Source organism: Vipera berus (genome assembly GCF_964194415.1).
Source record: "Vipera berus genome assembly, chromosome: 1".
NCBI classification, from domain to species: Eukaryota; Metazoa; Chordata; class Lepidosauria; order Squamata; family Viperidae; genus Vipera; species Vipera berus.
This window is the reverse complement of record NC_138202.1, coordinates 267,531,391-267,775,183: the sequence shown is the minus strand read 5'-3', so window position 1 is coordinate 267,775,183 and position 243,793 is coordinate 267,531,391. Positions and strand designations below refer to the sequence as shown.

Below are 243,793 nucleotides of genomic sequence, written 5' to 3'. Positions count from 1 at the left end.
GGCAAGAGACTGCAAGAGGCATCGGCCAGATCACTGCAGAGTCCAAGATTGCCTATTCTGGCCTTAATGGATAGTTTCCCTCAGTTTATGACAAAAAGAACTGGACACCCTTTGGGGGCAAATATAATTCTAAGTAAAACTGTGTAGAGTTATGGCTCAGCCATTATTTTTACATTTCTAGTAGAAATTCCTGTGGATATCTTTCAACATATATAATAAACTTGGAGACGTTTAATAAAATTCCTTGGTATGATGCAATCCTTGGCTACTTCAAGGTCCAATTTCATTTGGTCAGTTTGGCATTAGCATTTTTACATCAAACAAATTTTGTAGATTTACCCATTGAAGTTTTTTTAAAAAAAGTGACAAAAATTGTGCTGAATTGCATTTTCATTAATTACTGGAACTCATGCCCACGAATGAATGCAAATCAAAACTGCAAACAAACAAAAATGAACGAACAAACAAAAACCTCCAGCAGATATTGACCATGTAATCCTTGGCTGGGCAAATGAAAACAGGCCACACTTAAATGATAAGACTTTCAGTAGCCATCAGAAAGTTAAGTACTGTATGCTGGAACTTAAGGCCTTTATCTGCAAACAAACGGAAGTATATTAATAGTATTTACATATACTAAAACTAACAGTATTTTGTTCACAGTGCCATTGCTTATACAGGTAGCTTTCCCATGATACTTGTATTTTGCGAATATAAACAGGCCACAGATACAGCCATCAAAAGAGACATCTGGGAACATTTAAACTGTACAACTCTTCCCTTTTGATTTGAGAGGAAATATTGTTCTTGCGGTGAGAATGTCAGTCTTTTATCTAAAGTGGCTTAAAATGATCAATGGGTACCACTATGAAAAAAATGTTGTGTACACAGAATAACCTTACTTCAAGGTTCTTTAAATGCCTTTTCCAGTGCATCGAATACAAAAAATTATAAAAGACATTAGTCAGTTAAAACTCCTCTCTGTGTGGCCAAAGGTCTTCTGAGTTCAGATGATGCTGGTGATGAGTTTTAATGTGCAGCCCAGCTGCCAAATGACTGTACATTATTCCAAGCCTTTGTTCAACACCTGTCTTAATATCACCCAAAGTTAATACAACTGATAACCCAAAATGCACTGGTCTTTCCTGTGTCCTCCATTACTCCCATTTGTTGGTTCCTGCTTATCAGTCCAGCTTCATTATCCTACTCAAGCTTGTGATCAGAGGTGACGAATGGCTTCGGATATTAAGATGAAGAAGGGAGATTTGGTAGCACTTCAGAATAGAAACTTACAAATAATGTAAGTTTTCCGTTAGGAGGTTCCTTCAGGTTCAGTTTTCCCCCTGATTAATTAATTTTCTGTCTTGTTAGTGACGGGCCAATAGACCTGTGGGATTTTGTTGCTGTGCCACCTCTATGGGGTTTCTCCTTCATTGAAAGTCTGCTCTTCATTTTCAGTCATTTGAAGTGAGTGGTCAATGGTGATGCCATGTTGCCTAGGAAGCAATCTCTTCCACTTGGTCTTGTTTCTTCTCAGATGGTTCAGCATGTTTTCAGATAAATGAGTGTTCCCAGTAAAGTTGGCCCATTCTTCAAAAAGTGGCTCCACAATATAGGTCATGAAGCCTGGAGAAAAACATAAGGGAAGTTACACCAGCAGTTTAGTTGATCACTAAATACCCTTTTTCTGCTAAGCCAACATTCTACTCTGAAAAAGGCATCTAGCACAGCTTCAGGATTGCATTATTTGGGCGTACTTAATTAGGTACTTTGGGCACCTAATGAGAAGGAAGGACTCGCTGGAGAAGAGCCTAACGCTGGGAAAGATTGAGGACAATAGAAGAATGGGACGACAGAGAATGAGGTGGCTGGATGGAGTCACTGAAGCAGTAGGTGTGAGCTTAAAGGGACTCCAGAAGATGGTAGAGGACAGGAAGGCCTGGAGGAACGTTGTCCATGGGTCGGACACGACTTCGCAACTAACAACAACAAATTTTATTTAAATTACTATAAAATTATTTTGCTTTTTTATGAATAACAAATTTTTGCCTTCGCATTGTTCTTGGCCTGCTGGAATATAATGCTATTTGATCTGATCTGGTGGGATAGCACCTGGTTATTTGAGGGACCGACTATCTCCCATAAGCAATGGAACATTAACCATCATCCAAGGGAACAGCTTGCCTTCAGAAGTTGTGGCTGCTTCATCACTGGAGGTTTTTAAGAAGAGACTGGACAACCTCTTGTCCAAAATGGTATACTGTAGGGTCTCCTGCTTGAGCAGGGGGCTGGACTAGAAGACCACCAAGGTCCCTTCCAGTTCTATTCTGGTTGAACATCTTCCTGGCCAATTTGATCCTGCAGAGTTGGGGCACTCTGAGTTCCTTCGTTTAAACAATGTCATCTTTCAGGAGCAAAAAAATGCTCCTTTTCAGATGTGTCTACCCTCTGAAATAAAGTTCCCACAAGATCTGGATGGCCCCCAGTCTGCTATTGTTTAGAAAACCCATAAAAGTCTGGCTCTTCACCTAGGCCAGGGGTAGGCAACCTGGGCTCTTTTATGACTCGTGGACTTCAACTCCCAGAATTCCTGAGCTGGCATGGCTCAGCTCGGAAACCTCTCTCTTTCCCTTCAGCATGGCTGGCTTAGGAATTCTGGGAGTTGAAGTCCACGAGTCATAAAAGAGCCAAGGTTGCCTACCCCTGACCTAGGCCTTCGATGAATGAGGGTGGGACTCTCTGGTTCCTTGTGCTGGCTATTCTTTATTCTTTATTTTTTGATTTCATTGTAATTTGTTTATTGTAAGCTGCCCGGAGCCATTGAGAGACATTATTATTATAGTTTGATGTACAGTCAGCCAGATGTTTAGGCTGGAAATGGCATGTTATTATTATTATTCACTATCACTCTTGTCAAAAGAGCTTATTTACTAATTCAGGAAGTCTTATGGCTACTTTACACCTAATTAAAATGATACCAAATGTAAAGATGGAAGACTACAGAAATACCCATAATGGAGAAATGATCGTGAAGATGGCATAGCTTGAAGAAATGGCTAAAATGACGTGTTTGATAAAGGAGGGAACAATAACTACTTTTCTAAAAGACTGGAAACTCTTCTAGGCTTTTTATGAAAATGGACGAAAATAAATTGGTAATTTGGTGATTTATTAAAAGGCTTGTTTATGGGAAGAAAAGAACCACAATGTGTAATTTGGGAGGACAGAGATGGTAATTACTGCATAACTGCTGCAGAGAAAATTGGAAGTCGTTTATTTCAGGGCTTTTCAACCTTTTCACCCATTGTACCACTTTTAGGATATGGCAACATCTGAGTACCACCAGTCGCCTAGCAAGGTGTCAAAAACTTGATGACCAAAAAAAAGGAAAAAAGTGATGAAGACAGGTAGTCCTCGACTTACAACAGTTCGCTTAGTGACTGTTTGAAGTTACAATGGCACTGAAAAAACCGCCCCCAAGCCACAGCCGAGCAAGACACCTGCCTGCCTGCCTGCCCGGTGGCACTCTTTGTCCTGTCCAAGGTTTTCATTGTTGTGAGCATTTCTGTTGAGGATTGGCAGTGGGGGTGGAGTGGGGGTGTTTTGTTTTTATTCCCCCCCCATCTGCTGGGTGGTTGCAGCGGGTTTTGGTCACTTCACATGACCCTGGGACACTGTGACTGTCATAAATATGAATCAGTTGCCAAGCATCTGAATGTAAATCACAAGACCCTGGAGATGCTGCAACATTCCAGCTGATCGGCGCTTCTTCTGGGCTCAGCAGAAGTGCCAGGATCAGCGCCGAGCTCCAGCTGGAGCCTGGAGCTGATCCTGGCGCTTCCGCTGAGCCCTGACAGCCCTGCAGCTCCAGCCGTCTCTCGCTCAGGCTTGTGCAGTGCTGCCACCGGTTCAGCTCATTCCCCTCCCCCACTACCACTTTCCTAGGATGGTCGCGTAGCACCTGCCAGGTGCCAATGTACCACAGGTGGTACCCGTACCACTAGTTGAAAAGTCCTGGTTTATTTTACGTATCTTTCTCTTTTGTTATTTTTTCCTTTTTTAAATATTTTCATAACGCCCTTTTCTCCTTTTCCTTTTATGTTTCCCAGTTTTTTAATCTTATGTAAAATCTTATTTTAATAAAAGCTACATTAAAAACCTCTAACTGCATTTTCGGGATGATTACTATTATGTGTAATGAGATGTATCTAAGTCCAGACCATGGCACACACTTTCATAACTAGCTGAGAAGGGTTCCACATAGATTTAAAAAAAAAAAGGTGAAAGAGAGTCGGTCCTTTGCCTGCAAAATCATTGCTGCTGTTTAAGTTGCCACTGGCCAAAATTCCTGTGGACATTTAGCTCCTTTTGTTAAACTTTTCTTTCCTATATATTACAGTGATTGTCAGAAATGACCTGGCACAGCAGTCAATTCGTCTTGGCATCTGAAGTCCCCATAATTGTTGGTGCATTAGTAGCTAAGATTTAATTTGATTCAGCATTGATAGATTAGAAAATGTTTGGTCTTTGATTTTGATCTTAAGTTTTCAACTTAAACACAAGTAGTCGTTGAATTACAACCATTCGTTTAGTGATTGTTCAAAGTTACAATGGCACTGAAATAAGTGACTTATGATCTTTCTTTTCACACTGATGACGGTCCATGGTCACATGATCAAAATTCAGCCGCTTGGCAATTGACTCATATTTATGACAATTGCAGTGTTCCGGAGTCACACTTTTTGTGACTTTCTGACAAAGTCAATGGGGAAGCCAGATTCACTTAACAACTATGTTACTAACTTAACAACTGCAGTGATTCACATAACAACTGTGGCCAGAAAGGTTGTAAAATGGAGCAAAACGCACAAGCAGTTTAGCTTTGTATCCCAAAGGATTATGAAAATTATTTTATTTGACTGCCAAGTAGTTTTTCCTGGAGTGGAAAAATTATGGTACCTACTAGAACAGGGGTGTCAAACTCAATTTCATTGAGGGCCGCATCAGCATTGCGGTTGCCCTCAGGGGGCCAGGTGGGTGTGGCCTACTGGGTGGGCGTGGCTAAAGTGCGTATGGCCTACTGGGTGGGCATGGCCAGCTCTACATCGTTCCTATCAAGGGTGCCTATGGGGGCCTGAGCAGGAATGGGACAGATCTGAGGGTCTCTGGCAGGAGGAGTCTCTGGGCCAGGGCCAAGGCAGTGGGGGCCGTTCCCTCACCGTTTCCAGGATGGCTTTGCGGGCCACATGAAACCACTTCGCGGGCCGGATCTGGCCCCCGGGCCTTGTGTTTGACATATCTGTACTAGAAGGTCAGGCTAATGATATATAGTATACTCACCAATTTGTATACTAGGTATTGTGTCTTTCTTCTGATTACAAAGAGGACTTATTTCCAAGTCAAATTTCTGCTCCAGATCACCTATTAGAAAGGATGATTAATTTCGGACACCATAAATGTTTTTGTGTGTAGAGCACATGTCTGTTACCAAATCATGCAAGGCTAAGAGAAGACTTAGCTAAGAGAAAACCTAGCTCCTGCTAGGTCTTTTTTGAGATTTGATGAAAGCCCACTTGGGATAGTCACATGTTCTGAGAGCTTCCTTGATGTGTTTCATTTCTTTTCCTTCTTTGCTGGTGGGCAGGCCCGTGGCTCTGTGGTGTAGGATTCTCCCATTTTGTGCTCCAGTGGGTGGTGTAAATCAAAACATTGATGTTTGTGTGTGGGTTTTCTGTAAATTTGGGGTGTAATGGTGAGGGGAAGGCAAAATGTTGAGAGTTCTACATGTAGGCCAAGTCAGACTCTTAACCCATTGTGGGCAATTCTGGTCGTTAAAGTCCACAGTCTTAAAGTTGCCAAGTTTGGAGAACCCTAGTCCTTATTCATCATCTTATGTTATTATTAAAAAGACTAGTGAACACTACTGTTCAAGGTTAATCAAGGCAATTAAATGGCTATGGTGGTATTAATCACTTTCTGTTTTTTTTAAAAAGGCATTTATTTAATGCCTTTAATTGCATTTTCCCTGGATTTTTTTTAGCAACTTCAAATAAGATGACTAGTCACTGCCACTTCATATTAAAATTATGATTCAGAAACACAGAGCCAAGGTTAAAATATATCAGATTGCTGACCTTGCCTGTAGAATTCCTCACAAACTCGCTCACTCCACTGTTTGCTCAGCTCCCAGAGCCGGCAAGGATTGCAAATATCTGCGCACTTAAGTGCAATCTGAAAATAAAAGACGTCCATGATGCAGTAAGACATATAATACTTGGAGGTCTTCAAAATTTATTGGGCGTTGCAAGGTTTATGTTGTACCACAAAAGACACTCAGAGGGGGAATTATTCCATAATATCAAACAATCAAAATGAAAAAGACTATTAAAAATTAAAGCATAAAATCAATAGATACTGAAGTATCATCCCTTTACAGTTATAACTATAACACTGTAAACCTGTACATTTGATAAATGCAAATATACCTTGATGTTGCACAACATTCTACATAAAAAGGTAAAGGTTCCCCCACACATGCGTGCTAGTCGTTTCTGACTCTAGGGGCCGGTGCTCATCTCCGTTTCAAAGCCAAAGAGCCAGCGCTTGTCCGAGGACGTCTCCGTGGTCATGTGGCCGGCATGACTAGATACCAAAGGCACATGGAACGCTGTTACCTTCCCACCATAGTGGTCCCTATTTTTCTACTTGTATTTTTACATGCTTTCGAACTGCTAGGTTGGCAGAAGCTGGGACGAGTAACAGGCGCTCACTCTGTTACACGGCACTTGGGATTCGACCCGCCAAACTGCCGACCTTCTGATCGACAAGCTCAGCGTCCTAACGCACCGAGCCACTGCGTCCATAACATTCTACATACTAATAGCAAATTAACCTTTTTAACGTAGTTTGAGAAAACTCCACGTTCTGTATATTATTAAGAAATAAGATCAGGTAGAAGAAGGGATCAAAAAAACCCCCCAGCACAATCAGATTTGAGTATTCTTTAGGGGCATAATTCCAATTACCAGTTGCAAGGGGAGGAAATGGAATGACACCCTGGAAAAACGTATAGTCTGGATGCTGGATTTTTGCTGCAGAGATATCTTAGCACTAATATAAATCATTTTAAAATATTTTACTTAGTTATATACAACTATTATCAAATCAATTTACATCAATTAACAATGGTTGAGGCCACCATAAGAATCAAAACTCTGTATTTTTCTCAACACCCAAAGCAGTAAAAGAGGAAGTAAAGAAGATCAGATCAGTTAATTTTGCTTATTCCACTGAATTTCATTTAATTTACTAGTAATTCTCTCAACAGCAAAGTTTGTGAAAGAGACTTGGTTAAGAGACAAGGGCTGACGTGAGCCAGTATGGCTGGCTCAGGAATTCTGGGAGTTGAAGTCCACAAGTCATAAAAGAGCCAAGGTTGCCTTCCCATGCTCTAAATGGTATACAAATGTCAGCATATTGCCCCGAACAATCTGGGTTCTCATTTTACCAACCTCAGAAGGAGGCTGTGTCAACCTGTCAGGGTTGAACTCCAGACTGTGGGCACAGTTAGCCTGCAATTCTGCACTCTAACCACTGCACACCAGGGTTCCTCAACAAATGGAAAACAAACAGTGATCTGTAACACCTACTTTCTCAGCATTTAGGAAACATGCAGTAAAGAAGCATCTCTATGCCAGAGTTGTAATAATTATTTATGTATTGATTAACATATTGATCTTAATTTATGTTTTTAGTTTTTAATATTGTGTTTGTGTGATTTTTTTTCTTTGTTAACTATTCTGGATACTCTCATGAAAATGTGATTACATTATAAATATATGAAATACTATCTTGACCAAAGGAAGGGCATAGGATGGAAAACCTCAATAGGAACTTGGTTAGATTGCTCAAAGGCTGCAGTAAAACCTTCACGGGCTCCAATAATGCCATACCGTTTTGCACAATGGTCTATTCCAGGGGTAGGCAACCTTGGCTCTTTTATGACTCATGGACTTCAACTCCCAGAATTCCTGAGCCAGCTGGCTCAGGAATTCTGGGAGTTGAAGTCCACGAGTCATAAAAGAGCTAAGGTTGCCTACGCCTGGTCTATTCTCTTGCCTCCCCTCCAAAACAAACTCCAAACCAAGATCATAGCCACATTATGGGTTTGTTTTTTTTAAAAAAACCTCATATGGATGTTTTATCAGTATTATATTTGATTTCAGGGAGTACTTTATGACTATTGTTCTCTCAACATTAGTAAATCTATTGAGAAGACTACAAATTAACTTTGTATTTGAAAGAATAATTAAATGAATATGTGTTTTTTAAGTTGACATCTATCTGGAAATAGAAGACATCTTCTAGTCATGCTTCTTTGGTTTAGCACACTATACAAACTAAATTTTGGAGATAATCCTAAGAATGGTTGATGGAATCTGATCCTGAAGACCTTTCAAGTCCAAACAGATTTGGCTGTATTACTGCCAACCAAGCCAGATGTAGCCGCTACCCTAATTGAATTAACATTTTCAAAATATTGGGAATGAGTTGGCATCTACTGCTACCAAAATGAGAGGAAATGGTTCCTGTTAAAGGAAAAAAAGATAGGATTGCCAACTTTTGTAAAATAGCCACATTGCTGGCCCAAAACATTTTACTTGAGGCAAAACATGAAATCCCTTGCCTACCGGTCTGGTTGCCTGGTGCTTAAGATCAACCAAGGTATGACTGAATGCAACGGAAAAAATACTGCATTTCTCTCCCTGAAATAAAGGCACCACAAAAATAAATTAAACTACTGGTGTCTGGTCTTTTCATAACATCCCCAAATAGCTATCTGAGAGGATTCTGCCTACTGTTAGAGATGCTGAGCAAACATTTCACAAACAAGATGCTTCCTTACTGGAAGTAACCAAGTTGCAAATTTTAACACAACAGATTTTTGAGAATTTACAGTCCCAAATCTCATAATTATACCAAAATTGAGATAGCCTAACTCAGGGCTTTTTTCCTCATAGAACGCTCAGAACGGAGTTCCGGCACCTTTTTTGGTTGGAACATTGTAGAGTAGGCAAGGCGGGTTGTATGACATGTGTGAGTTCCGGCACCTTTTTCTTTTACAAAAAAAGCACTAGCCTAACTTCAATGAGGCCTACTGTAGTAAGGGTATTATTGCAACGTGTTATATTTAGGGTGTTACTGAAAATTATTTTAAAAAGCTAAAAAATTATTTAAAAGCTACTTTTAGACAGCTCAGATGTTCAGAAGGGCAGGTAATCAAAACTACACAATGGTGGTCCTAAAAGAACTGCATACATAATTTTTACATGTTGACCTCAATCTATGCCACATGATCAGCTGGGGAAGGCTCTGCTCATGATCCCACAGGTTGCCTCAGGTCAGAATACAGTGGCCAGAGGTTGGCCTTCTCAGTGGTAGCAATCTAATAATACAATTGTCTAACTTGAAGTCAGAAAGGGATTCTTGAGGGGAAGGAACCCTTCTTGAAGGAGAGATGTTTGCCGGTCACCTTGTCTTCTTTTTAGCCAACTAAAGACACACCTGACACTTCCAGGATAATAGTGATTTCTGGACTAAAAGATTCAGAATAACTTTTAGATTGCCTGTCATGTTATTGTTCTGTTTTTCAAATGAACTAAGTTTTCATATGTTTTAATATATTTAATATATTATATTAAGGTCTGTTAATTTTTACTGTGATGGTTTTACCTCAGCACAGTTTTTATTAATCCCTTGTAAATTGCATTGGCCCCTCCAGAGGAACAGGGATATGCTGAAGAAATAATACGCTTGCAGCGATGCCATATTTCTCAGACGTTTTCTTCTGCTTTGTTTCATTTTGCCAGCTCAAATTGTGGGCTAAGTTCCTCCCCGTTCTCTAAAATATGCTTTCATGCAGAGGGAATTAGCTTAATTTTATTTATATACCGCCCTTCTCCCGAAGGACTCAGGGCGGTGAACAGGGCAGACATATAAAAAAATACAAAAATACAAAAGTTAAAAAGAATTAAACTTATTCCCAAGCTAAAAACAGTAAATACATATATTAAAAATGACAATAAAAACCCAACCCATCCCCCATCAGGCCAAGCCGGCTTGTTCAAATAAATGTGTTTTCAGATCGCGACGGAAGGAGCGGAGGTCCGGCGCCATCCAGAGCTCAACCGGCAACCGATTCCATAGCTCCATTATCAACACCAACGATAACTGATATACTGTTTTGCCCCTTAAGTAACAAGAATGTTAAGGATACAGTGAACAAGGCAATGCCAAAACAAAACTAGATAAATTTGTTGCATTAAAAACATCCATATAGCCAAGTAGGTTTTCTCCATACAGCTTCTAATAATTTATGGAAGGGCAGAGATAGTCAATAGAATACTTGGGTTTGCCAGCTCCTCCTAGTGTAAATTTGTTACTGGAAAATGTTACTGCACCAAGGAACTTTCATAGGTCATGTGTCAAATGAATAAGAAAGTATTTGGAATAAAATGACACCTAGTTTGAACATTTAATGTAATTTGTATACTAAGCAGCAATAGCACTTAGACTTATGTTTATGTTGTTTATGTTTATTGGACTTATATACCGCCCTTCTCCCGTAGGACTCAGGGCGGTTCACAAGGAATTTAAAATAACAATACAAATTACAAAAGTTAAGAACAATTAAAATAATTAAATTTAGTCCTTGAATAAAGTATAAAACCCCTGTTAAACTCCAATTAAAACCCAATTAAATTAAAATTAAAATTAAAATTAAAATTCTCAGTCCTGGCCGGAAAGCTCAAAGAGCCAGGTGTTCAGGTCCCGGCGGAATGAACCAAGGTCAGGGGCAGTCCTGAGCTCTATGGGCAGCTGGTTCCAAAGGGCAGGTGCACCCACAGAGAAGGCCCTCCCCCTGGGTGTTACCCGCTGGCAATCTTTTGCCGGCGGCATCCTGAGAAGGCCCTCCCTGTGGGAGCGCACAGGATGAAGGGAGCTTGATGCCGGCAGCAGTTGTTCTCTCAAATATCCCGGACCCAAGCCATTTAGGGCTTTATAGGTCATCACCAGCACCTTGAATCTCACCCAGAGGGCAACCAGAAGCCAATGCAGCTCGCGGAGCAGAGGTGTTACATGGGAGTATCGGGAAAACCCCATCACAACTCGCGCGGCTGCATTCTGCACCAGCTGAAGCCTCCAAGTGGTCCTCAAGGGCAGCCCCATGTAGAGAGCGTTGCAGTAGTCCAACCGGGAGGTCACGAGCGCATGAGTGACTGTGCGTAGGGCATCTCGGTCCAGATAGGGCCGCAACTGGCGCACCAGGTGAACCTGGGCAAAGGCCCCCCTGGTCACGGTTCCTATATGATCTTCAAAACTGAGCTGCGAATCCAGGAGGACACCAAAGTTGCGAGCCCTATCAACAGGGGGTAACACCTCACCCCCCATCATTAAAGGTGGAATGGACTGGTTAACCCGAGATGCCGGTACGCACAGCCACTCAGTCTTGGCAGGATTGAGACAAAGCCTGTTTCTCCCCATCCAGACCCGGACCGCCTCCAGGCAATGGGACATCACGGCGAGGGCATCGCTGGGTTGGTTCAGGGTAGAGAAAAAAAATTGGGTATCATCAGCGTACTGATGATACCCCACACCGAAACCACGAATGATCTCGCCCAGCGGCTTCATACAGATGTTGAACAGGAGGGGAGAGAGAACCGACCCCTGAGGAACTCCACAAACGAGAGGCCTCGGGGCGGATCTCTGCCCTCCCGTCAACACTGACTGCGAGCGACCCAGGAGATAGGAGGAGAACCACTGCAAAACAGTGCCTCCCACTCCCAGCCCCCTGAGATGCCGCAGTAGGATACTGCTTCATAGTGGGTCCCAACTTTTAGTACATCCTGTATACAAAATTCCTATCAATAAACAAACACTCCATTGGTTGCCATGAAAAGGAGTAACTCAGTCATTGTAAACTCATCACTGAGAGTACTTGGACTTTTGTTTACTGGATAGATTTTTCTGCCCATAAATGTGCAATGTGTGCTGAGCACATATCTTAACTTCTCCCAAGAGTGGACAAAGATGCACATGTAAACAAAATGCAAATCAGAACAACTTTTCATTCCTTTCTTTCCCACATTAGTCCTTATGTTTTAGAGATAGAGTGCTAAGAGTCTTTTAAGGGTGCTTTAATTTCATTTTCACATTACAAGAACTTCTTGCTTATCAACTGCCTCATTTAGCAACCCTTTGAAGTTACAACAGACCTGAAAAAGTAACCTCATTACTGGTCCTCACACTTAAGACCTTTGCAGCATCTTTGTAGCCCAGTGGTCCTCAACCCCCAATCCTTGGACCGATACCTGGGCCCATCCACGGGATGCAGGCAGCACACACAAAACCATGCACCTTCCAGTCTGCGGAAAAACCTCTCTCCACGGAACTGGTCCCTGGTGCCCAAAAGGTTGGGGATCTCTGCTGTAGTCAACATGATTGAGAATCAGCAGGTTGACATTTATGACTGTTGCAGTGTCCTGTAATCATGTGACAAAACTTTGAATGTTTCACAGCTAGTTTCTGATAAGCAGAGCCAATGGAAAAGTCAGTAGTAAAATTGCATATTGTGACCATGTTATGTCTCGCTTAATGACTGTGGATGATTTGCTTAATGATCTTAGTGGGATTGAGTTCATAAACTCATTGTGTTCCTGTGTTGTTTTGCTTAATGACCATGTCACTTAGCAATGGAATTGCTTGTCCCAATCATGGCCATTAAACAAGGACGACCTGTACTGTGAGAATAAAGTAATGGTTATCTGAAATATTCAAGTAGCTGGGGGAGGCCATGCCCTGTCTAATTCAGAGCCTCAGGGGTCTCTCCTATCCAGTTAACCATGATGGGCCGTATATATAGCACATGTTGACAAGCCTTCTTTATTCACTTTCCTTATTCAATCTGCTGCAATCGTATGATGTGAAAGGCAACTGAGATTAGATATATCAAGTATATCAAAACCATGAAGAAAGTAGGCAGGGAGAACTTTTTTCTCTCATCTTCAAAAAAGTAAGACCAGGGCCCAGTCAACAAAGCTGTCTGGGACAAGGCTTTAGAGCAGAGGCCCCCAACCTTTTGGGCACCAGGGAACAGCTATGTGGAGAGAAGTTTTTCCACGGACCGGAGGGAGCGTGGTTTTGTGTGCTGCCAGCATCCCGCAAATGGGGCTTTGCTTGTTTGTGCGGCCCGGTTGCTGGTATGCCGTGGCCCAGTACCGATCCAAGGACTGGGGGTTGGGGACCCCTGCTTTAGAGTATAAGAATGCATTTCCTTATACTTCATTAACCTGCAGAATTTATAACCACAACTTCAGTAAATTTGGATGGCAACTAGATACATAGGAAACATGAGATTTGGGTAACATTTAGATAAATTTATGGAGAATGGTTCTCTTAAGAGCTATAAATCTTAAAATGCTAATGTTGCTTGAGAACAGCTTGAACCCAATTACCAGTTGGAGGGGACCAATGTTGGAAGAAGGATTTATCTCCATTTTCTACATTTGAACACCCTAGGGTTATTTTTGTTCTATTTTCACCTATCATCATGTGTAAATTGGATGAAAATGGACAATTCAATGAATGTTACAAAATAATCCCAGCACAGAAACTTGGTGCCCTCTGCTTTGGGCCACCAGAGAAAATATCTACTTTTAAACAGAAAGATTAGAAAATGTTCAACATTCACCTGGAGCATAAAATGCCTGTCTGAAGCATCTTCTAATTTCAAGTCCTGGTGTTTTAAATGAGCTTTCAGCTGGGTCAAAAATTCATTCTGCCTGTTGATATCTGTTGCCAAGATCAGGGAACCGAGCTGTTGTTCAATGTCATGACTACAATACAATGCAAAATAAAAGAAGCTATTATTAACAGAGGTCATTTTCCCATCTTGTGTTGTTACTATAATACCTTCTCTTATTAAGTGGCCACCAGGGTGGCCAATGGAACAACACCATTAAAATGGCGGACATAATTGGAGTGATCAGAACCCTGCCTATTCTTGCATATGTGTGATGCATGAGACACATTTAAAAGAGGTGGGACTTGAACTGCTAACTGTGCCCACCATTTTGATGCCATTAATATTTCTTTTTTTAAAATCCCATTTATATCCCGCCCTTCTCCGAAGACTCAGGGCGGCTTACAATCTAAGCACAAATCAATGTGCTTAGCAATAGCCTTCATTCTATGTATATGCCTGCTTATTAGGGCTTTCGCCCCCCCCCCAGCGGCATTATTACAAAGTCAGCTTATTGCCTCCAACAATCTGGGTCCTCATTTTACCTACCTCGGAAGGATGGAAGGCTGAGTCAACCTTGAGCCTGGTGGGATGCGAACCTGCACTAATTGCAGGCAGCTGGTGTTACTTAAGGAGGCATTAGCCCACTGCTCCACCAAGGCTCTTGTGGACATCCCTAAGGAGCTTCATTTCATCTGGGGTTTACGACTAGGGCTGTGCAATGCTTTGGAATTGAAAAGGATGCTTCAGAAAGTGAATGTAGCACCTTCCCTGCAGCTCATTAAAACACCTACATCTTTTTTTTAACAATAACACACATTTCTCAAATTACTGGTGTAAATCTCACCAGAGTCCTTCTATAGTTTTTTCCAGTTTGAAGGAGGCAGCAAGCACACTGGAGTGATGCCAAACAGTATTCCATGCACGTGCCTTAACTATGTGTTGACAGTCCATGAGAATTCACAATTATTGCTGCACAGAGATTTTGAATGTGGAGAAAGAAAATGTTTAAGATTGGTACTATAGGGACTGCCTTAGAACAACGGAGTAATGCTAGTCAAATTGGGCAATTTCCAAGTTTTAATTTATTTGTTTTCCAGATAAATGTAATTGGGAAGCATTCATGTACACATACTGTACACAGATTTGCATGCATCAACATATCTACCACATTCACACAGATCACATAGGGATTACAAACTGTACTATATACACAAATGTGGATCTTTTGGAAAATTTTGAGTCTAGGATTTTTGAATCTAGGGCAAATGAATAGGTAGGTAGATAAACAGCACTTATATACTGCTTCATAGTACTTTACAGCCCTCTCTAAGCAGTTTACAAAGTCAGCATATTGCCCCAACAATTTAGGTCCTCATTTTACTGATTTTGGAAGGATGGAAGGCTGAGTCAACCTTGAGCCAGTAAGGATTGAACTCCTGGGAGTGAGCAGTGAGTCAGCCTGCAATACTGCATTCTAACCACTGAACCATCATGGCTCTAGATCTGGGGTAGGCAACCTCGGCTCTTTTATGACTCATGGACTTCAACTCCCAGAATTCCTGAGCCAGCCATGCTGGCTCAGGAATTCTGGCAGTTGAAGTCCATGAGTCATAAAAGAGCCGAGGTTGCCTACCCCTGCTCTAGATAGACTCCCAAATCAGGCCAGGCAAAATCAAAACTCACCACTCGTTTGCCCACCTGTTCATCCTATATAGCACATTGCAAAAACATTTGAGAATCCACATGAGATCAGCCCATTTCCCAGATTACAATGCTCACCTCTCTTCTTTCGGCAGATGTGCAAGGAGCCTTGATTCTCGAAGCATGCCTATTGTAGATCTCCAGTGATGGTTTTCTAATACAGAAACATTCTGGAAAAGGGAGAAATATTTTTTTGAAAAGGACACCACATTGAAATGGATGGGACTTTAATAAAAAGAACAGGTGTATTTCAAAAAGGACAAAGTATGAACTTCATTTGGTGTTGAGTAAGGCAGTGAGGTTGTCCGACAGTAGTCTTGCCTTTATTCACAGGGCAATAATGTTTCTCTGTCCTTTTTCTTCACTTCTTCCGATAAGCCCTGACATTTCAAAGACTTTGCAGCCAGGCCTTAGATCATCCCAACTGTATGCCTAGCATTTGGCTGTGCCTTGTTGAAACTGATAGAGAAAGATGAGCTTGTCACAAGATAATCTCAGCATCATTCTGTACTAGCCTTGGTACTTGTGGCCCTGTCTGTTTCTTTATCTCTGGGTACAAGGACAGTCTGAATTGTTGTATAGCTGACATCTCAGAGAAGGAAAGGAAAAACAAGGGGGACGGAGGGGCCTCAAGCTTTTAAAAAAGGGTATGCAGCTCTTGTTCTCCCATTTCTGTAATGAGCTAATTATAAAACTGGGATTCTGTTATTCACACCTATTGACTGAGTTTCTTGGGTGTATTTTACAACTGAAAGGCAAGTAAATTCTATCAGTGTCATATGCCGGGATAGCTGGAGGGCCTGGGGACATCCAAATTCCAACCCCAACTGTGGAGATCCCTCAGTAAGGTTACCAGACATTATCTCATAGTCCAAGCCTACTTCATGAATTGTTGTGAAGACAAACATGTATTTGTGGGGCAGGAAGGAGACTTGCTTGGAGAAAATATTGTCTAGAAATTCAATAAGTAAATGTATTACTAAATGATGGACAACAGAGATTTAGGTCTGGCCAGATAACACGTGTTGGATTACTTCCCTTATAATTTCTATTTAGAATCCAGAGGCCATTTGGGTGGAGAACTGTTAAAAAACTATTAAATTATACATAATGGCCTGTGCTAGTATAATTCTTTAGCCAAGAGAATTTATGTAATCTTTGGCATTATTTTTCTTCCCGATTTTAGGCTATTAAATGTATGTTTGTTCCAATATATACTTGAAATTGGTGTTCCGTGTCTGCCTCTAAATTTAATTTCTGAAAATTTTGAACGGGAAGTCTGAGCTTGAAACTCAAAATGAACTGTGACATTAAGCAGTTTTGTGCCATTTTTTCCCTTAGTTCACAGTACATAGCAAAGGGAGTACCTATGTATGGCGCTGGAATTCTTCAAGCCTCTCTTTACGGCTATTAACCTTTTTTTTAAGAGGCACAATCTTCCTCCTTGTCATATTCTGCACTTTTTTTCCACATCACTGTAGAATTATAAAGCTCCTGTTTCATCTCATAAGAATAGGAATAAAAGTAGAATTTTAGAATGTTCTGTTCGCCACAAATACCGTCCATATATATATATATATGGAGAGTAAATGAGTTATGTGGATGGTTTCTGCAGGCATGGATGACTGCTTCCCATGTTTCTTGGTTTATCTCTTGAAAATAGCTCTGGAATAATTGAAAGGTTGAGGTGGCCATGGTAAAAAGAAGTGACCGCAACCTTTAATATTGTACGGTCATAACAAAGGTGATTTTTTAAAAAACAACAACAAAAAAGCATTTACTACATGCCAAGAGTCATTCTCACCTGATATAAACTTGCAAGATGGTGTTTTGTTTTTATCAAAAATGGCTGGTTGACTCCTGGATGATCTACATCATGTGCTGCAGCAGCCAGTAATCCAAGCATAACATCCAGAGGGGTGAGAAAATTAGCAAGCTGGAGCACGTAAAAAGGGGTTCAGAGTTAAAGGTGACTGTATTTTTATAATATGTATTTTTACATATTACACTTGCAATACATCGTAATCTCATGCACTGAGTTAAACTTTATTCAAGTATTGTTGAATAACATATTGCACCTAGTTCACACACAATATTAACTCATTAATGTTGGTTCTTAAATTACAGGTTCCCTCATCACACTAAGCTATGGCTTGTTTCTATTCTAGTTGGCCATAATTTATAAAGCACAATAGCTGAATTAACATATCACGTTAATCCAAAACCAAGCAACCATCATGGCCCTTTGCAAACTCATTTTTCAGCAGACCCAGGAAACTATAATGTTTTCCACTTTATACCATCACGCCTTATTATTCAATTTTAGCAATATCAAATTATTTGAACAAAATAAGCGAGTTGCCATTTTTCAAAGCAACTATTAAATAGGGATATGAAAGTCAATATCTTTTTTTTTTTTGGAATGCCTGGTGGAGAGATGAATAATACCAGTATAATTTTAGCAGGAACTTTGATGCCGCAACTGATACAAACATAATGGTGCACAAAATGAGTGAATAATTAAAGAACCCTGCAGAGCCCATCAGAAAGATCTGGAGGCAGCCACAACTATACAATCAAAACCCCCTTTTTGGTGCATTATACATGATTCTTCAATCACATAGTCACATTTACCTTCCTGAGTTTTTTTTTCCTATCCACTCCTCCCCTCCCCCTTCTCTTCCTCCTGGGGACATCTCTAGGATACCGAGTTATAGCCAATCTAAGGGAAGAAAAAAACCACTTTTGGTTTCTAAAGAAGACCACCAAAAACAAAAAACCCCATTTTCCGGGGAAACGCTCTATCCTCTGGAACAGAGGCCTTCCATTCGGAGATAAAGTCAGCAAGGGTCATCTCTCCTGAGGTTGGTTTGTTTTTTAGTTAAATTGTTTGCCACCCATCTTGCCTTGGGTGGCTTACAAAAGTAAAATGGAAAAAAATGATTAAAATGTAATCATAGCAATAGTAAAGCAATGAAAATAAAAATAAAAAATAAGGTTAAGAATAAGGTTAAGATTAAAAATAAGGTTCCAGAAAGCTCTGAAAACCTGGCTTAGGGTTGAAGTTAATAATAATAATAATAATAATTTTATTTATATACCGCCCTTCTCCCGAAGGACTCAGGGTGGTGAACAGGGCAGATATATATAAAAAACAAAAATACAAAAGTTAAAAGAAAATTAAACATATGCCCAACTAAAAACAGTAAATACAGATATTCAAAATGACCATAAAAACCCAACCCATCCCCCATCAGGGATTGTTCAAATAAATGTGTCTTCAGATCGCGACGGAAGGAGCGAAGGTCGGGCGCCATCTGGAGCTCAACCGGCAACCGATTCCATAGCTCCGGGGGGCCCACAGAGAAGGACCTCCCCCTGGGGGCCACCAATCGACATTCTCTGATTGGTGGCACCCTGAGGAGGCCCTCTCTGTGGGAGCGCACAGGGTGGAGGGAAGTTGATACCGGCAGCAGGTGCTCCCTAAGGTACTCCGGACCCATGCCATGTAGGGCCTTAAACACCATTAAGTTCATTATTTGCCTAGGGTGGCCCTTGTTTTCTTTTGTTTGATTTCATTGCTCATAGGTTTATTTTAGTCTAGGGAAAGGGTAGGCAACCTTGGCTCTTTTATGACTCATGGACTTCAACTCCCAGAATTCCTGAGTCAGCTATGCTACTCAGAAATTCTGGGAGTTGAAGTCCATGAGTCATAAAAGAGCCGAGGTTGCCTACCCCTGGTCTAGGGTATCAGTCTGATTTGATGTTTTTTAATGTTTTTTTTCTAACTTTGTATGTCCCCCAATGTCTACTGGAGTTGGGAGAATAATAAATTCAAGTAAATAAATCAGAGTCTTAGACCAGATACGGTGTGTAACTTTCGGAAACAAGCAATGCTATTTTAACTCTGGCAAATATTCTATAAAGTTCAGTTTGGTTTTTTTGGAGCTAGAAAGTAGCATTTTGATTTATAATTTTCATTGAAAAAAGTGTTGAATTTGTACTATGTGCATAAAAAAGCAGCTATATACGCAGAACAGATAAGGGGGTCAAAGGGAATTGAATAATTTGTGAAAAAAATAACATTTTTCCAGAACCATTGCAGCTTTTTTCAGTTTTGTTGGGAATAAATACAAAAAAATATTTTCCGGGCCTTTTCATCTACATCTGACCTGTAGACTGTATTATCTTTCAGCTGTCAGTGAAAAGGACTAAAGATTGGGTCTAAGTTGCAAGCAGCTGTATAGTATAAAAATATCTGAATGTTTCAGATATTTTATGTAGCCACTGATATCTCAGGAGAAGAATATTAGTAATTTTAAAAAGTATACTTGATTAGGGTTAGGATATCTTGTCTTTGACAGAAGGATGGAAAAAACAATGTAATCTGCAACATCAACTGTAATGATTGCAACCAATTCCACGTGGGACAAACATCACATCAATTAAAAACCATGATCCACGAACACTGGCTGGCAGCCAAACACCATGATCCCAAATCCTTAATCTCTACCCAGACCGACACCAAACAACATCAGTTCAATTGGAGCAACACTAAAATCATCGTCCACACTATCACCCCCCCCCCTACGCTTGTGAGTACATCGAAGGCTGGCACTCCACAAGCAATTCCATCAACAGACACACTGACCTACAACCAGTTTATAAACCCCTCAGAGTACAAATCAAATGCACAGCCAACCACAGACAGCACCAACCCTCAACCAACCCATGCAAGCCTCCCCCTCCCACCAGCAGTTCAACTTCCAATGACTCTGATCTGATGTCACCTCTCAATCACAAGACCCATCACAAGCTTCCCAACCGCCAAGCTCAGAGAACGAACCTTCACCCTCATTCTATACCCGAGCTACAGATATTTGCCACTATTGTGTGTGTGTGTGTGTGTGTATGTATAAGTATAGGTATAGGTATAGGTATATACATATACATATACATACATACATACATACATATATACATACATTTTATATACTATATAATATATATATATACACACACACACACATACACACACACATACATACACACACACTATAGTGTGTGAGTCTGTGTGTTCGTGCGTGTGTGTATGTTTGTGTGTGTATTAAATAGTATATAGTAAAAAATGACAATAAAGGTTATCTTATCTATATTTAAAAATAAGAATCAATAGAGGCAAGGTTGACTTTTTCCCCCTTGCAGGTCGTCTCTGTTAATTGTTAATTGTTTTTTAAAGTTTCTGTCCCAGCATGTTGAACTTCAGGTTAAGTAGAAAAAAAATCTCAACACAAGTGGGCTTCCGGGAATTAATTGGGTACAAAGAAGTTGAACATGTCTCCTTTCTCTTCAGCCTGTTAATGCCTTTCTCCAACAATTTGCTTTTTCAGCAAATGCGAATTGGCATTATTCATCTACTTTAATGGCCCAGTTTGACTGTAATATTAAACTCTGTATTATGATCATGAACTGGCATGAATTTTAGGCTTGTACGCATTCCATTTCCCTTTTGTTTCTCTTGGCATTTCTGCGAAAAAGTATCTGGAAGCATCTACTTCCAACCGTAAACACATCAGACTTCATTTATCTGAAATCAGGAAATGCTGTTTAGTTTCAAGTTTTCAAAACACTGTCAAAAGAAGCCCAGACCAAGCACTGGCAAGTTTTTCTGGAGTGTAACACTCTTTCTCTCAATTTACTTAGAGCCAAAAAATGTTTAGAAATGCCTAAATCCCACACAGTCTGCACCAGACCATTAACATCTCTACAACTTGGGGGTGAGAACTTATCAGATTTTTCATGAGATCTCAAGATTTTGGGGCATTCTCACAAAAGCTCTAAGACTTTTTTTTTACCATCTCATAAGATGTTGGACAATTTTTCAAAACATTGATAGGCCAGGCTGTCTCTTGGATCCTGATCCTCCTGTAATGCCACCCTGCTGGATAAGTTCTATTTTTAAGATTGGTTGAATGACTGCATCCTTTTTGGTTCTTTATGTTCCATACCTCAGGTGGAATGAGCATTGGGGATTTCATTGGTGGTTTTTTACTGACATAAGTACAGTTGTGGTACACTTTTGTTTTCTCAGTAAAATGAGTTCATTGCCTTGTGGTCTATGGAAATTCTCAGCTAAAGTTCTGTGGTTACCTTGGGCTCTTTTAAGTAGCAGTGCATAGCTTGCGTGACATCAGCAGCATGGACAGCATTGTGATACGGGTTTTGGCTGTGATAATCTTCCTGCACCATACCTAGAAGTAACAGAAGAGAAGTGAACTTTTTCCTCAACTTTTGAGTATCTTTATGATTCAAATGCTTTTGACACTTTGGGCTGATAGCTAAAATTTAAACTGGAGCTCTTTCTAAAATTTCAATAGTTTGTCATTCCTTTGGTTAAACAGAAAATCTATACTGTGGAAAAGATTTTTCTCTAAGTCCATTTTTATTGCTTTTAATGAAAGCAATAAAAATCAGAAGAAAAATAAATAACTTGTGAGGAAAAAGAAAGGAGGAAAATCTACAATGGTATTATTATCCAAGGCTGATTTTCTCTATGGATCAAGGTGGTCCCTGATCTAAAGCTGAGCAGTACCTCTTATTCCCAAACCCAGATAGTAATCACATGATTTACTCTTCTGAAAAGGGAATACTGCCTATTTCATTTAGTTTTCAAGGGGGCAAACTAGATGACAACTGTGTGAATTTAATTAATATACCTATATTTTTATACTATCATTATTATAGTCATGGTTGTGGTCACAGTGTCATAAACAGAAACTGAGCATTGTCTGACCAATCTCTTTTCTAAATTGTTCTTTGCATATTAAGTAAAGCCTCCATTATTGTAAAAAGATATGTACCCTGAACTATAAAATCACACTTTTGGAAAAGCATAAACTTTCTTTCCTAAGGTCCTGATATTACTCAGACTTTTGCATAATATTCCCTTAATACCTGTATTCACATGAAAAACAGAATAACAAGTTTTGGAAGGGACCTTGGAGATCTTCTAGCCCAGCTCTCTGCTCAAGCAGAAGACATTATGCCATTTCAGATAAATGGTTGTAAAATCTCTTCTTAAAAGGCTCCAGCATTGAACCAAAGATGCTTTTTCATGAGGCAACTGCACTTTCTTGTTTTTCTTTGAAGATATTTCGCTTCTCATCCAAGAAGCTGAAGAGGCTTGAACCAAAGACCCTTTTTCACGAGGCAACTGGACTTTCTTGTCTTTCTTTGAAGACTTTTTGCTTCTCATCCAAGAAGCTGAAGAAGCTTCTTGGATGAGAAGTGAAACATCTTCAAAGAAAAACAAGAAAGTCCAGTTGCCTCGTGAAAAAGGATCTTTGGGACAACTATGACCTGGTTGACTTAGATTCTCCATTCACCTCCAGTATTGGAGCACCCACTACTTCTGGGAGCAAGTCGTTCTAGTGATATAATTGTTCTGTCTAATTTCGCCTAAGTTTTAGGTTGGTTCTGTCCTTGACTGGTTTCAGCATGATTCATGATTAATTTCAACAGGATTCATGTTGAATCTGAGTACGAGATGGTGTATTGTTTGTACAAAAAGCACGCCCTTATATGTTGAGCATATATTCACCTCCTACACAATTGTTCTGGGCTAACAGGAAATAGCAGTGTGCCCTGTGAGGTTTCCCCTACAACTCACTCTAATTCTATCTTCCAAGAGCTTCTTTCCATATTTAGGGTTCAGCTCTGAAATATACCACTATTGGTATATTATGAGAAGAAACCTGCATTGGTCAAACCTTCTGGGCACCAGACCTGAACAAGACTTCAGAAAAAATGTCACTAGGGGTGACATAATAGCAGTGCTCCAATATCTCAGGGGTTGGCACAAAGAAGAGGGAGTCAAGCTATTCTCCAAAGCACCTGAGGGCAGGACAAGAAGCAACAAATGGAAACTAATCAAGGAGAAAAGCAACCTAGAACTAAGGAGAAATTTCCTGACTGTTAGAATAATAAATCATTGGAATGACTTGCTTCCAGAAGCTGTGAATGCTCCAACACTGGAAGTTTTTAAGAAGAGACTGGACAGCCATTTGTCTGAAATGGTATAGGGTTTCCTGCCTGAGCAGGGGGTTAGACTAGATGACCTCCAAGGTCCCTTCCAACTTTATCATTATCATTATCAAAACGAATCAGAAATTGGAATGGGAGTCCTGAAAGAAGAGATTAAAAAAAGCAGTGTCACAAAGAAGATAGCTAAGACTTATTCTCAATCTTCGTGGACTGTAGGACAAGAATAATCATTCTCAATTATGGGAAGGCAGGTTATAGGTAAACATTAGGAAAAAGAGTAAAAGCAGTTTGACAGTGGTAGCAATAACTTAGGGAGGTAGTGGCTACCCTTAACAGAACATACATTATCCGGGATATCTGGGAATACCTTGATAATGAAATAATTAGTAGACAAACCTTGTTAACAAAGTAATCAATAGACAAACAAATGTTCATCCCTCATTCAATTGGATGTTGAAATGGTTCCTTTATAGGTTTATAAATTAATCTAAATGACTACAGGAAGATTGTTTTAAATGGATACATGGCAAAATCATTCCTGTAGTGAGGCAAAGAAAAGACCACACACTTGGTTTGGGTTTTTACTTTTTCAGTCTAGTACTTTTAGACTTCTTAAACTATTTGGGTTTCCTAGTCCTGTAATAGTCACATTTCAGCTGAAAGACTGGCACCAAGGTTCTTTTGCCCTTTTGACTCCTGTTAGCAACAGAAGTGAGAATTCTACCACCTTGCTACTAAGCTTTGATTGTGCCAAGTAGTTGTTCAATTTCACTTCGCAGGGAAGTGATAAATAAACTGTCACACTAACTTGGCATTTAAGAAGAATGTATTTTATAAACCTTTTCCCACATAAGAAAAATAAAATCTGTAATGTACCCAACAGAGATAGAACCAGATAAAAATCTGTAATGTACTCCACCAAGATAAAGCCTTGGTGGAGCAGTGGGCTAATGCCTCCTTAAGTAACACCAGCTGCCTGCAATTAGTGCAGGTTCGAGTCCCACCAGGCTCAAGGTTGACTCAGCCTTCCATCCTTCCGAGGTAGGTAAAATGAGGACCCAGATTGTTGGGGGCAATAAGCTGACTTTGTAATAATGCCGCTTTGGGGCCCCCAAAAAGCCCTAATAAGCAGGCTATTGCTAAGCACATTGATTTGTGCTTTAGATTGTAAGCCGCCCTGAGTCTTCGGAGAAGGGTGAGATATAAATGGGATTTTTAAAAAAATCAATTCTCTTTCCAGAGAACTTTCCCACTTTAAATCAGCTTGTGCCTGCAAGAGCCTATACAACATTTATTTTTATTATGCTTTTTATTGGATGGATTGATATTGTTCCATCCAATTATTGCAACTATGTCAAGATACCCTTATTTTAATTTTAGGTTTTTTACTAGAGATGTTTTAGTTGTCATTGTAGAATGAATGTTTTAATTATCAATCTAAACTGCCATGAATTGTTGGCAGATTCAGTGGTATATAAATATAATATAAAGGTCAAGTAGATAGTAGAAGCAGGGCAGCTCTTATTCTTGACCACATTATCAACCAACACTGAAATGTGCTAATTCATATCCATTTTAAAAAATATCGGGAAAAGAAGGAAATCACTTTGAAACCAAAGTAACTAAAGATAACTGTAGCTGTGGATTGGGGATGAGGAGAAATCAAAATTAATGACAGAATGACATAAAAAGAAAAGGTTACCTTGTAGCTTGGGAGATGGGAGATTGAGCCCTATGTTCAGTTTGGGTTGAGATAGTCTTGTTCAGTTTGAAATGGCTAATTTGACAAACCAGGTCAAGTGGAGAAAGTCAGATAGCAGGGTAAAAGGAGACAATGAAATATGTACGGTGGGATCATGATGCAAACCCCAAGCAAATATGAAAAGTTAAGGTCCACATTCTGGCATCATAATGTGTGTTTCATCCATTGACATCCCTACCATTTGTACCAAATAGCTCCAGGGTGTTCTGTACCAGCCTGCTACCAGCCCTGCAGAAAAGGCAGGGACAACCCCTTTACAAACGGCAAGAGGCTGGGATGACGCCTGCCAAATTTATAGCTACAAAAACAAACAAGACACGAACCAAGAAACAGGAGCTTTAAGAAACACGAACTATCCAAGCGGTTGCCTTCAGCAAACCAGCCCTCCCCACACATTCCCCTTATATAGAGTTCAGGGCGTGGCTTCTCTCTGCCTCCTTCCAAGAAGCCCCACTGCCTTCCTCTGTTTACTCCTAATTGACTGCCTCCTGCGACGGGCGTCCTAGAACAAGGCCAGCTGTGGGTCATCTTCATCCACGCTGTCAGGCTCACACAGCTGGGTCTCCGTGGTGACCAAGTGGGAGGGGCCTGGCTGAGGGCTCTCATCAGCAAGATCTTCAACCCCCTCAGCAAGCTCTTCAACACCCCCCTCCTCCTCCTCTGAGTCGTCCGACCCAACTGCCGAACCCACAGGCTGACCCTGAATCACAACACTATCCCGCACCGCAGGGCCCTTCCCCCGGGTCTGCCGATCTGGATGCGGTCGGGATGGAAATTGTTCATGAAAAGCGGTCACCAACGCAGGGGCATGAACGGCGGTCGCGTCTTCCCAGGTGAAGTCCTCTGGTCCGTAACCTTTCCATTCAATTAGGTACTGGAAACAACCTTTCAGCCAACGGGAATCCCTGATGCTGGCGACTTCGTACTCGGGGGTGCTGCCTCCATCACAAGGTCCTGATGGGGGAGGTTCCGCTCGTCGGAGTGGACAGGCCGGTTGCTCGGGGACCAACAGAGACCGATGAAAGACTGGGTGCACGCGCAGGGAACGTGGCAGAGTTAAGCGATAGGCGACCGGATTGATGACAGCCTCGACTGGGAACGGTCCTAAATATCGGTGATCTAACTTTTTCATCGGCCGTGTTGACCGTGTTCCTGGTGGACAACCAGACCTGATCTCCCACCGATAGTGGAGGCGTATCCCGTTTTGACCGATCAGCAAACCTTTTGTAATCGGCCTTGGCCTTCTCTAACTGATGTCGCACCAATCGATGGATCGCCTGTAACTCTGCCATGAAGTCGTTCGCTGCCGGCTCCGGTGAGTCCACGGGAGAAAGGGGGAAAAACCGGGGGTGATATCCCACATTGGCCAAGAACGGTGTCATCTGTGTGGAGGTGTGCTGCGAATTGTTAAATGCAAACTCAGCTATGGCCAGATAGTCCACCCAATTGTTTTGCTGCAGATTGACGTAGCAGCGCAGATATTGTTCCAGGATACCGATGACCTTCTCGGTTCCCCCATCAGTTTGAGGATGATGCGCGGACGAGAGGCAAATCTTGATATCCAACGCATGCATCAACTCCTGCCAGAAGCGGGCTGTAAACTGGGCCCCCCTATCAGAGATGACTCTATCAGGGAGGCCGTGCAGCCGAAACACCTGCTGAATGAACATACGACTAGTGGCGCGGGCTGACGGTAAGCCGCGACAGGGGATGAAGTGCGCCATCTTGGTCAGCATGTCCACCACCACATACACTGTTGTAAAACCAGAGGATGGGGGTAAATCCGTCAGAAAGTCCATGGACACAGCCCCCCAGGGTCTTTTGGGTGTCGGCAAAGGCTGCAATAATCCAGGCGGGGCCCCTGTCGCTGACTTGGCCTGCCTGCATGGGATGCAGGAGGTAACATAGGACTGGACGTCGTGTCGGACTCGGGGCCACCAGAAGGTATGGGAGACCAGGTTCAGGGTCTTGAACAGGCCAAAATGCCCCGCCGCCGGGTTATCGTGACACTGGCTGAGGATGAGTCCCCTGAGTGGCCCTCCCGGAACGTAGAACCGGTCACAATAATACAAGAGTCCATCCGTGACTGTCCAAGGAGAATCTGGCCCCAACTCCTCCTTCCACTGAGCCACCCACACCTCCTGCTGCTGTGCCTCCCGGATCCGAGCCCATATATCAACCGGCTCCCACACCGCAGCAAAAGACTCGACGGGGATAACTGTCCTGCGCAGAAGCTTGTCTTCCACTCGGGAATATTCGGGCTTCCTGGACAGAGCATCCACTCTTTGATTGTGCCCGCTAGGTATGTACCGAACCCGGAAGTCAAACCTCGCAAAGAAAAGAGACCACCGGATCTGGCGTTGGTTCAAATTCTGAGCGGTCTGCAGGCTTTCCAAATTCTTATGGTCCGTCCGGACCTCGATTTGATGCCGCGCTCCCTCCAGATGATGCCTCCAGGCCTCAAACGCCGCTTTGATGGCCAGCAGCTCCTTCTCCCAGATTGTATAATTGCGCTCCGAAGGGTTCAGCTTTCGTGAATGGTACGCGCAAGGGAAGAGGGTACCGCTGGGCGTCATTGCCTGGAGTAACACCGCCCCAATGGCAATGTCGGAGGCGTCCGCCTCCACAACAAACGGCCGTTGCGGGTCAGGATGCTTCAAGATGGGCTCCTTCATGAAGGCTTCCTTCAAAGTCTGGAAAGCCTGTTGTTCTGGAGCGTTCCACTGGAACCGAGTCTTCTTCTGCAGGAGCCGGGTGAGGGGGGCTGTCAAGGCAGCAAACCCAGGGATGAAAGTTCGGTAATAGTTGGCGAACCCAAGAAGTCGCTGAACATCCTTCACGCGATGCGGGGGTTGCCAACTCTGCAAAGACTCAACCTTACTCGGCTCCATGGTGATGCCCTCAGGAGAAATGCGGTGACCCAGGAAATCGATGGTCACCCGGTAGAACTGGCACTTCTCCAACTTGGCAAACAGCCGATGTTCTCGGAGGCGCTGCAGGACCTGATGGAGATGCTGATGGTGCACCTCACGCGACGGGGAGTAGATCAGGATGTCATCCAAGTAGATCACGACAAACTGATCCAACAAATCCTGGAAAATGTCATTCATGAAATGCTGAAACACAGCGGGGGCGTTGGTCAGGCCAAACGGCATCACCGTATACTCAAAATGTCCATAGCGAGTACCAAACGCCGTCTTCCACTCATCACCCGGCCGAACCCTGACGAGGTTGTAAGCTCCACGCAGGTCCAGTTTCGTGAAAATCCTAGCCTCCCGGAGTCGGTCCAAGAGTTCGGGGATGAGGGGCAGCGGGTAACGATTGTGCACCGTGATGGCGTTGAGTTTCCTATAATCGCAGCAAAGCCGCAATTCGCCCGACTTCTTTTTGATGAAGAGCACGGGTGCAGACACTGGCGAGGACGAGGGCCGGATGAAACCGCGAGCCAAATTCTTCTCCAGAAAGTCCCGCAATGCAGCCAACTCGGGGTCCGACATGGAATACAAACGCCCCACTGGGAGAGGCGCATCAGGGACTAAATCAATGGGGCAGTCATAGGGCCTGTGCGGGGGTAATTGATCCGCCTCTGTCTCGCTGAACACATCAGCAAAGTCGGACAGTTCGGGAGGCAAGGAAACCCATGGGGAACCCTCCACCTGGCCGGCACAGATATGGCGGGAGTGGTCCACGCACTGCAAGCTTGGGAAGGTGACCAAGTTCTGTGACCAATAGATCTGTGGGTCATGCGCCCGGAGCCACGCCAGTCCCAAGACCACGGGGAAGTGCAGATCTGAGGTGATATAGAACTGGATGGCCTCCACATGGGAACTGATGGCCATACATAATGGTTGCGTGGCGGCCATAATTGGCCCAGACAGGAGCACTCGACCATCGATAGTCTCCACTAACATGGGCGGATCCACCGGGCACTGGGGAACAGCCCATTTGGCCACAAATGCTGAGTCCATAAAATTTGTGGTGGTCCCAGAGTCAATTAAGGCATGGACTGGAATCCCCTCTGGCTTGCCAGGAAGGATCAGACGTGCCTCCAAAATCAGATGCCGTGGAGGTCCACAGGCAGCATCGGAAAGACGTCGCTCAGTGTTGTTGTGGGACGCCCAATCTATCACACCATCTAGATCGGGCTCGGGGCGTTTCCCGACAGAAAAGTAGGGGACTTTTTTGGGGCAGACTCGGTCACTGATGCCCGCTGTCGCTTCTTTGGGCAAAAAGCAGCCAAATGCCCAGGGTCCCCACAGTAAAAACACAACCGCCCCCAATCGTCGTCTGTTCATTTCAGTCACCGATAGACGAGACCTGGCGGCACCCAGCTCCATTGGCTCCTCCCTTTGAACTGGGGGCTCAAGCACAACAGGGGCTGCAGGGGTCTGTGGGGTGGCCTGGCGACTCCTTCGCTGCTGCAACCGAGCATCGATCCGCAGGCAGAGATGGATCAGCCCATTCAGGTCTGAGGGAATATCCACACGGGCCAGCTCATCCAACATCTCCTCCAACAATCCATCCTGGAAGGCATCCACAAGCGCAGCCTCATTCCAGGCGGAATCCTGGCTAAGCAGCCGAAAATCGCTGATATAGCCCTGTAGGGGGCGTTGACCCTGCCTCAGAGCTTTCAGGCGTTGAGTAGCAGTCTGCGTCTTAATAGGGTCCTCATACATCAGACGCATATGATCACAAAACCCCACAAAGTTGCCCAACAATGGGCTAGGTTGAGCCAGCAGAGGCGTGCCCCAACGAGCTGCATCACCCGAAAGAAGGCTTAACACAAACCCCACCTTATCCCGGTCAGTGGGGAAATCAGCTGCTCTCACGCTGATAAAGAGCTGGCATTGTCCCAGGAAAGCAGGAAACAGTTCTGGATTGCCAGTAAATTTATCCGGCATTGCAACTTGGCATTTTCTCCTGGGTGGGGGTGATGGTGGGGGTGCAGCATGAACCTGAGCTTGCAGTTGAGCCACCTGAGCTGCCAGCAAAGTGAGTTGCTGGGTGAGCTGGGCATTCTCAGCACGTAGCTGCTCCATAATATTAGTAAGGGGTGGGAGGCTGAAGGCAAACTGTTCTGTACCAGCCTGCTACCGGCCCTGCAGAAAAGGCAGGGACAACCCCTTTACAAACGGCAAGAGGCTGGGATGACGCCTGCCAAATTTATAGCTACAAAAACAAACGACACGAACCAAGAAACAGGAGCTTTAAGAAACACGAACTATCCAAGCGGTTGCCTTCAGCAAACCAGCCCTCCCCACACATTCCCCTTATATAGAGTTCAGGGCGTGGCTTCTCTCTGCCTCCTTCTGAGAAGCCCCATTGCCTTCCTCTGTTTACTCCTAATTGACTGCCTCCTGCGTCGGGCGTCCTTGAACAGGGCCAGCTGTGGGTCATCTTCATCCACGCTGTCAGGCTCACACAGCTGGGTCTCCGTGGTGACCAAGTGGGAGGGGCCTGGCTGAGGGCTCTCATCAGCAAGATCTTCAACCCCCTCAGCAAGGTCTTCAACACCCCCCCCTCCTCCTCTGAGTCGTCCGATCCAACTGCCGAACCCACAGGCTGACCCTGAATCACAACACAGGGGTCATCAAAAGAAATTGAGAAGATGGGATGCAGAAATCTCTGCCTTCCTAGGTTGTCCACACCTAACTTCAGAGATTCTGAGCCTAAGGTATTTAAAGAGATAGCATCAACATTCACAGGTAATGGAAGGATGTGCTTACCTAAAAATCTGTATAATGTAACCATATCTAACTGGAAATGATGAATAAGCCCATGTATATTAAAGAGGTGGCACAACAAGGTTACCAGGCTGTTTCCTGAAAGAACAACAAAAAAAAAAACACATATCAGTTACTTGCATTTGGTACTATACCATAAAGTAGATAGAATGCAGGTTCTGTAACTCTGGAAATCTTCCTGGTAGTTTTTGATTACCTAAACAAGTAGAGGCCTAAGTTGATTGGGACAAGACAAATTCCTAGCTAGCATGGCAGTTAAAGGCATTTCCAGAACATCTGGAGGGCTTGCAACTATGTCAAGATAGTATTATTTTAATTTTATTTTACTAGGGATGTTTTAATCCTTCTACCCACTTTCTAGTAGTACTAGGCCAAAAGGTCTGCAACCCGCGGCTCCGGAGCTCCCAGTCCTCTGCCGTGTGCAGTCCAAAAAAAAAAAGTGGGACTAAACAAGTTTAACCAATCAGTTCAAATATGCAGGGTAGGTGCATATCTCGCCTTGGCTCCACTCTTCAGTCAAACCCTGTTCTGCGCATGCGTGCATGTACGCGCATGCACACACATTTTTTGCGGCTCCCAGTTTTTCCTTTTCTGAGGGAACCGGTTCCGAGTGGCTCTTTCACTGTTTCAGGTTGCTGACCCCTGTACTAGGCCATCTTCAGATATGAAATAAGGGTATTTCTTATATTTGCCACGCAGACAGATGAATATAGGTAGTCCTCAATTTACAATCGCAATCAGGACCAAATTTCTGTGGTTAAACAAGGTGGGTATTAACTGAGTTGCTTCTGATGTTGCAACCTTTTTTGCTATGTTGTTAAGAGAATCACTGGAGTGAATCTGGGTCCCTGCCCCATTGACTTTGCTTGTTGGAAGCTGGCGGGGAAGGTCGTAAATGGTGATTACATGAAATCGGGACCCAGTGACTCTCATAAATACATGCTGGTTGCCAAGTGACCAAATTAAGATCACGTGACTGGGGATGCTGCGATGGTCATAAAGGTGAGGACTGGTCATAAGCCCAAATTTTGATCACTTGACTGTGGGGATGCTGTGGTGGTCCTAAGTGTGGGGACCAGTACTAAATCACTTTTTCAATGCCATTATAACATTAAACAGTTCACTAAAGGAATGGTTGTAAGTCAAGAATGACCTGTATATTGGAAGAACATGTCCAGGAGTTTTCAGTGATGTCCAAATATCCTATTCTTTTCACACTTACTCTTTGCTGAAGACTGCCTATACTTCATGGACTTTCCAAGTATTGGCAGAAGATTCTGGGTATGCATTAAGATTAATTTTTTGCTCTCAAGAAACAACAGACTGACTAAGCCCATGGTGCTATTCAGGCACTGTTCACTGTACCGGCTACAATCAGCAAGCTATCTTTTGTGCAATATATCTGTTATTATTGCATTTCTCCTTAAGAGGAAAAGACAGTAGGGTGCATTTTGAATGAAAGCCAGAATTCACACCAAAGGCTGAGCTGCAAAAAAGAATCTTGTACCATTATGGGCAGTGCAATGCATTTTGAAAGTTAAAAAACAACAACAACCTTCATCTAGGATACTTTGAGCAAAAGTAAGTCTTGCCGGCCACATGACCACGGAGACGTCCTCGGACAAGCGCTGGCTCTTCGGCTTTGAAACGGAGATGAGTACCGGCCCCTAGAGTTGGAAACGACTAGCACACATGTGCGGGGGAACCTTGACCTTGACCTTGAAGGGATAATTGTCACCCTGAATTTTACAGGACTTTTTTTTTTGGCAGGGCTGGGGACATGTACCACTGAAGAAGTCTGGGGGAAAAATTCTGGCCCCAGTCTTCCTCCTGACATCATAGTCTAAGGCTGACTCTAACCGGGTAATTTTAAAGTTATATCTACAGTTACACAAATTACTAAGAAAGCAGTTGTTGGATTTTGTTTGTTTTGCTTTAAAAATAACAAGGACTATCAGTAGCAGCAAGATAGGACAGTTGTTTTAGCAGCATCTGGGTGATAAAGGAGTGAGGTCTGGCATATACTGAACCAGGAAGGGAGAAGACTAAAAGTGTCAATGAGAACAAGAAGCAACATGCACGTGCTGTGAACTTGCACAAATCTCTACAGACTTTTGATATCTTGTGGACAATTTCTTTCCTTTCCTTTTCCTTTTATTTCTTTTTTGTCCACAGTTACAGAGTTGGTACCTTTGAACCAACAATAGCCAAGATGTTTCTCTAAAGGCACCATTCTTCATAAAGTAGATTCCAGCATAGGATATGACAATCGCAGCTGTAAAAAGGCATTTTTGTAACTTTCTATCCTGTTCATTTAAGCTTCAAGTTGTGTAAGAAGACAAGTTTCAACAAAACAAGCTTTAAGGTTGAAGGAACAACTTTTGAGTTCAATCAGTGAAAACATGAAACATCACTATTGGACATACATTTAATGAAATAGCATTTTGTGCTGTTTCTTTGTATCTTACCATTTGTCAAGCGGTCGAACAGGAAAATGTCAAAATCCCACATTCCCACCTTGGATAACATATGCTGGAAACAGAAAGATAAAATGCAGAATAATTGTATGTTCCAACTTAAATGTAAAGCGCTTTCTATTAAAATGAGCAGAATCCTTAAAATAGAATGCAACAATTGCACAAAGAAAGTCTCATCTAGAATTAGAGCTATCCTGGAAATCAAATCAAGTTTTATACTTGCAATAAAGGTGATTTATCCCAGTTTAAGTATTTAAATATGGCAGCTGCACAGCATGAAATTACATAGGAGTTTCATTCCCCTACCCGCCCCGAATCTGCATAGACAGAGGAATGTGATCATGTTATGACATCACGTAAGAACCGAAGCAATTTCCCCTTTTATGTCTTCATTTGGCAATGTCTTGCCATTAAAAGTCCCAACTTTTCTGAAAGCTTTACACATTTTATTTAGGGAGATTCTGGGGCATAAAACAGAGATCACATAGGACGATAACCATTGAGATGCCTAATCCCTTATTTAAGAATGAATAATGTAAATTTTAGTTAATGCCTGAGCTAACTTAAAATGCCTACATTTGTGTGATGGAGACAACAATCCACAAATGTTTGAAAAAGGGGGAACTGGGGAAGGAAATCTGGCATAAAAATAAAACAGGATTTTACACATTGAGCTGAGTTATAAAATGGGTTGCAGAAAGTCCTCAACTTATGACTACATTTGGGACCAGAATCTCCATGGCTAAGTAAGGTGGCTGTTAAATGAGTTGCACCCAATTTCACAAGTTTTTTTTGCCATAGTTGTTAAGCGAATCACTATAGTTGTTAAGTAAATCGTGGTCATTAAGCAAATCTGGCCTCTCCCATTGACCTTGCTTGTCAAAAGCTGGCCGGGAAGGTTGCAAATGGTGATCACGTGACCCCTGGACACTGCAAACATAGTAAATGCAGGTTGGTTGCTGAGTGCCTGAATTCTGATCATATGACTATGAGGATGCTGCAGTGCTTATAAGTGCAAGGACCGATTGCAATTCACTTTTTTCTAATGCCATTGTAAATGTCAAACGGTCGCTAACTATTGCTTGTAAGTTGAGGACTAGATTTATTTGGTTTGGTTTAGCATCAGCCATTCTGATTTGTAAATCATGGTTTATACTCAAGTTCTGTTACTTAATCAAAATATATGTAATTATCAGTATGCCATATCACTCGAACCTCTGGCTGGTTTATAATAGCTATTAAAGAGACAGTTCAAAAGCCTGATCCCAAGAAGACATACATCAGCAACAATACATTATTTTCATGTTGCATTGTTATGAACCCTGACACTGTGGTCTCATCAACTAATTCCTGAATCTATCCTGGATTTACAGATAAGGTCATCTAGTATTAATGTCAGCAAGGGACTTGTTGTTGTTGTTAGTTGTGAAGTCGTGTCCGATCCACCGCAATCCCACGGACTGGAGAAGGAAATGGCAACCCATCTTTGCCATGAAAACCCCATGGACAGTACCAAAAGCATGGGACTACTAGGCATCAATATTTAAGAAGAAGAATAGAAGAGAGCTGGAAGGGACCTCAGAGGTCTTCTAGTCCAGCCCCCTGTTTAAGCAGGAGAACGTATACCATCTCACACAAGTGACTGTCTAGTCTCTTCTTAAAAATCTCCAGTGATGGAGCGCCCATGATTTCTGGAAGCAAGCTGTTCCACTGGTTAATTGTCCTGTCAGGAAGTTTCTCCTTAATTCCAGGTTGCTTCTAATTTCCAACCATTGTTTCTCATCCTTCCCTCTGGTGCTTTGGTGAATAACATGACCCCCTCTTCTTTGTGGCAGCCCTTCAAATACTGGAATACTGCTATTATGTCTCCCCTATTTCTTCTTTTCTTTAGACTACCGAAACCCAAGTCCCTCAGCCGTTCTTCGTATGTTTAGTCTCCAGGCCTTTGATCATCTTAGTTGCTCCTCTCTGAATTTTTTCCAACCTCTCAACATCTTTTTTGTGATATGATGACCAAAATTGGGTGCAGTATTCCAGGTCTGGTCTTATTAGGGTTTTACAAAGCAGTACTAATACTTTGTGTGATCTTGATTCTATGCCTCTGTTTATACAACCCAGGACTGTATTAGCTTTTTTGGTTGCTGCTGCACACTGCTGGCTCATAGTCAAGTGATTGTCCATTAGACTCCAAGGCCACTCTCACAGTTATGTTTTTGAGCCAGGTCTCACCCAATCTGTACTTGAACCTTTGATTTTTCCTGCCTAAATATAAAACTTTACTTTTCTCCACATTGACACTCATTTTGTTGGATAGGGCCCATTGTTCAAGTCTGTCAAGATCTTTTTGGATCATGAGTTTGTCTTCTGGAGTCTTGGCTACTCCTGTCAATTTGGCGTCATCTGTAAATTTGATGAATTCCCCTTCAATTCCCTCATCTAAGTCATTTATGAAGATATTGAAGAGTACTGGGCATAAGACAGAACCTTGTGGTACCCCACTGCTTACTGCTCTCTATGTGGATGTAGTGCCATTGAGGACTACTCGTTGAGTACGGTTTGCCAGACAGCTACAGATCCATCTGGTGGTGATGTTGTCTATTTCACCTTTTTCTAGCTTACCAAGTCTACTACTAGTTATAACTTTGTTTGCTTCTAGTTGTTCACAGATCTGTTTTCGATTATCTAGGATCTTTCTAGGTATTGATGTAAACTGATTGGTCTGTGGTTTCCTGGGTCTGTTTTTTTCCCTTTTTTGAAGATGGGAAGTACATCAGCTCTTTTCCAATCCTCATGTACTTCCCCAGAGCTCCAGGATTTATGAAAGATGTGGTGTAATGGTTCTGAGATAACACCTGCCAGCTCCTTCAGAACTCTGCGATGTAATCTGTCGGGTCCCAGTGACTTATACTCATCAAGGTTGGATAGGTGTTCTCTTACCATTTTCTTGCTTATTTTAATTTTTGTTTCTAGTTTGTCTTTGGCAGTGTTTTTTTTGTGTATGTTGGGCTATAGTTTCTTTTTGTGTGAAGACTGATGCAAAGTATGAGTTAAGCAGCTCTGCTTTCTCCCTGTTGCCTGTTATTTTCTTGCCAGCTTCTCTTTTTAGTGGACCTACAGTTTCCTTGACTTTTTTCTTCTTGTTAATATGTTGGAAGAAACTTTTTTCATTATCCTTGATTTCTGTTGCAAGTCTTTGTTCGTTCTGAGCCTTTGCTTTCCTGACTTCCTCTTTTCATGTTCTGGCTGTCTGTTGATAATCGGCCTTACTTATGTGACCCTCTTTCCATTTTTTGTATTTCTCCTTTTTGTCTTTCAGTTTGTCAGAGAGATCTTTGTGCAGCCATGCTGGTTTCTTCTTGAATTTCTTGTTTTTCTTTTTCAGTGGTATTGTGCTGGTCTGGGCTTTTATGATCACATTTTTCAGAGTTTCCCACGCTTCTTGAGTTGTTTTCCCCTTTAGGATTTTCATCCATGGAATCTTTTTTAGGTTCTCTCTGAGTTTGTTAAAGTAAATGTTACTGAAATGTTAAGTTCCATGATACAGGTAGTCCTCGATTTTTGACCTTGTAAGGCAATTAAGTGAGTTTTGCCCCATATTGTAACCTTTTTTGCCACAACTGTTAAAGGAATCACTGCAGTTGCTAAGTGAATCATGCAGTCGTTAAGCGAAACTGGCTTCCCCCATTGACTTTGCTTGTCGGAAGCCAGCTGGGAAGCTTACAAATGGTGATCACATGACCCAGGGACAGTGCAACTGTCATGAATACATGCCAGTCACCAAGCACCTGAATTTTGATCACGTGACCATAGGGATGCTGCAGAGGCTGTAAGTGTGAAAACCACTTATAAATCACTTTTTTCCAGTGCTGTTGTAACTTTGAACGGGCACTAAATGAATGCCTGTAAGACAAGAATTACCTGCATCTAAACCAGTTAAAATAGATAAAGGGGATTGACTGAAAGGTTTGAATTCATCCTGCAATAGTTTTACTTGGATATGGTGCTGCTAAAGATGAAAGCTACAATTCCATACCTATATATTAAGAGTTCAACAAGACAGACTTCTGAGTTGACATGCACAAGATCATTCTCTACAGTATTATTTTTTTCCTGTCAACTTCTTTAAGCTAGCTTGCCTTAGAAACAAACTTGCCTACATGGCAAACGGATGAAATTAATACAGCTTTATTCATCACAGCGGCCCGATTCAGATAATCAAATCCTAACTGTGACTTCTTGGCACACGACTCAGTTTTTGTAAGCTTAGGTCATGATTCTCTGTTCCCATTTTCATTCAAACATACCAGGAAGCTTGTCATCATTCCCAATTTGGTCTAATGATTAAGGCACCAGGATAGAAACTGGGGGACCATGAGCTCTAGGCGTGAAAGCTGGGTGTGTGACTTTGTGCCATTTAGTTTCTCTCGGTCCAGCCCACCTCACAGGGTTGTTGTTGGGAAAATAGGAGGAAGGAGTATTAGGTATGTTTGCTGCCTTGAGTTATTCATAAAAATAATAAAGACAGGACATCAATCAATCAATCAATCAAATTATGGTTAAATTAGGAATGAGAATCCAAATGCAGCTTGATTATAAGGACCGAACTTGAAAGAATAGATTGCTTTTTACCCTTGCTTGACCAAGGTAGTCTTCATCCAGTAAGTACAGCGAAGCTTGTGGGATGATTCCACGGAATAGCCTGGATGCATGGAAGTATTTCTGAAAACTTAATAGTCTCTTAACCTTTTTCTTTGTTCCAATTTCTCCTGAGTAAATGGTATCTATGGGAAAAAATGGGGACAGAAGATCTTCACTAAAGTAATGAACAACAACCCCACAAAAGCCAAACATTGGTTAGCTATTTTTAAAATTCCTGAATAATCTAATTATGCTCTTTGTCTATGGAAAGTCTCAGTCATCCAGGTCATGGTTGTCCCAAAGGTGCTTTTTCACGAGGCAACTGGACTTTTTTTCCTCTTTGAAGATGTTTTGCTTCTCATCCAAGAAGCTTCTTCAGCTCTTCCCCACCATCCAGTCAGAGCTGAAGAAACTTTTTGCATGGTCTTCAAAGAGAAAAAAGAAAGTCCAGTTGCCTCATGAAAAAGCACCTTTGGGATAATTATGCTCTTCTTTTCCCTAATTACAAAAAGTAAGATACTACCATCACATTCTGCTTTCCCAAAGAGAAAAGTGTGATAAATTGTCAAAACTAGGAAGAATCAAAATATTACTGGTCTGTTGTTTTCTACATCCTAAACCAGGACTGCCTGTAGGCTAAGGCTCATTAGGCACTGAGATAGGGGCATCAAATATTAGGGAGCATCAAAATTGAAAAGATTTCTGAAACATACACAAAAAAGTGAAAAGCGTTAATGGTGCACCCTGTGAGTCAGTGTGCTTGGTCAAGGATTTAATATAATTTCACAGAGTTGCTGACATATAATAAGGGGCAATGATGTATTTAAAATTATTTAGAATGTATATGATCCGAGGTTGAAAATCACAACTATAAATCTCCAAATGTCAAAGGAACAAGAAACAAAAGGACATCATTTTGAAATTCTTAGCAAACTCAGACAATGAGTCAAATCATAAGAGACGCCAGGATATGACTTTGCCTAGAGTGCCAAAATGTCTATAGCCAGCTTTGGCCTAAACAGATATAGGAGTAAAGAGAATTATTTAAATGTGTTAGAGTTGTCTGATCTGGATTGCCTGCTGGATGGCACAAAAATTAGAATTTCCTACACACATCCCTTTGCTTTCATCTGGTGGTCATCTGGATTTTTGCACCTGGTAGCCGTTAGTGCGTCTTCATATTTCAGTTAAGAAACAAAACATGATTACAATCTACAATATTTTATCCCTGCATTTAATGTCAAGGAAATTTTAGATGAACCTCTGTTCTACTGTTTCTTTGCTCTTACTGGCAGATCTATAGTGTTTGCTTTCTACATTGTAAATCTAAAAGATAAAAATCAACTTTATTTATCTTGCTAACATATCTCTGCACAGCTTCCTTAAAATGACTGTTATATTCTAAGAGCAAAACTTGTTCATTTTTAAAAATTCATCTTTGGACAGTAACATAGAGTACCTAACACAGAGATTTCAAATTAAACCTTATTGTGTCCCTTTTTAATATTTTCCACACTCTTTAGTAATACTTATCTAAGGCGTACCGATATTGAAGTATAAGGTAAAGGTAAAGGTAAAGTTTCCCTCGCACATGTGTGCTAGTCATTTCCAACTCTAGGGGCCGGTGCTCATCTCTGTTTCAAAGCCAAAGAGCCAGCGCTTGTCCGAGGACATCTCCATGGTCATGTGGCCGGCATGACTAGATGCCAAAGGTGCACGGAACGCTGTTACCTTCCCACCGTAGTGGTCCCTATTTTTCTACTTGCATTTTTACGTGCTTTTGAACTGCTAGGTTGGTCGAAGCTGGGATGAGTAACAGGCACTCACTCTGTTACGCGGCACTCAGGATTCGACCCGCCAAACTGCCGACCTTCTGATCGACAAGCTCAGCGTCCTAACCCACTGAGCCACCGCGTCCCTACATTAAAGTATAGCATTTCCCAAATTGTTGTTTGGGAGCAAATAACAGAAAAGAATGTTTTATTTCATAGAGAACATTAAAGTGGATAATCAATCTGACTTGATTACTCAATATCCAGATCCAGAGCTACACGTACAAAATACTAATAATACTAATACTAATACTACTACTACTACTAATAATAATAATAATAAGTTGGAAGGGTCATCTAGTCCAACCCCCTGCTAAGGTACTGCTAAAAGTACTGCCTACTTTTATTTCAGAACTGAGGCTTTAAAATGTTTTACAAGGTTCCCTAGGATATATTTGTTTTGAAATGTGATTTAATAACATTCTTAAATTAAATAAAGAAAAAGAAAACACATCTTCCCTTCAGTATTAAAACTAAACATTTTAGTTTTTCAAAATAAAGTTTACCTGGTTAATGCAAATGGAATTTTAAGGCTAAAACTTTGGATTTCCCAAGGGCTCCACTGATCGAACTTAATTTTTGCCTATTTAAAGTAAATGTTCACTTATTTAAAAACGTTTTGGCCACACATTCAGCTGCTGCCAGAATACCTTATATGTAGTCAAAGGGAAACAACCACCTTGGCTTTCAGGCTTCCAATTTATAAAAGCAAGTTACATGCACATGTGTTCTTAAACACCTACAGTGACAGGGAAAGGGAGAAAAAAGAAGCACCAATTCCAAGTGTTTTCTATAGAGGAAAAATGTCTAAGTACCAAAAGAAATAGTTAAGTTTATTGTTCACCTATTTTAGCAAAAACAATTCTTTACTGTGTTTGCAAACTAACATTGGGACATTACTTTGATGAATAACAATCGTTCAAAAAAATTGATATAATTTTTCTAATACAAGTGTCACTGTCTTCTTTCATTATTTGATTTGATATCAAAATTACTAGAATCAAGTCAACTAACACTTTTCCTCCTACTCTTCTTCCTAGATGTCCTAAATGCAAGAAAGGTAATTTCAGAGTGAAACTGGTTATCCAAGGAATTACAACTTTGTTTTTGTCTCCAATGTTTAGTCCAGCTCTAAAATTCCGCTGAAAATGAGGCAAGTAATAAAATCATTGATAGTTTAAAAACTGCTATTGATTTATTTATGATCATTGACAACAGAGTGGTGTGGTGGCCTGGTGGTGAAGACGGTCACTGGGATGGTTCAGAGTTCAATCCTAGGTAGTGGCAGATGTTTCTCTCCTACAGCGTAAAGAAAAAATATCTGTTGTGAACTCTGCATGGCATCAGGAAGGGCATCCAGCCAGTAAATGCTCAGCTTCTTCCAGTTGCCCCGACTCTACCCTGAATTAATGGATTACAAGGTTGTAAAAAGGGGAAATTTTAATTGACTTATTTATAATGAGCCATGGTGGCACATACTTCGGCTGCCTGCCAGCTGCCTGCAGTTCAACAGTTTGATTCTCATTGGCTCAAGGTTGACTCAGCCTTCCATCCTTCCAAGGTCGGTAAAATGAGGACCCAGATTGTTAGGGGCAATACACTGACTCTGAAACCACGTAGAGAGGGCTGTAAAGCACCGTGAAGCGGTATATAAATCTAAATGCTGTTGCTATTGCTATAAAATCTCTGCCCTGATCCCATTGAAAAAGTCTAGGTGTCTATAATGCCAATGGACCCCTGAAGAGGAATTAATCGCACATTATACAATGAAGAATCAATAGAAAAAAAAAGACAAAAAGTAGCATGATTGTATTGAGTGGTCTGCTTGAAGGTGAGCCATTGACTGAGGGCAATCTTGTCAGTGTGCAGCAATGCCTTGAGATGCCTAAACTGCATGTTAACAACACTATATGCCATACAAAATGCTGCAAACTTAGGTTTAATTTCATTACTGCACTCCATAAATTGGTGAACTTAACTGCATTAAATCCTAGCCAGTCCAGTCAATGATAAGAGATATTGGGGGTTCTAAGGTGGCAAATATCTGGAGGCCTCCCCCCCCCACCCGTTTGAAGGCCAAGGAGATATCCTGTAAGTAAAACTATATTATATACATTGAATTATAAAGATAATATTTAAACACATAAGGAATTTTATAAGATAAGCTCCTTCACCTAGATACTTTTGAAGTCATTTTTAAAAGGGTTAATACTTTATTGCTGATTGAGAAGGAAATAACCTTCCTTCTCTGTTCCTATTCCTCCTTAAGGCAAATGAACCTGTAATAATAGAATATATCCAGCTTTTTCATTTATCATCTTAATGGCTCTTTAACTTTGTTTTCTTTCTTCCTTATGGCAGTTGGAAAATATCCTCAGTGTTATCATCACAACACCCTTTTCCTTGGAACAGAAGGTCAGGTAACAAATTAAATAACCAATCTCATGGTTTAAAGTATGTGTTTCAGTTTTAGAAATAGTGGAAAGTAATTAAATCCTTGTGGAGATAATATTAAATAATATAAAGAGTTCCTAGACAAGAAAAACTATACTCCTGATCCAAGAACATACCTTAAGTGAATAAAATAACTGCAACAGGTGGGTATAATTTGTTCAAAATGCGTCAACAGATTGGTATGGCTTAATGAAATAAAATGAACATTCAAATTGATATTTGGTGATGAATTTAACGGTTTAAAATGCCAGTGGGAATTTGGAAAATTAGGAGTGTTTCTTCAAGCAGAATTCTATAGCTATATATACAGTACATATTTCATGCTATTTCATCTTGTCAGTACATTGTTGAATCCAAAACACTAGCAAAACCTTCCTCCCTCTCTCCTAGCCTCTCCCTTTCCAATATTTGTAGCCAATGTAAATTTTATACCAAACTGTATATCAGCACTCTAAACTGGCCTGGAAACCTACAGCCAGGCATGTCGGTGGTGTTAAAATCAGTGTCCATTTCTCTGCTGTAGAGAGTTTGTGCCAGTGACAGTCTGGACACTACATTCTGTACCAGTTGTAGATTCCAGGTTATTTTTTAAAAGAAACCACATGTGGAATTACAGTTGTTTAGTCAATTGGTGATAAAGGCTAGTACTGTCACTAGGACACTGCAGCCAAAGCCCCTTCCCCCACCCCCCCACCCCCCACCATAGCTTCCATCTGCTGATGAAGTAGCCATGAGTCTCCCAAATCATGGACCACGTTTAGGGGGTGTACAACCCCGTCAAGAGTAACTCCTGGGATTAATATTACTGAATCTTTCAGATGTATACAGTCAAACAGAAATTCCATCTTCATAGGGATAATGTGAATCTATGTCTCCCATGACTATCCAGTCCTTAACAGCCACCAAAAACGAGTTCAGGACGTCAACAGTTTCTCCAGCTGAACCTGCAATGGGTCATCACTGTATTCATTAAACTTCACCCCAACTCGTTAGGGGACATCTCCCAGCAGTTTCATGAGGATACATTAACTTAGGCAAATTAGGATTCATAATATTGGGAAGCTGGAATATGGTACTCATTATGACTTGGATAATGAGATGTAAAGAATGTATATTAAATTCACTGGTGACACAAAATTTGTATCTAGTACACTAGAACAGAGAAATAAAAATATGCATTTTTTTGCATTTAGAAAACAGGGACCAATGGCCAAATTAGGATATGGGATACCTATCTTTATAATAATACTTGTAAAAATAATGGATTGCAAATTGAAAATGGGTCTGCAAAAACATAAATTCAGACTTAAATTGCATCAACAGAAACACTGCATTTAAATATGAAGCATTTGTTCATATTTCCATTGATCAGACTCCCTCACCTCCCACCTTCAAGTACTGTGCTCGGTTGTTGCTGTTATATTTAAAAAAGAGACTGAAATAATTCAGAAAAAGGCAACAAGGATGATCAAAGAACTAGAAACTAAATCCTGTGATAAGTGATTCTATGAAATTGGAAATTTTAGTTTTGTTATTACCTACCTAAAATAAAAGTAAAGGTCTTTTTAAAAAAGTTATATTGATGGTGGAATATATTAACTAATTATGAATCATCAAGAGTGTGTTGACCTTTACCAATCACACAAACAGACCTTCTCCATGATGATTTGTCCTTTAACTCCCCAGTAATGGACCCATTATTGTCATTGCTGTAGAACAGGGGTCCCCAACCCCCATCTGTGGACCGGTACCGGGCCATGGCATGCCAGCAACCAGTCCGCACAAACAAGGAAAGCCCCATCCGCAGGATGCAGGTATCACACAAAACCACGCCCCTCCAGTCCGTGGAAAAACCTCTCTCCACGTAACTGGTCCCTGGTATCTAAAAGGTTGGGGACCTCTGCTGTAGGACTGTCTTCTTCTCATGTTTCTTGACCCTTTCCCATCATTATGGACTTCTCAAAAAAGCTGGATCTTTGTGTTAACATCTCAAAGTATATAATAATTTGAACCTAATCATTAATGCCTTGAATGAGAATTCTTGATAAAATTCGTCATATAATCCACTGTTTTCTTGACAAGAGGTATATTGATATTGTTTCTAAATGTTTGCTTTTGGTTGGCTTTGGCTTTTGATCCTTAATAACCAGTTTTTCAGTTAGGAACAATACATGAAAAGCATAGTCTATTTTCTATAAACTATGGTGTGAATCACTGATCCCATTTCAGCAATGCAGCATGGAATTTCCTCTTGTTCTTAATTAAGGCAATCAAGAAGTGTGTTCTATCAGTGATTGACAGGCAGTATGACATGATAATGAAAGCTAATTTTAATTACCACATAGGAGTTACCGAAAGGATCTGCTTCAATGACTCAACAAGCAACTTAGCCAATCAGAGAATTAAATTATCACTGCCTTAGCAGGAAAACCCTTTTTGAACCAGACTAGCTCCCAATAAAAGAAAAGTGAATGAAGTAAATGTTTGATACAGAGATATTTGAAATCGGAAATGTGCATTTCATAGCAAACAGGTAATGCACTCATATCATACTCTGAGAGAGGGTAAAAAGTGGTAAAGCTTTTCACACACTGAGGGTTGTTTTGAGTGGTTTATTTACATAAAAGATTAAAATTAGATTGTTGATTTCAGTAAGATTTTTTACCCCTAGTGTCATCACAACACATTTAACAGGACTAAAGGTTACTGAACAATCCTAATAAAAATATTAAATATATAACACCGCCCAGTTAATTAATTTGCTTATAAGCACTGATCTGCCGCCATTGTTTCATTTTATATTGTTTTATGTATTATTTCATTTGTTCTTATGTATCATGCAAACATGCATTAAAAATAGAAATCAGAGCTAAAAGTAGAAGTGCAAAGAATTTCTTTCCATGATGTCTTTTGCCTTATGGATTGCCTTTCCGCTTGGTCCATAAAGTGCTTGGAAATGATCTAACATTTTCCAGGATTTTTCCTAAGATACAGTGATTAGAGGAATCGTGAACATATGACACTATTATACAACTGAATGCCTTGATCTTTTGAAACATTTATACAAAGTCACACCCATACTGCCTGAAAAGTAGCTACTCAGTTAATTAAAAGTGCAAATTAACAGAAAAACAGCACTTTGCCCTATTCTGATAGCATACTCCTGAATTTTTATTTAAAGATGCATTGCAGAAAGCAGATACGAGAAACTGGTGGGTAATAAACAATGCATTAGAAAACCTTTGAGAGCTATAGTTAAAAATGTATGTCCTATTTACATGGTGGGTTTTTTTTGGTGACCGTCAAATATTTTTTTCTTTTTAAACAATTGTTTTCTCTTTCTTTTAAATAGTGTTGTTATTAATAAGTCCCAGCAACTGTTCATGATAATTTTATATAATTTCACAGAAAACTCACATGCTTAAAATCCATTCTCGGGTCACGCTTCTTCCATTATTATTATTATTATTATTATTATTATTATTATTATTATTATTATTATTATTATTATTATTATTTATTATTTAATCCCATTTATATCCCGCCCTTCTCCGAAGACTTGGGGTGGCTTACAATTTAAAGCACAAATCAATGTGCTTAGCAATAGCCTTCATTCTATGTATATGCCTGCTTATTAGGGCTTTTGTCCCCCCCCCCGCAAGCGGCATTATTACAAAGTCAGCTTATTGCCCCCAACAATCTGGGTCCTCATTTTACCTACCTCGGAAGGATGGAAGGCTGAGTCAACCTTGAGCCTGGTGGGACTCGAACCTGTACTAATTGCAGGCAGCTGGTGTTACTTAAGGAGGCATTAGCCCACTGCTCCACCAAGGCTCTTTGTTTGCAGAGTTGCACATAACCACAATTTCATCAGTTTCCCCCTATTATTGATTCATTGACTATATTTTCACTCTGCCTTTTCTTGAGAAGCTGAAGGCAGCGTAGTTTGAGAGCAAGGGAAAGAACTAAAGTGCCCAGATTCACTTTGCTGAGGTGAGCAGTGTAGAAATACGGTAAATAAACTAGGAAGTCTTAAGTTGAATGGATTTGATGAGACCCTTAAATAGAGAGAGAGGCCCAAAGTTTAATGAACTAAAGGTAACATGCTCATACATAGGAAGCCAACAAGATTGGCCAGGATAGAAATATTTAGTGAATGGGATCGATGCAAATTAGTTGTAATTATATTTCCTTTTAAATATTTTTGCTATTCCTTAATTTCTGTTGGTATTTCTTGTTCCTTTTCTGTACTCTGTCTATCCTGAAAGAGAATAGCCTGATAACATTCATCCAAGCATTTTCCATTTAATAAATTCAGAGAGGGGGGGGGGGGAAGTTAAATATACTCTTTCTTTCCTGGAAGCACTTCAGCATGTGCTGTACTTACTGTTCAGAAGACGTAAGTCTATGAATGGATAGGAACCACGTCGCTCAGAAAGAACCCCTGTCTGACCTCTCAGGTGTGCATCTCCTGCAAAATACAGTTGGGCAAATATTAGAGATACTGTATTCCCCCTCCCCCCAGTAATTATTTAATCCCTGAACTATTATTTACGAGTGAGATCAGTTCAGAATGTTCTACATAGAAAATAAAATTTCTAAAAGAAAAAAACAACCATGTATGTATGTTTGTATGTACGTATTTAACATAGTCTTATAATGCTAAGGAGAACCTCCAATGCCTTCAGTAGTACTACATACATTACAACCAAACACAGAAAATAACATAAATTGGTTAAAAAAATGATAAGCCACTGGCCATGAATAATGGAAGAGTACAATACTGCATACAATAGAATAGAATGGAATGGAGTGGAACGGAACGGAATAATAACTTTATTGTCACTTTGAATGTACACTAATCGGCACACATTAAAATGAGATTTCATTGCATTCAGCTCTCAAAGGATCACCACCTCTGATATACACTACATAAATATAATATAAATAAATAAATACAGAATTATGCATGTACCCACATATATTATATGACACAGAAACAACAGTCTAGTTCTGGTTATGTATACATGTGAATGGTGAGAAAAACGAATCTTGCAAGTTTACCAGTCGGATGGCATAGGGAACAAAGCTATTCTAACAGGTTAGTCCTGTTAGAAATACTTCAAAACCTCCTCCCAGAGGGGAGCAACAGAAACATACCATGGAAGAAACATGAAACAGAAACAATACCAGGAAGCGGGCTTCCTATGATCTTCTCCACTATCCTTACCATTCTCTGTATGGATTTTCTATGCAAATAAAGGTATTTCAAAGTATGACAAAAATAATAAACAAACAAGGAATCCTTTTTCAACATCCAGGGGTTTTCCAGGGTAGACCGAATTGAGAATCTGGATTCTTTTTTTTTAACTTCTGGGATGGTTTCAAGAAATATGAGTCTTCCATTGATATCACGCCTTAACTTGCCAACTGCACAAAATCGGTTTGCTTTTTCCCATACTTGTTATACTTACTTAAGCCTCCCTCCCCTGGAAAAAAACAAAACAAAACCCAATGAACAGAGTTCTTGGTCTCTCCCACTTCAGTAATATTACCCCTTGGCCAGACTCTCTGTGGCTTCAAGGCAGGAAAGAAAGAAGAAGCGAAACCACCCCTAAAGTGTCTCAGTGATTTAAATCTGGATGATCCTTCTTATCTGGTGGAAAATACCATATACTGCACTATATACTAGGGCAGGGGTGTCAAACTCAATTTCATTGAGGGCCGCATCAGCATTGCGGTTGCCCTCAGAGGGCCGGGTGGGTATGGCCAGGGTGGGCATGGCCTACTGGGTGGGCATGGCCAGGTCTACATCGTTTGCATCAAGGGTGCCTATGGGGGCCTGGGCAGGAGTGGGACAGATCTGGCAGAAGGAGGGTCTCTGGGCTAGGGCCAAGGTAGTAGGGGCCATTCCCTCACTGTTTCCAGGATGGCTTCGCAGGCCACATGAAACCATTTCGCGGGCCAGATCTGGCCCCTGGGCCTTGTGTTTGACATGTCTGTACTAGGGATTATGGGAATTGAAACAAGACAGTTGTTATGAGCTAGGCAGCACTTTCTTTTTTGTCTTTAGTCTACTTTATTAGGTAGCTGTCAGGGAGGGTGAAGTGCATGGTTGACAGCTTCCCATGTCTGGAACATCAGCCTCAGACAAACTTAATATAAAATACAACATTAAAATTTCTGTGTTGCTTGGCTACCACTCAGCTGTCAGAGATGAAATGCTATTAGATCCAGAGCAGGAGAATGGGCTTGTAATATTATTTCTTTCCTTTCCCCATCTTTTCTCCCTTTCAAGACATTCTAATTGCCAGACCTCCAGTGTCCACCACCACACCATCACCTCCTCTCCTGTCTGCTCCAGAAAAGGCTGCTTCTAGAACACTGAAGGTTACTGAGCTGGAGCTGTATGCCGTCTACAGGACAAACTTGTTTTTGAGGGGTCCTAAGGGGTCACCTCTCTAAGCTTGTGGTGATGGTGATGATATAATAATAATAATAATAATAATAATAATAATAATAATAATAATAATAATAATAATAATAATAATAATGATGATGATGATGATGATGATGATGATGATGATGATGGAAGGGACCAAAGAGATCATCTAGTCCAACCTATATACCATTTCAGACAAATGGCTGTCCAGTCTGCCTAGTTTGGTCAATGAAATGTTTGCAAGAAAAAAACCAAACTAAGAGAGCACCAAGGACCCCTCATTTCAACCCTGAACTACAAATTTTCCCCATTATTGAGACTTGCTTTTGTTGAAAGAGGGTTGAGCTAGCTTATTCTGTTGGTGCCTTTGTGGCACAAGGGGGCAAAAGGTGTACCTGCTAGGAATTTGAACTCCCTGATATAGTTCAACCTTAGGAAACATTTTTAAGATTCCTTTTGAGGGAACCAGCTCAAATACATTTAAAGTGGAAATTAAATATGTTCTAATGGGCAGGATTGGAACCAATTTTTTTAGCCTTTATAGCTGTGAAAATGTGCTTAAGTATGCCAATTCTTTCTAAAACACTGAAAATGAGTGAATTTGAAGAAGCTTGGTAAAAATCCAGACAGTTGGATGTTAGTACTCACGTATATTATGTAACTTTTTGTCCCAAGGGTTGATTACCAGAAGAAAAATAAAGGATGCATATTAATGTATGGAATTTAAGCTTTTGTGGATTAGATACTTCGCATGGAGTGGGGTGGTTGTTTTGATTTAGTGCAGAGAACATGCAGATATAACTAAATTGCTCACTTAGCAGCAAATAATGCAATGGGGTTTCTATGGCAACTTTGTAGCCGGGGGGGGGGGCGGGCTTGGTTAAATGTTTCTAAAACATTACATTATTGTAATGCATTAATTATGTAATTAATACATAACTGCCAACTCTCCCTCCACCTTATAAAATGTTCATGTATCAATATGGAGACTGAAAGAAAAAAAAATGTGATTTATCACTGACATTTTGAGGAAAAGCTCCAGACCCAGTAGCAGTTCCCTGCCAAAAATCTTCTCTCAGCTGCCGTCTGCCCCCTTTCATTTTGGCAACTCTCTGGTGCCAGACTTCGATCTTCTCAGTTGCATCAAGGAACTTGTTCTTTTCCCCTTCTCAAGGCACTCCACATACATTTTAGCAGTTGAAATGTCACAGATAGTAATGAAAACAACTTATCAGCAGCATGCCATTTTGCCTGCTCAAGCTTTTGCTAGATTAAACCATTGGCCTCATAGCCATCTTTTTATTTTTTTGCTGTCAGCACAACTAACCCAGATGTCTGCTTCTATTTCTCAACAAGACATAAAAAGCTGGAGTTGATAAATATTGGGTTCAGTAAGGAATGTTATGCTATGAATGTAGAAGACATAACCTTGAAAGAAGTAGAGATAAAAGAGGTCAATTACAAATCTGAATTAAGAAAGTTAAAAAAAAGAAGAAGAAAACGTTACTTTAGGCCGTGATCTGTCAGAAAATAATTCAGGAAAATAAAATCTCTATCAGAAAGGGAACAGAACTTTGGCCCTTGAAGAGATTAAGCAAATGCTGAGTTCTAAGCAAATGGCTTTTCTTCCCAAACATATCTGTACAAAAGGATTTAAATTCAATGTCCCTCTGACTAAACTGCTCTATATACATAACACATACAATCCTATCGGGCTGAATGAAGTGGACTGCATCACTCTAGGATGTAAATTGAAGAATTTCCCTCTTTAGACAGTAAAGTCTTAACCATCAAAAAACATGGAAGGGCAACAGCTGATGTGTGAAGATATTTTTCTTCTACATAACGATCTTTACCTGTACCACAATACAAAGAAGCGATTATATTATCTGAAGCACAAATCTACCTATGCTGAATATAGTATTGTACTGTATGTGGTGCTATACTAGATTATGCTATTCCAAAACAAATAGAATATGAAAGTTTTGGATGCACTCCTGCATTTTAAAAAAGGCATTAGAGACTTGTACAGCACGAAGACAGCTGCTTTTCACTTTCACGTACCTGCCAGGTGTTACTGGTTTTCATTCATATAATGAAGCACGATATAAGAAGAGGAGGACAGCAGCTTCCAGAAACACTTACAAAGCATCTTAGCCCAAAGTTATGGTCTGAACATGGAGGTAGCTGATTAAGAAGTGAATCCTGTTCCAATAATGCATTATCATATTCAGCAAGATAGAATCAAACCATGTCACTCAGGCAACCATGTCCTCCTTAGGTCTCTAAAATTACTAAAAATTATTAAAAATACCTTTCAAAAATGTGGAAAAAAATTAAAAGCAATTCTACTTGTAAGAAATGTATGCCATTTTTACTGGGTGTGAGGATTTTCTGAGTCACATAATGTAGCATATATTATGCGCTGTGATTGTGTAGTTAAGGCAATCTGCATGACCTCTTATTAAAGATAAATTTGATGGTTTTCCTGGGGCGGGGTGGAAGCAATTTCATTTGTCCAAATACATCTCTTGCCAGAATTATGCCTGCACTTTAAAGGGCTTTTGTGATCATTGGTAATCTCTTCCCTTTGGGCTAATAGGATTTCCCCAGTTTAAATGTTAATTAGTGTGGGAGAAGAGAAATCAACTATGTCTATGAAAGATTATGGTCATATGCAATCTCGACAGAAGAGAATATTTGTAGGTCAGAGTTGAACTGAACTTTGTGCTCAGTGTGCTTGATAGTTTTCTTGCAAATGTTTCATTACCAAACTAGGTAACATCATGAGTGCACTGATATGTTATGATGTCATCAGTGTATATGACAATAATCTAGGTAAGGTAAAGGTAAAGGTTCCCCTGCACATGTGTGCTAGTTGTTTCCGACTCTAGGGGCCGGTGCTCATCTCCGTTTCAAAGCCGAAGAGCCAGCGCTTGTCCGAGGACGTCTCCGTGGTCATGTGGCCGGCATGACTAGACGCCAAAGGCTCACGGAACGCTGTTACCTTCCCACCGTAGTGGTCCCTATTTTTCTACTTGCATTTTTTACGTGCTTTCGAACTGCTAGGTTGGCAGAAGCTGGGACGAGTAACAGGTGCTCACTCTGCTACGCGGCACTCGGGATCCGACCCGCCAAACTGCCGACCTTCTGATCGACAAGCTCAGCGTCCTAACCCACTGAGCCACTGCGTCCCTTGACAATAATCTAAGAGCATGCTAACCTACATTTCTGAATTATGTGCTACTTTTCCTCGGTACAAAAGCCTTGCTTATTTCATTGATGTTCATGTGTGTGTAGGAAATACTCATGCTATACATGTTAACATAGACAGGAAGAGAAGAGGGAATAGTTAAAGATGAAACCTGATCAGGAAAGAAAAAATAAAATGGGAAAGAAATTCCAGCCATCCCAACTATAAAAAATGTTGACTGGAAGAGTGCATAGGAAAAAAGAAAAGCTGAAATTCAGTTATATAAGAATCTTCTAGAGGGGCAACAGCAGATAAAAAAAAGAATATGATACAAATACATTTAAAATTACATTCAGTTTTTCACACATACAAATCAACAGTAAGGAAGAGACTCAAAATAGCACTGAACAGCATGCAAGAAAATGCAAAAGTATTAAACAGATGAGGGATATTTGAATTCCACATGACTGGAAGGTATTTCAGTGGAAAGTTATTGATTTATTATTTCAATTTATATAGCTGCCATGTAAAATACATGAAACTGGGAAGCTAGTAACAATTAAAAGCTGTACAAAAATAACAAAAAACCACAAAAAATAACAAAAATAAAATCAACAAACCATATTTTTTAAAAAAACATCTGTATACAAATATATCAGCACCACCACACATGTGCTGTAGAGCATTCTGATTTGGTTTAAGAACATGTCTACATATGAAATGGCTGGGCTCTAAAAAAATCAATCAAAGTGAAACAACTGCCATCAGTTTCAAATATTTTACCTTCTAAAGAATTAATTAGTTAATCAACTTCAGCGTAAAGGAGAGATGCCTGTTTCAGTATTAAATATGGTATTAGATTAGAAACACAAGTTAAAATAGGCAAGAAAATGATAAGTGAGCACCTATCCACCCTAGATGAGTTCAAATCACCAGGACCAGATGGATTACACCCCAAGGTTCTGAAGGAACTGGCAGATTTTATCTCAGAAGCACTGAACTAAATCTTTCGAAGATCCCGGAGCACCGGGGAACCACCAGAGGACTGGAAAAGAGCTGATGTAGTTCCCATCTTTAAAAAAAGAGGGGGGGGGAAATGGATCCAGGAAACTACAGACCTATCAGCCTAACCTCAATACCTGGAAAGATTCTGGAAAAGATAATCAAGCAATGAATCAGTGAACACCTAGAGGCAAACAAAGTTATGACCAAAAGGCAACATGGATTTGTCAAAAACAGATCAGGCCAGACAAATCGTATTCTTTGACAAGGTGACGAAATTAGTGAACCAGAAGAATGCTATGGATTTCATTTACTTGGATTTCAGTAAGGCATTTGATAAAGTAGACCACAATCTACTACAAGATAAGATAGAAAAATGTGGGTTAGACAGAATCATCACACTTGGAATACTGCATCCAGTTTTGGTCACCACGATGTAAAAAATATGTTGAGACTCTAGAAAGAGTACAGAGAAGAGCAACAAAAATGATCAGGGGACTGGAGGCTAAAACATAAAGAACGGTTGCTGGAATTGGGTACGTCTAGTCCAGGGGTAGGCAACCTCGGCTCTTTTATGACTCATGGACTTCAACTCCCAGAATTCCTGAGTCAGCTATGCTACTCAGAAATTCTGGGAGTTGAAGTCCATGAGTCATAAAAGAGCCGAGGTTGTCTACCCCTGGACTAGTCTAATGAAGAGAAGGACGAGGGGTGACATGATAGCAGTGTTCCAATATCTCAGGGGCTGTGACATAAAGAGGGAGTCAAACTATTCTCCAAAGCACCTTAGGGCAGCACAAGAAGAAAGGAACAACCTGCCTCCAGAAGTGGTGAATGCTCCAACACTGGAAGTTTTTAAGAAGAGACTGGACAGCCATTTGTCTGAAACGGTATAGGGTTTCCTGCCTGAGCAGGGGGTTGGACTAGATGACCTCCAAGGTCCCTTCCAACTACTTTTTCTTCTTCTTCATCATCATCATCATTATGTTGCACAGTGAGTTTTGTTCCCTGCATTTTGGTTTTCCCCCCCCTTCTCTTTGCCAATTAATGTACAACATATCCCATGATCAAGAAGATGTTGTAACATCTGGATTTTTCACAGCGTCTGTATTACCATTGCTACCTATTGGGAAAGCAAATTAGGCCATCTTTAATTCTGTTTATTTCCCAAGTGCCTTCTGCTTTGGGAAATATGAAGGCAACAAGGTTCCTTATTTCCAAACACTAAAAAAAAAATCTTCTATTCTTTCCCCATTCATCAGGACTGGATCCTCTACTGTCCCCAATCATCAGGAATGGATCCTGTACTGAATCTAGGACAGCTGTGCTAATCTTAGTATTATTATTCTCGTACCAATGAACCATCAGGACCATTTTGTGTGATAGTGATTAAGGTGATGCAGGGGGGAAAAGAGCTTTTTCTCTACATGCCACTTGTTTAAATAGTTGCTACTTTTTCAAAGAGAACAGAATGTTTCACATGCCTCTCATTATTAAATGTTTCTTCTCATTATTAAACTGATGTACATTCAAAATGCTAATAACTCAGTTTCTGGCTTTTTAAACATTTTCTTTTGAACTTTTTAAATTTACCTGACATAATCATTTAGAATTATGTATTTGAAGGACTGTAGTGCCTATATACAAAGAGTGCCACATTCTGTCAGCAAGAAGGAACATGCAAGTTACAATGTCTGCTCACCCTACTCAAAATAAGCCATTGAGGCAGAGATTCTTGTGTTCAGACTCTTCACACAGTGAAGAGAAATCAGAAGTGCACTTATGTTTGGAACAGGTTGCTCAAAAATCGAAAAGATCAGAAGTTCCTAGTTACTACCATTATTCTTCAGCTTAAGAACCAGGGACATTCTGGCTTCCAGACAGTAAACTCTTCACATAATAGATTTTGTGTTTACTTGTATTCTAGATAGTATATGCACCAAGGGAAATTGCTAAACAACAGCTGGCATTTCAAGCTGTAATCAGACTCCTAAATTACTTGTTATACACCAACTTGTCCTCAAAGGCTGATGTGCTACACACTTTGCATTTAAATGACATCACAGCAAAATTTGATCCATAGCATTTCTTTCCTTAATGCTTACAATTACATGCATGCACTTAGGGCTCTGCCTGATTTGACCCTTGATGTGGCTGAATACAAGTTTTGCACACACAAAAAAGAAAAAAGAAAAAAGAAGAAAGAAAGAAAGAAAGAAAGAAAGAAAGAAAGAAAGAAAGAAAGAAAGAAAGAAAGAAAATAAAAGGAAATATTCAAACTTGGCTACTTATCTACTTAACACAAAGACACAGATTTAAACTAGAAGTATAAAACAGTTTTTTTTCCTTAATCAAACACAGCTCCACAAAAGAGAAATAACATGTATTTACAGTTTTAGACAAATCAATCACATTCTACTTAAAGACTGTGTTTATACTTATTTTCTTTGTACTAAAGCACACAAAAATTATTATATATAATATGGACATCAACTCTTTTATCATTATTTGTTGTGTTTCCTTTTTACATTAATTTAATAATTTTATGCATCAGGAATGTAGTAGAAGACACATTTACCTTTTTTGTAAATTGTCCGAAACTTCTGTATTAACCCAAGAATTGCTTTAAGCATTTATTCAACATGCACTTAGTTGCACTATAATATTCCCCAACACTCTTCACGTCTTATGTAAGCAAAAAAATAAAAAATAACCAGAGATTTTGTGCCTGAAGTTTTACTTTTTCATACACCACTTTGAATTCCAAAACAAAGTAGTTTCCAGTCAAGGTTTTTTTCTGGCAACTATGTGCAAAGAGAACATATCAATTGCAGCCCTTAACTCATCACATCCTCATGCTATTTGTACAATGCCAAATGTTTTCCCAATTTTGTTGCCTGATTGCCCGTACTTCATAAGTCACAGGTCAGAGTTGAAGAAAAAAAAAACATTCCAGTAAGGAAAATCCTGTAATCATATCTCTGCGTTTTATTCCATTCCAGATAATAGGTATTCTTGTGACTATGTTATTTTTTTTTCTTTTTTAAGACTGGATGCTTATGCAAAATGGATAGATAGTTTAAAATGTTGAGAGGGAATTGCTCTGCAGTTCTGGAAGCAATTTAACCAATAGATGCTTCTGTGCTGGATCTCTGAAACTGTGGTCCCACCTTACATAAGCCAACAGCTTGCCAATTAAAATGTGTCAAAGTACATACAATAACTGCACGACATTGAACAAAATTAGAGAATTATTTTAGAATCTGGAAAAATGTGAAATGTATGCATAATTTCGGTATACATCATTGCTTTTCTACAAGGTACGCATCATTGTCTTGCCTAATGGCATGAACCAAGGGTCGTGATTTAGGCTTTTCCCCCTGACCTCCATATGCCTGCGACAGTGCCCCATAAAAGCAAACAAAGTTTTCAAAATAGAAGCTCTCATTGGGCACTGCCAACATTTTGTTTAGTTTGGTCTTAGGTAAGACTCAATAGCAGTCAGGTATTTGTGATGCAGAAGAATAGTTTACAGTCAGTTTAGAAGAAATAACATAGGCCCACCTATTCAAAAACATTTCAGTTATCTGCTGCTATAGCTATAGCTAGGCAAAGGAATCAAAGCTCCACAATATTTTTTTTCTAATTCTGGTTCTTCTCTACCAAGTAAAGTAAAGGAAGAATTCCACTGTAATATAAACTAAGAATGTGACACTGGTGGGATGATGGTCCTGTCTTCAAAACAATTGCCTGCTTTCTGACATCCTTTGAAGGGATGCAGTGATCAGGAAAAAAAACCCTCCTCGCTGTTGCACCTACTTTCCTGATTCCCTTTTCTGTCCCCTGCTTCCCCTATCTAACTGAGAAAATCATACATCTAAAGGAAAAAAGTCAGTTACAATGACATCTACTTTAGGAAAGCTAATTTATGAAAAATATTTGAAGCCATAATGCTAGATCCAGAGATCCCTGTGTGCAGAAACCAATTCTTGGCAAGATTAGGACAATGGTATTCTCCCATTTGTCATAGATTGGACTCTTGTTGATTAGAGGGGTGGACAGAGACACGGATTGAAAGGAGAACAGGTAATTCTGAGTCCTTATGTAGCACCTGCTGTCTAAAGAAATTGCACTTTTTCTGGGTTTGTGCTGTTACTTCCACTTGCCATAAGAAAGACGTGTTTGGTTTAAAAGGTGTTATGTGCAATAATAAAATAATATCAAGGAATTTAATTTATGTTAGATCAGAAGACTGATAATTTCCTGCAGTATCTTTCTGAAATTCTATCAGACTATCTCAGTCCCCATTATTCTCTGGAATATAATCTTTGCAGTATCACACAATTCAGCCTTCAGATTGATTGGATTTCAATTTATATAATCTTCCAGTCAGTTTAATTAATTATCATGCCACTATAGAGAGTAAGGCATAGGGCCCTGATGGAAATATGCCCCAACCATTATTCAGATAAAAAGGGCGGAATTTTTTTTAAGTCCAAAGCAATGAGACCCCATCAGAAGTGCTAATTCACTGGAATATAAGAGGGAGGAGGGGGAGGAGAAGGTATACCATAATCAGAATTTCAAGGTTCTGATATTATAGCCAATCTTAATAAAAGCAGTTTTAGCCTTCCTGTGGAATTGATTTCTTGGTCTGTAGGGGTGACATGTTGGCTGACCTGTCATTTGACATGGTGGCTGGGAGACTGTGGGAGATAAAATCAAACATATTTAGAAGATACTACGTTAGGGAAAAGATAAATTTAAAGCTTTCTATGGAAGATGTTAAAAACCTTCTTCTCTAAGGCTCTCAACTGAATTTCATACAATCTACATCAGGGGTTCCCAATCAGGGGTGCCTGCACCCCCTGGCAGTGCGAGACAATATTCCAGGGGGTGAGAAACCTTGGGTTTTCAAAATTATTGTGCATATGCATAATTTGTTGCCGTTATTTTGAACTTTTGTAAGGGGTGCGAGAATATATCAGAAGCATTCAAGGGTGCGGGGTATAGAAAAGGTTGGGAACCTCTGACCTACATGAATGAGAGCAGGACACCCCTATTATATCTTGCAATGTTGCAAACTTCACCACCTGTCTACAATTGAACACCATTTTCCAGAGGGATCACCTAGTACTGGCTTTGACTCCACCAACCATACAGCCCCACGAAATCTTTGAGGACCGGACACTTGGTAGTACAAAAGATTTTGTAACTCCCATCATCTCTTACCATGAACCAGATTGCGTGGGATTGCTTGGACTTTCAGTTCAGCAACACTTAAGAGGATCATCTGATCTACAAAAGGAAAATTTTAGAGTTTGAAATGGCGAGGTAGAAAATAGTGTTTGCAGTGTAACTGCATTAGTAGAATCTTTTGGGAGCCATTGATTCAGATCTAAGTACTGTTAGTTCAGGAAAGTAATATAAAGTAGTACCATTAGTGTAGAAAGCCAACAAAATAAATATTTACATATAGTTTACTCTTATTGGAATGATTGTAACATTGTGCCTAGCACTGTTTTAAACAGCTGGAGAAAAGTCATATACCAACCAAGAATATTGCACTTATAAAAGTTACAGCATGACTGTTGTATAAGAGGGAGAGAGAAATTTAAATTGTGCTGCCTGGAACACGATGTTCTTTTGCATGTTGTGGTTATTGTACCCTCTTTAAAATGTCTTGTCAGGTGGAAAAGAAATAAGATATAATCGGATGCTCTGAAACTGTAGAGCAGATTTAACATCTCTTTATTGTGTGAAAATCTATGGGAGGTGGGTATCTTTATAATTATGTTCTTTTAATAATAATTTAAATTATATTACAACTGTCACAGATTACTAAGAAAATCCTGTTCTCTCCTGGACTCCAATTACATTGTCTCTTATTTCTTTGACAAAAAAATCATGCTTAAAAGGATCACATTCTATAAATTGTCTTTGTTGCCAAGGAAAGAATAACAGACAAAAGACAAGAAGTCAATAATGGAAGGATTACTTTGCTGCAAAAAGGATGGATGCTTATCTCCTGCTTATACAAAACCCCACTGTCTATGATATATCTTGTGCAATGAAAAAAAATTAGGAGTAAAAGTTTGTTGGTGTGGGAAGTCACAAAGAAGTCAGGGAAGCAACAATTTGTACAAATTCATTTTTAAGAAACTCTGTGTATTTTCTATCGTTGGATCTGAGCCGTTCCTCATGGAAGAAATATGAATATACTGTCCTTTTAGCAATGAAACACATACTACCCCTTCACTGAACATAAAATAGTGGTCATCTCTTTTTTAAAATTATAATGCCATATTTTTTCCACAATATCCTAAAGCAGGGATATGCAAACATTTAGTCCTTGGCCTAACTTCATACCTCCTTCAGACTAATTTTAAGGCATGTTGCAAATAAACAGTTAAGACTTCTGGCCATATCAGTCTTTTTCCCAGGCAGCCCATAGCTGAGAGGGAAACAAAAAATGGAACTATAATATAAAGAAGAGAAGCACACAGAGTAAGCAAAAGAATGGATCCTTCCAGCACTCATTCTCAACAACTTGCATTTCATCCACCATGGATAGAACCACGTGGGATAATACACAGGGAGCTGTTGTGGGAAGGGGGAAACTGCTAGATTTACATAAAGAACTACACAGAATGTCAAGATCAGTCATATGCCCTCTCCCATGTGTTTAGACAGATTTAGGAATTTGGGTGTAGAAAATTTCTTTGATCTTTTACAAGGAATCGCTCATGACCAGGCTTTACACAATCTTTCATCAAACACATGCACTATTATTTTCCATTAAATATATCCTTAGGGATACTGCTTCATCTACACCCAGCCCTCCAGAAAGAGAAAATAATATATCACAATGACACTTAAAACTTTGTATCTGAGACAATGACACAGAAAGAGGTCTCCTGAAATGGTATTATTCAAATTATATACAAGCCCCTTTTTCATAAAATGTAAGATTGGAAGGAAAGCCAGTTTGATGCAGTTTTTAAAGCATCAGGCTAGAAGTGGGAGGCCGATCAATTCTAGTCCCACCTTGGGTATGAAGCCAAATGGGTAACCATGGTGCAGCCAGAGTAGCACAGTGGTTAGAATGCACTATTGCAGGCTAACTCTGCCCACAATCTGGAGTTTGATCCTGACCGACTCAAGGTTGACTCAGGCTTCCATCCTTTCGAAGTGGGCAAAATGAAGACCCAGATTGTTGGGGACAATAAGCTGACTCTATAAACCGCTTAGAGAGGGTGGTTAAGCACTATGAAGCAGTATATAAGTCTAAGTGCTATTGCTAACCTTGGGCCATTCACTTTGTCTCATTCCTAGGAAGGAAACAATGGCAAACCACTTCTGAAATACTTTGCGGAAAACTGCAGGAACTTATCCAGGCAGTCTCTGAGAACTGGACATGATTCAATAGAAGAAGAAAAAAAGATTGGAAGGCAAATATTAACTTTCAAGAAATTTCTATAGTGTGTTTATGAATATATAGTGCATAGCAGACATGTACAATGCTTTGGCCTTTTTACTGACATGCTAGAAGCCACATATCAACTAGTGAATCGGCCAAAGTAATCCAAGTCAAGACTAGAATACATAGTCTCTAGCTCTCCACCTTTAACACAAATTGGCTCTGATGATGTATACTAGGCCAACTTAAAGGGAAGAAATAGTAAAACAAGAAGAGGGGAAGTAGGAAAACTGATTATATTTAAAAGATGAAGTCCTGATCAACTATATATTTTTATATTTATATTTTCAAAAATGCTGGTTGAGTCATTGTTTGTCCATTTTTCAGTTAAAAAGTTTTTGGAGCAATCTTGACCATCGCCCCAAACCACTGCTGAATGAACTGAAGTTAGCTCAATAACTGTTTTCTCCTTCCACGTTCCCTGATAAGACTCTGATGATGCAGGTATTCCTGACTTCAGGATCATGTCAGCTGATTTTGTTGTTGTTCTACGGTTTTTTATAAAGTCGTGCTTAAATAAAGAGACTGTTTGGGAACTTGAATAATTTTTGGCTTGTTCTAAGGAGAACGTTGTCTAACTCCGATCTTGAAAAATTCCTTGCAGCCAAACATCACTACTTATAACTTCTGATTTAACAGTGCCTTTAAGGTAACCCCCCCACCCCCTTTCATTTACTCCCACAGCTCTGTATGCATTCTTTCTTATTTCAAAGGAATGCTTGCAATTTTGTGGTATTTTGCAAACCTTAATTAATGATCTGCAAGATGTGTTGAAAACTAATGCCTAAGGTGTGACATAAATATTTGGTGGTAGTTTTCCAGAAGTCTGGAAAAATATCCTCTCAAAAGAAACACTTAAGAATTGAGTCACTGGAGTCTGACCGGGAATTGCTGTTAGAAATAATTCTTCTAACACTTAATGAATGTCTGTCTACTGGAGAAAGCCCAATGTCTTCTGTGTACAAAGCAGGATGTTGGAGCTTCCTTTCCTCTTGGAAAGATCTTCTGCTAAGTAGATGTTGTTTGCCATAATCAGCCTGGTTTGGTGACTAAGAAATCATTTCCACTTGTTGATTAACAGGCTCTTTTTTGCCATTGGACATCTCTAAGTTACTGTTTATAAGCAATGAGTTTTGTTCAGTAAAGAGAATGCTTGATGCTGCTCTTATAAATGCTCACAGATGCTGACGTAGTTTAAGTATAGCTTTAAGCTGAATTATTAAGGTTTGTACTATTTGCATTTCCTGATTTTATTATCCACTTTTCGGTTTGTTCTAAGCTTCTCTCTGTGTGTAAGCATATACTTGCTATCAGAAGATAACAACTGATGAACAAAATCTAGTCCCATATAGAAATCATGATATTATCAGTTTATAAAGCAATGCCACAATCCCATTAAAGCCTACCCTATTTAAAATCACTCGCTAGTAACATTAAATTGAGCCAAAAGCCTTGGTAAAAGAGATCATCCAGTCATGTCAAAGGGATAATCTACTACTACTAGTGTAATGTAGTGGGTCCGACGCAAGGAAGAGACGCCAGCCAGAGTACGTGTTCAGCTCTTTATTGTGGGGGGGGGGTTCGTACTGGAGAACAAGGGCTACCTGGCCTCCTTATATACCTGGACAGGTAGGCGGCTAGCCAATGGGGTTGGTGCTAGGTTTCCCGCTGAAACTAAGTTTCCCGCCAAAACCGTCCAGGCCAACGCCCCCTAGTGGCCGCTGCTATGCAGATGCCTGCACCTGGATACATAACACCCCTCCCCCCTTAGAGAAGAACCTCCCTTATAACTATAACACACATAACTATATACAATGCGTACATATTACGAAACAACGAGTTGAGATCAATTGCACACATAGTCTGCTAGGTATGCAGGTGTCCTGTGGGGTCTGGTGGACCGTCTGGGTGTGGCTTCTCCCTGGCCCGGCACATCTGGCTTGCGGTGCTCCTGCGCTTGGTTAGGTCTGGCTGCCGGGTTCTTGCCACCGATGATGCCCCGCTGCTGCTGCAGGGCTGGCTGCAGAAGGCCATCTTCCACTAGTTCAGTGTCTGTGTGGTTTCCGGTTGGTCTGGCCTCTTCTGGTGTGTGATAGTCGGGTTGGGTGTGTGTGGTGCACTCAGGGACCCTTCCTCTGAGCTGGTCAATATGTCGCCTGATGTGTTGATCCCCCTCCACCCCTACGATGTAGGATAGAGGCCCTGTTTTGTCAACCACTCTCCCCGGAATCCATGTGTGACCTGCCCTGTAGTTCCTTACCCAAACCGGGTCCCCCACGTTGAGCACCCTGTGTGTAGGTGGCTTTTCTGTATTTGCCGCCACCCGGTCAGGGTGCAGCCGGTCAAGCTTGGTGATAAGGCGCCGTCCTCATTGTAGTTCTGCTGGGCTCTTTCCGGTGGAAACGCATGGTGTGGTGTGTTGTGCGAGCCAAAATTTTGCCAACCTGTGATGCCAGTCCCCGCTGATTATGCGCCGGAGTGCGTCCTTGGTCGTCCTTACCATCCATTCAGCTTGCCCGTTAGTCGATGGGTGGAAGGGCGCGGAGGTGATGTGTCTAATCCAGTTCGCCTTCAAGAACGCCTGGAAATCATTAGCGGTAAACTGAGGCCCGTTATCAGACACAATTACATCGGGGAGGCCGTGTGTGGCAAAGAGGGCTCTGAGCACCTGCATTGTCCTTGCTGAGGTCATGTTGGGGACAGGAGCTACCTCCAACCACTTAGAGCGGCTATCCACTACCACTAGGAACAGTTGACCCTGGAAGGGCCCCGCATAGTCAATGTGAATGCGGGACCAGGGTGTGTGTGTGGCCTCCCACCTGTGCACGGGTGCGTGTGGCATCTCTGGCCTGGATCTCTGGCATGTGTAACAGCCCTTGACCTGTTCCTCAATGTCCTTGTCCAACCCTGGCCACCAGAGGTAACTCCTGGCCAGTGCCTTCATCCTGACCACCCCCGGATGCCCCTCGTGCAGGGATTCCAACACTCTGCCCCTGAATGCTGTGGGGATGATGACCCTGCTACCCCAAAGGAGGCAACCCCTGTGTGTGGATATCTCATGTCGCCTGGTGAAGAATGCCTGGAATTTGGGTCCCAGGGACTTGTCCTACCAGCCTGTGCAAACCCACAAGTGTACCCTGCTCATGATGTTGTCTGAGGCTGTCTTGGCTGCAATGTCCTTGGCATGTACTGGGCATTCTGGTAGTTCCTGCATGGCTAGGATCTGTGTTGCTTCGTCGCCACTGTAATGTAGTGGGTCCGACGCAAGGAAGAGACGCCAGCCAGAGTACGTGTTCAGCTCTTTATTGTGTGTGGGGGTTCGTACTGGAGAACAAGGGCTACCTGGCCTCCTTATATACCTGGCCAGGTAGGCGGCTAGCCAATGGGGTTGGCCCTAGGTTTCCTGCCGAAACTAGGTTTCCTGCCAAAACCGTCCAGGCCAACGCCCCCTAGTGGCCGCTGCTATGGAGATGCCTGCACCCGGATACATAACAACTAGCTCATTCTTAAGTTAAAATGAAGCAAAAAGCCTATCAAAAGTATACACTTCCATATGTATTGGGATTGCAACATATTATGTTGTCATGGCAGTTATTAAGTCCTTAGTTGGTCCTCTCTGTCCACTCCATTGCTATGTAAGAGCTACTATTTGTCTTCAAGAGCCATTATATCTAGATACACATAACAACAGAGACTAGGTTTAGTGTAGTGGTTAAAGCATCAAGTTAGAAACCAGCAGATTGTGAGTTCCAGTCTCACCTGGGTCAAGAGCTAGGTGACCTTGGGCCAGTGCCTCTATCTCAGCCTAGGAAGGAGGTAAGAGCAAACCACTTATCAAATCTCAAGAAAATTGCAGGGTTTTGTTCAGACAAGTTGCCAGGAGTCAAAACTGACTTGAAAGCACACACATGGAGAACAGAGACTACAGACTGAGTAACACAAGAACCCTGTTCTGTTTTTCTAGCCCAAAACAACAAATAATGCTTCAAAACTGCCTCGCAGACTGTTAGTCTAGCTGGAGGTAGAAAATTTGACAATTCAATTTATATACATTAAATATCACTCGATCCCCCTGCTGATGCTAATGTTGCTCTGAATTAGAGCAATTTGTCCCCGTCTGCCTAGTCAGGTCTGAGTAATATACACAGTATATAGAGTTCAACAATGGAAGGATGCTTTTTTTTATTACAAATTGACCTGGTAGTCAAAAACAAACCAATCAAAGAGAGCAACCTGACATAACTGCCTGGAATTGGAAAGAGAAATAGCTTTTAACTCTCTGAAGCTCTTTCTATCCTGGTTCATTTTTATGATACACAATGTGGTATACGGAATATATCGGAGACTGGAAATCTAGCAGACAAAGGAAACCTCAATTGTTCCTGAAAGCATGACACACAGATCAAACTAACAGATCTACAGAAGTCAAATGGAAAGTATAAAGCAAAAAAAAAAGTTAGGACTAAGAAAATAAAGAACATAAAACTGCTATCTAAATATAAGTCAGTTGATGAATTATTCTGTTCTAATAAAGTAGGAAAACAGAGAAAATATTACAAGATAAGCCAACGTTTAACCTGCCAAAATTATTTGTTAAGGATATGAGTTTTGCTTCAAACTGCATTCTGATGGGAAATATTTGAAACATTTGAAATGTTTGAGCCCTGAAAACAATGTGAAATTACAGCAAGCCCCTTGCTACTTTTTTTGGAACTCGGGGTGCCAAGAATAGTCAGGGGGTGACAGATTTTGTTTAATGAAATCAGCTACCCAACTTACAGGGGGGAAAAAAAGATCCAAGGGATGATTTTAAAACATGCTCAAAATATTAAATCCTTGTAGGAAATAGTTGAAATAGAAGCAGAAAATCAGAATGCCTCTGCTCTTCTCAATAAAAGGTTTTTTTCTTTCATTTCTTTAAGTAAATACTTAGATGTTCAGCTAATCAACTGGACAAAATAATTTCAACTGTATCCTTTTCAATTAACCTTTTTTAAACTTGAACAGAAGTGAATCAGGTGGAAAGTGTATTTGCTGTGCAATTTATTTCCTTTCCTATGTGGTCATTCATCATCATCAACATCATGGAAGTTTTTAAGAAGAGACTGGCCAGCCATTTGTCTGAAATGGTATAGGGTTTCCTGCCTGAGCAGGGGGTTGGACTAGATGACCTCCAAGGTCCCTTCCAACTACTACTACTACTTCTTCATTATTATTATTATTATTATTATTATTATTATTATTATTATTATTATTATTATTATTATTATTTCATCATCATCATCATCATGGCCAATTTTTCAGTAGTTGGGCAGTTGATGCTCAGAATAAGCAACCATCTCAGTACTTAGCAAGTTCAGGCCTTGTATTTGGTATGCTTTTTAATTGCATCAAAAACACTGCTGTCTTCTATTCTTGCATAAAGAAGTAAAATATCCTAACAAAACAGCAAAAGAACCACTAAAAGCAGGGCTTTTTTTTGTCATAGAACGCTCAGAACGGAGTTCCGGCACCTTTTTTGGATGGAACCTTGTAGTGTAGGCAAGATGGGTTGTATGACATGTGTGAGTTCAGGCACCTTTTTCTTTTACAAAAAAAGCACTGACTAAAAGTAAAGGAAAATATAGTATTTACCCTCAGCTTCACAACTAGCAAACAAAACCCTTCTGAAACCTCATCAACGGAACCAAAGACTGAGCAAAAGCTCAGCAACAGTTGCATCACGTCCCCATGTACAGGTCAGAAAAGGGTACACAAAGGGTACACAAATCAACACAGAAGCCATCACATTTTTAAATGCATCCTTTAAAGTGAGTGTCGACAAGCTATAAGAGAAAAGATAGAGGGCACAACCCCTAAGTTTAACAAACCAACCAAATGCAGAGTGTTTAATTTTAAAAACAACAGCACAACCTAAAAACTATACAAAGCAAAAAAGCATGAAATCAGAGGATTTCTCCAAAGTTTCAAACTACAGCTCCAACTGACAAACTTCAAATGGAGTCTGAATATTCAACATTGAACTAATACACTTTACAGTCACAGCTCTACAGCATTAGCAGGAATTGTGTATAAAGCACCACAGTTTGTGCATACACAGGCATCTTTTATCCTCTCACTTCTTTTGCAGGCAAAATGAAACATAGTGCACTATGCACACAACCTACTTAACCCATCCATATTAGTGGCAAATATGAATGCCAATTTCATAGAGGATTTTGATTAATTATATCATCAGAGTCATGGCTGAATACCTTTTGTATCAAGGAAAAATTTAGCCTTGCTAAAAGTGTTCTATATCTTTTTTTCTATCTATTTCTTCCTCAAGATTTCATGTATTGGCTAGCTATCATTCCTTTGTACCAGTTACCAGATGGTTCAGATTTATACTACTTTCTATTACACCCTTGTAAAAACAATAAACAAAAATCAAGCATTATTTCAGTTGCACCATCTAAAGCAGGCATGTCAAACTTGCGACGTCATGTGACGTCGCGCGACATATCGGAACTTTTTCCCATTGCTGAAAATGGGATGAGCGCGGCTTCTCCGTGACGCTCCGGCCCGTGGGCCGGCAGTTTGACACCCCTGATCTAAAGGCTACATGCATTTACAGTGGTACCTTGGTACTCAACTGCTTTGAAACTCATCAAATTTGGTACTCAACACATTTTGGCGTGAAAATTTTATCCCAGTACTCATCATTTATTTGGTACTCAATGCATAAGCTAGAACTTGTCAGTGTTGGCTGCCTTGTGACTCACTACATTATTCCTTATGGTTAAATTTTGATTTGGTACTCATAGCTAATTAACAACGACTACCAAGGTAGCACTGTATATGAAGAAGCAAATGCATAGTTGCAATGGCATCCTAAGACACTGACTGAAAAAAATTGTCTTGGTGAACTTCATTGTTTAAGAAGAGGAATGGAAATATCATCAAAATAGTCTTTCCCCTCAATAGACCAGAGGTCCCCAACCTTTTGGGCACCAGGAACCAGTTCCATGGAGAAAGTTTTTCCCATGGACTGGAGAGTACCTGGTTTTGTGTGCTGCCTGCATCCCAGGGCTTTGCTTGTTTATGCAGACCGGTTGCTGGCATGCTGCGGCCCGGTACCAGTCCACAGACTAGGGGTTGGGGACCCCTGCAACAGACCCTTCAGCAATTAATAAAAAAACATAAACCTATATATTTCTGTTACCACAAGCTTTTTTACAGCTATTCCCAAATTATAGATTTCAGCAGTAAGTGACATGGATGTTTCATGCAATACTGAAAGCCTAAATTAATTTCAGTAATTTTAAATACAAATTAATAAACAATGTTCTCAGATAACCTAATTCATATGTATCAAGCAATGCTAACACCCTTGTGCAGTATTTTATAATGATTCATCAATCACATTTGATACTTTACTCAAAGTGAGCAACTTCATATTGTATAGGTGGAAATAAAAACTGAAGTTTCAAAACAATACTTATATATTAGATTCTGTAGGTTGATTACTTGCAGATTTTTGCTATTTGGTTTTAATGACGCATGCTGATCACGAAGTTGTACATACTGTGTGCTTTCACACATGAGAGTACGTGACAGGCTATCTAAATATAGTGGATACACTTCCCATCAATGTTGTAGTAATTTGACCTTTCCCAAACCATGTAATTTTACCATAAGCAAAGCCAGATGAAAGAATATTTCTAGGGACACAGAGCCTACAGAAATATTAGTAAAAGACTTGTGAGGTCTGGGTAGTAAACGTGGTCAAGAAACATGAGGACAAAGTTAAGCAGTGGCTGTTCTGCCCACTTTGTTACCCAACTTTCAGCAAATAACTAGGAAGTCTTTATCCTGCTTCATTGGCCATACTGGTTAGGGTCTTCACTTAATGTTTTTTGGTTGTCAAGAGATAGAGTAGGCAGGACGATGATGCCAAGTGATGAGACCAAGATTTTCTGTGCATGATTCCCATGATTGGGTGATGCTTTAGCATTCTCTTCTCTTTGGGCTTAGGTTACTTTTTTTAAAATTGTTTCCTGGAACAAAAAAAGCCAGAAATTATGTCAACATATTAAAGAACTTTGGTCAGAGAATTCTCCAGAAATATACACAAAAAGATCTGAAAGTTGCTTGCATCCTTGGAATTGCAGGTTGTCCTTCCTTGCTGTAGAACATGCCTAAGAATGCTGCATCCTTACGTCAGAAAAAAAATATCCCTTGATCCTCCTTGTTCAGTCATTTGAAAAAATCTACAATTTTTTTGTGTTGCAATTTTAGGAAACATTCATGCAGTGAAGTTATTAAAAGATCTATGAGAAAAAAGGGAGCGACTATAATATATATCACTTCCTGATGGCATCTGAAAAGCGATGTGGAAAGTAGACATTTCTGCATTGTTACTATACATATACTGTATATAATGGTACTTTAAATGATTGTGCATGTCCCTATGTTGTAGATACATGTCTAGTCATTAAAGAGAAAATCAAGAGAGAATGAGAAAAAATGGCCAACAGTTATGAAAACAGGAAGGCTATAATAATACTGAGTCTAGGACAAATACACCAGATTTAAAGAAATCAATGAACAAACTTTATTTTCTGTGTTTAAAAACACTGAATGTCAGCTGTAACAACGAATACAATCTAAGATCAAATCAAAAATAATTTTACTTAGCTTTTTCCTTTTTTGCCCAGTTTTTGATTTTTTTTATATCCCAGGTTTTTCCCATTTTCATTTATGCATGATTTTTTTTAAAATAAATGAACTAATATCTATTGCTCTGTAGGCACTTTTCCTTGTATATGAATTATATGCAAGCAGTTTTCAACAGATTACATTTTGAACTGAATTGAGCTATGATTTTCATTTTAAATGTAATTTGTTTCCAGATTTGTATTATAGTTTGATAAACTGCAAATACAACATATAGAGATGTATTTTTGTTTACCTATAGATTCAAGAGGTAGTTGGTTTTTAGTTGGTTTGCATTAAATATAAGCTTAATGGATTCTGCCTTCCAGCTCCAATTAGTGGAATTCTACCTTATTAGTATCCAATCACCTATATTTTGAAATGTGAGTTCTCTTTTTTTAGGGTATGGCTGGACTAAGTTCTCAGATTCTCCAATCGTATTCTCTTCTGGTGAATTGAGAGATTTATTGGTCCTTGGATATCCTTCACCAAAGGATTATTAATAAGATTTTTTGTTTTAATTCAGCCATTCACCTTTGCATCACAGAAGATTATTTAAGATGTGCAATAAGAAATGGATAACAGCAGTTATGAGCACTGCACATTTAAAGGGCTACATCTGGAATCTGTCTACAACAGAGGAAAACGTCTCATACAGTAGACCAGGGGTGTCAAACTCAATTTCATTGAGGGTCGCATCAGCATTGCAGTTGCCCTCAGGGGGCCGGGTGGGTATGGCCAGGGTGGGCGTGGCCTACTGGGTGGGCATGGCTAGAGTGCGTATGGCCTACTGGGTGGGCATGGCCAGCTCTACATTGTTCGCATTAAGGGTGCCTATGGGGGCCTGGGCAGGAGTGGGACAGATCTGAGGGTCTCTGGCAGAAGGAGGGTCTCTGGGCCAGGGCCAAGGCAGTGGGGGCCGTTCCCTCACTGTTTCCAGGATGGCTTCATGGGCCACATGAAACCACTTCGCGGGCCGGATCCGGCCCCCAGGCCTTGTGTTTGACATGTCTGCAGTAGACATTCTAAGTAATTTTATAGAGGAGGTGGACAACATTTGAAATTTACTTGTTTTCACATATTTCCAAATATTCAAACTTTGCAGATAATGTAACATCGGAATGGCTGCAAATAGAGGAAGAACACCAGAATGTTTCAAGTGAAACACAGTTGAAGAAATAATTTCAACAATAGCAAGAATTAGATGACACATTTGAATCATTTTAGATAGTTGATTTGATCAGTATGTGGATTTTATTAATAGATCATGTAATAATACAATCAGTTATGCGTAATCAAGATATCTTTCCATGGATGTGTTTTTATATCCAGAAATGCAGCAAAATTCTGATCAGAAGAGGTATCTCATTAACCAGCTGACAGAGTAGCCATTCTGCTGTTAAAGGTAAAGGTAAAGGTTCCCCCGCACATGCGTGCTAGTCGTTTCCGACTCTAGGGGCTGGTGCTCATCTCCGTTTCAAAGCCAAAGAGCCAGCGCTTGTCCGAGGACGTCTCCGTGGTCATGTGACCGGCATGACTAGACGCCAAAGGCGCACGGAACACTGTTACCTTCCCACCGTAGTGGTCCCTATTTTTCTACTTGCATTTTTACATGCTTTCGAACTGCTAGATTGGCAGAAGCTGGGACGAGTAACAGGTGCTCACTCTGTTACGCGGCACTCGGGATTCGACCTGCCAAACTGCCAACCATCTGATCAACAAGCTCAGCGTCCTAACCCACTGAGCCACCACGTCCCTCATTCTGCTGTTAACGTACTCAAAATTGATCCCAGCCTAGATGGCACAACAGTGATAGCAATCAGCAGATTTCCCTTGTATTCATATGTATTCCAGGTATTGCATGTTGCTTTAGCTCCCACAAATTATTAGGACTACTACCAACTATATATTATTCCAAAGCAACTCTCATGAATTTTAACACAATTTTCATATGTAGAATTGTGCTTTTCTTAAGCAGCTAATTTAAATGTACAGGTAGTCCTCAACTTACGATAACAACTGAGTCCAAAATTTATGTTGTTAAGTGAGACATTTATTAAGTGAGTTTTGCCCCATTTTATGGCCTTTTTTGCCTCAGCTGATAAGTGAAACCACTGCAATTGATAAATTAGTAACCCAGTTGTTAAGTAAATCTGCCTTCCCCATTGACTTTGCTTGCAAAAGGTGATCACATGACCTTGGGACATAGCAACGGTCATAAATATGAACCAGTTGCCAAACATCTGAATTTTGATCACATGACTGTGGGGATGCTGCAATGGTTGTAATTATGAAAAACATCGTAATTTTGAAGGGTCACAACTTTGCTATTGTAATTTTGAACAAACTGTTGTAAGTCGAGGCCTATGCATATTATGGATTAAGGGTTCATAGTTCTGAATTTAGAACACGAATATACAGTATATTTGGATTTATACTACAGTTGTGTCAAGTTTGAAGATGATTAGCTTCAAAAAAAAGTCTTTGTAAAGGTTCCCCTTAAGTGAGGCTGCCCTGTTTCTTTGTGCTGCATTTATTCTGACTCTGACTGTTGTTTAATGATTTATCCCCTTGCTAAGACCCCTGTGCCTGGCCTGTATAAGCAGATACTATCACTGTTAACAGCCTTTGCCAGATAGCAGAACTCATGAAAGTACCTTTTATCATCCAGAAGTACCTTTATTTGCATACAGAGTAGATTACAGCAAACAAGATGTGGTAGATGATGAATGGACGGTATTCCAAGGTCAAAAGACAGTAATGGGACCTACTGTGTCCGCATGTTATGGTGGGAGGTGAAGCACGGAGGAGCAAGAAGCAGGAAGTACGTCCCAGAATGGGAGGGGTGAAAGTACGGAGTTAAGAAAGAGGAGGAAGTACGTCACAAAATGGGAGGGATTGGCTGACCACATTAGCATAATGTTGCAATTCCCCCAAACAACCACATGGTGGCAGCACGATATGCATTACATAGTTCTGCCGTGATAGCACAGCATTGCACTGATCCTCTTTTGTGGTAGTCCCAGTTGCTCAAATATGAATTGTCTTGTCTAGGAATATTGTTACAGGGAAGAGAACTGCACTGTCTCTTTGCCCTAAGTATCTCATGAAAGTGAAAGACTTGGGAGGTCCTGAGTTTAGTATAATTCAAATGATTTTTTTTAATATTGACATTTCCATATTTCCTTGAATACATTTTTCTTTGACTTCAATGTTTTTCTTCACTTTTTTATGACAGTGCGTTGCTGCATTGGCCTAATGCCACCAAACAAACAAACAAAAAATCTTGTGGCATTTTTCTGAGCTGTAAAAAAGAACGTTATAACTTTTAGGATGCAGATTGCACTGGAAAGGTGACTCAAAAGAGTAACAGAATTGTTGTTGTTGTTGTTGTTGTTGTTATTATTATTATTATTATTATTATTATTATTATTATTATTATTATTATTATTATTATTATTATTATTATTATTATTATTATTATTATTATTTGGAAGGAACCTTGGAGGTCTTCTAGTCCAACCCCCTGCTCAGGCAAGGAAACCCTATACCATTTCAGATAAAATGGTTGTCCAATCTCTTCTTAAAAACTTCCAGTGTTGGAGCATTTACAACTTCATTCCACTGATTAATTGTTCTAACTGTCAGGAAGTTTCTCCTTAGTTCTAGGTTGCTTCTCTCTTTGGTTAGTTTCCACCCATTGCTTCTTGTCCTGCCTTCAGGTGCTTTGGAGAATAGCTTGACTCCCTCTTCTTTGTGGCAGCCCCTGAAATATTGGAACACTGCTATCATGTCACCCCTCGCCCTTCTCCTCATTAAACTAGACCAGGGGTCGGCAACCTAAAAAAGAAAAAGAGCCACTGGGAACCGGTTCCATCACAAATTAAAAAAAGAGGGAGCCGCGTGCGTGTGTCCATGCACGCGCATGCGCAAAAAGGTTTTTTTTGCGCATGCGCGGACGCACGCGGCTGCCATTTTTTTAAAAATGAGATGGAACCGGTTCCCGGTTGCCCGACGGCGACGGCCCGTCTGCAAAGCTGCCGCTTTCGGCAGCTTTGCAGACGGGCCCGTGGCAGCTTCCTCAAAGAGCGGCGCCCCTGCCCATTCCGAGAGGTGCGCGCGCACCTCTCCGAACGACCGGAGGTGCGCGCGTACCTCCGTGCGAAGGGGCAGCGGCGCCGCTCTTTGAGGAAGCTGCCGAAAGCGGCAGCTTCCTCAAAGAGCGGCACCGCTGTCCGTTCGCGCCGAGGTACACGCGCACCTCCCCAAAGGTTTGGGGAGGTGCGCGCGCACCTCCGGTCGTTCGGAGAGGTGCGCGCGCACCTCTCGGAATGGGCAGGGGCGCCGCTCTTTGAGGAAGCTGCCGCGGCCCGTCTGCTAAGCTGCCGCTTTCGGCAGCTTCACAAGACGGGCCGCGGCAGCTTCCTGAAAGAGCGGCACCGCTGCCCATTCGCGCGGAGGTACGCGCGCACCTCCCCAAAGGTTTGGGGAGGTGCGCGCGCAACTCCGGTCGTTCGGAGAGGTGCGCGCGCACCTCTCGGAATGGGGAGGGGCGCCGCTCTTTCAGGAAGCTGCCGCGGCCCGTCTGCTAAGCTGCCGCTTTCGGCAGCTTCACAAGACGGGCCGCGGCAGCTTCCTGAAAGAGCGGCACCGCTGCCCATTCGCGCGGAGGTACGCGCGCACCTCCCCAAAGGTTTGGGGAGGTGCGCGCGCAACTCCGGTCGTTCGGAGAGGTGCACGCGCACCTCTCGGAATGGGCAGGGGCGCCGCTCTTTCAGGAAGCTGCCGCGGCCCGTCTGCTAAGCTGCCGCTTTCGGCAGCTTCACAAGACGGGCCGCAGCAGCTTCCTGAAAGAGCGGCGCCCCTGCCCATTCCGAGAGGTGCGCGCACACCTCCCCAAAGGTTTGGGGAGGTGCGCGCGCAACTCCGGTCGTTCGGAGAGGTGCGCGCGCACCTCTCGGAATGGGCAGGGGCGCCGCTCTTTGAGGAAGCTGCCGCGGCCCGTCTGCTAAGCTGCCGCTTTCGGCAGCTTCACAGACGGGCCGCGGCAGCTTCCTGAAAGAGCGGCACCGCTGCCCATTCGCGCGGAGGTACGCGCGCACCTCCCCAAAGGTTTGGGGAGGTGCACGCGCAACTCCGGTCGTTCGGAGAGGTGCGCGCGCACCTCTCGGAATGGGCAGGGGCGCCGCTCTTTGAGGAAGCTGCCGCGGCCCGTCTGCTAAGCTGCCGCTTTCGGCAGCTTCACAGACGGGCCGCGGCAGCTTCCTGAAAGAGCGGCACCGCTGCCCATTCGCGCGGAGGTACGCGCGCACCTCTCCAAAGGTTTGGGGAGGTGCGCGCGCACCTCCGCCCATTCGGGGAGGTGCGCGTGCACCTCTCCAAACGGGCGGTGCCACTCTCCATTTGGAGAGGTGCGCGCGCACCACTGCCCGTTGGAAGAGGTGCGCGCGCACCGGGCGGCTGGGAGCCGCAAGAGACGGCTCAAAGAGCCGCATGCGGCTCCGGAGCCGCAGGTTGCCGACCTGTGAACTAGACGTACGCAATTCCAGCAACTGTTCCTTCATATGTTTTAGCCCAGCCCCCTAAGAGTAGTGACCCAGCACAGTGTAATGAAAAAAAGTGGTTGAGTTGTTGACAGAAAATGAGTATTGCATCTATTGGGGAAATGAGAATTTAATGCCAAGATTTAATGCAAAAAATGTTAAGAAAGTCAAGATTACACTTAAGAAAGGAGTTGAAAAGGAATGAATTTATACAGAAGTCCAAGTGATTCTTAACTTTTGTAAATTCTAATCAGGAAATTATGATGAAGTCAGATTGAAAGCATCTGGTAGTTCTTGAATAGTTAGAACTGTTCCTGTATACTCCATAGTAAACATTCATCTATCTTATGGACATAAAAAATACATCTTGAAACATCTCTGTGACCAGAGTAATTGCATGGCTTTGGAATTTACTAATATGTTTACTTTTTCTAATAACCCAACAATTTTTTTTCAATTTTCCAATAACCTTTTTAGCATTTTAGGAAATAAAAAGTCACTATTTAGTAAGTACCATACTTCCTCATACTGAACCTCCTGTTCATTGGAATATACTTTTCTTGCAAGTGTAGAAGAGCCATTATAAACCCGAGAGAGAATGCTGTTCTATTGAATTAACAGGAAGAGATGGCAATATTATTTTTCCTGCCTTGGTAGTTCTCCCCATATTTTCCAGAATGACTTGTCCACAAAATGTGGTTGATGGAGGATTGCTTAATGCCTTTCTAACTGAGGTCTATTCCACAGAACTTTCAACTACTAATCGCCCTGCAAAACTTTTAACATCTCATTTGGTTTTCCTTGTCCTCTCCCTACCCAAATTATTTTAGAAATGATATACAGCTTGCTCTCCCTTTCTAGCCTTCTAATTTAATATAATTTTAATATAAATTGTTTTCAGATTGCAAGTGCACATGGTATTTTTCCCCCCTCTGGAGCTTGACATTTTTTTTATCCTTTATCACCTGTCTCTGTATTTGCGTGTGTGTGTGTGTGTGTGTGTGTGTGTGCGCGCGCGTGCGCGCGCACCTACACACACATATATCATTTCCTCCATTGCCATTCCACTCCATGCTGATTACTAATGTGAAAGTCTAGCTGCTTGGCTCTCTAGCTAGTCATTTCTTCCATATTCAACATTATCATGTGAAACAGTAACCATCTTTCCAAAGCAACAGCTACACTCCTAACCTCATCTTAGATCTTTCAAAGATATTCTTCCTATATGGTTGAAAAGCACCACAACTTTTATGTTGCTCTTCAATCTTCCTGCAGTCAGTTCCGAAGGGACTTCTGGATGCTGTATTCAAAAAAGAAGTCATTTTCCTCACCCTCTGAGTAAAAAAACTTCCTTTCTGACTGCAAACCTATGGTCCAATCACCATGATATTTGCTGGCCGTAACTTCATGTTGATTGTCTCCTTATAATTCCTTTTGGAATGCTTTGTACTTAGACACTTTGTAAACACTGCAAAATATTATTAAAAAATAAATAGGAGAGCACAGAATCAAAAGTAGCAGATTCTGGATTAATTCCTGAAAAAGTTCATAAAAACCTAATATTTTCTTGGTTAATGTGTAGAAACGCAAAAAAAACCCCAAAAAACCAAAGACAAGTCTCAGTATTGCTATTAAGTAAAATATTCAAAAAGCATTTCCAAGAATGTATATACAGGCATATAACTTCTACAAATTGAAAATATGGACATTATCAAAGTCACTAGGGCAGGAACAAATTGGAAAGACAGCTGTGCAGAGTAACTTGTGATGCTTTTTGTTGTTGTTGTTTCTCTCCCTTTTCTCTTCCTGTGGCCTCTGCAGTGTGAGAGCATTCCTAGGTACAGGTTCAATTCAATTCATGCAAATTAATTCCCTGGGGGATGATGTCGGAGAGTTAGAGGAAGTATAACTTCCTCTATCATAGAGGAAGATATCATAGAGTTAGAGGAAGTATAACTCTCTTCTGCTCCACTGTATTGCAAGAAGCAGTCGGTGGGGTCAGTGGAGAGATGGGATGCTCCACTCACCCTTGGCTGCCAGCAATTCATCTCCAAAGGGTGATGGAATGGCAGGAATTAATAAAAGCTCTAAAACTGCAAAGATTCATGCCAAGAGGTGCCATCAGGAGACAGGCAATACACAAAGGCAAAGGGGGTATGCTTTTTAATGAGAAACTGAGGGGCAAACTCTGCCTTCCATTGACCAATAGCTGAGCATGGAGTGATGGAAGTACCCCTACTGTCCCTATCAGTTAGAAAGATTTTAATTGGCTGTCACATTTCTGGATGCAGTTCAGATTCCACCTAGATATCTTTGAAGGATTACAAGTATGCTCTATGTCAGGGGTTCCCAACCATGGGTGCCTGCACTCCCTGGGGGTGTGAGACATTATTCCAGGGGATGCAAAAACTTGGGTTTTCAAAAATTATAGTGTATATGCATAATTCGTTGCCGTTATTTTGAACTTTTGTAAGGGGTGCCAGAATATATCAGAAGCGGTACAGGGTATAGAAAAGGTTGGGAACCACTGCTCTATGTATATTGCACTTAAATTTGTTCATATTAGGAAAGGAACAAAATGGACTCACTTTGTATTTGGAGACGAACCTATATAATTTCATAATTTCTGAGCCATTGTGCAATTAAAAAATTATCCTACAGTGTGTGTATTTTTCTGAATATCGAGGTGTGGTTTCTCCACAAGAAATAATCACATTAGAGGAAAAGCATATACTTATTAGTGGAACTAACAGATATGGATATATTTGTCACACTGGTCCAAATTCTTAAAATGTACATTTTAGAAATATATATCTGAAAATAGGCTACCTTGTAAAAATGTAACTACTGTGTAAAAATGTGACTAACTTGTAAAAATTGTAACAGAACAACATAAAATATGAAGAGGTGAGGACAAAATAGATTTATTTCTTTCATTTGCTTTTATATCGGTAATGAAATAGCCAAGGGTTTTATAATTTAGCAAGGGTATGTTAAGGAGACCAAATATTCAATACAGAGTACATGTAGTGGATACCTATTATGCTATAAAAGTAGCACTCGTACAACTTTGTACACAGTGCTAGTTCTTATCTAAAACCAAACTCAGCAGACTTAAATAAAAATGCCATGAACTGAATCTTGAAATCAGTTATACCTATAACATTAATAGGGTAAGTAAATGAATATTAGTTTTGTAATATAACTTTGCTGACTAATAAAGTGAATACATCTATTTTATACTTTCCCATCTAAAAATGTAGACTAAATTAACACTTTTGGAAATAGTTAGAATGCATTTGCCTTAATCATACAGATTCATTTCACTTTTTAAATATTTTTGATTTTTTCTTTTTCTTTACTAAATAGTAGTCTAAAATAAAGAAAGCACAATGTTACTAATTTGTTTTTAAATAACACTGCAAAGAAAAACAATTTAGAAAAAACCATTGTGGATATTTAGCTAGGCAAATACAGAAATCACTTTTTGTACATCAGTGGGAATTTGGTTAAATTCCCACTGATTTACAAAAAGTGATTTTGATTCCAAAGTGTTTGTTTGGACATAATTCACAACTAAACATGTATAAACAAGTCACTAAAAAACTGAATGTAATCTAGGAAATGTTGATTATTCTGTACTAATTGCAACAGAAAGAAATTAAACACATACTGTTATATTGTTGCCAGAGATTTGATTAATTTGATTCCATTATATTTCCTCTTTAATCCCCCAATTACTAAATATTTGTTTGCTCATTAACTTTGTTGTTTTTGGAGCTCGTTAAGATTTTGGTTGGAGGGAACAAGCTTCCCATACTGGGAAATAATCATCAAAACTGATTCTGCTACCTTTAGGATTTAGGACATTCGTAGCTCTTAATATGATATCCAAAATTTATGCAATAATCTCTTAACATGTAAATTAACAGCACAATTATATGCATTTTCACTGAGAAGAAATCTTGTTACATGCATTAGGGAGTATTTTAAAGAAAGTGGCATAAGATAAAAAAAGTTTTATGAGAACACAAAACACTGATTCTTCATGGATAACTGCAGCTAGGAAGTTGACTTTGAATGCTGTCTTATATAATTTAAGTAAATATGGTAAACCCACAGCACAGCTTTCAAGGCTTTTAGCCCCTAATGGAGAACGAATATAGAGAGTTCATCTACATCACTGGTTTAAGCAGTAAACAATCAAATATACCAGGGGTATTTTGGGGGGCAAGCCAGCCTATTAGAGCCATACCGATATAATTTTGATCGCATATTTTAAACTTACCTGATAAAACATTAGTACTCCCTCCACTTTCCGGAACTCCTCTCCTCTTGGTCTCCGTAAGCTCATTTTTGGATTTCCAGATCAGCTTTATGATTCTGAACTTCTCAGACAAACCCCAAGACAGAATTCCCTGCTGGCAGACCGGCAGGTTCTCGGCAGACAAGGGCATCCGATCTTCGTCAGTTCCCCACTGCCTACTCTTATCCAACACACTGAAAAACCTATTCAGCACAGGCATTCTCAAAAAGATGGATGCTGCTTTCTTCAGAAGACAAAAACACCTTTAAATTCCAGGAGGAGTAGAAGCACCAAACATCCTTGAACCAGTTGTCTCTAACAGTTTCTCTAAACTTACAAGCAGTCTCTTTGCTCCCAAAGTCGAACCAACAAATTCTGCTTGAAATTTATCTTTCAAAGAGTCTCCAAGTCATGACTGTTCCAAAGCTGTTCCTTCTCAACTGCATGCAAATGTTCCCTTTCCTGCCCTCTAAGGATTTGAGTTAACTGTGTTTGATTAATCCCAGCCTACAGCTAGTCTCAGAAGAAATAAAATCCAAACTGGAGGAATGTTTTCTTTCGCTTGTCTTCACTTCCCTGGCTCTGCCCCTGTGACAGCTTAGGCTACCAGGCAAATGCAATTACGGTACATCCACAAGGAAGTTTTTATTTACCAGTCCTGCGATAATTAGCATAAGGATGTGAGCAGCTGTTGGTTTTAGAAACAAGAGTTTTGCCAACTTCTGCTGTGCATTTTTTGGGTGGTGAGTGGGAGAGAGGGGTAGAGAATTTTAAGACATCCAACAACACCAGCTTAAATTTATCTCATGTTGGCTTCACAAATTCTTACAGCAATTTCACAAAACATCTACTACCAGCTCCAGGATGGGAATATTAAGATAGCTGTATTTGAATTTCTGCACAAAGCAGTACAATTCTAAAAAATCTCCACTCCGCCACCCTCTTTTTCTCTCTTCCTAGTTTTGTTTGGTTTTCAATCTCAGCAGACCTGAAGTGCAGAGGATTAATCAAGCTAGTTGGTAACCTCAACTGCTCTTTAGCTGGACAGGAAATAACACTGATTCACATTCCAGAATGAACTGTGAATGAAATGAATCAGGAAAGCCACAGGATTCAGGAACAGTACAATATCCAACCAAGAGTTTTGGATTTGTTTTGAACTTAAAGTTCCATTTCTAAAAGGGGGAAAAAATTAAAACCAAGGCAAATTGGGAAGGTGTCTAGGTTGACTGGCAGGTGAAAAATCACACCTTCCAATAAGATCTTATTGAAAAACTAAAAGAAAAGAACAAGAAAAAAATGCCTTCTCAATGCCAAAGTTTTCCTGAACAGAAGCAAATTCAGGTAAGGATTTCTATTCATGCAGCTTTGCCACCATTATCTTAAAACAGAATCATCCAACTTCTGGCCCATGAAAATAAAACATTCTATCATACTAAGTGAGCTCTTCACATTAAATCTTGAAATGCTTCCAACTGGTTATAAGTCTAGTTGAAAGAACTTCTCCTATCAAGTTATAAAGAATAATTTTCAACTTGTCCAGCCTGAAGCATGTGGACATGATTCTTGGAAGGATGAAACTCACACATATTTCTTAATAATTGTTCCTCTTGTTTAATAAAAATGATCAAAAGATTATCTGTGAAAAGTATGCAGTGTGCCTGGCTGAGGAATTCTGGGAGTTGAAGTCCACAAGTCATAAAAGGGCCAGGTTTGAAGATCCCTGATCTAGTCCAGAAAGACCTAAAACTTGCTTAAAACAAAGCACCAACCTATTTCTAATGAAGGTACTGGTTAGATCCTACAACTCTCTATGATTGGGGAACAGGATTATTCAAGCCACAATCTGTTTTTAAACATGCCACTTGAAGATTTCAGTAAAGCCAATTTTGTTTATCCTGCTATTATCAAAAACGTATCTCCAGGTTGGCAGAAAGGACTTCTGGATAGCTAGCTGTAGAACTTTCTGGGAAGTTGATTGGATAACTGCTCTGTTGTTTATGTTTTTTCTAGGAAGAGTGAACTAATTAGTTCTTTTTTCTTTCTTTCAATATACTTTTACAAATAATTAAAAATGAGATTAATTTAAATGTGACTTTGTGTCAGGACCCACCCCAATCCACATCTTAGGAAATAAGAACTCTCGGATCCAAGTTTGTCCAAAAGGAAAAGTTTACTAGGATGAGATCGGTTGTGGCAATACAAGACAGGATCTGACATTGAGTTACATTTTGATACTATATAAAGCATTCCCATTTCAACCCCTTCCCCTCGAATCCATTTGGTCAGGCTCACATCATTTACTTAGGTGTCAGGCCCTTTCGTGGGAAAGGGAAATCTTCTTGCGTTTATTGTTATTGCTTTCTTCCTTTCAGTTTCAAATGGAGATGCAACCCAGATCTCTCTCTCTCCCTCTGTTCTCCCCAGATCAAAAGCTTTCCTGGTCTTTGAAAACAGCCTACTGCAATCTGAATAGACATCCTTTTCCCCCCCCTCGGAGAGATGGCAGAATCCCGAGTATAGGCACAATATTCTAACCATACATTTATGAAATGTGATATAAATGGATTCTGACAATCGGCTCTCCTCTCAGAAAAAAGATGGGTCCATCTGCGAGGAAAAGAAAACATATAAACGTTAGCCCGGTTTGTTCGGATATTCTGTATGAAATCTCTTAAGCAACTTTGGTGCTTTAACGTGAAGTTTGTTAACCCACTCATTTTCTGAGGAGGAGAGATGTTTCCATGCCACTAAATATTGTATCGTTCCGTGGTGTTTTCTGGAATCTAAGATTTCTTTCACTTCAAAATGTTGTTCTCCTTCCACCATGATGGGGGGTGGTGGTGGTGGGATTTTTGTTTGTAGGGGTGATTGTTGTTCTCTCTTTATTAAATTGCAGTGAAAGGTTGGGTGTATTCGTCTAAGATTTTTGGGTAGTTCTAATTCAACTGTTACTGGGTTTATGATTTTCTTAATTTGAAAAGGTGCAATATATTTTGGTCCTAGTTTTTTACAGGGTTGGAGTGATTTCAGGTGTTTTGTGGATAAATATACCATCTCTCCTACCCTGAATGGTGTGGGATCGGTTCTTTTTTTGTCTGCCTGTGTCTTGTATGCTTTTCTGGCATCTTCTAATGCTTTCCTAATGATTGGCCAGGTATTTTGTAATTGAGCAATCCATTCCTTCAGTTCGGGAATGACCGGTTCTTTTGGGGTTAGTTCTGGTATTGGGTTGAAACTCTGGCCTGTAGCTACTTGAAAAGGAGTGCAACCTGTGCTTGAGTGGACAGCATTATTATATGCTACTTCTGTGAAAGGCAGTAGGTCCGTCCAATTTGATTGCTGGAAATTAATAAAACATCTTAAATATTGTTCAAGTACAGTTAAGTCATTCAGAAGCCCCGTCTGTTTGAGGGTGGTGACTAGATGACAGTCCTTGGGTGTTTTTTTTGTTTTTTTTTTTAAAATTCCATTTATATCCCGCCCTTCTCCGAAGACTCAGGGCGGCTTACAAGCTTAGCAGTAGCCTTCATTCTATGTATATGCCTGCTTATTAGGGCTTTCACACACACCCCAAGCGGCATTATTACAAAGTCAGCTTAATTGCCCCCAACAATCTGGGTCCTCATTTTACCTACCTCTGAAGGATGGAAGGCTGAGTCAACCTTGAGCCTGGTGGGATGCGAACCTGCACTAATTGCAGGCAGCTGGTGTTACTTAAGGAGGCATTAGCCCACTGCTCCACCAAGGCTCTGGTTCCTAAGAGGGATAAAAATTCTTTCCAAAATGCTGATGTAAATTGCACCCCTCTGTCAGATATGATGCATTGTGGTACCCCGTGCAGTCTGTAAATATGCTGTACAAAAAGTTTTGCTAATGCTTGTGCAGTTGGGATTTTTTGGCAAGGTATGAAATGTACTTGCTTAGAGAACAGGCCTGTGACAGTCCAGACTACGGTGTTTCCATTACTTTCTCACAGTTCTACAATAAAATCCATGGCTATTTCTTTCCATGGGGCTGAGGGGTTCGCCACCAGTTGTAACAGACCTGGCGGTTTCCCTTGCAGTCTTTTGGCCATTGCGCAAATTTGACAGCTACCCACATAGCTTTCTATGTCCTTTTTCATAGGAGGCCACCAAAATTGCCTTTTAGTTAAGTGTAAGGTTTTTACAAAACCAAAGTGTCCTGCAGATTTTGTATCATGGCACAGTTGCATGAAATTGATTCTCTGGGTGGCAGGTATATATAGCTTCTCCCCCACCCATGGCAGTCCATCCTTAATTGTGCACACATGTCTATTTTTCTGGAACCATTCATCGCTTTCCAAAGACTTCCTGAATTCTATTCCAGTTTGGCTATCTACCTTCAGCTTCATTTTTTCTTGTGCCCTGGTGGTGACTGGTGCTGCCAGTTGTTGTTCCGGCACAAGTGGTTTAAAGTCAGTAACTCTTGTGCTGTTATATTGGGGCATGTGGGATAATGCATTTGCCAGGAAGTTCTTTCCCCCCCGGTAAATGTTTGAGAGTGAAATTGAATCGGTGAAAATGTTGGGACCAGCGGGCTTGCTTAGGAGTGAGCTTCCTGGGCGTTTTTAGTGCTTCCAAATTCTTGTGGTCTGTCCAGACCTGGAAAGGTATTTTATTTCCTTCTAAAAATTGGCGCCATGTTAGTAATGCCCACCTCAACGAGAATGCCTCTTTTTCCCATATTGGCCAACGTTGTTCTGTTTCTGTGAGTTTTCTGGATGTGTATGCGCATGGTTGCAACGTCCCCCCATCATTTTCTTATAATAATACAGCTCCTACCGCTACATCGCTCACATCTGCCTGTATTACAAAAGGTTTGTCAGGATCTGGTTCAGAGTTTCATGGTTTAACTTTTAGTTTCCACATAAGATAATATAAAACTTAGTGTCATTTCTAAAAAATATTTGAAAATAAATAGGAACTTCATTCATGGAAGAAGGAAAACAGAGTGGACTGAATTTTAACATCCTTGTGTTTTAAAAATTGGAACATACACACATTTATTTTACTGATGCCAAAATAATCATCAGTAACAGCATGATGCTTCCACAGTCCAAGCACTCTTATGATTTCTACCTCAGAAAAACGGGTGTATTATTAAGAGTTTCTCAAATATTTTCTATAGTGTTTCTTTAATAGTTTTAAATAATTAAATAGCTTTAATAGCTTCTTGAATATCCTCATGTTTTACATAAACACTTAATACAGAACTGGCATAAAAAGTGAAACTCTTCTTAAGTATTATACCATTGTTGCAATTATATTAATTTCCAGCAGTGCTTAGCGCCAGGATATCCTGATCCTTTGAACAAAGAGGTTTCGAAGAAAGCAAACAATTATACTGTGTAGTATTTCAGATGTGCTGATCCATTCATAAAACACATGGCTGTATTCCTGTTGTGTTCAGCTTTGGTGCAAATGTCATTGCTTTTAAAATGTTTGATGTTACTCTCAGCTCTGTCTGTACAGGAAATTCCAAGACAGAGGGACCCAATAGCCTTGAATCTATATTATTTTGCTGCATTTAACTTAAACCAATGTCAGATTGACCTTTCTTCCAGATGATATGGCAGGTGACCTGCTCAACCTTCCCAGTACAGCTGGAGTTTGATATAGAAGATGTAAGGATACTCTGAGAACATAGGAGGAAAAGGCTTTTTTTGCTTTTTTTTCAACATTAATGTGTTGACAATGTTTCTGTTATTCTCTAAAGGCAGCCAACAAGCTTAAAGGATGGAGGTTGGCTCATAACACAGAGAGAATGAGAAAGTCACTGGCTGGATGACTTTGGCCAGTCTCTGTCAGTCCCTCACAGGGGGTTGTTGTTGCTGTTATGGGGAAAACAGGATGAGAGAGGAGTATTAGATATGTTTGCTGCCTTGAGTTATTTATAAAAATAAAAAGATGGAATATTAATGCTGTGCATTGAGCTGAATTCATAAGGGCCGATATAAAAAGTTAATTCATTCAAACCCTTAACTGCCTGTCTATTACTTTGCAAGCTTGTGTTTTGAGTGGGAAAGTTTGCTTTAATTTCATTGGCTGCTGCCTATCGGCGGTCCGTATAAATAGGTGTCAAGTGGCTGTTAGAGCTGCTTCTGTGCTAACTCAATAAACGAACTGTTACTTTCCACTTTCGCCTCTTCAATGCCTCAACGATCCCAGTACACAACAATTAATACATATGCAACAAGCTGGCTTAAATACTGTATTTATTGGTACAGCCAACAATATTCACACGATTTGAAGTTGGAGCCCAGTTTAACATAACTCAACAGCATCAAAACCTGTGATTAAAATGGCCATGTTAATGGATGGCAAGAAATAACACGGATCGTTTCTCCCCTCTACCATCATCATAAAATATGGTTGTTTGCTCTTATATTGGTTTGAAATATCAGGGAAAGTTGAGATGGGGTGGGAACTGAGAATTTAAAAAGTGTTCAAATGAAAAAAAAGATTCTTAACCTACTGCTCACACAGATATCAGCAATCATTCTGGCCCCCATTTGAAATCTGTTATATGAAGGGAGAAAGATTAATGACATAAGAAGCAACAACCTATTAATGATCAGTAATGTATATGTTTTCCCCCAGATGATCACAGTATAAGACACATGGTTCGTAAATGGTGACAGATCAGTTGTTAGCATGCTTTGAATAAGTCACAGTGACTTAGTCTGCACATATCATTAAAACATAAGCCATTGGTTATAAACTGTCACACATTATGCCAAAGCCACATAAGCCAAGTTCATGATTTCCTGTTAATGTTGCTTTTTTAGAAATGCTAATTTTCAAATTTTCAGTATAGGTAGTTCTCTTTATAATAAAGAAAGACTCAGTCATGTTTTATCACAAGGAAATTCCAAGCTGATAAATGTCTTATATAAGCATACAACAAACCTCAGGGAGCTGAAGTGGGGGAAAAAAGTTCAATAATGCTTTGAACTTTGTCTTTCCTGTTCCCCCATTTTTAATGACTTTGGACTGACACATTTTAAAAAATCTTTTACTGACTATAACTAGGCACCACTCATCGTCCACTGCAGGGTCTTCAAACTTGGTCCTGGCTGAGGAAATCTGGGAGTTGAAGTCCACAAGTCATAAAAAGGCCAAGTTTGAAGACCCCTGGTCTACTGTAACAGTGAATGTTATTAAAGATGTTGGCTCCCCTATGGCAGCCATAATAGCCTAACAGGGGTGCCTGTGGGACCAAAAAGATCAACATGGCAGCTGTGATCACATGATCAAACCTCTGCCCCTTTGTTATATACACAATACACAAAAGGTCAGGGCTTCAAAAGCATGACTGTGGCCACTATCTTGATTTTTTTTTGGACTCCCAGTCATAAGCACCTATGAAGTCTAATTTCTTCTGGATTTATTGCAGTTATAGCTCTCAGAATCCCCAGCTAGTACCTGTAACCGAGTTGGTTGGAATGTCTTGAACTTGAATCCCAACACACCAGCTTACAAAATAGTGGTCATATCAGAACTGTTCTTTGCAGTGATCTTGTACCATTGCTGCTGCACCTTCCCTGAGTTGATATAACTGCTTCAGCATAATTGTATTTGAGAACCATAATAAATTTAAAAATAGAAACATCCTGCCTTTCGGTATGGATATTTGACCTTTTCAAAAGTTATTTAATTAATTCCTTTCTCCATACTACATTAGGAAGAACCTGGAATTAATGAGAAGAATCTTTGATGACTATGAAACTATAAGAATAATCCAAGTAACCCAATCACCATTTTTTTTATCTAAGAGCTGTAATCAGGGTGAGAACTATTTCCTATAGTACAACTGCTGAAGAAAGAATTTTATACTAACTCGTCTTTTGCAGATTTAATTAATTTTACAGGTCTGCATATTCATTTTTAGCCTATATAATAAATTGACAGCAGTAGACATCATAATATGTCATCTGCCTGGTCATACTACTGCCAGGGCTATCATTAATCTGATCTATTACTGATCTGATCTACTAATTCTCGTTATAGTTTCTTTTTTCCTCATCCATTCTCATTGTAAGGATGGCACAGGATAATTCTCTTGGCTTGTAGCAATGTTGGTCTGCAGCATTCATCATCAGCCTACTCATCAACATTCCCAACAACAAATTAGTCAGGAGCCACAAAACCAATGAAACTTATTTCAATTCTTTTCACTAATTGTTTTAATTCTGTTGTCAGAATCCATGTTTTAGCAGTATGTTTCATCCCCAATGTCTACAATTTAAATTATACCAGAGTCTCTAGTTCACGTTTTCCTTCAAAGGCTCCAAAAGCTGTGACCTACATTATTAAATAGGGAAAGGAGATAAACAATGCTTAGATTTTAGTTCCTAACACTGTTCTTGTGCCACTTTAATGTTGGTAAGGTCCAGGGTCCATCTAGTAAGGACAACAACAACAAAAATAGGAAACAAGGTAGTGTAAGCTAATATAGTGAAAATATATTGAGAAAATGGATATAATATTCTTGACCATTTGTTTAATTTCTCTTAGGTATGGTAGTTTCTTTAAAAAATTACTATTAAAGTACTAAATAACATCTAATATTTTTTAATTTTTTCACTGCATTCAGATCAATTGCTGAATTAAATATTAAATGCCCTTGAGACAAAATTGGGCAGTGCTTAAGCAAAAGATCTTCAATAGAAAAGATGGCAGGAAATTATTGAGGAACATGTAATGATATGAATCAAATTTAATTTTTGTTCTGGTCCCACCTTCTGCTTTCTTCAACTACTTTTTGGAGTGCAGCCTCCGGCCAGCTACTCAAAAGCCAGGCACAATCCTTGGTTTGAAAAATTTAGCCCACTCATGGAGGAAAATAAATACCGGTAGAATATGTTTATCTTTTAGTGTTATGTGTTTAATGTTAAAATGCCTACATTTTTATATCCAAAAACAACAAAGAGAGAAATATGAGTTGAATATGCATTCAAGATACCATTTTGAGCCAAAGAAGCAGAATATAATGAGACTAAATGTAAACTGAAGAAATACTCTTAACCATTTCATGTAGGATGATAAATATATTGCCTCAAGTATTTGGCACATTGTATAAACTCTTGTTTAACTTTTTTTCCTAGAAAGCATTTTGTAGCAAGAGTAAGTGGGGCATGAATATTGCAATAGCCAAAGGAAAACTATGAGATATTTGTGTGCTCATTTGTTTGGAAATGAAATGAGATGTTTCTTTGATATAGTATCTATATTCTTTCTTTGGAAACAGAATGAAGCAATGCAAATGCCATTCCTGCAATCAAAAAGTTTGTAGAAAATCACATGACTATAGATGTGGAATATCAAATATTCAGTATCAAATATTCTGGATACTGTCAGTGAATACACTATTTTTTGCTTTCACTCTTTAGTCACTAGAATTGTTGATGAATCAAATAAAAAGCACTTTCTCTTGTCCTCAGCAGTGTTAACCCAGCTCCTGTCCAGCTTATGTAGTTTGTTCTCATCATGGTTTACATACAAATATACAATTTGGCGATTTTTATCTACAATTATTAATTGTACTACATTTCCCAAAGCTTCATATCAGCAAAATGTAAATAGTGGGCACCCTAGTCTACATAGCTTAGAAAAATGATTTTGCACAGCAAACTTCCCTATTTCCTGGTTGTTTGCATGCATAATCTAGAGATAAGAGAATTTCACATGAAACATATCAATGATCGCAGTGAAGCTTTTAAAAATTTAGCTATATTCACAGCTATTAACCAAACCAGCCAATGGAACTAAAAGTCAACGGAAACACAGGAGACAGTGGGAACAAAGAGTAGGAAATAACTATTTCCATTATTTCCTGCTTGTGAATCCCTCAGCCAGGGTTACACCTAGCTATTTTGCTGCCTGAGGTGAATAACAAATCAGTGGCTTCTACTGTTCTACAAAAATTAAACTGAATTGATCGCCACTGCACCTTAAGGTGACAGACATTGGTACACAACATCTGTTGCTTGAGGTGCTCAGCTCGTCCTGCCTAATAAAAGTGCAAGTGTCTGCAAATGAAGTGAATAATTTTTTAAAAAAATCAAGAAAAAGCTTCTCCCCTGATGCAAATTCCCTCCCACAACGTATCTCCATTTTAATGTACAGGTTTCTCCTCTAAGAATATGCACCACTTGATTGGAAAAACCTTTTCAACTCTTGACATGGAGCTTGACATGGGCATAATTCAGGCCATACTGGAAAATAGACTGGCTGTTATACTAGAACCAGAATTAACCATCTCTAATCAGTTTTAGTAGAACAAAATTTCCAGTACCACGAAATCAGTTTTACAGAGCAATAAATCAGGGACTCTGAACAACTGCAGCCTGGGAACTTCTTAACTGATCGCTGCCAGATAAAAGGAAGGGGAGGAAGACTTTTGGGAAGGCAGGTAAGAATATGGAGTATGCATATTGCAACATTTAGGATTTTACTTTTTTTCTTCTTCTTTTCCCAAACTATTCAGGGGAAAGACCACTGGCAACTAGCCAGCCCTTTTCTTTTCTTTCTGCTTCAGGTTCAATCACTTTTCCTTCTCCAGTTGAATCACAAGCACTAAACTGGTTGTAAAACTCTTTACAAACTGTTGGATTATTTCCCCCTACCCTCACTCTTTTTTTAACCTCATCTGATTCTGCAGATTTTGCTAGATTTTCAAGAGGAGGAGGAAGCAGAATTATGGTAAAATAGATAAGCTGCCCAGAATCACCTTGTAGGGGAGATGGGCGGCATAGAAATTTAATTTAATAAATAAAAACACAAATAGAAAAATCAAAATAATTCCATGAATAAGGCAGGGTGACTGCATAATAAATGCCTCACCTGCCTGCCCCGGTAGTCCTCAACTTACGACCACAATTGAGCCAAACGTTCTGTTGCTAAGCAAGACAGTTGTGAAGTGACTTATGCCCCACCTTACAACCTTTCTTGCCACAGTTCTTATGTGAATTACCAAAGTTGTTAACTTACTAACATGGTTGTTAAGTGAAGCTGGCATTGTCTTTGCTTGTAGGAATGGTTACAGAGGGTAATCACATGACCCCGGGACCCTGTAACCATCATAAATACAAATCAGTTGCCAAGTCAGTTGATCATGTGACCATGGGGATGCTGAAATGGTTGTAAGTATGAAAAATGGTCATAATTTAGTTTTTTCAGTGCTGCTGTAACTTCGAACGGTCACTAAGCAAACTGTTGTAAATCGAGGACTCCCTGTATCTCAAAACTTTTCTTGCTCACATAGTTGCTTTTATTTAGAAGCAATGAGTAAGTTTGATTTCTCTCAGGATTCATGCCTTTTCTTCTATGTACAGTAAGTAAATGGAGGCTTCTCTCTATTGGAACATAGTTGCTGAAAAAAGCTTCAGAATGGTTACACTTTTAAGAAAACCACATCGAGCAGCCCGTCTGTTGTAAGCAAAAGCAAAGATTTTTAAGCAAAAGTACCACCTTTCCTTTTCGAGTACAGCTTCTCTTAACCCATCTCAATGAATTTGCTCTGATTGCATCTAGGACACCATTTCTCTATTTTCTACTCTTCCGCTTTGCAACAGACATGCTTCATATGTAAATAGTTTTGAAACTCTGCGTGGAGTGTTTACTTCAAAAACAGACAAGCAATCTACCGTCACATCACTTTTCAGTGCTGATACTCCAACCACGGCTATTATCCTCAGCGTAAAACATTTTTACCACGTGGCATGTCTGAGAGAGGGGCTTCCTGCCGGTAACATAGGACATGCAATTTAGCACTGCACTTGTTGCACAGATACCTTCTTATTGAGCTTAGGGAATGGTCAGTTACTATGTCAGATTGGACTCCCCTTTTTATCAAGCATAAGACGCTGTGGGATTTATTGCTTTAGATCAGGGGTGTCAAACTCAATTTCATTGAGGGCCGCATCAGCATTGCAGTTGCCCTCAAGGGGCCAGGTGGGTGTGGCCTACTGGGTGGGCGTGGCTAGAGTGCGTATGGCCTACTGGGTGGGCGTGGCCAGCTCTACATCGTTCGCATCAAGGGTGCCTATGGGGGCCTGGGCAGGAGTGGGACAGATCTGAGGGTCTCTGGCAGAAGGAGGGTCTCTGGGCCAGGGCCAAGGCAGTGGGGGCCGTTCCCTCACTGTTTCCAGGATGGCTTCACGGGCCACATGAAACCACTTCGCGGGCCGGATCTGGCCCCCGGGCCTTGTGTTTGACATGTCTGCTTTAGATAGTCAGTGTCAACATTTTATTCTCCACTTGCTTCAGGAGGAAAGAGATTACTTAAAATAAGCTAAACGGTTTTCCAGAGCAGCCTGCTACTTGCTTACCAAGCATGAGCTGCAAACTAACAAGCTCCCCACTTTGACCTTAATAAGTTAATAGTTATTGACTTTCACCTCCCTGGTGGCTTGTACCTCACCGTCAAATGGCTTAATGAAGTAAACAGATTGTGCTACCAAGAACCATTCTCTGTGGATTCTTGTGCATGCAAGAAGCGTGCAGAGATACATTTTTACTAGCACTGACACCAGAAGTCATCTGATAAACTGATAAAGTTTTCTTTCCTCTTTCTGCAATGGGCAGCATTTTGAGACTTGCAGCACATGGATTATGTTATTGGTGTAGGGCAGAGGTCTTCAAACTTGGCCCTTTTATGACTTGTGGACTTCAACTCCCAGAATTCCTCAGCCAGCGTGCCTGGGTGAGGAATTCTGGGAGTTGAAGTCTACAAGTCATAAAAGCGCCAAGTTTGAAGACCCCTGGTGTAGGATATATTTTGGGGTATGTTCTTCTCATGACTTTGTCAGCACCATCCCTATGCGGTCTTGCTGGTGCATTTATATAATCTTGTTATGCTGCCTGGAAAGTACACTTGTACACATTCTGATTGTCTGTGCAGAAGGGTTACAGCTATGGTGGTGTTTCTCCACCCTGGCAACTATAAGATGTGTGGACTCCAAGAATTCCCCAGACAGCATGGCTGGCTGAGGAATTCTGGAAGTTGAAGATCACGCATCTTAAAAGTGGCTAAGATTGAGAAACACTGGTGTATGAAGACATTTCCTCATTACCCACCTCAATAATTTGTTTGTTGGATCACTCAGCCTTAACCTTGGGAAATATTCACAGGTGAAAACATTTTGTGATTGTTTATATCAGTAGCATCAGGGCTTTTTTCCTCATAGAACGCTCAGAATGGAGTTCCGGCACCTTTTTTGGATGGAACCTTGTAGGGTAGGCAAGGCGGGTTATATGACGTGTGTGAGTTCCGGCACCTTTTTCTTTTACAAAAAAAGCACTGAGTAGCATCATAAACTTCCTGCCTAGCAATAACGTGTCTCGTTTGCATGTATCATTAGTGCCCTGTATCATTCCATTTATTACTAAACCCATCTTCTTTGGTTTATAAGTGTACATTTGGAATCAGTTATGATGGCTAAAATGACTGCTCTTATCGGAGTTTATATTCCCATTGTGCTACAAAGATACTTTCAATAGTAGTCACTTCCAATAACTACTTTTGTCTAAATGTTTCCAAGAATATAAACTGTACAGGTTTTTTCCCTGTAACAGTCATTACACAGACTTCAAAGGCCTTTATTTTGTTTTTCTACAAATGACAGCAAATGAGATTAGACAACTAGATTTATGTTTCTACAAATCCTGCTTCCCTTTAAAATTATGACAATATGTTAACAATTAAAATCAGGTTTTTTTTCCTGGCTCTTAAATATTTCATTTCAGGAGCAGCTCAGATCTAAAAAAGATTTGGAGAAACATGGATTGGGTACAGTGCGTTGTGTAATTTTTCCAAAATATGTTGTACTTGAATTGTACCATATTTATTCCCCAAAGAGGATGACCCTGAAGTCAAATCACCCCACCTAGTAGACAGAAAAACACAGACGTAAATACTGTGTAGCATTAACTGAGAATTGCCAATTCCAACTGAAACTAATTCTTAAGGTTCTCCCCAAATACAGTAAATGACCACATCTGTCAATGTGCATGGAAACATTTATGAATATTTGCCATTCTGCATATATTTTATCTCACCAGATCTGGCCTGTCAAGGTCCATTTGCTTGGACATTTGCAACCAAGAACTGATAGCCCTATAATTTCAACCATTCTCTCTCACAATCAGAAGCCACTCTTATCTTCAAAAAGGCATTCTGCAAACACACATCATTCCTTTTCTTTCGTCTCTCAGAAGCCACACAAAAAGAAGAGAAAAACAGGATGGAGGTGCTAAGAATAAAAGCAGTGTTTCTCAACCTGGGCACCTTGAAGACGCGTGGACCTCGACTCCCAGAATTCTCCAGTCAACATGCATGCTGGCTCGGGAATTCTGGGTGTTGAACTCCACATATCTTCAAGCTTCCAAGTTAAGATACACTAAGTAAGGAGTAAGAGAAAGTGATACTGGGAAAAAGAAGTGACAGGGAAAGCTAAACTGGATGAAGGGAAGAGGCAATGGGGGAGGAACAGAAACAGAAGAAGGAAGCCCTGTTGAAGAGTCCAGAAAGAAGGTTAAATCCACCAATCAGTTAGCCACACCCAAGGAATGACTAAATCTATGGGCAATGTTAAGTCGGGTTCGTGGATCGATGAGACGCAGGCGTAGGTGTGTGTATAATCTTTATTGGTGGTAGCGTGGTCTGAACAGCCAGACAACGGTTACCTGGGCATGCTTTATACCTGCCCAGGTGAATGCCCGACCAATAGGTTTGAACCCTGGTTTCCCGCCGGTCAGATGGCCAATCCCTTTAAATCCGGCTTTCCCGCCGAACGTAGTTCCTGCACAGAGCTGTCCAGCTCCGCGCTTCCTGATGCGGCTGCTACACGTGTATGCCAGCCCAGCATACACTACACCCCTTCCCCCATAAGAATAGACAACACCCCATGAGATCATAATTTCCAAATTCTTCCCCCACATAACTATGTACAATTTGCCCCCCCAAAACCCCCAGGCCCCCCCTCAAGTCTGCACATAGTCTGAGAGGTAAGCAGGAGGCCTATGGGACCAGCCAGATCGCCTCAGGGGTTCCCCCCCTACCAGCGAGGTGTTGCAACTTGAGTTGTTAGGCCTGACATTGTGGTGAGCCCCAGGTACCAGTGATGATGTTCCAGGTGTGACGTTGTGACTGACCTCCTTGGACCTGGAGTTATGAGGGCTCCCTGGTACAGTGGAAGGTGTCATGGCCCTGTTATGATTGTCCCAATGTTGATGTGGTAGGATGTCCCCATGACCAAGATTTGGCAGCCACTCCCCTTTCCTCAGTGCCCCCTTTGTCGTTTTGAGTGAGTTCAGGTCCGGGAATCTCCTCCTGGTTGTTACTGGCTGGGGCCTTTTCAACTTTTTCAGGGGCCCGTCGCCTGAGCTGGTCAACATGTCTCCTCCATTGGAGACCCCCCTCCACCCTTACAATGTATGACAATGGGCCTGTTCTCCCAACCACTTCCCCCTGCACCCATACATGACCAGAGCCATAGTTCCTTGCCCATATGGAGTCCTCCTTAGAGAATTCTCTGGGGGTCTTTGGGTATTCAGCATCCGCTGCCACTCTGTCCGGGTGTAATCTGTCAAGAGTGGTTATAAGACCCCTGCCCCACCGAAGTTCCATTGGGCTTTTTCTGGTAGAGGTGCAGGATGTGGTGTGTTGGTGTAATAAGAACTTGGCCAACCATTGTTTCCAGTCCCCTTGGATGATGTGCTTCAGTGCGTCCTTTGTGGTGCGCACCATGCGTTCAGCCAAGCCATTGGTTGAAGGGTGAAAGAGAGCGGATGTGACGTGTCTAATTCCATTGGTCTTCAGGAATGCCTGGAATTCCGAGGAAGTAAATTGTGAACCGTTATCAGAGACCAATACATTGGGGAGGCCATGTGTGGCAAAGAGTCCCCTGAGCACCTGGACAGTCCCTGTTGTGGTCATGCTACTCACAGGTACCACCTCCAACTATTTGGAGTGGCTGTCCACCACTACCAAGAATGATTGGCCATTAACAGGACCTGCATAGTCAATGTGGACTCTGGACCAGGGTGTGTGGGTTTCCTCCCACTTGTGGACTGGGGCGTGAGGCGGTTCTGGCCAAGATCTTTGGCAGGTGTAGCAACCAGCTACCTGTCCCTCAATGTCCTTGTCAAGGCCCGGCCACCACAGGTAGCTCCTTGCCAACGCCTTCATTCGTACCACCCCTGGGTGACCCTCGTGTAATGAGTGAATGACCCTGTCTCTCAGTTCCTCTGGTATGATAACCCAGCATCCCCACAACAGGCAACCCTTGTGTGTGGACAACTCGTGCCTCCTGGTGAAGAATGCCATGAATTCCGGCCCTGGGGATTTCTCTTGCCACCCCGTGTTTACCCACGTCTGGACCCTACTCAAGATCTTGTCTGTTGGTGTTTTGGCTGCAATGTCCCTGGCACTGAAGGGACATTCTGGCAGATCTTGGATGGCTAATATTTGGGCTGCTGGTGTGGGATCTGGTCCTGTGTGGTTTAAAGGGAGTCTGCTTAGACCATCAGCATGGCCCATTTCCTTTCCCGGCTTGTGCACTAATTTGCACGAGTAAGCCGATAGAAAAATGGACCATCGGAGCATTCTGGGTGACAGAATTTGCGGGGTCTGTTTGTCTGTTGTAAACAGGCCTACTAATGGTTTATGATCTGTGAAAATGGTGAAATTCCTGCCATACAAATAGTCATGGAATTTCTTTACTCCAGCAACTATTGCCAGGGCTTCCTTCTCTATTTGGGCATAGTTACGCTCGGCCCTAGACAATGTCCTCGAGTAATATGCAATAGGGACTTGTTTGCCATCCCCCTCTAAGTGGCTTAACACAGCCCCCACCCCATAAGGGGATGCATCACATGCAATGCAAATTGGTTTGTTTTCTATGAAATGAGTGATTGTGGCATTGCTTGTTAGCAGATCTTTTAGGGCCTGGAAACTGGTGTCATATACCTTGGTCCAGTTCCAAGTGGTGTGCTTGTCCAGTAGTCCGTGCAAAGGTTCAGCAATGGATGCTTTGTGGGGTAAAAAGGCATGATAGAAATTGAGTAACCCCAGAAAAGCTTGCAGCTCTGCCTTATTTTTAGGTGTGAGAGCCTCCTTGATTGCTTGCACCTTAGATGCTGCGGGGTGAACCCCCTGAGCATCAATTCTAAACCCCAAAAATTCCATTTCTGGCACCCCAATGCTGCACTTTTCCCTCTTGAGCTTGAGGCCAGCAGCACGAAATCTCCCTAAAACAGCCTGCAGTCGTTCTGCCAGAATCTCCTCAGAGTCCCCTGCAATGAGAACATCATCGAAGTACGGGCATACCTCCAGTATACCCTTAAGCGTTCGCTCCATCACCTCCTGAAAGATGCCTGGAGCTACGCTGACTCCAAACTGCAACTGGTCTACCTGGAACCCCCCCTTGTGGGTTACTATGGTCTGTGCATTGGCGGTCTCTGGGTTGACCGGGAGTTGCAGATAAGCCTGAGCGAGATCCAGTTTGGCGAAGATAGCGCCTCCCTGGAGCGATGCGAGGATGCTGCTGACCGTGGGCACTGGGTACGTGTGTGGGTTTAATGCTTTATTGATTATGCATTTATAATCAGCGCAGATCCTCACCTCGCCATTTGCTTTGAGTGGGGTCACAATGGGGGTTTCCCACTCAGCTCCCTCGACCGGCTGCAAAACTTCCTGCACGACTAGCTTGTTGAGTTCCCATCAATTTTGTGTTTTAATGCGAACGGTACTCTCTGGGGTTTGATTCGGATGGGCTGGATGTTGGGGTTTAATTTGAATGCGATTGGTGGTCCCGTGTATTTTCCCAGCGTTTCATCTAACACGTCTGCAAATGCCTTGCACACGGACTCGATGCTGAGAACCTGGGTCTGGTGGATTCCGATAATGCAGATTCCCAGCACTTCAAACCAGTTTAACCCTAACAGGCTGGTCCTTTGTCCCTTGACCACTAGGATGTCTAAGGCCCCCTGGAACTCCCTGTACCGCAGAGAAAAGGTAGCCTCTCCCCGGACTTGTATTGGGTGTTCTGAAAATTGGTTAGGGTGATGCTAGATGACCTCAAGGGAACCCGCTGGCTGCTCCACCTGCAAATTAACTTATAAGTCTCAAAAGAAATGACAGAGACTGATGAGCCAGAGTCCAGCTCCATTTTACAGGGAACCCCTTGAAGATGCACATCTAGCTTGATTTTGGGGGTGAGGAATTGGCGAGCCCCCATGTTACAAACTGCCCATCTGCTCTCAGTGTAGCTGATGGGTGCGATACGATTCGGAGCCCCAGTACCTGTCGGCAGGTGAATTTCAGCGTCCACCTTGTGCAGATTGTTGCGGTTTTGGCTCCGGCAGACGAATGCGATGTGTCCCATCTTGCCACACGCTCTGCATTTGGCTGACCTGAATTTGCAGGTGGCTCAGTTATGATTTCCTCCGCACCCTGCACATCGTTGTTTAGACCCCCCTGCACTTGCATCCGGAGCATTTCTTCTCCTGGCAGGTGATGGTGGCTGCCGGCTGTTGCCCCCTTGGGCTATCCCGCTGCCCCGATGGTTGGTTTGCCTTCAGGTTTAGCGCATCTACCTCTGCCGCAAGTCCGTTTTCGCTGCTTCCTCCGGATCCGCTCGCCTGATGAACGGTGGTGCTCGGGCTGCTGTGGCTGGCTTCGCCCATCTCTGGTTTCTCCACTAGCTCCCAGGCCAGTACTTCTTCCTGGACTATCTTGAGGCTTGGTTTGGCGAACAATTTCTGCCGCAACCTCCAGTCCCAGAGTCTGAAAACGATTCGATCACGCAGCCTATTCTCTAGATTTTCGAAGTTGCATAGACAAGCTGCCTGCCGGACTGCGGCTATGAATGCAGATGCCGATTTTCCCGGCTGCTGGTCTCTTTTTATGAACTGATACCTCCACGCTACTTCCGACATGTGTGGGTTGAAGTGTTGGTTCAGTTTGGCAATGAGGTCGCCGTAAGTCACAGCACCGATGGCTGTTGGCGGGCACAACCCCACTGCCAGGTTGTAAATGTCCTTTCTGCAAGTACTGAGCAGTGCAGCAACTTTCATGCTGTCTTCAGTAATGCGGTTAACCTTCATGAAGAATTCCAGCTGCCCCATGAATGCTTCTCACTCTTCTGGCTGAGCGATGTTAAAAACGGGAGCCTGACCGACCTGAGCCATTGCGTCCGATCCGACCAGTCCTGCCTCGACTTCAGGTGAGTTACCTGGAGATGCGGCTGACTGCAGGTGTCTTACCGCTAATCGAAACAGAATCCCACCTTCGTCGCCACTGTTAAGTCGGGTTCGCGGATCGATGAGACGCAGGCGTAGGTGTGAGTATAATCATTATTGGTGGTAGTGTGGTCTGAACGGCCAGACAACGGTTACCTGGGCATGCTTTATACCTGCCCAGGTGAATGCCCGACCAATAGGTTTGAACCCTGGTTTCCCACCGGCCAGGAGGCCAATCCCTTTAAATCCGGCATTCCCGCCGAACATAGTTCCTGCACAGAGCTGTCCAGCTCCGTGCTTCCTGATGCGGCTGCTACACGTGTATGCCAGCCCAGCATACACTACAGGCAAAGCTTCAAAGGCATCCAGCAGGGTATCTGCAATCATTTCCTCTAGGCTTTTCCCTCCAACTCACAAGTAATGGTAGATGGGATGAGGTGGGGGACTCCTTATTTTGTGAAGAATTTAGAATTTTCAAAGATTTACTTGTCTTCCCCCCCCCCAAGAAATTTAGAGAACAAGATACTTCTGGGGCAGGAAAGTTTCAAATTATTGCTGTACCCAATCTTCTCTTCATTATCAAGAGAACATCAGAAAGGAGGCCGAGTGAAGCGGGAGGCTAAGTTGCTGAAGGACAGTTTTCAGGAGAATTTCCAAAAGAACATATCCCTTCATGTTAAATGAGGACAAATCCAAACAAAAAGCTGCTTTATATTCTTTATGAATGCTGAGTGAAAGTGCAACTAAATACGCTACATAAGATACATTATGTGGACACGAAGAATGGCCACTGGATTTTGCTTCAGTATGTTTTTATTCATCATCGGGGTATCCCCAGGATATGATCAAAAAAATCAGGAGAGCAGCAGGGATCCTGAGAACAAAGCTCTAACTGTTTTTTATGTAGCATTGCTCATTAAAAACCCCAATGGAGTGACATTTGTATCATCGTGGCCTCCATTTTTACTTTTTTGACCACAACATTTTTTGTTTGCTTGTTCTGAGAGAGTCAGATCTGGTCTTGTGCTACCATCGTGTGACTGACCCACTTTAACACCAGGAAAGGGATTATTTAAAATAAGCTAACCTAAACGGTTTTCCAGAGCAGCCTGCCACTTGCTTACCAAGCATGAGCTGCAAACTAACAAGCTCTCCACTTTGACCTTAATAAGTTAATAGTTATCGACTTTCACCTCCCTGGTGGCTTGTACCTCACCGTCAAATGGCTTAATGAAGCAAACAGCTTGTGCTACCAAGAACCATTCTCTGTGGATTCCCTGTTGTCTGCCTACAAGTGCTTTTCCTCTTCTTTCATTGTAGATCTAAATAAATTGAACATTCAATTTCCTTGTACCGGTAATTAATCTTCCCTGGACTGGGATAAGCATTCCAAGGGGTGGCAGGAGGCATTGGAAAGGGGGTGAGAGGTTTGCTCCATAGAGGCAACCCCTTTTGTGGGCAGATGCCATAGCATTTCCTCCTAAAAGTTACCTTTGTTCACTGCAAGTAATCTGGGAGGAACATCTCCAATGCTGTTAAGTATTGGATTTTAATAAACTTTTATTCACTGTAATTATCTGCGTGTCTTCCATTATCTTCACCTTTTTAGATATCCAGTCCATAAATGCTGAATTAGCTGAGAACAACCACACACACACACACCCACCCACACACACCTGGATTTTGTTATACAAAGTACTGTCTCTGTTGGGGAATGCTCTTTTCTTACCACATTTTTGTTTTTCAGCAGTTAAATTCTATTAAATTTGGCTTTAAATCCATAAAGGACCTATTTGTCTTGTTGCCACCCTGAATCCTTTCTGGTTTAGAAGTTCTGTTTTTCTTCCCCTTTTCTCTTTCTTCCTTTGTGTCACTGAGGTAACAGGATTAGGTGGAATGTAAGGAAGATACAGGGGCATTTTATTAACAATTAAAAAAAGAAAGAACTTTTATGAAATAACTTGACATTTCTCAATAAATGTGATAGACTAGATGCAGACATGTCTAACTCGCGATGTCACGTGACATTATGCAATGTATAGGGACGGTTTTGCCATTGCCGGCAATGGGATGGGTGTGGCTTCCGGATGACACGTCCGGCCTGTGGGCCAGCAGTTTGACACCCCTGGACTAGAGTATATACCAAATAGCTTAATGTAACTGCACCCAGTCCTGCTTAACAGGCTAACTTTGAATTGTTCACTATGGTAACATAAGGTGAGTGAGAAAAACCTCTTGCAGATAAATGTGTAAGATACACATTAAGTAATAAAACTGACCTTCAGCTACAATATGTGTAATAGTAGTATGGAAGAATGGCTGAAAAGAAAGACTGCACAATCACAAAACCCTGTGATGAGACTAGCCTCCTATAAATACACAAATATCTTTGTATTCATCTGTGATGTCCTACAGGGTATAGTAATAGAATCGGCATTAATTTATAATATGTGACGAAAACAACTCATGCCCATCTCTATAACAGGTATTATTATCAGCTTACCCAAAGATAGCCAGGCTAGATTAGCTGACATAACACAGAATGTCTGTTTATTCAGTGTTTAACAACTGTAATTAATTGGCATCAATTTAAGAAAGAACAGCTCTGAAATTTCATTCAGAGTTTTCACTGATTCGGAATTCATTTATCCAATAATCTTTGACAGCAGACTAATTTTTTGATAGCAGACTAATAACATTATTTGTTCCTGGCATTATCTGGCAACAAAGGAAAGATGAGGACCTAAAATATTATTTTTTTATTTATTTATTTTATTTTTATTACATTTATATCCCGCCCTTCTCCGAAGACTCAGGGCGGCTTACAAGCTTAGCAGTAGCCTTCATTCTATGTATATGCCTGCTTGTTAGGGCTTTCACACACACACCCAAGCGGCATTATTACAAAGTCAGCTTATTGCCCCCAACAATCTGGGTCCTCATTTTACCTACCTCGGAAGGATGGAAGGCTGAGTCAACCTTGAGCCTGGTGGGATGCGAACCTGCACTAATTGCAGGCAGCTGGTGTTACTTAAGGAGGCATTAGCCCACTGCTCCACCAAGGCTCTAATATAATATAAAGGATCCAAGAAGAACCAAACAGCAACAGAAACAATAAGAATTATATGATTCAAGATTAGAAAAAGTAGGAGAGGTATACATATAAAAATGTTCCATTTATCTTCACTGGGAAAAGAAATAAACAGGATAAGAGGCCATAAGACCAAGGAATTGCAGGATCTGCTTTATGAGACTATTATAATGTTTTTTTCTAGATTTAATATCTAAATTTGTAAGGATTGGAAAAGTTACCATGATACTTCTAGGGTACCCTTAAACCCACTTTTACTTGTTCATCCTGCCAGGGAGCAGCAAAAATATGGCTAATAAGACTGTGATAACATTGCAGTGGATGGGACCAAAACAGTGGACCTAAATTGTGCAGACAGTGCCCTTGGGTCTGAATATTTTGATCCCAGATCTGCAAATGACAGCTGGATACAAAAAAGCTCAATGTCTAAGAAAATTAATGGTAGTGTTCTAGAAAATATAAGCAAAATAAAAAAGAAATGAAAATGTCAATGTTCGAAACGCACAATCAGACAAAGAATCAGGAATTCTACTTAATTTTGAAAAACATGGCATTCTAATGAAAGTTACAGGGAATCAGCCCAGCTATGAACATTAGGAACAGATTTTATATTATGTGATTCTTGATTTATATCATTCCATTAATTGGGCCAGAAACATCCTTCATCTTGAGTGAAGAAACAGTTCAAAACTTTAAGGCTGCTCAAGGATTTTATCATATTGTAAACCAGGGGTCTTCAAACTTGGCCCTTTTATCACTTGTGGACTTCAACTCCCAGAATTCCTCAGCCAGGCACACTGGCTGAGGAATTCTGGGAGTTGAAGTCCACAAGTCATAAAAGGGCCAGACCCCTGTTGTAAACCAACACCATTACCTATTACAAGTTATTTACAAGTTGCTTTTCCAAACCAGCTGTGCTTCTTCCTGATTTCTTGACCTCTTTTCCAACAAGAAAAACAAATCAATAAAAGCAGACAACTTCAAACATAAAGGAAGAGATATTTAGTGAGATAATAGTTCAGCTCAAAGTTTTTTTTTAAGAAAAAGGAAAAGATATAGTAGGAAGTTACTGTAGAGAAGAAAAAAAAATGCCAAAGCTTGACAAAAAGAGAAGGATAACAAACACACACACACACACACACACACACACACACACACACACAAACGATCAGCATTTTCAGGCAGCAACTGAAAATAAGCTGAAATCTGCCAAAGTGAGAATTTATTTCTCAAACTAGAGGATAAAAAAGATAAGAAGCGCCTGAAATATACAGTGAAGGTGGCAAGTGTTTGAAAGCAGTTCTTCAGACAGAAAGGAACTGCTACCCAAACATGTCATGGAAGGAGTTACAATTGTTTGAGACAGAGGGAGCTAAGAGAAACACAAGCAACAGCTTCTGTACAGGACAAACCTGTTGCTATGGCTACCTACCCTACCGAATTTCAGACAGCCCAGAGCTTGTTTGGAATCACAATTCATGCTGCTTTCTTGATGTAACTGTATCAATATTTACAAAAAGTGATTTTAAAACCCCACCCCCCACCCCTTTTTAAATGAAAGTATGATGCTTCATCCACTTTATCGTTACACAGAGTTGGATTAAAACAACCAGTTTGGAAAAAAAACCAAGAGAAATTAAACAGCCTATGTACTGTTTTTAAGTCTTAGGGAAAAAAACTTAAAAGAGAGAGCTTTTATTTTATATTAGAGTCACATGATGGAAAGATGCAGCTTCCAGCATCAATATTGTTGCTGTAATATGCACCAACTGAGACAATTATCCTCCTATCCCTCATGGATATTATTGCCCTATTATTTTGAAATTACTAACATAGGTACAGTTAGGACAGAAATGATTACAATTGGTGCCCCCTATACAAACTTGGGGAGAGGTACTTTTGGTGAGACTGTCATTCATCTATTTCACAGCAAAATTAACCCAAAGGATTTCCTGATTGCATTGCCTCTTCCTTTGGAGATGGATGAGGAGGGATAGTAAATCATCCAGTAGAGATCTGCCTGTATTGCTGTCCCTCCTACTTCCAATATGTCCTTCTTAAATTCATTTCATTTAATCCTTTGCTGACCTTCAAACATTCACTCATTCACCAACAGTGCAACTCACTGGTTGATTAAGCTTGCCCTCAACCTCGCTGTCATCATTGAAAGCACACATGTACACACAAAGAAAGCCACACCAGTGTTTCAGAATCTAAAATCAGAACTCATCACAAAATCCATCACATTTTCAAACTGCCTCCAAATCTTTCTGAAGCAATTCAAGGGCACCTGATTTGATTCAACCAGAATAGATTAAATTAAACTAAGTCAAACCTTGTTTCGCTCCTTTACAGCTTGTACAACCCTATTCTCTGTCTCCAATTGCTGCCTTCTTTTCATATGTGCGTATATATGTAAAACAAAGAACGTTTCTCTTTTTTGATCATGTACTTAATGTATTTTAAATCTGGGAATCAACTGTTATTATTTTAATTATACTAAAGTAATAATCTTATAATAATCCAAGAAACTACAGACCAATTAGCCTCACTACCTGGGAAGATTCTGAAAAGATAACCAAACAGCAGATCTGCGAACACCTAGAAACAAGCAAAGTTATAACCAGAAGCCATCTTGAATTGTCAAAAACAGATCATGTCAAATAAATCTTATTTCATTCTTTGACAAAATGACTAAATTAGTGGACAAGCAAAATGCTGTGGTATACTTAGTATACTTAGATTTCAGTAAGGCATTTGACAATGTAGACTACAACCTACAGTACTTCGTGGCAAGTTAGAAAAATGTAAGATAGACTGCATCACCACCAGATGGATTTGTAACTGGCTGACCAATTGCACTCAACGTGTAGGCCTTAATGGAACTACATCTACATGGAGGGAAGTAAGCAGTGGGATACCTCAAGGTTCTGTCTTACGCTCAGTACTCCTCAATATCTTCATAAACAATTTAGATGTGGGAATAGAAGGGGAACTCATCAAATTTGCAAATGATACCAAGCTGGCAGGAGTAGACAACACCCCAAAAGATAGGCTCAAGGTCCAGAAGGATCTCAACAGATCCTATGTAACAAAATGAAATTCAATGGAAAGAAAAGCAAGGTTTTACACTTAGGCAAGAAAAAAACAGAGGTACAGGTATAGATTAGGTGAAATCTGGTTCAATAGCAATAACTGTGAGAGGGATCTTGGAGTCTTAGTGAACAATCGCTTAAATATGAGCCAGTAGTGTGCTGCAGCCACCAAAAAAACCAATGCAATCCTAGGCTGCATTAACAGAGGGATAGAATCAAGATCACATTAAGTATTTATAATGCCTTGGTGAGACCACACTTGGAATACTGCATCCAGTTTTGGCCATCACATTATAAAAAAGATGTTGGAAAGAGTGCAGGAAAGAGCAACAAAGATGATTAGGGGTCTGGTGGCTAAAACATATGAACAATGGTTGTGAGAATTGGGTATATCTAGTCTAATGAAAAGAAGGCCTAGGGATGACATGATAGCAGTGTTGCAATATTTGAGGGGCTACCACAAAGAAGAGAGGATCAACCTATTTTCCAAAGCACCAGAAGGCAGGACAAGAAGCAGTGGATGGAAATTAATCAAGGAGAGAAGCAGTTTAGGACTAAGGAGAAATTTCCTGGCAGTGAGAACAATTACCCAGTGGAATCGCTCGCTTTCAGAAGTTGTGAGTGCTCCATTACTGGAGGCTTTTAAGAAGAGATTGGCCAGCTACTTGTCTGAAATGGTATAGGGTCTCCTGCTTGAGCAGAGGGTTGGACTAGAAGACCACCAAGGTCCCTTCCAACTCTGTTATTCAGTTAACTCAATAATAGCTTAGAATCTTACTGTATAGCACTTCTCCAGAAGTTTAATGTAGATCAAAGTATTCCATTACTCCTTCCTTCCTTCATGTACATTTTCTTTTTTGGTGATTTATAATTTGGTACATCTTGCTAGACAATGATCTATCTTGTGATGAAAAAAATATTGGTCAGCCTTTTTCTGATTATTTTATTTAAAAAGTTTGTATGGTTGCCCATCTTATGTAAAATAATTCTGGGTGGCCAATATTACTTAAGTAAATGATAAAAAAAACCTGACCAATGCCCGGTGTTAACAGCCTTACAAAAAGCAAGAATAGGAATCACCTCCAAGGCTATTCCAAAAGGTATTTGCAGCTACATAAAGGGCTCACTGCATAGGCCCCACCAGGTGACAACATTAAAAGAAGGATTTGGAGTGAGCCCATACTATTCAGTCTAATGGGATGGGTAGATATCCTCAGGGAGAGCCAAGTCCAAAATAAGCCTGGCCCTGTGACATACTGGTAATGCTCAGCTTAAAACCATTCATTCTAGTTTCATAACCAACAGTCAGAAATCACTATGTCAAGTTTCTGAGTAAACTGAAGATTCAGTATAATCAATAATACTCATGAATATTTATTATTTGTGTCAGTATCAGTTATATTACAAGCAACTATACATCCAGAAGAAATATGCCTCCCAACCAACCTCATTAAGAAACGCAGATATTCTTAAGTAACACCAGCTCTTTTAATAGTGTTTATTTCTCCTTGTAACAAAACCCAGTTTATATGAGAATGGATGCCACTTACCTAGCATGCGAACACATCTGGCATTCTGCTCTGGGCTATCAAATGAGATTTCTCCACACCGCTGAAAAAAAGGAGAACATACTGTATTCAATACAAGAATTGAAGGCAGAGACCTCTTTAAGCCATAGTACATTGCTTTTATTTTTTACATGACCATTTCTTCATGCAATGTTAAGAAACAACTGCCACAAATTTCTATGTAAGAAGAGCCTTTACAAGTTATGAAGAAATGACTGGTACATGGAGATGGTGGAAGATAAAATAAACTTTCAGAAAATTATTCTGGGTTTAGTAAGGTTTAAACAATAAATTCCAATCTGGAAGTATTGATGGGATTAATCCCCTCATTTCCTATATAGATGACCACTATATAAGTCTAATGTCTCTGTGTTAATGATGATACTTTGAGTAGCTACAAATTTAATAAGATATTTCCTTGCAAATACTGTTTGCATGTGCTGTGGGACTACAATGCATATTAGACTTCTGTTCCCTAAGCAACTTTGCTATCAAGAAATTATATGACACTGATAGACAAGTATACGTAAGTTCGCTCAAGACATTGTGGTCATATAGTCTCTGATTTGTAATAAGAAACATTGCACCAATATGCTCTGTGGAAACAGATAACACAAAGGGATTATATAGCCAGGAAACCTATTAGATAGATAGATAGATAGATAGATAGATAGATAGATAGATAGATAGATAGATAGATAGATAGATAGATGGATGGATGGATGGATAGATGATAGATAGATAGATAGATAGATAGATAGATAGATAGATAGATAGATAGGCAGGCAGGCAGGCAGGCATGAAATTGCCTTTAGTTCATACTTGTGCTTGTATGTACATACACACCCACCCACCCACCCACCCACCCACTCAAAGAGAGAGCTTCATATCAAAGAAATTGGTAAACAAGTTTCTGTCCCATCAGTTCTGCCCAATGAGACAACATAAAAAGTTTTCATGGTCATTTTTCTTGCATACTTGTTTCCATGTTAGATTATAGTTTGATCTGAAAATCCAAAACCAAGATATTCACTTTGGAAGAAACATTTTATGTAAACAAAAAGCAATTGAGCTATGTAGCAAAAATATTTAGTTTCCAATAATGTTGGAAGTTCTAGGATGATACTACTGAACTTTTTTCAGGCCAATAAGCAGGAGACTTCCCTTGGAGTTTCAGGTGGGGGGGGAAACCCTCAGCATATTTTAGGAGCCATGCTTCTACACTGATGATATCATTCAGTATTTTCTAAGAATGCAATATATTTTACTCTGGTTTACCACAGGAGGAAATTGACTACAAAGTACAACACTGTTTGGTTAAGAAAATCATTTTTTTCCTCTCCTTATTTCACAGTATTTAATAAGCCTCTTCATTCGTACTTTTAAAAAATATAATAAGCAGAAAATGGTATAGAAAGTTAAAAAATACATTAAAAATAGGTACTCAATACTGAAATGATGTTAAAAAATTATATACTGCACACCATAAAAGTTATCTAGAATGTATATGTGTACTTCATGCTATAAAACTTTGGGCTCAAATACATACAGTTGTGGGATGATAGCATCTCTCCAGAGAAAGAAATATTTTTGGAATATTAAAAAGCAGAATATTATATTTCTCAAAGGAATACAATAATGGAGAAAGTTTTAAAAGGCAGAAACCAGCCCCCAGAAACCAGCCCCAGCCTGTCTCCCCCAGGCAGAGGCCAGGTCTGTAGAAATGCAGATTTGATAATCCAATTCAGAAAGGTTGGAGCCAGGAAGCTAGAGGTTGATGAGATTAGGAAGACAAAGACCCCTAAAATCTACATATCCCACCCAAACTCTAAAGACATGACCTTTAGGACATAATAGGGTTAACCCAATACCAAGAAGGACACACTCAAAAGCTCAGGTCAAAGTTCATGTCACAGGAACAGGAAACAACTCCAAACACAAAAGCCCAAGAAGGTATAAAAACCCACCACTCCCAGTTACATGTGGTCAGCTTTCCCAGATCCACATTTCTGTCTGGCTCTGCTCTTCAATAAATACAACCTTCTTTCGAAAGAAGTCTCCATTTCATTTATTCCTGGCTTGGACTGGACCCTGATGAAGATTTTTCTTTCAATACAGTGATTTAGAGGACTTTAAAGATTCATATTTGATTGAAACCAGAACTTTTTCTCCTGGACTGATGAATAAACAGTAAGAAAAGAGTCATAAAACACTATTTTTCTAATAACTGCGGCAAGATTATTGTATGTCTGAATTTAGAAAGTTTTGGCAATACCTACAATAGAGTTATTTATACTTGCTGTAATGAATGGGAAGGTTTCCTTCTTTTTCCTGTGTTTTTTTCTTTTCTTTCTTTTTGTATTTTTATATTTTGTAGTTTGTATTAGTTTTAGTTGTATAATATAATTTTAATAAAATTATTTTTTAAAAAAGAATTTGAGTCTGGACATGTATACTCTTCTGCCTACTACAGGTAGCCCTCAACCTACAATGGTAATGGAGCCTGTCCTTTATGGTTGCAAGTGGTGTCAATTGTTAAGTCAGACAGCCTTGCTTAATGACCCCCACCCTTTACTCTCCCTGATGCCAAACTTAACGAGCATAGGGTGCCTCAGTGGTGGGATTCAGCCAGTTCGCACCACTTCAGCAGAACCGGCAGCTAATTTTTTGTGCCCAAGCCCAGAACGGACTTCTGGAACGTCATCCACACAGAGAACCGGTTGTTCACATATTTGCATCCCACCACTGGGTACCTCATGGATGGAGGAGGCCCACTACCCAGCCAAGTTTATAAAGGAGGAAGACAAGCAGAAAAAAGCTTGCAAAGTCAAAAGTAGTGCAGTAGGAGGGAAGAGATCAGCTAGATTAGGGCCTAGAGCAGGGGTAGGCAACCTTGGCTCTTTTATGACTCGTGGACTTCAACTCCCAGAATTTCTGAGCCTATCCCTGGCCTAGAGCCAATGCAAAAAAGGCTTCCAAACAAGTCTTGGCCAACGAAGTCAGGCTTGTGATCTCTGCTCCCATCAGGAGACTGCAAATCTCTCCTGTGTCTTGCTAAGCTTTGGGAAAATCAGCCACCTGTATGCAAAGGTGGCAGCTTCAGGATGACCTTTTCCTTGCTAAAACCCCTCCCCTACCACATTTCTTCAATAAAGGAAAAAAAAAGCTGGGAGGGACAGACTTGTTGCTCTCCCTGCCCTCCCCCCCTTTACAGGCTAAAACTAAATTCTCTGCTTCTGTCCTTCAATCTGGATCCCTTTTAAATACTTAATTGCCTGCACGCCTAGAAAGAAGATGTCAAAATGTGTAAGTCACTTACCTTGATGAGTGACTGCCAGGCTGAAGAATAGAAGGAAGGAAGTAAAGAAAACCTTTCTGCAGCTTGTTTGCATTGAAGAGTTGGGGGAAAAAAAGTTCAGCTCTAAAGAAAAAGCAACATGCAGCAAAAGTGCAGCAGAAGCTGGGCCCTAAAACTTTCCACAGGTTTCCAAGATTTTTGCTGCGTGTCTGACTGCCTTGAGTTCCTAGCTTCTGACTGTCTTGAATATACCATGCTTGAAAATTTATTCCAGGTATTATTTTGCAACGTAATCAAAACAGCAAGAGTTAGTTAAGCAGCACTGAAAAGGTCTGTTGGTTGTAATAACCAAATAAAAATTAATTAAAAAATTTGGCCCTCCAATAATTCAGCAATGCAGCACAACATGAACTCACTCAGATTATTTTGCTTAGTTTGATGCTGAGAAGATAGGAATGATTTTACCCTAGTTAATGGCCAAAAGAAAAATGACTATCACATCCAGCCAAAATCTCTAGAGCAGGGGTGTCAAACTGCCGGCCCACGGGCTGGACACATCATCCGGAAGCCACGCCCACCCCATTGCCAGCAATGGCAAAACCGTCCCGATACTTTGCACAATGTCACGTGACGATGCGAGTTTGACATGTCTGCTCTAGAGGCCTGGTGGATAGTAACTTTTGAAATGCTTTAATCAAGCAGAATGGGTTTGATTTCATGAGACTTTCTCCATGTTTTTTTTTCTCTAGATAGGATACTGATGTTTGGAAACTTCTCACATTACCGCTAATTCCTATGTAATTAGATTGTAAGCATCAATATTTATTATTTATTAAGACTTGCTTTAATGTTTGTAGAAATGGAAATCACCACTAAGGAAGGCACTATGCTTAAGAATGGCTTGGAAAAAGAGGGGCTGGACAATATGTTCAGCCAATCCCTTTTCAAACTTAACACAGCTCTCTTTGGAAGGCTACTGCATATCAACAACAACAACAAAAAATTTTAAATATGATTGTTTTCTTTATGCCCTGCAAGCAAAAACTGATCAGAAAAAAACAGATGACCCTCATCATACACGAAGGCCAAACTGCACAGTGTGTATATTACTAGCACACAGTCCGAATTTTACACTGAAAAAAGCTATACTAGTCTGATGAAGCCACATCTGCTGTGATGAATTCAATCTTTAACCATCTTTTCCTTTCTTTCTTTCTGTCTTTTTTTTAAAAATCTGATTGCATTTACTGAGATTCTTCGGGTTATTTGCCGAAGGCCAGCAATTTAAATAAACTGCACCAATATCTATAAATAACAGAAATTCAACAAGCTGTATACAGTAGCATCCAGATCTTCTCTACAAATATTTGTGAGATGCCTCTCTAGCATGTGACCAAATAGGCAATTTACACTGAACAGAAGAGTATTTGTGAAGGACTCATTGCACCTCCAGCCTAAGATGTTCCAGCATGTGAAACTAACAATTAAATATTATTTTATTCCTCTCATTTTCAATATGGTAAACCAGTCCATGGAATTTAGTGACTTAAATGAAGAGCAAAAATCTGAGAACTGAAAAATGTAATGCATTCCTAAAAGTTTCTCATAAAGCCACAAAAGAGCAAAAGTGGTAATTTTTGCAAGAAAGGAGTTTGCCTTTTGCCAGTGCTGATTATAATAATCTGAAGGCATTTAGTAATCTCCCTAAATCGTACCTACTATAAAAGAAGCATATGCTATATATCTGTACGTCTATTTTCCTGCATCTCGGAATACCAAGACTATGATACCATTTTGTTTAGTTTAAATGGGAAGGATAACTTTAAAATTGGGAAGGTGTAGAAAGTGTAGTGTTCTTCCCTAAAATAACACCGGTATTTTGGTTAATTCAATTACCAACTTTTCATGAAAAAAAGACTTGCAACATATGTTTGAATATTCTTTTTAACAGTATAAGAGAAAATAGATATTGCCATGTGCAAATCTGCGACAGTGAGTTTTTTTTCTAGTTCTTTAAAAAGACAGCTCCCCCCTTTAAACATCCCACATGATTAAATTCTTCAAAGGAAGGAAGACACTTCAATAATTCAACAGATAAGAATATTTGCTTTGCTCCGCTTGATAACTAAACTGTATTTGCCAACTAAGTATTATAAGATTATTTTTGATTATTTGTGTATGGTCCCAAACGTTTACAATAGAACTTTGAGATATTTTTTTATTATTTAAACATTTAGAGACTTTTAAAGAATGTTGCTCCCACATTATACACCTAACCTAAGAGCAGAAGACCATCTCAGCTAAATCAAAACAAGGAGCCTCTTTGTTCAGCTTTTATTCTTCACAGTGGCCAGCTGAATATGTGTTTTAAGGTGAAGAATCACTGAAAGACTTGTCCTCTGTTCATTTACCCAATTCACTTCTTATGTCCCCCAAATTAATAGTTATGACTATGTCTTGTGGTAATGAATTCTACCAGTTAACTATGCACTGAATAAATAAGTACTTTCTTTTTCCTGTTATATGACATGTAAAATATTTTCAGGTGAAAATAAGCCAGCCTCATCTTTGAACATGAATATAATGTGAGGTATGGTCCAAATCTTCATACATATGTATAAATATCTTGGGGTTCCAGGGGTCTTGATCAACAAAGATTTGTTGTTCTATAGCAGTCATTATTATTAGTTATGTTCATATCCCATCATTCTTCCAGGAAAATAAAGCAACATGCAAATAATAATAATAATAATAATAATAATAATAATAATAATAATAATAATAATAATAATAATAATAATAATAATAATAATAATAATAATAATAATGTGAAGAACTTGTGGGACTTCCGAATACAGACAGATCGCCACTTGGAACACAACACGCCCGATATCGCAGTCATAGAGAACCGAAGCGTACAGTTGATTGATATCGCTGTACCAGGAGATGCCAGAGTCAAAGAAAAAGAACTGGAAAAAATTACGAAGTACCGCGACCTGGCCATCGAAACTGCACGATTATGGATGAAACATGTAACAGTTATACCCACTGTCATCGGGGCACTGGGAACTATGTCCAAAAACTTTGCAAAACACATCAAGAAATTGCAGCTTCCTGTAATAACTCCAGCAAAGCTACAAAAAACTGCGCTACTCGGAACATCTTACATTTTAAGGAGACACCTGGTTAATACCTAGGATGCTGGCAGCAACCCGTGTCAACCATTAGTGCCAGACAATTTGAGTGTTCAGTTGACTGAGTTTCATGTTTTATGAATAAAAGTTTTATAATAATAATAATAATAATGATGATGATGATGATGATGATGATGATGAAGAAGAAGAAGAAGTTGGAAGGGACCTTGGAGGTCATCTAGTCCAACCCCTTGCTCAGGCAGAAAACCCTATACCATTTCAGACAAATGGCTGTCCAATCTCTTCCAAAAACCTTCCAGTGTTGAAGCATTAACCGCTTCTGGAGGTAGGTTGTTCCATTGGTTAATTGTTCTAACTGTCAGGAAGTTTCTCCTTAGTTCTAGGTTGCTTCTCTCCTTGACTAGTTTCCATCCGTTGCTTCTTGTCCTGCCTTCAGGTGCTTTGGAGAATAGCTTGACTCCCTCTTCTTTGTGACAGCCCCTGAGATATTGGAACACTGCTATCATGTCCCCCCCCTCGTCTTTCTCTTCGTTAAACTAGATATACCCTATTCCAGAAACCATTCCTTATATGTTTTAGCCTCCAGGCCCCTCCAAGCTAGTTTTCACACACAAACACACAAACCACTTTTGGGGGCAGTTTAGATGAAAACCTCCATTTTTTAAAAGCCTTTCAGAATTTTGATCTTCTATAAAAGTTTATAACTGTAGGTGTGGTCAGAGAAAACACTCCCATGTACCAAATGGCAAACAATTGGTGCCAGAAGAAAAATAAATTACCCCAAGTTAATTTCTGAGAACGTTGGTCAGTCTCTATGAAGTTTTTGTTTAATTTGTGACTGAGGGGTGTTTGGAGCAAGGTAGCAGCAGACCGATAATGAGTTAAATATCTCTAAAGATTATTTGCTTTTAACTGTCCCCTCTTGAAATTAATTTTCCAGGAAATAATAACAGTCAGCTTATGTAGGTGCACAGATAATGTGCTATTAACCTTTGTGAGATAATAACCACTCTGGGCATTTATAAAGGGATTTGTGAATCTAGACAACCTGGTATTGACCCAGAGTGAATCTGTTTATCGGAGCAGATAGTTAATTAGAATCTATTTTCTGTGCTGTCTCATATGGGTGCCTATTTGACTGAAATCAAGCATTTCAAAAGCACAGTATGCTACTGCAATTATCAACCTTTCTAATAATATTTTACATTGATTTAAACCTGGAAACTTCTTGATAAACAACACATGAAGATGTTTGTATATAATCCTCAAACTCACCATGTCACGTGAAGTGTCGCGACCTATCGCGACCTTTTTCACATTGCCGGAACTGGGATGGGTGCGGCCTCTCCATCATGCAGCCGGCCTGGCCTGGCAGTTTAACACCCCTGCTCAAGATGGACAAGGCAGGCACAGACTGAAAGAGCCAGAGTAATGGTAGTGCTGAAGCTGAACAATTGGCTTGCTTAAGACTGGCTTACACATAGGTAATTAAGACTGCAGTCCTGAGTGTGCATCACCTTAGTAAAAAGCCCTATTTAATCCAACAGGGCACCTTACCTTTGAGTAAACATTCATACCATTGCCCTGTAAGATGACATTTTGTACTAGTAACTTCCTGACAAAATTGCTCATACATTTAGCCCCAGTTTCATAGCAGCTCTTAATCAAGGAACCAGCCCAACCAATGGATGTCTTTGTTTTATTGTTATAATTCATTTCCCAGATGTTTACAAAAAGATGGTTTTGTTCCCGCCACATCCTGCTGTTTTTGCAGCCAGCAACCTTCTAGGAAGTGACTACTGGGTTTTCATGCACAAACATACTTTATCCTTTTAATAAAAGCATGAAAAATCTGAAAAAAATAGCAGAAGACAAACACCAGTAATTATTGACTTTATGAAACACATAATAAATGTGTTATAATGATAAGCATCATAATAACTGCTTCACTCTGTCCTAAATATGCAGGAATGCACATAGCTTTGATGTCTGTCAAAGAGAGGAATAAATAAATAAAATCAGCTTTCTAAATTAAGATAACTCAGAAGTGCAAGGAGTGAAAAAATAGTTATTTGTATTCAAGATTCTGATATTTTTTTTTAAAAAAACCCCAACTATTATAATGGCAAAGGTGGAAACTTCTTTAACTTTTCCAAGCTGCAGACCACATTTAACCTTGAATGAACTTAATCTTAACCATTTTTCACGTGTTTTATACGCTAAAGTGTGTTCTCCCCTCAAAATAGCTTAAACCAACTATTAGCCATAAGTATGTATACCGGTAGCTGGGGAAACACGGTATCTACGGAATATCCTCAGGAAAATGTCTCTCTCCTTTAAAATCTGTTCTAAAACTATCAGGCATGTTAAACTCGTGACATCACGTGACCTCGTGCAACGTCTTGTGACTTTTTCCCCATTACCGGCAATGGGGTGGGCGTGCATGGTTTTAGTATGATGTATCCGGCCTGTGGGCTGGCAGTTTACATGCCTGCATCATAGAAAGAGATGAATCTGAACATATGTTTTCTGAGAAAAGAGGCAGAGTCTCATTTAGACAGGTGTGTGTGTGTGTGTATGTGTTTTGACATAATAACAGAACAATATATACTGTCCCATAGTGCTTTACCGAACTACCTGGGTGGTTTACAATATCAACATATTGGGTCCTCATTTTACTGACCGTGGAAGGATGGAAGGCTGAGTCAACCTCAAACTCTGTCAGGATCAAACTCCAGACTGTGGGCACAATTAGTCTACAATACTGCTTTCTTACCACTGTGGCACCAGGCTCTATGTTTTTGTATGTTTATAGCTTACATTGGATCAGCTGTACATATTATTTCAATCTAATGTATTCACTCTAGGTGCTGGGCGAGGAGTTGCTTTTTTCAAAAAAGAAAAAAATGCAGCAAGTTATACAGGTATAGTTACATGCCTTTAGTTCTTCTTTCCCAAATCAGAAAAGTGGATTTACCACAGCTTAGCCTACATTTTGGATAATCTTTGCAATAATTGATGTTTTGTAATCATTTATATATCAAAAATTATTTTTAATTAACACTAAGTTTACTAGTGACTTTGTAATAAGAGAAAAGCACTGGTCTATTGATTATATTAATTTATACATCAGTAGATTGAATTTTGTATCATTATGGGCAGATACAACCGCAATTATGATGAAGTCTTTTAAAATTGGGTTTTAAAATAGCATGATTATATTAATACATTAAAACTCTTAGCATCTTAATATGCACTTCAATATGGTATTCTTATATAAGAGTCCTCTTTCAAAAGAGCAAAGAGAAAATCAATTTAGCGTTAATTAATAAATGGATTTTAACAATAGGATTATTGTAATGCAAATATACTGAGCTTTTACTTTAGACCAGGCATGTCAAACTCGCGACGTCACGTGACGTCGCGCGACGTATCGGAACTTTTTCCCATTGCCAAAAATGGGATGGGCGCGGTTTCTCCGTGATGTTCCGGCCCGTGGGCTGGCAGTTTGACACCCCTGCTTTAGACCCATTAAAGAAAACTGTAGCAGAGGTACACATAGGAAAGATAAATATTCTGGTATATAACTGCAGTTATATTTGTAGCCTATAATGGATCAAATACATTTATGTAATAGGTAAAGGTAAAGGTTCCCCCGCACATGCGTGCTAGTTGTTTCCAACTCTAGGGGCCGGTGCTCATCTCCATTTCAAAGCCGAAGAGCCAGCGCTTGTCCGAGGATGTCTCCGTGGCCATGTGGCCGGCATGACTAGACGCCAAAGGCGCACGGAACACTGTTACCTTCCCACCGTAGTGGTCCCTATTTTTCTACTTGCATTTTTACGTGCTTTCGAACTGCTAGGTTGGCAGAAGCTGGGATGAGTAACAGGCGCTCACTCTGTTACGCGGCACTCGGGATTCGACCCGCCAAACTGCCGACCTTCTGATCGACAAGCTCAGCGTCCTAACCCACTGAGCCACCACGTCCCTCTATTTATGTAATACTAAGACCTAATTAGCCAGAAGAGGAATAAGTATCTCTGAAAGAAGCAATGACCCTATCTAGTCTTCTTATGCAACTTCTTGCATTTCCTTGTATTTTTGCCAAGTCACACAACCTCATCCACTATATGTGATACAATAGAATCCTAGTTGTATTACATATGACAGGGCTTTTCAACCTTTTCACCCATTGTACCACTTTTAGGATAAGGCAATATCCAAGTACCACCAGTCGCCCAGGCAAGGTGTCAAAAACTTGACAAAAAAAAAAAGAAGGGAAAAATGATAAAGTGCAGGTAGTCCTCAACTTACAACAATTCTCTTAGTGACTGTTTGAAGTTACAACGGCACTGAAAAAAGTGGCTTATGACCATTTTTCACACATATGACTGTTGCAGCATCCCCAGGGTTATGTGATTTACATTCGGATGCTTGGCAACTGATTCATACTTATGACGTTCTGTGTCCCAGGGTCATGTGATCAACTTCAAGCGAAGTCAATGGCTGCGGGGGGGGGGGCAGCTCATCACTTAGGTTGCAAGGTGCCTGTGTGGGGGGAATCCATGGGTCTCTGGTGGAGGGGGGTGGGACTGGGGTGGATGCCTTCCTTCCCTCCCTCCCATTGTCCCTACCTTTCTTCTTTCCTTCCTTTCTTCCTTTCCTCCCTCTTTGTCCCTTCCTTCCCTCCCTCTCTCCCACTGTCCTTACTTTTCTTCTTTCCTTTCTTCCTTCCTTCCTTCCTTCTTTGTCCCTTCCTTCCTTCATTTCTCCCTCCCTTCCCTCTTTGTTCTTCCCTCCTTCCCTCCCATTGTCCCTACCTTTCTTCTTTCTTTCCTTCCTTCCCTCCCTCTTTGTCCCTTCCTTTTGCAAGCAAGAAATCTTGCACAGGAATTGCAGCCGGGGATTTCTCTCTCTCTCTCTCTCTCTCTCTCTCTCTCTCTCTCTCTCTCTCTCTCTCTCTCTCTCTCTCTCTCTCTCTCTCTCTCTCTCTCTCTCTCTCTCTCTCTCTCTCTCTCTCTCACACACACACACACACACACACACACACTTTCCCTGGCTTGCCCCCGCATCTGGGGTTTCCTTCCTGGCAGTCCGGGTCCTGCGAGAGGGCAAGCGGGAAAGGCGGTGGCAACGGTTGTGTCGAGCCCCGTGGGGGGGGTTTTCCAGGTCTCTCTTTTCCCCTTTGCAAAACAGGCTTCAATTGAGCTGGGCTCTGACTTTGGGCGCTGTTCCTTGGGAATCCTCTCTCCTCACCCCAAAAAGCAGGGCTTTTACTCGCTTTTCCCGCTGCAAAAGGGTGAGTCGTGCAAAGCGCGGCAGCACGAAAAGTGAGTAAAAACCCTGCTTTTTGGGGTGGGGAGGAATGGGATCAGCATTTCTGAGTGCGACTTCTGAGCACGGCTCAGCTGATCCTAGGCTCCTGCTCAGCTCACTTGCTTGCGGAAAAGAGGCTGCTTGCTAAGTGAGCAAGTAGCCTCTTTTCTGCAAGCAAGTGAGCTGGGCAGGAGCCCGGGATCAGCGTTTCTGAGCTCGACTTCTGAGTGCGGCTGAGCTGATTGCGGGCTCCTGCCTGGCTCACTTGCTTGCAGAAAATAGGCTGCTTGCTAAGTGAACACCCAGGATCAGTGGGCTACCCGGCGCTGATCCTAGGGCTTCACTTAGCAAGCAGTATGTTTTCCACAAGTGAGCTGGGCAGGAGCCATTCGCTTGCTAGCCCTTCCCCCCCAAACACACCACTTGCTCACTCACCCTTCCTCGCTCACCGCTCCACTCGCTGTTCCTCTGAAAACAGGCTGGTCTGCCCCTTTTATACTTTTTCTTCTCTCTGCCCTCCTCTTTTCTCTTCTGGGTGCACTGGAAGCTCCAATTAGCATGTCGCCACAGATCCTGGGGATTCTGGCAAGCTTTGCAGCTCCAGCTGATCTCCACATCTGTGTGACTCTGTTTTGACTCGTTCTCTCCCCCACTGTAATTAGCTAGGCTGGGCTCGCATACCACCAGCCAGGGGCTCGTGTACCACTGGTGGTACAGGTACCACGGGTTGAAAAGCCCTGACATATGATATGATCTAAAGCAGAGTTTTTGAAGATTTTCAGCTTTGCAGACTGGAGGGAATGGAGACGGGATGGTACCATGCATGCTGCAGGTGAGAGCATGCACACACATCTCCATTTGCATGAGCGGGTGTGTGTGTGTGTGCACACGCCTGCTGCTTGTACAAATGGAGCACACACATGTCACTTCTGTGGCCTAGTTTCTAAAGGCTCAAGGTCCAGTAGTGGGCTGAGGCCCAGGGCTTGGGGACCCATGATCTAAAGTATTCACTATGCAAAATCCAGCAAAAGACATCAAACCAATACAAAATTTTACTATTAATATGTTAATATTAATATTAAATAAACATTAACCATCTCTGGTACCATTTTTCTTTCAAAATTTTAAAAAAGATTTGCTTGATGTTTACATAAAACTGGCTAGCCACTAAGCCTGTGATTAGATTATGAATGTGGCTCTCGCCAGGTAAAATTCCAATCAAGAACCTCATTGAATTACAGTATAACTTCGTTAACAGGATGTAGTATATTACATTTTTATATTTTTAGTGAGGTGCACCTCAACCCTTTCTTACAAGTTTTCACTTAAGCGAAGAGTCTCCTCAATTATGTGATTTGAATTGTCCTCTTAACTAAAGGAATGGTACTTGGAACAAACTGTAACACTATGTCTCAAGCAGTAAAACAAAAAATAGGGAGTAACTTTATGGATGCATCATATAATTTTATTTCTCAATTCAATGCATTTTAAAGTGATCTGACATTAAAAAGGTACTTGTATTTAGGGCCAAAAATAAAATTAAAAAAACAACAACAACAACCATGAAGAAACCTCTTAGTAAAGCTACTCTTGCCATCTGGATGTAATATAGTCCAATGAAAGGATAACAAAGTTATGGTTTGGTTTTATAATGTTTTCTTTAGTGTTTTATGTGGTATTTCACAACCCAACAGGGCCTCCTCAGTTAGTACATTAGGAAAACATCCATTGCAATATTAAATTCACAAAGTGAAAAAATAGAGTTTGCTTTTAAAGCTACACCCCCATTTAAACAACAAGGACCTCAATTAGCTGGAATCAACTCATCAAATGAACAAATAGGCCTCCTCAAAAGGATAAGGGAAGAGAAAGAGAAAGAGAAAGAGAGAGAGAGAGAGAGACAGACAGACAGAGAGACAGACAAACGGACTTTAATATATTCAAATCTATTGCACAGTTTATTCTTAATTTTAACAAGAAATTGTAGATGTGATCTGAGAACCTGAACTAGATGGGGCCAATTCATTTGTTCATTGAATTTTGAATTCCCAGATTTATAGAATGGACTGTCCAAATAATATGACTAGTTAAACAAATAATGTACATTCCTATTCATGGTTTATTTCAGATGTCTTATTTTTCTTTCCCCCAAGAGTTTGAGACAGTAGCCCCACCCCTTTTAATCTTTCCTACTATAGCAAGGGAGGAAGTAGCTAAATAGTTTGGGCTGAGAGAAAGTCCAAAATCATCCAATACACAGATATCCAATAGCCATTCATGACCAGGTGCACATTTCAGGGAATAATGTGAAATTGTGAGCTGCCTCCGTTATTATAAACATATCTCTTTTCCTGTTTTAGTTCTGCTTTTATAGTTGTAATGCTATTTTAATAGTTACTACATAATGCTTTTAGGAAATGAGGAAAATAAGAGGGAGAAGGAGCATTAGATATGTTCTCCACCTCGAGTTGTTTATTAAAAAAATAATAGAGGGGGATAAATTAAATAAACAAATAAATGACTGTTTTATTTATTTTACTGCTTTACTGGACTGTTGTATGTCACCCAGAGTCACCTTCTGTAAGACGGGTGACCATATAAATTTGATAAACAAACAAGTATAGGAGCAGAATCCACATTACTGTTCGGTCCTTAGTTTCTCAACTAATAATAAAAGAGCACCACCCACTGAGAGCTGGAGAAAGAGCATCTTGAGAAAGATATTGATTGCTGTGATTTAGTCACGAGTTTCACTGTTAATTCTTTCACTGCAAAATACATCTTGAGCATAGTGCAGTTGACACCTCTGGGGATGAATTTTTTTTCTGCCTGAAGAACTGGGATTCTGAACAATTTTCCTTTACTCCACAGCAGATTTTGAGAACATGGAAGAGCACACAAAATTGGACTGTAACAGGTGGTTTCAGGCAAAAGTAGAATAAACTTACACACCATGAATGTCCCAAAGGTACTTTTTCACAAGGCAACTGGACTTTTTGGATGAGAAGTGAAACGTCTTCAAAGAAAAAGAAGAAAGTCCAGCTGCCTTGTGAAAAAGCACCATTGGGATAAGTATGAATGCCAATGTCCTTCAGATGCTGCTGAATTACAATTCTCAGCAGTTCCCATCTATAGAACTAACAGTGAATGTGCTGGTAATTTCTTTAATGGGGAGGAGGAGGGGTAGTCATTTATATCCCACTTTGTTTCTTTTTTTAAAAAAAAATAATTTGTCATTCCTCCCAGAACCTCAGGATAGAGTATGTATGAGATTCTACATACAGTCATCTTCACCAAAACTACATGAGATAACTTATGCCAAGATGGAATGACTGACTCAAGGTTCAACTGGATGAAGTAACTAAGATTTTTTTTTTAAAAAAAAAAAATCTCAGTGGAAAGAAGGACAGTTCCTCTGCTCAGTGTTAATTAAAATACAAGCCATAGCCAGGTTGGGCTTTTGATCCTTTGAGAAATTTAATTCTACAGCAATTTCTGTAATAACTCTATTTTTCTTAACATGAACAAAAATAGGAACAAAAATGTATAAGAATTTTGGAGTCTCTAGATCAAGGGTAGGCAACCTCGGCTCTTTTATGACTCATGGACTTCCAGTGGAAGTCCATGAGTCATAAAAGAGCCGAGGTTGCCTACCCCTGCTCTAGATGGAGTCAAACTTCCTCAATCAACACTGATGGCTCTCTACATTTACTAGAACTAAGCAAAGGTGAATAGAAGATATTTGTAACTCAAGGTTGAACTGTGGGGTCCTTGGGGCTCTCTGAGCTTGATTGCTTTCTTGCAGACATTTCATTATCAGACTGCATAACATCATCAGTGTGCTGTAAGGTAAAAGCCCTTCAGATGTAGTGCACAAGCCCCATCTTAACGCTGCGAAAAATAGGAGTATATAGAAAAGTCATGCATGATTTAAAAAGAATGTATTCAGATTTCTACAAAGGGAAAGCCTTTCCCTGATACTTTTCCCATTCAACATTCCTGTAGCCTCAAACATCCTGTCTTGAAAATGGAAAGCTAAGGCTAGAAAACAAACAATGTGCTTTGCACATTCATAGCTCTGTTGCAAATAAGGATTTCCCCATTAGTATCTCTGGAATACAGTTAATTACAAAATAAACTGACTTGTTGCCGACATGTTTTGAGAAAAATCCTAGAAACAAATAATGTCATTATTATTTTTTCTTTCTTGGGCTTTTAAATATTCTTGATTTCTTTAAGAAAGAAGCAAAATTAATTATGCAATCACTTTTTATATATGGTACCCAATTCCAAAATGTAGGCTTCTTTTTTATATTTCTGGCACAAATTATAGGGGAGGCCAAATCATATTTTTGACAGAACTTTGTCTCCATAATGTTGAGCATCTTTACCACAAGCATATCTGGGCCAGCCTTTCCAATTATTAGTGGTCTTGTCAAAATCTGTATTTGGCAGCTATCATAACTCTGTATTAAGAGGAAAAATAAGAAGAATAGGTGAAAAAGAAGAAAGCAACCCTATGTAATCATCTACCTTAGTCCTTCTCTTCAATAATTACTATTGCAGAGATCCAAGAAATTTCAAGTGGCTGTAGCTGAAGTTAGTTAGCTATAGTTTACAGCCAGTCTCTGTAGATGATGTTGCGAAGTCAGATTATAAGAGTAAGTTATAGAACAGGTCAACTGTGAGAAGCCTCATTCATTATTTGACAATGTAAACGAAACGTCCAGAAAATGCTGGGGTTTTGCTTTAGCTGACTTTGACTCCTGGAAACATCATGAATAAATCTACATCAGTGGTTCTCAACCTTTTGTTTACCACGGGCCCCCTTTAAATACCTTTTGTGGCCACAGACCATGGCCAGGGACCCGTAAGACTTAAAATTTCAACCATAACATTTCTTTAAGGCCTGCACGGACCCCCTGTGATGACATCACAGTCCTCCAGGGGTCCATGGACCACAGGTTGAGAAGGACTGATCTACCTTATTTATTTGGTTACAGTTCAAAAGCAATTTGCCATTACTTTCTCATTTTTTCCCTGCCAACATTGTAGCCTGAAGCCCTGGCATTCCCCGAAGCCTCCCATTCAAGAACTAAAAAAGGTAAAGGTAAAGGTTCCCCCGCACATGTGTGCTAGTTGTTTCCGACTCTAGGGGTCGGTGCTCATCTCTGTTTCAAAGCCGAAGAGCCAGCGCTTGTCCGAGGACGTCTCCGTGGTCATGTGGCCGGCATGACTAGACGCCGAAAGCGCATGGAACACTGTAACAGAGTGAGCGCCTGTTACTCGTCCCTGCTTCTGCCAACCTAGCAGTTCGAAAGCACGTAAAAATGCAAGTAGAAAAATAGGGACCACTACGGTGGGAAGGTATTCAAGAACTACCCGGACGTATAACTGCTTAGCTTGTCTGCTCAAACAAGGTCAGTCCGGTGCTGCCACCCACTGAGTCTCTTGGAGACTACTAATTTCACAACCTTTAACATTGTTAAAACATGATATACCTACAAATTGCCCATATCTATTTAAATACCATATTTCCATTGTAAATAAAAAATAACATTGGCTTAGGAACTTCAGATAAAGCTCATGCATGAGATCGAAAGTCTTTCAGTCAAAATATATTTTCACTATATGTACAGTAATACCGTTTGTTCAATTTTAGGTGAACTAGTTTGTTTTTCCAAAACATGAAATGTTTTCTAAAACTAATTAGCAAGGCAGTGCAGTGGGTCAAAAGTATCTTTTTTTTAACTTGGCGTACTCCTGAAATACACTTTTTCAGCAACCTTAAATGTTATCCTAGTATCAACTTTTCATAACAGTTTTGATCTAACTCTCAAGATAATCCAAAAGTGTCTTGCAGCTTTCAGTACAGAAAAAAAGCTGAACTACAGTATAACTAAAACCAGAGCTAAGACTCTGCCAAGATATTAAAATGGCAAGATTATAGCTTTCTAATTATGCCTACTCGGCTTTGTTAATAAAACATTTGAATTCAGAAAAGCAATAAACATCAAAATACAAGCCTAGTGGTATAGCTGAAAAGGAGAGTTCCTTTTCATCATAAATGCTTCATGTTGGCTTTACCTTAGTGTGATGTGTAAACTTACCCATAGTAGCTTGTAAACCTTGTTTTAATCCTATGTGAGTCAGACCATGGTGTCTTTTTCAATATACTACAGTTAAAACATAGTATAGCGTACTTTACATCACGGCATTCACTTTTTTATTGTCTGACATTATTTTGAGGAAGGGGGTCTGTATGGTTTTAAAAATAAATGTCCAAAAGGAAAAAAAAAATTAGAGAACAGCAGTTGGAAACTATGGTAAATTCTTAGAGAATACATTCACCCCACCCAATATTCTAGTTTTGTTCCTTAACCTGAACCAGACAAATGCTTGGGGTAGCCCTAAACAAAGTACTTAATTGTCAGATCCTTTGCCTTCTTAGCAGTAAATCTCTTTCAGTTCAATAGAAATTAAATGATTTTGCAAAGGGTTTCTTCCCAAGATATATTTTGCCCAAAGTAGCTTTGATTTCAGTGAGTATATTAAATGATACAGTACAAATTTATGCACGACACATTTATCAAAAGTAAAGATGAAATGTGTGTAGCAATGGCAATAGTTTCTCAAATAGTCTTCAATCCTGCAAATGTGTGTCTGAATATTAGAGCCACTTGAAAAAAATAGTTTTGTTTCTCTGATTTAGGACTAGCTTACTGAATTCTCTAGGGTATGTAATCATCTGGATGAAAAATGATTAAAACTGAATTTGTGGAAAACAGAAGTTATAAGACCTGTACATGTACATATGTGTTCTTAATAGGCTGATATTTTTCTAATAGACCAGATTTGAAACCCTGGATGTTTTAAATCAAGATCCTGATTTAGGGGCAATGGCAGAAGCACTTAATAATTTCCAAGGCATTTGCCTATTTCTTTCCTTGAAAGATAAGGATCTGGCCAGCAATAATTGATAAAATCTCATCTCACTCCTCTGTGCAGACAGAGAAATATCTTTGGAATGAAAGGGTAACTCCTACCCATGCATTTAATATGCTAATAATGTGCTCAGAGAAGAGTAATGTATGTAAGAAAGTAATCCCTTGAGAAGAATCCTGCAGGATATTATAACTAAAGAGTTGAAGTTTAGGGAAGAACGATAATTTTTAGTGTGTTTCACTTTACCATTTTTCCTTATTGCTCATTATTTATCTCTGATTCAAGACTTTCTAATAGAAATTCCATTTTCACTCACTGGGGTTTAATGGTCACATATAAGTTGTTGTTGTTGTTAGCTGCGAAGTCGTGTCCGACCCATCGCAACCCTATGGACAACATTCCTCCAGGCCTTCCTGTCCTCTACCATCTTCTGGAGTCCATTTAAGCTCACGCCTACTGCTTCAGTGACTCCATCCAGCCACCTCATTCTCTGTCGTCCTGTTCTTCTATTGCCCTCGATCTTTCCCAGCATTAGGCTCTTCTCCAGTGAGTCCTTCCTTCTCATTAGGTGGCCAAAGTATTTGAGTTTTAGCTTCAGGATCTGGCCTTCTAAAGAGCAGTCAGGATTGATCTCCTCTAGGACTGACCGGTTTGATCGCCTTGCAGTCCAAGGGACTCGCAGTTATCCAGTATTAAAAATCTGACCAAAAATCTCTCTGGTTCCTTGAGTTCCACTTGCCAAAGTAATTACTGATCAGAATCATTAACTAATCAACTCTCTATACTAAGGACCAGATTAATACATACAGCATATTTTCCTGGCAATCCTACCATTTTTACCCAGGGACATCATTTATAATAATGTCAATATGCACAACTTACCCAGATGTGGCTTTTTAAATAGAAAAACAAGCTCTTTCAAAGAAATCCCACAGTGACATCATCTAACAGATGGAGCCTTTACAGTGTACACTATGGCTTTTGGGATAAATTCATATTCTTTCCCTTCAATAATGCAAACAAAATAGTGAAATGATACTAAGTCAGAGTAGAAGAACTATTTGCAATCCTGTCCTGACCTTCAGCACCATTTGGGAGTGTTTGGGAACTTTGTCTCAAGGAATTCTGGTACTTAATACATATCCCTGCTGTATGAGTAAGAAGTGTTGACTCGGTAAAGGAGCTAATTTTCTTTCAAATTATACATAAAATACAAGTTTTCCTTCTCTGTGTGAGAAGTCTTCACTCTGGCTAAACACACATGTGACATTATGTACAGAAAGATAATCAGGTAGCTTCAGATTTGGTCTATTGTAATTTCTGTGATTAGTGAGAAGTTACTGGCAACAATTTTTAAAGTTGAACTAATCTCAGGAGCAGAGGAATATAATTATTTATGGTCACATTTAGGGAAGGTTGCCAGTTGCTCTAGGACATTAGCAGATGCTCAGTTAATACACAGATCCCATCAATCTATTTCAAAACAAAGTAATAAAAGGCAGGGATAAGAAAATAAAAATTGCTGCAGAGAAACAGAATGACATGTCACCTGGGAAGGTGCCATATTTATGTGTGAGGCCTAAAAATGCACAAAAGAACCAAGAGAAAGGAACAGCATGCCAGTAGGAGAAACACAAACACAATCCCACTGGCATTTGCAAACATAATTTTCCATGTAGCATTCTCTACTCTTAGCATTTAGTAGATAAGCCACAAACAACTGTAGTTCTCTCTATGACAGATTTATGAATATATGTGTATAACAACTGCAGAATTAAATAAACTTCTCTCATGCAGAAAACTGCATATTGGTGTCCAGGAGAAAAGAAGGCCTCAAGACTGCAAGTTCTATAGTGACCCCCAGAAAGTGAAGTCAGGAAGATCTATAAACACATAATTCTTCCAAAGTACTATTAACATGATAGGAATAGAGAGGCCAAAAGGACATTCTCTTTAGGTCAGGAGATGTTATCCAAAGGTGCACATTCAGCCAAGCAAATTCCCTCTTCCACTTAGTATGATGCAGTTCAAAAAACTTTACTGTCTGATTCAATAAGTCACCCAATCTAATCAGTTTATATATATATATATATATATATATATATATATATATATATATATATATATATATATATATATATAAATGAGAGTCAGCTCAGAAAGGGAAGGATAAACCACCTCAGGTCATTATAAATGCAACTTTACAGGTGAAAATCTGAAATTGTACTCCCGAGATCACATGCTTCCAGTGGTGGGATTCAGCTGGTTCCCACCACTTCAGCAGAACTGGTAGCTAATTTTTTGTTGCCCAGGCCCAGAATGGACTTCTGGAAGCGGCATCCACACAGAGAACCGGTTGTTCACATATTTGAATCCCACCACTGCATGCTTCCTTACTATCAGCAATGTTTCCAACCAGGGGTGTCAAATTGCCAGCCTCCGGGCTGGACACATCACGTGGAAGCCACACCCACCCCATTGCCAGCAATGGCAAAACTGTCCTGATACGTGGCACGGCGTCACATGACATCGCATGTTTGACATGTCTGTTTTAGACTATTTAACTGAGGGAGTTAGAATTAATCACATTTTCTTGCTCAGATGAACATTGTTTTTGTCAAGGGTGCTGCAAAGCTAGGAAATACAATAAATTACAATAAGTAATAAAGTTGTCTGTATAGCTTAATAGAAGGACAGAGGCTACACTTCTAACCTTGGATTAAGCCTCATTTAACAAGACAGCTGTGCTCACATGCTGCATTAAAGTACAGATTTTTAACATGGTTTGTTCAACAAGCTACAATAAGCCTATTTTTACATAACTCTAATCCAGAAACCATGGTTTACATACAAATCATAGAGGTTAATTCACACAACAGACTAACCCAAAAGTAAACAAATCCGTGAATTTCTGCTGATCAAAAAATCATAATTCTTCTTAATTTAAATTTCTTTAAGAAGTTGGATATCTTAGAGTGTTTGTAATTATGTTAAAGGCGGGTTAAACTGTATTATGTATCTGGTTTTTTCTATAGTTGATCAATGTTAGTTAGATTATGATTACTATATATTTGTAACCCTGTAATCAGCTTTGGGAAGTGGGGGAGGGGGGTTTGGGGGGGGTTTGGGGATGGGATAACATTGTAATCTTTTATAAAACTTTTCAATAAAAAAAAGAAAAAAGGAAAAAAATCATAATTCTTTTCTTCTTGATCCATAATACTTAAAAAAAGATGATTGATTTTTGTTAACTATGAATGGTTAAGAACATGGCATGCTAAGGAACTTTTCCAACTTAAAACAAGCTATAAATGCCTCAAATGTCATGCATTGAACGAAAAAAGATTATTTTATTGCAAAATGTATCTTCACTAAAATAGCAAACAATCTGGATTCATCTACACAAAATACATCTCACACAATCTGCCTTATAACATATTGTGCAAAGAAATTATGCTGAATTCTTTTTCAAAAATAATAACTTGCTAAAAGCATAAATACGGGAAGCTGAACTTTTTTCAAAATGGATTGCATAAAATACACATTCTTTGTTTGTTTGCAAACCAGTGATACATTGTTTTCTGCAAGGATATTAGCTGCTTCAATTTTAAATGAGAATCTTGTTTCTTCCATGAGAGATACGCTGCTAAAACATACTAGATAATCCTCCATTATTCTATTTTCACTATTTCTAAACAGAGTAAGTAGAACACTGCTCAGGAAAGTTAGGAATTAAAATATGTGCATATAAACATTTTGTAAACACTACAAGGCAGATTTATATTATTATTATTATTTTAAAAAGGGGATCAAAAAGAAGATTTGGGCATGGGGAAAACCAGATTGGACTGCATTGCTCTTCTTTTAGAAATAAACCATTTATTTCATGTAATGCCCAGCTTGGCCTCCCACCTAGGAAAGGATCCCGCCAAGGTTAACATTTTAAAATCCTTTTACTATTATGGGGATATTTAAGGAAGACGTAGACTGAAATAAATGGATTTTTTTGGGGGGGGAAGAACAATCCTGTTTTGACTGCACTTCAACAAGGGATACTGTAATGAAGTTTTCTGTAGCGAGCCCAGTGTTGTTTTCTTGGGAGACAGGTAGTTGCATGCCATGCAGTATTCTAACTGAGTTCATACAAGCAATGTTGTCTGGTACAAAACAACATATGAAGGTTCAATTAAACTGATTTAGGTGCTGTAGCCCAAGGGTGTCAAACTGCCGGCCCACAGGCCGGAAGCATCATAGTGAAATCGCACCCACCCCATTGCCGGCAATGGCAAAAAAGTTGCAATACATCACGACACGTCATGTAACATTGCGAGTTTGTCACCCCTGCTTTACCCTATCACAATTCTCATGTCAACCTCCGGCTGAAAAGCCCAACCAAAGCAAAACATTGCGTTCTCTAATGTATACTTTATTGAGCAGATACAAACCGGCAGGGTTAAAGGAAAGCTAGCTCTGAGGAAATGGCGGGAAGCAGTTAATTTAAAGGACGGAACTTTCCCTTCCCCTCTCTGACATATTCGGGTCACATTGTCCAATATATCATCCAGTAATTATTATGAAAAGAAACTAGTTCACAAAATAATTCTTCAACAGCTCCAGCTTTCACACTGATAAGGACACTTGTGGATTCAGAATTCTCCTCTCTCTCCCTCCCACACTGTTGGTAAGTTAGAAGCATGTTGCGATCCTAAAGACCCTAAGGTTCGTAGCTTGACATCTCAATTAATGGTCTGCACCTGCTTAGGATTAGATAAGAGTCAATGGCACTAAAGGAGGGTTGGGCTTAAGTTTGTGGCTACATAGGGACTCTAGGCTGATTGCTCTTTTCACTCCATCCCCAGGTTCTGCCACTCCATCTACCACCAATATGGAAGACTGTATGCTTTGATATTAGAATCAGAATATTAAAATCCAGAAAGATAGTCCCACAGACTTATGACCATAATTTTGAGCCTGGAATTACATTCATTAATCATTGTGGTCATAAATTGAGGCATTGTGTGACTCAGTGGTGGGATTCAAATATGTGAACAACCAGTTGTCTGTGTGGATGCCGGTTCCAGAAGTCCATTCTGGGCCTGGGCAACAAAAAAAATAGCTACCGGTTCTCCCAAAGTGGTGTGAACTGGCTGAATCCCACCACTGGTGTGACTGGACCCGATGTTTTACCTTTTTTTGTGGCAGTCATTAACTGAACAATGCGGTCATTAGGGCAGATCCATTTTACCCAATGAGCATTATATGTTAGAAACTAAAAGTAAACACCAAAGTGTTTACCAACTTTCAGTTCAATCTATCTCAAGAACCACTAAGTTCAAAACAGTAAGATTAATAAGTATGCATAAGAATGCAGCCAGCATATTTATTGCTTTCTGAGGTATTGGTTTACTTAAGCATTTGGATTTATGTTTCCAAGGTGAATAATGATTTATTTAAAGCAATAAATCAAAATTGAATTAGACACTTCCAGGTAGTTTACAATTAACATAATGTAAAAGTGGCAAGTGAGACTGAACAGAGCCAAACATTAATTAATGTGAAATGGCAATAGAATCAGTGCCAAAACATCTGCTCATTCAACTGGCAAACCAATATTATACCCTGCTCATTTTCTATAGGTGTTCTGTTTATTGCCTCTTTTATACTTCTGCTTTGTTTCAGGTTCAAATTATTGTAACAAGATATAATTCTAGTATTTTATTCTGATATCACTTCTATGCTTTTAGATTTGCATGATAAGAGTATATTAAATCAGCAATGGACTTTTCTGTTTTATTTCACTTGTATGAAATGAAATGCTTTTTTAAAAAAAATCTGACTTGTGGTACTTTTCCAACCTTTATTTCTTTTTCTTTCCTTACTCTATATTTACAATTGTCCTACTCTTTTCTACCTAGTATCTTGATTTCAGTCACCATCTTTTCTCAAAAAGATAGACCTTATTTTTATCTCTGGGCAGTGGCTTAATGGTCTGGGTGGGGTTGCTCCAACCTCTCAAACCCTTTCATGGACAGACCATTATCTCCTGTGGCTGGGCCTCCGTCATGCTACCCCCCGCTGCTGGGAGGCAGAACCGACCAGGTGGTTCCGCCCCAGGCGCCTGATGGACCTGGATAGGTTCCAGATGGCGCTTGGATTGATTCCTTCCTCCCTTTCCCACAGCCCGGTCGAGACCTTAGTTGATGCCTGGCAATGGGCTGCTTCGGAGGCTCTCGACCGCGTTGTGCCTTTGCGGCCTCTGACCCGGCGCAGATCCTGGTTGGCTCCTTGGTTTTCCATGGACCTGCAGGAGATGAAGCACCAGAGAAGGGGCCTAGAGAGCATTTGGAGGTCCAGTCGGTCCGAATCTGACCAAACACAGTTAAGATCTTTTTCTAGATCTTACCTTGTGGCAATGGAGGTGGCGAAGCGTGCTCACTTCGCCACCCTCATTGCGTCCGCAGATAAGCACCCGGCCACGCTGTTTAGGGTGACCCGTTCCCTTTGATAGGGCACGCAACTTAGGCGTCCTCCTGGATACACAACTCAGTTTTGCAGATCATATAGGAGTTGTGGCCAGGGGGGCATTTGCCTAGGTTTGCCTGGTGTGCCAGTTGCTCCCCTATCTGGACCAAAATGCCCTATGTACAATCACTTACGCACTTGTTACCTCCCGTATAGATTATTGCAATGCTCTCTACATGGGGCTGCCCTTGAAGACCACCTGGAGGCTCCAGCTGGTGCAGAATGCGGCCGCACGGGTAGTGATGGGAGCATACTGATACTCCTATATTACACCCCTCCTGCGTGAGCTGCATTGGTTACCGTTTGCCCTCTGGGTGAGATTTAAGGTGTTGGTACTTACCTTTAAAGCCTTACATGGCCTAGGCCCGGGATATTTGCAGGACCGTCTACTGCTGGGAATGACTTCCCATCGCCCAGTGCGCTCACACAGGGAGGGCCTCCTCAGGGTGCCGTTGGCTAGACAATGTCAGCTGGTGAACCCCAGGGGGAGGGCCTTCTCTGTGGGAGTGACAGCCCTGTGGAACCAAGTTCCCCTTGAGCTCCGGATGGCCTCGGATCTCCAGTCCTTTCGCCGCGGCCTTAAAACATTCCTTTTCCATCAGGCTGACCTGGACTGGCAGGGATTTTTAAAATGTTTTTAACTTATTATTGGGGCTGCTAGTTTAATTCTTTTTTAACTTTTGTACTATTGTATTTTTATTGTTGTTAGCCGCCCTGAGTCCTTCGGGAGATAGGGCGGCATATAAGTCCCATAAATAAATAAATAAATAAATAAAAGTTTCCCCCGCACATGCGTGCTAGTCATTTCCAACTCTAGGGGCTGGTGCTCATCTCCGTTTCAAAGCCGAAGAGCCAGCGCTTGTCCGAGGCCGTCTCCGTGGTCATGTGGCCAGCATGACTAGACGCCAAAGGCGCACGGAATGCTGTTACCTTCCCACCATAGTGGTCCCTATTTTTCTACTTGCATTTTTACATGCTTAAGAAACTTACATTTCCCTTAATTCTTTACCTTTTGCACTGTTACACCCATTAAAGTTTAGGGGGCAAAAAATTGATATTTCAAGTCAGAGTAAACCGGAGCAACATTGAGGGAAGTCTAGATGTACTACCTTAGAATTGCCATTTACTGTTTCCTCCTAATTCTCTGCCTTTCCAGTGCTTTTCTAGAGTAGGGCTTTTCAACCAGTGGTACGGGTACCACCTGTGGTACATTGGCACCTGGCAGGTGGTACACGACCATCTTAGAAAAGTGGTAGCGGGGGAGGGGAATGAGCTGAACCGGTGGCAGCACCGCACAAGCCTGAGCAAGAGAGGGCTGGAGCTGCAGGCTGTCAGGGCTCAGCAGAAGTGCCAGGATCAGCGCCAGGCTCCAGTTGGAAAGCAGCACTGATCCTGGCACTTCTGCTGAGCCCAGAAGAAGCACCGATCAGCTGGAATGTTGCAGCATCTCCAGGGTCTTGTGATTTACATTCAGATGCTTGGCAACTGATTCATATTTATGATGGTCACAGTGTCCCAGGGCCATGTGAAGTGACCAAAACCTGCTGCAACCATCCAGCAGATGGGGGGGGAATAAAAACCAAACACCCCCCACCCCACCCCCACTGCCAATCCTCAACAGAAATGCTCACAACAATGAAAACCTTGGACAGGAGGAAGAGCGCCGCCAGATGGGCAGGCAGGTGTCTTGCTTGGCTGTGGCTTGGGGGCACTTTTTTCAGTGCCATTGTAACTTCAAACAGTCACTAAGTGAACTGTTGAAAGTCAAGGACTACCTGTACTTCATCACTTCCCCCCCCACTTTTTTTGGTCATCACATTTTTGACACCTTGCTAGGCGACTGGTGGTACTCGGATGTTGCCATATCCTAAAAGTGGTACAATGGGTGAAAAGGTTGAAAAGCCCTGTTCTAGAGAGATTTATATTGAAAAGGCATTAGCTCATTTTAAATGTACAATAACAGAACACAGGGTTAAAAAGGTAAAGGAGTTCCTGCAGATTTTACTCTACAAGTCATTGCCAACTATACAGAATAAAGGGGCTTGGGGAAAACCAAACTCCCTTTCAGTATTCCTGTTTTGATTGCAAATCCCTTGGGGAAGTCTAATCATACTATATCTGGTCCACAGATGATTATAATTGCAATCAGAAAGACACACTCACTCTGCAAACCTTGTGCATTAATAGGAGAGGATAATAGGCCGCCGTGCATTTCCTAGGATTTTTAATATACATAAATATGGGTTGCTAAGAGTCTTTCATATTTATTATAAGTGAGCTTTGTAAAAATGGCATCCTTGGACTTTCCACTTAGTCAAAAAAGGAGGGTGCTGACATATTTATTATGGAACATGAAAATCTTCTTTGGAATGTTTCATATGCAATAGAAATATGCTTATTTGGAAATATGTTTACTGAAATGAGAAAGTCAGGGTTTACTTCAGATCAAAATGTTAGCCTCAGGATTTAACAATATTTATTTCTACCTGCGTAGCAGCAGTGAATAGCAGTGAATCTATTTTGTCATCTGAAGTCATTAACCTTGAAGAATTAACAGCATGATTTCTGTAATTATCCAAGAAGTATGTACCACACCGAAAAAGACTGTAATTTGCAATGTAAATGAGCAGAATACTAAGACCCATTATACTAAAAAAGACATTATACTAATTTCATTTCTGTGTATTGAGTTTTCTTGAATGTCCTGGATTTTTGTCCTTTTTTTTAAAAAACAACAACCCAACCCTCATCTAAATGAAAAGGAAACCCAATGTTGCCCCCAATGTTGGCATATGTCCCTAAAATATTTCACCAAGAAGTATAACACAGGACAATGTTAGAGAGAGGATAGACAGGATAGCATAACCTCAGCCGCTAACATTAGTCTTACGCTGACATTCCACAGTATGTCCCTAAACCTACGTCAGGTCCAGGAATAGTATGAGATAAAATAAGCCAACGTGTCAGCAAAGCAAAAGCAATCACTACGTCAGCAAATGTTCAGAACTTTCCCAATACTCAAGACCACATGAGAATTTGAAATCATCTGTCCTTGATCACAACACATAATCTTCTACCTGCGTGGAATGAGAAGAAAGAAAAATATACAGATAAACAGAATAACAGAGTTGGACGGGACCTTGGAGATCTTCTAGTCCAACCCCGCCCCCTGCTCAGGCAGGAAACCCTATACCATTTCAGACAAGACTAAGAGCCTTGGTGGAGCAGTGGGCTAATGCCTCCTTAAGTAACACCAGCTGCCTGCAATTAGTGCAGGTTCACATCCCACCAGGCTCAAGGTTGACTCAGTTTGTGGGGGGCAATTAAGCTGACTTTGTAATAATGCCGCTTGGGAGGGGTGTGAAAGCCCTAATAAGCAGGCATATACATAGAATGAAGGCTACTGCTAAGCTTGTAAGCCGCCCTGAGTCTTCGGAGAAGGGCGGGATATAAATAGAATTAAAAAATAAATAAAATAAATAAAAATAAAATGGCAGTCCAATCTCTTCTTAAAAACCTCCAGTGTTGGAGCATTCCCAACTTCTGGAGGCAAGTTGTAAATATGATGCTCTCTCAGCCTATTGAGCACAGAGTTTTGAAATATAAAGAACTGCTTTCGCATACACAAAGAACAGGAATGAGAAACTTTACACTGTATTTCCTAGATTTGCTGTAATTAGCTTTAGATGTGGATCAAACCTTCCCCAAGCTGATGTCCCCCTTTAATCTCCCAGCCAGTATGACCAAACCAAGCTGGAACATCAATCACAATGGAGTTAGGCCTAGGAGGCATGGCTGACACTAACGATCAAACAGGGGAGACAGAGATCCAAAGAGGATAGCCAGATAATTACTCTGATATTTGGGTCCAAAGTAAGTACATATTCAGTTGTAACCAGTTAGGTCATTTTGCCAATGAAATACTGCCATCAGCATAATGGGAAGGCAACTCCCACATTTCCTTCAGCAGTCTAAGCACACAGTGAACAAAACAACATGGTCACTAAAATTAGCATTGAATTTTTCTTCCATCTCCAAGCGAAGACATACAAGAGCTTATTGGCTCCAGGAAAAATTAGAGATGAGCATTTTCTGCCTATTTCATAAAATGTGCAAAATCCTAACTGGCAGATTTCTCTCACACACAAGTGCTTTATTATATTTAAACCCAGCTTTTCAGAGGCATCTGTAACAAACCATAGCGGCATCAAGATCATGATAGCTATATGATGACAACATCGTGCAAATGCAAACTGATGCAAGAATGCCAGCCATGGATGGATGGCATGTGTCTGATGAAACCATCAAATGTGTGCAGCACTTGCCCTTTCTCTTTTGCCAGTCCTGCAGTCACCCCATGCCATCTTGCCCTCAAATATTCAAGAAGGCTTATATTAATAGATTTCTTAATTAAATATATAAGACAACAACATCATTTGTTTAATATTTAAATTCAGATGAACTGGTAAAATCAAAATACAGATTCACCCACCGTGTTGAAAATAAATTAGCTCTGATTTATTTAAATAAAAGATTCCTTCCTTCCATTCTTACACCCTGGTGAAAAGCCGTAAATAAGAGAGCTAGACAAGAGTAGAGTTGTACTTTTGTGTTTAGTTTTGGTAGTTTGAGTTTAGCAGGGTTTTTTTTTCCTTTAGTTTTTAGTTTCACTGTGTGGAATGACCTTTCAGCTTGCTATCAGGTCAAGAAGCAGCAGGACTCAGAACAATTTGGGGGGAAAATGCTTACTATAGAGAAACAAACATGCTAGGAAAATATTTTACTTGCTATATAGAGAGATACAGATTCCTGAACCAGAGGAAAGGACACCTGCTAATATATTACAATCTAGGCATATCTCTTAAAAGGATGTGTTCCAAAGTCTGAGCATATTGTAGCTTTAAAAATTCCCACCAAATGTTTATTCAATAATGAACAGAAAAAAAGAGATTCTTCAAAAACAAAACTCAACACTTAAATATCAGAAAGGTATTAAAGAGTACAGGGGGAGCAATGTCAAAGCAATGGGTTATGGAGCCTGACTAGAGACAGTTTGGTGCAGTGGTTAAAGCACCAGGATAGACACCAGGAGACCGGGAGTTCTAGTCCTGCTTTGGGCACAGAGCCAGCTGGGTGATCTTGAACCAGCTTTTTCTCTCTCTCTCTCTTTCAGCCTTAGGAAGGAGGCAGTGACAAACCATCTCTGAAAAACCTTGCCAAGAAAACTCCAGGGAATTATTCAAGCTGCGTCAGAAAATCAGACATGACTGATCAGAAGGAAAATAAATAAATGAAACCTGAAACAGCTACTGACCAATTGACCTGCTTCCATTTGGCCCAGTATTATTAGGTCAGCAATGGGCACAGTTTGTGAATCCTATCACACGTTACTTTTAATATTTAATAACTAATTCAGTCTCTCCTTGTGATAGGGACAGTATTAAAAAATAAATTTTGCTTCCTACGGAGTCTGCTGAAAAAAACAGGTTAATAATAAACAATTACACAGAAGTTATGTACTGCATACACATAAATGAGTACAGTCACACAAGTACACACTCAAATTCATTATACAATGACTTTTACATATATTACTCACATGAAATATGCATTTAACCTTTGCACTCCACTTTCCTGCATGTCTTCAAGATAGCCATTCAAGCATAGTCTTTAGGGTAATAATGATAAGATACCAAACTTCTACTTCATTTTATAAAGACAAATGATTTAAGTACAATAACTTATTTTCTTTCAAATGCTTATTTTGGAAGACTTCCCAAAAACAAATGGAAAAAAATGCACCGTAGAGCAATGGATTGTAAACTATCATTAAAAGCAATGGTGGCACAGTGGTTAGAATGCAGCATTGCAAACTAATTCTGCTGATTGCCAATTGCCAGCATTTCGGCAGGTTGATCTTCACTGGTTCAAGGTTGACTCAGCCTTCCATCCTTCTGAAGTCGGTAAAATGAGGACCCAGATTGTTGGGGGCAATAGGCTGACTCTCTAAACTGCTTAGAGAGGGCTTTAAAAGCACTGGGAAGTGATATATAAGTCTAAGTGCTATTGCTATCTTGTCTGACATTGATATCTGGGAAGATTTTAGAGCAGATTAAAAAAGGATTCAGAAATCCTGTAAGGATTTCTGAAAATGTAGGTATCTATAAGTTAGCATGAAAGGATAAAGGATGTGTGCTCAACCTTATGTCATTCTTAAGCGTCTAATTTCCACAGTAAATTGTGGGAATACTATGAAAATAATATACAGGTAGTCCTCAACTTATAACTACTATTGACCCCCAAATTTCTGTTGTTAAGTGAATTAACCCCATTTTACAACCTCTCTTGCCCCAGTTGTTAAATGAATCACTGCGGTTGTTAAATTAGTAATATGGTTGTTAAGTGAATCTGGCTTCCCCTTGACTCTGCTTGTCAGAGGGTTGTAAAAGGTGATCACATGACCCTGGGGCATTGCAACTGTCATGAGCATGAGTCAGTTACCAAGTGTATGAATTTTGATCACCTGACCACGTGGATGCTGCAACAGACTTAAGTGTGAAAAACGGTCATAAGTCACTTTTTTCAGTGCCGTTGTAACTTCAAGCAGTCACTAAATGAATTGTTGCAAGTCAAGGACTACCTGTACAGTGATAACTTGATACTCAACTGCTTTGAAACTCATCAAATTTGGTATTCAACACATTTTGTCGTGAAAAGTTTGTCCCATTGTACTCATTGTTTGTTTGGTACTCAACGCACAAGCTAGAACTTGTCAGTGTTGGCTGCCTTGTGACTCACTGAACTGGAACCTGGGCTTTCTCTAGATGTAGCATCTGTTCTAGTATGGAACTATGGGTATTTCATATATCTTGAGTACTATAGCTAAAAGAAGAGACATAAGGTCAACGGAAGTTCAACTGCCACTGTGAATTAAAGGGTTTCAACTGCTAGGTAGCTATACTGGGAAGATTATGGTTATCTTGTCTTTTTAAATACGCTAAAGCAAGGTGGACTTTTTCCAAGATGAAACCACTAAAATAAAGAATGTTCATGACTAAGGTAATGACATAGATAATCTTAGATCACAAGGAAGCCTGGCCATGGATGGTGCCACTATTGAAAGAGAAAATCTTCATTTTATAAGGACACAAAAATGGATTATGGGAAGCATGAATGAAAATGTGTCATTGTCAAAACAGAATTGAAACATACAAATTGGATGTTTTAGAAATAGATGAATTTCCAAATGGGCCAACTTGATGATGACCATAGATAGTTATAGCCACCCTACTCCAGCTATATTGACAGCTATATTGATTATCACAGGAATTGCAGGATGATTGGACTCCATAAATACAATAACACAATAATACATGAAGCAGATTAAGAAAGTTTTGCAAAAAGAATTACTTCCTTACACTAATGCCTTCAAATGACATAAATGCCTTCGAAAACATGAAACATAGACTCTGGTTATGGACATTAGTGAAATAGACTACATAATAAGAAACTGAAGATAAAAAAACTAAAATCCAAGAAGTCAAACCAGGTACAGACTGTGGAACAGACCTGTTAAACATGTGGTTTAAATTTAAAAAAAAAGTAGGGTTGCCATAAGGAGAACATACAGTTAGCCTATAAGATCAGTGTAAAGAACAGATTCATTTATATGAAGTAGAATCTGAGCAGCTAAGAGAGAAGACATTGTGAAAACCAAATTGGGAAAGAAAATGCTAGCAATTTCAGAGGAGAAAAGATATAGGTGGCTTTCAGAACAGGATAACGTGATAAGCACGGAAAGGTGAAGAAACAAAACTCTTGGCGAAAGAAAAACAGAAGAAGACTGAATACAAACTTCCCACCTCAAGCAAGAAAAGACATCTCGGTTAAGAATGTTAATAAATCTTATGACTAAAATAGAAAGGCCCAAATGATTATGGAAGAGATTTGATAGCAAATGAAGTCGAGAAGTTGAATCCCTTTACAAATAAGATTTGAGAATAGAGAAACATTTATAAAGGAAAAAGAATATTCAGGAATATGTTCCACCATAATGTGAGGTATGATAGGCTGTCATATAGGAAAAACCAAACACAGACAGTTTAAATCCTTGTGAGAAGAGGCAATTAATGAGCTAACAGCTCAAGGTCAATAAATTTGGAACAAAATGTTGCAGCCTATTGCTTGTAAATAATTTGCTTATATATCTACAGCAAAGAAAATAGATGCCAGTAAGTGCACAAATTACCAAATCAGTGTGCTACTTTCTTATAAAAGCTTTTTGCTTAAGATCTTACAAAGAACCATAAATGGGAAAGAGATGCCAAATGAACATTTAGAAAAGTCAGAGGAAAATTAACAAAAGATGGATAATGGAGAGGGTAAAGGAATAGAGAGAGGAGGGTTAGCTTTGTTTTATGGAATTTGCAAAACCATTAACTATATATATCATGCCAGAATGTAGAACAGATTAAAATTAGTGGGTCAGCCAGGACACTTTATTAATATTTTGAGGATTTTTTTTACAGTGAACAAAAAGCACTGTAAGAATCCAATTTGAAAAAAATGCGTGATTCAGAATGGGGCAGTGAGTGAGACAAAGATGCATTTGTCCCTATTATCTGATCTCATGTATCAATTAATAAATTATTTTAAAATGGCAATGTTAGAAGGAATTGCACCTGACATCAAAACTGGAGATCAAAACACCAACAATTTGAGGTTGATAATTCATTTACTGAAAGAAAAGACTTAGGGGAGCTTACTGTGAAAAAAAGTGGAAGGTGGAAAACCTGAGTCAATCTTAAATATTCAGAAAACAAAAGTTGCATCCATCTGCATACTTGCTAGACTTGCTGGTCTAGTGACAACAGAGAAGTGAAAATGGTAAGTAGTTTTGTTTTCCTAAACTCAAAAATGTTTAACCATGGACAGTATGCTGAAGAAGGAAAATAGATCCCACAGTAACAAATCTGACAAGTTTATGAATGCTAAGGATATTTGATATCTGAATGACAAGAAGTATTAGAATAATTGAAGCCATAGTTTCTCCAGGGTCTAATACCAGTCTAGATAAAGGTAAAGTTTTCCCCTATCCAGTAAGTCGTATCTAGGGGGACAGTGCCCATCTCCGTTTCTTAGCTGAGGGAGTCAGCATTGTCTGGAAGACTAGTAGGTGTGAGGCTAACTTCACCTCAAGGGGAATGATGTTCCACAGGACAGGAGTCACAGCAGAAAAGGCACTTTTCCTGGGTCTTCAGGACTTCATATTCAATGGCATAAATACAATGAAGGTGTGTGTCTTCAATAAATGTGATCATTGGAGCAGGACTATTGTATCTGCCCTGATCAAATAAGATGGCGGCTAAGATTTATGAGTTTTCTGTATCTCTTCACTGCTATCTTATTAGCAGGTTCGACTCAAAATCCTCTAACCATGTATAGTGGCAACGCAGAAGACCATTATTATTTCAAGGAGTTTAACGACATATTTTGATTTCACCTTCGTCTTAAGAAAATTCTAGAACGTTAGAGCCCATTCTGAACTAGCCTGCTTGCTTGTCGTTTTTTTAGCTCTTGTTTACTGAGGGATAGGGAATCTTCATGTAGTTTCAAAGCTTCTGTTGCTGTGAAAGTCTCAGACTTTCGATTCCCATCCCAGAGTCATGGGCCAGTCAGTTAACGTCACGTCTTATAGTCTCATGACTATAAGCAGGGACATGAAGTCATGGTGCCAGATAAATCCTTGGGGTTCCTGGTGTTTCTTGTGAGCTTCTCATGGAACCAAACACTGGGAATTTGTGGAAATTGGCTATCCTTGGGGTATCTCTACTGTCATTATTAAGGAGTCCTGGCAGCCTGTAAGAGAATTGCATATTATCTTTCTTGGTATCTATGCCTTTTATGTTCTGCTTTTCAATCTGTTTGCTTGAGTTAATGATAAAGCTTAAAATCCCTTTATTTACTGGAGCCTTCATTGTCTCAGGATCCAAAAAACCCCAAATGCCTGGGCACCTGACCACTGTTCTGGCACTTGGCAAAATCCCACGACACGAAGATGCTTATGTAATTGCTCTAAAAGGACATGTCCTGGGAGTGCTACCTTTGTCTCATCCCCAGCCCTTGACAAGACAGCTTACGTTTGCCTACATTTGATCCAGTTTAAAAGTAGAGTTCGTGCTCTGCTTCCAACGTAAGTATCACTGTGGATGCAATTTGCAGTGTGTGATTAATGATGATGGTGATGATATATTGAGGGTCTATTATCTGGCTATTCTAGGCTGCTGCAACAGCCTCTACCTTTCATTCATTCAGCGTTTCCCTCCATTGCCCTTTGGGCATGGGTCACTGGAGGTGTAGGAAGTACATGGCCTCCTTATAAATTTAATTTTAGCATTTTTAAGTTAAGCACTGAAGAGTAGCAGACTTGTCTTTTTTTAAACAAAACAAAAACAGGAGTAATTTTCTCTTAATTATTTCTGTGCCTCTTACTAGGAAAGCAGAGAAATTGACAAGGGAAATTGACAAGAGCTGTGGTGTCTAGGCTGGTAGGTGAAAGAACGCTGTTTCCAAACAACCTCATTGCCTCAATAACTAATTCTAATAAAATAGACATGCAGTTTCTTCCTTTCCCCAGTTAAAATCTATCAGTGAACATGTTTGGCTCTAAAGAAGAAAGAAGAAACCAAAAAATATACTCAAATGCAAAAGAACACACATGCACACACATACGGATCACGCCCTTGTCATGATTTGTCATATCATGCTATCACACGCTCTCTTTTGTCCCTTTTTCTAAGATCAGACTTCAATTCCTTTGCCTCTAAAATTTATCTTCCTCACCCCTTCCTGCCAGGCCACCACCCCTTTTCATTCCTTCCCTAAGAAACTTTTTGTGTGAATGTCATGGCTAAGCTCCTTAGCTTGCGTCTTACTCAGCAGCGTTTCTCACTCTATGCTTATCACGATATAAGAACAGCGGATATATCCAGAAGAACACCTGACTGACTAGCAGTTTCTTTCTGACACACAGGGGAATCTACCAATTGTCTAGGAGAAGGGATGGCAGAACCTGGGAGTGGAGTGAAAGGGGAGATTAGCCTAGAATTCTTACATAGCCGCAAAAGAACCAAGTCCAAATCCTCTCCTCCCCAAATGTGCTGTTGACCTCTATCTAACTCTAAGCAGGGGCCAACTGAAAAGATTCCTATGCATAGGCTTTTGGCAATAAATCAGTTTGATTGAAACTTCATGTGGAGACCTGATCTTTCACACCTAACAAATTGTTTTCTTTAACTTGTCCTAGGTAAGTGTGAGAATAGCACTTCTCCCTGCCTTGCTATGCAGGCAAAATAGAATACAGTGATGAAGGCAGTACAGATCATATGATAGCATATTTTTCTCCTACCTTAAGCACTGGAAGAGGCACTTTAATATAGTAGTGAGAAAGATCCCAGATCACAGTTTTCTGTTTCTTTTTACTAATATGCCCTTTCTCTCATCCTATCTCAGTTACCCCAACTTGGGTGTAGACTCAATGCCAAATCTCTCACCACTGGGTGGCTCGGATTGGGAGGTTTGCCCTGGGTCCTCCACTTCTGCATCTACTCAAATGGCTTCTGCAGGGTTATGCAATAGAAGCAGGAGTATTGTGGATATGTCCTATCCTACAATAATTTTTCAAAGAGAATGTAGATAAGGGATAACTTTCTGGAGATAGGGGAAAACTCTGTAAACATATTTGATGCGTTAGGACCCAACTCTATTATAAACCTATTTCTATTAATTATCCATTTTTTATTCCTTTTTGCTCAAGAATACAGGTTCTAAATAAGTTAACTGCTATCTCACACTATATTGATTTGAGAATTACATCATGGATCAGTTTTATTTAGGAAAATAAAAGCAGGTCCAATGCATGTAAAATCTGATGACAGATAATAACATGTGTTTAACATTAAATGTGGAACAAGTCCATAAATCAACATTTGAGTGACATCAACTGACAAAATGTCTTGTACAAAACTAATTTTAAAATACATTATTTCTGTAATTGAAAGCAACCTTTCCCATGATCATAAATTTACTCATTATAGATGTCATGTAATGACAAAATACCAGATTTTAAAAATGAAGTAAGTAACAATCCCAATGTAGATTTTTAATGACTAAAATTTACAGATGCTTCATCATCTGAGCCATTAGTAGCACTTTTGCTTTCTTATTCAACATTACATGCCCAGTAAATTTCATAACCAAGTAAAGCTAGGGGTAGAATTTTAGTCTACACTGCATTGCTGTAATCAACCAGAACAATTGAAATTGAAATGATAAATAGCATTTTAATCCCAAATCTGTACAAAGTTCTAGATATGCCAAGCTCTCATTGGGAAACAAAGGATAGAATACAAAGTATTGTCTGCACTTACTCAAATGGTTTCTGTAGGATTATGGAATAGAAGCAGGAGTGTTGTGGCCTATCCTACAATAATTCTTCAAATGGCTTCTACAAGATTATGGAATAGCACTTGGACTTATATACTGTTTCACAGTGCTTTACAGCCCTCTCTCATTGGAGTCAGCATATTGCCCCCAACAATCTGGGTCCTCATTTACTGATCTCGGAAGGATGGAAGGCTGAGTGAACCAGTTTTCAGGATCTAAAATGGAATGTGGAAGAAGGGTGTAAGGAAAGAAGTACTGTGGCTTAAATGACAAATTATCAGCCCAATCACCTACATGCTTGGAATTTAAAAGTTAAAATGAATTTGAAAGTTAAAATGGCAGAAAATTAAGTCTGCCTGATCTGACACTGTAAATTTATAAGAAGTCTATAGATATTCTAAAGTTTCTGTGGTCATTCAGATTTCTGCAGGATAATTAGTATATTTTGGTGACAATTTTGAAAGCTTTCCTTGTTGGCCAACAGTTCCGTGTTAAAAAAAAAATATCACTTTTTTGGCTGGTAACAACTTCCAAGGAAAGAATGTTTCAAAGAAGAGGCTACCTTGACAATTCTGACATGGATGGTAGCCACAGACCTCCCAGAATGACATCAGGGTTATGATCCCATACAGCAAATGAGCAAACAGGCACAGATTGACAGGATGGATTGAGAATGAACACCTCTTGAGGTGAGAAAGACTTGTTAGGCTTTGGAATACTACCAAAAAGGGGAGAGGAGTCACTTGAGTGGCCAGGGCTGTAAAATTAGGAATAATGTGGGGGGAAAAACCCTGACAATTCTCAAAAAATAGTGATGGGAGGAAGGATGTCCCAAATATGATTTGAGATCTCTCTCCTTTCAGTGAAATACAATTGCTTATATGGTATACTACCAGTAAATCAAGAATATCTTTCTCTCCCTTAACATAGGGACTATACTTTAAAGGTGTTAAGAGTGCTCAAATTGGCATATGATGATTGACAGATTCGTCAGAGTAAATCAGCAAATCAAGAACTTCTCCAAAATATCATGAAAAATATGATAAACAAATCATCTGTTCCTAAATCTGAATAGCATTACTGTACTTTCAAACTTCCCTTATGGACAGTGATATACCGTATTGCTACCCTCTTTCATAGATTGCAGATTGCAAAGCCTTCTGAGGTCTAATTGGGTAAAGATTAATACCATCTGCAATAATTCTAAGAGTCCAAAAATGAACAGCTAGTAATCATGGACTATCCCTGGGAAACCATTCTTCTCTTGGATTAAAAAAAAAAAGAATACTGCATAAGAAGAACACAGGTGGGGAGCAAATAAAACTAATTTATAAGTTCTCCTTAATAAATTCCTTTAGCTAGGCTAACTATGCATTTCACATTGAGTATTGCTGCCTTGCTGGAATCAGGAGTCCAGGAAAAGATTAACCATGGAGTCCCAATATTTATGGTATCAGTGTTTCCACCTTTCGAAACAGGTTGGCATAATCAAAACATCTGTTGGGCAAGATAGGAGGATATACTTGCTAGGAGATGGTGAGGAGGGGTTGTGATTATTTGCAGTATGTGGGTGTTGCATTCTAGCGACAGAAAGATGATATCCCTCTCCTAAAGAAAATTTGAGGCCATTCCTAAACTACTGGTTAATGTAATGAAAAGGCTAACTAACATTGTAGAAAGCCCTGGTGGTTTCCACTGGCGAGTGGTAGAGGTTTCATGAACTTCATGAAGATCTAAAATCCAGCCACCAAGACTCTCAACCAGAAGTTGGTCAGGCAGAGTACAGGAAGCATGTATGCATGTTATGATTCAGTTGAGGTGCAAAAATCACCACCCCAAAACCCTGGAATCTACCAAATCTTGTAGTTGTATTTTGGTGCCAATCAGGGTTTGCAGGCTAATAGGAATTATGAACTGCTGATGTAGATAGCTCCTTATGTCAATCTCCTTTTAATTTATAGCTTTCCTAGTCTTGAAGATCTGAATTCTATGGCTGGTCTGGAGTTTTGCTTCTCCTTATAATTACATGACTTAAGATAATATTTCAGAACGGGAGAGTGAGCGTGGCATTTCTGTTTGATGTCCAGGTTCTCCACAATATCAGCCCCACTAGGTAGGCCAGACCATGAAATCAACTTCTCAGGATTTCTAAAACTGTTTTTATTGCAATTGGCTATAATAACAAAATTATTATATGATGCGGGTAGATTATCTCCTCAGTATCTCCTCTTCCTTATAGCTCAGTGGATTTGGAAGGTGTCTATCTGAGATGCTTTCTAACAAGAGCCTTGGTGGAGCAGTGGGCTAATGCCTCCTTAAGTAACACCAGCTGCCTGCAATTAGTGCAGGTTCGAGTCCCACCAGGCTCAAGGTTGACTCAGTCTTCCATCCTTCCGAGGTAGGTAAAATGAGGACCCAGATTGTTGGGGGCAATAAGCTGACTTTGTAATAATGCCGCTTGGGGGGGGGCGAAAGCCCTAATAAGCAGGCATATACATAGAATGAAGCCTATTGCTAAGCACATTGGTTTGTGCTTTAGATTGTAAGCTGCCCTGAGTCTTCGGAGAAGGGCGGGATAAAATAAAAATAAAAATAAATAACATTAACTGGACATTTTGAACTTAAAAAATGTTTCTCCTTTTGGCTAGGTAATAGAGCATGCATATCAAAGAACCTCCATCAAGGTCATCTTCTGCTCTCTTAAATTTGTATGTTTCTTGGAAGAAGTGTAGCATTATGTTTCCCTGCTGCAAGGTTTTTTTCTTGAAGTCTCACATGTTTTTGGTAAAAGGAAGGAAAAGAGTGAACAGCAGCATCTTCCTTTCCTACCCATACTCTCCTACAATTTCTTATGTTTGCCATCAAGGGCAAAGTAGACCAGGATTAATGTGGTTATGGAGTCTGGAGCGCTCTGATTAATTAGCTTCTTTCAAATTTCATCAAACTCTCCCTCCTTGAATTGATGGGTAGCCCATAGCCTGAAGGAACAGCTGAATCTTAATAACATATTCCCCCACACACTGTTTTTATATGTTTGATCGGATTCTCTAAGTTATCTCTCAGGATTTCTGTGGAGAATCTCCATCATCCAGGTCCGAGTGGTCTCAAAGGTACTTTTTCGATAGGCAACTAAACTGTTCTTTTTCCTTGAGGAAGGAGAAGTTTCTCTTCTCATCCAAGAAGCTTCCTTGCTTCTGGCAGGATGGTGGGGGCGATGGAAGAATTAGTTCTGACACGATGGTGGGGGGTGTTGGAAGAATCATATTTCTTTGCAGTCATCTGGTTGTTATCACTCTCCCTGATAGCTGTTGAGGCGACTTGCCACTGTGCCCTGTATCGGAGTGCAAATGGGATGGAATCTTCTTGGAACTGCTGAAAGGAGTGCATTATGTCTCAGGAAAATCACCCAACGCATATATGTATATTAGACTTAATCAGAAGGTGGAGATTTTGCAATTCCCTCCCTCAGTAGGCTAATGACAAATCCTATATGGTTGGTGGGTCAGTCATTTGGTCTCAGGGAGATATACACAAGATAGGCAATAAATATGCCTGGATTCCCATCACACCTATCTGGCAAGGAAGTGGGTACTTAACATTGGAAGACTGCATCAACTAAAGCAGCAACAGCATCAGCTTGGTTCTTCTTGGAAGAACACCTACTGTCATGGTTTGGGCTAATTGGCTGATCATCTGAGCTTGCTGGTCTGTCCAGTAATTCTGACACTGGAGCTTAACACTGGCCTCTGTCAACAGTCAGCAGTATTCTCAGAGTGTCAGTAGCTATTGTGTTAATCCTTGATTTCTAGGCTCTCTTCCCATAGCAATGGGAGTAGAAGTGGGAAGTCAAGCTGCTTGGCTCCCATAACCAGGACTTGCAGTAAATCATGGACCTTGAGACTTTACAAAGCTCATCTAGGCTCTGAGGGCAGGATTTAACTAAGTCTCAGAGACACAGCTAAGCTAGATAAGAATCTTTATTGAAAACAAGAATGGAGCTAAATAAACAGCTGATTGTCCACTGCCTCTGTGAACAAGCAAGTGCCTCTTATATCTACAGTGACTCAACCCCTACAGCAGACATGTCAAACACAAGGCCCGGGGGCCGGATCCGGCCCGTGAAGTGGTTTCATGTGGCCCGCGAAGCCATCCTGGAAACAGTGAGGGAACGGCCCCCACTGCCTTGGCCCTGGCCCAGAGACCCTCCCTCTGCCAGAGACCCCCAGATCTGTCCCACTCCTGCCCAGGCCCCCATAGGCACCCTTGATGCGAACGATGTAGAGCTGGCCACGCCCACCCAGTAGGCCATATGCACTCTAGCCACACCCACCCAGTAGGCCACGCCCACCCAGGCCATACCCACCTGGCCCCCTGAGGGCAACCGCAATGCTGATGCGGCCCTCAATGAAATTGAGTTTGACACCCCTGCCCTACAGCTTTTTCTTCCTGTGCTTCCACACAAACTACCAGACTGTGTGTGCAGGGCTTGGCATCCTTGAAACCAAAGGGTGGATGAGTATTTACATACACTTGAGTGAAAAAGTATTTGCATCCTTTCCAATTTTTGTTCTCATAATCCCCCCCCACCCCTGAATGTTATCAGAATTTATGGGGATCCTACTGATAGCCTACACGCACCACACCAATGCAAACATACTACCATCTCCTGTCCTCTGCTAATTTGATCAGTTCAACAAAAGGAAAGGATAAAACTAGATTTCATGAAACATTAAGGGATGATTTGGACCAGTCCTACCCTTTATAAATCATACTGATTTTGGCTTCCCTTATCACAGTGAAGTTTTCCCAAGAACCGAAAAGAAATTTATGGAGACACTTGTAAAAAAAAGGTCATTGATTGCTGTCCCTCTGGAAATGGTACCAAATCCATTTCTAAAGTTTCTCAGTTTCACCAAGCCACAGCCAGAGCGATAGCACTGATTTAGGACATCAGTGAATTTTCCCAGGAATGACCGTCCTGTCAAAATGATTCCAAAAGCATAGTGTAAAATCATCTAGGAAGTCACAATTATTGTTGGTTGCAGCACTGCAATCAAAGCCCCAATCTTTTGCATATGCATGCAACATTGAGACACATACAAAAGGGCAAAACACACACACACACACACACTCACACGAAACTAGCTTTCTGAAAACTATGGCTTGCTTAGCAGAACACTGAAAACTCATCTCCAGTCTTCCAAAAATCAACTCAATGACTTTCCAAACCAGTGTAAGGATGTTCTGTAGGACAATTACCCTACAGAAAATTTCTACAATTATGCAAGGTTTCTGTGGAAGTGAGTATGTATTAAATCATCAAACTTCTCAATATAGCAAAAGAGACATTTAGCTATAGTTCTATACAAACTAATTTGAGGCTCAATGAATATTATTAAGTAATTATAAATAGGATTGGGGAACATGTGACATTTTGAAATATTTCTGGTGCATTCTATATGGGGGATGTAGTGGAATGATACACTGCACATTGAATTATACTGACAAATTCCTATTTGCCTATACATAGTAACACAGAAATGATTCCAGAAGAAAATTGAGATTTGCTAAACTAGTAAATAAAGAAGCTAATCTAAGATTTAGACTTAGACAAAGGAATTTGCTGATGACACTAAAATGGCAGGAATAGCCAACACCCCAGAAGACAAGGTCAGGCTCCAAAAAGATCTTGACAAACTTAAACAATGGGCCCTATCCAACAAAATGAGTTTCAATGTGGAGAAACGCAAAGTTTTACTTTTAGCAGGAAAAATAAAAGCTATAAGTACAGATTAGGCGAGACTTGGCTCAAAAACAGTAACTGTGAGAGGGACCTTGGAGTCCTAGTGGATGATCACTTGACTATAAGCCAGCAACTAATACAATCCTGGGTTGTATAAACAGAGGCATAGAATCAGGATCTTGTGCTTTATAAAACCCTGGTAAGACCACACTTGGAATACTGCAACCAATTTTGGTCACCATACTACAAAAAGATGTTGAGACTTTGGAAAAAGTTCAGAGAAGACCAACTAAAATGATCAAAGCCTAAAGACTAAAGCCTAAAGACTAAAGACTAAAACATATGAAGAATGGCTGCAGGACTTAGATTTGGCTAGTCTAAAGAAAAGAAGAAACAGGGGTGACATGAAAGCAGTACTGCAGTATTTGAGGTGCTGCCACAAAGAAAAGGGGGTCAAATTATTCTCCAAAGCACCAGAGGGCAGGACAAGAAACAATGGTTAGAAACTGACCAAAGAGAGAAGCAACCTGGAATTAAGGAGAAACGTCTTGACAGTGAGGAAAATTAATCAGTGGAATAGCTTGCCTTCAGAAATCATGGATGCTCCATCACTGGAGGTTTTTAAGAAGAGACTAGACAACCACTTGTCTGTATACTATAGGTTCTCCTGCTTGAGCAGGGGGCTGGACTAGAAGACCTTCAAGGTCCCTTCCAGGTCTATTTTGAATTAAAAAAGTAATAGACAAGGTTCAGCCCCAAAAGATTTTGACATGTTTTTTCAAAAACCTTCCTTTCAAAAGGCATTCTAAAACTTCAGTAATTAAAAAAAAAGCAGATTATGCTTTTATCTAACTTTTATGCCATACATGTGAAACTGAATTAAGAGTTTAGCAAAATTTAATTTCCGGAATACATTAATGAGCATTGCAAATGACACTTTTATTATTTCTTATATAGCAATGGCCTCATTTCTCTCATGCATGCCACTCTGAACAACTTTCATTTGAAAGTGCTTCAGTACAATGCACATTTGCATATAAGATTACCCTAGACTCTTGTTTATGCCTTCCCTGATTTTTCTCATCTACTCATTCAAAATTTGCATCATAAACTTTCTACCATAGACATTCAAAAAACCCCCACTAATCTAAAACTAAAACGTTCTATTTATTAGGTTAAAATTTCCAAACACTCCTTGCTAATAATATTGCCATTGCTATAATGCTAAATGAAAATGGATTAAAACTAGTAAAAAATCCCGAAGTCCTCTGCCTGGTTTCCAGTTTTTAAATGGATCCTGTAAACTTCTGTGTGTTGTCAGCTCTTAACTTGTTCTTCTGGTTTTAGCCCAACAGTTCTTGCTTTCTTAGTAAACAGGCTGGCTCTCTATTGGCTCATCACTTGCAGTAGGGTGGGAAATCTGTGGTCTTCTGAATAACAACTCTCAGCATCCTTTCCCAATGGCCATTCTGACAAGGGTTGCTGGGAATTGTTCAACACAAGGCCTCCTCCTGGGAGAAGAATACACAACCACAATGGTCCTTTAATCTCTCCAGATGTTAACTACTAGATTCTGTTTGAAAACAAGGAGAGCTGCATTTCCAGAGGCAGCTAGCAGGTCTTTCTTTTACCAGCAACAGAGATGAGCAGAGAATCTATTTCCTTCCTCTGATGCGCTTGAATGGTACTGCTCTATGCAGTTAAAATAACATTGGGGAAAAAATGGCGTTATTTTCACAAATATTTGAGAAATCTTACCGACATCGAAGCTGGAAGAAGAGTTTTCCTCCCAAGAGAGCACATATGATCATAGCCAACAAAAAAAGAAGGAAGAATTCAAGACATTTCTTCCAATTGGTTACTTTTTTTCCTAGTATGTAGAGGGGTGAGTGTGAAAGCATGACTAGATGGGGTTGCAATCACCTAATCAAAAAGCAATACGGGCTAGAATGTAAAGTAGTGAACAGGAGTGTGCAGAGTCTAGCCACTTTCGCATGGGGATCTGATTGGAGCCTCTGAAAATGACCCAATCCAGTATAAAGGTCTAGGCTATACTAACTCTTCCTCTACAAATGTATATTTATTTCTGTGTTTGAAGACTTTGCTTGGATCCTTCAATATTCAGCACTGAAATGCTGCGATGGGTCTATATCAGACATGTCAAACACAAGGCCCGGGGGCCAGATCCGGCCCGCGAAGTGGTTTCATGTGGCCCGTGAAGCCATCCTGGAAACAGTGAGGGAACGGTCCCCATTGCCTTGGCCCTGGCCCAGAGACCCTCCTTCTGCCAGAGACCCTCAGATCTGTCCCACTCCTGCCCAGGCCCCCATAGGCACCCTTGATGCAAATGATGTAGAGCTGGCCACGCCCACCCAGTAGGCCATACGCACTCTAGCCATGCCCACCCTGGCCATATCTACCCTGGCCATATCTATCCGCAATGCTGATGCGGCCCTCAGTGAAATTGAGTTTGATGCCCCTGATCTATATCTATAAGAACAGAATTGTGCATGCCCTGGAGTTCCCTGAGATACTCTGTGGAAGTGGAAGTGCTGTAGCAGACTGTATCATATCTACTAAAGATTTTGGGAGTTCGAGAGTCTGAAAATCAAGCTTTTGTTCCACCTAATTTCTTTTAACAAAGTCTCAATTTTTTGTTCCCCATTTCATCTTAACTGATTTAATTCTGTCCCCCCCAACACCCCCCCCCGGAACTTTTCTACTTGGGAAACAGCCTAAAATGGCTACCCATTTCATTGACTTGATACAATTATTTTAATTAGAAGTTCCTGACATGGAGACATCAACCTCAAAATATGGACTGACATATTAGGTCTTTATCATCTGTCTACCTGAGATATAAATGAAAAAAGGGATCTAAATAAGGAAATGAATAACGGCACATGGTATATAGGCTAATATATTTCCAAACACAAACTAGCTTTTGATGTCCCAGTAAAGTATAATTTTGCTTCGTAATTTTGTTCCTGTTCCTGTATTCAGTATGGACGTTAGTAGGTCTGATTGTTATCCATAAAGGTTTCAAAATTATTAAAGGAAGTCCTCGACTTTGTTGTTGTTATTAGTTGCGAAGTCGAGTCCGACCCATTGTGACCCCATGGACAACGTTCCTCCAGGCTTTCCTGTCCTCTGCCATCTTCTGGAGTCCTCGACTTACATCCATTCAAACCACTGTCCGAGGTTACAGCAGCACTGAAAAATGTGACTTATGACCAGTCCTCGCACTTATGACAATCACAGCACAATCAGTGTCACGTGATCAAAATTAAGGCACTTGGCAACCAACATGTATTTCCAAGAGTGGCAGCATCCCAGGGTCACGTGATCGCCATTGGCGACCTTCTTCCCAACAGGCTTCCCACACGCAAAGTCAATGGGGAAAACGCATTTGCTTAATGACCGTGCAATTTGTTTCACCACTGAAATGATTTGCTTAGCAACCATGGGGAAAAAAGTTGTAAAATCGGGTGTGACTCACTTAACAACCCCCTTTAACTTAGCAATGGAAATTCTGCTCCCAGTCGTGCTCATAAGTCGAGGACTACCCACACTCTCAAATATACAGAATATGAAGTTTCCCCCAGCCCCTGGTGTGTTTTGAACAATCATGCACATAGAAATGCATAAAGTAGAGTACTAAAGCAGGGCTTTTTTTTCTCATAGAACGCTCAGAACGGAGTTCCGGCACCTTTTTTGGATGGAACCTTGTAGGGTAGGCAAGGCAGGTTGTATGACATGTGTGAGTTCCGGCACCTTTTTGTTTTACAAAAAAAGCACTGTACTAAAGACATAGGACAGCCCTGAAGAAGAAGAAGATGCTTTGGAATAAATGAGGCCCTTCCATGCACTGGAGTAAATGAGAACTTCCCTAAATGAATGATAGGAAAGGAAATAAACTGGAAGAATTAAAACTACTTGCTACAAGAACTACACGTCACGTGGAAACCTTTCCATGTTGCATTTTGAAGTCTTTCCATCTCCTCTGCAAAGTGATCTGTCCTTCACCCACGATATGACCATATTTCTTTGCCTCTCTCTGCAGACATCATCTTCCCTTGGAGAGGACCAAGAAATAGATGATATTCTGTCATGAGCTAAATCCTACTGGACGTTATGTTAGATCAGAAAAAGTCATGCCACCATCTCTGTTTCTCCAGAAATTTCTTCCTTGCGGTGAAGAATTTAGATTCCATTAATGCAACAAGACTTTAATAGAAATAAGCTTTTTTTGCCTAAGGCTTCAGGTAATCCTGAGATCTGAATAAGGGGAAATTCTCATCTGACTGACAGTCTTCTAAGTTCAGAGCTAGTCACATGCATCAATTAGACTTGCATAAGGGATATTTATCCTGCAGGAAGAGAACACTCTAGCAGGGTGGGACCTCAGGCACTAGACTTCTTCCAAAAGTTCAAAAAGTTGCAATTCTTTTCTCCCTCTCCCATTGGTTTTTCTATATTATTTTAGACCTGTACAAAGCAATTATCCAAGATGAATACGTACATTTCATAGGTTAACAGCCACAGCTATGCACTATACCTGAAAAACTGTTTTGAATTTCTGAGGCTGGCTAATATGTTCAGGGTTGAAAAGCGTTTTCCAGTGTGGCAAAAAAAGAGAAAACAAAGGAATATTGGGAGACAGGAGGTGATACGTTTTAGCCAACAATTCTACTCATCAAAATGGTCTGTGGGATGGTAGTCCAAGAGAGAAAGAGGTTGATCCCCAGTACAACATGTGAAATGGGTCGTTAAGCAAAGCATTAATGACAGCAGCCTCTTTCTTCCTGCAGCCCCGTGTGAAGATACTGCCAAGGAAATGGAGGAGCTGCAGTTATGTGCAGTTTATGTGCACAAAGTCCTTGTTTTTCCCACCAGGCACTGCAGAATAGCAATTGTCCATTCACAGCACATAGCAAATAGTCTGCATTTTGGAGCTAACGTTTTGCCATTTCTAAGCTAGTCCTTATGGACCAAGCGTGGGCAACTCTTTCTCCCCAAGTAAGCCTTCGAAGTGCATTCTTAGGGCGAACCTCGGCAAAGCTTTTGGCCTTTCCCCTGTTTTTACAGAAGCAACCCGAGTCTGAAAACAAGGTACGTTTAATAATAAAAAAACAAGCGTTTTTTCCTCTCCCCTCCCACCCCAACCCCCCCCCGCCCACACGTTATTCAATTCTTGCAGACATTATACTTGCAATCTTTTAATTGAAACGTACACACACACAAAAGGCCGCCGCTGGCTACCGGGGCGAGATTTTAAACACGCGTCTCTCCAAGCGAGTCGCTCTTCCAAATGCACGCTGGCTCCCCGAAACAATGTGGGCTCTGTTTTCAACCCAAGCTCGGGTTCCTGCGGCACACGCTGGTCATTTCCATGCTGCAACGGTCGTCCAAGTTAAGGCTACAGGCTGCCCTTTGATGATGGCCAGTCCCTCACTTTCCTCTCCGGTCTCTCTCTCTCTCTCTTGCTGTAGCCCCCTCCCACGCCAGCCAGCTCTCCAAGCTATTCGCGCCTAGGTGAAATATTAACAGGACCGCCGACCGCCTCTTCGGGGGAAGCGTAAAGGAACAACCCGGAGGTTGGTAACTTTTTCCCTTTGAAAACCCAAGCCACAAGAACCCCGATGCTCGAGACGCAACACCCTGCGCGATTCTTCCGGATAAGAAGCGACTCATCGCGTACAACCCCTTTCGGGACTCTCCACTTCAAACATTACTGAAAGGAAGCTGGCCGGGGGAAGGAGGGGGTGGGTGGGAGAGGCGAAGGGGAGCACCCCTCTTTTGATTTTATTTTTTTTTTGCACACAATTCATACAAGTTTCCAGGATGCCTCACCTCTTGGCTACTCGCACAAACGGATAGGAAGGAAGGAAGGAAGGAAGGAAGGAAGGAAGGAAGGAAGGAAGGAAGGAAGGAAGGAAGGAAGGAAGGAAGGAAGGAAGGAAGGAAGGAAGGAAGGGAAAGAGGGAGGGGGGAAGGAAGGAAGGAAGGGAAAGAGGGAGGGGGGAAGGAAGGAAGGAAGGAAGGAAGGAAGGAAGGAAGGAAGGAAGGAAGGAAGGAAGGAAGGAAGGAAGGAAGGAAGGAAGGAGGGAGGGAGGGGGGAAGGAAGGAAGGAAGGGAGGGAGGGAGGGAGGAAAGGAAGGAGGGAGGGGGGAAGGAAGGAAGGAAGGAAAGAAGGAAGGAAGGAAAGGAAAGGAAAGGAAAGGAAAGGAAAGGAAAGGAAAGGAAAGGAAAGGAAAGGAAAGGAAAGGAAGGAGGGGGGAAGGAAGGAAGGAAAGAAAGAAGGAAGCTTGTTTCACAGCAAGCCTCGCAAAGTGTTTTCTTCCAAATACCCTTGTAAGTTCGTTCAATTAACTTTGCGCAACTGCAGTTTTCCCCCTGAAGGCGAGTCCCAACCGTGCCGCCTCCTCGGCTGGCCAGTACGTACCTCAACCATTAAACAAGACATTTAACCATAGTGGCAGTTCGGTGACCTCTGAATGCCGGGAAAACTGGAAGCGGCGCGGCTTGTTCATGAAGCCCCGACCTGCGCGATCGCGAAGCTGCATCCAAGTCTCAGGCAGAGCATTCGGGGAGACGCGCCAAGGGACGGCGGAAGGTGCGCATTGGCCCGGAGAAAGGCAGGAGGGAGGAGAGAGCGTGCCCGAGCTGGGCGCACGCGGAGCAGCAGCCGTAGCGCAAGAGCCAGACTTCCCGGCCGGGCAAGAGCTGGAGAAGAGCTCCGCGGGGCTTGGCGCAGTCTCGGGCTGGCGGAGCGGCGAAGGCCGAGCCGTGCCTGGCTGGGAGGTGCTGTCAACTGCCACAGGCACAGCGCGGCCGGCCAATCAGCGGCGGCGAAGCTTCCTCTGTTTATGTTTCCTCGTTGGAAGAGTGACGTCAAAGGGGTTTAGTTTTTCCTCTGCATGTGCTATTAATTTTAAAGGACTACTATGGGAAGAATGCGGCGGCCGTGATTTCGGCAGGCAGGCTACCACTCCACCCTAGATAGAAACTGGAGCCTTAGTTATTATTATTAATATCATCATCATCATTATCATCACCACCACCACCACCTATTGCTATTGCATAGACCAGGGGTGTCAAACTCAATTTCATTGAGGGCTGCATCAGCATTGCGGTTGCCCTCAGGGGGCCGGGTGGGTATGGCCAGGGTGGGCATGGCCTATTGGGTGGGCGTGGCTAGAATGCGTATGGCCTACTGGGTGGGCATGGCCAGCTCTACATCGTTCACATCAAGGGTGCCTATGAGGGCCTGGGCAGGAGTGGGACAGATCTGAGGGTTTCTGGCAGGAGGAGGGTCTCTGGGCCAGGGCCAAGGAAATGGGGGCCGTTTCCTCACTGTTTCCAGGATGGCTTCGCGGGCCACATGAAACCACTTCGCGGGCCGGATCCAGCCCCTGGGCCTTGTGTTTGACATGTCTGGCATAGACCGAAGCTGCCAGAAAGGATGCCAACATGTGTGTTGCAGAGGCACAATCAAAATTTGGAAGGAGTTTGAGAGCGAAATCAGGATCTGTTCTCACGGATTATATCTCACCTTGTTTTATGTACTTCTGCTTCCCAAGTGTTGTTGTGGGGTATCAGTCAGTCACTACCTCTGAAAAGTAATATCCCTTTACCTTGAAACAACAGGTTATGCCTTTGTTTATTCATTTAAAGCCATGTTTTGCTCATGCCAGCCTAGAGGGCATTGGGTGGCCTCAAAAAGCTAAGCAGAATCAATATTAATTCAATGGAAGACTAAGACATAGGGCAGAATGAGAAATGGGAGAAAAATCCTAGATGGTAATGCAAATCTTCCTACGGTTGCAAGGAGGGATTTGTCCTTACCAGGATTTGTGGCTTTATTTCAGTAGAAAATGTTTTGTGTTACAAAATGGGATGGAGGAATCATCGCACCTAGGGATTTACTGCTAATAAGACATATGCAGATGATACCTCATATGCAGATGATACCACTCTAATGGCAGAAAGTGAAGAGGAACTAAAGAGCCTCTTGTTGCGGGTGAAGAAGGAGAGTGCAAAAGTTGAGTTGAAACTTAACATTAAGAAAACCAAGATCATGGCATCCTGCCCTCTCAATTCCTGGCAAATAGATGGGGAAGAAATGGAGGTAGTGACAGATTTTATTTTCCTGGGCTCCAAGATCACTGCAGATGGGGACAGTAGCCAAGAAATTAAAAGACGCTTGCTCCTGGGGAGGAAAGCCATGGCAAATCTAGACAGCACACTAAAAAGCAGAGACATCACCCTGTCAACAAAAGTGTATATAGTCAAGGCTATGGTCTTCCCAGTTGCAATGCATGGCAGTGAAAGTTGGACCATAAGAAAGGCTGAGCGCCAAAGAATTGAGGCCTTTGAGCTATGGTGCTGGAGAAGACTCCTGCGAGTCCCTTGGACTGCAAGGCGATCAAACCGGTCAGTCCTAGAGGAGATCAATCCTGAGTGCTCTTTAGAAGGCCAGATCCTGAAGCTAAAACTCAAATACTTTGGCCACCTAATGAGAAGGAAGGACTCACTGGAGAAGAGCCTAATGCTGGGAAAGATTGAGGGCAATAGAAGAAGGGGACGACAGAAAATGAGGTGGCTGGATGGAGTCACTGAAGCAGTAGGTGTGAGCTTAAATGGACTCCAGAAGATGGTAGAGGACAGGAAAGCCTGGAGGAACGTTGTCCATAGGGTCGCGATGGGTCGGACACGACTTCGCAGCTAATAACAACAATAACAAAACATGTTACCCAAGGAAAGTGCTTCAAGAAGAAGAAATGGGGGGGAAAAGCATAATGGGAATGGTTAGACTGCAACATGATTATCCCTACTCAGTTCTGATGGTACTATAATCCTTCTCTCGCTTGGTGTTGTTTTTTTCTGCTCTTGAATGAGAAGTTACATTGAATCTGTCTCTTGTTTATCTGTTCAAATGTTTAATCCACATCTTAAAACATAACATCTCCACTAATTTCAGCTGAACTCCAGTTGACTTCACAAATGCAACTATCTAGTTTTTGCAGCACAATACAGAAATGGGTTGTATTGCCTTCTTGGATTTTATCTGTTTTCATTTCATTTTATTTCCAGTTATGACCTACAGCCCTCGAATTTTCTCCCCCTTTAATACTAACCAAGTTCAAAGCAGTCCTAGCTGCTCTCTGACTTTGGTTGTTTGCTTGACATTTCATGGCCCAACTAGGTAGCATGCTCAGTGCTAAGGAAAGTGGCTTGCCCTGTATATAAGAGCAGTGGTGTAAGAACATTATTCAGACAAGCAGAAACTCACTGCAGCAACCACGGAACAGTAGAAAAAAGAAACAGTCTGCCTATGCAACATCTTCCAACAAAATAAATACTCGGACAACTTTATCAGAAGGGACCTGATCATTCAGCATACTAAAACACATCCAACTGTGAAAAAGATAATAGTGCCATACTTGAAATACATATCAGAAACAACCAATAGACTATTACAGCCACATGGCCTTACCATTCCATACCATACCAACCAGCATAGACCTCCAAAGTATCTTAAGTAAAGCAAGACCCAAGAAGAAAGAGAACATCTACAACATACGGTGTAAAGTCTATAGCAGGGGTCTTCAAACCTGGCCCTTTTATGACTTGTGGACTTCATCTTCCAGAATTTGTCAGCCAGCGTTCCTGGCTGAGGAATTCTGGGAGTTGTAGTCCACAAGTCATAAAAGGGCCATGTTTGAAGACCCCTGGTCTATAGCAACCACTATGTAGGACTGATAGGCAGAAGACAAGAAGAGTGCATCCATGCACACCAACTAGCAGTCAGAAGATACAATGAAAATCCCTTAATCTTACAACACATTGAAAGATTCAGCCATAATTTCAGTTGGGAAACTGGGAGCATCCTTGATCAAACCAGAGCCAAAAATGCCAGGGAATTCCTGGAAGCTTGGTATACAGACAAATCAGCCATCAGTAGACACACAGAAATAAACCATATTTATACACCATTAAAAAGAGACAACATGAAGAGAGAACAAAAAGCTAAGAAAAAATAGAGACAAAGGAAGCAAGAAGAACACATCCTGTCCAGCAGCCAACACCTTGATGAACACCGGAGAGATAATCAAACAGAAAACAATACCCTAATCAAGGAATTATCAAGGGGAAAAGCCACAATCCCAACAACACTGGCAGGGCAAACTACTGTATATAAAAATGGACTAAACTCCACATTCATTAGCACTAAAGATGTTACCTAGTTAGGTAGGTAATCAAACATCTGCAAAAAAAGATCCAAGCTCAGAAAACACCAAGGACTCCTTAGTTCATTCCTGAGCTACATATATTCTCTCCAATGGTTAGTGTTAAAAATAATCTGTCAAAAGGCACAATTATTTTAAAATATATCCATCACAATCAAAATCATCATGATCAAAACTGCATACTTTTCCTTCACCTCATGGCAATTTTTTTTTACCTGCAAGTCTGATGGCAATAGTCAGAAAAAGTGTGTTCAGTTTAAATTTCCATGCCCTTCTAGGAGTTTAAGCGGTGATGTAGGACTAACCTAATGGTGGGGACTGCTGAACCTGACTGGTTCTGATGCTATGTAAATCAGCTCCTTCTTGGCTTCAGTGACTTTTAAAAGTATTTGGAATGCAGCTACTCTATTATATCTTTGCATGTCTGGAAGGCCATTTTAACCTCGGCATCTGTGGATAACCAATTAATCTGATGGCTTAGGGCAGACATGTCAAACACAAGGCCCGGGGGCCAGATCCGGCCCGCGAAGTGGTTTCATGCGGCCCGCGAAGCCATCCTGGAAACAGTGAGGAAACGGCCCCCACTGCCTTGGCCCTGGCCCAGAGACCCTCCTCCTGCCAGAGACCCTCAGATCTGTCCCGCTCCTGCCCAGGCCCCCATAGGCACCCTTGATGCGAACGATGTAGAGCTGGCCACGCCCACCCAGTAGGCCATTCGCACTCTAGCCACGCCCACCCAGTAGGCCACGCCCACCCTGGCCATACCCACCCGGCCCCAGGAGGGCAACTGCAATGCTGATGCGGCCCTCAATGAAATTGAGTTTGACACCCCTGGCTTAGGGGGTGACAACATTAACAACCTAGATTAGCTCCCACACGTCTGTATTATGGGGATTGTCATATAGCATCTTTAATCCCTAAAACTGGTATATGATTCCTTATCATATCCTAGCATTCCTTCTAGGATTATTACTAGTAACTAGCTTGTCGTATATGGAGACGACATACATCCCTTCTCATTGTTGAGAAATTGCTATGAATTACTGATACCGTAAGTTGTTGTTTCAACCAAATGAAAGAAGCAATGTATTTGTAAAACAACTCAATTGCTATAAATCAGAACACAGGTTTAGAAGTGGGCTGCTTTTTTAACTGGAACTCTAGAAGAAACTTGGAAGGTTAGAAATTCAAAGTGAAAGGAATACTTTAAAATGTATTCTTGAATGCTTCAGCAGGTTTACTAGCATCAACAATAAGAAAAACATGCAGCCATTCTATCATTCCTTCCTTAATGAGTGAAAATTAAAAGGAGATGAAATAATGGGAGAACACAAGAGAGTTGTTGTGTGTGTTTTTTAAAGGATATCCACATCTGGTTCTCGTAACAAAATGTTATGATGATTAATCCCTTGATGAGAAGAAACACTTTGCATCAAGAAGCACTGCAACAAATGTTTAAGTGGTTTTATAGTAAAAATGATATTTGGTGGTGTGTTTTCACAAATAATAACTGATTTTGTTCATGAAATAAAAGCTGCCTTATAGCTGTCCAAATCCACTCTGGAAGGTTATCTGAATTTCTGGAGCAGACTATACGGATTGGCTGGAGGAGGTGACAGAGCGAAAGAAAAACATTATTTTTGCATGAATGAAATCCACTTACATAAAGCTAACTTCTCCTTGAATAATATTTTCTAAGGTAACACAAACCTGTACAGACATATTTTAAATCACTTTAGTGAGATTTTAAAAGTGCATTTGAGAATTACCCTGTGATAAGATGAGTGGATAATAAATTTGATAAATAAAAAAATGGCAACTTAGCACAAATTAATAGCAGTTTTTTTTTAAAAAAAAGAATCTCATATACTCATGGCAAAAAGTACAGTGACTGACCTTATATAATGTTGGATTCAGTGTACAGTGACTTTGTTTTGCTCATGCCTTTGCATAGGTCAAAAGTACTATCTTTATCAAAACTAGCATCTCAGTCGCATATTTTTTTTTCCAAATTCATGCCTCAAGACCTATGAACTCATATGAAAGTCAGCATGCATGTAGTAGTCAACGCACCAATGGAAATCTACGAGAAAGGAAAATATAACTGATGTACTTGAGTCTCCTTCATCCTTGACTAATATGGATGGATGACGATTTGCATGATATCTGCTGATGACGTTACTTAAACATTGCATTACATCCACCAATGTGATAATAGCAAAGACGATTACAACAATGTGATTGGGCAAAAAAAGGATTAGAAAGTATTAGAAAGTCTGATAGCTGCACACAAGTCTTGCAGTTTAGCACTCAGGCCCATAATAAATACTCAGGTTGTAAACAAGCTCTAAGTTGGAAGTAGACAGTGACCTTAGGTTTGTTTTTAAGAAGCAAAGGTGATATTTAAAGGAGCTCAGTCAAGTGTTGTGATTACACTGGAGGGGTAAAGAGACAGAACACATTCCCTTGAAAATCTCTAGCTTGAAGGAGTTAAGAAACTCCTGACAAAATGTTCTACAAGCTCAGTAAAAGATTACATCACGTGGCCTCCCAAGGAAACAGTAAAGCTTCTCAGCTATTGAAATGTTTTTTTTTGGGGGGGGAAAAAGCTTCCAAATAATGTTCAATTGGCTTTTTAAATTGGAAGCATTATTTCTAATTGGATGTGCTGGATAAAAAAGTAGCACCCAATGCATCCTGCGGCTGAATTCAATGTTGAGGAAAATTTCTGAAATGGAAAAATGGTAAAAAGATACTTGCTGCTATTAGAATAATCTGATATAATAATGAAAGCAGAGATTCTTTGTATCTAATATTAATTCAGACACAGCTTCAAGACGTTAGAATTATATGTATGTGTGCATCTTGAGAGTCTGTTGTTCAGCTTCTACATTTAATTTTAGCTACCTTCCAGAACCTGATGCTTTCCAGATATACTGAGTTACATTAGCTTAGTATAATGTACCGGTATCTATTGGGCTGGATTGTACCATTGATAAGTGCTTCTCTCACCTGAAGGAGTAGGCAGCTGCTTTAGCATCCACTACTCTAAGCAGGTATGGAAAGTGAGCACACTAGAGATTTCCTATTTGAAGAAGGTATAGAAAAGGGAGGTAAGTGTAGGAGATGACCAGGCTGAGCTGAGGGAGGAGTCAAACATGTCATAAGTCATGAGTCCCTTTGTGCCCACAAGAGATCTAGGTACAGCCCATCTTGAATTCCTTCTGCTCTTATCTCATCCTAATTTTTCTTGGCCATTAGTAATTCAGAGTCTTGCGGAGAGTTCAAGCTTGTAATAAATCTTTATACCTGTTTGAACTGTCTGGATCTTCTGATTTTCCTGGCACTTGACAGTAAGCAATCAAAAATCCATCAGGATATATTTGTTTTTTCCATAACATTTTTATCTGAACTACTGAATATTCTAACATGGGAACTGGAATTTATAATGAATCAATAGGAGTTTGAAACATCCAGAAATATTATTACACCCAAATCTTCTTTGCCCAAGAAGATGCTGTTCAGATGTATGTGCTACAACTTCCAGGCCTCCAGAGAAATACGGGGGTTGTAGTCAAACAATCCAAAAGCTCAGTCCTTCCATCTCATTTTTCAAGTGAGGAAACTCTACTGTTTTTCTGAGTCAGCCTCTAATACCATCTGTAAAAGCAAAATTCATTCCCCTGATCTGCAAAAGTTGCCCTCTTCTGGCCTACGTTGGGTATTGTGGAGCTACAATGGGATGTCAGTTGGGACTGTGGATGAGAAGAAATCCTAGATCCCAGAGATACTTTTGAACAAGGTGTTCAAAGCCATGGACTGAAGGCTTTTAGACTGACTTCCTTAAAAAGGCAAGCCTGCCTATTGAACACTTTGAATGTGCACCTTCTTTCTGGATATTTGCTTTCCAGATCTTTCCAGATCTGGATATTTGCCTTTCTCTCAAAGGCAAGACAGCATAATGGCTGTCACCCTACTTTTTGCCTTTTCCAGAAATGATAAGCTGAAGAAATGCTAAGTTATATTGCTTCACTCCATTTGTACACACGAAAGAAAGGCAGCCATCCTACCTTGTGATAGAGAGTCACATGGAGGATTTCCTAAGCCAGCCTTGCCCGAGCCTCCATTTCCACTCCTCCTGTTGTTGTTGGTCTGCTGGCTCTGTCTTCCTGCTGTTATCAGAGAAGGGGCTGAACAACTCCAGATAGCTACTAGGCTTGAGTTGTAGTGGCCTTCTGGCCAGAGCTATAAAATATCATTACCCAGTATGTCCAAACCTGAACCAACTACCATTTGGGTAGATTTAAGGTGCTGGTACTTACCTTTAAAGCCTTACATGGCCTAGGCCTGGGATATTTGCAGGACCGCCTGCTGCCGGGAACGACTTCCCATCGCCCAGTGCGCTCACACAGAGAGGGCCTCCTCAGGGTGCCGTCGGCTAGACAATGTCAGCTGGCGACCCCCAGGGGGAGGGCCTTCTCTGTGGGAGTGCCAGCCCTGTGGAACCAACTTCCCCTTGAGCTTCGGACGGCCCCGGATCTCCAGTCCTTTCGCCGCGGCCTTAAAAAATTCCTTTTCCATCAGGCTGACCTGGACTGACGATAGGGATTTTTAAAATGTTTTTAAAATTTTAACTTATTAATTTTAATTATTTTATTGGGGCTGTTAGTTTAATTCTTTTTAACTTTTGCATTGCTGTATTTTTATTGTTGTTAGCCGCCCTGAGTCCTTCGGGAGATAGGGTGGCATATAAGTCCCAAAAATAAATAAATAAATAAATAAATAAAAACTTTTGGTAACTGCAAGGCTTCCCATCACTTCTTGAAAGAAAAATATGCAAATAGAGTTTTGTTTTTTTTTAAATTCTGTGCAACAGAGACAGCCCTGTTGGAATCTGAATGAAAGAATTCTAGACAGAGTGCTGGCAAAATGAGGAGAATATTTATTATAAAAGCTGAGCTCATAAGCAATGCATTCCATTAAATGCAGGGCTATGCTAAACATATTCTCATTCGACTCTTATTATTGGAAATCCTACAGTATGACCCTGAATGTGTGTCAGTACACTGCATATGCCTCCTAATTGGTGATAGGCAAGCAATGTCATGTTGGCTTGCAAGACAGATTCTGAATTAGGAATCTTAGCTTGCGTACAATAGGGGTTTGGCTGCATTTGTAACATACTGTTTGAATTTTTCCCAAACTGACCAATGTTGTGCCCTTATCCTTATCAAGGAATGCTTCATCGGGCATGGGTATGACTGAGGATGCTAACTAGTCTTATTATCCCTGTCTTACTAAAATATATTATCTGAAAGCCTTGATTGACCAAAGGCATGATGGATGGTAGCATCAATATTTATATGTTCATATAGTGATTCTCTCTCTGTGTGTGTCATACATTAGTTTTTTAACTTTGCAAATTTTACACAAAGAATATTTTTATATTGTTTTTAGCTTTTAAAAATAATGTTTTATTTTACCCTTCCTTTGTTGGTCTTTGACTGAAATAAAAGATTTGATTGACACAGACCAATTCTTGTGGCAATCAAGATGTTGTTTAAGTGGGTACAAAGAGCTAAAACAGGATTCTCCAGTGATGAAATAAAAGTGATGAGTTTCAGATAATACTGAGATGCTGGATGGTGTATTTTAGAAAATTGTACAGTTGAAATGAATGCTGTAAATATTTGTATCCAAGAGAAAATGATGGGAAGGAAATCATAAATGCTGTGAGAATATTGAAAAATGATAAAACTGCAGATGCAAGCAGTATAACTAAAGAAATGTTAAAATATGGATATGGTTTGCTGTGTGACTTACTTAACATGTATATCAACACTGTTTATAGGTCTGATGTTTTGATAAATGTGGTCATTTTTCTCTTTAGGAAGAGAATGTTAGCAAGACAAAATGCAAAAAGTACAAAGGAATTAATATACGTGTGTCAGAGAACTCTTTGGCAGAATACTGATTGAAACTGCACAGCCGATGACATTAAGCAAAACTCAGTGTAGAATGAAATGTAGTTTTTATGCCTGGCAGAGTGTTTGGAGCTAAGACTGGTTTTTCAGAAAATCATTAAGAAATATATGAATGTTGGCAAGAAAGCTTACTATGTATTTGCTGAATTAGGGAAGGTTTCTGATACTAAGGTTGATAAGCTTGGTTTAGGAAATGTTTCATATGAATATGGACTTGGCTGTTAGACCCTGATGTGATAAAAGTTGTATCTGATTGAACAAAGCATTCATGAGAATAAAAGGAATGCTTAGCTAATGGTTCAGTGATGAATATAAGGATAAAACAAGATTGTGTGATGTCCCCTTGACATTTGTAAGCAAATGTATAAAAATGCTATGATTATACTGGAGGTCTACTGTTAATAAGAGTACTTTTGTATGAAGACAGTGTTGTATCGTTGGCTGAGAATGGCTGTAAATGGTGGTATGGTATATAGACTCCAAGGCACATGGAACCGAACATTTATGAACTATCGAGGTAGTTGTATTTGACCTGGAAAGCAACATGAATAATTGCAAGTCATAGCATAAATGGAGAAAAAATGGATCAAATAGAAATATTCGTGGAGTTGATGGAACTATGAGTGGGGAAAAATTCAAGAAATGCAAATACTGGGAGAAGAGTAGTAAACAGAATGTACTACATTGCAAGGATTGAGTGTTGATCAAAAAAAGTGAAAAATGGCTACTGATAACAGCATGCTTCTGTCAGCTTGGTTGTAGGCAGAGTTGGTAATGTCACAGGAAAATCAAAGTTGAATGCAGCATGGCTGAGGTGTTTAAGAAGTTTGTCAGTGGCCAAAGAAGAAGAGATTAGGCAGTGAATGAATGGATCATGAAACGGATGTGGATTGAATACAAAGTGTATGATCTGAACAAAAGAAGTTTCTTGAGGCACTTTAATTATATAGCATAGAATAGAATATTCTTTATTGGCCAAGTGTGATTGGACACACAAGGAATTTGTCTCCCTTACATAAGCTCTTAGTGTACATACAAGGAACAAAGTTATAAATCATGCTCATAAGATACAATCATAAATCGTAAGATACAACCAACAAAGTGATAGTTATAAGATACCAATAGGAGTAGCTAAGAGGGAAGATGAGAAGGATAATAGTAATACAGTCCTATTACATGGTTAGATATTCTTAAGCATAATAATAATAATAATAATAATAATAATAATAATAATAATAATAATAATAATAATAATAATAATAATAATAATAATAATAATAATAATAATAATAATAATAATTTAATTTTTATACCGCCCTTCTCCTGAAGGACTCAGGGCAGTGTACAGGGCAGTACAATAAAATACAATATATAAAAATTAAAAGAAATATTAAATACAGTAGCCCAATTAAATAGACAGTGACGTGGGAACTGTGTTTAGCAGAGCGATGGCATGGGGGCGGGGAACTGTCTTTTTGTCTAGTAGGCAGAATGAATTAGGATTGAACTGCAATATAAATATATGAAGGAAGAATGAATAGACTGAGAGGAAGAGGAAGACCTAAGAAGTTATATTTGGATGGAGCTGATGAGATCTTCCAAAATAGAGGAGAATTTGAAAGAAAAAAAAGCAGTGAATGAAGCAATATATGGATGCTGTATGGGGGAGAGTAGGGAAATTACCATGAGGAAAGGAAGGGAGAAATAGATTGAAGGGAGAAATATACTGAATTAAACTTGTTTTAACTAGCTTCAGCTATGTTTATTTTTATTATCTCTTGCCTTACAATTCTTTAGCTTACTATTTTTTTCTTTGTTGTTTATGCTTTGTTTAATATTACTTGCCCCTTAAGGAAATAGCATGATGATGATGATGATGATGATGATATGTGTGTGTGTGTGTATGCATGTTGCTATATGAACATAGTAATATGGTGATTTTGGATGGCAAAAGAGTGTTGTTCCAGGAATAAGAGCTTTATTGATGCCTGCCGGAATTCCAGAGCAACCAGCAGATTCTGCTTGCTGCTGCAAAAATAATACAGCAGAATCTTTTACATATCAGACAGATTGTGCCGTGCTAGATAGTAGTAACAATTTTAGGGATTTTTTTTTTTAAATGCTGGAGTGAGGAAGTGAAGTTTTTCCAATCCTCTTCCAATCTTAATTCTGCTGTGGGAGAGAGAAGTCCTAAAGTAATTACCCCATAATCACTGCGATATAAACAAGCAAAAGCTCCAGTTGTGACGAAGAGGCAAAAATAAAAATCTTGCTTAAAAGACGTAGTCCAAATCTAACAGTGTTTTTGCACACAAAAAGAGGAAGGGTATATCAGTGTTCCCGTAGATTGTTTGAAAGTATAACATCTGAGTTAAAACCATGTGCTGATGGATATTATTTGGGTATTTTCTAGTTTGTAATCTTTAAACTAAACATGGGCCAGATTAAAAGAAATTCTCCCTGAATTTTGCAATGTTCAGTGATGAATGTCAAGGCACTCTAAGGATCAGCAAGGATTGGATCTTTATTTATTTATCACATTTTTCAGCCGTCCATCTCTTTTATGAGAGTCTCCCTCACCAGTCTTTACATATCAATGGGAAATGAGCATTATTTTCTCAGAACAGATAATGGAGTCATAATAATATTCAATTTTACTTGTTTGGGGAGCTGGGGAAATTAAAAGTAAAGGTTCCCCCCGCACATGCATGCTAGTCGTTTCCAACTCTAGGGGCCGGTGCTCATCTCCATTTCAAAGCCAAAGAGCCAGCGCTTGTCCGAGGACGTCTCCGTGGTCATGTGGCTGGCATGACTAGATGCCAAAGGAGCACGGAACGCTGTTACCTTCCCACCATAGTGGTCCCTATTTTTCTACTTGCATTTTTATGTGCTTTCGAACTGCTAGGTTGGCAGAAGCTGGGACGAGTAACAGGCGCTCACTCTGTTACGCGGCACTCAGGATTTGACCTGCCAAACTGCCGACCTTCTGATCGACAAGCTCAGCATCCTAACCCACTGAGCCACCATGTCCCTTCTGGGAAAAATTAGGCAGCAGTAAAATTATTTCAGTAATATTGATGCTAATAATAATGGTCATGACGAAGAAGATCTAATTCAGATCTGATCAACACATCTCCACAGAATTAGGCATATTTTTCCAAGTTATTCCTGCCTTTTCTCTTTCAGTGAGAACTTAGCCTCGAATTGAATAATTCATGGGATGGAGTTAAAAAAGCAAATCCCTCATTAGTGATTTTTCAGGTCTTGGTATCATCCAGACATCACTATATTTGTATAAACATTTTCTTCATTATTAAACAATAATTTAATGGTTGGATAATACTAGATGTTTAATGGTTAGGTAATACTAAAGAAATGCTAGTAGGCTTAAGTCCATATTTCTTGTGTCTACATGTACAAAGATAACTACCATTTCAATGAAAGACAATCTGGAGCTTTTTGTTCTCCAGGCCATTTTAAGCAGAGCCAAAGATACATTTGTATTGAGGGACTGGGGGGGTAGTCAGGGGAAGAACTAGCTTTGTTCTTTAGTTCTCACCAACTACTGGGTGAGGGAAACATCTTTTATCCCCCCCCCCCAATATGATAGTATCTGTGTGTATCTGAGAGAGTGCACACAGAGAGTGGCTATTTTTTCCCTACACAGAATGCTCCAAAACAATGCTGAATCCAAATGTACATTATGTATGTATGGTACACCATAGAGGCCAGGCACGTGTTGCTGAAGCTATGATGCTGACAGGGTTGAGGAAACTCTGATGCTCTCTTAGGGTAAAGTTTTGGTCTCTGGAAATTTCTGTCTCATAGTTGCTCTTCCATACCTCCTCTTTCCTCTCCTCCTCCTCCTCCTCCTCCTCCTCCTCCTCCTCCTCCTCCTCCTCCTCCTCCTCCTCCTCCTCCTCCTCCTCCTTTCCTGTATCTTTTACTTCTACAGTAAATGGTTAAGCTATTAGACTGGGGTGGGGAATCCCAGGTTAGAGTCTCTGTTCAACTGGCTGCTAATCAATGTGTCTCAGACTATCTCATGGGCTATTGTTATAGGCATAAAAATGAAGGAAAACTTTTCTCACACACTTACTTGAGTTCACGGAAGGAAAAGGATTATTTATGTGGTATAGAAAGAATAATTTCTATTGTCCTCATTTCTTCAGGAGAAGGAGCAATATGTGGGGCTGATCTCAGCTGCATCCAGTGGTCTGACCAAATGCATAGATAAGAACTAGAAGAGGAAGAGGCATTCACTTTTGCTTATAACACAAGAATGAGAAGAAAAGTTACTCTGCTTTTTGGAGTAAACTCCCCTGGATTGTACCACCAAGAACATGTATGTAAAATGGGCCAAAATGTGCAGTTCAGACTACATCATCTCAAAAGGCATAAGATTTTTTTTATTTTTTTATTTATTTTTTATTTATTACATTTATATCCCGCCCTTCTCCGAAGACTCAGGGCGGCTTACAAGCTTAGCAGTAGCCTTCATTCTATGTATATGCCTGCTTGTTAGGGCTTTCACACACACCCCAAGCGGCATTATTACAAAGTCAGCTTAATTGCCCCCAACAATCTGGGTCCTCATTTTACCTACCTCGGAAGGATGGAAGGCTGAGTCAACCTTGAGCCTGGTGGGACTCGAACCTGCACTAATTGCAGGCAGCTGGTGTTACTTAAGGAGGCATCAGCCCACTGCTCCACCAAGGCTCTTTGAAGTCCAGTTTATTTTCTTTCATTAACTGAAAGCAAAAAAAAGAAGATTTCTCTCCTACATGAATGGTAGCCCTTGGTCAGCAATCAACAATGATTGGTTAGCAGTTCTTTCTACTCAGGTATTGGTCAAGCAGGCAAGCATGACTTATCTATTGGTTCCTCATAGGGTTCTGTCATCAAGAAAGATCCTCATTGTGCCTGCTGAGGAAAGAAATGCACATGTTGTTGTGGGGGGAACGAATAAACTATGTATTACAATTACATGGCAGCCGTCTCTCTCCTCGTGGTATGCACATGGATTTGGTCCTTGCTAGTTACTTTCCAAATGCATTTGGGCTCAATGTTTACAATCAGGCAAGATTTTATCTCTTTGCCTCCACTGATAAAGATGCTTCAATGGCCTGGGTCCCAGGCCTGGGTCCGGGTTATTTGAGGGAACACCTGCTGCCGGCATCAAACGCCCTTCGCCCAGTGCGCTCCCACAGGGAGGGTCTGCTCAGGGTTCCGCCGGTGAGAGATTGCCGGCGGGTGACACCCAGGGATAGGGCCTTCTCAGTGGGAGCGCCTGCCCTCTGGAACCAGCTGCCGGTGGAGCTGAGGACTGCTCCCGACCTCCGATCATTCCGCCGGGGCCTGAAGACCTGGCTCTTTGAGCTCTCGGGCCCAGGCTGAGGAGAAAATTTTAACTGGGGTTTTTAGTGTACAGGGTGAATTTAATGCTTTTTAAATTGGTTTTAACTTTTGTATGTTTTGATTTTTAATTCCCTGTAAACCGCCCTGAGTCCTCAGGGAAAGGGCGGTATACAAATGCAACTAAATAAATAAATAAATAAATGAACTGCTACTCTTTGTTTTTGTTTATGGTGACAGTAAGTAAGGATGAAGTGTGTGGTTTTCTTGTAGCTTTAATGACACACCACTATAAATATCCAAACAGCACATTGATTTTCTGTTAGTATATGTTAGTATATACTAGTAGCAATGTAAATAAAAGATACAAAGAAATGGGAACTGCTTTTCTGATCTGAATTTGGTGAACTGTCATTTAATAATTTTGTCTAGACAATTATTTCTGCAGTCAGTGATCAATTAATATTTTGTTGAATGTTACAAATATACAATAGTGGTTAATATTAGTATGGGTGGGTTGGAATGTGTGTGTGTGTGCCTTCAAGTCAGGGTTGACTCCTTGCTTCTGCCTGGATCAGTCCCTACAGTTTTCTTGGCAAGATTTTAGAAGTGGTTTGCCCTTGTCTTCTTCTTAGGACTGAGAGAGAGTGAATAGCTTAAGGTCACTCATCTAGCTTTATGCCTAAGGCAGGACTAGAACTCACAGTCTCTCCATTTCTAGCCTGTTCTCTTAACCACTATACCAAACTGGATCTCGATGTTAGTACGTGGGACTATACAAATAGGTATTTGTCAATAATGTCTCTCTACTGAACAATTAGCATCTAGCCATTAAATCAACCATCCACAGCTTCTGCCTTTACAAATCCTTCAGTGGCGGCCCATTTCCTTTCCATAAATCATGAGACAGAAGGGGAAAACTACAAGTCATATTAACCATATTTCTTTATTTAATTTTAAATGTAATTTTAAAATTACATTAAAGTAGTTTTTAATCTGGCTTCATCCATTTCTTTTTCCTGGCCTCTCCCATTCTTTTAAACTAAAGCACTGTCAAAGGCCAGCTGTTATATTTTAGCCAACAAAGCTTGAAAGGTCAACTATCAATCCAAATATTTTTATTCTTTGTGTGTTCAGTTTTTTAGTTTTTGAAATTTAGCTATCCTACAACAATCCGGCATGTCTCCTGGTAGCCAGTTTGAAAACAGACAAATAAAACTGGATTCTGGATCCTCATTTCCAAGACACTTTTTGTTTATTTATTGGTTATTATCAGGTTATTTATTTTTGTAAATATCTGTTTACTGCCAACTCAGATCTACTAGATGGATACTCAGAAATTCTTTCCTTTCTATGACTTTCAACACACCTCATGCTCACTAAGCCTCATCCCTCCGAAGATTCTTCATCGCTAATGGAGTAATTCCTTGTAGTAACCAATGTGTTGGAGGCTAAATTAATAGTCCATACTGTAATTGAGTACAGTACACTATATGAAGCAGATGGCCTTTATTTGAGAAAGAGAGTGATTAAGAAATCATGAAATAAGCAGAAAGTGAGAAGCAATGAGGGAGAAAGAATGAGCGGAAGAAGGAAAGAGTCATAAGTCCATGATCTCCTTTGACACACAGGTCATATCAGGAAATTTATCAGCTACTCTGTTTCCTAATCATAAAATGGGGAAATGTTTTTTAATTGTAGCGAACATGAATACATCCTGAACTCATTCATCTCAAACAGTTATAGGATGTACTTTCTATAAACAGGAGGAACTGTACTCCTTCCTTTTAGGAGTCTAAAAATCTCCTTTATAGGACCAGCTATCATTGTTGGAAACTGCTGCTCAGAATTATAGTTGCTTTAAAGTAACACATCGAGTTGAACAGGTACTAGGAGAGACAACAGTAATGACATCAGCATAATCACTTGTCTTTAGCATGACAAATTCAGAATCAAGAGTCAGAGTCAGAAGCTGATTATGTTGGAAATCTGCCAAAGCTTAGATTCTAGCTGGAGCTGAATGATGTCTCCCAGTGCCCAGTGGCCCCTTCCTGTCTACCCATAGAGCTAAAACCCTTGATTTGCCTTGGCTCAGATAAAATAACAGTAGTGGAGGTGGCGGAGGAGGAGGAAGAGGAGGAGGGGGGGAGGGAGGGAGGGAGGGAGGGAGGGAGGAAGGAAGGAAGGAAGGAAGGAAGGAAGGAAAGAAGGAAGGAAGGAAGGAAGGAAGACAAAAGTTGGACCTTTAGGGAAATTGCCTAAAAAAACTCAGCAGGGCTGGAACAATTCTTTAGGAAACATATCTTGGAAATTTTTATTTCTAAACCATAGTAATGTTGTGCCATGGCCTTTTCTATCTATTACTTTACTGTTGAAAAGCAGCCAACAGTTTCACACATTTGCTTAACGGCAATTAGTTGAATAAATCACAATTGGCTGGGCTCATATAATACACTGAATCATCAAATGTAGTCTACAAACTACAATAAACACCTGATTTTTCTCTTGGGCCTTAGGCTAGGTTTAGTGAAGTCCCCTGTGCTGGATGTTTCATGTGGGTAGGATGCTTTGCAGTATCTGCTGAGATGTAGCCTTCCTTTAACTCATGTATTACTTTTAATAATAATAATAATAATAATAATTTTATTTGTATACCGCCCTTCTCCCGAAGGACTCAGGGCGGTGAACAGGGCAAACATATAAAAATACAAGAATACAAACATTAAAAGAGATTAAACAGGTGCCCAGAAACTAAGAACAATGAATTAAAATACATTAAAACAATATTAAAATCTAAACCCATCACCCATCAGGCCAGGCCGGCTTGTTCGAACAAGTAGGTCTTCAGATCGTGTCGGAAGCAGCGAAGGTCGGATGCCATCCGGAGCTCAACCGGCAAATGGTTCCACAATTCCGGCGCACCCACAGAGAAGGACATCCCGCTGGGGGCCACCAGGCGACATTCTCTGACCGGTGGCACCCTGAGGAGGCCCTCTCTGTGGGAGCACACAGGGCGGAGGGAAGTTGATGCTGGCTTTTAGAGCTAGAATTAGTGGACACTGGGGGGAGTAGGGAGAATGTATCTCAATACTGTTTGTAATAAGAGAAGATAAGAATTTGGCGGGTTGTTAAACAGGAGGGGAAAAGTTTGCATTTTAAACTAATTGGAGAATGTGATTTATGATGTTTAACTAAGGGAGGGAATTGTGTTTGATACGATGTGTTCGGGGGAGGAGAATTCAGATTTTGGCTTCAGTATGTATGTGCCGAAGCTATCCAAGTATAATAAAAGATTCTTTAAGGTAAACAATGTCTAGAAGTTCTTTGAAGTACTGCATTTGTCGGAACCATGACATTACCTACCTATCTACCTACCTAAGTAACTAACTAATACAGTTGCCAGGTACAAACACTGTGCAAAGGTACAAACAAGCAAGCCACATTATGGCAACACTTTGTGTCTCACACAATACTTTTGTTCCGATTGCTCTGTCCAGTTAAATCTGGTATCTCTTTGTATTACTAAATAATGGTAGTTGGCCTCATAAACAAAATTAAGGCCTCGTTCCCTGTGTTGAGCCAGCAGATGGTACACACTGATAATTACACAAGGCTGAAATCTGCAGTCAAGTTGCTTCTTTCTTAGGCTGTGACTCAGCTGGAATTCTGGGTTGGCCAAGGTCAGAAAATAAGACAAGACATCAACACATACAAATGGCTCTCAGACTGAAGAGATCTTTGCACCTTACTGCTACAGTGACGTATAGCACGAAGGGTGCTTTTTCAGTATAAGAAAAAGAAGTAGAGAATAAGGCACATGAAACATACACTGGCTATCTAACAATTTATGAATACTCCTTCTACATTTTTAGGTCTTAGAAATAGCAGGTGCAAGGGACTTGTGCTTTACTATAAGGGCTCATGGTTTTAAAATCTGGCAGCAGATGAAAAACTACTCAGAAAAAAAACAAGCTTATTTTCAGAAACTTAACACAGAAGCATGGGAAGTGAAGGATTTCTGGCACAGAAGAAAATTTCTTCTCTTTTTTTTTTGCCGGATGCCATTTATTTTTTCATTCATGAGACTTTTATATTGTTTTAGTCATATGGGACTCTGAGCAGTTCATGTCCAACCATACACAGAAGAAAAACAAGAGAATGAACAAATAATAAGATATCCTGATACAATAGTCATGGCATCACATTTCTCTCAGTATGTCAAAAGCTTTCTGGAACATCCATGGTCATGAGAGAAGGGTTAGGGTTAGGGTTAGGGTTGGCTGGCTCTGGGTGCAAATTATCCCCTAGAACAAGGGTGTCAAACTTGCAATGTCATGTGACATGTCGTCACATAGCGCAACTTTTTCTTCATTGCTGGCAATGGGGTGGGCATGGTTTCAGCATAACGCATTTGGCCTGCGGGCTGGCAGTTTGACACCCCTGCTCTAGAAGGACTTCCCTCCAAAGAAAATGCTTCCTCACCCCCTCACAGATATCCTGATTGTTAGGAACCCTCTACAGGCACTTTTGGTTTGAATATATTATTAAAAATGAAGAAGAAAAAAACAAAATAGCCATCTTTATCTACAAGGCATTCATTCCTACGGCAATTGTTTATTTTTAATGCTCTTGCTCAGATTTATTTGAATTATTAAATAATGGTATTGAATATTGGAACCAATACGAAAGAGTAAATGGTGGAAATGGCACAACTGATATATAGATAGTCCTTATTTAGCAACTCCTTGGACAGTGACTGTTTGCAGTTAGGATGGTGATGAAAAAATAACTTTGTAACCAATGTCCCCATTTATGACCTTTGGACTGACTCTCTCTCTCTCTCTCTCTCTCTCACACACACACACACACACACACATACACAAACACACACATATACACACACACACTTACCATTACAATATTGTGCTTGACCCATTTTTCCCCTCACCAGACAGAGATTACCTAAACAAATTATCTCTCCCTGCACAGCAGTAAATCCCTTAAAAGTACTAACTGCAAGTTAACATGCTAAGCTCTGTGACATCAATTAGTTCATGCTGTTACCTGTAACTAATAAGATCCCAGTAAGTTTTACACTGAAGGTTTTTGTTTGCCTCCAAAGTGGTTCAGTGAGCATACTAGGCAAATAGTCTATGCCAGCACATTCTTTTCAGTGTCTTATGTCCCATTGTGTGCCTGCTTATTCTCTTGTAATCCTTTTCTCTCCAAAGAACAAACAATAAACATTCATTCCTTTTTTGCTAATTATCCCAGCACTGGATGAATATTCTGAGGGCTGAAGGAATGGAGGAAAGGGCTAAAAGATTTGCCCTTTTCTCTGGCTTCCTTTTGAGTTGAAACTTTCCCCACTGTTTGAGCTCACCTGGTTGTATAGGGTTATATTCTTTTGATGCATAAAGCAAAGGAAAACTGAAGTAAAATTGTAAGCACAGTTGCAGTCACATGATTGTAACTTAGCAACCACTTTACTTAATGATGAAGTTGCCAGTCCCAGTTGTAGTCACTCAACTACACTTGAATCAAGCACAGAGCTCCAGTGACATTCGTTTGGGTGACTGTGTTTTGATACATCTCTACTACATAACCTAAGAGAAAGAAACATAGCATCAATACTTCCAATGGCTTTCTGCCCCATGAAATTTCTTGAAGAACTTGTGCCATAAAGTTTCCTGTACAGGAAAAGAGAATATTTCTGCCTTTTCAAGCTGCTATACGTGTCTCTTCCCTTTGTCTAATGGGAATATCTCCTCTTATTACTATTGTGGTCTGCTCCATCAATGTCTTTGTTACTAGACCATCTTAAAACACATGTGCAAATGTAAGTAGCCATCTACTGCTTTTTCTCAGGTCTTAAAATTCTGGACTTAGAATCCTTGCTTTTTACAGGGTTGATATCATATTGGTGAACCCTCACACTCATAACACTCTATTTAACATGAAAGATAGCACTGGACTGGTGGGCTTTTTTTAAGCAAAAGGCAGCTGTAAAGATGGGGAGTGAAACTGCAAAAATTTTAGAGGCCTGAATGGGGAGAGGAGATATTCATATCTCTAGCCTAGTTAATTTCTGATCAAAGCATTCTTTTTCCCCCTCCCCAAACAATGATTGTAATGGAAATAAGTACGTGTAGTCCTTGACTTACGACCACAGCTGATCCCCAAAATTCTGTTGCTAAGCAAGACAGTTTTAAGAGAATTTTGCCCAAGATTATGACCTTTCTTGTTAAGTGAATCACTGCAATTGTCAACACAATGGTAAAGTGAATCTGGCTTCCCCATTAATAATAATAATAATAATAATAATAATAATAATAATAATAATAATAATAATAATAATAATAATAATAATAATAATAATAATAATAATAATAATAATAATAATAATAATAATTTTATTTATATACCGCCCTTCTCCCGAAGGACTCAGGGCGGTGAACAGGGCAAACATATAAAAATACAGAAATACAAAAGTTAAAAAAGAATTAAACACAATGCCCAAGCTAAAACAATAAATAGATATATTAAAAAACAACAGTAAAAATCCCAACCCATCCCCCATCAGGCCAGGCCGGCTTGTTCGAATAAGTGAGTCTTCAGATCGCGTCGGAAGGAGCGAAGGTCGGGTGCCATCCGGAGCTCGACCGGCAACCGATTCCATAAATCCGGAGCGCCCACAGAGAAGGACCTCCCCCTGGGGGCCACCAGATGACATTCTCTGACCGGTGGCACCCTGAGGAGGCCGTCTCTGTGGGAACGCACAGGGCGGAGGGAAGTTGACTTTGCTTGTCAGAAGGTCGCAAAAGGTGATCACATGATCTAAGAACACTGCAACTGTCATAAATATGAACCAGTTGCCAAGCATTTGAATTTTGATCATGTGACCTTGGGGATGTTGCAATGATCGTAAGTGTGAAACACAGTCGTAAGTCACTTTTTTCAGTACGTTTGTAATTTCAAACTAAATGAATAATTGTAAGTTGAGGACAACCTGTAAAGGAAACAGGTGTTGGAGGGACGAGTAAGATATATTTGAGCATGCTTGCTTGCTTGCTGAAAAAGTGACACATTTTCCTTAGTTTCTATCTAGTTAAAAATATAGACAGTAGATCCAACCATAGGCATATGCATAACATATAATTTGGCTTTGGGGCACTTTTCCAAGTATTGCATTGAGAAAACAAATTGGGAAAACTACTACAGCATTCAAACTCCTGCGGAAAATGCCTGAGGTTTATATCAGGAAAATCCTGAGTACAAAGTAGGAGGTCATTTGGCCTGCACATGGAAAAGAGCTTTGAAATAAACGTGGTGATTCTAGGGAACTACTCTTTGAAAGTGCTTTAAACGCCTTATCATTTTGTACTGAATCAGGGACAGGCCTGCCAAAATCCTTCACTTATTAAGGACACTTCGATGCATCACTTTGTCTACTTTCCAGCCTTGTATAAACTGTTTCCTTTAGGATTGAAACAGACAGTAATCAGTGTTGTTCTTCACAACAGGAAACATCTGATCAACTGTAATTAGTAAAGGCCGCATTACACATGTTTGTTGTTATTTTGCATTTTGCACAGCAATGGAGTTACAAGTTTGTTTGCCAATTGCTGGCCTTTAAAGAAGGAGCTGCATAATTTCTTTTGACATAATTTCTGCAGAAGAATCAGGACACTAATGCAAATGTCAGGATTTCTTAAAAGCCAGCACAGAAAAATACTGACTGATGGAAAGATGCATAATCTTGGGGCATTCTATTCAGTGATATTAGAAGGTTGCCATGGAAAAGTTAAAAAAAAGTAAACTCCATGCTTGTTTAGTAGGACAAGAAATATTGACGTCAATGATTGTCATTTGTCTGTTTCAGGGCCATTTTGCCTCTCGATAAACCTTCATGTCTCCTTTCTGAAGGAGTTATGAAACTTAATTAGAGCCATGCATTTACCAGGCTGGTTTAGAGATGGAAGACAATTATGCATAAGCAGGTAGAAATCCATGGAACAATTTGAAATAAGAGTTTGCTTTGTGTCTAGGGAATGAAGGCACCCAGAACATTTTTTGAATTTATGCCACTGAATTAGAGCAATGCAATGGGCGGGAGAACAATGGCAGTCTTTTTTCCTACCCTCCAGTGCCCTAGTGACCAGAAACTCTTCCAACATCCCATAACTTCTTCTAGTGAGACAAAATTTCAATTGATCCTCCTGTGAGATCACTTGGGGTCACTTTTGGGAAAGCTACTGTGAATAGCTTTAAAAAAATAAAAGGTTGCATTACAATTAAAACTTTTTTAAATTCCCCCCCCCCATTTGCTTGTAAAGGAGTCGTGTACACATAGATGCAAACATTTATATAACTATCCAGGCAAAGACACAGGGATAATAAGAGCATTAAAAAAAAATCACCGAATTTTTCCCAATAAAATAGTGAAAGAATCCAGAATGGATGATTTGCTAACATCCATTTTGGAATACAAGTAGTCTGCAGCTTACAACAGTTTGTTTAGTGATGGTTCAAAGTTACAAAAGTGACCATTTTTCACACTTATGACCGTTGCAGCATCCCCATGGTCACATGATTTACATTCAGATGCTTAATAACTGACTCACATTTATGACGGTTGCAGTGTCCTGTGGGTCATGCAATCCCTTTTTGCAAACTTCTGACAAGCAAAGTCAATGAAAAAGCCAGATGCTAATTTAACAGTGATCCACTTAACAAATGTGCCATGAAAAGTCGTTAAATGGAGCAAAACTCAATTAACAAATTTCTCACTTAGCATCATAAATTTTGGGCTCAATTGTGGTCATAAGTTGAGGACTACCTGTGTTTCTAGATTCAAAAGAAAAAAATGTATTTTAAGGGAAAGCAGGGCACTTTTTTACAAGTGCATATTTAAGGAAGTTGCATATGTTAAAGATATAACTACTAAAGACTTTTTAGATTTTTTTTATTTGCAAAAATGGACAGAACAATATTATTGAGTATAAAGCTCTAGCCAGGGGTCTTCAAACTTGGCCCTTTTATGACTTGTGGACTTCAACTCCCAGAATTCCTCAAGCAGCATGCCTGGCTGAGGAATTCTGGGAGTTGAAGTCCACAAGTCATAAAAGGGCCAAGTTTGAAGACCCCTGCTAGCCCAATGGTAATATCCTAATATAAGAATGGGTAAGTAAAAATCCAGCTTAATGAATGATCTGCTATGTCAAGCTAGATATATACACATTTAAAACTGAACTGTTAAAATATCTCTTGTTACAGTGTACTGTTCTCCTCTAGCAATGTTGGGGGAACTGAATTTGTGATCCAAGATGGAGATTTCAGGGTAGAGACAAGCTCCAACAAGAGATCTTTTGGTATTGCAGCTCAAGCATAGATCCACACAGCTTCACCATTTTGCCTGTTGCCTATAAAATGATGCTCAAGGCAGAAAGATAATAGATTTGTTGTATTTGAGCTGATATTGGAAATCCAAACCTTGCATTTTCTCCACAGCATTTAAAAACCATTCTTGTTCGTTTTTGTTCCTTGTTTGTGCATTTGTTAATACGTTTATATTCCTCTTAATGCTGCTCTTTCATAATTTGCTGTCCAGAGTCAGCCCTTGTTTTGTGAGATGGGCAGCTATGTTAATTAGACAAATAAATAAATAATTCTCCCATAACAAGGACTTCCGGTGGCTGCGCGGCGCCGGAGACAGCCTTCCCGGGCTGCCCGCGGCTCAGCTGAGTAATTTTCACCCGAAACAGCGTCGATCAGCTGTTCGGGTGAATTTGAAGCCCCCTCCTCGGGAGAAGAGGAGGGGGTGAGGCCCCAGGTAGGGGTTGAGTTCTCCGGGGCCGCCTGAGCTTGTAGCTTGGGCGGCTGAAGGATCGAACTCCCCCGTAGCCTGGGTCGCTCCCAGCTGGCCAGCGTCTCTGCTCCGGATTTCTTGGAGCAGAGCCAGGCGTTTGCGACCACCCCTGCCTGAAGGAAGGACTATGGAATAAAAGGAGCAGGCAGAGCGGTACAAGAGGAAAGGATGAAGAGGATTATTATATTTTACTCTCGAGCTTGATGGACTTTTTTAAACTTAAAGTGAAAGTGCGTCACAAGTGGAAGTAAAAGATGGCGGCTAAACCTCCCTCAAAAACTCTTCGGAGTGCTGGAACTTCTCCGACGCAACAATCATCATTGCAGGTGTTGCATCCTCCTGATGTATTGACACCGAAGGATCTACAAGATGCTCTTGAAAAACATGCCCAGGTAATTCTGGAATCAATGGGTGATAAATTTGCACGGATGGAGGAGAAATTGTAGAAATTGGAGGAGAGAATGGAAGAGAGGATGGAACAGAAGTTCAGTGTGATGAAGGCAGACATCAGTGTATAAAGTGGCTGAATGTGTGGAAGACCTGGATGAAAAAGTGGAAGATTTGACTCAAAAGAATGCCATATTAGAAGCAAAAGTATTGGAGAATGAAGATTTAAGAGACAAAATGGACAGAGAATTGAGTCTTGCTCAATATTACCAGATGCAGTTTGCTGTTAGAATCAGAGGCTTAAAAGAGAATATTAAGGAAGATCTAAAGCAGCTGATTTCTGAGGCTCTGGAAGTGGTATTGAATCAGCCAGCATCTGAAATAAAGGGAGGCATGGATAAAGTGTTTCGTGTGAATTCATGGATTGCTAGACAGAGAAAGCTGCCTAGAGATGTGGTGGTTTATTTTGTAAAGAGGGAAATTAGAGATGAAGTTATACAAGCTGCCTATGATTCTAAAGTTGTGATTGCTGATCAAGAAGTTTTGGTTCTAAAAGAAATTCCTCCAAAGATTTTAAGGAGAAGGAAGGATTTTACATTTCTTGTGCAAGAGCTCAAACAACGAGATATAAGGTTCAGATGGGAGATCCCAGTTGGGTTGATGGTGATGCACGAAGGTAAAAGGTACCGTTTGGTTACTGTGATGCAGGCGCGTGATTTTTATAATAACGTTTTAAAAGCAACCCCATTATTACTTTTGGAAGCTGCAAAGAGATCTGGAGAAGGAGAACATCAAGAGGCTGAAGATGGACAGATAGAGGAGAACGGTGCTGGAGGAGATCAAGCTACAACTTCTTTGGATGATCTTAGAGAGCAGAGGGTGACGCGTGCTGCTTTAAAACGATTAAAAAATAAAAAATAAAAGAACAAGATCAGCAGAAGTCTATGGAACTTTCACAACGTACTTATAGCCAAGCAGTGGGAGGAGCACGGCCTAAAAAAGATAGTCCTATCAGAGCTGCGCTTTAAGAGCTTTGGGATGATATGCATGACAACTAAATTTTTAACTTGGAACGTTAATGGACTAAATTCACCACAGAAGAGGAAGAAAGTTTTTCAATATTTAAAACAATTCAAGATAGATGTTATATGTTTGCAAGAAACGTATATTAGGGTTGTGGATTACTTGTACTTTTGTAGTTTTAAGATATGCCCTGTTCACCGCCCTGAGTCCTTCGGGAGAAGGGCGGTATAAAAATTTAATTAAATAAATAAATAAATAAATAAAAGTATTTACTGAACTCAAGGTTGGGTACGTGATTTGCTGCTTCTGCAATGAATAAGAAAAATGGAGTGGTTGTCTATGTTAAAAGTGCTTTAACAGCAGACTTAATTGAAGCAGATAAGCATGGAAGATACGTTATGATAGAGCTGCTGCTAGAAGGCAAAAAGACGCTTTTAGTTGGATTATATGCTCCTAATCAACAACAAGCTGACTTTTTTAGTTTACTTTATACAAAGCTTACCCAGTTGGATTATAAATCTGTTATTTTTATGGGGGATTGGAATGGTGTTTTGGATGTACAGATGGACAAGGCTGGAGCTTTTAAGCGCGTCCCAAGTCATGCTAGATTGCCTAAATCCTTTTTTTGAAATGAAGATTTTATATTAATAGTGTTTCTAGTTATTCTATATGAGCTAGAGAGTGATAGATTTTAGAGTTTACGGTTGTTAGCATGTGGTTGTTTATGATTCTTTTTTTTGTTTTTTATACCTTGTACTTAGCTCTGGGAAGTCGGGGGGGGGAGGGGGGAGGGGTAAGGAGGGAGGGATAGGGGAGGGGTAGGGGGGTTTGTTAAAGATAAAATGTATGATAAAACTTTTTAATAAAAAAAAATAATTCTCCCATAACAAGAAATTGGATGCACATTTTAATCCCCCCCCCCCAAAATAATAACTTTCATAGGAGCTTTGCTTGAACTATTTGTTCAATGTTTTTGCTAGTTTGGGCAGGAATAAAAATAAAAATTGTAATGATATATTTCCTCTTATGGACTAACTTGCTAAATAAAGTATGGTAGTAGTTATATTGTTGCAGAAATATTTCAGCGTCCTTGGAGAGGGTGCATGGAGTTCACGTGCATTGTTTTTCTTTAAAACTTTCCCCACCAGCAAAAGTCAGTGGCAGTGAAATTAAATCTTGTTTTTCATGTGAATCATTATCTTTAACAGCTGTGTGCAGTTACTGGTAATACAGACATTTTTCTCAATGGAAATAGTACCTCCTCTTTAACCAGAATGAACTGCTCCCTCTTCTAATACGTATTTGGCAAGGAAGGATGTCTGAACATCTCCTGAATTAACTCCATGGTTGTACCTGTGAAGCAGTAATTTGATATTTTCTCTTTTCATTTCCTTCTGTGAACAGTCAGTAGTAATTCTGACTTTCCCTTTTCCTTTTTTTCTCCCTTAGCCACCTTTCCCTGTAAATCTAGACAGAGGGATGCAGAGCAGTAGAGATCGACAGCCGAAAAGGAACAGCAAGAACCCTGAAACAAGATTTATGCCAAACTTCTGCTTGGATCCAGTGCAATTTTAACCACTGCAACCAAGTACACGCATGTGGACTAAGAAATGCTTAATGCAGAAAAGACGTTGCTTCCAAGTGCTTGTTAGCAAAGACAGAAGGTTAGCTTGGCCTTAAAACTGCTGCCTTCACAAATGCATAGCAATAACTGAGTCAGTTCTTCAGGTCAGGCCTGACATGAGCCATCCTTGGCTTCAGAAACTTCTTAGTTCTTAGACATCTGGGTCTGCAAATCCATTCTGTGGCTGCATCTCATGTGTTGTCTCCATTGGCTGGTCTTGTTTCAACATATTTACTAGGGAATCATCCCCACTGGAACTTGCATTTGAGTAGGTCTACCTTGGCATGGCTTGCCAGCGTTCTTGAGGAATTTCTGGGCAGCTGCCCCAATTGCTTTACTGCTAAGGCATTTTCCTGAGCAGTTGCTTTACGTCAGGGACTGGACGGGTTCTGCTGCAAGCTGTGCTCAATTTGAAAGAAAAAAAACACATTAAGGCCTGCTTTCCAGGAAATCAACTTTTCATATCTTGCTGAACTCATTCTTCTCCAAATTACTCTGTAGAGCTTGCTGTTCTTTGTATGATGGCTTTAGCAGATAATAGTTTTTCAGCAGGACATTAGAGGACATGACAATTCCTACATTAGCTGCAGTTTCTAGAAGAACAGCAACAAGTGCAAGAAAGCTACAATCTCTTTCTTTGAATACAGCAGACGTCCTGTGGAAACTCTTGCAGACTGAGGGTAAGGTCCATTTCAGACAAAATGTATGGATCTGAGCATCTACTGTATCTCCAGCTTCCTTTGTCATGGAAAAGCACAGTACCCGAGAAAGAAACTAAAAGACATGTCCAGACTAGTTTGTAGCCACCTCTGAGCTGCCTTAACTATGGTATGGTCTTAAGTTAAAGCATATAAAAAAGCAAAAATGATAAAGAGCTACATATTTGGAGATACTATGTATTTTGGATGTGATACAGACATGTGATTGGAACCCCACCTAATGTACTCCTACATAATCAGCAAACGGAACTTTGGATCACTGCTTTCGGATGAAGGAACACAAGGCTATTTCTCCTTTGGAGACTTGATCTGGCCCTCAGGTTTTCCAAATTCAGAATGAAAGCGAGCTGGGTTCCTTCTTACATCAGAGCAAGGTAAACGGTGCACGTAACAAATATCAACCAACAAAACTATTTTAAAGAAAGAGGAAGCAGTGCATGCCAGGGTTAAATTCAACAGAGATATCAACAAGCTGACCTTATAAAGTTCAGTAAAGGAATATATAGGATCAGGGCTTGATAATTAATGGACCAGGACATTTTCAACATACCGTACATATTGTCATTGTCAATGTTTGCTTGAACTGTCTCATTTATCGGACCCATGACACATATACTTTTCTTGACTGATGCTGTGTGGGTAAGGATGATATTATGTCATCATGATGCCACTTTACACCAATGAAGCAGGTTACGTAACTATGTAAATTACATAAAATGCAGCAGTTGTATGATGAAATTGCAGTACATTGACACCTGTGTTGATGTTCAAAATTAATGTGATTTTCCTGATGTAAAGTATGGGCAAATATTCACAAGAAAGCTCAGCATGCATAATTCAGGCACTGTTCTAAAAGAAAATAGTATGTTTGGCTGCAAGTTAGTGAGAGGCCGAGGGACACTCCACAGATTCCAGAAAACTATCCCATCTAAAATAAATGGCAACATCATCTTTGGATAAATATTTTAAAATTCTGGTTTCCACTTTTTTAAAAGAAAACCAATGTTGACATGTATTGTTTAATTGTCACTAGTGATTTAATAATTTCTCACCATGAGCTCCTCAGTTGTTTTTAACTTATTAATAAAACTGATTCTCATACTTCCATACTGAAATAAGAGGGGCTTTGATGTTAACTTCTTTATTTCAACAAATTTTCGTACCAATCTTTGCATGATTTTGGCATTCTATTCTCAAGTCCATAAAGACACATACTAATGTGAGCTGTAGTCCTCCATAAAGTGGAGGCAGAAGGAGAGGAAATTTACAAGACACAAGAATGCAAACCCCACAACTTACATAATTGCAATTCTGGCACCACTGTGTATACAGTATCACCACTGTTTCTTCATCTTACTCATGGATATCTACAAATTTAGCATCTTGGATTTCATTGGGATGACTGCTACACTTATGAGTAAGGATTCTTTTCCAAAGAACATTTAAAATATTCTCATTAATTTGGAAACAGGCTACTGAGAGTTGTTGTTTTTTTAGATAACTGGGCAAGATTCAGAGTTGCAGATCAAGATATTTGCAAAAATTAATTGAATTGAAAAGTTGTAATGTTGAGCAAAACAACTCCATATGCTAGATAAATCCTACTGGAGTAAGACAGTGTATTGCTTTCATGGTAAAAGCTATCAAATTCTATCCCTGCTCAATCCAGGACAGAAAGAGAAAACATATGATTCGCATCCCACCAGGCTCAAGGTTGACTCAGCCTTCCATCCTTCCGAGGTAGGTAAAATGAGGACCCAGATTGTTGGGGGCAATAAGCTGACTTTGTAATAATGCTGCTTGGGGGAGGGCGAAAGCCCTAATAAGCAGGCATATACATAGAAAGAAGGCTATTGCTAAGCACATTTGATTTGTGCTTAGATTGTAAGCTGCCCTGAGTCTTCGGAGAAGGGCAAGATATAAATGGGATTAAAAAAATTTTTAAAAAATTAAATATAATCCCAGTGTAGTAGTGATTAACCATTACAGATCTATGCAAATTATTTCAGTCTAGTGCAAAAGCAGATTAATCTAGGGTGAAAGGATACTTTCTATTCCCAAAGAGAAATAGATTTTATTTCAAAGCATTCCAGAATAGAGTAGATCTGGCCCAGAGAAGAGTCATAGAAAAGAGACATATTCAACGTGCTGTTGAATATCTGTATAGGTATTGGGTTATCAGGTGTAGTGTCTCACATGTGAGCAGCTACTCCTGTCATATACTTAACTGCCACAGAGCTTTCAAGGGTGTAGGAGTCTATCTAGAAGAAGAGGACCTGGCAACGCTGGAGGGTATACCCACCCCTCCAGCTACTGGCCCATAGAGAATGGGAACATTGAACACCTACAGAGAACAAGAAAAGGAGTAATAGGAAAAAGTCAGCAGTTGAGACCCCAGGTTACTCAAGCTGGACCCATAGTAGGAGGGTGTGGCAATTTGTTAAATTTATTCCACAATGCAGCAGAATATAGTTAACAACCAACAGGATGTGTAGAAGAAATGAGTGACATGGATAATGCAATTAATAAATGACATGTAACATTCAGCAAAATGAAGATTGAAAAATAAAGCTAGCGTGGAATGAAATCAAGTGCCTTTTATTAACTTTCCGAAAAGAGCATTTTTCTGAACAATACATGAAATATTAGAGGCTGGTTAAGATGAGAAAAAAAGCCTTTTTCAATTTCTATTTATTTTTGTTCGGTAAGTACGCAGCCAAAATGTGTGCTTGCGTGCACACACTTCAATGGTTCTAGTACCACTCCAGATCTCAGAATTCAAATAACTGTTTACCAGCCTTCCAGCCCAATTTGCTATTATATTTTTACTCCCCTGAAGGTACACTCTGTACTGGTGACAACACTACGTTTGTCATGGTAATGACGAACATCAAGTCAAATTTGCTTGACTAAAGCAAAAGCCAGTCAGATGTTATTATCAGGTTAATAGAGGGATAGAATCAAGATTATGTGAAGTATTAATACCACTTTATAATGCCTTGGTAAGGCCACACTTGGAATATTACATCCAGTTTTGGTTGCCACGATATAAAAAAGATGTTGAGATTCTAGTAAGAATGCAGAGAACAGCAACATACATGATTAGGGGCCTGAAAGCTAAAACATATGAAGAACGGTTGCAGGAATTGGGTACGTCTAGCTTAATGAAAAAAAGGACTAGGGGTGACATGATAGCAGTATTCCAAAATCTCAGGGGCTGCCAAAAAGAAGGAGGGGGTCAATCTATTCTCCAAAGTACTTGAAGGCAGCACAAGAAGCAAAGGATGGAAACTAATCAAGGAGAGAAGCAACCTAGAACTAAGGAGAAATTTCCTGACAGTTAGAATAATCAATCAGTGGAACGAATTGCCTCCAGAAGCTATGAATGCTCCAACACTGGAAGTTTTTAAGAAGAGACTGGACAGCCATTTGTCTGAAATGGTATAGGGTTTCCTGCCTTAGCAGGGGGTTGGACTAGATGACCTCCAAGGCCTCTTCCAACTGTGTTATTCTGTTATCAGGAGATAAAATACTGAAGTTAAAATAGAGCAACTAGAACTTGGCTACAAAACCTGGACAACCTTTCCACTCTTTCCTGCCATGTAATGGTCATCTGCATTTCAGCCCTGAACTGGTAGCTCTGCTGAAAAGAAAAACCATCAATAATAAAATATGAATTCAGACTATAAGTAACAACATTGTACTTGCACTTTGAAACAGGGCAAATTGCAAACTGTGGAAAGGCATTGATACGTTTGGGTTAAAAAAAGTGATCAAATCTGAAGGGCAATTGTATGCTCTAACAATCCAACCTTGATGAATATAAATCACCAGGATCCGACAGATTACATCCCAGAGTTCTGAAGGAGCTGGTAGATGTTATCTCAGAACCATTGTACCATATCTTTCAAAAATCCTGGAGCACTGGGGAAGTATCTGAGGATTCGAAAAGTGCTGATGTGGTTCCCATCTTCAAGAAAAAAAAACAGACCTAGGAAACTACAGACCAATCAGTCTAACATCAATACCTGGGAAGATCCTGGGAAAGATAATTAAAAAACAGATCTGCAAATAACTAGAAGCAAACAAAGTTATAACTGGTAGCCAGCACAGGTTTGTCAAAAACAGATCATGCCAAACCAATCTTATTTCATTCTTTGATAAAGTGACCAAATTAGTAGACCAGCCAAATGCTGTGGACATAGTATACTTAGATTTCAGTAAGGCATTCGACAAAGTAGACCATAATCTACTGCTTGGTAAGCTAGAAAAAGGTGGAATAGACAACATCACCACCAGATGGATTTGCAGCTGGCTGATAAACCATACTCAATGAATAGTACTCAATGGTACATCCACATGGAGAGAAGTAAGCAGTGGGGTACCACAAGACTCTGTCTTAGGCCCAGTACTCTTCAATATCTTCATTAATGACTTAGATGAGGGAATAAAACGGGAACACATCAAATTTGCAGATGACACTAAACTGGCAGGAATAGCCAACATCCCAGAAGACAAGCTCAGGATCCAAAAAGATCTTGACAAACTTGAACAATGGGCCCTATCCAATAAAATGAGTTTCAATGTGGAGAAAAGCAAAGTTTTACATTTAGGCAGGAAAAATCAAAGGTTTAAGTACAGATTAGGCAAAACCTGGCTCAAAAACAGTAACTGTGAGAGGGATGTTGGAGTTCTAGTGGATGATCACTTGACTATGAGCCAGCAGTGTGCAGCAGCAGCCAAAAAAGCTAATACAGTCCTGGGTTGTATAAACAGGCATAGAATCAAGATCACACGAAGTATTAGTACCACTTTATAAAACCCTAGTGAGACCACACCTGGAATACTGCAACCAATTTTGGTCACCATACTACAAAAAAGATGTTGAGACTGAAAAAAAAGTGCAGAGAAGAGCAACTAAGATGATCGTGGGCATGGAGACTAAAACATATGAAGAACGGCTGCAGGACTTGGGTTTGGGTAGTCTAAAGAAAAGAAGAAACAGGGGTGACATGAAAGCAGTATTGCAGTTTTTGAGGTGCTGCCACAAAGAAGAGGGGATCAAATTATTCTCCAAAGCACCAGAAGGCAGGACAAGAAACAATGGTTGGAAACTGACCAAAGAGAGAAGCAACCTGGAATTAAGGATAAACTTCCTAATGGTGAGAACAATTAACCAGTGGAACAGCTTGCCTTCAGAAATCATGGGTGCTCCATCACTGGAGGTTTTTAAGAAGATACTAGACAGCCACTTGTCTGAGATGGTATAGGTTCCCCTGCTTGAGTGGGGGGCTGGACTAGAAGACCTCCAAAGTCCCTTCCAACTCTGCTATTCTGTTCCATTCCATTCCATTCCATTCCATTCCATTCCATTCCATTCCATTCCATTCCATTCCATTCTATTCCAATACCATGCTAGGACTTCCTTGACATACAGATAGCAAGGCATGGTTGTTTGAGTTTTCCTCTTCCCATACTCTTCATATGGTTCATTGTTTTTCAGTTTTGCAAGAGCTGTCCTGCGATGCCTTTTGAAAACAGCGCACAAAGCATGCATAAGTTTCTTTATCTCTTCCTTCTTTTTCTTTTCCAACAAGAAGACACTTTAGGAGGTGAAAATTCAGAAGGGAGAAGCAACAGAAGCAGCAGCCACTTCTCTACACCAACTAGCTTCAAGCAAACTAGCTCATAGTTTGCTTCATCCACTGCTGTTTATTCAGAAATTCTCAGTGTTTTTCTCTGGAGGTGGAATTTGTGCCTTAACAAGGATGTTGGGTAACTGTTGAGGTAACCTGTTGAAATAATTTTTATCTAAATCCTTTCTCCAAAGAAACTTCTTGTGTATTCTGTTATATATGTATGTAGAGAATTTTCTAAAACATGAGGTCAATCTATGCCCATCCCCACAGGACTTACCCCAAACAAGCTGAGAACATTGTGACCAACAATTTTAATCCAGTTGATAAAATGAGAACTTGTTCTTTTCTTAATGAGATACATTGGTCATTTAATAGGTAGAACACAGAGAAATAACTCGGCAATCTTTATGTTAAAAAGTTGGGTAAAAAGAACTGTGCTCATAAAAAGATCCAATCATGAAGACAGGTCCTTTGAGTGGGGCTGCCTTGGATGGCAGAGCAATAATACCAAGAAATATATCTTTTAAAATGTTCATCTAGATAGAATGAGCTGTGTGATAGTAGCATCAATAACATCTGGCTGCTTTCCTCCTACTTGGAGATGTAAGAGTTTTAATCAGCCTTTCCCAGCTTGCTTCCCTCTGAATGTGTTATGTTATATTTCTCATCAGCCTTCCCATTAAAACCACACCGACTGGAAATGATGGGAATTATCATCCAGTGCATCCAAAGGAAGGCAAACCCTAAATGTATTCTTATTATGTGCATTCATAAATAGTGACACCAAATAATTTTCAAATGAAAAACTGCTTTTGGATAAATATGGCACATTAGTTATTTCACAGGTGCAATTGAATTAATACTTTATGCTTCAACATGTGCAGGAATGGTTTTGTTTTGGTGGCTGCTAAGCACTGAAAACATGACTGTATGGGGAAGAGGACATCCATCCATACTCTCAGTCTCCTCATTTCTAAATACAGGAAGATCACGCTCCATTTCCTTTGGAGGAATTTCTAAAGAAATTTCCTTTTAGAAACTCCTGATTTTCTCTATACCAACAATATTGCACCTAATTCTGAGCTTTGTAGTTTAGGAAGAAATGTAAAATCAAAATGATGAGGGAGATGGAAGGAAACAGTTGTGAGAAAACAGTTGGAGACACTGAGTATCATCTAGAGCAGAGGTCCCCAAACTTTTGGGCACCAGGGACCACTTCTGTGGAGAAAGGTTTTTCCACAGACTGAAGAGTGCGTGGTTTTGTGTGCTGTCTGCATCCCACGGATGGGGCTTTGCTTGTTTGTGCGGACCAGTTGCTGGCACACCGTGGACCGGTACTGGTCCATGGACCAGGGTTTGGGGACCCCTGATATAAAGATGACAAGATACGATAGCTGTCTTCAAGCTTCTAAAAGACTCTCATGTAGAACATGGAGATTATTTGAAGTTGTTCCAGAACATGCAACAAAAAATAATTGGTTTAAATTACAAGAAACCAAGTTTTGGTTGGACATCAAGTAATATTTCCTAAATGTAAGAACTGTTCGGCAGTAGAACAGATTGACTTGGGAGGTGGTGAATTCACCTTTGCAGGATGTGTTCAGCCATCTGGATGACCATCTGTTGAGGATGCTACAATATTGAATTCCTGTATTTGGCAGGGGTTTTAGGTATCCTCTAAGATCCCATCATGATCTTAATTTTTTTTTTTCTATGAATCTTTCCTCAAAGTGAATGAGAACTAGTGGGGAAAAACCAAGAACTTTATCTACTTAATTAGTATAAAATAATGTATGTGAATGTTTAAGTGTTTACTGTACAATTATGCAATTATTTTTGTAGATATTATTGATTCTTTGAAAATGCTATTATATACAGTATTGAAAAAATATAAAATAAAGCTACCTTAAAAAGTCACATCAGCATTTTATAGTAGTCCTTGGTCTCCTCTAAAAGTTAAATATTTTCTTGAATTGGGGCCATAAATAATAGAGCATATTAAAACATAAAACTTCAAACAGGTCAAAAATACAAAAACCCTACCTGGTTTTATTTATTCCTGTTTAATATTATTTTCACTGGTTTTAATCAAATTTAAATAAGCCCCATTTGTGGAGTTATGGGACTTTACATTTTATTTGTTTATTTACTTATTTAATCAATTTATATAATTACCCATCTCATAATAGTGACTCTGGGCAGTGCACCAAAGATTAAAAACATGAAACATAGTATAAAAAATAACCTACATTCATTATCCTCATTATCAACATCTTAGTCCATGTGACTGAGAAAACATTCAGGTTTTCAATGCCTTGCAACAGGCCAGAAGAAGCAGAGCTATCTTGATCTTTGGGGAGGGAAGGGCGCTGTTCCATAGGCCAGGTAATACAAAAGAGAAGGCATCAACTCCTTGTAGTTTCCATGAAATAACATTTACTAATGAAAGTAGGAAACCCTGCCAGTTTGGGTAAGGTGAGCAGAAGTGCCTAGAGATAAATAGGCCTTCAAATAATTTGGCCCCAAGCCACGTAGAGTTTCATAGATGACAAGAAGCACTGGTACCCAGAAAGCCACTGGAATCCATTTGAATTCACAGAGCAGAGATATCATATAGGTATATCATGAACTGTCCAAGACTTCCTGCGCTGTTGCATTTGGGATCATCAGTTGCAATGTTCAAATGTTGTTCAAGGGCAGCTCCATGTAGTCCATGTTATATTAATCCAGCCAGAAGGTAACCAAAGCAGAAGCAGGGCTTCTTGATTGAGCAATGGGTGCAACTGGCACACAAGATGGACCTGTGAAAGATGCTCCTAGTTATGGCTGCTTGATTTTTCAGCAGGACCTCTGAGTCCACGAGGACTTTCAAGTTGCCTACCAACTCTTATCTGGGGGAGTGCTAAGCCATTCAGAGATAAAACTGGAAAATCATGAATCTGAGGGCTCTCAAACCCCACCAGGGTTGAACTGAAGCCTGGTTTTCCTTCTCCATACCTTCACAGCTTCCAGATGTTAGGACAGAACCTTGAAAGTACCACTAGGTTGGCCCAGTGCAGAGATGTACAATTGGGTATCATCAGCATACTTATTACGCCTCACCCTGTGTTGATACATGGTCTGTCCCAACAATTTCATACAGATGTTTAAAAAAAAGTTGGGAGAGAAGTTGGCAAAACAGGGGCCCCACGTTTGATCTCTCCCCACCAACCAATGCTGACTGGAATCAGCCCTAGAGGAAGGAGGAGAACCACTAATAACACTGTGCTTCTCACTCCCAACCCCATGCTGTCTCAGAGTTACAGTATAGCCCAGTCTGAAACCCAAGAAAACATTAAAGAATTGATCCCTTCTTTAATTATTTCAAGCCATTCTTAAGGGCAACTTAAATCTGTTGTAGTGGTTTGATGGTTCAACACACATTTGTGGGTTTAAGTTAAAGAGTGCCTGAAAACAAAATGAAGAAGTACTTGCTTTTCTTAGCGGTACCTATTGTCTACAATGTGCGATAGAGATAGATGCAAATTTCTAAACACTTTTGGAATCTTTTTAAAGACAGAATTCATTTTTGAATTTGTGTTTGTGTGAATAAACTGGCTTCCCCCGTAAATCTGAAAACCAAATCCCTTCCCATAGAAACAAAATGTGCTACTTTGATGCTTCTAGTAATTTCCATAGATTTGCTGAAATCATTCAAACTGTTAGAGGCAGAGCAGATGCCAGAAAAGTATACTTTGAAATAACATATTATGCTTACATGCATATATTTTGATGCCCATGAAAGAGTGCTGGTGGTTAGACCTTCTGAACATTTTTTTATTATTATCAGTCTCCCACCCACAGCGTTGCAGTGGGACACCCACTCCCTGTTTCCATATTCCACTCTTGGAAAACTGCTTGCTTGGACCACCTCAAGAGAAAAAAACAACCAAAGTAATTTGGAAACTTTGCTGAAATTGAACAAGGGAGTCCTGATGGCTCAGCAATATTTCCTTGCAATGTTACACTGTAGATACATCAGAATTTGTACAACTTCCAAATCCGTGCTGATAGTCTCCAATTTAGATTTAGCCTCTCTGCACCATTTATGAATTTAACTTCTGGGTTGTCCAAAACATCTACATCTACATTTTCAAATGTCCCAGACATCTACATTTTAATAGAGTTCTTTAAAAAAAACACAGCCAAACCCTGCTTCAAGTAATTTACACAAAAAAACATTTTTTAAATTTTTCTAATGACCTTTTATGCAGAGTGTACCCACTTGATATTAAGAAACTCAGCTATGAATTCCTCTGTGTTGGGTTTGAGAACTAATTGGCCAAACCCAGAAATCAACAAGCCATTGATTTATTAGCATAAATTTCAAGTTGAAATAACAATGAACAAACTAGGTTATAGTCAGTCCATGGCAGTTCCATATGTTATATTATCAAAAATCCTTGGATGCACATCCATCAGTATTGATGGAGATGGTGGAGTCCTCTTTGCAGTCCCTAGATGAGATCATCCACCAGTTCAGAGTGTATTATCATCAATCATTCTCTAGCAATGCACACAAAGCTGAGAACTGAGAGACAAGACTAGCGCAGTACATACATTTAACTTTCATGAAGAGCACTTCATGTACATACATTTAACTTTCATGAAGTCCACTCTAACAAGCACTCTTTCACATGTTATATGCAATACGCAACTGTACAGTCCAATGAAGTTAAAAACTGAAAAAACACTTAAATTGAAAAAAGGCAGATTTTTCCTGTTCTCCTTAGAAGCAGAACTTGGAAATTAATTTCTTTTCCTGTAATCTTTCTTTCTCTTGGGAAAGACACACTGTAAATGTGAAGATCAGAAATGTCTTTATCCAATGACTGCTCATTTTTTGGATTGAATTCCAGAAGGTAATTCCTGTTCAAGGCTAGAATCTAACATCACAACTGCAGTGCTAAATAGTTCTCTTCTTTGAAAATATTCATAGTACTCCATTAAGATTAAGAGATCCCTTTGATTTACAGGCTATTGCTTAATAGGAGGTAAATACATCCAGATTCATAAACTGGTGTTGACCACAACATTCCCAGAAAAGAATTATGAGCCATGTTCAAACAGACCTACAGTATAAAAACTCTGAAAATGTTTTCTCCTACTAGAGGTTAGACTAGAACTTTAAAACATTTGTTGTTTTTACAGTGAGTTAAGGAAGATTACAGCGGTAGTCCTTGCTTTTAGCTACCACAATTGGGACCAGCAACTCTGTTGCGATGTGACACAATTGTTAAGCAAGACATCCTATAACAGCAATGGGCTTACAACCTCATTTCCACTGTGGATGTAAAGCAAGTCACCTGTGAATGTTACGTGAGACATCTCACAACCATGAGATGTGATTTTACTACCGGCCGTGGGAATCTGTGAAGTGGGACGCTGTGACAGCCACAAATTTATTATTTATTTATTTATTTATTAAACTTATATACCGCCCTTCTCCCACAGGACCCAGGGCGGTTCACAAGGCAATTAAAACAACATCACAATACAAAAATTAATAACAATTAAAATAGATTAAATTATCCTTAATTAAAATCTAAAACCCCTATAACTCTGATTAAAAACCCAATTACAATAAGTTTAAAAATTAAAAAAATCCTCAGTCCTGGCCAGAAAGCTCAAAGAGCCAGGTCTTCAGGTCCCGGCGGAACGAACGAAAATCAGGGGCAGTCCTAAGCTCTACGGGTAACTGGTTCCAGAGGCAGGCGCGCCCACAGAGAAGGCCCTCCCCCTGGGCATTGCCCGCCGGCAATCCTTTGCCGGCGGCACCCCGAAAAGGCCCTCCCTGTGGGAGCGCACAGGACGAAAGGAACTTGATGCCGGCAGCAGGTGTTCCCTCAGATATCCCGGACCCAAGCCATTTAGGGCTTTATAGGTCATCACCAGCAACTTGAATCTCACCCGGAGGGCAACCGGAAGGCAATGCAGCTCGCGGAGCAGAGGTGTTATATGGGAGTATCGGGAAGCCCCCATCACAACTCGCGCGGCTGCATTCTGCACCAGTTGAAGCCTCCAAGTGGTCCTAAAGGGCAGCCCCATGTAGAGAGCATTGCAGTAGTCTAACCGGGAGGTCACAAGCGCATGAGTTACTGTGCGCAAGGCATCTCGGTCCAGATAGGGCCGCAACTGGCGCACCAGGCGAACCTGGGCAAAAGCCCCCCTGGTCACGGCTCCTATATGATCTTCAAGGCTGAGCCGCGAATCCAGGAGGACACCCAAGTTGCGAGCCCTATCGATGGGGGGTAACACCTCACCCCCCATCATTAAAGATGGAATAGAATGGTTCACTCGAGATGCCTGTACGCACAGCCACTCAATCTTGGCAGGATTGTGTCAGAGCCTGTTTCTCCCCATCCAAACCCGAACCGCCTCCAGGCAACGGGACATCACGTCAAGGGCATCACTGAGTTGGTTTGGGGTGGAAAGAAAAAGTTGGGTATCATCGGCATACTGATGATACCCCACCCCAAAACCACGAATGATCTCACCCAGCGGCTTCATATAGATATTGAACAGGACGGGAGAGAGGAACTCCACAAATGAGAGACCTCGGGGCGGACCTCTGCCCTCCCATCAACACCGACTGCGAACGGCCCAAGAGGTAGGAGGAGAACCACCGCAAAACAGTGCCCCCCACTCCCAACCCCCTGAGATGTCGCAGCAGGATACCATGGTCGATGGTATCAAAAGCTGCTGAGAGATCTAATAGGACTAGGACAGAGGAACAACCCCTGTCCCGAGCCCGCCAGAGATCATTCATCAGCGCGACCAATGCCGTCTCCGTGCTGTACCCAGGCCTGAAACCCGATTGGTACGGGTCAAGATAATCAGTTTCCTCCAGGAACAGAGGAAGCTGATGCGCCACCACACTCTCAACAACCTTTGCTAAAAAGTGAAGATTGGAGACTGGACGATAGTTATTCAAAATAGCTGGATCCAGGGCAGGCTTCTTGAGAAGGGGTCTCACCACCGCTTCCTTCAAGGCGGCGGGAAAGACACCCTCGCTCAAAGAAGCAGATATCACTGCCTGGAACCAGCCTCGTGTCTCCTCCCGAGCTGAATAAACCAGCCAGGAAGGGCACGGGTCCAATAAACAGGTGGTAGAGCTCAGCCTCCCCATAATCCTGTCCACCTCCTCGGGAGTCACAGGATCAAACTCAGTCCAGATAATACTCTCAAGACAAAAAATTAGTTGTGAGGCAGCCAAATCTCGATCACATGACTGTGGGGAGACTGCAACTGGTCGTAAAGTTACTTTTTCAGTATCATACGTTGGAACAGTAGCTAAACAGGGCAAATGTGACATAAGGACAACCTTTTATTTTATATGTTTTTCTTTCTTTTTATAATATTGTCATTTGGGAAAAAATGACCTATTACTTTATCCTTGATTATGAATGAATTGACTTTCTTTGGCCTGAGCCTTATTTTTGCCCATTTGCTTCTGGCATGGTATAGGGCAGGGGTAGGCAACCTTGGTTCTTTTATGACTCGTGGACTTCAATTCCCAGAATTCCTGAAACAGCTATTCTGGGAGTTGAAGTCCACGAGTCAAAAAAGCCAAGGTTGCCGACCCCTGGTATACGGTCTCCTACTACAGCAGGGGGTTACACTAGAAAACCTCCAAGTTCCCTTCCAACTCTGTTATTCTGTTATTGTTATAGCCACAATTCACAGATTTAAAACTGTCCAAGGCTTCCTCAGCCAGCACTATCAAAGTCTACCTGAATACATTGTGTAAATATAGTTTAAAGTTATATATATATATATGTTTTCTGAGGTTTTCGCGGGTGTTTGTATGTAGATCTTTGGTCATTCGGGTTTTTCCCCACGTAGAATTGATCAAGCCCTGATACCTCCAATTCTACGTGGGGAAAAACCCGAATGACCAAAGATCTACACACACACACACACACACACACACACACACACACACATTTATATATAATTGATGACAACTAGCCTATTTTTTATTTTTTTCTTTATTAAATTTTTGTGCCTATTTTTTTTTCTTCATTAAATTTTTGTACCTCCCATCTCCCCTGTAAGGTGTCTCTGGGTGGCTTAAAGGATATACATGTTATCGTATGTATGTATGTATCAGGTAGATGCAAGTACAATATTTGGCTCTTGGTTTATAAAAGGAGGGCTCTTGCTTTCTCCACCCGCTGCGGATAGCAAGTTTGGAATAAAGGAATGGAAAGATGAGACGGAGAGGATGGATGGGTTCTCATGGAGAGGCTACTGAATGAAGGTTTCTGATATCATCCATGATGCATTTTCTCAAAATTCCACAAGGAAAGGCAAACGCAAACCTAACCATTTCACACTTGTAAAGTAGACTGGCCTAGCTAGATGGCAGTGCTTAACCAATGTTGTCTGAACTTCAAAAAACAAGCAGGATCAGATCTGGTTAATCCATGGAAAGAAGACTGCCAGGAAATCTTTCAGTTGTAGGCTAAAGAGGAAAACAGAGATGGGAGGAGAATCTAGAAGGCAGCAATAGGAAAACTAGGCAGCTGGTTTGGTGTAGTAATTAAGGCACCAGGCTAGAAAGTGAGAGACCATGAGTTCTAGTCCTGCCTTAGCCATGAAAGCCAGCTGGGTAACCTTGGGCCAATCTCTCTCTCTCTCTCTCTCTCTCTCTCTCTCTCTCTCTCTCCAACTCACCTCACAGGGATCTTGTTGAGGGGAACATAGGAGAAGAAGGCATGTTGGATATGTTCGCCACCTTGAGTTATTTGTAAAAATAATAAAGGTAAGATACAAATAAAATAAATAAATAAATAAATAAAATCCTCCTGTACTGTCGCGAAGAAATATACCTGGACATTTCTGTCAATCACCAAAAATGATGCTCAATTCAAAGAAATTATCTTTAGGAATGACTGGGCTAGGATACTTCATTTGGGAATTTCTCAAGGACAGGCTTTCAGTGGGGCACTTCATACTTCTATGGTGAAAAGGACTCTTACACCTGGATCCTGTGTTAAAAGGGCAAACCCTTGTTTTAAGACAAAAATCTTTCATTAGAATGAAAACATCATAGCCTTTCTGTCTAGGAATTCTTGAACTTGCATTCTGTTCACATCTGCAAACTGCGGGCACAAGGAAAACTGTTATAATATGCCAGTCTTCCCCCTCCCCCATCTATTTCAACAGTAAAATAACGAGAAATACTACTGCAGAAAATTAGAGAATTTAAATTCCTTTGATTTACTATTTGATAGGGATGGAATTCCTATCTTTGTAAGCCGCCCTGAGTCTTCGGAGAAGGGCGGGATATAAATGGAATTAAAATAAAATAAAAATAAATAAAACTGAGCCCCAAATTTATGTTGCTAAGTGAAACATTTGTTAAATGAGTTTTGTCCTATTTTATGACCTTTCTTGCCACAGTTGTTAAGTGAACCACTGCAGTTGTTTAACTGAATAACACAGTTGTTAAGTGAAGTTGGCTTTCCCATTGACTTTGCTTGTCAGAAGGCTGCAAAAGTGGATCACATGACACCGGGACCCGGCAACAGTCATAAATATGAACCAGTTGCTAAGCATCTGAATTTTGATCACATGACCACGGGGATGCTGCAACGCTCGTAAGTGTGAAAAACGGTCATAAGTCACTTTTTTCAGTGCCATTGTAACTTTGAATGGTCATTAAATTAAATGTTGTAAGTGAAGGACTACCTTTATTTACACTGGGCTGCTAAATCCATATGAACATCACATGGTAGCAAATAGTATGTTATTAAAGCACCGCCAGCTTTACAAAGGCAAGATGCACTAGTGAGAGAACACAGAAAAGTTATGAACAACTCACTCCTGCTGGTGCATGCTAACCTTCCTCATTTATCAGCTGGAAAACTCAAATCCAGGAAGCCCCCACTGGCACTTGCACAACATCTGCCCAACAACTTTAACATCGATTCTCAATGGAAAGCCATATGGGCCGCTAAACACCCAAACCTAGGTAAATGATCCCACAAAAAAATGTGCCAGGCTTTGAACTATGACATTCAGCAATAAACAATCCTGAATAGGATTCATACCTCACACGGCCATTTGCTGGGACTCTGTATATAAATGGGGCATAGTATCCTCCCCTCAGTGTGACTTCAGGGTCCCATGTCAAACTATACATCACATGGCGACTGGCTGTAAGCTGAGGGCATATACCAGTCCAGTATCTGATTTTTTTAACATAAATGGTGGGATTCAAATACCTGAACAACCAGTTGTCTGCATGTATGCCACTTCCAGAAGTCCGTTCTAAGCCAGGGAGGCTTCCCAGGCCCAGAACGGCCCACTGGAAGTGCACGGACACCACTTCTGGATGTCTGGAAGCCCCCCCCCCCAGCTCAGAACAGACTTCTGGAAGTGGCATCTATGCACTTCCAGCGGTTCGTTCTGGGCCTTGCAAAAAAGGGCTAGAGCATCAGCCAGTTCACTGAAGTCAACAAAAAGTAGCTACCGGTTCTACCAAACTGGTGCAAACTGGCTGAATCCCACCATTGGGTGCTGCGCTTCAAAGGTCAGATGGCCTAGATATTTATATTTGAACATAGATCTTTTTAATATTTATATTTTATTGTGTTTTACTAATCTAGGTAAAATGTTAATATATAATGCTAGTCCATGTATGATAAATATGTTATTTATCATATGTTATTGTTGTGGCCATCCAGTAGTTGTCTGGATTTGTGTAGCCCACATGTGACAACTCAGTTAAAGAACAAAAGTAAACCCAAAGAATACAAGAAAAGTAGAGCGTAATGAGAGCCAATTTGGTGCATGGTTTTAAGATAAGTGGCTAGAAATCAGGAAACTGAATTCTAGCCTTAAGTTATACAGTATGTGAAGCCAGATGGATGGCATTGGACTAATCATTCTCTCTCAGCCCTAAGACAAATCCATTCGGAAAACACTTCCAAAATATTGCCAAGAAAATTGCATAAGAACCGTGGTGGCACAGTGGTTAGAATGCAGTACTGCAGGCTAATTCTGCTGACTGCCAGCTGCAAGTTCGATTCTCAGCATCTCAAGTTTTATTCAGCCTTCCATCCTTCCAAGGTTAGTAAAATGAGGAGCCAGACTGTTGGGGCAATATGCTTACTCTGTAAACCGCTTAGAGAGGGCTGTAAAGCAATGTGAAGGTGGTATATAAGTCTAAGTGCTATTGCTATTTCTATAAGTTTATTCAAGCAGTCCGCAGATGTTTGAACATACACAAAAGCAGTAGCTTTTCATTTCCTTCCCCCTCTTTTACAAACAAATAAACAAACAAAAAATCCCTCTTTCAAAGCCAACAATATCATGACTCTTTATCTTCCCTTAAAGGAATTGAACAGTATCCTATTCACAGATTCCACACATTCAATCATCATCATGTGTACAGATTTCAACTATCTATTTATCTCTACCAATCCTGCATGGAGAAGCCAAGTGTCAATTTATTTATGTTAGGGACTATTATCAAGCCACTGGCCACAATTCATTGTTTCCCAATGAGTGATAACAAGTCTCCTTCCTGTGCACTTATATTTAAAATCGGATGAATGTTTGAGATCATCTCTGACAGTTCTGAGTAGCCAGAAAAAGGAAATAAACAGGACTTGCAATCCTTTATCAATGTGACAGAACTGAGAAAATATAACTTACTGGTAATGCCTGTATTACCAAAATGCCAAAAATGTTTGCATTGTATAATCCAGTGTCTCAATCTGTCAGTATGTCAATAAGTGTCATTACCCTTATATAATCTCTTAATGGGCTGTCAATGCATGTACTCACTAAATTGCCTGATTCTAGTTTCGGGCTCTTCTCTTTATCTGACATGAATTGGTTTGACTTTCCCTATATTCTGCCTGGCCTTCCACATTTAATTCTGTTTGTCTTGGACTCTTAGCTCAGATTCTAGCTTTGAATCTGTCTCCAGATGGATTCTGTTGCAGATGGAATCCAGGAACGACCAATTTCATTGCAATTGGAACCTTCAACTCTGCTTACTGAATTGCCTGCAGCACATTGTTAACAGTCTCGCAAGTAAAAGATTCTGGAAGAGATGACCCACATGAATAAATGTACTTCTAAAATGAACACCATGTGTGCATAAGTACTGATAAATTTTGAGATAAAGAGGTATGAGACTGTTTTAGTTTGACTCATCTATAATCCTTAGCCCTTAGTAACCATTTTTAACTCCTGCCCCTCAGAAAAAGATCATAACTGATGAAGTGTAATGATAATTATCTACAATTTTTCAGCTCATTGAGAAATGGGGATGATTGGGTTCATGTGTTGCATATAATGTGTTTGGTTTAGTTTAGGTTTAAGATGAACATGCCTACTTGGTTTATGACTTAGTGTTACTGTATGAACCCTATCATGCTGAATACTTTTGTGTGACATATTAAGCCACATTGAAGATGAGCACAATTGGTCATCAAATCCTGGGCTGGTTCCACACTGTGGTTAATCTGAATCTCTCGTTTATTCCACTGGTACCTATTGTTTTGCCAAGTGTCAGGGCAGTGATCAGGTGCCCAGGCAATTGGTTCTTTTGGATACAGATATAATAAGCACACCAGTAAGTAAACAGATGTTTAGCTTTATTATTTCTCTAGCAAAAAGATTGAAAAGCATAATGCAAAAGGCATACATATCAAGCAAGATGATATCCAATTCTCTTACAAGCTGACAGGATCAATAATGACAGCAGAGATACCCCAAGGGTGACTAGTTTCCACAGGACCCAATGCTAAGTTCTGTGTAGAAGCTCCCGATAAACAACAACAACCCCAGTGTTTTTATTAAAGCCTGGCACCATAACTTCATGGCTTTGCCATGATCATGAGATTGCAAGATATGACCTTGACTGGGTAGCACATGACTCTGGAATGAAAATCAAAAGTTTTGAGAATTTGGCAGTAAGAACAGCTTTGCAACTACATGAAAATTCCTCATCCTTCTCTTTTGTTCATTAAAAAAGAATTTTAAAAAATAAGCAGATTAGCTTAGAATGAACTCTAAACTTCTAGATTTTTCTTAATATGAAGAAATCAAAATAAAGTCCTCAAAATAAGAATTGTCTTTTGCATTGCCAGTATACTTACCTTAACAATTGCTTTGTTTGTCATTCAGACCAAGATATGGGAGATTACTCATTGTTTAACTGCTTAACCTCCTCGGTTCTCTGTTGTTGTTTTTCACTGCTCATAGATAAGCACTTTTCCCAAAATACAGATTTTCTTAACTGATCCTCATAGTTCCAATCCTGATTAGATCACTAGAATCTATTTGGGGTAGGGATAAACCAGCATGTGCCAACTTCTTAGCCATCAAAAAGACAATGGGGGAGGATTCAAATATGAGAAAGAATGGCAAATCAGTTTTTATCTTATGTTATCTTACCCATGGCTTCTTTTAAAAAGCACTATTAGAACAAACCTTGGTTTAACATGAAGAGTGAACATGATCATTGAAGACCATTCCTGTTTCCAGTATTGAATTTATTCCAACCATAATTATATCTACCGTAAATGAAACTACAATATTATCCAGACGGCCCCTCAGAGTTTGTGAAAATGGAGGAGCATATCCACTTAAGTAAACAACAACATAGCATAATTTCACAGCTATATAATTAATAATAACCCATGAAATCAATCTCTGCCCCTTTTTAATTCAGCCTTTTCATATATTTAACATAGTACTGTTCTTTCAGGGTTTTTTTATGCCATTATATGTTTCAGTGCTTATACTATGCATCGTTTTTCTTATTTCAGGGGCTCATATGCCATTTCTGATAGGCAGAATGTTACCGATAGTCTTGTGGGACTGTAGCAATATATCGAAATGCTGGCTATAAGGAAAACAGCCTGAGGCTATGAAATATTGCACTCCTCCTTCTGGCTGTTGGGAAATTTGGTCTCATATTTTCCCTGCTTGTTTAACAACTGAGCGTAATATTTTAGTTTTCTCTTCTCTTCCTATGGGCTAGTGGTTGGACAAATGAATCATTATGCCCTGTCTTTCATTGTCTCTTGCTAGGCCAATCTTAGTAACTTTAAGATATCTGGACTTCAATTCCCAGAATTCCCTGACAAGCTTTGCTTAGCAATCTAAAATTGCTAATCCCTGTGCTAGGCCATCCCACAACAATTGCAAAAGGTGGCATTGACAGTGCAGGCACAAGACCAAAAGAGAAATTATTGAGAATGTATAAAGGTAAAGGTTCCCCCGCACATGCGTGCTAGTCGTTTCCAACTCTAGGGGCTGGTGCTCATCTCCATTTCAAAGCCGAAGAGCCAGCGCTTGTCCGAGGACGTCTCCGTGGTCATGTGGCTGGCATGACTAGACGCCAAAGGCGCACGGAACGCTGTTACCTTCCCACCATAGTGGTCCCTATTTTTCTACTTGCATTTTTATGTGCTTTCGAACTGCTAGGTTGGCAGAAGCTGGGACGAGTAACAGGCGCTCACTCTGTCACGCAGCACTCGGGATTTGACCCGCCAAACTGCCGACCTTCTGATCGACAAGCTCAGCATCCTAACCCACTGAGCCACCACGTCCCTTGAGAATGTATACCTCTCAGTATATAACAGCATTTTTCCTGCAGTGAAATAATAATCACATTTCTCCAGTTGCATTACCCCACACTCTTATATCAAGACTCATAACTGAGAATACCATGATGAAACAAATGATTTATTTAGATGAGTTCAAATAGCATTTTTCTTTATGATGCAGTGTTTCATCCAAACAATGCAGATCTTGCTTTGCCCCTCCTGATGATTTTCTGAAAATTCTAGCATGGTATAACAAGCTGCTTGAAAATGCACAAACTGAAAAATGAAATGGGAGCTTGTGTCATGTCACGTAAAGAATAATTCAAACAGCCTCCTTTTTCTCAGAATTGAGTAGTAAATGTTTAAAATATGAAAAATGTTAGCCATTTCCCCCGTGTGGCCTGAATAATATTTTCTTTCAATATTTGGAAATAATTATTCTAAGGAAAACATGACTAATTTAACACTCTACCCATCTTTGTAAGTTGGCAGAAAATGATAATGGCATGAAATTTGCTATTCTGGTTGCCAATCCCTATCCTTACCTCTGTTCCCAGTCATAGCCAATCATCTGGCTTGCCTCCTGGCCAATGGTTGACAAAGGGCACGTCCGCACAGCAACTTTAAGCTGTTCTTGTGCTGTGCATGGGCCAGCTTCACTTTAAGCCAATTTATGAAATCCTGTTCAGACTGAGGTGCTTTAGCAGCGGCTTGCAAACTATTCTATCTGGCCCACAGGCTACCACATCCTCCCATTGGGCAATTTATTTGCCCTGTCCAACCTTCCATTCCATGAAAGCAATTGTAATTTGCTTTTCTTCCTTTGAGTGGGACATACAGGGCATTCAGAAAGCATTCAGACCCCCTTCACTTTTGTCATTTTTGTTATGCTGCAGCCTGATTCTGCAGTTGCTGAAATTCATTTTTTCTCATTAATCTACACTCAGTACCCCATAAAGACAAAATGAAAGCAGAATTTTAGAAATGGCTATAAATTTATTAAAAAGAAAAAACTGAAATATTCACATTGGCATAAGTATTCAGACCCTTCATTTAGTACTTTCTTGAAGTACCTTTACAGCTATTACAGCCTCAAGTCTTTTTGTGTTTGACACGACAAGCTTTGCACACCTGGATTGGGGGATTTTCTGCCATTCTTCCTTGCAAATCCTCTGAAGCTAAGTCAGCCATTTTCAGATCCCTCCAGTGATGTTCAATAGGGTTCAAGTCATGGCTCTGGCTGGGCCACTCTAGGACGTTCACAGAGTTGTCCCTAACCCACTCCTGTGTTGTCTTGGCTGTGTGCTTAGGATCGTTGTCATGTTGGAAAGAGAACCTTCAACCCAGTCTGAGGTCCTGAGAGCTGTGGAACAGGTTTTCATCGAGGATATCCCTATGCTTTGCTCTTTTCATCTTTCCCTCAACCCTGACCAGTCACCCAGTCCCTGCTGGGATGAGATTGGGCAGAATATGAGCAGTGCCTGGTTTATTTTCAGGTGCTTTTTTGCAAACTCTAAGCAGACTTTCATGACTTTTGCACTGAGGAGACTGTCTAGCTCAGGGGTCTTCAAACTTGGCCCTTTTATGACTTGTAGACTTCAACTCCCAGAATTCCTCAACCAGGCATGCTGGCTGAGGAATTCTGGGAGTTGAAGTCCTCAAGTCATAAAAGGGCCAAGTTTCAAGACCCCTAGTCTAGCCACTCTGCCATAAAGCCCAGATTGATGGAGGGCTAAAGTGATATTTGTCCTTCTGGAACTCTGTCCTATCTCCACACAAGATCTGTGGAGCTAAGTCAGAGTGACCATCAGGTTCTTGGTCAACTTTCTTACTAATGCCCTTCTCTCCAAATTGCTCAGTCTAACCGAGTGATCAGTTCTTGGAAGAGTCCTGGTTGTGCCAAACTTCTTCCATTTGAGTATTATGGAGTCCACTGTGCCTTTCTGTTCCACTGAAGGAACCTTCAGTGCAACAGAAATTTTATTGTATCCTTCCCCAGATCTGTGCCTTGCAATAATCCTGTCTCTGAACTCTGCAGGCAGTTTCTTTGACCTCATGGCTTTTGCTCTGGTGCAGTATGCATTGTCAGCTGTGAGGCCTTCTATAGAGAGGTGTGTGCCTTTCCAAATCATGTCCAACCAATGAAATTTACCACAGGTTGAGTCCAATCAAGGTGTAGAAATATGTCAACAATGATAAAGAGAAATGGGGGGGGAACCATAGCTAAATTTCAAGTGTTGTTGCAAAGGATCTGAACACTTATGCCAATGTGATAGTTCAGTTTTCTCTTTTTAATAAATTTACAGACATTTCTAAAATTCTGTTTTCACTTTGTCATCATGTGGTACTGAGTATTGATTAATAAAAATTTCAACAACTGTAGAATCAGGCTGCTGCATAACAAAATTGAAGGGGGGGGGGTCTGAATACTTCCTGAATGCACTCTCTATATCTTAATGTGGATATGTGTACACAAACACACATACATACCTACGTATATACATACATCTACATGGATGCATGTATATAGTATCTGCATACAGAATTAAAACAAAAAAAAAAAGCACATCTATACATGCATAACCACTAGTTTTAAAATAAAAAAACATCTTTTTGGAATTTTCCCTAATAACACCTGCAGATCCCGTTACAATAAGACAGGGGTATCAAACTGCTAGCCTGCGGGCGGGATGCGTCATGCCGAAACTGCGCCCATCCCATTGCTGGCAATGGAAAAAGAGTCGTGATACGTCACATGACGTTGTGAATTTGACACCCCTGCAGTAGGACCTCTCTGCTAGCATAATGGGTTTCTTCTTTTTCTTTTTTCTTTTTCTTTTTTGGTCTCCCAAGAGGTAGTTATCTTTCCCTAAGCTATCTGCTTTTTTGTTGGGCTTTTTAAAAAGAAAAAAACAAATGGGTCTGCTGCTGAATCATTTCATAACTGGAAAAATTAAGGTGAAAAATGGAATGGCACACTGGTGGGCTTATAAAAACGATGGCCAAAAATTGGATAGCAGAGGGAAGGAAAAATATTAATTAAAAATCATGCTTGCTGGGTTTCAGGTAAAGGGTGTTTTTGTATGCAAGATCAGTATTGTAACTGTGTAAAGAACACCTACTGGAAGAGAATTTGCAGCAGGTGTTATTCAGGCAGAGCAAGGAAGATGCAGTGAGGGAGTATTTCTGATTCTGCAAAGCAGCAAAACAAAACACAAGGATTGGCTCATAAGAATTTTAAGTGCACTGGGCAAATCAGACAGGGCCACGCAAGCCAACAGAAGTAGGAAAATGGTACATCCAAAGTGGAGCAAGAAAAGTGGTCCAGAGGTGCATCTATGGTGGGACAAAAGATGACTCCAGGGCAACATGATCTGTTCCCGCCCTCCAAAATGGTTGTTGGTCCCATAGAATGGATAAACCCAAAGACCAACATATTTTTATATATTTTGGATGGTGCTCTTGGATAGTGCTGGAATAAGAGGGAAAATGTTACTTTAAAGAGAACTCAAGCATGTCTCACTTATTTGCTGGAAGCAAGATGAAGGTAATGTCATGGCATAAGGTGGAAGAATATTTTGCCAGAATGTGTTTCTGCAAGGGTGAACCTGGGCACATGGCCTTCAAAAGGCAAGTATAAAGGAAAGATAGAACAGGTCCTTTTCTGTGGCAGCATCCAACTGTGGGTTTTTTTGATCTTATATGTATTGGGTCTTATATAACGTATATATACAGTGGATCCTACTTCCTGATTTTAGTAATGATTATCTGTCTATTAATTAGGATTGTTGATTTCTTTATAGAGGATGGTAAACAAAGTCCTTAAGAACTTTGACTTTAAGGACAAGTTATAGATATTTTAATAAACAAATTTTTAAAAAGGGGTCCTCTCTTTTTCATCAACAGCTTCAATAGTCTTTTCCAAATGCAGTTCCTTTCTCAATGCAATGATCCTTATTATGCTGTGGGGCTTGATAACCTGGGCTGACTTTCTTTTCCACTGCAAGAAAAATATTAAAAAACCTAGGGATATTTTGCCTAATCAAGTTAATTTCCTACTTTGATTCCAACATCAATTTCTTTTTACTATCCATATAAAGTAATTCTACTAGGTCTTGATTTGTACATTGCAATATAAATTAAAGACTAAAAAGGACCAAAGAGGAAAAAAAATGAACGCTCCATCATCCTTCATTTTTTTAAAAATACAATAAAATAGGAAATCTATGGTACTCCATATCTGGCAACTCTGTCTCCTAAAGCCTAAACTTTGAACTGGATTATTTTTTCCCAATTATTCTTTGAAAGCAAAGCATCTAATCATGTGAATTGAGCACTCATGCTTCTTCAGGATTTGGACAACGTGAAAAGCTTGATGAGTTGCTTTCACGTCGATCAAAGTTGTTTTTTTTAAAGTCACATTTCTGTTCTTCTTAAATTGCCTTCAGGCCAAATCTATTGAAAATGGAATCTCTCTACTCTCAGAAGAGCCTGATTCCAAGCAAGTGTGAGTACTAGTACATTCTGTAAGCACAACTATAAATATGAGATAGACCTACAGGGAGAACATGTACAAAAGCCATATCCCACTATCAACATGTTGAATAATAAAGCATGATAGGTACATAATTTAAATATTACTTTTTTGATGGCAAAGTTTTAGTTAATAAAAAGAATAACAGAATAAGTTGGGATTACATATTAGCTGTCTTGGATTACTATTGATCATTGACACCAACTTGATTCTTTCTTTCATTTTTCCAACACCCCCAACTCAAAGGGCTATGTATGTATATGTGTGGGTGTTAGTGATGCCCAATTTTTGCACACTGCCAGAGCAAGTCCCTGCAGTTTTCTGGGCATGGTTTTTCAGAAATGATTTGCCATTGCCTCCTTCTTAGGGCTGAGAGAGGGTAACCAGCCCAAGGTCACCCAGTTGGCTTTGTGCCTAAGGAAGGACTAGAACTCACAGACTCCCAGTTTCTAGCCTGGTGCTGCAACCATTACACCAGACTGGCTCTCCAAAAATATATATATCCACCTTCAATTTTCAGTTCTGAAAAAGGGAGAGAGAATCAGCAATGCGGAAGTGAAGATGCTGCTGCAGAGTGATAAAGACTGTCACAATCTTTTAACAATGGAAAAAGTATTGCTCCACATTATACAATGCTCTTTACTCTTTTAGTTTTAGGATAATTAAAAATCATGATGTTGGAAAGAATCATGTTGCTGTATAGAAACCTGTCTAAAATGATCTCTCCCTCCCCTGAACCCTTATAAGTCAGGAAAATAATTGCTGCTTCACAGGTAAAAAAATAAAATAAAATTTGACATTTTCCATACCTTTTCCCTCACATACGCCAGTTCTAGCCAGACTTGGGCCTGAGAAAGATATGCTATAACAAACAGAGGCTTTGAAGGCACATGTTGTAGCAGCCCCGTCCTGACATTTGCTAAGCTTCAGAGTCCCTCAAGCGCCTGGGAGCTCAGCCATTGACGTCACTGAACAATAGGCAAAATATTTCCTCCTCCTCCTCCTCCTCTGTAGCCTGAATTGTAAACACCAAGCCTGCACAGCAAGTTGAACATTTGGGGAGAGGTGGGAGAAAGGGAATGTGAGAAGCTCTCAAGTGATCTTGCCTGAAAATCAGCAGCTGCTAATGTTGCTGCACAACCAGCTTTATGTCTGTGTGTGTGTGTGTGTGTGTGTGTGTGTGTGCCCGCGTGCGCGAGCGCACTAGTGTAAGGATAGCAGCACTGGCTTGCTTTCACAGCACCAAGTGGCAGATTTTACAAGGGAAAATCTGATGATCCAAACACTTTTTTTTAAAAAAAAATCCTTCCCTCTCTTCTGCCCAAGAAAGTCACAGGCACACAGTCCTGGAGAAATGATCTTGCTGTACAACGTTATACTGTAGGCAAGAAAATCATGACAGAAGTGGAATAGGGCAAAAAAAAGGGCAGAGAGCAAGAGAGGAAGAAGAACAAGAGGAATAAAAAAGAAGGATCTCTCTCTCTCTCTGTCTCTGTCTCTGTCTCTGTCTCTCTCTCTCTCTCTCTCTCTCTCTCTCTCTCTCTCTCTCTCTCTCTCTCTCTCTCTCTCTCTCTCTTCCAGTGTTTAGTAGATTGATGAGCAAAATTAAACCTGTTGCATTGGTTAAGTCAGCCTCCTGAAGGTGTTGGGCTTTGGCACTCCTGTCCATGTTTTCTAGACAAGATAGCCTAACGTTTCGTCTAAAATTTTCAGTTTCAGACTTCCCTGTGTTATATCTGCAAATTACAGTGCGGGGAGAAGGACAATCACAGAAAACAGAAAATAGTTTCTCGATGGTGCAGAAGGAGTTCCTATTCTATTGGCTGAAATTTATAGAAGCTATGGCAGGAAACACATACTGTACGTAGACATTGCAAGTCTTAAATTAAAATACTTGCTTTTATTTAAAATATATATTTTTAAAATATACAAGATATGTGATATATTAATAGCTTTCATTTTCCACATCAAAAGTCCTGTGGCTTTTGGCACTGAAAAAATGGAGGTTGTCAACATATATATTGACCCTATTAATATTTTCAAACCTCTGTACACTAACATCCTTATGTTGACTTGTTTGTCTTAGAATGCAGTTACATGTTCATAAACTGAATTTTCTTTTCTCTGAACACACAGTGAACTACTCAATGACAGGGCGATTAAGAACTCATTCCCATTAGGAATTTCCTCATATAGGCATTCCCATTCTGCTACTTGAACTCTATGTTGAATATTTTCAATGCATACCTCTGCATTCCCCTGATCCTATGCACATCTTTTAGGAGTAACTGAGGAAAGGCAGCATACAGCTACCCCGCCCCTACCCCCATCAACTTAGACTTATTTTCAACTGTTTTCTTTGCAGGTGAACAAAATTCCAAACAAAATATATTGAGATCATAGCTATTTTTAAATGTTTAAATATCATTCTATAGGATATATGTTGAACTCAGATGCATTTTGGAAATAAAAGATAATGCTGGAGTTTAGCATTTTGCTACTTAGGAGGACAGATTTCCTTTTTAACACCAAAGTGAGTGCCATGTTACATACCCCTACTTTAAATTTCAATGAATATGATTCATAGATATTTGGGTCTCATCAGAAAACATTGTAGTTCTATGGAAAACTACTAAGCAATAACAGATATTGCTTTCCATTCTCACCTATTTAAAATTTCCATGAATTGTTGGAATTGCTTGTTTGCAATCAAAATGCTAAAAAGCTTGTAGAGTAGACATAGCAGGGCAGCTCTAGCCTTAGTTTTAGTGTGAAGTGAAAATAAAATCATTTAAAAAAAAAGCCTGTATACATTTCTGGTGGGGTCAAATGGAAAATTGTAAGGAGTATCAGAGCAAAGGGAAAAGAAGAAAATTTAGCAACATGAGGCTTATTTTTCTCTGAGTGAGAAATGAGACAGAAAGAGACAAAATCCATTTGTATCTGGATTCAGCCAGCTATAAAAATAATAAAGGCAAAGTAAATAATAACAAATAAATATTCATGCCTCTTTTGGTCAAATGCCATGAGTAATAACATTTCACTATTTCACACATTTTATCTTAAAGAATTCTATTACTGATCTATATGTATCATTAATAAATTTACTTACTCCAAAATTCACTATCAACCTTTAAAAGTAACTGGTTGAAAGCATTTCAAGAAGGAGAAAAAAAAGGTAGGGAGTGAGAACATTTTCCTAGCAAGAAAAAATAGTTTGGCTTATACTTTGTTATGCAAAATTCATTTTGGTTTGACTATTCCACAGAGATATTGCCATGCCAGATTTTACAAAATCTTCAATGTCTGCATGCTTGATGTGGCCTATTTTTCCATCGTGAACAGTAACAAATGCAAGTAGGACCCAGTACATTTGGAAAGCCCATGGATTTGGGCAGGAACATTTGTTTTCTGTGATATCCTGAAAGCTTTCAAAATGGAATTTTATGCAATGTAGTAAAAACTTGCTAGGGTCTGCCTTGAAAAATATTTCTGAAAATATTTCCCTGTGCATCCCTATGGGAGACACAGTTGGACATATCATCCAGAGCAGAACTATTAAGATGTTGGAAAAAATTCCAGAAGCTGTGCTCACCATGCTCATTGTGTCTCTTTTTATTATAATTCACCAGATAGGGAAAAAAAGTCTGGATATGTCAAAACCTTGGTTCCTCAATGGTATGGTATTTGCTAATTCTTAATAAAAGTATTACCATATTTATCTTCATCATCATCATCAATCACCTGCAATATTAAGATGTACTTCTCCAAAGAAAAGAGAAGCATTCATCTTAAAACAAAAGGACAATTAATTAATCCTATGTATCATGTGGGCTGAGAGCCAGTTTGGTCTGGTGTTTAAGGCACAAAAGGTAGAAAGTGGGAAACCGTGAATTCTAGTCCTATCTTAGCCATGAAACCAGTTGGGTGTCCTAGCATGTCTCAGCCCAACCTACGTCACAGGTTTGTTATTGTGAAGGTGGGAAGAAGGTGTGTTAGGTGCAGTGGTGTAGCGTGGGTTGTCAGCACCCGGGGCAAGGTAAGTGACGTCACGGCACCGCCGAAAAGACGCGCCCCGCAGCGGCGTAGACTTTCCAAGAAGAGTCGCGCGCATGCGGGATGCTTCCGGGTCCCTCTCGAGGGCGGCTGGGCGGGGCTCCGACCTGCAGGAGCCGCTGCATTCAAGCTCGCACGTGAGCCCCGCTAAATAAAGCCACACATGCGCACAAAGCTAGGCCGGCCGGCCGGCAGGTCCATCTTCGTTCGGCCAAACCTGCCGGGGTGCCTGCGGGGCGCTTGCGGTTGGCCTGAGCCTGGGCGGAGAGTTGGGCGCTTCTATTTATTTTATTCAGTTTATGTAGCCGCCCATCTCACCTGCCGGACTCGTTTCGCTTTGCAAGAAAGAGCAGCTCGAGAGCGGAGCCAAGCCGACTCTGTGCAGCCCTTGGGGCTCCCTGAGCAGCTCAGTGCGAGCGCACCCCCCCAGATGTTGCGCCTGGTGCGGCTGGCCCCCCCTGCACCCCCCACGCTACGCCACTGGTTAGGTGTGTTTGCCACCTTATTTATAAAAATAATTAAGGTGGGAAATAAATAAGTGCTTAATTTCTAAGAATGCTAATTTAAATAAGTTGGGGAGAGAAAGAGATTGTCAGCACACTAATGAGAATTTCCTATTGAAAAAACAGAGACATTCATTGGCTCTAAAATTTTGGTTTATAAACAGAATTAAAGTTACCCCATGGTGGTTTAAGCACAGTAAAATGAAGATATTTGAAGCCAGGGTGGACAGTTGTATCTGTCCAATGATAAGTCAGGACTGAGTTAAATCTTATGAAGAATAAATGTGTGATTATATACAGCTGTTCAGGAGGACATTTAATGTTATTTATTGGCATGCAGCCTTCAAACCAAGTTTTCCCATGACAAGTTACAACTAATAATTCCAGGTACACTTTTAAATCAGTTAATATACAGTATAACAAAGCACAGCAATGAATGTGCTGTATACAAAACTGTATACAAAACCTTTCTCCTGATATATAGATCTATTGTCCCCATTAGTCTTTTGCTCTCTCTAAAAGAAAAGTTTTCCATCTTCATCTTGACTCAGGAATGTCAAAAGATCAATGCTAATATGAGTTGGATAATTTTTCTTACTTTTTTAACATATGACATGTGCATTTTCGAGTGGCATGGCTGGCATCATAGCTTAAAACAGAGATATTGCAGGACAATAAACTTAGTGAACCAGGACAATCCTTGGTTTAATTTAATTAAAAGATAGTATAAAATTATTACCATTTATCAGTTTACAAATTACAAAATAGTTACACCTTTTGGAGATAGTCTATAGGTGGTATCAAACACTGAAATGACAGATTTGCACCCTAATATATAATTTGCAGAAATGCAATCATTAGATGACAGTAATAAGGGAGACTTTTCTGAACTTTTGCAGATTCAAGTATTCCCTTTAGAAAAGTGTTCAACTGGAAGGTTGAAGAACCATCTTAGATAGGGCAATAGCTGCAGCTGGAGAATATAGGTTATAAGCTATATGGTTTTCAATGAAGAAGATATAAGATATAAGAGACGTGGTGGTGTAAGCTGATTCTGCTGACTGCCAGCAGTTCGATTCTCACTGCCACAAGGTTGACTCAGCCTTCCATCCTTCCAAAATTGGTAAAATGAGAACCCAGATTGTTGAGGGCAATATGCTGACTCTGTAAATCGCTTAGAGAGGGCTGTAAAGCACAGTGAAGCAGTATATAGGTCTAAGAATTATTGCTATAGCTATCTAGATGGATCTCATATGCAGCACCTAGCAGATCTTGAAAAGTAAACAGAATCAGACCCACTTAGTATTTGGACTATAAGGACATCCTAGGACATTGACTGGTGTTGAAAGTTATAAATCATCAGAGAAGAAAGCAATGGAAAACTGTTTCCATTTTGTAGCCAAGAAACCTACAAGGAGATGGCCATGAAATCATCTCAAATCAACTACAATTTGAAAGAGAGTTTCTCTTTTGACACAACTTATATAATGATGTTAGTTTCTTTTTTTATACAACAATTGTAATATGCTATGCCTATTCTTTTGCTTTTACATCTTTTCAGTGGCAGTTGCATTTCTAAAATGTAAGTTTCGAGGATCTTGGATATTTTTGAAAAGCAGTTTCTTTCATTGCTCTGTGACCTTCTGCTTTGCTTCACATTATATTGAAAACAAACTGGAAAGTCCACAGGGATGATGGGTTGTAGGAAGGAACATGCAGGATTGTGGATCCAGGCCAGCTAAGGGCTATTACAAGTCTTACTAGGGATCAAAACAAAATCTGCTACCCAAAACTTCAACCGATTCCTAATTTGCTTCCAGAGAGATTCCACATAATATAATCCAGCCATTTCTGGATTGCTGGCGACTGAGCAAACTTAAGCAATACCAGTTGGTTCTAATGTCTCCTCTTAAAGCTGCCATACCATTGCAAAGTATTCAGGTAAAGGAAGTGCCTTACTTTAGCTTTCCTCCTCATCTTTGAAAAGAGAGGAAAGGAGAAATTAAGTAATTAAAAAGTAATACAAAAAATGACTCTGTAGTTCCTAGGAACTTAGGCAAAATTACTGGCTGAACATTAAGGCTCTACATCTTTTTAACTATCATATGCTAATATTCCTATTTCTTACCTGACCTTGTAACAATTAGTATAATTGCAACTCTCAGTACTACTTGACAAATTAGATAACTAATTATCTTAAAGAACCGGTTGCCAAGTACTGCCTCATCTTTACACATCAATGCCAGTTTGATTCTGTGCTCAATTATGAGCTCATTCTGGAACATCCTTTTTGATATATTTGTGCCAGGCATTTTGTTGAAGTATTAATGAGGACTAGCACAGTTCAACGAAATGTAAATGTTTAATGCTTCATAGGTGAAAGATATAAGGAAAGAACATCAAAATATCTTATCACACTTAGACTTGCCTTTTGATATTACAGAAGTTACATAATAATTCTCTCGTATAAAATCATCCTGAACAGAGAGGAAGCTGGATAGAGAGTAGAACAGCTACCTCTGCTCTGTTCTCCTTGAAATATGTTGGACCATATTTCACCAGCTTGCTGAGGTCCAATCCAGAGGTAAATAACTAATGCTAGATGACCTCTAGAAGTGATATCTACATCAGGGCTTTTCAACTTTTTCACCCCTTGTAGCGCTTTTAGGATATGGCAACATCCGAGTACCACCAGTCACCTAGCAAGGTGTCAAAAACTTGATGACCAAAACAAAAAAATAATAAAAAAGTTATGAAGTACAGGTAGTCCTCAACTTACAACAGTTCACTTAGTGACTGTTTGAAGTTACAGTGGCACTGAAAAAAGTGCCCCCCAAGCCACAGCCGAGCAAGACACCTGCCTGCCCGCCTGGCGGCACTCTTCCTCCTGTCCAAGGTTTTCGTTGTTGTGAGTATTTCTGTTCAGGATTGGCAACGGGGGTGGGGTGGGGGTGGGGTGTTTGGTTTTTATTCCCCCCATCTGCTGGGTGGTTGCAGCAGGTTTTGGTCACTTCACATAACCCTGGGACACTGTGACCGTCATAAATATGAATCACTTGCCAAGCATCTGAATGTAAATCACAGGACCCTGGAGATGCTGCAACATTCCAGCTGATTGGCACATCTTCTGGGCGCAGCAGAAGCGCCAGGATCAGCGCTGAGCTCTAGCTGGAGCCTGGCGCTGATCCTGGCACCTCCACTGAGCCCTGACAGCCCCGAAGAAGCGCTGATCCTGGTGCTTCCACTGAGCCCTGACAACCCTGACAGCCCTGCAGCCATCTCTCACTCAGGCTTGTGCGGTGCTGCCACTGGTTCAGCTCATTCCCCTCCCCCACTACTACTTTTCTAGAATGGTCACATACCACCTGCCAGGTGCCAATGTACCACAGGTGGTACCTGTACAATTGGTTGAAAAGCCCTGATCTACATGATATATACAGGAAGCAACTATTTTTTATAGTATCCCAGTCATTTTGTGGTGATTACTTGGTTTACATTAACTGATCTTTCAAAAATATTTACTATAAAAAATTCAATAATGGCCTGAGTGGCTTAGCCCTCCATTCTATTCTGGTCCTATTTCACTCTGAAATCCCATATCAGACACCATTCTGCATTTCCAGCATCTCATTTCTATGTTTAGTGATTAGAGAAAAGTTAAGGAATAATTTAGACCAGAGTTTTTTTTAAAAAAAGATTGGACTCCTGCAAGAAATTAAAATGCATCACAGCCTCAGACTTGGTAGTCAGTGATGGAAACCTTGGAAAAGATATTCATGATGCCATGAATATATCTACAAATGTCATACAGTGACACTACATGCAAAGGAAAGCTGGAAAATATATAGGATATAAAGAGCAGTGACACTTCTGAAATTTGGTGTTGGACAAGACTCCTAAGAATACCATGGGCAGCCAAAACCCACCAAACAAATGGATCATTGAACAAAGCAATCCAGATGACCAGGTTCAAATTATCATATTTTGGGCAAATTATGAGAAGACGTTCTCTGTGTGGTTCCTAAAATTTGACACTGACTTGATGCCATATAACCAAAAGAGATCCAGACATGACTACCGTAAGCTTCCAGGTCTCCATGATACACAGTTATTTGAATCTATAGTTGGCCGTTTTTTTCCCCTCTTTCTTGAGGAGGACCTTACGTCTTTAAATACTTTGAGGAAATACACATTTATGAGTTTCAATTGAAATGGGCTTTGTTGGGCTTGATTAAGAAGGGACTCCAAATCTTAAGAATCTCCTGAGATTATTTAAAGGCTAGTGTAAATATAAATAATATGCGCTCCAATTGAATTAATTGAGCTCAAGGTATACCTTCTCTCTTAAGAACTTCAGAGCGTCCTATCCAGCCTCAGCAAGAGGAAGCTTGGGAAAGTTCACTGTCTTGAGCCCTGGCCTTTGTAGGTTTCTGCGGTTGCATTGGTCCTCGAGTATGGTTAATGTAGGATTCAGTCCATTGATTAGGTTTGCAATGCTGATTCTTACCTTAGTTCTGAGAGAGCATCCTTTAAGAGTAAATGTTCCCATTACAAGGTTCTTTATAATGGCATTAGAGGAGGACAGATCAATTTCTGAAGGGCCTTTTATCTCATTGCTTCATTTTCAAAACCAGCAGCAAGCAAAAAGGAACATGGTGTGCAAGCTTCCTTAAGAACCTTATTAAAAAGAAACTTATGTCACCTGGGTTACAGCCCACTTACCTGCCATCTCCACTCATACCCTCTCCATCTATTGAGTCTTTCCTTAAACCTCTGCAATTCTTTCTTGCAGAGTGACCTCTTTGCAGGCATTCAAAGCATTCTTTATCCAAACTGGTCTTTCATAATCCTTATTAATGTGACCTGTTCCTAGTTGGTACTGTGTTTCCCAAAAAATAAGACCAGGTCTTATATTAATCTTTGCTCCAGAAGATGCATTAGGGCTTATTTTCTGGTTAAAGGTAAAGGTTCCCCCGCACATGCATGCTAGTCGTTTCTGACTCTAGGGGCCGGTGCTCATCTCCGTTTCAAAGCCAAAGAGCCAGCGCTTGTCCGAGGACGTCTTCGTGGTCATGTGGCCAGCATGACTATACGCCAAAGGTGCACGGAACGCTGTTACCTTCCCACCATAGTGGTCCCTATTTTTCTACTTGCATTTTTACGTGCTTTCGAACTGCTAGGTTGGCAGAAGCTGGGACAAGTAACAGGCGCTCACTCTGTTACGCGGCACTCGGGATTCGACCCACCAAACTGCCGACCTTCTGATCGACAAAGCTCAGCGTCCTAACCCACTGAGCCACCGCGTCCTTGGTTAGGGCTTTATATTCAGGGAAATACAGTACTAAATGTGTCCATCTGGCTTATAACTGGGGCTTATTTTGGGGATGGGGCTTATATTACAAGCATCCTGAAAAATCATGCTAGGGCTTATTTTCCAGTTGGGTCTTATTTTCAGGAAATATGGTATATTGGGTGACATTGTTGTCCAATGGTACTGCCCAAGGTGCTGAAATTAAAGGTGCTTCTTCCATAGTGGTTGGTGCAGCAGTGCAAAGCTAGCAGTACCACTGGTCACCACTGCCTTTTAAACAGTGTAAGGATGCAGAACACTTTTTAAAAATTGCAAATTTACGATGACAATGGGAGATGAGTTGGCAAAGGGGCCAACCAGTCACAATTAAATAAAATGTAACTGCTACAATACTATCAAGTGGAATAACAACTAGATTTGGAGCTAGGAGATTGAACAGGGCTGCACCACTCAATAAAATAGCCTGCTAGCTGGAAGAGATCAAAGACTTATAAAACACATCATAATGTGTTATATTAGCAAAACCTCAAAGTCATAAAACCCACAAAATCTCACAGTTTTACAGTATTCTCACTGCAAGAAATGGCTAGATAAATATCCATATTTCTAAATATATGTAGGCATTTGAATTTAATTTTCTAGTGGAAAAAAACTAGGAGGAACTTATGCTTGCTGATGGAGATAAATTGCAGTTAGAACTCTTTTCTTTAAAATCATGTACCCAAACTCAACATGCCTCTGAGATTAATGCAAGGGGCAGATTCAATACATATGTTATTCTTTAAGATATATTTTGCTTACAGCAATTAGAATTTTCAATGTCTACAGCAATAGAATAAATTGGAAGCCACTGCAGAAGTAAATGGAAGTGCTAATTCTTTTCTGTAGCCTACTGCCCTCCTCTTGTGTTGGCAATGAATGCAAATTCATTGGCATATATATTACAATATTTTTGTAAGCAAGAACAAGTCTGTTCCCCATAGACTCGAAGAGAACGTAGGCTTCCACATCTGTGATTACATAAGCACATTTTTTCCTCTTTCTGTTGAATCGTTGCCCATTCTTGAATGCTGCTATACAGTCATAAAACTGAATGGATATTTTTTTAACTACACACGAAGTAGAAATCATCAAGCAGGGCACAGAGGTCACATGGCATTTTCATTCTGTCTTACCTATTTAATTTGAGACAACCTGATGCTTACAGTTTACAACCTGCTATTTTATAACTTGAGAACATTATTCCATGCCCTGCAATCTAGGATGATAAAGAACAGATCTTGCCTTCCTCTAATATTTATATGTATTTATTTCTAAGGGTGTAGGTACACATATGTATGTATATAGCATGTTTATATGTGTGTTATCTATAGGTACAATGTTGAGAGCAGGCAACAGAATTTCATTTTTAATCTGTGCCAGTGTGCCCACAGTAAAAAACTGACAATAAAGGTTATCTGTCTGTCTGTCTGTCTGTCTGTCTGTCTGTCTGTCTATCTATCTATCTATCTATCTATCTATCTATCTATCTATCTATCTATCTATCTATCTATCTATCTATCTATCATCTCTGGGTGACATTCTTTTGGTATTTGAGGGGTAGACTTACCTTTTCTCAACCCAAAGTCAGTTTCCCTCATTCTCTTCTTCAAAACCTAGCTTTCATTTCTCTGATTATTCCTCTTGCCTTTCGCTGCATTCATTTTAATTTATCTCCTTAATAGGTCTACAGAACTAGACCTAATATTTGAGGTGTGATCTGATCAATAGAGACAATAATTCGCATCAGTGATCTGTATATTATACTTACCTTGATCGATCTGAAATCACACTTGCCTCTTTAGCCACCATGTCATGTGGGTGACACATTTAATTTGCATTTAACTAGAATTCCAATATCATTTTCATAAACGGTATTACCAAGTCAGGCATTCCACATTCCGTATTTGGTCCTTCGATTTGTTTTATAAATGAAGGAATTTGTTTTCAAACTACTTCACTAATATTTTAAGATCATATTACCGGTAAGTTTGTTTCTTTCTTTTACAATATTAGCTATTTCATGTAATTTAACAGCATTTGGAAATTAAGCATTCCTTCTCTTTTTTAATTTGTTAATGAAACTATTGAAGCATTTAGATTCTATTGCACTCTACCTAACATTCTGGTTTCATTATGACGAAGCCTTGATGATTACTTTTTGAATATATTTATAATGTGAAATGGAGATCATCCTGACAGACCTGCTATCCAGCACTGTACTTATTGATTGACTATGTGCCATCAATCTATCCCTAATTTGTTCTTTCAAATCCCTAATGGTCCATTCATTACCACTGTAGCTGAGTCTGCCCATCTTGCTGCTGGTTGCCCTTTTCTTCTCTTTCCTTCCAGCTTTCCCAACATGAGAACCTTTTCCAGAGAACTAGATCTTCACGTAATGTGTCCAAAGGAGGACAATTTGAACCTGGTCATTTGTGCCTTGAGTGACAACTCTGAACTCTGGTTTGATTTCTTTGATGATCCATTAGTTTGCTTCCTTGGCTGTACATGACATTTTCTGGAGTCTTCTCCAAAATCTGTGCTTAACTATCTTGCTAATCATAATCCCATGAGGAATTGAAGTTATAATACATAATTTCCACAATGTAATATGGATATTACCCATCCAAAGTGGGAAATGAGTCTCACAACACTTGTTCTGGACAAATTCTTACTTCTACTAATCATCACGTTACTTTCAAGACATTTACAGATCAATTACTGTATTACTGATGCGAACATTAGCATCTGAGATATCAGGGTCTGACTCTTTCTTATATCCTATCTTACCTCCTTTTTTACGACAGAAAGACCTTGTACTTACAGTATATCTAACTGTGAAATTATATGTACCTCATTTTTTTTTGCCATGTTCTCATTCTATTGGTTTCCTCTGATCCATAGGCTTCCTTCAGTGTCAAGGTCACATTAGTGTCATGGCCGCATTTTTCTCAAAACAGATTTTGCATTAATACAAATTCTGTTTCATTGACAATTCTGATAGTGGTGATGGATGCGGGCAAGTAATCTCTAAAACATAGGATTAGCCTGGAACCTGTTATCCACTTCAGAATAGTAATTGCCTCCTCTCCAGTCCCTCCAAGGGCGTTCTGCTTTGGAGAGAGGGAGAGTCTGATTTTTTCAAATGGGGCATCGCCTTATATCCAACAAATCTCTCAATTGATACAGATCTCTGGATCAGTCTGAACAGCACCTGACCAGTGGCGGCGGTAAAAGGGATATACAGTGAAATGCATGTAAGAAATCCATCTTCATTTGTTGCTTCACAACATAGCTCTCCCTACATTGATCAGTTTGAATTGCTTTTGAAAAAGATTTAGCACTTTCTAAAATAGCACTAAACCCATGTCCAAAACATTGGTACAATTCTAGAGTCAATTTTGAAAGATGGCTAAATTGACCAGGAAAGCGATTGGTTTTCCTGTTAAGAGAGATGTCTTCTGGGAAGTGAGGAAACAACCCCCATGTATCTGCCAATCTGCGCCTTTAATATGCTGTGCATACAGTGAATAAGAAGAGAGCTGGCACCATATCTGTGGCAAGACAGGGATCACCAGCGAAGGCAGTAAATTTTATGCCAACATAATATTTGGGATGGATAACTCAGCCATGAGGAACAGTCCAGGAGTAACATTTATCCTTCTCTAGACATATGTAATTCATCTTGCACATCTTGAAAACCATGTGGAAAAGAGTGGTTGATCATTTTTTCAGCCTACAGCAATTCAGCTACATTTTCTTTAAAGCAATTATCTTCAATTTCAGTACATTTGAGTGTGGTCTTTAAAAAATATATATGATATGCTGTTCAAGTTACTGTATTCCTCTGAGGCTTGAACTGATCCATGTAAGCCAATGCTAAAAAGGAAAATGACAATCACATTGACTTTCATCAGTCAATTACATCCAACGAAAGCCTCAATCCAAAGAGGTGGCTTAGAAGCAGACAACTGAAAAATCAGACTATTTTTTTTCCCAGTGACAATCATTCCCAGGTAAAGACATATGCAGCTGAAGCTTCAGAAACTAAATTTTAAAATGAAAAATTCAAGAAGATGTGATGGCAATTAAGGGAGTAAACTGATAGAATATAGTGAAAGAAGACATCCTATGGTGAGAGTATGAAAAGAGAAAAATAAGTCCATATCCATCCCAATGATGAAGCAGTTCTGTTGACGAGGCATCAAATTCTGGAAGTTATAAAAATACACTTCACCACCCACCCTTTGTGGATTTCAATCAGTTTTCAATCTGATTCCAAGGCAGAGGCCATGGCAGAAACTTCAGGAATCCTCAATGGATTAATTCTTCTTATCCAGATTGCATTCTCACTTCTCACTGAAAGTCAGATGTTCCCCTTGGGGGCACCTTTCTGGAGCTATTCCTACCAAAAGAGGGATAAGGCAAGGAGTATCCCCCTTACTTTTTAATGTGTACATAATTCAGGCTCTCTCATCTTTTTATCATTACCCTCCAATGCTAGCTGATTGTGCAATTCCAGACATGCTTTGTGCAGACAATAGAGTAATTTTGTCTGTCTCGCAGGTGGGAATGAGAAGGGCACTGGTTTTCTTTTTCCTAAATGTTAAACAATGTAGTCTGTTACAAAAACTAAAGTGCTAGCGTTTGCATGACACAACAGTAGTTAAAGAGACCCCTTTAGAACAGGTATTTACTTATACATGTCTTGAAATGCAGCTCCCAGCTTCCTCGTGTGTCTCAGAACACACATTTCTCTTATCAGACAGACATTGGGGTGGCCCAATGTAGCTGTCTTGAGATTCTTCTTGTAGTGTATGCTCTTAAAACATACATGGAATGTCAGCACAGCAGGGGGCTGGACAGCTCCAGGCTATAACTGCTTTTGGCGGGAAAGCCTGAATAGAGCTAGTCGTTGACAGCCCCAGGGCATGGTCAGCTCTGGCGGGAAGCCAGGGTTTAAATCCATTGGCCACCTGCACTGGCGGGAAGCCCAGGTTTGAATCTATTGGTCGCGATTCACCTGGGCAGGTATAAAGAGACGCCAGGTAACCCCTTTGCCTCAGCTTCATTCCTGATCCAATAAAGAAGTACTACCCAGCTCAAGTGTCCGTCTCTCTGTGCGACCACGCGACCTTGCACTTCTATTCAAAGGAGGTATGTTTTACTCTTGCAACTTGCAAGGTTTTCAACTTCCTAAGGTCATCTCTCAGTTTCTTTGTGGGGTTCCAATTTGCATTTTTACAAAGTTTAATAGCCTGGAAGCTGCCCAGTCTAAGTTTATAAGAACAGTACTCACAGTTCCAAGTTGCATCAAGAATGCTATTTTACCATTAGAAATAGGTCTGGTTTCTGTCCACTCTGGAGCCAGTTTCTAGTTCTAAGTTGAAATTGACTTTTGCTCCTGTGGGTGGGGCTCCACTGGTTTTCAGAGTCTGATTTAAATCAATCTGGCTAACAAAAACTAATAGCAAACTCCAGTCCTTATGACTTTTTTGTGTGGGGGGGAAATCTCTGCCCTTTAGGATTTGTCAGGAGTTGTTGTGATTCAGGGTCAGCCTGTGGTTTCGGCAGTTGGGTCGGACGACTCAGAGGAGGAGGGGGGTGTTGAAGAGCTTGCTGAGGGGGTTGGAGAGCTTGCTGATGAGAGCCCTCAGCCAGGCCCCTCCCACCTGGTCACGACGGAGACCCAGCTGTGTGAGCCTGACAGCGTGGATGAAGATGACCCACAGCTGGCCCTGTTCAAGGACGCCCGACGCAGGAGGCAGTCAATCAGGAGTAAACAGAGGAAGGCAATGGGGCACCTGGGAAGGAGGCAGAGAGAAGCCACGCCCTGAACTGTATAAAAGGGGAATGCGTGGGAGGGCTGGTTTGCTGAAGGCAACCGCTTGAATAGCTCCTGTTTCATGGTTCGTGTCTTGTTTTGCTCTGTTTTATGTTAATAAATTTGGCAGCCTTAGTTCCAGCCTCTTGCCGTTTGTAAAGGGGTTGTCCCTGCCTTTTCTGCAGGGCCGGTAGCAGGCTGGTACAGAACAGGAGTCATCTTCACTAACTTACAGTACCTGGTTAATTGATTTTCAAACCAGTTTAAGTGTAATATCCAATCCTACATTTTATGGATTCTTTTTAAATGGCTGTGTGCCATCATCTCTCTTCAATTCTAATTCTGAAATTTTGTCAGGTTTTCACCTTGTCCTGACTGGACGCACTTCGCTCTGCAGTTCTGTGGGGCAACATAGGAACATCTCTTTTCAGCAGTGCTTAATGTCTATGTGGAAAAGCCTCTGTGGAATCCCTGAGGCTTCAGCCATTTGCCCCTCTGTTGTTCTCTCTCTATAGGGAATCAAGGAGGATATATATTTTCCCATTAAAATAAACTACCTTGGTAGAGAGCACAATATCTATCTGCCATTGGGTCTACAGGTAGTCCTCAACTAACAACAGTTCATTTAGTGACTGTGTGAAGTTAGAACAGCACTGAAAAAAGTGACTTATGACCATTTTTCACACTTACAACCATTGCAGCATCCCCATGGTCATGGGATTTATGTTTGGATGCTTGACAACTAACTACATTTATGACGGTTGCAGTGCCTGGAGTTATGTGATCCCCTTTTTTGACCTTCTGACAAGCAAAATCAATAGGGAAACAAGATTCACTTAACAACCGTGTTATTAATTTAAGAATTGCAGGATTTCACTTAACAAATGTGGCAAGGTAAGTCATAAAATGGGGCAACATTCACTTAACAAATTTCTCACTTAGCAGCATAAATTTTGGGCTCAGTTGTGGTCAAAAGTGTAAAGGCAAAGGTAAAGGTTCCCCCGCACATGCGTGCTAGTCGTTTCCGATTCTAGGGGTCGGTGCTCATCTCCGTTTCAAAGTCGAAGAGCCAGCGCTTGTCCAAGGATGTCTCCGTGGTCATGTGGCCGGCATGAATAGACACCAAAGGCGCACAGAACGCTGTTACCTTCCCACTGTAGTGGTCCCTATTTTTCTACTTGCATTTTTATGTGCTTTCGAACTGCTAGGTGGACAGAAGCTGGGACGAGTAACAGGCGCTCACTCTGCTACGCGGCACTCGGGATTCGACCCACCAAACTGCCGACCTTCTGATCGACAAGCTCAGCATCCTAACCCACTGAGCCCCCACCTAATTTTGGCCAGGACCCTGACATGTCTTTCCAGGTTTGCCTGATTTTGTGCTACCATTTGTTGTATCTGTCCTACCTAGAATTGAAATTGAGCACAAATTTAGACGATTGTCACTGCTATTTGGACTACAGTTATTATAATAATATATTTTATGTAATTTTATTGCATTTAAAAGCTTTTATAATAATCGTATATTTTATTGTTGTGCTTTCTAGCCCAAAGGTCATAGTAAAAGGTGGATTTGATCTGATCCTGTGAAAGTGCAGCAAATTCTTTAATTCATTCGCATGATGTTGGGTAGTTGGGTATTATGCACTTTAATACAGATGAAGGGAGAGCATTTCCTGTCTCCCTCCAGGAGAAAAGAGATCTTGGATCAGCCCCAAATATTTCTGTAGCCTGTGTGTCACTGAACAATTCAGTGTGGCAATAAATTAAGGCCTCTTTTTGTTTTTACTGACTTCCTCTCTCCCTTAGCCTGTTCTGAGAAGTGAATCTCAGCTGGATAAAGGGATGAGTATGAGCTCCATCTGGAGATAAATGTGAAGCATGTTACATAATTTGGCAGGCAGTGGAAAGAATGTGGCTCTCCGTACTATATGCATGCGGGAGTGCATGGAAGGCTAATCTTTCTTTCCCCATTGTAAAAAAACAAGGGGGGGGAGGGCACTGCACTGCCCACACATTCTTTAGCTGGTTGATTTTGCAGGAAGTATCCTCAGACTTTGCAGCTAAGCAAGACTTTCTTGTTTGCTAAAGCAAACAAAGGTAAAAAGTTTAGTCAGAACAGAACAGAACAGAACAGAACAGAACAGAACAGAACAGAATAGAATAGAATAGAATAGAATAGAATAGAATAGAATAGAATAGAAAGGGACCATGGAGGTCTTCTAATCCAGCCCCCTGCTCAAGTAGGAGAACCTATACGATTTCAGACAAGTGACTGTCTAGTCTCTTCTTAAAATCTCCAGTGATGGAGCACCCATGGTTTCTGAAGGCAAGCTGTTCCACTGGTTAATTGTCCTCACTGTTAGGAAGTTTCTCCATAATTTCAGATTGCTTCTCTCTTTGGTCAGTTTCCAACCTCAGAACCATAGGTGTTGTGACTCAGGGCCAGCCTGTGGGCCCGGCTGCCGGCTCCGATGTATCAGATGACTCAGATGAGGGGGAGGAGGAGGGTGTGGGAGACGAACCGGCTGATGATGGCTTGCAGGCTTGGCAGAGCTCCCAGCCGGGGCCCTCTTCTCAGCTGCGTGAGCCCGATAGTGCGGAGGATGATGACCCACAGCTGGCCCTGTTCAAGGACGCCCGACGCAGGAGGCAGTCGAGCAGGAACAAACAAAGAAAGGCTGTGGGACTCCTCGGGAGGAGGCACAGGGAGACCACGCCCTGAACTCTAAATAAAAGGAGTGTTTGGGGAGGGGCTGGTTGCTGAAAGCAACCCTTCCGCTTGAGGATTCAAGTTCTTGTGTTTCTTGTTCTGTTGTTTTGCTTGTGAATTAAACTTGGCAGACGCTTTGCAGCCTCAGACGCTCTCCAGTCTCTACTACTTGAACAGGGGTTTGCCTTATTACAAGGCCGGTAGTTGGCTGGTTCAGAACAATAGGTTAGGATGAGCACCATATAAAAATACTGGGACGAAACTTTCTTGTAATGAATAATCATGGCAATACTCTGCTACGCTATCATAAAGAACTTCCAAATGTCTAATTTGATGCTCCTTTAAATGTGTTGTATTTTGAAGGATTCTTGAAGTCTGGTCTCTAAGGTTCTTGTGCTGATGTTTGCTTGTTTCCTTCCTTCCTCATTCATCACTCAAAAGATATCTTTTTCAGAGTAAAGGAACCACATAATCAATTTTTTCAATCTGGTCATCTCTGGAGTTTTAAGTTTTCATATTTTGCTAGCTGGAATTGTTACACTTAGTGGAAATATCTGTGTTATCAAGCCTGTCTGTAGAATAGGCTTCTCACATTGCTGCTCTGTATGCCAAGAATTTTGGTATATGTTGGTAACCATCATGATTTGGAATGTTATTATCATTGTCCAAGCCATCATGAACAATTATTGTGAAAGCTGGCAATGATCCAATACATCTGGAAAAGGGGATTTCAGATTTCAGAAACAGAGGTATTACGGCTGAGAAGCTCCATAATGATTTTTATTTTCTAATGATACACCTTAATACAAGGAGATGCATTGCTTCAAATACCACCCTTAGAGGCAGGTTCAGGCTGAGGAATTATGGGAGTTGAAGTCCACAAGTCAGAAAAGGGCCAAGTTTGAAGACCCCTGATCTTGAGCCTGGAGCAGAAAACAAAAGCCTTTGTAGAACAGTAAGTCTAAGGCTAAAATGACTTCTATATTAACTTCCTCATGTAAAACTAATGACTGCATTCCATACTTTTATAATAGGTGGATAGACCTGGAGAATTTTCAGTTTGATTGTTAAGCAGCAGGAATCAGTGAGCGGGCAGAACAACTGAGACATCAATGCCAGACACAGAAGATACTTAGTTTGCCCAAGTCACACTCAAAGCTTTCGATAGCATTGTCAAGGTAAAAATCACCTTTGTAGAGGGCGACGGACCGTGCTTCAGAGAATGCATGATGTGCATGCAGGAAGGCAAGAAAAACACGACGCATAATCTTACTAAATACCTTTTACTTACAAAAAATATAAAAACTAAATATATATTATACAGAGCTAGCTCACTACATCCTAACGTAACAGACAGTAACAGCAAAGTGAAGAAAACAATACAGATAACAACTCAGAACTTTCTCTAGACATGCACAGTAAACAGACTGAAACCATAACATAGCTAGTCATATGGGATTCACTATGGTTACCAGATAAGTTATCACAACAGGTGCAGAGAACAGGGGAAATGTACAGTTAGAAATGAACTTTTCTGACGAACAAAAAAAACGTGCAGTGACATTCCCCTTCTTTCGTCAGCAAAGTGAAGACTCAAGTAAGGCACATCTTCTCACGCAGATACTCATACTGGGCTGTAGGAAGTGGTTTGTTCAGCATGTCAGCAATTTGATCACGTGTAGGCACATACTGTAATGTCACAAAACCTTGTTTAACCAGTTGCCTTATGTTTTGATATCGGATGTCAATGTGTCTGGACCTTGAACCTGTAAAACGTGTTTCAGAAATATAAACCACAGATTCATTATCTTCCATCACTGTGATTGGTCGAATCGGATGTGTCCAGATATCTGTGATTAAAGCATCAAACCAGGTTAAAGAATTGCATGCATCAGACACACAAGCATACTCAGCTTCTGTAGAGGAACAAGAAACAAGATTCTGTTTACGCACATGCCAGTAAACAGGACATCTATTTAAAAACATCATGTAACCTGATGTACTTTTCCGTGACTTCTTATCACTCGCCCAATCTGAATCTGCAAAACAACATAACTCTGCATAGTCAGTATGTGTGGGTTCCAACAACAACTTCATGTCTTTGGTGTGTTTTAGATACCTCAATAACTTTTTAACACATGTCCAATGAAACTGTTTTGCCTTGCCTACGTGTCGTGATAAAAGATTAACACTAAGTGCAATGTCGGGTCTAGTCCAACTACTAATATACAGCAGCGACCCAATGACTGAGCGATATAGTGTTTGATCTTCGAACTCAGGACTTGGTTCATGTGCCAAAATGTGAAAATCAGTTTGCATGGGTATACTCACAGGCTTAGCGTCCTCCATGTTACAGTGATGTAACAGTTGTTCAATCTTCTCTTCTTGTGTGAGACTAAACCCCTTCTGAGTTTTGGCAATTTGAACACCTAAATAAGTGTTAATACACCCTAAAGACTTCAACGTGAAAAACTTTTGTAAAGCTTTAGCAAAAACCTCACTCATCTGCTTATTTGGACCAATATAAACAATATCATCGACATAAACAAGAATTATCTCATACCTATTACCGGATCTTTTAGTAAACACGCATTCATCTGTTTCGGACTTAATAAAGCCCATTGAATTTAGTTTGTCAGAAAGACATAAGTACCACATTAAACCAGACTGTTTCAGACCATAAAGACTTTTGTGTAGAAACCAGGTATCCCCTTCTTGCTGTCTGAAACCTGGAGGACCTTTGACATAAATTTCTTCATCAAGATCAGCGTGTAGATAAGCCGTTTCAACGTCGAACTGGAAAACTTCCAGGCCAAGGATAGTTGCAGTGGCTAAAGCAATTTTCACACTTTCAGTTCGCACCGTGGGTGAGTATGTATTTGTATAGTCCTCAGGATAACGTTGAGCGAAACCCTGGGCTACGAGTCTGGCCTTGTACAACGACTCACCATTCGGCTTCTTTTTGATCCTGTAGACCCATCGAGTACCAATAACTTTCTTGTTTGCTGGAGGGCTTGCAGGCGTAAACACTTGAAGTTTTTTTAAACTGTCCATTTCAGCCTGCATTGCCTCAAACCATTTATCTTGTTCTGATTCAGGAAGATGTTTGATCTGTGTGAACTTCTCAGGTGGAAGTGTAACATTACAAATCAAAGGTACAGGTGTTTTTGTTACTTGCCACGAATACCGTTTTGGAGGGATTCCCTTTGTGGACCTCTTGGAACGTCTCGGGCCAACCGTCCATTCTTCTTCCGTGTCGTCCTCGTCTTCATCATCGTCGCCAGCAGCAACATCAGCAGCTTGCGAAGACGGAACAGTAGGTTGAGAAGAACTCGTGGAAGGAACATTCGCCTGTGAATCTTGATCATCAGGTTGCGTGGCGTCAGCAACATCATCTCTAGGAAAATAAACTCCAGGATCATTAGAATGAATCCTGGACCAGTCAGCATCTTCCTCAAAAGTAGCAGATTGTGAAACCACAATAACATGATGAGAGTCAATGTATTTGCTCCATTTTGAATTATCATCAATGCCCATAAATCTCATCCTTTTTGCTGCAGGACCCCCTTTCTTTCTTTGGGCTAAAGGAATATTCACCATAGCATAGGAACCAAAAATATGGAGATGTGAGAGATCAGGCTTGTGTCCATACAACATGAAATAAGGGGTCTGATTTATCACACTACTCCAAGTACGGTTGATGATATGGTTAGCATATTTGATAGCTTCACCCCAGTATGGAAGACTGAGGTTAGCATCTTCAAGAAGGCAACGCATCATGGTTTGCAAAACCCCATTTCTGCGTTCTGCCACCCCATTTTCAGCTGGAGTATAAGGAGCGGATGTCTGATGTACTATCCCATTCTCACGCATCCAGTCCTGGAAACGCTGAGACATGAATTCAGCACCACGATCACTCTGGATTCTGGCAATGTTGACCTCGAATTGGGTATAGACAAGACTAGCAAAGTCTTTAAAGATCTGAAAGGTCTCAGATTTTTCTTTCATAGGATATACATATCCATATCTAGAATAATTATCAACGATTGTCAAGAAATATCTTTTACCACCAAGTGTTGGTGCAAAAGGACCAACTATGTCAGTGTGTACCAAATCAAAAATGCGTGTTGACAGGCGTGTAGCGCGTTTTGGAATTGCTGCTGCCTTGGATTTGGCTTTCTTGCAGACAGCACAGTCCAAAAACACCTTACACCCCTTTAGATCCAAACCTCTTGCGAACTCTGGCATCTTCTTCAGAACACGGAAACTGGCATGACCCAATCTTCTGTGCCACTTATGGATACACCTGGAATGCAAAGGTTTACCTGTTAGTGAATTCTCAACATTAGCATTTTTGTTAGGAACCCCAGGCTTGCTGTGAGCAACCTGTGTCTTTTTTGTCTTTTTATTATCTTTAGGAACCTTTGGAGTAGCAACAGGATCACTCTCTGGGACGTCTCTCTCTGGGCCTGTGCTTTTTGGAACGTGTATACTTGCCTGCTCTTGCTGCTTAGACTTTGGTTTTAAGTAATAAACACCACCAATCAACACGGTTTCAGCAACAATATCTCCGTCTTTGACTATATAACTTGCTTTTTCAAGATGGTGGACCTGAAAATGAGAAAACCTAGACAAATGACTCTGACTAAGCAAATTACTACTGGCAGACGGAACATAGTAAACATTTGGAATGAGAGCAGCGAGCTCTTCAATATAGACAGTTCCTTTTCCCATGACCTGAACAGGATGATTGGAAAAAGAGTAAAGTTCACGAAGTTCAGGTTCAGGCTCGTGCATCTCAGTGTAAAGCTCTTTTCTGTAGGTAACATGTAATGCTGCTCCACTGTCCAAAGTCCAAAGAAGTCGTCTGTCGTACTCTGGTTGAGGCTGTGGATCGTTGGTCACAACCAATGTGACAAGTGGAGCTTGTGAATCACGCCTGGAACCACGACCACGACTTTGTTGTCTGCCTCTACCTCTGCCTCCTCTGGAATCTGTTCCTCTGGGCTGGTATGTGACGGGCGCTGGAACTCGTTGGGGACAATCCCGGGTGGCATGTCCCACACAATTGCAGATGTAGCATCTTGGCATTCTTGGAACGTAGGTCCTTCCACGGAAGGCACGCCTCGCTGAAGCTCTTGATGCAGGTGGTTCCCTTAAATGTGGCGCAGCTTGCATAAGTGCCTCTTCTTCGGCTAAGATCCTGCATACATGATCCACTGTGCGTTGAGCAATAGGCACTTGATTGATCTTGGAAATAGCATCTTTCCACTCATGATTCAAAGAATTGATGATAATGCTGATCATTTGAAAATCATCAATAGGATAGCCTTTTTCACCCAGTTCTTTTCTAATACCTTTCATTTTAGTCAAATGTGCTCCAATATGTTCACCAGGTTTTAATCTGGAACCATGGAACTCAGACAAAAGTAAACATGTAGACTCAATTGATGTAGGCCGATAACATGCCTCTAACTGAGTCCAAATTTGTTGGGCAGTTGCATCTTGTGAAAACGTGAGCTGCAATTCAATGTCCATTGACATCAATAATGTTGTGCATGCTCTATTATCCAAGTCCCATATGTCAGGAGTCCATGGCTGGGCAGGAGGATTAAACACCATCATGTGAGTACCTTCTCTGCGTAGCAAAAGTCCAATCTCACTGACCCATGCCCTGTAATTCTGTCCTGACTTCTTTAATTTTGAATCACCAGCCAGTGGTACAATGGAAGGTGTTTGATGAGGAATATACAACTGAGGTACTGGCTGTGCAGGTTGTGCAATCCGACCATAACCTGCAGGGGGCACCAGTGGCGTCTGTGCCTGGACATGCGGCAGTTGCATTGAAGCTGCCGGTAGTCTTGGTGCTGGCTGTGCCTGTCTTTGAGCTGCTATTCCACCCTGGCCAGCAGGAGGCGCTGGCGCTGGGGCTGGTGCATTAGCATAATCTGCAGATGACACTGGCCTTCGCATATAAGAACCCGGTGGCAATTGCATGTGGGTTAAATATGGCTGTGTTCTGCCAGGTAGAGGGGCTTGCATAGAAGCAATATTAACAGGAGAAGCAATAGTAACAGGAATCCTAGCACCATCAGGGACTGGAGCCTCAGATAACGGCAGAAATCTTGTATCTCTGAGCAAAGACTCCTCCATAGACAATTGCGAGAGTGAGAGCTCCAATTCATGTCTTAATGCAGCTTCACCAGTAGATGGTGCTATAACATTTGCTTCAGGCATCACTGTGGCTCTGTATGGCCTTTGGGACAGCCCATAATCATGTGACATAGGAGCCTCCGGTTCCCAATCGTCTTGCATGACACTCAATGATGGGCGTGACTTAGGCTTTGGGGAAGAAGGAGGCAATATGGCTTCTCCTTGTGGGTGTGGCAATATGGCCGGTTCATGCTCATAATTCCTCTCATATTGCTGAACCATTGACACATATTTCTTTGCCTGCTGCAAACGCCTTTCAAAAACCCCAATTTGTTCACAGTAGCCTTGCATAGCCCTATCTCGCATAGTTTGCTTGGGGCTTGAAGGAGCAGAAGAAATTTTCTTTGGCTGAACTTTAGGTTTCGCTCCAAGCCTTTGAAATTCATCTTGAGCCCCTGGAGTGTGAACATTTCCAAAAGCAGCTGCCAGGGAGCTTGGAAAAGTAGAAAAAGGAGTGACTGACCTTGCATCGTAGACAGGAGCAGGTGCGTCTTCTCCAAGGCGTGTGGCCGAAGCTATCGGAGTTCTTAAGGTCGAAGGGAGATGCCCAACAGACAAGCTCCTGGCCTCCCGTTTCAGCCGTGGCTTCCTTCCTGACATGTTTCAGCAGTTAATCACCGCTGCCTCACTAGCACTAACTAACTGATAACAGCCGCAGAAACATGCATCTCCAAAAACATAAATCAAACCATCCTCGATACCAAAATGTCAAGGTAAAAATCACCTTTGTAGAGGGCGACGGACCGTGCTTCAGAGAATGCATGATGTGCATGCAGGAAGGCAAGAAAAACACGACGCATAATCTTACTAAATACCTTTTACTTACAAAAAATATAAAAACTAAATATATATTATACAGAGCTAGCTCACTACATCCTAACGTAACAGACAGTAACAGCAAAGTGAAGAAAACAATACAGATAACAACTCAGAACTTTCTCTAGACATGCACAGTAAACAGACTGAAACCATAACATAGCTAGTCATATGGGATTCACTATGGTTACCAGATAAGTTATCACAACAGGTGCAGAGAACAGGGGAAATGTACAGTTAGAAATGAACTTTTCTGACGAACAAAAAAAACGTGCAGTGACAAGCATATTAGTTTTCAGTCTTAGCCTCGACCTCCTTTGGTTTTCAAAATTATCTGCAAGCCCACAGAATGCTTTCCTTCTTTGGTTCTACAGCAGAGGCCCCCAACCTTATGGGCACTAGGGACCAGATTCATGGAGAGAGGTTTTTCCATGGACCGGAGGGGGCATGTTTTTGTGTGCTGCCTTCATCCTGCAGATGGGGCTTTGCTTGTTTGTGCGGACTGGTTGCTGGCATGCCGCGGCACAGTACTAGTCCACAGACCGAAGTTTGGGGACCGCTATTCTACAGTACTAAAGCTGGGCATTTGTTGGCACAGTGTGACTTCAGTGAGCACTGTTGATTCAATAAGGGAGGAGAATTGAAGCCTCAACAATAGTTTTTTAAAGGAAAAAAGAAAAAAAAGATTTGGCATTTATTGGCAACTAACATGGTTTTATTTAGAAACAAGAGAAATAAATGGCTCTTGCAGACTAATTAATCCACACTTCTTTTTGGATTTTAGGTCACTCTCCCACACAAAACACATATTTTCCCAGATATGGGAAACTTCTATATCCTGGGAAAGACAAAGAGTAATCCAAGTTGTTTACTGGTGTATGTGTGTGTGGGGGGGGGGGAGTTGGTTTGTTTCTTTATTGAGATATCTGGAAGCAATTTACGCAAATGCTGTCATTTATTATTCATATTTTAGTTATAAAGAACCAGCTGCTGTTGAAGAAAAATAATAGCAATAGCAATAGCATTTAGGCTTATATACCGTCTCATAGCACTTTACAGCATTCTTTAGGCGGTTCACAATATAAGCATTACTTGCATATTGCCCCCAACAATCTGGCTCCTCATTTTACTGACTTCGGAAGGATGGAAGGCTAAGTCAACTTTGAGCCAATCAGGATTGAACTTCCGGTTGTGGGCAGAGTTTGCCTGCAATACTGCACTCTAACCACTGTGCCACCAATGCTCCCCTCTGGGGTAGGGGGCTTCCTCCTTTTCATATCCATCTTCTGATACAGTATACTACCAAAAAATGGGTTCATTTAACAATTGATATGTTTACTTAACGACCACTGCAAAAAGGTCATAAAACTGGATCTGATGTGTGATGACCTACTTTATGATTGTCACAACTTGCCATCATAATAGGCAGGCTCCATTATGGTCCATTATGTAGTTCCAACTCACTTTCCTCACAACCCTAGAAGTTGATTGGTGATCTGCACAACAACATTTAATGCTTAGCAAACTGCATTACGAACACATTCAGATGTATCTGTCTCCAATTTTTAATCTTATGGTTTCATCCATGAGAATGTTGTTAGTAGACTAGAATTTTACCCATCTCAAAAATCATCAGATCCTGTTTCCCTCACAAATTGGCAGGAAAACCTCTCTGTATATCCTTTAAAACTCAGTACTTTATATACTGGAAAATACCCACTCTCATTCATTAAGTCTGAAGAAAAGGGCTTATAATTTTGCTTCAGAATGATAGGTCAATTATTTCACTTTTGCATGATGAAAATCAGCAATATTTAAAATTAAGGAATGGCAATAGGACAGCATGAAAACGAGGACAGCAAAGTAGAACATTATACAGTGAACATCATTTTACTGTATGTGAACCATTGGCCTTTATGTGGAAAAGCAGAATCCAGAAAAGTTATCAAAATACAATTATGAAATTAAAACATATCTATAAAATGGAGAATTCAAAATATTGATTCTGAAGGATAAAGCCAGATCAAGAAAACACATATCTGGGCGGGTTGTTAAAATCAAATCTAAATCAGATAATGTTCAGCAAATGTTGCTTAGTCACTATTAGATAATTAGACCCTTAGCTGTATTAAGAATGCAAATATATTAGCTCCTTGAAATGTAATATATAAGAGCAAAAAAACCAGATATTGCAATCATTTCTAATACACTGATATAATTCCAGGGGGATTGTTGCAGACAAAATCAAGAACAATATTTGTTCCTGTCTTGCATTCCCAATATACTTCTCTCTCCTGACCAAGAAGTAGCTTTTTGCCCATTTTTATCTCCAAGCCAGGTTCAAGGGCAAGAAGAGTAGAGCAATGGAGCAGCCAGAAGACAAAATGGCTGTGTTCACACATGGAGCTAATCCATAATGTGGCTTATTTGGATGCTTTGAATCTTGTCCTACTTTCTCATCAGCTACAATTATGTTTTCTTCTAAAACAGAGGTGGGTAACTATGGCCTCTTTTATGCCTTGTGGACTTCAACTACCAGAATTCCTGAGCCAGCAGGAAACTGAAGTTCACAGATCATAAAGGGGCCATAGTTCCTCACTCCTGTTCTAAAACATCTGCATTAAAACAATTATATAAATTATGATGTGGATTTCTCCTAATATATGCAATTCTGTTCACCATTGTGATTATGAAGCGCAGTCTCAGTAATATTTACATTGTGTGTATTTTTCTAATATATGTATTTTCATGTTCTACTTTTAATTGCAATATTGTGCCTAAATTTGGGGGTGTGAATAAAGGCGAATGACAGAAGTAAATTAAATTTCTGATGAAACACCAACTGTTTTCTATTGTAACTTTTATCTGAAATACGGTGTTGTTGTCCATCAGTTCCACTGCAATACCAGGAAGAAATGGGTTCTTTTTCTTCTTTATCTTCCATCAATTTGTACAATGTGTTCTTTGATTTACATGGACTTAGGAAGGAAAAAAGAACGCCAAAAGTTAAAGTGTAAAAAGTGTAAATGGACACTTTCCCATATACAGCAATGAAAATGTATTCCATATTGTAAGAAGACTGGATAACTGGAAGGCTGGACTGCCACTTGCAAAGATGCCACATTTAAAATAGTGTTGTTGTTGTTGTTGTTGTTGTTGTTTTAGCATCTCAAAATGCAGGCCATTGAAGAATGTTCAAGTTACAGACAGGTAGACTTTGTTTCATTGTTTAGGAAAATTTCCTTGTGATAGGAGAAGTATGCCAGGAGAACTTCTTTGCTAGGTACGTTGAAGCAGAAGCCAAATAGTTATATGCCAGGAATGTTTATTCTTATTTCTGCACTGAACAGGAAGTTAGACCCAGAGGGCCAAATGACCTCTTCAGTCTCTGTAATTGTACTTTATTTTCTTATTCTAAATCCGAGATCAAAGAACTGAATCCAGGGGCTCATTGTGAATGTGTGTTGGAACCATCTTAAGTTTAAGAAACAAGTCTCTTGGTAAGCATATGATCAGCTGAGGAGTCTGTGTTGAATACCAGAGCTGAATTCAGACTCAAAGCCTAATCTTCTGTCATATAAACATCCAGGTCTGGGTTTTTTTTCCTCAGACTTTTTTTTTTAATTTCAGTGGTTTAATTACAATGCAGGAAAGGAGGGGAAATCTGTTCTTGTTACAAAGTGTTGGTATACCTAGACAGAACTGCAAACTTCTGTGGGCTTATTTGTGTTTTCCATCCAGTTCTGAATTTTAAAATTGTGAAAAGCAACCTAACGTAAAAAAGTGTAGCATTGCTATTTCCACTGTTTTGTCAAGAAATGTACATCTTTGTGGATTCTCACTGAAGAAATAAGCAGTACCAACACATCTGTCAGGATTAGGATTAAAGTTAAGGTTAGTGTTAAATAGTGGGTTCTTTGGCGCAGGAATGAAGACGAGGTAGCTGAGTACAGGGAAACTCATATTTTATTTCGTGCAGAATCTGCAAATGGCTGCAACTAGCCACAATATATAGTCTAGCCCCTAGGCGGCAGCCAATAGGTTTGAAGCAACCATTGCCGCCTAGGGATAGCCAATTGTAGCGCTGGAGACTTGTAGTCTGGGTTGCTGGAGAGCCGTTAGCTGCTCCAGCAACCCACGTGGTATTACTATGAGCCCAGTACATAACAGTTAGTGTTTCATATGTCTTATTCTTATCCTTCTAAGCAAGCATATGTTTCAGAGCGAAGTATTTTGTAGCATAAATGGCTTATGAAAAGGTTCCAAACATTTCTTTTTATAAGATCTTTAATCCAAGAATTGACCATTTCAAAACAGACTGGGAGCACTGTGTGTGGTAGATAGAGCAAGCGCCAACGGTTTAATTGCTGACAGATATATACATTTCCTGGCCAAATAGATTTGTTTCCATCCATTTCCAGACTTATTTTTCATTTAGAATATTTGGGGAACAGTTTGCAGTTTTGCTCAACTGCTTATACCTTTTCTAGCTTCACTACACTATGTACTTATTGTTACATGACAGTTGCAAATGTTTATTTCAGATAAGGAGAGAATGGACTGAAGAACAATCAACTCATTTATCTGATTCCCAATCAAGCAACAGTGATAATCAGAAGAGGAACTAGATATGAGCACTTTTATTTTGACTATTTGATTGTATTTGAATAGCAGACTTAGCTTGTTTTGCTTTATTTCAAAAATATGTAACGAAAATGCAGTAATAAAAATACATATATCAAGTCTAATAATATATCCTGGATCTTTAGCATTAAAACCTTTATGGGAGATATACCTCATTTCGTTTTGAAAACATTTGAGAACAACAATAAGCCAATTAATTATATAATACTACATACAATACATCAGATTGCTAACTGGGTATATTTGGTTAAAAAAGGTGGAGTTCAAATTTCAAAATCAAGCCCACTAAATCAAGCTTGATCTAATAATCCACACTGTAAAACATGTTGATCCAAAGGTTTGTAATAGATGAAAAACAGTTAATAAGCAATTTCCAAATTGATTAGAAAAAGAAATATGCAAACCCTATGTCTATACAAGTGCTAACTATGGTTTAGGCAAAGATCGTGTTTCCTCATCTCTCAGAGCTCTAAACCTACAGGAGATTCTTGTCTTGCAGTCTTCTCAGGAGGAGTAACTATCTAGAGCATTTGTGGGCAATCCCAAGTCTTCTCCTTGTCCAGAGAGGAGTTATGAAAGACTGGCCCACTTGCCAGCTCTTCATTCCACTGTGGTTGCCAGTTCTACTCTTAGCAGAGCCATCCTAGATTCACCATTTCTTCCCAGGAACCTTTTATCTATCTATTTTTTATATACTACCTTATTGCCATTTTTTTCTTTAAATTCTGCTCTGGAGATAAGAAGACTTCCTCGTTGCAGATGACCCAAGCTTTTCATTCTTCTTCCTGCAGCCAGGCCAGTTTGGTCCCTTCCATAATATGGGAGTAGAAGATATTACACACACAACCTACACACACACACACACACACACACACACACACACACACACACACAAAAGAGCTAGTATATGGAAGTTTCTTATAAGTTAGGATGGGCAAAAGAAATTCTCCTCTTTGTATTTGGAAGCGTGCCAAACGTTGAATTAAAGGCATTTTGAGAACTGGAAGCTTGGCAATGAACATGAGAATAAATTATTGGTGTATGAAAGATGAGAAGCATTTAATTGCCATTCCATAACATTTAAAAATGAATGATTTCATGCTCATTAGGGAGTCATTTTATTTTCAACTGGACAGTCTAATGAAAGTTTGCTCAGGGGAGTGGTGACAATAACAAAATTAAGAAAAACAGTCATTAAAATGTGAATTAAACAAGAGGCAAAATGGTGTTAGAAAGGAGATAGTGGTTGTGTTGTGTGGCAAAATGGGGAGCAGTTAAAGAGCAATAAAGAAAGAACTGGATTAGATAACCAGCAGAGGAAACTTTTCAAAAAGAATCTTTTAAAAGTCCTGCTGAACTGATCATTAAACAGGGCACTCTCTCTGCTAACTGAGCTTCACTCTGTGAGACTTCATGGATGACTCCATGTAGTTTTCTTGGCAATAACATAGAAGTGGTTTGCCATTCCCTTCTTCCACAATTTTTTTTCCATTTCCCACTGTAACCTACAGCTCTGGAATTTCCTGGGGATCTCTCCCCCAAGTACTAAGCAGGGCCAACCTTACCAAGGTTGGCTAACTGGTGGCCTCTGGGTGAATGAACTGAACATTAAAATTACTAAGAGAAAACTAGCAACACTTCAAAATCATTGCTAATCTTCAAATCTTGATCTATCTTCCAAATTCAAGATGTTTTTAGTGGGGGAAGCTAGATGCTAGCCCTTAACATTTCAAGTAGCAACGTTTGTGAGAAAAGGTGATCCACAAAGCATATATTATTCACAATTTAAATTTTAGATAATCTATCACAGATATTTTTGCATGATACAGTACTTACAATATTTTTGATTTTTTAAAATCAGTAAAATCGTACCAGATTCTAAGTGAACAAACGGGACGAAAAAAGAAGCAGCAGTGTGTTTATTTGGTAGCAAATCTATTCCTTATGCTGTGCTGCACAATTCTAGTATTTAAAATGTTGTTTTCAGGGTTGTTTTTTTTACCCAAGCAAATGATTCTAAGACTGTAGTCCCCAGACTTTATGTGCCAGCTGCATTTGTGCCAATAGTAAGCAAAGCCAGAATGAGCATAATAATGATATGTGAGGAAAACAGAAACAGATGAGTTCTGGAAAGAAGTTTTATCAAAGAAGAAAGAAATGCAGCATTCAGAGAAGGATCTCTCTCTTTTTTTTGTTGCACTCATACATAATTCAGCCAATAAGAATATATTAGTTTTAAAACCTCAATAAATATTTAGGGAAAGATTATTGGCAGCAAGGAGAGGTTCACTTTTGGCAAAAGATGAACTATATTTAAAATTTCAGGAAGCCCTACACTAATCTTCTGTTCAAACCTGTGGCTAAGTTGTCTGTTTCCCAAGACCATATTGAGATATCATTTCCACATGTATTTGGTTGGCTGCTCTGCAGAATCTAAGAAAAAGGAAGCAATGATGTATACGCTGTACACATCTCATATTATAATTCAGTAAGAGGTTAAAAATTAATATGAGATACAAAACATAGAAAATGCACCTGAAAAATAAAAAAATAATAAACCCCTATTTAACACCACAAATGTTAACAGTGGGTGGGCAATGTCATCCCATAAGAGATAAAAATGTCAATCAGTAAATGCATCTAATCTTAAACTGAAAAAAAACCACCAGTACATTTCCTTCATGCTCAACTTCCAGATGCTAGGCAGGCAAGTTCATAATGTTTTCTTGGCCACAGTATGGAAGTAATGCCATTACCTTCTACCAGGAAGCTTTTAGATATCCCAGTCTAACCTAAAGTCCTTGTAATTCTGGGTGATCTCCCATCCAAATATGAACCAGATATGACCCTGCTTAGCTTTTTTGACATCAGCCAAGTCAGCTAAAGGTTCTTGGCTTAAACTGATCTAGCACTCAGTTCTAAAGCCAAAAGATATAAAATCGTGATGGATTGCTATTCAAGTCATTATTTCTTAGCTGGTTTGCAGTTATTGCTACTCTCCTACGGCCAAGATGGCCATTATTTTGTAGTTTTCTCTCACTTACTCTTTTAAAAAAGCTGTTAAGAAAAAAAAATGCTTCCAGACCTTTTATACTGTAGAAGATGTACAATGGTGTCAGCCAAATTATCTCTGAAATCTGCTGAATTTAATATCTGGAGGGAAAAAAATGGTTGCTATTTTTATGACTTGCTATTTACTTACAAATTAACATAATATGTTGCTTAAATTCTTTCTCAATGCAAATTGGGGGCTAGTTTTATTATGCTTTTTTCCCTATCAAGCAGATAGTTATTTTAATGGGAAAATACTGTTTCTACAACCCGCTATTCCATTCTCCACAGTGGCTAACAATTGTCACCCCATTTGTGAGAACACATTCCTCTACACATGTCTGAAGCCCTTCTAAATCATAGGTAACTGGACTGGGACAATTTACTCTTTCTCTTTTATATTTCTGAGTCATAACTCACTAGTAGTAGTAGAATGAGGACAGGCTGCTGCTTGTCCAGAGAGCTGGCTCAGAAAATAGCCTATTTTTCAAAGCATAGGACCACGGCAGACATAATTTTAGTCTAGGCCAGACATGTCAAACACAAGGCCCGGGGGCCGGATCCGGCCCACGAAGTGGTTTCATGCGGCCCGCGAAGCCATCTTGGAAACAGTGAGGGAACGGCCCCCACTGCCTTGGCCCTGGCCCAGAGACCCTCCTTCTGCCAGAGACCCTCAGATCTGTCCCACTCCTGCCCAGGCCCCCATAGGCACCCTTGATTCGAACGATGTAGAGCTGGCCACGCCCACCCAGTAGGCCATATGCACTCTAGCCACGCCCACCCAGTAGGCCACGCCCACCCGGCCCCCTGAGGGCAAGCGCAATGCTGATGCGGCCCTCAATGAAATTGAGTTTGACACCCCTGGTCTAGGCCATTGAAGGTACCCAGGTGGTTAGTTGGAATAATGAATTTTTTTTTCAGAAAAAGAGACTAAACTACAAGATCAGTTTTAAGGTAAAATGTTAAAGGAGAAAAAGAGAAAGAGATGGAGCGGTGATGGAGCAGTGACTCCAATGTGGTTTGCTACAATTCTTCCACATTCAACTAAATGAAGCC

The 243,793-nt window shown here is 40.4% G+C and overlaps 1 protein-coding gene across 2 annotated transcripts; it reads right to left on the bottom strand.

Annotated features, from left to right (window-relative positions):
- Positions 1-288: 288 nt before the first annotated feature.
- PDE7B (phosphodiesterase 7B) lies at positions 289-156,249 on the bottom strand. 2 transcript variants are annotated; one of them, XM_081327086.1, is made up of 14 exons: positions 156,009-156,249; positions 106,123-106,183; positions 58,325-58,390; positions 46,843-46,926; positions 38,161-38,312; positions 33,523-33,586; positions 31,037-31,132; positions 21,656-21,756; positions 17,310-17,441; positions 15,584-15,675; positions 13,751-13,895; positions 6,135-6,231; positions 5,341-5,421; positions 289-1,626 (listed from the first exon to the last, which is right to left on the bottom strand). In XM_081327086.1, exons 1-14 carry the CDS (start codon positions 156,027-156,029, stop codon positions 1,415-1,417), a joined length of 1,404 nt encoding a protein of 467 aa, XP_081183212.1. In that variant the 5' UTR covers positions 156,030-156,249; the 3' UTR covers positions 289-1,414. The 2 variants fall into 2 exon arrangements, with proteins under 2 accessions (XP_081183212.1, XP_081183213.1); XM_081327087.1 differs by lacking the exon at positions 58,325-58,390.
- Between the last annotated feature and the right edge of the window lie 87,544 nt (positions 156,250-243,793).

Excerpts from the sequence above, each read along its gene's own strand:
- PDE7B (XM_081327086.1), bottom strand. The coding sequence starts at position 156,029 with ATGTCTTGTTTAATGGTTGAG. Across the intron at positions 13,896-15,583 it reads CATCTGCCGAAAGAAGAGAG|TCATGACATTGAACAACAGC; the intron begins GTGAGCATTGTA and ends ATTGTATTGTAG. Across the intron at positions 5,422-6,134 it reads TGAGGAATTCTACAGGCAAG|GTGATCTGGAGCAGAAATTT; the intron begins GTCAGCAATCTG and ends CCTTTCTAATAG.